Here is a 210,689-nt window from a genome sequence, read left to right as displayed (position 1 = left end):
GGAGGGAGAGAGAGAGAGAGGGAGAGAGTGTGTGCCACAGCATAGAGGTAGAGGTCAAAGGACAACTTGCCCAAGTTAGTTCTCTTTTCCCACCATAAAGGTCCCATGGATCAAACCCAAGTCATCAGACTTGACAACAAGTGTTCTTACCTACCGAGCCATCCTAGCGACTCAATAATCAACATCTTAATTATAATTTCTATCAATGGGACAAAGAAAGGGATTTGTTCTCATAAACCTTTCAGAGTATGACTCAGATAAGGATATTGCATTGTTGGGTACCTGGGAACTTCTGTTTTAGACTAGAGGCTTAAATCTTCCAGCTCCCTCTGGGAAGGGAGGAAGACTGGCTTCTGTGAATGAGAGAAGTAACCCAGCGATGACAACAGGTGTGGAGAGGCAGGTGGTGTGTCATTTTGGGGAGACTTATAAAATTACTATCTTCCCCCAAGCTGGACTGATGCCAGCAGCCCCAAAATGACTTGTTCAAGTTTATCCTTTTTGTTGTTGTTGATTTTTTGAGACAGAGTTTCTCTGTGTAGCCCTGGCTGACCTGGAACTCTCCTTGTAGACCAGGCTGGCCTGGAACTCAGAGATCCACCTGCCTCTGCCTCCCGAGTGCTGGGATTAAGGTATGTCTTCCCCCAACCCCCGCTGAAGTTCATCTTAATGTGTAAAATGAGGTTACCTATGGAGCAGTGAGTAAGTACGGACAGCTCCATTCTCCCCCTTGCTTCCTGGTTGCTGACTCTACCCTTTACCAGCCCTGTGTATGACTTCAAGTCTTAAGCAGAATTCATGTAAACCTAGGTTTAGTGTGCTACCTAGTATTAAAGCAGTTTAGGTAACTACAGGCGGGGGCAGCATGAGCACAGAAAACAGACTCTGGGAAAGACAGACACATTTAGGTGTGCTCCATCCCTGTTCTTAGAGGCTCGGCTAGTCTGGGTAAAAGTGTGCAGACATGGGAAGCATGGCTTGTTTAGCGCAGTCTGGCCTAAGAACAGCTAAACGGTAGTGTGCTGTAAGACAGTCACCCTGACCAGGATGTGGAGGGCCAATTGCACTAGATCAGGCTTATTTTAGGTCAATTTAGACCTCTTCAGGGATAGCAAATGCACATTGCTGAGGGCGTCGTTCAGGCCAAAGGACCAGCACTCAGCTGTTTGATTATATAGCACAGGAGTTTCAACAAAAATAATGCTAGAGCAATGTGGTTCCTTCTTATAGTGTTCTTTTCATAAAAATGTGAGTTCATAGAGATCTCATAAACTTAGATTTTAAATGAAAAGATTAAGTTTTTCTCCTGAGTTAAGTGTTAAAAGGCTTGCTCCTGGTTCTTCCTACAGAAACAGAGGACTCTCCCCTCTGGACAGTGAAGCTCCGTGTCTCCAGGAGGGAAAGGATCCAGGTTCCCAGGGGATCAGTTCTGAAGGTCATCATTCTTCTGCAGACCTCTGCCAGGAGGTAGAAAGGGATGAGGTCCAGGACGCGGTGAGAACTAACCAGGACGACGCGGTGAGAGCTGGGACAGTCAGTCCCATTTTGGGATACCCAGGGCAGCCCTTGCTGACACCCAGGTCTAAGCAGGCGGGAACTTCTTGATATGGTGGGCTCTTTAGAAGCCAGGAGACAGCTGAGCACACCTCTAGTGGGGAAGAAACCAAGACAGGTGTCGTTCAGAGGGCGCGTGCCCTTGCAGCTCGGTGGAGCCGCCGCACAATGCACATGCCCAGTGTCTCCTATTTCCTTGGCTCCTGACTTGACTCCTGATTGGGTAATCTTTCTACCACCTCTACCCACTCTCTCCCATTTACCTGTAGTCAAGCCAGGCCCTCTGAATTGTCTCTTTTAATTCAATCAAGAATTAGTTTTCAAAAGGGCCAATACTAAAAGCAGTAATCTCTAAGGAGGAAAGTGTAGCTCCCAAAGGTAAAATGTCTAGAGATACAGGTCTTCATAGAGACCTCCCAAGGGAACTACAGTAGTGTGGTGTCATTTGACGGACCTAGCCTGGCACCCAGTCCAACGAGACCTCTAGGTCTAGAGGGTCCTTTTACACTTGTGTTTCCTGTCCCATTGCTCTGTCCCATACTATGGAGACGGTCTCTTCTCCGGGCGGCTGGACCCCGAAAGGATTTTTTTTATCCACTCAGGAAGTTTCCCAAACCTGTCAGCGCAGTTTCCCTTCTTTGCCTGCCATTGTTGAGTGGCTTTTCCATGTGGTTGCTTACTCTGCTCCCTCCACTTAACAAAACCTGTTCTGAGTCAGGCAGTATAGAAAGAGCCGGAGCCAGGAAGGCGAGCAGCAGGTGTCTCTGCTCCTGTGGTGGTACACTTTGATGGTAAAGATAGAAAACAATCAAAATAAATGCCCAACAGGTGAGTTAATGAAGTGAGGAGAAGAAAATAGATGAGGACACCATTTTAAATGGAGAAATCAGGAGAGTCTTCTCGGAAGAGGTGACATGTACTGTAGGCTGGGCGTGGTGGCACACGCCTTCAATCACAGCACTTGGGAAGCAGAGGCAGGTGGATCTCTGTGAGTTCGAGGCCAGCCTGGTCTACAGAGCAAGATCCGGGACGGGCACCAAAACTACACAGAGAAACCCTGTCTCGAAAAACCAAAAACCAAAACCAAACAAACAAACAAAAGAAAAAAAAAAAGAGGGAGAGAAGAGTTTTAGGGGAAGTGTCCAGGAAGAAAGATGGATACAGCAGCTTGGGGAGGGACTGAGTTGACAAGAGGGGACTGGAGAAGAGAAGCCACTCATACTGAAGCCATTCACAAGTTTTGACTAGGGAGACACACCTAGGTGACTTTGGATTGGTGGATGTCTAGTTTCTTAGGGACAGGGTTTCGTGGTTTCATGTAGCCTAGGCTGGCCTTGAGATCTTTCTATAGCTAAGGCTGGCCTTGGATTCTTCATCCTTTTGCCTCCACCTTTCACCTGCTAGGATTACAGGTGTGCACCACTACACCTGACAAAATCACGTGATAAAGGAAGAACATGGCTGCTTTGTAGGCAATTATACACAACCCAGAGCAGTCTAGCTGGTAGGCCAGGGCACTGGGTCAGGAGCAGAATGACCTGAGGTCTAGTGATGGCTGTGTGGTGATGGGACCTGAGGAGTGAGCAAGTTCGGAGCATATTAGTGTTTGATATGAGAAATGAGTGAAACCAAGAAACCAAAGTCAACTGTGTTCTTGAGGTTTTGGTCCAGAGGGGCTGGATAGATGATGGTCCTACTCACGACTACAGAAGTTTGAGTGGTGTAGCTAGAGTTTTCCTGCCTGACCCACGGTCAGGATAAATCTCTCTCACCTGCCAGTCCCACAGCCGCTCAGACCCGACCAAGTAAACACAGAGACTTATATTGGTTACAAACTGTATGGCCGTGGCAGGCTTCTTGCTAACTTTTCTTACAGCTTAAATTAATCCATTTCTATAAATCTATACCTTGCCACATGGCTCGTGGCTTACCGGCATCTTCACATGCTGTTTGTCATTGTGGCGGCTGGCAGTGTCTCTCTGACTCAGCCTTCCCCTTCCCAGCTTTATTCTCCTCCTTGTCTAGCTGTTCATTTGAACATGTTCTGGAGCTAGGGATGTAAGCTGGTGTTCTGGGGCTAGGGATGTAAGCTGGTGTTCTGGGGCTAGGGATGTAAGCTGGTGTTCTGGGACTAGGGATGTAAGCTGGTGTTCTGGAGCTAGGGATGTAAGCTGGTGTTCTGGAGCTAGGGATGTAAGCTGGTGTTCTGGGACTAGGGATGTAACCTGGTGTTCTGGAGCTAGGGATGTAACCTGGTGTTCTGGGGCTAGGGATGTAAGCTGGTGTTCTGGGACTAGGGATGTAAGATGGTGTTCTGGGACTAGGGATGTAAGCTGGTGTTCTGGGACTAGGGATGTAACCTGGTGTTCTGGGACTAGGGATGTAAGCTGGTGTTCTGGGACTAGGGATGTAACCTGGTGTTCTGGGACTAGAGATTTAACCTGGTGTTCTGGGCCTAGGGATGTAAGCTGGTGTTCTGGAGCTAGGGATGTAAGCTGGTGTTCTGGAGCTAGGGATGTAAGCTGGTGTTCTGGAGCTAGGGATGTAAGCTGGTGTTCTGGGACTAGGGATGTAACCTGGTGTTCTGGAGCTAGGGATGTAACCTGGTGTTCTGGGACTAGGGATGTAAGATGGTGTTCTGGGACTAGGGATGTAAGCTGGTGTTCTGGGACTAGGGATGTAACCTGGTGTTCTGGGACTAGGGATGTAAGCTGGTGTTCTGGGACTAGGGATGTAACCTGGTGTTCTGGGACTAGAGATTTAACCTGGTGTTCTGGGCCTAGGGATGTAAGCTGGTGTTCTGGGACTAGGGATGTAAGCTGGTGTTCTGGGGCTAGGGATGTAAGCTGGTGTTCTGGGACTAGAGATGTAAGCTGGTGTTCTGGAGCTAGGGATGTAACCTGGTGTTCTAGGGCTAGGGATGTAAGCTGGTGTTCTGGAGCTAGGGATGTAAGCTGGTGTTCTGGAGCTAGGGATGTAAGCTGGTTTTCTAGGGCTAGGAACCTGGTGTTCTGGGACTAGGGATGTAGCCCAATGGATAGTACTTACCTAGCATGTGCAAAATTCAGTCTCCGGCAGTTTCTTTCTAAAAATAAAAACAAAACAAAACAACCAGATGAATAAGTAAGGAAGCAGTAAGCACATCTGTTCAAGGTAGTTTTCTACACCCTAGGTATCCTCAGATGCTAAGTGCTTCTGATTACAAAGGCTCTCACTTCTGCCGTTAACATGACTAAGTGATATAATGACTGTGTTGCTATTGCTAGCCTGGAATTTGCTGTATAGACCAGGTTGGCCTCAGATTCACAGATCTCTAACTGCCTCTGGAGTACTAGGATTAAAGGAAGATCACACACACACACACACACACACACACACACACACACACGTTCTTGATCCTTTTGTAAATCCTGTAAGACTCACCTTTACACATTTAGGACATAATATTTACTCCCTAAAAGATACCAAGACTAAAACCAAATGTATTTTTAATAGTATTCAGCTCTATTTAACAACATTTATCTTTTAACTCAACCTCCCAGATGACCTGTGAAGTAGGCAGGTGGATGTAGTCCAGTGGTCAGAAGAGATACTAGGTTGGACATGCATATTTGAGTCATCTGATATGTGATTTGAAGTTATGAGATAATCAGAGAATGCGTGTCAAAGGACTGATGTCTAGATTCTGTGAGAGGCCTTAACTCTGGCCAGAGTGGTTTCAGGGGCTCAGCTCCCATAGCCAAGGAACTTCCTGGTCCTGTAAGCCCTTTATTCCTATGGCACACTCAACTCTTTTCTGTTGTCACTTTCAAAAGGTTCCGACAACCACACATCCTGATTCCTGATCTGTGCAAGGACCCACAAAAAAAGGCTGCTTTAGACCAAGTTACCTGCTGGCTGGAATCCTTCTGAGAGGGATGAAGGAAGATATTTAGGAATCATTCTGTTCTTCTCTGAAATAAACTTCTTTTAATTTAGAATTCAGTGTCTGTGATGATTAAAAAATAACAACACAAAAGAAACAAACAAAAACAGAAAAAATGGATGTGGTGATGCACGCCTTTAATCCCAGAACTCAGGAGGCAGAGGCAGGTGGATCTCTGTGAGTTCAAGGCCAGCCTGGTTTACAGAGTTAGTTCCAGGACAGCCAGGGCTACACAGAGGGATCCTGTCTTGAAAAACAAAAAACAAAATAGAAAAAGAAATGATATACATTTCCCCAAAAGTGTATTTTCCTCTGAAGTTAAAAAGTATCTTGGGCAGGGGCCAATAAAAAGCCATCTTACCGAAAGCCTGTCTCAGTTCATTTGATTTGTGACTAAGTTACACTTTCTGCCTAGACACCATTAAAATAGAGTTTTAAGACAGTAATTGGACTGACTCATTCCATATTTATTATCTGCCTTATTCCAAGGTTATAGGTGTCTAGGATCTTAGTATCTTGCTTCTAATCCACACATGGTTCCAGGTGAAAACTCAGTTACAAATTGTAAAACATATTGTGGGAAATTTCAGAAAAGTATATACAAATAGAAATAATTGTATAAGAGACCTGCTCATCCAATTTCAACAATGAAAACTTCAAGTCTGTCTTCATCTATGCCATACCTACTTTTCAATCAACCACAATTGCGGAAGCAGTTCCTAGATGTTTCCCAAAGTTGCCCTTCCAGATGGTAGAGAGCGGACTCCTTTTCTTTCCCTGCCCTTAGATGGGATCACAAGTCCTCAGAGAAAGCCTCAAGCAGGTTGTGGTGCATGCCTGTAATCCTTCCCTCCGGAGGCTGATGCAGGAGGATCCCACGTTCCGGACCAGACTGGGTACACAGAGAGCTTTCCAACGCAATATGAAAGGGTTCACATACTGTTATAGTGCATATTTTCGCAGTATTTAATATTTGTCGGGTGTTTACAACTTGCTATCATGACTCACATTAAATACCGTATAAAACTTCTAGCATTATAAGCTTCAACCAGGGACCCTGGCATCCCCGCACGCCCAGAGACGCCTCCAAAAGGCAAGGGGAGAGGCTAGATTCAAAGACAGTGGTCTCTAGTTTTCTATGGCTGTGAACACGCCATTCTTCCTCTCCAGGGACGTTGGTGTCGCAGGCCGGCCAGACCTCGTGGCCTTGCTTCGCGCATGCGCTTCCCCTGGGGTCGAGACACCCCCGCCGGACCTGACTCAGGCAGGGCGCCGGCTGCACAGGGCAGCAAGCAGCCCACCCCTGGGACAGCCTGGGGGGCCTGCGGGCCTGAGGTGACCAGCGACCAGCACAGGAGCTTCGGTCTGAGGCCGGGGCCGGCCACTCTTCCCCACTCAAGGTGCCATCAGCCCAGGAGCATCCGTCCAAGAGGAAGCCTGCAGCCTGAGGAGGCCGCCCCTCACCGCTGAGGACCGTCACCCTCCGCCGGGGGCTATGCAGACGGTGCTGTCACCTGTTTCTAGGTCCCCAGGACAGCGCGGGAAGGGGGATGGTTCTCTAGGACACAAGGAGGAGCCGCGGCATCTAAACCGAGTTCCTAGTCCCCAGGGCCCTGCCTTTTCCACATTGATACACTAAGTAGGAACTCAGTTTTCTTTGCTCAGGGAGTCTGTGATTTATGGCTGCCGTAAAAACTTCCAACGGTGGTGAACATTTCAGTGTGGAGAGACTCAAGGAATGGCCGGAGCCGGAGTCTGTGTCTTTAATGGAGGTAACATAGCACGGCTTCCTTTTTTTCCCTTCCTTTTCCTTCCTTTCCTCTTTCCTTCCTCCTTCCTTCTTCCTTCCCTCCTCCTTCCTTCCTTCTTTTCCTCCTTCCTTTTCTCCTTCCTTCCTCCCTTCCTCCTTCCTTCCTTACCCCTTCCTTCTTCCTTCCTCCTTCCTTATCCCCTTCCTTCCTTCCTTCCTCCTTCCTTCTTCCTTCCTTATCTCCTTCCTTCTTTTCCTCCTTCCTTCTTTTCCTCCTCCCTTCCTTCCTTTCTCCTTCTTCCTCCTTCCTTCTTCCTTCCTCCCTTCTTCCTTCCTTCCTTCTTCCTTCCTTCCTTCCCTCCTCCTTCCTTCCTTTCCTTCCTTCCTTCCTCCTTCCTTTCCTTCCTTCCTTTCTTTCCTTCCTTCCTTCCTTCCCTCCTCCTTCCTTCCTTTCCTTCCTTCCTTCCTTCCTTCCTCCTTCCTTCCTTCCTCTTTCCTTCCTTCCTTCCTCCCTTTCTTCCTTCTTTTCCTCCTCCCTCCCTTCCTTCCTCCTTCCTTCCTTCCTTCCTTCCTTCCTTCCTTCCTTCTTTTCCTCCTCCCTCCCTTCCTTTCCTTCCTTCCTTCCCTCCTCCTTCCTTCCTTTCCTTCCTTCCTTCCTTCCTTTCCTTCCTTCCTTCCTTCCTTCCTTCCTTCCTTCCTTCCTCCTTCCTTCCTTCCTCTTTCCTTCCTTCCTTCCTTCCTTCCTTCCTTCCTTCCTCCCTTCCTTCCTTCTTTTCCTCCTCCCTCCCTCCCTCCCTTCCTTCCTTCCTTCCTTCCTTCCTTCCTTCCTTCCTTCCTTCCTTCCTTATTCCTTTTTCATAAGAAGCAAGATAATTTGGAGCCAAGTGATAGTTCCTATTGTGGATTCACTGTCAAGATTGGCCCAATCTTGAGGGTGTACTTGAGGGAGTGTACATAAAGACTTACAGAGTACTTACAAGTTTTATTTTTAAGATGTTATCTTTCAATGACACACAAAATCCCTTGAGTTTATAACCAATTAAGTCTCAATCATGCATATATTTCCAGTATCAGAACAGTTCTTCTTGGCTTAGACCAGGTATGCAGGAGGATTCTGTGAGTGGGAGTGCCTGGGTTCAAATTTGGCCAAAAGCCATTGTGAAGAATAGCACCAGCTGACTGCCGGGTAGGTAACCTGGGCAGGTAAATGGGCCAGGCCAGAGCTTGCCCTTCCGTGTCTGAGAATGATTTGTTCATACAGCTGCAGTTTTATTGGATTCTGTGGTTTGCGTCATTATAAAGAAAGCTACTTATAATGAATTTATCTCACCCCCTTTGTCATAGTGGCAATAAGAGTTATGAATTGTGAGCTTACTATTATTATTATTATTATTTTCGAGACAGGATTTCTCTGTGTCGCTTTGCGCCTTTCCTGGAACTCACTCTGTAGCCCAGGCTGGCCTTGATTCACAGAGATCCACCTGGCTCTGCCTCCTGAGTGCTGACATTAAAGGCATGCGCCACCACCGCCCGGCAAGTTTACTGTTTTGTGTTTGTGAACAGAAGATTTCAGAGGAGCTGCTATGAATCATTAACGTTTCTATATTTTCTGAAAAAAAATGTTTTTTGAGACGGGGTCTCATGTAACCCAGGCTGGCCCTGAGGCACCACCTCACCTACTTCCTGCCACGTTGGGGGCTTGAACTGAGGACTTAGAGGACTTTGTGTCTGCCGGGCAAGCACTCTGCCAACTGAACCACATCCCCGACCCTTGAGGTTTCGATGTATGAAGAGACCTAGCAAAAGGCAAAAATCTTCAAGGGGCTCCTTAAATATACTTAGATGAATGTCTAAAAAGAGAGTTCGTTTGATATAAAAATGATTAGTAAGCTTCTTGGAACTTTATTTTTTATTTGATTTTTAACTATGTGCCAGATGTGGGTGTGTGTACTTTAGTGCAGGTGCCCAGAGAGGCTAGAGGCTTTGGATCCTGTGGAGGTAGAGTTGAAGGCAGTTGGGAACCGGACTGCCTACTGCCTAACGTAGGTGCTGCCAAATCAAACCCGGTCCTCCGTAAGAGCAGAATGCGCTCGTGACTGCTGAACTACCTACCTCTCCAGCCTCAGCTTCCTGAAACTCTAACAAAAATACGATTTCATGATGTAATGCCAGGGATGTGTTTCAGACTAGTCGAGGTGGATGATGGAAAACTGAGGAGGGGTTTATCTGAAATGAGATTGCGTGGCCACTTGTTAAAACTAGGTTATGGGTTCGTGGAGAATGATATTTCAAAGTTCCCGTCGTCAAGAGTTAAACTATGTTGTGAGGTACAGGCTGTTAGATTTGCACTAGGGATGCGGGAATATTACCCCGGGGACTGGCCGTTCCGATCGTCCCTTCAGAATTTCTGACCCGCCATTCAATTCCGTTTTCAGATATTAGCTAGAGAAGACATCGATGAAGCTGTGTATGCAATATTATTCAGAGAAAACTACATTGTGAAGGTAAGTGGCTGCATACTGCGTTCTGGAGGAGCGCGAGTTGATGTCACGTTCTGCCGCCATGATGGGGAAAAGGCTTACGAGAGCAAAGGTGTGTGTTGGCGCAGACTCAGGGGCCTCTGTCCACAGTGACGTCCCTCCATCACTTGGAGGCGGTGCTCCAGCAGAGCACAGTGGCAGGCAATAGCCAGAGCTGCTCGCCTCTGGGCGTTTAGAGAGCAAAATGAGGAGGTGTGAAAGGGCTTGTTGTTTTCAGTATTTTCTTCCAAGGCATGCTCTGGACGACCAAACTTCCTTCTGCCAGCCCTGCCTTCTGAAGTTTCCACCACTCTGTGGCCCCATCAGCAGGAAACACTAACCCATGAGTCCAAGGGGACATCTTACATTCAGGCTGTGGTATTCTGCCAGAGAGACTCATTTGCAGGCAGAACGAGATGCTTCTGACGTACACCTTTGAGCTGCGTAGACTTGAGATGACCACTCCTTACATGATCACTAAAAGTTCCCACAGCTTGTACAGATCTGCCCTTAAGAGTCTGAGTTTTTTTTTTTAACTGCTCTGCCTCTTTGACTTACACTAAATGGAAATTCTTTTCTAACCAAACTTGCCTCTTTTTCCTATTTTTCCATACTGTATTGGGCTATATAAAAATCCCCAGAAATTAATTAGTATATAAGGGTAATGACCAATTAAGTTACTAATAATCACTATGGGGTTAACAAGCTTTAAAGGAGTTAATTTCCATCTGAAAGCTGGTAATATAACAATACTTTGACATTTTTATTGTGATTTGAATTTACGAAGTAAATAGACATTCATTCGCTCTCTCTCAAAATAGTTTATTGAGTACACCATAAGAGATCACTGGGCTAGAGATCACTGGGCTAGGCAGTAACTGAATTCCTTGTCCACATTCTCATGTAAGCATCAAAAGCAGCCCTGGGGTTAGCCTCATTTCATAGGTCAGAGAGCAGCGTCAAAGCAAGCTTAGTGTCTTTGCTCTTCCAATGCGGGCAGAGACTGTGGCGAAGCCTAGATACAGAATGCATGGCTGGGTAACATTTGAAAAAGAAATAAGGGGCTGGAGAGATGGCTCAGAGGTTAAGAGCACTGACTGTTTCTTCCAGAGGTCCTGAGTTCAATTCCCAGCAACCACATGGTGGCTCACAGTCATCTGTAATGAGATCTGGCGCCCTCTTCTGGCCTGCAGACATACATGCAAATAGAACACTGTAAACAGCCGGGCGGTGGTGGCGCACGCCTTTAATCCCAGCACTCGGGAGGCAGAGCCAGGCGGATCTCTGTGAGTTCGAGGCTAGCCTGGGCTACCAAGTGAGTTCCAGGAAAGGCGCAAAGCTACACGGAGAAACCCTGTCTCGAAAAACCAAAAAAAAAAAAAAAAAAGAATACTGTAAACAGAATCTTTAAATAAATCTTTAAAAAAAAAAAAAGAAAAAGAAGGAAGACTTTGGTGGGTTAGGAAAGGCTTAATTGGCCTCATGAGTTGGGTCACAGTTTAATCCGAAGGGGTGGTGTGATTTGGAATTTTTTTTGTTTTCTTCCTGCCCCGTGTTCTCACGTTCTCTTTCTGAAGTTTATTCTTCGTTCGTTATTTGGTGTGAGGAGTGGGCAAGCATGCACGGGAAGACTTAGGAATGGGTGTGTTTCTCCTCACTAGTAAAACAATAATGAGTGAAAAATGTTGTGATTTGTCTTGTTTATATTACTTTGTCAGAGACTGGATACTTATTTCCAGCATGAGGCTGATTTTAAGGAAAGAAGAAGAGAGATGTTACATAGAAGATGGGTTGAAAATGTAGCAAAGCCTCTTCAACAGAGAGTTATAGAAAAAGTAATTTCACATAGAAGACCTGGAAAAAGTGAAGTGAAATTTGAATACTGTGCAAAGCACACAGATAAACCGGTACTGAGTTTTATCATTTCTTTTCCAAAGCTATGATGTCATTTTTTTCTGCTGTCCCGATGTGTCCGGGTCATCCTGTCATGCTCATGTCCGCCCGCTGCTGCTCACAGCTCCGGGTGTTGGGTGTGGTGGGCATCGAGGTAGAAGGAGGGAGGGATGGTGCCGGGGACTCTGGGTACCCCTTCCCTTTGATCAGGAAGCGGAGTCGCCAGCATCCCCTAGGCGACCTTTCAGCTCTCTTTACCGGGACTGCCTCAAATGGCAAGTCCTAGTTCTGAGCAGGGCCGGGAAGGAGAACCTGAGACATTCTAGTCTCTGCAGTAGGCAGTGGGCGAGGGAGAAGGGGACTGTTACCGTGGTGCAGCCTGGAGCCGTTAAGCTTAGGGACAGACGGTTCTCTTTGTTGTGTCTTTACAAACACCATTTCAGTGTCTTATTTTGAGGATGTTTTTCCCTTGGAGGTCAGGAACCTCTTCAGGAATTTATGTCCTCATTATTTATAGCTGCACCAGATTTAAGCCTCCTGGAGTTACATGTCCTATAGGATCTTCGCCGTTTGGTTTGCTGGGTCTCTCAACCCCAAGTATTTACTAGAGATACAGAAGAGTTTAGGTAGAACATTAGAAACACTGGGCACCATCAAGTATATTTATGAAGAGAATTTCAGAAAGTGTGCATTAAATATGAATTCCTAAATGTCTCAAGAGCAGGAACTTAAGATGTAATCGAAATGTGTTGAAATCCAAGAGTGTGATCTTACAGGATTGTAGAAGTAGAGAACAGCCGAAGAGACCCTCTTCCTAAGGCTTATGGTTAGAGAGGAATTTCCTCTTTAATGGCCTCAGTCCCTCCCACACCCTGACACAGGCTTATGATCCTTAACCCCGATCCTCTCACCATTTTAAGAGCAGTAGGAGTGTCCCAAGGGCGGACTTTTCCTCCCAGGACTGGTGAGGAATAGTGTCTGTGCTCCTACAGGCATGAGCTGGTGTCTCTCATAACCACATTGTCACTTGGGTGGTTTGTCCGTTCTAGACTCAGAAACCCATGAGGACGGACTTGGCCTTGGTGTAGCATGGAACGGCTGAGCAAATATTATTGACGGATGGAATGAATGGTTTAGTAAAGCTACAAGCAGAAGCTGTCCCTTCCATGTGGCCAGGCTTCCCTCCTTCCTGCCTTCAGCATTTACAGTTCAGTGAAACAGCCCCGTGGGAGGCAGGTTCTCCCTCGGCACGTGGGCTGACGTGGGCTGACGGCACTCTGGGTCTTGATCTTGGCTTTGGTGGAGTAAGGCCTCACTGGGGTACTTAGGGCCGGATTTGAACAGCTCACTGTGAACTGCGGCGGGGGCCCTCAAAGACTCATTTTCTCCTGCAGACCAAAGCCTCTCCACCATGTGAGTGTCTGTTTCGAAGACAGCAAGAGCTCCGAGAAATAAAGGGGACCAGCTACCAACAGAGCGCAGGTGACCAGGGGCTGCTCGGTAGACACAGCTGAGTGTCCCCTCTCCCCACCCCCTTGGAGTGCGGGAGTTGTTTTTAAAGAGTTGGATTTTGCTCTTGTGTCTTCCTGTAGGGAAACAGAACGACACACAGAAAGAACACACTAAAGAAACCAGGAAGGCACCCCACTTCGGCAGATCACCCCAGTTCATGCACGCTTCCCATGGCATCGTTCCCAAAGAGAGGCAGAGAGCCCCTCCCCGGACTGCTTGGAACAAGCCCAGCACCTACAGGTACAGAGTAACCAGATAAGTCAGCTAGCATGAGCTCTAGGGAATCTTCCAGAAAAGAGAGAGAAAAAAAAAAAAAAAAAGAAGAAGCAAATAGGAGGGAAGGGTGTGGTAACGGTGTGGTTACTGAACTTGGGTGGTATATATATATAAAATTAATTTTTTCGAGACAGTGTTTCTCTGTGTAACAGCCCTGGCTGTCCTGGAACTTGCTCTGTAGACTAGGCTGGCCTCGAACTCAGAGATCCTCCTGCCTCTGCCTCCCAAGATTCAGTATATTTTTAAGTGTTTATACCAAAGTAGTTTTTGAAAGCTAGTGTGACCTTTCATGTTAACAGAACAAAGTAGGAACAAAGTCATAATCATTTCAATAAATGTAGTATTAAAATGAAAGATCTAGTCACACTCCCCCAAATTAGCTCATAGTGTAGAGAAATAGAAATTAGCTTACTTAATTTGTAGCAGAGTTCTAGAAAACACTAGAAGCTTTTCCTTTGAGTCTATGAATCAGACAAAGAAACTCACTTCAGATTTGTGACAGAGACCTCAATTAATAAGAGAAGGAGAGAAATAAAAGGTAAAAGAAATGGAAAACAAGAAATAAACCCTTCGCCGGGCGGTGGTGGCGCACGCCTTTAATCCCAGCACTCGGGAGGCAGAGGCAGGCGGATCTCTGCGAGTTCGAGGCCAGCCTGGGCTACCAAGTGAGTCCCAGGAAAGGCGCAAAGCTACACAGAGAAACCCTGTCTCGAAAAAAAAAAAAAAAAAAAAGAAAGAAAGAAACCCTTCATTTTTAACAGATAATATGAGGCTATACATGTTGGTTTTGTTTTGTTTTTTGAGACAGGGTTTCTCTGTGCAGCCCTGACTACCCTGAAATATAAATAAATATTAAAATTGAAAAATTGCAGTGAGAGGCTCAGGAGCCCCCACCCCTGGCTAAGAGGATATTGACAGTTGATGCCTTTTAGGAGAAGGGGAATAATTTTTTCTTGATGGTGTGACCCCGGGGTAGGTTGACCTTTCTGCAGTGGACGGCCCCCCACCCTCATGAGTATATGGACAGCACACATTAGACTTGATTATTTAAAAACAAAGAGGACATGAAGTTGGGAGGAGATGAGGGATGAGAGATGGGGAATGAATCTGGGAGGAGTTAGGGGAGGAATGAGGGATGACTGTGACCAAAGTACACTGTATACATGTATGAAGTTCTCAAAGAATTAATTAAGATATTGAAAAGTAATAAAGTTTAGACTAAAGATTACCAAATTCAAAGTCAATACACAAATCATTTGTATTGTCTATATCTAGCCAGAAAATGAAATTATGTGTAATAGTAACATGATTTCTCATACATGCTACTTACTGGTATTTGGGACCAGAAAATTCTTTGTATTGAGGAACTTCATTATAGGTTTTTCAGCAATATCCCTGCCCTCTATCCATACGGCCTCACTTCCCTGTTGATGAGAATTATTTCCAAATACTACTCTGAGGGCAAAATCAGTCCTAATTGAGAACTACTTAAAGAGGAATAAAATAACCAAATTAGCCGGGTGGTGGTGGCACACACCTTTAATCCCAGCACTTGGGAAGCAGAGACAGGGGAATCTCTGTGAGTTCGAGGCCAGCCTGGTCTATGGAGTGAGTTCGGGACAGTCAGGACTTCACAGAGAAACAAACAAGTACCAAATTAGTGGGAAGATATACCATGTCCATGGATCAGAACACTCAAAACTGTAAACATGAAAAGTTCTCAAACATAGTCAGTTCAATCTGAATAAAATTACAGATATTTGTTTGAAGTGTGTGTGTGTGTGTGTGTGTGTGTGTGTGTTCATGTCTATATAGAAATGGAGCTAATTCTAAATTTTATAGGAAAACTACTCTATTAGGTATCAAATTGATTTAAAAATTGTACCAAATCAATAGACCAAAATAGAGATGTAGCATGAATCTTAAAGAGTCTTATTAATAAACAAACTCAGAGCCAGGTATTGGGGGTGAATGCTGGATGATCAGAGAAGCAGAACAGCCACAGCCACCTCACCTGGCCAACTTCTCAGCTGATCCTGTTTCCTCAGACTGGAAGCCTCTGAGTCCTCATCCAAATAGATCTCAGCTGAGCTGCTTCTCAAAAGCTTGAAAGCTTAACCAGCCTAGTTCCTGGTTTTCACGCCTTATATACCTTATATACCTCCCGGCCGCCCTCCTGTTCCAATCCCAGGTCGGAGGATTGAGAGACTCCCTCAGCCACAGCTGCAGAAAGGTCCCGGGCTCACCTGATAGCCCTGGTAGCCAGCTTCACCTGAGGCACTTGGCTTAGGAAAGGTTTGTTTAGCTCCTAGTTTTGGGGGACGAAGTTTGCAATCAAGTAGTAGCCTCGGTTGCTTTGGGCCTCTGATAGGGGAGCAATACCACGGCAGGCGTTTCTGTAGAGTTAGACTGCTCAGGAAGCAGGGAGAGACCAGGGTCCCAGAGTCCCTTTCACCTCCAGACCTCTCACTTCACCCTTTAAAGGTCCATGGCACTCCCCAAACCACCACCCTTGGGGCCCAAGCCTTCCCTTATGAACCTTTAGGGGACATTATCCCAACCCGAGCAGAGGGACAGGCACCAGTGATGTCTGGCCAGCCCTTTCTTTTCACAAAACGAATATCGAGTTCATTCAATGACTTTTGAATGGTAGAATTGTTTGTGTTGAGTTGAGATTTTTTTTTCCGCCCCTCTTTTCTTCTCAGTTTTGAAAAGCCTGTCTGTAAATCAAAGTCATATCTGCCTCAGGAAGAAGAGACCCCCAACCTAAGCCAGCTTGCCTTTGAAAGGCAGTTCCGTTCCTCTAAGCTCAGGCCGGAGAACAAAGAGATTGAGAAGTGTCTGGTAAGTGGAGGTCTGGGAGTGGGGCTGGGTGGATACCCACGACACCGTACAGCCAGCCCCAGCGCGAGAGCCCTTCCCCACAGCAGGGAGCCTCAGTGAGATGGTTGGGGGTCTGGTGCTCAGTTCCTCTGCCCTGATGAGCGCTGAGCAGGGAAGGGACTCGGAACCACAGTGTCTGTGGGTCCCGAATACAAGTGCAGACCTGTCTTTACAAGGTGAGGGCGGGCCCAGAAGACTGGCCAGAACCGGTTCACCGCCAACTTCCGCCCCCCTCTTTCCTGACCCTTCCACCCTCTGACAGTTTTCTACCATTTCCTAGTCACTGAAACCAGATTGAAACCAGATCACACATTTTGTTCTTTGGTGCTGCACACTTGCAATCCTAGCCCTTGGGAGGTGAGGTGGGAGGGTAGAAAATTCTAGACCAGGGAGGGGCTGGAGAGATGGATCAGCTATTAGGAGCACTGGCTGCTCTTCACGCGGACCCAGGTTCAATTCCCAGTGCCCACACAGGGACTAACAACCTTCCTGTTCCAGGGGATCCGATGCCCTCTTCCGGCCTCCGTGGGTACTGCATGTGTGTGGTGCACAGACATGCATGCAGGCAAAACACCCATACACACTTAATAACACTTTTAAACATTAAAAAGAATTTCAGGCCAGCCTGGTCACACAGAAAGACCCTGTCTCAAAATACTACCACCACCAGCAACAACAAAAAAATGTTCTTAATTCAGTTATAATAGGAAATTTAAAAATGAAATGTAAGAAAAAGAGACGGCAGACACAATGAGCTTTTACATATTTTAAAGGGAATTTTCCCAGCACAGATTTTTGCATGCAGGGCTAAGGATTGCAGAGCTCCTGGCCTCTTTGTCCCCTCTCCATTTGAGGCTTAGTCACAGAGCTTAGAGCCCCCGAGACCGTGGCACATAGCATGTGGGCGCCCCCTTACCTCTACCACATGCCGAGAGCCCAAGGGGTCTCTCCAGCTTGAAAACTCAGAAGTTGTTGTATTAATTGTCTTCATTCCTGAGAATTTCACACATGTATACAGTGAAACATCGTATCTACCCCCGTTTCTCCCAACTTCCCCAGATGACTCTCAAAACAGCCCCTTCCCAAATTCATGTCCTGTCCTCAAGGTCCCCTCTTCCTCCTCCTTCTTGATAACCCACTAGGTACGATTAGTGCGACCCACGTGTGGACGGTTGGGGGCCCGTCCATACTGTGTAGGGAACCTCCCACTGGCAACACATTAAACGAAGAAAAAGAGTCTCCCTCCCTGAGCACTTCTAAACTGCCAAGAGCTCCTCGGTGGATCTGGGGATCACCCCAACCCCATTTATGCCAGAATTCTGGCCGGATTGACTAAGTACCACAGCTGCTGTGAGCTCATGAGGGGAACAGCCGTGCCAAGTTCACAGCACTCCCCCCAGTTATCAGTCAGACACACACACACACACACATACATTATATATAAATATAAATATAAATATTATATATATATACTCACTATGTAGTTCTGGCTGTCCTGGAACTCTGTAGACCAGGCTGGCCTCGAACTCACGGAGATCCGCCTGCCTCTGCCTCCTGAGGCTGCACCACTATGTCCAACTCATATATTCTTTCTACCCCCTCTTCCTCAGTGTCCCCTGAGCCTTGGTGGTAGTTTCAGGGTTATTGAGAATGATGGCCTTTTTAGGGCTGGGCACTCAAATCTCCTAGTCCCAGCACTCAATCGGATGACCCAGTTCCTACTCAGCTGTGATGTTCTCAGTCTCTTTAGGAGCAAATTCTCCCTCCAGGCGGATCTAACCTTTTGATATTAAGACAGGACATGGTCACCTACAGAGCTCATACTCAACCACTGTGCTATTGAGTTACATATGAAGAGCAGATGTTGACGTTAGTTTATAATTATTTTTGTGCTGGGCCAACATTAGTTTATAATCTTTGCCCTGGGCCTGGTTCCCTGTGGTTCTCAAGCCACAGGTGGGACGGACATGCCTGCTGGGATGGAAGCTTGCTTACACACATCCTCCTGTCTGTCTGTCCCGTCTCTCTTCACTCGCCCCTCTCTACTTTGCTGTACAGAAGCTTTTTAGTTTGATACAGTCACTTGTTTTAGGTCCGAATGTGGATTCTACTGTCGTGGTAGGGGAGGTCCCCTGCTGTTACCATAAGATTAAAAACTGGGAAGAGTGTTTTCAAGGCAATAGTTTCTTTTCTGTTCAAGTACTTTAGTGGGTGTGGTAGCAGGTCAGCAGACTGTCCCCCTTCAGGACCTTGGGGTCTTTGTTATCTTTTAGCACCTGGCTTCCAAGGAACTCATTCCTGCTAACTTTTTTAATTAATTATTTTTATTATTAAGAAATTTTCTATTCACTTTACATACCAATCACAGATCTCTCCCCTATTCCCACCCCCCAGCCTTCCCCTAAACCTACCCTCCATTCCCACATTTTCCGCTAACTTTTTTTTTTTTTTGCGGGGGGGGGGGGGCTTTTCAAGACAGAGTCTCTCTGTGTAGCCCTGGCTGTCCTGGAACTCCCTCTGTAGACCAGGCTGGCCTCAAACTCACAGAGATCCGCCCGCCTCTGCCTCTCAAGTGCTGGGATTAAAGGCGTGCATCACCACTGCTCAGCTGAAAAAAATAGATTTTCTATCAGATTGGAGGTGTATCTCAGTGCTTGCACAAAATCTTGGGCTTAATCCCCATCATTGAAAAGTACACACAGGTTGACAGACACCACTAACACAGCTGGTACGTGGAGGACACGGACCTCGGTGACAGAATCAGAAGTGACTGGGGTCTGAGTCTCCACAGGGCTCACGTCTTACCCGCTTGGTGTGCTTCTGCAGTTCATTTTGTGGAAGCGCTTGAGTGATGTGAGAAATGCTTGCAGGGCGAAGTCTAAACGGACCCCGTCTCAATAAACACAGAACAGAACTTCCAGTGTCCCCACCGTCCTAACCTGCTAACATTGTCTATGTGGGACCGGACTAAAGGCGGCAGCGTCCCTTCCTCTTAGGTTTTCGGGGCTAGGGGGACCCAGTCACATGGCTGTCCCTAATTGTTGGGTGCCAGTGTGCTGAGGAGAGCAGCCCCTGGAGGGGCTGACAGTGGAGGGGAGTGCTCTGGGGACAGCCAGTCCGCTCTGCCATACCATAAAGGCGGGTGGAGTTGAAGCCACGGAGGCTCCTCCGAGAACCGCAGCCGCCATCGGGGGAAGGGGGGCAAACGGATTGGCTGGGAGCCTGTCTGCAAGGCTAGAGGGCTCGGCCGGGGGTCAGGCCTGTGGGGGGTCCTTAGACAGTCCTTTTCTCCTGTGAACAGGTTTCAGGGACCCAACCCCCGAGACCGCGCTCCTGGGCGGCCGCAGACAGCCGCCACCGGCAGGCGCAGGCGCCCCCGGCCGTGGGCAGACGCGTGATGACGGCGGAGCTCCTGGGCAAGCATCTGGCCTCCCTGCAGGGGGCAGCCAGGTCCGGCCTGCAGTGGTCCTAGAGCTGCCGGCCCTCCCACTGCACACACACACACACACACACACACACACACACACACACACACACAGGTGCTGGCCCTCCCACTGCACACACACACACACACACACACACACACGCACGCACGCGCACACACACACACACACACACACACACACACACACACACACACCCCACACCCAGAACGCAGCGTTTCTCTAGGTAGGAAGCGGGTGCAAGAACTCTCTGAGTAACAGCAGTCAGTTTTTTTCAAGCTCCGGCTGTGAACTAGGAAGTGTGTGTGTGTGGTGTTTCCGTTTCCCTGAAACACTAGCCGCAAGACGGCTTTATCAAGCCCTGGCCCGGGGCTTCATTCAAGTTCGGTCCTGCTCACACCCCAGGGTGCTCCGTCCTCACAGATAATCAGGCAGGGGAGTAGTGGGGGTCAAATGAGGATCCAGGATCCCGTAGGATGCCCGGCCACTGCATGCCGCCTCCAGGGGGCGCTGAAGGGGTTTGATGGGGCCTCCCGGCTTCCTGGATGGGGGGAGTCTCCTCTCACCCCCCAGAAACTTGGGCTCACACTTCGGTGGGGAAGACAGCCGCACTTCCTCAGGGGCAGTTCTGGGTCACTAGGTAGAAAAGACAACTGGAGCTGCTGTACCCTCTCTGGTCACCGAAGTCACATGACTCCGATCCCGAGGGCTCCTGTGTCCCAGATCTGACCACGGTGTCCGGACTGTTGAGGGACAGGGACATGATGGTGGCCACGCTTCAGTGAGCATTGAGGTCCCCACAGCCCCGGGAAAGAGTATGGTTGTTGAGCAGCTTTAAAGCTGCGGGATTGCCACGGAGTGTCACGCTCCACGCATGGGCTGTCAGTCGGCGGCCACTCTGCCCGACTTCGCCGCCACCCTGCTTCAGCACCCACAAACAAGACATGCTCCCCAAGGCCAGGGGAGCCGCAGCCGGCTTGCTCAGCAGGCTGGGCCTGGTCCTTCAAAGCTTCCTGTAGATAAGCAGGATGCTGGTCGCTTCAGTTTTATGTACCAAGTGACAGCACTTCTCTGTTTTAACCAGGGGGTGTGTGGGGGCAGTATCTGGAGGGAGTAAGGGGCAAGTCTTTAAAATTTCAGTGCTCTGTGCTTTCCAAGTGATTCTTTGTCAACAAAAATGGGGAGAAGGAAGGGAAAGAGCCCTGAGCCCCTCCTGGTTACTCCGGCTGCTTGGAAAAAGATCTGTCACCTTAGCTGTTCAAGTGATTCTTTCCAAGGGTGAGCCTCTACTCTGTTACCTTCACTGGAGGATTTTGTGTTCAAAATCTTGGCTAACTATTTGAAAATTTTCATATTTCAGTGTTCAAAAGCCAAATAAGCAGTGTGGCTATGGCTGTGACAGGGCAGGGGACAGGAAGTGTCGGGGCTCCTGTAGCTGCAGTGCAACAGATCTGCAGATAGTCCTGACCTTTGCCCTTCACCCTTCCTTGTATGTGTCATCCCCCTCCCCCCACTCCCCCCCCCTCATCGATTCAAGCATAGTTCCCGCGCAGTTTACCCACCCACAATAGTCACCAGTGAAATCAAGCCCCAGAACCCTGTCAGATGCTCAAAAGGCCTTGGGCAAGCTGGCAGTAGAGTTGAGCAGATCTCTGGGCCCTGCCCCATCCCATCCTTCAGGCATCATTATAAGCAGCTTCTGAAGGAAACCGTTAAAAGCCTTTCACACACAGAGTCAAGCTTTGAGAGGAGTTACATTCATAAACTTATACTTTTATTCTCTTTCTGTACATGTTGGCAATGATAAAGCTTAAAGATGCATGTTCTATGAAATATGCAAAACAAGGAATTTACATAAATAATTTATACTTCAGAAAATTAAAGTTGAAAAATATTCCCACATTATTAGAGTTCACAGTATATCTAAAGTACATCAAGCTTCCCTCCTTATATTTCAAACTCTATTGTCTGAGCAGAGAAGGATAAAATATCATCAGAATCAAAGGATCAAGTTTCTGGTTATTCAGTGCACAAGTGGATGCTATTTCATATCAGGCTGCACAAGCCCCCGGCTGCAGCATTTCACCTCAGCCCTTCACCTCCTGAGTGCTGTGACCCAGCAGAGGTCACGTGGGTGGACCTGCTCCACCATCACCAACTCCACAGTGGACACGTTCGCCCAGTGGTAACGTCTGGTGGTCTGATGCCTCATTTCCACATAATACTTTTATAGCCCTGAAAATGGAAACCCTGGCACCTAACACAGCTGAGCATGTTAACACTAGTACAAGGCACTGTGCTGTGGCGTTGGTTTATAGGAAAGATCATGTTTGCATAGATTGCTAGCAGTTTAGTGTGCAATAACATACAGGCCCCGCGTGGGGCTTTGTGATGGACGCAGCCATGCCATGCTCCTCGGCCCCAGGAGAACGTCATCTTTCATTCTTTAGACCCAGCCTTGCGGGCAGCTTCTCTGGTGGGGCTTCTCAGGCCTTCTCCTCTTCTCAGAGGAGAGTTTTTTGTTCAAAGAGTTGCAGGTCAAAGCGGACCCAGACCTCCCCGGTGGGGACTTCGTGCAGCAGCAGTCGGCGGGTCGTAGGGCCTTTGCTTTCCTGTTCTGTTCGAATCTTTGCCACGGGGACTTCCGTGCGACCCAGGAAGTCTGGGGAGTAAACATCATGTGAGGATGAAGTATCTTTGTTCCTTCTAAGAGTTAAAAACTTGCCAAGCAGGGGAGTGTGGAACAGGATTTAGAGAACTTGCAGACCCTGCGGGAGTGGCTCATTTGCTCATGGACCTTTGGTACTGACGTGGACAAATGCACTGTGACAGCTCAGGGAGTCTACTGACGAGACAATGTCCCCCCATCCGGTGCTCACTACTGTTTCCCTTGTGTATGCACAAGTGTCTGTGTTCAGAGGCCATGTCCTCCCCAAACACCCACCTCCTGCCAAAGCTGCCATGGGCCCGTGTCATTTCCTGTGGTTGTCATGGGGTACAAGCACAGCTTCGGACCCTGGGTACAGACTCCAGATCCCACAATACTGGGGATACCTCTAGGCCTCTGTGCCAGGTTACACTTACCATCTGGAGAAAACTGGTCTCTGTCAAACATCGTGAGACACAGCACATCCTGGTACAGATCCTTGATGAAGAACTGGCAATTAAAATTCCACTTGGGGTTCAGTGTGTCTTGGAGGGTCCTGGTGGTATAGCTTTGGGAGCCCATGCTGATTTCACAGTACGGGTTACTCTTCCCTGCACAAAGACAAGCCAGGGACACATGCAGTGTCTAAGTACAGAGGGGGACCGGGGCGGGTCCGTAGGCTGCTTCACCAGAGACCACGGCAGGAAGCGCCACTGCCTGGTGGGACACGTTCACCTTCCGTGTCCAGTGGCAGTATGGCCCCACGTTCCCAATGACACCATAATCCCGGGGAGCAAGTGTACGTTCTAACACAGGACTGCTCCCCAACAGCCTGGGAAGGTGCCCTGTGGCATGCTGTGTATTTTCATGCAGTAACAATCAAGATGGGCTGCTGGTTCTTACTGGAAACAGTGAGTGATACTGAACCAATAAATAGTTTATCAGGGTTCTAGAAACACCAGAAACACTGCCTTTAAAAAATTACCCATCATTCCATATTCAAAAGAGGTACCAGCAAGGAGCAGGGTGTTCCCACATCTGTGGAATAAAAGCAGCATTTACCATTAGGTTTGCAGGCTTTTAATTCTGTAGCTTCAATGACATGTACCATCAGACGCCCAATACCTGAAGTCTTCTGAGAACGGGCTACAAAAGAGGAAACGAGTCGCGTTAATTTCTCCTCGGAGAGTGTAGACAGACCACAGTGAAGACGCAGTGCTGAAGGGCTGCAGTCTGCTCCTCTCAGGTCCTGGAGACTGAGCGCCACGTTAAGGGCACATCTACCAGCGGCTGTGCTCCCGGCCCTCACTGTGTGTCCTTCTAACCAACCAGACCACGAGCCTAGACGAACGCTATTATCACCGGCTGTTGCTCTGGAGTTAGCAGGCTAGCATTTGGTTGCTTTTCCCAGGCCGCGTCATCTGCTGGGATGCCTCTCGGCTGTCTTTGCCCATCAGAATCGCACTCATCCTTCAAGGTCCGGGCTAGTCTCGGTCACTTCAGCCTCCTTCCCTCTGTGTGTCACTATGACTGAGGGGCACCCACAGCCTGCAGGGGCCTGGGATTCTGCACCCTGCCAGTCTCCTCTGTCAGGGAGAAGCCACTGCGTCACATAGACTGATTTTCCAGGCTTAGTAACTGCATATCTGCCTAGGAATAGTAATACTAATTTTAAAATGCATGCTGTTGGTTCAGTACTTCTGACAAATGACATTCACTGGTTACTTTGTGTGAGGCATGTGCTAGATCTTTACATGGATTATATTTAATTCCGTAATTGCCTTACAAGGTAGTTCCCATTTTATAGATGAGGGAAACTGAGTCTTAGGAAGGACCATGTGCTCAACTCACAGGTTTTTGTTTTTGTTTTTTTTTTTTTTGAGACAGGGTTTCTCTGGATCTCGCCTTTCCTGGATCTCGCTCTGTAGACCAGGCTGGCCTCGAACTCACAGAGATCCGCCTGTCTCTGCCTCCCGAGTGCTGGGATTAAAGGCGTGGGCCACCACCACCCGGGTCAACTCACAGGTTTTTAAAAGACAGGGTCTCATTCTATTCCAAGCTGCTGGCCTTGAACTTGGAATCCTTCTGTTTCAGTGACCTGACTGTTCAACTCAACAGTTTTTCCCCTTTTTGTGTGTCATTTTGAGACAGACTCACTGAGTAGCCCCGACTGGCCTGGATCTTGCTATGTAGACTAGGCTAGCTTTGGACTCACAGAGATCTGCCTGCCTCTGCCTCCAGAGTGTTGGACTAAAGGTGTGCCTTCACAGCTGGCCCAGAGTGTTGAAATGGCAGGTGAAAAGGTCAAGTGTGAACTACGCATCAACACTTGAGTTACATGTAAGAACTTGGTCCTGGTGAGCAGTTTTGTTTTAGGTTTGATCTATTTAATGTGGACAGAAGTGAGTCCTGTGTTCACACTGCTGGCCAAGCAGACCAAAGACTGGAAAGCAGAAAGGAGGCTCGGTGTCTCTGAGCATGTGCAGCCTTCCCACCTTTTTTTTCTTCAGGGTTTTTGTTTTATTTTGTCTGTTTGGACAAGTTATTGCTAGGTATCCCAGGCTGCCTGGCCTCAACCTCCAGCTTCAGTGGTGTGTGGCCTTGTCTATGAGCAGTGGCCGCTCCCTGACAGCATCATGTCTCCACCACGGAGCACACCCTTGTTCCCTGAAGGCAGAGCCTGGCCTGGTTGTCTCTAGAGCCCCACTGTGCACACACACACACACACACACACACACACACACACACACACACACACAGACAGGACCAGGCACACAGCAAATGACCATGTCTAAAGGGCTGCACCCGGGGGGCGGGGGCGGGGGTGGGGGGAACGCAGAGCAATCCACCCAACAACAAGAAACCCAGGAAAAACCGTGATTTGCACTTTTGACAGATGAAGAGGTCATTATGTATTTTATGAAATCAATCACTGATTTTTCAATAGCAAGCTTTTAAAATAGCATTCACTTAGGAAAACGCCATGTATACATACCTTCAGGAGCACAGAACTAAACAGGGGGAACCTGAGTAAAAACACATAAAGAGCTTTGGCCTCAGCAGCAAGGGCCTGAGTGGGATCACTGGACAGGAGGAGGGGGAGGAGGGGGTGGAGGGGGGGTTAAGGGGGATGGAAGGGATTGGGGGGATAGAGGGGCAGGCCTCCACTGGGTAAAGAGCTAGGGGCGGGCAGAAGATGGGGCCTGGCATTGGCATGGAGGTTGAGGGCCAAGGATGCTTTCCCAAGATCCTGCAGGACACTGAGCTGGTGGACAATCTGTCCTACGAACAGAGTGCACAGTGTGACATACAGATCCTTCCTCCCGGGAGTCAGTGGTGACTTCCGAGAAGACAAGTCTGAAGAAGAGTGCACACTTAGCCGAGCATGGCTGCTACTAGGTGCCAAGAGGAGCCAGAGTTCCCCTGGGGCCGTAAAGGACGGGATGAACCCTAAGGGGAAGGCCTGGCAGTGGGCGGTGAGAACAACGGGGGAGACAGTGGGAAATGGGGCACTGGTGGGGATGAGCCCGAGCTTGGGAGGCCAAAGGGAAGATGCTGAGGCAGGGGGCTGGCACACAGAAGGGAGGATGCTGAGGCAGGGGGCTGGCACACAGAAAGGGAGAACAGTACCTTCAAGAGAAGAGGCTGAGGGCCTCTGTGAAGGACACAGGCCTGGGGCAGCAGAACTGCTGAAGAGGGCTTGTCTGTAATGATGGGATTGTGGAGAGTAGCCATGACCCACCACTGAGCCTGCCAGGAGGTGTGAACCCATGGGAGGGTGGTCTGAGGGGCACGATGCTCGGAGAAGGGTAGATTCCCAGGAAGAGGGGAGGAAAGAGAGCTGGGAAGTCAGACGAAGGTGTGCAGGAGCCTCAGGCTAAGAGGAGATGGAGGGGTGTGTGTGTGTGTGTGTGTGTGTGTGTGTGTGTGTGTGTGTGTGTGTGTGTAAGTATGGGAAGCTGGAACAAGGGATGGGTAGGTTACTAGTGTCCTGGAAAGCGCCATCTACACAGCAACGGGGGAAGATGTGTGCCAAGGAGTGATGGGGCTGAGGTGCTGGAGGGGCCAACGGGGCCCAGGGTCCTGAAGGCCGGGATGGTGGAGGCAGGGCTGAGAGGAGAGGAGCAGAGTGACATGCCCAGCAAATGGACTCGAGGGACAAGACGCACCCCACCAGGGGGAGGTTGGTCGGCAGAGTGGAGGGACGTAGGGGTAGGAAGGCTGCAGAGAGAAGGCAGGCACTGCATCTGGTCCCACAGCGTGTGGTGGCGCTCAGGGCAGCTGGGAACACCTGCAGAGGGAGGGTTCCCAGGCTCCTCTGCTGTCGTCTGGGGCCATCTCCAGGCCTCACTGCAGGGGCAGCAGCTGGCGCCTCCAGGGCCAGACTCGGGTCTGCCCCTACCCCTCGGGAGCTGGTTCCCACCCACGGGGCACCAGCAGGTACCTTGATAAGCCTTCTCCCGCTTCTTCTTCTCGGTGTCGATGTACTGCTCAGAGGCAGCCTTGATCTTCTGGACCCAAGCCGTCCTGGAGGAGAAGCAGAATGGTGGCCTGAGGACTGCCAGGCACTCCTGGGTTCAAGCACAGCCCCCAGCGGCAGCCCGCTCCCTCGCTAACCTTGGCTTCAAGCTTGTTTTAGCAGGTTTCCAGTCACGCCTAATCTTAGCCCAAGTGACAGACCGGACTGCTAATCAGAGAGAGCCCAGGCTTGCCAAAGATAGCTCTGGACAACACGAGGCCCTTGTGAGGGAACGGGAGCCCCGAGCTAGCAGACAGCCACACTGATGGCACTCAGCATGGTGGGCAGTCACCAGAGACCAGTGCAGAGGAACAGCAGTATCCCCGGGGCTGCCATCAGGGCGCTTACCCCGGGAGCTCCACCGGAGGGAAGCATGGTGGTGGGCGTGTGTGTGTGCGTGCGTGTGTGCATGTGTGTGTGTGTGGGGGGCGGTGGCGGCAGCCATCTGGCCAAGTGCAAGTCTACGGGATGAGATGCAGATCTGCGGGGTTCAGGCAGCCCCCAGGGAGACTTTAGTGGGGACTGAGGCATGGATCTGCCATTTTGGGAGCTTGTGGGAGACAGGAAGCAGGTAACTATGAGTAGGCAGCTGTGTGTGAGACTTAGCCAGGGCCTACTGTGGGGCTGGAGTGCAGGGGCACGCGAGAGGCTGGGTTCAGAGTTAGTAGGGCTTGGTCACGAGTGGCCACGGGCCTATGGCACAGGGACATGCCTGCTTCCTCCTAGAGTTCAGGACAGGGCACACGTCACCGGGACTGACCTCTCATTAATGTTGTCCGTTCGGAGGGTGTACACCCGATCAATGTGGGAAATGTGGAAGACTGGTTCATCGCTGGAAGGGTCTGTGGGCAGTTTCACCAACACTTCATTCAGGAAAATGGGCTGAAAGAATCGGGGACAAGATAGGTGAGAAAATGTGAGACAGGCCACGACACTCCACCCACCGTGTCCTGAGAGCAATTTTCAAAGTTCGAGGAGCCCGTGGAGAAGCAGAGGGGGCCTGGTGCCCGAGGTCTTTTACCCAGGAAGAAAAGCAAGCCTCTTTGGTAAAACCCAGGACCAAGTCAGTGTCCCCGAGCTGGGGACAGGAGCTCTGAGCGCCTGTGCTGCGGCTGTGACAGGCTCGGCTCTGACACCTGGCTTGATGTGCTGAGTTACGGAGATGAATGCTAGCCGTGACATGCTGCTGTCCTGTTTGCCAGGAGGAAGCTCCCGCTGTCCCAGCAGCAGGCAGCCCAAGTCTGCCACACAGGGCTCCTTCCCTTGGGAGGTGGTAAAGGACGCTGAGAGCCACGTGAAGTGGGGGTGAGGCCACAAGAACAGGGCAGGACCAGGTGGGAGGTCGTGTGTGTGTGTGTGTGTCTGTGCTTAGGTCAAGGTGGAGCTTCCTTGGTCTCCGTCTGCGGCAGACGTTGGGGCTCACCGTTTTGTACATTCTGAACTGAGCACCGGACTTGGGGTTGAAGAGCTTCTCAGAGGCGGAGGAGGCGGCGGCGGCGAACTGCCTGACCATGTAGGTGAGCAGCAGGAAGTCGTTGAAGAGAAACCCATGCAGCTCCTTATTGCTCTTGGTTTTATATAACTTCCCGCTGTGCAAAAGCTTCCGGGGACCCAGGCAGTTTGTGACGGAGTTGAAAATAAGTTGCTTAAAGAGAAGAAAATGGCACTTTGTAAGTCTGAGGGAAAATAGCCCCACTGCCCGTGAAATGCCAGTGCCCAGCACCTGAGGTACTGTGGTAAGATTTCCTAGGTGGCAATATAGTTAGAATGACACACCTTTCTAGAACAAATACAAACAAGACACTTCCCATTTATCACTTCTTAGACTTCCCTCCGGCCCTGTGAAAAATCAACAGGTTGACTCTACTGATTTCCACCAGTAAAATTCAAAGAACTCACACAAAAAACCCCACTTTGCCTCTCTCCCCAAGGCAGGAGAGCAGTCCAGGGGGTGTCCTGCAGGGCAGGATGGTGAGCCCACACAGTCAGGGAGTGTGGCCGTCCACACGAGGGAGGGTGTGGTGCGGGTTCCCTATCCAGAACTGCCTGGTGCCTCCAGCTCGGCCCCAGCCTCACCTCGGCCCACAGCCTCACCTCGGCCAGGCCTTCACACTGCACGTGCACCTGGATCCACTCCAGCCGGTCCGAGTTTTCCTTCTCCCGAACTCCCTCGTTCACCTGGGAGCACAGCTCCTCGGCTCGTTCAAGGGCCAGCTTCAAGGAGGAGTGGTCAACGTGACTCTGTGGTGTGTTCTCCAGGATCTGGAAGACAGTGGGCAGCATCGTGTGGGTCCCACTGGGTCAGCCTGCCCACCAGGCGTCTCCTGACTCCTGTTCACCCTGCCCTGCTGCTTACGTGAGTGAGGCCTCAGGTGAACACTGCCCCCTGCCCACCTCCCCATGAGAGGAGAGGTAATGGCATCTACCCTGGGAAGCACAGAGTCCCACAAGGGCTGCTAACTAAGACAGGGGGTGACAGGACGCTATGGATCTGAGTCTTGATAATAGGCCACAGGCTAATGGCGGCCTTCTCCGGTCTCCCTAATAACTTAAGCCCTGTGTTCTTTGTGGGTGGTTTTGGCTTTTGGAGCCAGGGTCTCTGAAGTCTAAGCTGGCAGAAAATTCACTATGTCACTTTATAAAACCTGTATTCTCTTTAGAAAGCATCCTGCCCATGTTCTCTCTGGTTGATGAGGGCTGTTACCCTGCCCACCAGCACGCTGTGACCATGGGATGCTAGGGCTGTGCCTGTGGAGGCGGATGGCATTAGAGCCTGCTTTAATCTGCCCACTTTAAGACCTTAGCCTTTGGACTACACACAGGGGCGAGGGGCAGAGGGATCACTGCTCCCTGGGTGTCCGGCCTCTGTCCAGCCGGGTGGGTCCTGTTCCTGAGTCAGCCACCCGAGGACTCACACTTCGGATGAGCAGCGGGTAGCGCGTGATCCTCTGCATGGGCTTCAGCAGGAAGCTGGACAGGGGCATTCCTTTACACCGGGGGTCTGATGCCAGCTTCTGCAAAACAGAGAAGCCTGTGAGGAAACCGCGGGTCCAGATGAGACAGCAGAGACACTGGGCTAAACTCCCGCCCAGGGCCACCGTCTAGATTTCAGGTTTCATGACGGGATCTGAAATGAGGTGAGTCAAGTTAGCAACAGGAACCTCAGCTCATGAGTCCTGGCCCGCCCTGCCTCTCAGCTTTCTCATGTAGTGAAGCTCCTTCATCTTTGCTGCCAGAGCTGCTCTGGCCTGGCCACTTCCACTCCCAGCCCACTGGCCTTGGTCTTCATCACATCCGTCTCCTTTGACTTCTCTCAATGGAGCTGCTGCCCCAGGTTGAGGCCCACCATCCATACTCAGTCATTCTCTGAAGTTCTAGCATGACGACATCACACTTCTCATTAGACGTTCCCTAGGCACCTCATCCAACATACCCCACACGAGGTCAACTTCCCTCACAAGAGCCATCTTTTCTACCTCCATCTGAGTCACGCTCACCCAGGAGTCATCATCCCGCCCATCTGTCTGGTGGACAGCTCTTGACTCCCCCATTTCAGCATGCCTGCCTTCCCCGCTTCATCAGAACAACTGCAACCGCTGGTGGAGGACCTACTGTGTGCCAGCGATGGATGTGGGAACTGCCCAGTGCTGTCTCAACCGCCCTTTTTCATGTTCCTGATTCACATTCGTTTCCAAGACCCAGGCCATGCTTCTCTGTGGCCACTTTGCCCTGGGACACCTCCCTCCTCTCTGTGACTCCCCTCTGGGTACCTAGTGCCTATGGGAACCAGGTCACATGGGGTATCATGCTTTAGGTGACTCCATCAGGCTGCCAGGATCAGTGGTCTGTTGGCACAGTACCTGAAGGGGTTGCCAGTGCTCCAGAGTGACCACCCCAAGGGGTCACCAGCACTCTGAGATGAGCACCTTTAATGACTGAGGAGTGATTTACTGCAGCCATGGACAGGAAGACTGTCTTTTTTTTGTTTTTGAATAGACCTGTACCTACATATTTTGTTAAAATGGTATCTCTCTGCTTTTTATTTTCAATTACTAAAAAGTAGTATTTGGAGGCTAGAGTTGTAGCTCAGAGGAAGAATTCTTGTCTAGTATGAGCAAGGCTCTAGGTTTGAGTTCCAGTGTCAAAAAAGAAAAGACAAAAATGTAAAAGTAATGATTCAGATACAATGTATTGACAAAATTTGCTTTTATTTAATTTTTTCTTTGAAGTACTAGAGATGGAACCCAGAACCTGTGCATGTCAGGGAATCAACCTCCTGTTAAGTTATACCTCTGGTCCTAGATGATGCTTTACATCTTAAAAAATGTTAGCTGGGCGGTGGTGATGCACACCTTTAATCCCAGCACTCGGGAGGCAGAGGCAGGAGGATCTCTGTGAGTTCGAGGCATAGTCACAGTCACACCTGTAGGGATTATTCACTGACATCTGTGCACACTGCTGGTGCACCACACGAAGGGTCACAGTCACACCTGTAGGGATTATTCACTGACATCTGTGCACACTGCTGGTGCACCACACTCAGGGTCACAGTCACACCTGTAGGCATTATTCACTGACATCTGTGCACACTGCTGGTGCACCACACGAAGGGTCACAGTCACACCTGTAGGGATTATTCACTGACATCTGTGCACACTGCTGGTGCACCACATGCAGGGTCACAGTCACACCTGTAAGGATTATTCACTGACATCTGTGCACACTGCTGGTGCACCACATGAAGGGTCACAGTCACACCTGTAGGGATTATTCACTGACATCTGTGCACACTGCTGGTGCACCACACGAAGGGTCACAGTCACACCTGTAGGGATTATTCACTGACATCTGTGCACACTGCTGGTGCACCACACGAAGGGTCACAGTCACACCTGTAGGGATTATTCACTGACATCTGTGCACACTGCTGGTGCACCACATGCAGGGTCACAGTCACACCTGTAGGGATTATTCACTGACATCTGTGCACACTGCTGGTGCACCACACGAAGGGTCACAGTCACACCTGTAGGGATTATTCACTGACATCTGTGCACACTGCTGGTGCACCACACGAAGGGTCACAGTCACACCTGTAGGGATTATTCACTGACATCTGTGCACACTGCTGGTGCACCACACACAGGGTCACAGTCACACCTGTAGGGATTATTCACTGACATCTGTGCACACTGCTGGTGCACCACATGAAGGGTCACAGTCACACCTGTAGGGATTATTCACTGACATCTGTGCACACTGCTGGTGCACCACACGCAGGGTCATAATCACACCTGTAGGCATTATTCACTGACATCTGTGCACACTGCTGGTGCACCACACTCAGGGTCACAGTCACACCTGTAGGGATTATTCACTGACATCTGTGCACACTGCTGGTGCACCACACTCAGGGTCACAGTCACACCTGTAGGGATTATTCACTGACATCTGTGCACACTGCTGGTGCACCACACGAAGGGTCACAGTCACACCTGTAGGGATTATTCACTGACATCTGTGCACACTGCTGGTGCACCACACGAAGGGTCACAGTCACACCTGTAGGCATTATTCACTGACATCTGTGCACACTGCTGGAGTACCACACTCAGGGTCACAGTCACACCTGTAGGGATTATTCACAGACATCTGTGCACACTGCTGGTGCACCACACACAGGGTCACAGTCACACCTGTAGGCATTACCTCGTTTCCTGTTAACTCTTTTTTTCCTACTTTCATTTCCTTCACTCACAAAGTTCTCACCTAATTATTTAAAATTTTATTTTGCTGTATTTTATACATTTAACTAAGCTCTTTAATGTTCTTTCTGGAATAAGATGATTATTAAATACATATAATTTGTAAAATTAAGAAGTGATAGTTCAGTGGGGCTGGAGAGAAGGCTGCGTGGTTAAGAGCACTGGCTGCTCTTGCAGAGGACCTGGGTTCGGTTCCCAGCACCCACACTCAAAACCACCTGTAACTCCAATTCCAGGGAATCCATGCCTCTTCTGACCTCCGAGGCGCCAGGCACGCATGTGGCTCACTGCCATACACTCAGGCAAACACCCATAGACATAAATAATTCAAAAAGAAGTGGCATTGTGGATGTTTCTTTGGAAAAACAAACCCGTTGATACACGAGGTTGTTAAAAAACAAAAGGAAACAACACTACTATTTAACCAGGATGTAAAATGATGGTTCTAGTGCCAAGAAAAATAAGCTCTACCTGGGACAGCACTACGCACTCAGGAAGCTGCTTGCCATCTTCGGCTTCCGCTAATGGGGACCTGCCTCTCAACGGCACAACTTCCACAACGGGCGGTGTGGGGCCGCCCCCAGGCTAAGAGGGGAAGACGCCGGAAGTCCCAGGCTAGCCGGAAGTCCCAGGCTAGCCATACCTTTAAAAATTCCTTGAAGTCAGTGTCCTCATCCGTCTTCTGCTGTAACAGAGTGGCTCCGTTAAGCTGGCAGCTGCAGAAGCGGATGTAGGCCTGCATGTGGGACAGCTCGGCCGCCAGGATGTCCCCGATCATCTGCACAGGCATCTTCTCCCCTCCAGTCTTCTTCCGCACCCGCAAGGCCCTGCAAGTAACTGAGGGTCACTCCGTTCTCCACAGATCTCCCCCTTGGCAGTCAGAGGGCGAATGCCATGGAGACCACAGCAGTGGCACCCGGTGCCTGACCTAGCATCCTTGGACACTGGGAAGGAATGGCTCTGGGGGGGTGGAGGGCAGTGGCATGGCCCAAAGCTTTGCTGGATGAGCTAATCTGGGAGAAACATTAGCGAAGAAGAAAAAGGTACCAAAGTCTACACATTTAGGTGCTTTCTAGGCCTTTCTGGACTCTTCAGTTCACCTCTGGCTCTTGAGAAAGTTCCTTTTGAAAGATTCAATTTGTTTGTCCTCATTTGAATCAAAGAGAAAGAAATCCCCAAGAAGGGCTTGGGAGCCACAGTGGCCAGGGGTTGGAGTGCAGGGCTGGTATCCTCATGGTGCGCTGTGGCCCTGGAAGGGCAGGGGTGTGGCCAGGGTTAAATTGGCCAGCTGGCCTGGAGCTCTGTTCCCGTAAGTGTAAGGGACAGACAGAACGCTCCCCCAGGACAGGAACTGCACACGAGCACTATGCTGTCATCTGGCTGTGGCTGCGGCTCTTCCGCCTGTCATTGCCCCTGCCAAGCTGCACGCTGTACCTGTCTGGGGACCACACACCACCACAGCTTCTCTGTTGAATCAGAGTAGTTTGTCCTTCACTTCCTCGATAATTACGTAATCAAGTTACAGGGCACTTCTCAAAAGGCTAGTGGAACACAAGGCCTAAGGGAGAAGAACAGATTTGAAAGTCCCCGAGGGGCTACAGCGACAATGTCAGGTGACGCCCACCACTCACTTCAGCAGCTTTGTGTTGGACATGATGAGCTCCTTCCAGTTCACAAAGATCAAGGTCATCTCTGCCTCGGTGAGGAAGCCCGACTCTGCCATCCGTTTCTGGAAAACCTAAGTTCAAAACACAGATGTAATTGAGCTTGAGTGTAGGTCCACGGCCACGCGTGCCTTCCTGCACTCGGACAGTGAGAGGCTGGCACTTCTAAGCAAGCATATTTATGACGTATTTATTGTTACTCTGTGTCTGTGTCCATGAAGGGGAACAGAGATAGAGACAGAGTCAGGGGACATGCATGCCACAGTGTAGAGGACGAGTTTCTGGGGTGGGTCCTCTCCTCCCCTGCTTTTGAGGCAGCAGGGTCTCACTGGGCAGAGCAGGGTCTACAGGCTACCTGGCTCATGAGCTTCCGGGCGATTCTCCTGTCTGCCACCCATCTTGCCACAGGAGATCACAGGTGTGTGCCACTGTACGTGGCTTTGTCACGTGGATTCCAGGGATCAAAGTCAAGTACAAATGCTTTCATGGCTAAGCCAGGCTGGCTCACTGTTAGATTCTAAACTGCACAATTCCTTACGTTCACTAGTTAGGCTCATGTTAAGGCTGGTTTTTAAGGGCTGAATCCCCTCACTAAGGAACCCCACCTCCCTCCTAGGCCTGCTGTGGGGGCCAAGCAGTGCTGGGCACAGGGCCCTGCACAGTGGAACCCCCAGGATGGACGGACAGTGGCTGCTGCTAAGAGGTCATCTCAGAGTCTCAGGACCCTCTGTGCGGCTCAGCGAGAAAACAGTGCTGTTTTCTGCCACCCGTGATAACCCTGAGCAGATGCGCCAGCTGCAGGGACACTCCCCACCTGGGTTCCACATGCACACAGAAGCACATGTGTGTAAGGTGCATGAGTGTATACAGGGTTCTCACTGGACAGATGAAGCGACTTAGCTGCTGTTATTTCTCATTGGCTTATGAGGAAATCATGGCTTACAGAGTGATTTGCCCAAGGTTCTATATAACACAGGGCTCTGTATTAAACCATGCATAGGCTCCACACTTGCCAAGAAATGAGATGCAAACCCCTTGAGGTTCACAGGCCTTGAGATCCAACTCACCACAGGCCCCTAGGTCCTTCACACTCGGGTATAACTCGCAGGATCCCCACACCCTCGGGACGTCCCTACTTCACACTCGGGTATAACTTGCAGGATCCCCACACCCTCAGTACGTCCCTACTTCCACTTTCCCCTGGCAGAGCAGACTCATGGTGGTCGGAGCATAACCGGGAGCCCTTCCTGGTTAGAGTGGACCTACTCTCTGGGCCCTGATCCTCACTGTCTCTCTTGGAGTCCTTCGCCAACAAGACTGTGAAAACTATGAGGACAGGAACTCCTTGGCCACCTGTGTTCTCTGCCATAGCACTTCAGCTAATGTTTGCTGAGTTAATGTGGGCCACAGACATTAGCCAGAGACACTGAACTGGAAGGTCTCTAGAGAGAAATGTCTCAGCTCCACACGGGATGGAGACTGTGAACGGGATGCCAGGACGCACCTACATGCAAATATGATCTTCCTGCTCCCAGGCTACACTGAAGAGCAGTGACGGCCCCTAGTCTTTATTCGCTACTGGGTTGTTTATCTGTGCAGAAGCCCTGTGAGCAGGCTCAGTGAGAGAAGCAGAGGGAAAAGATGGCTGAGGCTTTAGCAACTTCCGTGAGAAAGTCATTTTAGCATAGTGCTTTTCACCCTGAGACCCTGACAGCTCCTTGCCCATAGGACACTGGGTGAGGAGGGCAGAATGGGCATTCCTGAGATACCTAGCTGGAGTGACAAGCACCTGTGTCTGCTCATACTCTGGGTTAGGGCCTGAGACTCGTGGCTACCCACAGTCCCCTTGGACTGGGAGCTGACACTCCTAGGAGGTTGGTTGGGAACAGGGGCTTTTCTCCTAGGCCATCTGTCCGGGTATGGGAAAGTACATCGAATCCATTCAATGTCCATTTGAAGCCTGACCAGGGCCAGGCTAAGCCTGGGGGATGAACGAACGAAGAACAGACAGGGAGAGTGAGGGGTTGAACTCAGCTGGTAGGATGCCTGCCTAGCAGGCATGATGTCTGGGGGTTCAGTCTCCAGCACCACATAAACTAACCCCAGTGCATGGAGGACAGAGGCAGGAGGATCAGATGTTCAAGGTCATCTTTAGTTACACAGCAAGTTCAAGGCCAGTTTGGACTCCACGAGACCCGATCTCAAAAAACAAACAACAAAAAGGAGGCTGCAGGGAGCTCACAGGTGTGAGGAGTGAGGGGCTGGACATGCGCAGGAGGAGCAGGTGCAGCAGCTGACTGCGCAGCAGGCCTTGCAGGCAGGTGCAGCCCCTGCTCCACTCTGCTCTCCAGGTCACGGCAGGGGATGCACCTGTCGGCCGGTCGGGTGGGGGTGGGGTGCTTGTATTCTCCAGGTGGTTTGCTGACGGAACCGCTCTCCTCACCTGACGGCTGTGGTATGGTTTCCTGGCAACCGGAAGCCATGGAAACAGAAAGAGGGTAGAAGTATAAAGCTGCCTTTGTGCTTTCGGACACAAGCCACTGAAGTGTCCCTCTCCAGAGGGCGCTGTCATCAGCTCAGATGCCACTGGCCACACGGACAGGTACAGACAGTGACACATGATGTGGGACACCGTTTTGCACCTGCGCCTGTTCGGTTTCCTAAGCTGACATAAACACTAGGTAGCGAAAATGTCAGGTTTCCAAACGGCAGTGCGAACACAGTTTGGCAAGAACTGGAGTCAAGCCCGTCTGGAGGCCTTCCCACCCTCTCTACGCCCTTGTCCTTTGCACACTCAACCAGGACGTTCCCAGGTGTCCCCCCTCCCCCGAGTGGGCTCAGCTGGGGAAGAGCCTGGGCCTTCATCAGGAACCTTGAGTCTTCGGCCTCTCCAGAGAGCAGTGGCCGCTTGTGTCACTGAGTGCGCACATGGAGGTGGGGCTCAGTCAGGGGACACAGCTCCATGGTAAAACATGTGTGTGGCATGTGACAGGCCCCGGGCGGCATCCCCAGCACGGCAAAGGAAGACGGCTCCCGTTGCTTTTAAGCGAGAGCGGCAGCGACCGCCACCCTCCGTCGCCGACGGAGACCCTGAGCCACAGCCCTCACCTCGATGACCAGCTGCAGATCGTCCATGTACCGCTCCTCCGTCTGGATCAGCTCGTGAATGTAGCCCTGTCGCTTCCTCTCCATGGGCTGCATCGTGTCCAGGGCTTGGAGATCGGCACACCCTGTGGAGACAGGGCAGAGCGTGACAACACTACTTCGGCCAGTCCCTCACGGAAAACGGACATTCCTCAGCGGGTGTGCTGGGTTCACCAATGCTGCTTTGAAAGGACCTTTCCAAAGGAGTGTCACGCATTTGCAGAGAGCAGACGGGAGGCACCACTCGGTGCTCCTAGAGGTGAATGGACCGCATCTGTGAAGTTACAGCGTGCTCGTGACTTCTGAGCAACAGTGAGGGAATGAAGGATTCTAGAAATGGCCTTGAAGAGCCCAGAATTTCACCATCTCCTGGCTTTTGGGACTTATTGAAATGATTAAATAAACTAGTATGTTTTCCAAACTACACATCATGAGCTGTCAGTGGGTCATCAGCCACTTAGGCCCGGCATTTACAGAAGAAAATCGGTCTGTCACGCACACGGCGCTGTTCAGTGCCGACAACGGCTTTGGCAATGTATTTACTTACTTACATACTTATAGAAAATACTATTACTCACGCTGAATTACTGTTAAGAAAACAACACCAACAAAAGGCCCTAGCACGTGTCTCTAGAGTTTTGCAAGGAGAGTCCTAAGGTTAAGCAGTGAGGTGGGACAGCACGGAACCCTGACATAGCCACTCAGAGGCATCACCAGCAGCTCTCAGCAGGGTGAGCAGTACTGCGTGCACTCTGCAGAGTCTGACATCACAGCCAGAGGTTTGCCTGTGCACAGTGACACCGAGAACTACCCCAGGAATCCCCTCCTCAGGCAAAAAGTGGAAACAGGCGGGTACTGCAAAACCAACTTTGTAGGAGGCTGTGTGATTGGATGGGGCAGCTAACAGAGCAAATCAGTGTAGAACTTGATCACTCTAACTGGGTTCTGGCTGGCTGCAGGAGGCTCTGTGGTCAATTAACTTACGGTTATTATGACTTTAATATTTTTATTATTTATGTGTATGTTCGCAATGAGGTCAGAGAGGTGCAGGTCCCCTGGAACTTGAGTCACAGGCAGTTGTGAGCTGCCTAATGAGTCGAACTCAGGTCCTCTGTAAGAATACGGTCTTAACCACTGAGCCATTTTTCCAGCCCAATCACCAATTAAGCTGTAACCAAATGGCAGCTGCGGCTGTTTTCTGGGGCTCTCATTTCTGTTTTTTGGTAAATGCTGTTGGATAGCATTGCTGGCTAAATCCTCAGTTGTTCTGGTAACTACTACTCAGGAATTGTTTTCAGTTTGTGTTTGTTTGCTCAAATAAATCTACTAAATTTAACTGGTCTAAGAAATTTCCCTCTAAATGGTATCCAGGAAGCTACCACATGAGGCAGTAGGAAGAGTATTTCAAGTCACAGTGAAAAATAATTCTTTGTAAGCCAATACAAAAATACATTTTTAAAAATCACAGGGAAAAAAGCTGGAGTCAGTGGGATGGCTCAGCAGGGGAAGGCGCTTGCGGACGACCTCCCTGACCTGAGCTTCATCCCTGGGACTCACGTGAGAGAAGGGGAAAACTGACTCCCACAAGTTGTCCTACACACACACACACACACACACACACACACACACACACACACACCAGACACAGAGAGACAGAAAGACAGACACACAGACATAGACAGACAGACAGACAGACACATACACAGAGAGACAGACAGATACACACACATAAACAGACAGACAGACAGACACACAGACACACAGACACAAATATATGGGTTTTTGTTTGTTTTTTTTAAACAAAAGCTGGCCGGGCGGTGGTGGCGCACGCCTTTAATCCCAGCACTCGGGAGGCAGAGCCAGGCGGATCTCTGTGAGTTCGAGGCCAGCCTGGGGTACCAAGTGAGTTCCAGGAAAGGCGCAAAGCTACATGGAGAAACCCTGTCTCGAAAAAACAAAAACAAAAACAAAAACAAAAACAAAAACAAAAACAAAAACAAAAACAAAACAAAACAAAAAAAGCTGAGCTAGAAGAAGACACTGAGGTGCACTGGTCACCTCACCTGAAGCAGTAGGGAGCTGTCCCCAGCAGAGGTCTTGGAATGAAGACAGTGGTGGAGGATGTGGAATGCCCTCACAGGGCAGCCCTAGAGCAGTGGGAAAAGAGAGCACTGCCCCAGAGGGAGGACAAACAAGGATTAGACTCTTTTTTGTTCCCCCTGCTTGCTGGGGAGACACTAGGCAAACACTGTCACGGGGCTCTGGTCTAGCATAGATTGCTGGAACCTTTTCTGACCTTTTTCCACTTTAGAACTAGAGACTGAACGTAGGACCTTGTGTATGCCAGGCAAGCACTCCACCACTGAGCTATGAATTAAAAAATATACATATATTTGTAGGCCAGGCGTGGTGGCACACACACACCTTTAATCCCAGCACTCAGGAGACAGAGGCAGGTGGGTCTCTGTGAGTTCGAGGCCAGCCTGGGCTACAGAGTGAGTTCCAGGACAGCCAGGAAGGACTACACGGAGAAACCCTGTCTTAAAAAATAAACAAAACCAACAACAACAATAGGGTGTGTGTGTGTGTGTGTGTGTGTGTGTGTGTGTGTGTGTTGTATAGATTTGGGCTAACACACTTTTAATGAAGAGATTTTTTTCTAATTCTGCAGGCATGGATGACAGGTTTATCAAAAAAAAAAAATACTGAATTTAGCAGGTGACACGGGGTGCTGGTCCACCCGAAATCATAGCACTACTGCCATACTCAGACTGCCAACTCTGGAGCACTGAACTTTGTTCTGTCTGCCAGGGAGACTGCAGAGCAGCAGGCACACAGTGATCGGGAAGGCCAGCTGGGTGCCAGTTTGCCTGGGCCGTGTGTGGCATGGCGGACAGATGTGCAGCAGATAACCCGTGAACAATGCTGTTCATAGCATCAGAGACACCGGCCATGTCCAGGTGACTGCTGGAAGTAACTAGAACCTCTGCTGAAGGTACTGTACCTCTTACTTTAAAAAAAATAAAAATCTATTTAATTTGATGTGTATGGGTGTTTTGCCTGCACGTGTGTCTGTGCGCCAGGTGAATGCCTGGAACTCACAAAGTCAGAAGAGGGCATCAGATCCTCTGGAGCTGGGTTACAGAAGGTTGTGAGCTACTGTGAGTATTCGGGAAGAGCAGCCAGTGTTCTTAACCACTGCGTCATCGGCAGCCCCTTATCTGGTGTTTATAACCCCAGGCATTCATGATCCTTGTTTGGGATTTCTGGAATATCTGTGTTCTGTCTCTACCACTGTGGAGTAGTTTTCTTTAAATAAATTTACAATGTATATTTGTGTACGTGTACGCATGTGCCTCGGCTCGGGAGTGGAGGTCAGAGGACAACTTTCAGTCGGTCTCCCTTTCACCGTGTGGATGCTGGGGTTGTCAGGCTCGGTGGCAGGTACCTTGGTCCACTGAGCCACCTCACCGTCCCTTAGCACTTTTCGTTATATTTACTCACATTTACAGTTAAACGTGCTGTGGTTCTTCTGTAAGTCATTCAAGTGAATACAGAATCATTAAATGAGCCTGCCCGAGTCTGTGGTGCAGACTGTGTTGCACACACTAGGCCAGTGCTCGCCCAGCGAGCCGCATCCCCAGCCCTGAGCCTTGACACATTCTGTGCACCAGTGCATTGGGTACCACTTTGCTCCTCAGTGATGTCCTCAAAATGCACCAGCATTAGCCTATGGAACAACAGCTCAGAACCACAGGAAGAGCTTCCATTTCTGCAGCTGGGACGGACATGACATACGCTTCATTTGGATGGGTGTGGGGACCACGCTCCTCACCAGGCCACGTGGACCCCTTGCATTCCATCCCTGTGGCCCTTACACGTCTGTTCTTGGTTCCGTTTCCAGCCCCTCAGTTCAGATGTTCTTACCTATGAGGTCAGGGGGAAACAAAGGCACAGTGCCCCCCAAACCTTCTTGCCCTTTATCTCTCTACTCCCTCCTTCCTTATTTCATTCCTGGTCAGGTACTAGGGGTCCTAGTTCTCTCTATAGCCAGCATCCTTAATCGGTCTTCCCTTCCACAGTGTCCCCCCGACCCTGCCCAGCCCCTCACTATATTCAGTTTCCACGGCTTCATTTTTAGTCCACAAGCAGGGTCAGATGTCCCTACTCATTAGTTAGACAACACCCCAGCACATTTCCTTCGAGCACATTCCCTCTTTTTCACGTCAGCGCCAAAGTCACAAGAAGCTCTACACTCATGACTCCCTTTCATTCCCTAGCTGGGTACACTGCTCTGTTGACCCCGCTCTCAGGAAGGTAAGAAGGACCCCAATATTGCTGGGTTCAGTGCCCTCTTCCAGCTCACAGCCTCTCCCCGCCCCTCCGCCCCTGCACTGTTACCTCGGAAGTGCTGCCCTTCAGAGTCTTGCTGTCCCTTCTCAGCCTTTGCAGGGTTCCTCTTCCTGGTGCCTCCTTCTGAATGTCTCCCTCTGCCTGCTTCCAAGCTCTCTGCTTCTCCCAAACCAGCAAATGCCAAAATAGGATATGGCATTCCTGTCCTGTAAGGTCACAGGAATCTGGCCACACTGCAGGCTGTGTGCTGCTCGTCTTGGGCCACAGTGCCTATTTGATTCTGAGAAGCCCTGCACTACAGACACATGTAACTCGAGGCACCCGACAACAGGAGGAAAGGAGAGCGGAGTCTCTGTGTGAACCGAGGACTTGGGTTTTTATGGAGTGAATAAACACACTTTGTCATCCTCGATACCTGACTGTCTCTAGACTCGACAGAGGCATGCGACTGAACCTTCCAATGTAGCTTGTCCAATAGAAAGGCACCGCAGATGTAAACTACACACTGGGTTTTGAAGACATATTTAAATATGAATTGTAAAATACTGCATTAATACTATATTGGCCAGATGCTGGTGGGATACACCTGTGATTTCAACACTCAGAAGACTGAGAAAGGAGGATCTGGAGTTAGGGGCCAGCCTGGGCTACACAGTAAGACTCTCAAAATCAACCAGCCAACCAATCAACCAACCAACCAATCAACCAACAAATTAACAATCCAACCAGCCAACCAATCAGCCAACCAATCAACAAACCAACCAATCAACCAACCAACCAACTAGCCAGCCAACCAGTCAGCTAGCCAACCAACCAACCAACCAACCAACCAACCAACCAACTAGCCAGCCAACCAGTCAGCCAACCAATCAACCAATTAACCAACTAACCTAACCAACAAACCAACAACCAACTAACCAACCAACCAGCCAACCAACCAACCAGCCAGCCAGCCAGCCAGCCAGGCAGCCAGCCAGCCAGCCAATCAAACTTGTTGTATATTGGAATATTTTGGATATACTGGATTAAATACTATTGGAATTTTATGTATTTTTACTTAAATTACATATGGGGCTGCTGTAGTTATTCACATATTTCTGTGAACAGTTCAAGCCAGCTACTGTATTTCTGATGCTCCTTTCCTCACAAAATGTTAAATGGCTTCCACTGATTGCAGAATGAAGGCCTAACTCAGCAGCATGGCTCCAGGGTCTCCATGGTCCAGCTCTGCATCGACTGCTATGCATCCCCCGACTCCCACCCCTAGGCTCGGTCCTTATACCATGGTGCACACTCTTCCCACAGCTTTGCCGAGTTTCACCTTTCCTTCCTCATTTACAGCCTGGTTCCCACATAGAGAATCCTTCAAGGTGCAGCTTGAGGGATACCACTGTGGGAGGGAAAACTTTCCCATCCTTGGTCCCGCTGACATTCAGACTCGCATCTTGTCACTAGTCTGTGTCGGTATCCGTGGCAGCTGTGGGTGGTGGCAGCATGTGGTCTGCCATGGAGCTACACTTCCGGCCACTGATTCTGTATTTTAACATGTCATATAAATTAGCTCATATTGTCCTTGGTCCACAGACTTAGTATGTCCACGTATCCTCTGGCCTGTGTCCAACACAGGCCTAACTACCAAACTGGGTACAGTGCTCTGCCCCCCAGGGAGCAGGCCATGTTTGGTAAGTGGTGAAACATGGTGTTGGTCCTGGGCTGCTGGCTTCCAGATGCACTTCTCCTTTTCCTGGTTTTGATCTGGGTGGTAGGGAGGTAGGGCCTGGAGGCCACTTGCTCTCTCCATGCTCTTGATGGAGCTGGATTCTGCCAGGTCTGGGAAGGGACTGAATGACAGATAATTCCTTCCAGCAGAAAGAGGACTTAAGAAACCTCTTTGTCCTGCTAGGGGAAGAAGGAAAGAAATATTGGGCTTAAAACATTACCAAAACTTGGATTTTAAGAATTCTGGAACAGGCTGGGCAGTGGACACAGTGACAGGCCAGCACACACTGCACAGGACACAGTGACAGGCCAGCACATACTGTACAAGACACAGTGACAGGCCAGCACACACTGCACAGGACACAGTGACAAGCCAGTACACTGCACAGGACACAGTGACAGGCCAGCACACTGCATAGTAGCTGGGCAGGGAGGATAAGGAACTAGCCGCAGCGTTGAGATCCTAACAGTTATCTCTTTCATGGATTGCATCATTAACGTTATAGCTGAAGAGTCATGGCCAGGCTGTGTGTTATAGCTGAAGAGTCATGGCCAGGCTGTGTGCGGCAGCTCACGGCTGTGACTCCAGCATTCAGAAGACTAAGACAGGAGCACCGGGGTGAACCAAAGGTCAGTCTGGGCTATATAGTAAGTTCAGGCCAGTTTGAAACTGCAAAGCCTTATTTTGGAAAACCAGAATCAACCAAATAAACCAACAAAATCAAATAAAACAAATCCCAAAGGCTCTGCATGAGCTGCTGCCAGCAAGCCCCTGGAAGGTACCACAATTATCTGCACCAACATAAAAGCCTCCAAGTGTAAAATAAAAAGATAGATTTTTTCTTAAAATAAATATACTCCCTTTCAAACAAAAAAGAGAGAAAAAGGAAACTACAATGTCAGTAGTGAAGTTGATACTTTTCAATGAAAATTATCAAGGTGAGCAGTTTGAATAGTTAACAAGTGTGACATAAGAACACATATAAGAGAACACACATTTCAACAAATACAACAAATACCAGAGTCTATGGGGAAACATTTACTGAACACAGCAGGGAATGTGTGAATTCAACACTACTTCCAATTGTTTCTTTTTAAAATTATTTTCAAGGCTGGAGAGATGGCACTCAGGAGCCAGAGACCTGAGCAGGGTTCCAGCACCCACATCAGGCTGCCCACACGGCCCGTAACTCCAGAGGGCCCAGTGGTCTCTCTGACCTGCCCAGGCACCTGCCCTCACATGCACATACTCCCCCCGCCCACAATTAAAAACAAAGAGAAACTTTTATGTATTAAAATTCTGTGTATGATGTGATGTGTGCACTGAGGCATGTCTGTGGGCAGAGGACAATTCCGTGGAGTCAGTTCTGTTCCTTACCGTTATGAGGCCTCCAAGGATCAAATTCAGGTCATCAGGCTTGTGTGGCAAGTACCTTATCATTGATCCATCTCTCCAGCCTTTCAAATGTTTTTATTGTAACTGTGTATGTATGTGCATGATGACTGTGTGTGGGCACATGTGCCATGGTGAGTGTGTATATGCATGATGTTTGTGTGTGGGCACATGTGTCATAGTGAGTGTGTGTATGCATGATTGTGTGTATGCATGATGATTGTGTGTGGGCACATGTGCCATGGTGTGTGTGTGTATGCATGATGATTGTGCATGGGCATGTGCCATGGTGAGTGTGTGTATGCATGATGTTTGTGTGTGGGCACACGTGCCATGGTGTGTGTGTGTGTATGCATGATGTTTGTGCGTGGGCACATGTGCCATGGTGGGTGTGTGTATGCATGATGTTTGTGTGTGGGCACATGTGCCATGGTGGGTGTGTGTATGCATGATGTTTGTGCGTGGGCACATGTGCCATGGTGCATGTGGGGAGGACAGAGGAAACTGTGTGCATGGTTTCCTTCCTTTGGACTCAGGTTGACAGGGCTGTGCTGTGTGTGCCTTTACCTGAGGAGCCACCTTCCTGTCCCCAAATGTTTTTGTTTAAAGAAAAGAATCTTCCTGAAGCCCCAGGTGGTTATCGCTTTAGTAGCAGGGGCCCATTTACCTGACCCAGGGCTAACTCTGTGATCACCCCCTTTTCTGTTTTGTTTTTCAGGTTCTGCAGATCCACCTTGTCCTCTTTCCTCCAGTCAGCATCCCTCCTCACTCCTCCGCAGCTCCTGATGGTGACAGTCCTCTGCCTCTGCCTTGGGACTCTTCTCTGTGGACTCAGTGACCTGGTTCCAGATGTGTCGGCCCACTCCCACATTTACACTCTGTCTGAACTTCTTATTCTTGCCGATGCAGGATCTCCCTCATCAACAGAACACCAAAAGCCATCTTCGTACCATCACTGCCTAACCGGCTCCTCCTCATCACCTAACTTAGTACCAGTACCATTTCTCCCCAGCTCACGGGGCATCTCTGGATGCAGACCTTTCTTCTTAACCTCCATATTCAATCCGCTCACTGGCTCTAACATCAAAACATCCACCATTTGACCAGTTTGCACCACATCCTCCATTACCACCCCAATCCAAGCCACTACCATCTTGTGCTTGGATCACTGAGCAAGTTCCTAGTGGACCTCCTTGCTTCTGGTCCCTTCTGCTCACTTTAATCTAACCTGTTAAAACACACCAGGTCATGTCCCTCCTTTGATTAAAACCCTCTAAAGGGTTTTCTTGCTCCATACAAAGCCAAAGTTATTATAAGACAGCCTCAAAGAATCTCAGCCTGCTCCATCTCCTTGGCCACCCTGGTCTCATTTCCCCCTCCTGCTGTTCCCCCTGTCCCAGGCCCACTGGCCGCCACCCTGTTCCCTGAGCATCACAGGCACACCCCCACGGCAGGCCCCCTGATGTGCTGTCCCCACTCCTAGAACGGTCCTCCCCCATGGCCTTCAAGTCTTTCTCCCACATCACCAATCTGGAGACACGTTTGAGGGTCCTGTTTACAATGAAATCCCTTCACACCCCACCAAGCACTCTCTCTTTCCTGCCTACTTTATTTTCCTGAGACACAGCACACTCTGTTAATCTCTTTTGTTTGAGTTCCCCTCAACTGACAGAGGGCAGCAGTTCTGCCTGTTTCCTAACCTGCCTCATCCACAGTGCATGGTACCCCAGCGGGTTTTCTTCAAGGATCGGTAAATGTGAGAGGAGATGCACCCTGGCCGCCAGGTCAAAAAAAGTGGTGAAAATTCCCTGGTAGGCCCGATGGACAGGAAGAATGGGCAGAGAAGAAACGACAGACTGAAGTTCCTGGACAGACAGAGTGAGCTGGACTAAAGCCCCTCACAGTGTGGGTAGACGTGGAGACAAATTATGAGTCACAGCTAACGACAACTCTGTCCCGCGTCATGGCTGTGAACCATGGTTTCTTAGTCCCTGGGCAAACAAGAAACAAAAGAGAGATGCTTAGGAGGGAGATGAGAAAGGTCTGGGAAGGTCCCAAGAGGCGGAGGACAAAGGACAGGCTGTGTTTGTTCAGATTAGGTCACAGCTACCAGAAACGTCCTTGCCCATCCCGAGGCGAGCAAGGCCACGAAACAATGCCGTTCTCTGTGAGTTCTCTGTGAGCTCCGCTCTGCTAACCACTCTGAGTATCGTGTAATCGTTTTCAGTTGCACGGTGTGGAAGCTCTGCGAAGAGACGAGCTTGCAACAGTGAATCCAGAAGACCAGACTGTGCAACTCTCCGAGAATGCCTCGACACCCAACTCTTATCAGGACCCCAGAAAACTGCTATTTTATAAAACAGTATTTTTTTTTATCTACTTGGTAAATACGTCTTAAGGACAAACAATGTATCAAGTAGTATATTTCTACTATAAAGTGATGGGTAAATTTTTTTTTTTGAAATTTAAATGATTCTTTAACAAAGTTTTCTTTACTTGCTGGTGTTGCTGAGTTGGATCAAACCTGCAGCTTCATGCATCCTAGGCAAGTGCTCTTTCACCAAGCTATTCCCCAGCCTTTTTAAAACAATTTAAAAGTTCTTTCTTCTTATTTTTTTCAGAGACATAGGGTAGCTGTGTTGTTCAGGCTGACCTTGACGTCTGATCCTTCTGCCTTACCTCCCAAGTGCTCTGATTAAAGGCATGCGCCACGTACTCCACCAGCTTGGGCTCCTGTATTTTTTTGAACCCTACTAAGTTGTACATCAAGCCATGCATTGCTTATTTAAATGCAATTGTATTAAAATGTTTTAGAACATTAGAAAGCTACCACATAGTAACGGCATTCTAGAATGTTCCCAAAGCAACCTTGTTGATAATGTGCCAAAGGGATACGCTTACTGATTTATTTTTATTTCTTAATCTGCTGTGAAAGATCATAAGCCTAAGACAACAGAGAACTTTTTTTTTTGTGTGTGCATATATGTGTGGTTTGTGAATGCATGTTCACATGTATGGGTGTGAGTGTGTCTGTGTGTGTGTGAGAATGTGTGGAGGCCAGGGGTTGATGTTGGGCATCTCCACTTTATTTACTGAGGTGGGGTCTTTGCTGAAACTGGTGCCCGCAGATTTTAGTCTAGCTAGCCAGATCGACCCAGGGAAATGCCTGTCTGCCTCCTGAATGCTTGGATGACAGTTCTTACGTGGTCCTGGGGATCTGACCTGCTGTCCCTACCCATGTACATCTCCCCCAGGACCCGGGTGCTGGCTCTGTCCTTAGCAGTTCCTTCCAGCTCAGATCTATGTGCTTCCTACCCTGCTTGTTTCATCACGGACTGAAGTGACGTGCTCTTCAGAATTCAGACCTCAAGCAAGAGATGAAACAAGAGGGAGCAGCTCCTCCTCGCACCTAATCCAGAAGTTTTGATTCTAACAATATGTGACCTATCTCTGACGAACGTAACTGAACCCTCTTGAACAGAGGGCAGGGATTCTATAGCTGGATGGACGAGCAGAACTTCAGAGCTACCAGGTTTCTTACATAGGAAGGAAGGCAATGGTAAGTGGTGTCTACACCGCACTCACCGGATGCCGGGTGTAGAGCATCCATCTGACCTGGTGTGACCCTGAACTGATTTCTGGAGGAGAGGACTTAGAATAAATACTCTGAATGTCAAACATCCCCAGGCACTGCAAACAAAACCAACACGACCTTTTCTTCCCTTTAACTTTTTGTGTCTTAGTGACATAATTGGTCCTTTATACACCCTCCACCCCGCCACACAATTAGAATCTTGTAGCTACTTGTTGCCGCCCTTTGCAGTCACACAGGACCGTCTGTGGGCAGAGGACATGAAACTATTCTTCCTTAGTATCCCTGAGCTGCCTACGCCTTTCACCTCCCCCTAGAACAGTCTTACAGTTCATATTTCCAGAGTCCGTACCTGGAGGGTGCGCGACACCGCTGGGTCTAGGAGACCCTTGTTCTTTAGCGCCCCCTGACTCTGGTTTCACAGCGGCTCACAGATACCCACTGGGGGCACTCAGGTCCCAGTGGCAACCTGGATTCACCCAAAGCTCTTCTCTTCATCACCCTCTTCTCACCTCCCCTCGGATTAACTGGTGAAGGCTCTGCTTTCTGGTTTGGAGGGTAGCAGACCCTGGCTAGGGAGAAGCAGGTGGGGTGGCTAGGAACATGAACTCCAGAGTCAGGACGGACTTGAGCTCCAATCTGTCAAGCCCAAATGCCAGGCTCACTGTGTGCTGCAGAGAAAATGTTCACAACATGTCAGCTATTATTTCCAGAACTTACTAGGCAATGAACTAGCGCTTCCTAAATGCTGAACGTACGATGTGGCTCTCTTCCTCAGTGACAGACAAGGCGTGGACTCCCAGGACACTTCTGCTCATTCACTTGCTTTCAAGGGAACCAACAGTGATTGCTGCCTTTCGACAAGAGCGTGAAGTCTCTTGAGGACATTTCAGAATTTCTTGTTCTTAAGGCAAAAGTGATCCAAACTTAATTCTGACGCTCATGTGGAGAGACAAACGGCCCGGCATGGGCACCACAGTATGGGTAAATGAAAAGGGCTCAGCACTGAACTGCAGGGATCAGACAGCACGGTAGAGCAGAGGACAGACAGATGAACTGACCATTGAGACCCACGACAACCCAGACATCGACTCAGGAAACAGCTGACTGATCTCTGACAGAGGAGCACAGGCAATAACAGAGAACACAATCTCACTAGATAGCTCTGGGACTGTGACAGCTACATGTGTAAGAGAGACTAGACAGGACATTTCCTCATCCGAGTTAACTCAGAACACACCATACTCAAGACCCAATGTGAGCCACAGAAGGTGGAAATCCCAGAAGATAAGAAAGAAGATCTATGTGACCTTGGGTTCAGAGATGACTTAAAATACGACATAAAAGGCATAATCCATGAAAAAATACACTGGACTTCACTACAATTTAAATTTTGTTTTATGAAAGACAGGGTTAAGAGAAAAAAGACAAGTCACAAACTGGGAAAAAATATTTACAAAACCTACATCTGACACAAGATTGTTACCCAAAGTGTGCAACTAACTCAACAGTAAATAAAAACACCGCATTTAAAGAATGGGCCACCGACCTTAACACCTCACCAAAGAAGATATGCACATGCAAATGGATGCATGAGGAGACGCTATAGCCAGGGCGTGATGGCGCACATCTTTAATCCCAGCAGTCGGGAAGCTGAGTGAATCTCTGTGAGTTCAAGGCCGGCCAGGGCTACTTAGTGAAATCCCGCCCTTAAAAAGGATGCTGTATACAACATACATCTATCTTCAGGGAAATACATATTAAACAAGATACCAACACGCACATTAGCTTGACCACACTAGCAAATGCAGAAAGGACTGGAGCAACAGAAACTCCTTCATTGCTAGCAGGAGCAACACAGAGCTGCCACTTTGGAACAGTGTGGCTGTTACAAGACAGCATGCTACGTGATCTGGAAACCATGTGTTTTGGTATTTCCCAGAGGAACCCAAAACATGGCACAGCCGAACAATAAAACTTTAACCTGGCCATAAAAAAGGAACAATGTGTCAATACATACTACAACACAGCTGTTATACGAAGTAAGCCAATCACATAAACCTACACATCACATATGTTTGTCAGAAACAGACATACATATGAAGACGGAAAGTGGATGAGTGGTTTCCTAGGGTTAGGGACTGTGTATGTGGTATGTTACGGGGTGTGTGTGTGTGTGTGTGTGTGTGTGTGTGTGTGTGTGTGTGTGGTTACAGGAAGCTAGAGAGTGACAATTTAAAAGCTTTTTCCTGAGGTGATGAAAATATTTTATAATTGATCATGGCAATGGCTGCATGACTGTGAATAGACTAAAAACCCCTGAGTAGTGCATTAGAAAAAGGCGTGGGGATCACACCTCACTCAGCGGTTCTGGGCAGCCTTCTCCTTTTGGATGCTATGCTCCAGGCTCCTGCTGTTATCTTCCACCCTTGCCTCTTCTGTGGGTATTTTTGCTCTCTTTACTGGTATGAGCAGTGTGTACCGCCAGACAGACCCCATGATTATAAAGATGGTGGGAGCACGAACACATGAGTCCATGGGATCCGAAGCCAGATCACTAAGCCGGTCTTGCTGGTCCTGTGCTGTGACTTTAGCCGGTTTTTGTTTTCCCATCTGTTACTTTCTTCACCGATCTTAGAAAAGTATCAAATGAATCCTCTTTTTTTTTTTTTTTTTTTTTTTTTGGTTTTTCGAGACAGGGTTTCTCTGTGTAGTTTTGGTGCCTGTCCTGGATCTCGCTCTGTCGACCAGGCTGGCCTCGAACTCCCAGATATCCACCTGGCTCTGCCTCCCCAGTGCTGGGATTAAAGGCGTGTGCCACTACCGCCCGAGTCCTTTTTTTAAAAAAAAAAAAGGACCAGCAAGACACTGGCAGAACCCCCTTGTTTTCTAAATAGTACTCTTGTCTAATAAAACCTGCTGCCTGCCCTGCCCTCAGAGGTCCTTCACTACTCAGCCCTTAGCTGAGGATCTCGGAAGTCTGAGCTTCTGAGGGAGCCTCAACTACTTCTGGTGTTCTTAAAGCCACCAGTCTGCCTGGTGGTGCCCAGTCCACTGTGGTGCCCATTCCCAGCTGATGCGGACCCAATACTGCGTGTCTGGATTATATCTTTCTAAAGAGCTGGGCAATTGTATCTGGACGGCCTCTAGGGGCTCTGTAATCAAATCAAACCAAACCAAACCCAACTCACCTTCTTCCCCCAAGTCTGGACCCACCCATGGCACAGGTACTCTTACCCCACTCTGCCACTCAGCACACAAATTCGGGAACAGCTGGCCTCTCCTCTCACACTTCATCAATGTCTAACTTCTACCCATCTTCCCTCGGAGCTTTCACATTTCCTCACCTCTGCTTCGCACTAGAATCTGGGAACCCTGGAAAACATTCCCATGCTCAGGCTGAACTTCAGACCATGCAAGCCAGGACTCAGACGTCCTTTAGAGCTTCCAGGTCATCCCAACACAGTCAGCCTAGAGTCACTGGACCCCTTCCTGCCTCTCGTCAGGCTTCCTCCGCTCAGCTCTCGGGTCCGCCAGCTGCTGCCTCCACCCAGCAAGTCTTCCCTGCCTCCCCCATCCAGGGTCAACTAGACATTCCTCCTCTGCTCTACTCTCAAATTCTGTGCCTCTGCCCCGACCCCGAGACAATGCACGCTAGGACATCCTCACTCTCGGTTAGCTATCACCTGCACCTGGCATTCTGCTTGGCCTCATACAAATAAACACTCAATACATATTAGCCAGATAACTTTGCAGAGAAAGGATCTTGGAAAGATAGTGTTTATGCTAAATTACATTAGGATCCATTATTTTTATTTTCAGCAACTTGGTTACCAAATGTAGTTCTCTGATAATTCTGAGGTCATGTGCATGAAAAACTGCTGCAGATTCTTCCATTGGCCTCTTATTTTGTACTAAATGTCTTTTAAGATTCTTTCAATATTTTTAGAAAAAAAATTGTGGAAAAAACTGTAAATAAAATACTCCGCCAGATGTGGTAGCGCATGCCTTTAATTCCAGCATTCGGGAAGCAAAGGCAGGTGAATATCTGTGAGTTCAAGGCCAGCCTGGTCTACAAAGTGAGTTCCGAGACAGTCAGGGCTACATAGAGAAATCCTGTCTCAAAAAGGAAAAAAAAGAAAAAAACTATTCCTATTATGCTTGATTATAGTTATCTTACTTCTCTACGTAACAGCATAACAAAATAAAAGTATCTTTTGCTTTTGAGATATGCATGATTATCTCAAATTATATAAATCTTGACCACTAGTCTGTACCCCAAGATTACATTAAGAGAAAAGAGAAGTCCCAAAGATATTTAATCACTTATCTCTAAGCCATTAAAATAAGTTTGAAAAGGATACTTCAAAAGAAATACACAAAACAAGTAATGGGGTTTGTGTTCTTTTAATAAACACACTTGCATAGTTATGTTACAATTGTGTAAAAATAGAACAGATCATCTCATGCCAAGCGTGCCAGCATTTGCACAGTCTCGATACCTACAACACTATGGTTTCCAAGACACACAAAATAAAAATGTAAGGCAAATACATCACTTTGCAACAATTTAATAATTTATTACATTACAGTAGCATCACAGCAGCATGAAATAATGCCACTCTAGGCGAAGGGTTCTCAGTATTCCCATTAGCTATTTACAAGAATTCATAACTTGGTAAAATTCATTCTAAGAAAACTTGGCAAACAGAGCTTTGGCCTGGACTTGGCATTTCTTTCTCTGTCTTCCCTCCCCCTAGTCTCTTCTTTTAAACTCTAGTTTCATAATGTATTTAAAAAGTTACCGTTTTAAGTGTCACATTATTTCAAAATATTCAAAGACTCAGAGAAACTGTATAATTGATAGGGTTAATGTAGTTTTCAGTTCTCTGAAGTAACAGTTTTGGCTGTAGCCTTCCCCAACTGCTGCTGTCAAGTTCAAGCACGTGTTTCCCAAACACCTGGCACACAGTGCGATCTTAACCAGGCATTTCCTACAAGTTCCAATTGACTCCATTGTATTTCTTAAATTATGCCTCCAATAAACTCTTTCCTTCTAAGCAAAAGAAAGCTGCCTTATATTAAACCAGGAAGGAGCAAACAGACAGCTGGATGAGGTATTGCAACAGATTGCATGCACTTATAAGAACGATCTAAATGATTATATGTCATACGATTTCCTTCCTTACAGCTTTCTATCAAATACATGACAAAATACCTACCCAAGTCGTAGCTGGTTAGCACAGTAAGTTTATCCTCTAAATTGACATTTACTTTGAAGGCTGGGCCAGTGTGTGACTTAATCCACAGGTACCTGATGGACATATTATTTTCAGATTGGTTATAGATGCTGAGCTCAACCTGAATGCCATTTCTAGTAATCTACTTTAGTGATGGAGAAGGGAAGTGATCTGACCTATAAAAATACTTTTGGAATAATTTATCAGTATAGTAGAAAGCCCAAAATAAAAATTATAAAAGAAAAAAGTGCTTTACAGAACAATGTACTTAATTAGCAGTGCGCTTGGATTTCTAACCTTGGTTTATACAGCAGCTGTCCCCACTGAACTCAAGGATGTAAAAGCAGAATGTTGAGGAGATAAAAAGCAAGATCAGGTAATCTATACACTGTGGAAAAGTCAGTTTGGAATCAGTCTTTGCACTGTCTCTTAATGACTGCAGGCAATTCTCTTATCCATCTATAAACTGATATTATTGCTTTCCCATGAATGCCATTTAAAATACTGTCATGATGGCAAATGGTAAAACGGAGGTGGTCTAGAACTCTAACGGAAGTCCCCACCCCAGGGAGCACACATACTCTTCTGACACTGCAATAGTGTGAAGATTTGCCAATACAGATATCTGAGCTTTGTAAAGTTGTAACTAAACTGTTGGTTCTTTCTCAAGTCATGATTTAGGCAATGTACAATTGTAATAATTCACTCATAATATATAGGCACATTAACATAAATATTGCACAAAATATGCCTTTAAATGAAAGTGAGAGGTATAAAAGCATGTTTCATTTTCTCAAAGAATTCTGAGAATAAGACTCTGTGATTGTATATACACTTATCTGACATTTCACAAACAGTAGATTGCACTGCAATTTGTAAACATTTTAAATTGCATAAACTGCTCATTGATTTTCAAATATGGTTTAATACTGTATTAAAATTCTTTTTCATTTCAGCTAAGTGCTCTCATACATATTAGTTTATAATAATGTCTATTATGTTTAGAGTGCTTTCCATTCGAGGGAAGAGGTAAAATTCTATGTCAAAGTAGCCAATGTAGAAGACGACCATTAGCCAGGAAAGTGTAGATGGCGACATCAACACCAACATTCTAGCCTCCAAGAGGCCTCGTGGGCAGAGAGGAATGCTAGTGCTCATGTGCTCTCCCCTTACCATTCTGGGTCCTCGGCTAGAGCCTGCACGCCTGCTTCAGGTCTGGTACAAACTCTTCAAGGATTCCTTATGGTTTGTACTAAATGCATTATGAATGCCAACAGTGTCATTTTGTATCCTAGGGTAAGTAAGTAGTCACCTGACTACAAGAGATAACATAAATTCTACATTAGAATATATAATAGATATAAGTGTTCTAAGCTAGGGAGGTCTCTCACCTCACAGTCCATGATGGACACTTCCCATTCTTGAAAGCAATCTATGTTTATGTCATCAATAAAGCAGTAACTGTGCTGGAACACAGATCTGCAACCTAGAGCACCTAAGACCCTGACGGGACTGCCCGAGTCCTGCGCTCATCCTTGGGCAGTCGAGGCACACTAGACATACACTACTCTGCACACACTGGCCAGAGCACAGCACTTTCATCCTCTGTGAGACAAGGGAAGTTCCTCCAATGTGACTGCTCCCATTCAGATTACACAGAAACATAGAAAAGATTATTTCCATTCTCAGCCTTCAAACAAACCTAACCATTGGTACTCATAATGGCATATTAGAAAGTAATAAACAGTGCTTATTTGAGGGTAAATCACAGATTGAGCCAATTATGAGCTCTTGTGATTAGGATTAGATCAAATATAATAGCAGAACATAAGCAAACATCACCTGAATTCTGTAATGAATATACAATTTGCAACAGCATTGGAGAAGCATGGCAGCCCATTCCAAACCAGACAGAACAGTTTGTGCAAATAGTGGGTCTTTGTGTGTTTGTACTCCCACCATGTAAGGGCAAACTGAATATGCATGCTAATGACCTACAATTGCCAAATTAAAAAAGGAAGAAAAATGCTAAAGGATGCCAGAGTGAACAGCAGGGAAAGCCACACAAAGACCCACTATCCTTGAAATTGTTACAAATAAATTTTAACCGTAAATTAGAAACACAGAGAAATAATCACAAGTGGCTCTAACATTCAAACGAAGTAAAGGAATTGTGTAGGAGATATTTGAGCAGGGCTGCCTGCCCTGCCTCCAGGCTAGAGTCAGACTTGGATAGTGGGTCTCTGGGGTGCTTTCACACTGGAAGACAACACTGGGTCCTAAAAAAAGAAAAATGAGGAATAAAATGAACACAATGCAAACTAGGTGCGTGAGAGAAAATCTGACTGACAGTCACATGCAACATCAACTAAATACATTCGAACCACTGAAATCCTCAACCTTCAAAAGCCCCAATTGTGTAATAAAATGAAAACAGTGTTTAGAAGGATGAGAGAAACACAAATGGTAACCTACAGCTTAACCAGCAGCACTAATGCCTCAAAGACTAGTAATAACTGATTCACCTCTCAATATCTAAGTAGCTAAAACAACGTTCTCAAATGAATCTCTGGCTCTAAGCATGAAGCATTTCATAGAGCATATCCTAGGGAAACTGTAGGCCTACGTCAACTGATGTTTAGTGAACTTTCATAGCTACTGATACAATGAATTCTGGTCACTGCTGAAAAGCAATTACGACTCTCCAGTTGCTCATCAACAGCTACTGTGACCAAACCTAACAGACACTACAGTTTCCCAGGTGGTTTAAACAGTTGTTTTATGTAAAACAAACTTTTCAGAGGATCTATGTGGAAACTGTCTAATGACAGCTCTTTTATTCCAAGGGTGATGGACCTTTGCCATCCATTTAGGAAAGAAATATTATTTTCAGATGTATTCAAACTATAAAACCCCAGATACCTTAGCCCAAAGCAGTGTAGCAGATAAGCTACAGAGAATAACTTCATAACAAAGAGCACTTTGAAACTATTCTTTCTGACCCAGTCCCTTGACTGCTCTATTTCCTCATCTCTAAATAGGTAAGAGAATCAAGAAAGTAACTGGTACCTCCTCCCATCCCCCACCTGCCTCTCTAGCAAACTGTAACTCCTCTCCTCTTGGTCCCAGGCAAATGTCCTTTGAGAAGCCTTCTGCAACGGCATGCCTTCTTCCCCACTCAGACTTAGGGATCTTTCCCAGGCATGTATTTGTGCAATATTCACTATGGCAACGGTTGCATTTATCTGACTGCTCCCAACTGAAGTCCAAAGCTACTTTAGAGCAAGTACTGTCACTGAAAATTTGAATTCTAATGCCTGTAAGTATGTGGTGGACACTTAAAGAGTACTTATGAAATGAATAAATTTATTGACTGAAGCAAATGAGAACTTCATTTCTTTAAAACTGTGCCGAACAATAACAAATGAAAGACTTCCCTCCTCTTATTTGTCCAAATAGTATCATTTCCTTATATTATTTCAGGGACGGCATGACACCAGCTATCTGTAGAGATGTGCTAACATGCAGCCAATAGCTACAATGGCTGGTTTTAAACTGGATTCCAGCTTATGGTCCTCTGGAATGCTGGAATTCTAGGAGTGTACCATGCCTGGCTGGCCAAAAGTTCCATGTGCAATTTGCCATGTGTCCTTGGATAACTAATTCATGCTTTCTGTATAATTTGGGGACCAAACAAATTTCAAATCCTGTTTCTCTTAAGAATTTTCTGGGGGCATGGCTCAGTGGTAGAGCACCTGCCTACAGTTCATGAGGCTCTAGGTTCAATCAACCCCCAGTACCACCCCAACGCTGCTACTACTGCCGGAGGGAGGGAGAGGGAGAGGGAGAGGGAGAGAGGAAGTGTGTTACTTGAGCATGGCAGTGCAGGCCTATAATTTTGGTACACAGAATTAGAAATTGGAAGCAGGAGAATTAGGAATTCAAGGTCATCCTCAGGCACAGAGCAAGTGAAACCAACCCCGGCTACATAAGACCAGTATGTGCATCTTTAAAAAAGCTATCACACAAGCTAGGTTACTTTTCTAGGAGGTTTTTATATTTGAGGTAGATTGCTCCAGAGTGATGGCTTCCTTTCTTTTTCTCTCCCTCCTTTGCCCTCTCTCTCTCTCTCCCTCTCCCTCCCCCAACCCTTTGTATATGTCTGGTGTAATTGAGAAACTGATCTTGATTCATACATATTTTGTGGCATGAGATAGCTCTCTAAGAATTACCTAGTGAGAGTTTTGCAAGCATTTAAAATTGGTTATTTAATTTTTCCAAACTGGATGGTATATAAACACACAGAAAATAAAGGAGGGGATTCCAAAATTAATGGCACCTATACACTAAAAGGATGCATTTAGTCTAGGGAAACTTCAGTACCAGCTACTTTGTATGACTCTGATAAAGAACACTGGATGCTGGAAGCAGTGGTGGTGGGCAAGGAAGCTGCATTGTTGATGCTATCACAGCAAGGAACCCACACGAGGGATTACAGAGTTTATAAAGACAAATACTAATACTAAAGTCTGAAGCTAGCAGAAAGCATTTATGATAAAGCAGGACAACTTTCAAGCTTGTAAACTGTTATCTTTTGGTTTGTCTTATTTGAAAGATTAATTACATCTGCCGTGAGTGTTAAGATCTGATCCAGAATAGCAAGACATGCAATACAGCATACTAAAGATTTCCTATCGAGTGAGAAGTAATTTAATGTTACTCACACTGCTGACTTGGGTCCGAGTCTGTTGTCATCTTAACATAGTTGGAAGGAAAGAGACCAGTCACCCCGTTGATTTCTCCCTGCCACCAGTCAGGATCATCTTTGTTCATGACATTGATCAGCTGTCCCTTGGAGAAATTGAGCTCATCTTCATTATTCGCTACATAGTCATACATAGCGATCACTTGACATACTATCAAAAGAACAGCAAAAGAAAATGTTAATGTATTCCTATGACTGTCAACCCTGTCCCTAGAACTTAAGTGATTATTAAATTCTAAAATTAGGCTAAAAATTTCCTTTACGTGCTCTCTCCCCCAATCTTCTTTCCCAGTCTGTCTCAAGAAACAGAAACTAAGCAACTGCAGGTAGAAATCCAAGGGAACCACTTCTCTTTAGTATGACGGAACAGCAATTTCACATTCTGGAGTATCAGAACTCTGCAGGACGACGGTCCCAGTGGCACGCTGCTCTGAAGCAGAGGACGGAAAGACAAGTTTTCCATGTCTTTCAAAGAGCTAGCTAATCTAAGACACTCCTCTGCTTTCCCAGTCTTTCAGACGAAATCCCAGGTGACCCACTTTCGTACCAGCGTGAAAGGCAGGTGTGGTCCTCTCACTGCTCGGACCCAGCAGTTTTACGTGACTGGCAGGAAACCAGCCCTTCTGTCGTTTTTTCCCTCTGGCCTACAAAATCAGCAAAAGAAATGTGCAATTAAAATAGGAAATTAAAAACAACCACCAGCTACAACTTTTGTTTGTTTGTTTGTTTTTCGAGACAGGGTTTCTTTGTGTAGCTTTGTGCCTTTCCCGGAACTCGCTTTGTAGACCAGAGATCTGCCTGCCTCTGCCTCCCGAGTGCTGGGATTAAAGGCATGCGCCACCACCGCCCGGCCCAAGCTACAACTTAAAACTAAAAAAAAAAAAAAACAAAAACCTAGGCTTCCTAATGACAAGTCAACCTTGCCTATATACTGGCCTTTGCACTCGGCTACTCAGATGGATCTAAATCCTTGGTGTATCATTCCTGGCAAATGTCTTAGTTTATCTAGCATTGTGACTTATGGTTGGTGCTCTGTGTCATGCTCTATCAGCCCACTCTGATGACAGGGCTGGAGTCATACATATGTTTACCATATGAACAGACAATCGTACCCATGTGAAAAGCCCCAGTTAAAAACTCCACTAGGGCTGCCACAGGCTTCTCTGGCCGGCAATAACTGTGTGTTGTCACAAATTATTTCTAGGAAGAGGCAATGTTGTCCTCTGCTCTGATGGAAAGGGACACCATGTCCACTTTGGAAGCCCTTGCCTCTAAGCCATTGGCTGATTCTAATCTGTACTGTTTCATAGTGACAAACAGTGAGCTCTAATAACGGTCCTTCTAGTGAATTACGAAATGTGAGAGCAGTGTTGTGGACTAGTTATGGAACCTCTGAACTCATCACTGGCCTTTTAGCTCAACGTTAAACAACTGGAAAATTCACTCCACTATGTATCTCAAAGTACTGCTGAAGACACCAGCCATGGAAGTCTCTAGAGAACGGTCCAAGCTAAGAGCTCTCTGGATATTCTGCCCAAATAACACAGTTTAAAGAGGTCTTCCTAGAGCTCCTTGCAAGTTCAAGTCAACTGTTAAGGGTATAGCTCACTTAAAGTACACCCTGGAGCTTCATCCATAATCAGGAAGTCAGTAAAGCACTTCTGGAGGGTCATGTTTCCCGTGTAGGCAGCTCAAAGTAAATCAGAAGGTGGAAATTGCGGGGCTTAGTCAAGAACCTATCAGGTCTGCACATCTCTGTTCATCAGAAATTCCAGGGCTACAACACCAGAACTGAGTTATGCCTAGCCTTCCTGTGCATTTCCACCTCACGGAAACTTACAGAAAAACACCGCTATACCCCTAAAGCGAATTTAGGTCAGGAAGGAAAGATCAGATATGAAAGAAAGCTTTGTCTCTACAAAAACACATGTGCCAACTAGCTGTTAACACTGTTGAGAAAAACTACGCTCATCTATGCCCGCACTGTTTCCTTGCACTGCTGTTTCCAAGGCCTAGGACCTCGGAGTCGGGGCAATGACAGTCCAATGGGGACATTTTCTCAGCACACGGCCAGGTCTTCTCTTTCAAGGGGTATGGCAAGGTGGGTGTCCCAGGCAGAGAGGACGCTATGCTTCTTCCTTTAAGAGAAGGACCTATGTATGGCCTAGTGAGTGATGAGCTGGAAAACAATTGCGCTGTTAGAGGACATGATTCTTCACACCGTTACTTACAGGTCAGCTAGACTATGTTGGAAGCAGCAGAAGACCCAAGGGAATATAATATGTTTAAATGCTAGCTGAGGACCTCTGTGTTACAACTGGAGGTGACGCTGCTTTTTTAACCGAAGTTTTACCTGGAAAAGAACATTACCTGTAGCTCTCCTTGCCACCACCCACTTGTGTTTTTCTTTAAGATTAATATTAACTGCCCTGGTGCAAGACTGAGCTGCTCAGCCCCGGAAGCAGCATATGCTGAAGTTACTTGAGCGATCTCTGAAAGAAGAAAACAGAACTGTGGATCGCAGACGATGACAGAGCAAACGCTAGTCAGTTTTCCAGGTTACTGTTACACATACCAGGTTTTTTGTTTGATGTTCCAGATTTGCCGGCATTCCCAAAATTCTACAAGGAAAAAAAGATGGTTTTTTGTTTGTTTACTTTTATCATTTTCAGCAATCCAGGCATGACAATGCGGGTTTACTAAGAATTAAAGATTTCTAACGTTCAGGATTCTTGTTTCTTTTAATGAAGACCAAAATGACAGGGAACTTTGTATTAATCAAATAACTGAGAATCCAATACTGACAAAGGCCTGCTAACAGGATATTTTCTAAGTCAGTACCTTACATCACACACTTATATGACAGAAAGAGCTCATTTTACGGAATGTCCCTGACACTAAAGACGGCCGTCTGGGATATATTAGTTTGGTTTTGACTGCTGTAATGACACACCTTGACCAAACGCAACTTGGGGAGGAAGGGTTTATTTCATCTTACACTTCCAGATAAGAGCCCATCAGCATGGGAAGTCAGGGCAGAAACTTGGAGAGGCCATGGAAGGGTACTACTTACTGGCTTGCCTCTCTAGCCTTCTCATCCTATACCAGGACAGCAGTCCAGGGGTGGTCCAACCCATAATGGCCTGCCCCCCAGTCATTAATTGAGAAAATGCCTAACAAGCTTGCCTATAGGCTGATCTGACTGGGGTATTTTCTCAACTGAGGCTCCCTCTCTCAGATGACTGACTAGCCAGTTCATGGGCTATCCTATCCACGAATGGGGTTAGTGTTAATGCTAAGTATATAAAACATGTATATTGGGGGTATGTGAAGGCATATATAAGTTTTGTTCTTATTTCCTATAAGGGGCCCTGACTCATCCACAGCTCTTGCTGAATAAGAGGCAGTATTTATTTATTTATTATTATATTCTCCCTAAATGACTGAATTTGATTTAAAAATAGGGAATTCCTATCATGGGTAGCAACTATAACTTGTGTTTGGCTTTACAGGATAAAGTCATCATCCTGGGGATGGAATGTAACTCCTGTGATTTGTGAGGTCCTAGGCTCACCACCTGGTACTGCAGAATAACGAAGAATCAACTGAACTGATCATATTTATTATTTTTAGGAGTTTGAGTGAAAAGGGGGGAGGGAAGGCAATTCTCTTGTCTCTTGTCTACACAGCTGCAGTAAAGGCCCAAAGTCAAAGGTAACAATTGCGAGCACGCAGGTGTGACCTCTGCACGATTACAGACACTCAGCTATTCGGTTTTATAACAACACTGTTAAGGAATTATGACTGTCCCTATTTTCCAGAGAATGAATCAGAGCAACTGTTCCATGTCACCTAGCCTCAAGTGGCGGAGGCAGGTTCAGCCCAGCAGCCTGGTTGTCAGTGTGTGGTTCACAGATCCCTGCAGTCCCTGGGTGCCCGCCCTTAGGAGCCCATGGAGTGAAAACAACCTTCATGGTAACACTAGAGACTCCTTTTACTGTGCTGACGATTACAGTGGGGGCAGAGAATGCCAATGACTTGGCAGCATCAAACCATATTAATAATCTGGCACTCACAGTAAACAAAGCCAGTTTCACTTAAAATTGTCCTTGTACAGAAATCTTATTAACTTTTAATCTTTTTGTTGTGGTTTTGTTTTTTTGTTTTGATTTTTGGAGACAGGGTTTCTCTGTGTAACAGTCAGTCCTGGCTGTCCTGGAACTTGCTCTGTAGTCCAGGCTGGCCTTGAACTCACAGAGATCCACCTGCCTCTGCCTCCAGAGTGCTGGGATTAAAGGTGTGCGCCACCACCGCCAAGCTGTGAATGACCGTTTTACCGTGTGTGTGTGTGTGTGTGTGTGTGTGTGTGTGTGTGTGTCTCTGTGTGTGTGTGTGTGTGTGTGTGTGTGTATGTGTGTGTGTGTCTGTGTGTGTGTATGTGTGTGTGTGTGTGTGTGTGTGTCTGTGTGTGTGTGTGTGTGTGTGTGTGTGTACGGATGTCAATGGAGGTAGAAGAGGGTGTCAGATCTGGAACTGGAGTTACAGACGACTGTGAATCACCATGTGGGTGCTGGGAACCGAACCTGGGTCCTCTGCAGGAGCAACAAGTGTTCTCTCTTACCCATTGAGCCATCTTTCCAACCCCAACTCTTAATCTTGATTATACACCTTTTCAGTTGAGACAGGGTCTCACATAGCCCAGGCTAGCCTTGAACTACGCAGCCAAGGAAGACCTTGAACTCCTAATCTTTCTGCTGCTGTCTCCTAAATGCTAGGACTGCAGGCTTGTACCACTACATTCTGCCGAGTGTACTTCTTTTTCATGAGTGTGACTAAACAGAAGTGTATCTGTCACGTTTCTACTATATACCAGAGACGGTTGTCTCAAGGAAAAGCATCTCTTCGATTAGATGCCTGTATAGAATATTTTTACTTCAAAGGACAAATAAATACTCAGACTTAGGGTTTAGTAAACATCTTCTCAAAGATAAATTAAGTGAGCCTGCCAAGGAGAACAGCCGACAGGGTCTGTTGCCATGTTAGAACTCAAGCTCCCCTCCCCCACTTAATTCTTGGGATTGGGGATTGAACCTGGGTTTCACACCAGGAGGCAAGGGCTTAACCACCGAGCCAGATCCCATCCCCAATTTACCGCTTAAAGCCAAACTGAAGTCACAGACCTTTTATTCTTAAATCAGATGCAGTCATTTTAGAGAGAATATAGTTCTAAAAATCCACCCTTGCGACATATGACATGACGCTGTCATCTACTAACATGCTGGGCCTTAGTCATAACTAGACTATGCCACATGTGCTCCGACAGGCTACAGGTGACAAGTGATGGCATTTACAGATGTTACGGTCTTGATATTACATAATAAAATGTGTCAATACAGGGAATATCGACATACCTCAGTGAGCCACTAGTTTCTAAATACCAGTGAATGATGTAAGTAAAGGATCTATTAACTATGCAGAACAGACTAGTGCAAAACATTTTACATTAAAATTAAAAGAATTTTAATATAAATTAAATATTAATTTATTGTAAAACTATTATTTTATTCAAATAAATAATACTTAAGAAACTTATAAATTATTAATACATTATTAGATTAATAAATATATTTATTTAAATAAAAAGTAAAATTTATTATTGGTTTATTTATTAATCTTAAATATTAATAAAAATTAAAAGAAATTTAAATATGAAAGTATTTTAATATGAAAGCATTCACTGATATGACTTTACCTCGCTAGAGCTACAACTAATCTGTAACAATTTACTCTGCATCAAATTTTGATGTAATAGGATCAGACTACCAAGAGACATCTGCAAATATTAAAGTACTTTTTTATCCTCCTATCAGTATGAGGTTGTACGTTCTTCATATATTTCAATCAAAAGAGGATACCAAATGGACTGAAGCTGAGCTTGGTGATGGACACCTGTAATATCCTCACTTGGGAGGTCTTACATACAGGAAGATCATCAGATTTGTAGCAAACATAAAGACAGCCTGAGCTATGTTAGACCCCGTGCCTACCCAAATGATAAAACATTGAAAGTGTAAAACCAGACTGAATATGGAGACAGACACAGGGTCTGTCCTCATTTATGCCAACAACCATAAAAGGTTTGCAGAAATAAAAATTATACCCCTCTTCTTCCTGAATAGTTTTTTTTTGAAAACCTGAGTTATTTTCACAAAAGCTTCTTATGTTTTCATATAGTGAATTTAATTCTTTAAACTGACTAAATATTAAACTAATTTCAGTTTTCATTTCTAAGCCTGAGGGTTTGTTTCCACAGTACAGCAGAATGGCGGTGTGGAAAGGCAGCGGGAATTCAGGATGTGGAGAGTTCGTGCTGGTGCGGACTGCTGTCAGCGGGCTCTGCGTGAGCTCTGTGGACTCTAGAGCCGGGCCTTAGTATTAGTGACACGAAGCTAAGTCCTTTCAATGGCTCGTGCTCCAGTCCATGCATCCTGGGCCCCTTGTCTTCTACCTGGGGCTCCAAAGTAAGTCCTATGTGATCAGAGTTACTCTGAGTAGTTTCCTTGTGAGGAAAGCAGCAGGACCCAAACCACAGCTCTCTGTACTGGCCTGAATCTTCATTGGTAACAACCAAATGCTTCTATTTCAGTGCCAAGAGCCTACCTCTTGATCTTTTGGTTTAACATAGTTGGACGGGAAGATTCCAGTTCTCTCTCCAATACTTCCTGTCCACCACTCTCCATCTTTCTGGGTCACCAATATTTCTTCCCCTTCACTGAAGGTCAAATCTCCAGGCTCGACACTTGAGTATGGATAAAGAGCAATATATTCTGTAGGGAACAAGGAGAGGCAGATGGTCTACAGAAGTCAAAAAGAAAATGGGCCAGTCTCTAAGACGTAGAGGTTTATGGTAAAAGACCTTGAGTCTTACAAACTTCCAACAAGGTCTTCAGGTAGAAACAGAGCCAAAGCAATCACTTAATAACTGTCCAGGTGAAGGCTAACAGACTTTACCAAGGACCTTACATTTTTTCAATTGCTGTTACTTTGTTAAAGAAAAGAGATCATTGCTGCTCAGCTGCAGGGACAGTGGGGCTGCGGCAAGGCAACCGAGCAGCAATAGTCAATCTTTCACTCTGTTTGTTTTGTTGTGTTTGAGAGTCTCACTATGTAGCCGCCTTGGCTGGCTTGGAACTCACAGAGATCACCTGACCCTGTTTCCCTAGTGCTGAGATTAAAGGTGTGCACACTTTGTCAATTATCTGTTTGGCAACAAAGAATTATCCTAAACTACAAACAAATAGTATCTCTACAAAAAATGGAACCCAGGCTTAATGGGAGTGCTACTTGGTGCTAATGGAGTCCAAACAATCTTTTAAACCTTTCATGTAAAACACACCCTAATCTGTTCTTTCATGTTCTGTACGCAGTTATGGAAACATCAAACACTGCCACAAGGCTCCAGCTCCTAGTACAGTGCTTGGCTCCAAGCAGACGCTAAGTCAGTCTCTGTTACTGAATGACCTCAGGGACAGGTTTGCAGTTTTAGACTGTCTTTGATTCTTGTTCTTATGGTTACTACTACTTCAAAGAAGAAAGCTTTTGATTTTTCTATTTCTATGTATATTTGTCACCACAGAATCTGATCTTTTATCAGAAACACACTCTGAAACCCGCCTGTTCTCATGCCCAGAGTCACTCTGCCTGGCTGATTTACTACAGTGGTTACAAGGTCTAAGAAGATCACAGTAGGTAAGAGCACCCAGGCCCCTTGCTGCATCCACACGGTGCCGCCGTAGTGCAGCCACGGCACCGGCCTCCCGGGGGCCAAGTTCCTAAGTTACCGGCTCATGTCTGACCCATCCTCTTCTTTCTGTGAGAAGCCCTTCCCCATCCTTTGTCACCTTACTGGGATGAAAGGCATGCACTATCACACCTGATTATTTTTATTTATGTGTGTGTGTGTGGGGGGGGCGGTATCTGCAGGGGCCAGAAAAGGCACCAGAGCTGTAGTTACAGGCAGTTGTGAGTAGTCTGACATGGGTGCTGAGAACTGAACTCAGATCCATCATCCCAGCCCCTGTGCTGATTTTCTGCAGCACCGACTAAATATGCTAAGGATTTTCAGCCATGTATTTTCTGTATCTTCAATATTCATATGACGTAAAGAAAAGCAGGTTTTCTTAATTTCAAAAACATCAAAGAACTAGAAATAGAGAAAAAGAACGTGTTCAAACACTAACTAAGTTACCTCCCGTTTAAAGCAAACTGCCCAAAGCTTACCTTCTCCAGCTGGATAGGCTGTGGAGGTAGGTTTCTTATTTACAGCCGCATACAAAGCTTCTGGCCTAGCAAATTAAATGGAGAAATAAGACACATGAACACACACAGAGGACAGATGCTCACGAAAGGTGAGCTGAAGACAGCAACAGGGTTAGCAGCATCTGGTGTTCCCTCAACTAAACTACCATCTCTGTGCACACACTAGGAATAGTCTTATATACAGAATCCTCCCAGACTAACAGCTGTCTAATTATAAACCACCACATTTAAAAATAACTTCAATAGAACATAGCTTTCACCTTTATATGGAACTTTTTTCTTTGTCGTTTTGTTTTTCGAGACAGGATTTCTCTGTGTAGCTTTGGAGCCTGTCCTGGAACTTGATTTGGAGACCAGGCTGGCCTCGAACTCACAGAGATCTGCCTGCCTCTGCCTCTCAAGTGCTGGGATTAAAGGCATGCGCCACCACCTCCTTTGCCTTTATATGGAATTTAACAGACATCTGCACACTAGTAAGTGGACAGTGTTCTGAGAAAGCACATACAAAAACTGGCTTGACTTACAGATAAACAAAGTAAATATATTAATGTTATTATTTGATTAGAGTTTATTACATCTTAAAATATAATCTTTAAAAAAAATCTTGTGATAGCTAAATAGTAATTTCCACGTTAATCCAGGATGCTGGTTTCAAAGTTTTGGAAGAACTATCATGTTTGAGATCTAGGGGATGCAGAGGACCCCTAGGACCTGCACTGAATTATGAAGTGGAACAGAGGGAACGCTACTCAGCCTCACAATAGGAATGTCTTGCTTAATGCTAATGTCCCCATTAAAGCAGGCTTCGCTGCTCCTTTTTCTGTGGCTTGTGTTTTGTTTGTTTTGAGACAAGGTCTTCTATGTTGCCCATGCTGGTTTTTGAACTTGAAAGATCAAGTTCATTCAAGGCAATCCTCCTGCCTCAACTTCAAAGTTGCTGAACCTGTAGGCATGTTTACCCACACCCAGCTCTACTGCAGGCTTTTAAGTAACATGACTTATCTCTTAGAAAGGATCAGTAATTGAACAGAAATTTAGGGAGGAAACGGCCCCTAAAACATTTAAACTTAACCTACTTTTTGCTTAAGCTTTCTTCTCTGTAGTATGCTATAGAAATAGTACAGTAATTGCTATAAAGGGTCTAGCATGAAGATGCTAGGCATGTACTGTGACCTTTCTACTTCCTCTCTCCAAAATTCCTGGTCAACCTGAGAAGCTAATTTCTACATCTGAACTAAATACTAGTAAGTGCACTTGCAGCACTCAAGAGTCTCACACTTTGTCTAGTTTAATTCCTTCATCTAATCAGAAATCTGCAGATAAAATATGCTGGAGAAGTAGTGGAGTTAGGACATAAGCTTGATTCCAAGACCGGGACCCTCACCTCTTCCACTGCTCCTTTCAGGCCCTTCCACGTGGGTCACAAGGGGCAGGTACGCATAGCTAACAGTGGTGCTCGCTCCCACGTCAGAGCCAGCTGCCAACCTGAGAGCCTCACAGACTGAAGAGCTCAGTCAAGCTGGTTTTGGTTTTGTGTATCTGCAATTTCATTCACTTGTTCACTCACTCTCTCCTGTCCTCATTCATTAAGTTACAATGATTCGGCAGCTACCATGTATCAGTATCACAGTAGGTATGAAAAAACGGACCCAAGGAGACAGAATAGCTTCATGAGCTTTCGACTTCATTAGGAATATAGGTTAAAAAAAGGGGGGCCAATAACTATGAAGACATGTGCTATGAACAACAGAGGGGTTATGTTTAAAGAGCCCTGGAGGTCCAGGCATGGCAATGCTCCAGCTTGAAAGGCCAAGACCTCAGTAAAGAATCCTTTAAATATTGAAAAATTTCAGTAAACAATGCTTCAAATAAAATTAAAAGTAATTTTTTTTCTAACTGGTTTTATGGTAAAAAGAAAAAAAAAACATGAAGAAATGGAATATTTTGAAAACGTCCCAAATTCGAAATGGTTAGAAAGAAAGATACTACAACAGATACGAACACGTGAAGTGATGTTTTCCGTGTTAGGAACCAGCCTCTGGCACTCAAACCCCCACACCCACACCCCATGTAAATACACAGAGGTGCTTACTCTTCTCGCTTGACTTCACTCCCAGGAAGGATCTTGACATAGGATTTGGGGAACCATCCTCTTCCTCCGTGCACCTCCCCAAACCACCAATTTTCTTGCTGCTCCAGGACAGTAATAACGTCGTGCTTCGAGAAGTTCAAGTGGTTCTCCTTCTTCGCCGTCCAAGAACAAAGGGCCTGAGCTTTCAGGTTTTCTACAGCCTGCCCCTAGGATACAAAGCCACCAAAACTTAAAAACAGATCATGGTAATCACGATTTCTAATTCCTAGCGTATAAGAGAGAGCATATCAATGCATGAACTTAAAATGGCATCCCACACACAGCCCTGGGAGTAGCTTTCTTGAGCATCCCACCATTCAAGGACATGTCATCACGGATACTGATGAAGTGCATAATCAAGAAGTATTTTAAATCCATCAAATGACATTTAAAAAGGAGTTACTGCAATTTTTTTCTCTCCTTCAGCTTCCAATGGCTTCTAGCTGCTGTTGGTAACCCCCCCTCCCCAAGGACTAGAGACCTGGTCACACTCAGCATCTCCCTTGCTGTTCCCTCTTAACAACTATGACCCCTGCTCCCTTCACAGGTAGGTAAACTCTTCACTCACTCTGCACTCTGCCTTCTCACTTCCCACCAGCGGGAACACTGAGTCCCTCTCGGCTGACTCGCCTGTGTCTACCTCCCACCTTGCCACAGCAGTAAGTGCACCTGATGCATCAAGCTTTCCCGTGGGTTCCAGAGGCACGAATACAGGCTGTGGAGCTCATGCACCAGGTGCTTTACTCACTGAGCCGTCAACCTGGCCTCAGTGGAATAAGTGTGAGCTTCTCTCCAAATCTTCCTGCGGTTTTCACTGCCGATCTGTCTAGTACTAAATAACTACTTTACTGAAAAACCCTAACCTCTCTAACTGCTTATCTTAACATGTATTTGTTGGTTGATATTTTAATGACTGAGACAGAGTCTTACTTATGCAGCTCAGGCTAGCCTTAAATGCTTTATGTAGCCAAAGATGGCTTAGAAATAACAGTCCTTCTAGCTCAGCCTCCTAAGTGCTGGTGGTATACACCACCACCATGCCTGGGTCAATCAAGACTTCTTCACCTTTTCTCAAGAGTTGTGTAATCTCACCACACCATAAACAAGCCCATTTCTTCCAACACTTCTAACTATGTGCCTCAGTGACCTTCCTCACACTGCTCTTCCACTGGAGAAACTTCTAGGTCTGGTGAAGGCTTGCTTCTGTCTGAGGGTCCAACTCAAATGTTTTCCCTTCAGGAAGCATGCTCTAATTCTCACAGATTGGCTGAGATGTTCTCTCTTCTCTAAGCTCTCAGAACTTTGGAGATGTATTTATTACAACATTTCTCACACTTCACAGTTACATGTATGCATGGTTTCTTTATTAGGTTACAAACTATTTAATGGCAGAGTTTTTGTTAACATATGTTTGAATTTTTAGCACATAATAAAATGCTGGCAATTATAACCAGGTGCTAAGGACTTCTAAGTGAAGACTGCATTTCAGGCTTTACTGTGATGAAGTCTGCCGTCTCTTTTTAGTAATATTAATGTAGTATCCAAGTACATATACCAAAGTCTCAAGGTTCCCAGACAAGAAAAAACAATGCCCCTCCCCAGCACACTCCTCATGGGACTGAACCGTTGAGCAAATACTTAAACTGTAACTGAATGCTACAGGCTCTGCTTACATGAGGGAAAGATGGGTGCCTCTGTAGGGAATCCAAAGCAAAGTCAAGAAGACAGCACCCAGAACTATAGGTAACTTACCTGTCCATGGATGGGGGACACGGATCCAGGGGACACAGTGCGAGTAAAAGCTGACTTTTGTTGCCATGATGTGTTAACAGTAAGGTTTGAGAAAGATACATTTTGATAATCAGTCACTGATGCTGGTTGATTTGAACAAAGTGGTCTGCAAATATAAAACTTTAAATAAGTATACATAGTTGTTTAGAACCTAATGGAGTACTGTCAGCCTACCCACATGCCTAGTATACACAGGCTTTAAACAGGTCTTGTAGACAAAATGAACTTAGGCACTAGGAGGTCATTTACTAAATTTCAGTATTAAAATGGGAACAAAAGGCATTGTTGGAAGAGCCAGCCCAGATGAAAACTGTGATCAAGAATCAGGCTGACACAGCTATGCATTAGTAGTCACACACTGGTGAGTTAGAGGAATTCCACTGTTAGCTCACAACTCACTGGGAGGAAGTTGAGGTAGCAGAGAGAGATACTGTAGGAGGAAGTAAGGCCTTCTTAGGAGATGGAGCTTTTTCACTGGACGGCATTTTTTCTACATAGTTGCATGGAAACCAGCCAAACTTTCCCTGAAAGCTGCCATAAAGCCAACCAGGCTCTCCTACAGTCTTTTCATCAACCTATGGAAGTAAAAAAAAAAGTACAGTGCTTATTCTCAGATTCAGAATTAAGACCATCTGAAATAAAAAAGGTATTTCCTGTAAATTATTAGATTACTATTTCTCAACATAGACAAATTATCTTTTAAAATAATATCAAAATTAATGTATGAGGCCAGGTGTGATTGCGCACACCTTTAATCCCAATACTCAAGAGGCAGAAGCAGATGGATCTCTGTGAGTTTGAGGCCAGCCTGGTCTACATAGCAAGTTCCAGGCCAGTCAGACTTATATAGTGAAACACTGTCTCAAAACAACAACAACAACAACAAAATAACACAAAATACATGAAAATAAGTTACAACAAAAGCAGAATTATATAGAGTTTACAACGGAAAAGAATTCTTCCCCTACTCCATACGTATGTATTTTCTAACAGAACTCACAAAGCCCTGGCTGGCCTTACACTTGCAGCACTCTCCTGTCCTGGCCTCCCATGTGCTGGGGTCACAGTTCTGAGCCACGAGGTCTAGCTGCCAGTACTATTTACAACACTGCTTCTTGGGTTTGTTTGCAGTCTTTAGACACTATCTATTGGGTTTTGGCTACAAAAAAATAAAGATTCACCTCTCTTTCACTATACTTTCTTACTCTATCCATATTGTTATATAATTTTTATTTAAGTATAATTAACATTTATGCGATATCTATGTCAATCTCTCACATCTGACTTATATACTTCCTTTCTTGTAAACTTTCAATATCCTACAGTTAGTCACTGAACTGTAAAACCTCTGGGTATGGTTTTCTTTTCTTTTTTTAAATTTATTTATTTATTATGTATACAGCATGTGTGACCAGAAGAGGGCACCAGATCTCATTACAGATGGTTGTGAGCCACCATGTGGTTGCTGGGAATTGAACTCAGGATTTCTGGAAGAGCAGTCAGTGCTCCTAACCGCTGAGCCATCTCTCCAGCCCTTTTTTTTTTTTTTAAACGAATTGTTTTATTCGAACATTTCGAAGTCTTAGGGACAGCCAGTACCCTCCTCACCACAATGCTCTACTCTCCCACCACCCTGGGGTACGGTTTTCTAAGTGGTAAAACCAGTTTCTTTTTTCCCTTTAGTACAGGAGCCTCCATCTCACGATGTCTCCCGCCCTTCTTCCTGGTTACTACCTTACACACAGCGGGAGCCTCCACGTTTGCTCTTGGTCTCCTTGCCTCATGCTCTGCACTGCCTGCACAGGCCCACCTGCTCCTAGAGCTTGGCCAGTGCCCTCACAGAACAGCCCTCAAGCTCTCCTCTCAGGAGGGACTTCTTTCCCAAAGGTACAATCCTACACTTTCAACTCCTAGCACAAGATCTTCAACTAGACATGCACTGGGAACACCCAACTGGTCTAAGATTGAGGCCCTCTCCCCGGCCCTAGGCCTATGCTCTCCAGCCTGCTATTGTTCTGTTTTTAACGGTGGAAAGAAGTGTTTATTTAGAATTAGCTGGCTGGACTCAGTTCAGATGACCCCAATGTTGTTGACATATCCAGAGCACCATAATGAGGAGTCAGCTGAACACAGGCCTTCTCTCCATCAAGCCTTAGGAGGGTGTTGACTTTGGCCACATCAACATCATAGCTTCTTCACAGTTTATTTGATCTGGTGCTTGTTGGCCTTGACATCCACTGTGAACACAAGTGTGTTGCCTTGCCTTCTTCATGGCTGACTCAGTGGTCAGGGGGAATCTGATGATGGCACAGTGGCCAAGCTTGTTTCTCCTAGGTGCACTCTTCTGAGGATATTTCAGCTGCCTCCAGAGCGGCAGGGTCCTGGGTCCTGGAAAGTGTGTGACATGTGGATTTTCTTGTTTGTGCCGTGGATGCCTTTCAGCACGGCCTTCTTGGCTTTCAAGGCCTTCACTCTGACTTGGGCAGGGGCTTCCTTCTCGGCCTTCGGCACCGTCTTCAGTTGCTATTATTCTTATCACTAAAGACTTAAGCCCCTAAACCAAAGTCTGCGGCTCTTATCTCCACAATGCGTTGATAGCCAAACTGTTGACTTGGTCACTGAACAGTTCTTATTCTTTTATTCCATCCTCCATTAGCAACAGCAGCCTTTTTTTGTATAACATCCATCATTATAATCTTTACTCACAGTCAGATTGGATTAAACTGCTCCCATAAGAACTGTTACAGTCAACATGACCACACTGTATTATTTCTGTAGACATTTCCCCTCATACTGCCATAATCAGCATCACTGTATTACTCGTATCTCTTCTAGCTGTCTGAGTCTTCATCAGCTCCAGCTAGCACAGGACACATCTGCTTACTTCAAGGAATAAATGACTATGCCAAGTGTCTCACAGCTTTATTTTCTAAACCTTTCTACCACATGCTTTTTGGCTAACAATGTTACATTCGTCAAAGCACACAGAATCCCTTAGAATTCTAAAGTTAACATACAAAGCAGTGGGTTTAAGCATGGATTGCCACGCAATGTCATCCACTACGTTCTACTCATTTCCATCCCCCTGAGTTCTGTCTACTTCTACTGGTTCCTTCCTTACCTCAACAATTTTTAAAAACAGCTTCTTGAGATGTAATTAACATAAATTTCATATCAAAGGTATTAATGTAATGTTTTGGCATATTTATATGCCTTTCAAGATAATAAGATACCCATCACCCCCAGCTCTCCTTCCTGCCCTTCAGACCTCCTGAGAAATACTGGCCTGTTTTACATTACTATACATAGTTTGCATTTTCTATGAATAAAATTGTGCATTATTTTTGTTATTTTGTTTGCCTCCTTACATGTACATATTCGATCCACGTTGGAATATGAGTGCTATTCCTCTTTACTGGTAGTTATTTGCACATATCATAATCTGTTCATACTTTTCCTACTGGTGGACATCTGAATTGTCTCAAGTGTTCAGCTATTATGAAGAAGAATCTGTGGACATGTGTTCACATGGATGTGCATTTTCTAGTCTCTGAGGCAGATCCTTAAGAGTAGAATGACCGGGTCATAGTAGATGCATATTTCACTTTTTTGTTTTAATAATGGCTTATTGAGTATTATCTTGATATCACTCAGAGACTAAACTCCGAGTTGGTGACTTTTAAAGCCTGTTCTTTTCCAATATGTCATATTACCTTTATCAACACGATTCTCTATGTATTTTTTTATTTATCTATCTCACATGGGTTATAATAATACAACAAAGACCATTTGTTCCAAGGAACGAATGGCCCAAATCCAGTCAAGATTGCAGAACTTAACTTTACCTCTTTTAACAGTTGCTAGAAAATAATCAATCTCTCAAAATTGTACCATTCAATTATTAAAACACTGCAAATGGTGTGTCCTTCATGATGTGAACTGATAAGACACAGTGGAAAGAACACTGGACTCAGAACCAAAAGACATACTTTCATTCTGCTCTGTTATGGCAACACTGACAGTTATAATTTGTCTGAGAGCAAGTTTTTCTTTTTTGGTAGTAATAACTACCCTGTAAGGCTCCGAGAGATGCTGCAAGGGCTAATGTTTAAAAAATATTTTTAGAAGTATGTAAAAACTAAAGTTAGTATTATAGAAAACATAGCACAATGCATTGTAGTTAGCTTACTCATGAACAGAGAAGGCTTCCTTTCTTACCTGAATTATATCCCCGGAATTAAAGCTCATCTCGTCATGGTTCCTGGCTTCAAAGGGGTACAGTGCTCTGTAATTCACCAGAGCACTAACTGTCTCACCTGCAGAAAAGATAACCCCATCATCTGCTACTTTTGAGTAGACACATCTTTACTAACTATGGGTCAACAAAGAGCTCTTACAATCTACAATAAAAAAACGAGCACTGAACAGTGCAATGAAAATCTGCTTGCCTTAGACTTGTTAGGGTTTAACTACCTCGACTAGGGGAGAGTCGAAAGAAAGCAAAGAAGAATGTTCATCTTAAGTGAGGTAGGAGCTAAACCAAGTGCTGCCTCAGAGGCTGAGACAGGCACCCAGATCTAGGGGAAGGTGTGAGAGTCGGGCGGATCAAGCTGCGGACAGTGGCAGGCATCTACTCAGGGGCAAGACACGATCAGATGTGTGGAGATGACTGTGGTAGAGATGTAATGGCCAGAAGAGAGTCACAAGTGAGACTAGCGAGCAAACAGGAGGGTGAAGAGACATCCACAGACTTACGAGTTTGTTCTAAAGGGGAAACAGAAGGACTCACAAAGGGAAAATACATCGGACTTGATAAGTTTAAACATACTTCGTGAAAAATTTGAGCACACTGTATCACTACCAGGAATGTTGAAGTTTACTCATCTAAAAGTAGACATACTTCTGAAGGAGGATAGGAACGGACTCCGAGCTGTTTAAGGAAGTATGCCTTCTGAGAAAAGTTCAATGTGAAAAAGACTTAAAATTTTACTGTTGTTTCACTCAAATATGTGGCTAAACTATACTGGTTAACTAAAGTAAATATTTAAGATTACGTCAATTCTACAAACAGTAGCAGCTATAACTTTATGTTATCAATGAAATGACCCTCTGTCCTGTTGAGGTTTCTCCTCAGTCAGTCTGCGCATGTCCGTGCACTTTCACCCACACTTGACTGACAGGCTCTGACTGCAGATGAGCGTCTGTCTGTCTGTCTGCTGTCACTGCTGTCCCTAGCACATCTACCCTTATCCTTACTTGGTTTTGCCTCAGCTTTTCGCTCCTCTTCTTGAGCTTTCTCCTGTGATTTTTCTTCCTGAAGTCGCTTTTGTTTTTCTTCTTCTTCCTTTCGAATACTTTCTCTCCACAAGTTTTCTTTTCCTTGCTTTGCTTTCCTTTAAATAAGAGAAATGAAGACTTTACATAACGTCCAAATATGTGGTACACCAAAACCAAACCAAACCAACACGCGTGCTGGAAGATCTGCTTCCCACTGGCTGGAGGACTAGCAAGATGGACTAGAGGGACTGAAAAGGGGGCTGAGGGGGGGAAGGGGGGGCTGAGGGGGAAAAGGGAGCTGAGGGGGGAGAAAGGGAGGCTGAGGGGAGAAAGGGGGGCTGAGGGGGGAAAGGGGAGCTAGGGGGGAGAGGGGGCTGAGGGGGGAAAGCGGGGCTGAGGGGGGAAAGCGGGGCTGAGGGGGGAAAGCGGGGCTGAGGGGGGAAAACAGGGCTGAAGGGGGAAAGGGGAGATGAGGGGGGAAAGGGGGGCTAAGGGGGGAAAGGGAAGCTGAGGGGGGAAAGGGGGGCTGAGGGGAGAAAGGGGGGTGAGGGGGGAAAGGGGGGCTGAGGAGGGAAAGGGGGCTGAGGGGGGAAAGGGGGGCTGAGGGGGGAAAGGGGGGCTGAGGGGGGAAAGGGGGGCTGAGGGGGGAAAGGGGGGCTGAGGGGGGAAAGGGGGGCTGAGGAGGGAAAGGGGGCTGAGGGGGGAAAGGGGGGCTGAGGGGAGAAAGGGGGGTGAGGGGGGAAAGGGGGGCTGAGGAGGGAAAGGGGGCTGAGGGGGGAAAGGGGGGCTGAGGGGGGAAAGGGGGGCTGAGGGGGGAAAGGGGGGCTGAGGGGGGAAAGGGGGACTGAGGGGGGAAAGCGGGACTGAGGGGGGAAAGGGGGCTGAGGGGGGAGAGGGGGCTGAGGGGGGAGAGGGGGCTGAGGGGGGAAGGGGGCTGAGGGGGGAAGGGGGCTGAGGGGGGAAGGGGAGATGAGGGGGGAAAGCGGGACTGAGGGGGGAAAGGGGGCTGAGGAGGGAAAGGGGGACTGAGGAGGGAAAGGGGGCTGAGGAGGGAAAGGGGGCTGAGGGGGGAAGGGGGCTGAGGGGGGAAGGGGGGAGAGGGGGAAAGGGGGCTGAGGGGGGAAGGGGGCTGAGGGCTGAAGGGGAATAGCCAGAGAAAGCTCCAACTAAGGTGAGCTGGGGAGTACAGCTGACAACTCTCCAGACCTCAAAGTCCCTCTACACCCAAGACAAAGGTAGAAAGGGGTCCATTCAGCAAATCTCAGACTTCTTCCTGCCTGGACTCTTCACAGGGACTCCCGTGGCCTCAGCACTATCAAGAGCAGCAGAGACTCCGGCCAGATAGATCCCTGCACCTAGCTTTCTTTCAGCGTTTTCAAACCCTTCAGCCTCCATCCTGTCACGTCACGCCTCCTTCAGAAGCTCTGCACAACTTGGGTGAAATCTGGGTATTGGGATAATGAACCAGGAGCATGAGGTACAGGCATCTTAAGAGCCTTCCACTTTTTAAATTACCCTGAATTTCCAAATTTCTTCAGCAATTAAAGCTGAAATAAGCCAAATAATAAGTCTCAAAATAAGCTACGGTTCCCATTTTGATTGGGGTATAATGTTGTAGAATCCCAGAGATCTATTCGGCCACAATCTCTGCTACTCTGAAAGAGCTGAGGCTTGGGGAAGATACTAAACATAGCAGTGGCAACTCTTTCTCTGAACGAGGTCATAAAAACAGACGTGAGAGAACTAGATAATATATATTCCTTCTGATACTCCACTGTAATATGTCATAGAAACATGCCAGAAGTGGAGGGAAAATGCTGGCGTCTGAGTGTAGAGACTTTCTGAGGTGGTAATACAAAAAGTAAATCATCTTTCTAGAAGCATTCTCTCCTATTCACAGCTGTGAATTAATGCCCTAGATAGGGACTAGATGGGACCAAGCCAGGGATGACCTAGTGACCTTGATTTGATTACCACAGCGTCATAACTCCAGAAATTCATTAAATTCTGGTAAATCTTCTTAGGCAAGCTAGTGAGTTAAAAACTAGTCCAGAGCCAGGTGATACCTCTTCTACCCTGTGAAAATCTATTACTGAAGATCACACCTAGACAAAAGGACAAGAAACCAAGCTACCGTACTAACATGAAGTTCTGGACTGCTAAGATCTACATTCCTGTGTTCTCTTTAACTTCTTCAGTTTACCACAGCAGGACAATACACAAAGATGAACTAAATGAAAATGTTTTACTAATAAGAACTGTAAGCCTGAAGGGAACAGCGAGAAGAACAGTTATCAAGAGCTGCATGTGTCAACAGAAATCCCCATCCAATGACTGTGTGACTACTGCACAGATCCCTTGTGAATGTTAAGTGGCACAAGGTAAGTGTCAAATGAAGAACTTCACTGTCCTATTATTCTTTTTAAAAAATGCATATATTTATGTGCTCATGCCTATATGTGTATGTGTGTGTTCACGCCTGTATGCATGTGTGCTCACACATTTATGTGCACAGGTGCTCATGCTTGTGTGTGTGTGCTCATGCACGTGTGTGCTCAGGTGCTCATGCCTGTATGTGTGCATGTAGGAGCCAGACGACAACTTTAGGTATCATTCTCAAAAACCCTGGCCACCTCTTTTAATCCAGTGCCTTTCATTGGCCTGGAATTCACTAACTAGGCTAGACTGGCTGGCCAGTGAGTTGGAACTTCATGCCCTCACCATATTTTCACATGGGTTCTGGGGATCACACTTAGGTTATCACACTTGCAAGGCAAGCCCTTTACTGACTGAGCCCCCCCCCCCCTTCCATATTATTCTACTGTCTCTGGCTAGGAGACCGTGTATACAGGGTACTTGGAATAAATGATAGTAAAACTCGGTTTAACTATCTGAACCCACGACTGGATCTATGAGGAATCCAGGAGGAGGAGGAACCCTGCGTGGATCTGCACTGCATCCAGACGCTGTCACTCCACAACATGTACTGGTCACTTTGGAGCCACCAAGGCAGGGGCTCAGTAGGGGAGGGGCTTCTTCCCTCCCAGTGTCTGCTAGCTCTTCCACAGTGTAGCTTGTCTGCTCTTTACTAGAGCAGAGAAAGACTGGTTCATTAATATCTGTTCACCAATTACACTCATTTCTGACATGACAGAACTTGGGAGAAACAAAGGATTTTACTGACAAAAGACAAGAAACAAAAGCCAAACAAGCCACACATGGTTTCTAGGGGAAAGGCCGGTGCTTCAGATGCGTGCCCCCTCCCCCCCATGGGGACGATTAGTTAGTGCATCTCAATGGCATAAAGGCAACTACAGCAGCAGCACGTGATAGTCTTTTCAGAGAGTAAAATCACTTCATGTTTTTTAAATGATGTTTCAGGGAACACACAGATTTACTAGAGAGAGAGAGAACTAATGAGAGTTTATTATGTGCAATGTGCAAGATATATGCAATTCAGCTGCATTATTTATTTAATGCCTACAATTACCTATGAGGTAAACACTGTTTTTTGCAAAAGGAGAAACTGAGGTTTAGAAAGATAAATGGTCTATTAACCAGGGTCCCTCAGAGAATAAATGAAAGACCAAGAATCCAATCCAGGTCTGACTCCTATGTCCTTAGCTTTCACAAATAGGCCATAAAAATTGGTTAATGAAAACTCAATACCTAAAAGGAGAATTGAATTTATAAAATTTAGAATCTGATTAGTATCTAGAAATAATCCTTTAATTCCCCTTAAATTTTCATAAACAAAAGCAATGTGCAACAAAGCTAGAATTTTTTTTTCTTTTTTAAAGGCAGGGTTTCTCTGTGTAGCCCTGGCTGTCCTGGAACTCACTCTGTAGACCAGGCTGGCCTTGAACTCACAGAGAGCCGCCTGCTTCCTGAGTGCCGGGACTAAAGGCCTGCACCACCATGGCCTGGCAGAATTTTACCAGTAACACAGTATAACACATTCAGCAGTTGTATTAATTACCTTGCAGCCTCATCTTCTAGTTTCTTTTTCTGTATTTGCTCTAATCTTTTTCTTTCAATTTCCTTCAATTTGTCACGTTTGATTTTATGAAGTTGTTCGAGGGCTAACTGCTGTGTATTATAGCTTTCTCTCAGTTCCTAAGGATAAAATATAAATAAATCAATACTTAAATATTTTAATCATATTTAATAATGTAGCATCTGCATTAAAAATTCTAAGACACATACATATAATTAAATTTAAAAGATGTGAAGGTTTAAAAATATCTATTTAAATGATATAAAAATTTTAATACAGTAAGTACTTCATGCACCTACTAAGACAAATACATGCTATATTCACCCATTTCCACATCAGTTCATCTATAAAGGACAAAGAAGATTTAATAAACCAATTATTCGAAGGGCTATTTTCAATAGAAAATGAAATTAATTAAAATATGGAAAACAATTTGCTTGTAATAACATTTTAAAAAATTCTGTAAAATGTGTATGTGTGTATGTGTGTGTGTGTGTATAGGTCAGAGGTCAAGGTTAAAGGTCAATCTTGAGTGTCATTCCTCAGGTACCAAACTCCTTGTGTTTTGAGACAGACTCTCTCACTGGCCTGAAACTTGCCTCGTACTCTGGGCTGGCTGGCCTCAGGGATCTGTCTGTGTCCACCTTCCCAGTGCTAGGTTCACAAGCATACACAATTGACTTTTTAATGTGTGGTTTTGGCAGGTCTAGGTGTTCCTTGTATTTCCATTGAGAAGCAATCATTTACTCTTGGTCTAAATGATCACTCCACTGCATTTCCCTGCTCAGAATGACTACTCAAAGGACATGAATATGATCCAAGCTGGGTCAGAATCTTTTCTGGGGATATAGATACCTTGACGAGGTGTTATAAAGAGAAACTCTCTGGCTCATTAAACTTAGATAAACTCAATCTGGCTCCTTTACTACCAGGTGAGACCAGGAGCGACATAAAACAGAGAGGTAAAGATTAGAGGCAGAGGTAGGGCAGGAACTAGGGGAGCTGATCTTCACCTCCACTGCTCAACACTGTAGGGACCGCTGTGCTGCCCACCCATTCAACCTGGGTTCTCTCAATAGCTACCATCTTGAATTGGCTTTCTTTCTCTTGGAATCTACAGTAAACATGAGTGTGGGGGGAAAGGCTGAAGGAAGGAGAAAACTAACACTAACCAACCAAACAACAAAACAAAACAGAGGAAGAGAAGGAAAGAAACCTAAAATAATCACAAGAAATGTAAGGGCAAAGGAAGGGGCTAGACAATATTTGAATACATTTTAGTTTTCAGGGTATGGTGTCCCCTCACCCTCCTAGTTAGCAAAGCAGCTACCTCTGTGAAGGGCTGGGGGAGACGAGCCAACCTATGTATTTTCAGAAACAAGCTATGCCAGAGGTAAACTGACTGTCCTGGAGGTCTGGCCTAAGGGTACTGTGGTGACTGAGATTGTTAGCAACAATACAAATGCTGTGTTCAGGTTAAGTCTCTTCCATGGGTTTACTTCTTATTTTTGCCTCTAAGTTCTATTGAAGAGCAAAGACCACATGAGTACAAGAAGCAGCAGGCTGATTTAGGTTAAGAAGCATGCCTCTAAGAGAAGTTCATCAAAGTTTGAGTAATGTTCTGTCAATAATGACTCGCATTATCTCAGGAAAGTTTTACCATTTCCTGATATGTCTCACAGAAGTGCTGGGAGGGTAAAATGAGTTAATCCAGGCAAAGTGCTTATAGTATTGCAGGCTACATAGTTAGACTCTCAATAAATATCAGCTATTGGTGGCAGGAGCCAGGACTAAGGAGAATACTACATTTTGAGGGAATGTGAAGAGCAATCAAATTAATGTCTGATTTTAGCCTGTGTAACATTAGCCCTCCAATTTATCCTTTAAGATTGAGCTGCAGTAACTTTCCAAGGAGGTTTTATTTCAAGCCTGGAGTCCTTGAAATGGGCCTTCTTCCAATGGCTGACTCAGGACAAAAAGTCTATTAACTGGGACCTCTCCCAGCAAAAGCTGAGTAATTCTTGTAGTTTCAAGTTCTGTCAAGAACTAGAAGTTGAATATGATATAAAAACTACTCATTTACTAGTACAGGAACACTGTCAAAGAACCAGAGATGTCAGGAGCCCGGAGGGAGGAAGCCTGAGAGAGGGGAAGGACACCACCCACGGGACACCCAGCGCTTTCTCCTTCCAGGCACTCACCCATCTGAGAAGCTGAGAGAAAGCAGGCTATGGAGTTAAGCAGAGCAGCTACCTCTGTGAAGGACTGGGGGAGACGAGCTGGAATTCCTTCTGAAGAGAACACATTTTGAATGTCTATCATGGGCAGCTCAGGATTAGGGAGTAAGTAAGGGGCTCACGGTTCTGGAGAACCATCATGGTATGCAGCATGAAGTAGGCAAGCTTGTGCAGTAGCTGAGAACATACATCTGCCCCACAAGTGTGGGGCAGAGAGAGAGCTAACTGGGAATGATCTAGGCTTCTGGAACGTCAAAGCCTACCCCCCAGTGACACACCTCCTCCAACATGGCCACATCTCCTAATGCTTCCCAAACAGATCTACCAACTCATGACCAAGTATTCACATCTATGAGCCTGTGAGGGCCATTCTCATTCAAACCACTACAGAAGCACACCAGTCTCACCTTGAACCAGCTCAGTCAGTAACTGACTTAAGGTGATTTATCCCATTTGTTTGCTAGAAGCAAAAGAAAATTGCCTCTGGAAAGATGACTTCATTTACCAAATTACAAGTGAAAATCCAAATTATTTCTGTGATTTTTTTCATATAAAAAGCTTGGATAGAATTCAACAACAACAACAAAATTCTGAAGAATACCAGAAGTCAGTGCCATGCATTAAGGTATCAGGAAAAGGGCTGGAAAGACAGCTCAGCAGTTAAGGCTGCTCTTCCAGAAGACTTGGGTTTGATCCCCAGCACCAACACTGTAGCTCACAACCATCTGTAATTCCAGTCTCAGAGGATCTGACACCTTCTTCTGGCCTTTGCAGGCACTGGGCATGCACATGGTATGCAGACATACAAGCAGGCAATTAATATAAATCAAGTCTGCAAATTGTAATCTCCAGGATACCTACTACCAGAAAAGTAAAAGACAGCATAGCTAGGTTAGAGAGAAGGAAGGAAGAAGGAAGGAAGTTCCTATCCCTCCCTGAAGGAACTACAAATGTTACAGGGTGGATGGAGCCACTGTTAAGCTGCCATAGCTTAAGTAAATAACTCCCTACCCATGTTCAGGCAGAATCCTAACTAAATGAAGTAAATTTTCAAAAAATGAAGGAGGAGGACTTTTTAGGAAGGAGAGGGTGTTAAGTGGGAGTGTTAAGTGCTCAAATTATATTAAATATGTGAATGAAGCTGTGAAGGAAGAAGGAGGGAGGGACGGAGGGAGAACAGGAAGGGGGGAGGGAGGGAAGGAAGGAAATAAAAGTATATGTACTAAAAAAGGGCAAGGTGAGAAAGAGAAATACAAAGTAAGTGAGGCAAAATAAATAACAGAAGAAAAAAAATGACACTTCACAGTCCAAATTTGTCAATAAGTATATTAAACAGACCGACTACTCCATTCCAATATAAACTGTTCCAAGTGAACTATCTCCCCAGTTCCCCCACTCCACTTTCCTTTCTTTTTTTCCTAGACAGGCTCTTACCATGTAGAGACTGTATTCAAACTGGACTCAAAGGCACCTGTGGGCCAGGGTGGCCTAGATCTCGCAGTCCTCCTGACTTAGCCTCCCAGTGCTGGGATTGTAGGCAAAAGAACTAGTCCTAAAGCAAGAAGCCTCCCTAGAGGAACCCAGCATGATAAATGGACCCACCACATAAACTACAATGGTTTTCAATCTACTCACACTAGAACAGAACAAAAGGCAGCACAATCAAAGAGACCAATACATAATCCAAGTGGGGAACCTAATCATTGCAGTCTCTGTAACTCAGACAAGGAGGTCAGCACATCAAACCACTCTGCCTTCCCTGGAGGGCAAGAGCTTGTAATCTGAGGTTTTAAAATTATTTTTAGTAGACTTCAGAAGTCCATGAACATGGTTAGGGACAAAATAAATTTTTATTTTTACTAGCTTCTATATGAAATCCAACATTTCCATCAATGTCAGATGCAAGCAATAAACCACCATGATATTACTCACATTTATGACATTTTCACCAACAGAAACTGAAGATATTCTTATAACTATAGGTTACTTGCTATTATAACTTAAAAATGGTATATCTGTCACTAGATCTTATTTAATTCATAAGCATAGAATCATATATACTTGAACTTATATTTGGTAACATTTAACTATATATATATATATAAATATATATATAAAATAAAACATACATATGTATGTTTATATTTAGCAGTGTTGGGGATCCTAGGCTAAACACATGCTAGGCAGGTGCTCTGGCACTGAGTTACACCCTCAGTCCCTCATTTAAAATACTGTGAGATGGATCTAGAAAGGAGTCCACAGCATAAACATATTTAAGACGCTTTGCTTCAGAAACCAAAGTTCCTTCCCCATGCCCTACAGCAGTTCTTCAGGTCCACACTTCCTGTTATTGTACCCCACCTTGAAGAGACATGTTCCAAAGGTATACCTGACACACAAATCACCCCTTGACACCTGGAGGGTACAACTAACAACTCTAGTGTTGGCGGATTCTACTTTTCCTCTACGGAAGAGCACTTCCTCACTTACTCTCCCGAGTCAATAGCAGCGGCTTTCATCGCAGCAGGTATTTCAGAGATTCTGTGCAACTCTTCCCTAATAAGAACAACCCAAGTATTTGTACAGCACATGAGGGCTCACCCTGTATCTGTCTGTCTGTGTGTGTGTGCATGCTATTTCACTGTCAGCTACAGATCACCTGGTCACTGATTCTCATTTATTCCTGTCTGACCTCTGCATTGATGATCCAATAAAAACTTAACTCTGAGATCAGACCTTTTAAATGCTTCTTAATGGACCATTCCTGCTATTATGCCTTGGGCTCCACTATGAACTGTTACTGGCCAAAAATCCTGTTCTTCACACACACTCTCAAGCCTTGGAGCCTTTCTTAAACCTGGTACAGCCACCTCAAGGGGTCCTCAGCTTCTCCGAGACCCCTACTCTCTTGGCTTTCTCATTCTCTTTCTTAATCAGCCCCTCCTCCTCTAGGATCCATTCATATCCAGTTCCTATTTCAGAGTTCATCTTTATCGTAATTCTTGTGTTAAGACCTGTAACTCTCCGCCCCCCCTTCCACCTTGGCCAACGTCTCCTAAGATCTCAAGTCTGTAAGCAGCAGCCATGAACCTGTTTCACCGGCTATCTCTGTGCTTATATCTAAGCAGCTGGGCCGAAGTGGAGGAAAGCCATATAATTAGGCCTGGAGTCTTCAATTGAAACTCATTACCTGAAATGAGATAGGCATTCAACGCTGCTCAACACATTGTTTTCTTCTCTCAAGCTTGTACTCACCTGCCCCCAACAACCAAGGCATCTAGTTTAGGAAATTTCCTAATCCCCCTGTCCATCCTCTTTCCTAAAAACCTCACCTAGAACCCATCAGACTAGAACTCCTTATCTTCCCATCTCAAAATTAGTAAAACTTCTTGCATCTGTCTTTTTTTTTTAAACCTGGAGTGGTTATCCCATGCTCTCACGTACCCAGGGAGAGTCTTTGTAATGATTCAATACATTCCAAGTCTTGAAGCTTCTAACTTCCTGATTTCTACAACCAAATGTAACTGCATTGATTTTTTTTTTTCTCTTTTTCTTTTTGGTTTATCAAGACAGGGTTTCTCTGTGTAACATTCCTGGCTGGCTGGAACTTGCTCAGCAGAGTAGGTTGGAACTGCACTGATCTTTTCCCATCTGTTACTGGAAGAATTCTTTCTTCAACAGTTACATTTATTTACTTATTTATGTGATTTGTGTGTACACAAAGGTATATAGATGCCACGGTGTATATGTGGTCGTCCGAGAACGTCCTGTTGGAACCAGTTCCCTCCTCCATCACACAAGTCCTAGGGGTTGAATTTAGGTCACCAGGCTTGGTAGCAAGTCCTTCTCCTGCTGATCTATCGCTCCAGCCTGTGGAAGGTTTTTTGTTTTGTTTTGTTTTGGTTTTGGTTTTTTGAGACAGAGTTTCTCTGTGTAGTTTTGGCACCTGTCCTGGATCTCGCTCTGTAGACCAGGCTGGCCTCAAACTCCCAGAGATCCACCTGGCTCTGCCTCCTGAGTGCTGGGATTAAAGGTGTGCGCCACCGTTGCCCGGCTCTTCTTTTTAAATAAATCCTTTAATCTATGCTCTGGATTTTTTCTTTTTCCTTCTTTTCTTTTCTTTCTTCCTTTTTTTGGGGGTGTGAATGTGTGTGTGTGTGTGTTCATGTGTATGTTGTGTGTGTTCGTATGTGTATGTGTGTGTGTGCCAGAGTTCAACACCATATGCCTTCCTCAATTGTTTTCTGCCTTATTTTTAATAATATTTTTATTTATACATACAATGTATTGTGAATATTCATCTCACTCCCCCAACTCTTCCCAACTCCTCCCCCACCTCCCTACCCACTGAGCTTCATATTCTCTTTCTCTTTTAAAAACAAAGAAAACAAACAAATAAAACTATGGAGTCCGGTTTGTGTTGGCTGACTACTCCTGGGGCATGGGCCTGCCCTGGTCTCTGGAGTATGGCTGATATAGCCGTCACCTTGTTTTTTGAGACAGGGTCTCTCACTGCCTACTCTCCCTAGCACTGGGACTACAGGTGGGTGTGCCACATGTGGCTTTTTTACATAGGCCCTTTTCATGGCAAACACGTAACCCATTTCCTTAGCCCCTGGATCTTTTTCTTAATCTTCTTCTTCAGGGACTGGGCTCTACCAATTATCATAGTCATCTCCACTCAGCCCCCATCTCTCCCCCTCACACCCTCTCTTTGTTGCCTGCTTCAGCCTCATGCTTTCTTACTCTCTCCAGAGTTGCTCATACGCATTTAACAGCTTTCATCCCCATCCACTGCTGATCCACAGCATCCAGCTTCTGCTTACTGCTCAGCTGAAATGGTGCTTTCTGTGCAGTTCAGAGGGAGTCAATGGAAGTCCTCAGCAATGTGCTGTGATCCCTCTGGATCATCTTACAGTGACGACTACAAAGGCTTCTTTTCTTGCTTTCTGTAGCTACACTCAAGTTTCCTATCCACTGACTTACAGACTTCACAGCCCTGTAGTGTCCTCTGATGAAAGTGTCAACAAGCAGTGAAAAACCAGAAGGCAGGAAGCAGAGGGAAGAGAGTAAAGTAAGACAGAATCATCTGCCGGCCTGTAGAGCTCCAAAGCTAATGGGAAGATCAGACAGTATCTATGAATGAGTATGGTCCACCAATCTGCACTGATCTTCATTCACAATGAAGAAACTCACACTCACTTCAGTTTCACATGATCTGTAGCAAAGTTCTGAGACCAGACACCTGGTCAGTCATGTTCTAATCCTACAGATCAGTCAACACCTGGGGCCCTGCTACTGCCGCTTCTGCACTCTGCCCTGCCTTTTCCAAAGGAGAGCTGAGGTGTAATTACTGTGGGACATATACGGAGCAGTCTACTGCCACACATTTTAGCACTGAGGAGGAAGTGTAATAAGAATCTACAAGGGTAGGCAAGTGGTTAATATAAACCACCTCTCTTTAAACTACATTAAAGGAGGACTTCATTGAATATTTTGAATAGTCTTGTGAATTAGAAACGGCAAAGCACATAATTTACATGTATTTATTTCTACCTCAAGTGTGTGTTAGAATACAGGGCCTGATAAGTAATGATGCCCTTGTATTACTGGTTCTTTACCTTATTTTTCCTCATGTAGAATTAGGGTGCAGAATGGTTCACATAAGACAAGACCTTGCCCTAGACTGCAGGAAGGAGAAACTCAAGCAATGGCTTTCAGGGATATGGGTGATTTCCTCTCACATCCCCTTACCTTCCCCTTGAATCACCCCACTAGTTAACCCAATCCAGGGATAATGTAAGGGAACCAGTTGGATTCCTCATGAAGGGGGACACTGTGGGCAGCCTTCCTGATTTCTGGCATTAAACTCAAACAGGCAATTAGACAGCAGAAGGATATCAGAGCAAACAGAAAGGAAAAAAAAAGGTTTTATTGTATATGTTATTCCAAACAAAGATAATCAGATAAAGGCAAAGAATAGTCCAGTTTAAAAAAGAAAACAGTAAAGTAACCAAAAAATAAAAAATAAAAAAGGAAGCTAGATATTAGAAAATAACCTTAAGTAAGAGGAAGAGGTTGTTGAGACAGCTTAGCAGAGACAAAAGGCACTGAAGAACAGAGTCATCCATATTCCCACACTGTAAGATAAGGCAGATAAAAGGCCAGTTAAACTATGTACAGATTTCAAAAAGTAATTTCAGGAAGATAACGTAACTGGCTTGCTTGACCATCAGTGACAAACGACCATGTTTTAATTGTTCTAAAGAAGGTATCTTTGTGTAAAGGACATTATCAGCATTATTCACCTCAGTTTTCTGTCCTTAACTGAAGCCACCATGATGTCTTTCTTTATCATGTTGTTTATTCCATAGTTGTTGCTAATGTTACTCTAAATAAGTCAACAAGATAAAAACCATATGAAGAAATAGCTTTCTTAAAGAATTACTATACAACACTGTATGCTTTCATAACTTTATGCATTGTTAGCAAAGGATGAACTGAGACTACTCCCAAATTTGAGTGAAATACCGTTAGTCTGGATTTTAGCATTCCATTCACAGCTTCAGTATCCAACTAACATTATACTACCTCCATTCATATGGCTTCAGTATTCAATTACCATTACCCCAAAAGAAAAACACACAGTCTGCTTGGGCACCTGCTCTGCCACAGGGGCAGACAATAACCAATGCATCATGAACTACATGAAGTTTATAGTATCAGACTGTCCTTTAGATTTCCCTACGCACTTTATTGCTTCACAAAGGTTAATTATAGCAGAACAAAGAGACAAACAAGAAAAAGAATTAAGTGTGTTAACAGATCTACCAGAGCAGTTTTGAAATGTCCATGCTCATCCCCCCCTCTCTGCTTTGAGACAGGTATCATGTAGCCCAGGCTAGTCTTAAACTCTCTAGGTTACTGAGGAATGGCCTTGAATTCTAATCCGTTTGTGTCAGCCTCCCAACTTCTGGGATTTACAGGTGTGCGCCATCATGCCCGCCTGTTTTCTACTTCAGAATGCTGCCGACTTTAGTTCTGAAGGGCTGACTAAGGCAGCTGCTTTTGAAATGCATGTTTGCCAATAAAAAGAGCACATAGTCATCAACACCTGGAAACTCTGGAAAAAAAATATTTAATCTTATGACACAATATTTACTAAACTTTAGAGAACATTAAAAACAATATGATTCGCCGGGCGGTGGTGGCGCACGCCTTTAATCCCAGCACTCGGGAGGCAGAGCCAGGCGGATCTCTGTGAGTTCGAGGCCAGCCTGGGCTACCAAGTGAGTTCCAGGAAAGGCGCAAAGCTACACAGAGAAACCCTGTCTCGAAAAAACCAAAAAAAAAAAAAAAATATATATGATTCTAGTAGATGAAGTGATATAATCAATTACGAAAATGTGATATTACAAGAAGCAGTTACAAAGTCATGAAGATAATAGAAGAGAAATACCTTCAGTTGATTGTTAAATGAATCCATTTCTGAGAGCTTAGATGCAGTTTCTTTTTCAAGAGCATCTAATTGTTCTTTAAGTCTTTGGCATAATTCTTCCTTTTCTAATGATTTTTTATGAAGTAAACTCATCCCTGAATCTGAAGTACAAAAGTATCAAGTCAGTTTACATTTGGGAGATGCTCCTGTCATTTCCTGTCTGCTCAAAAAGATGTAACTAGAGAAATACAAAGGGCATATAATAATACATAGGTGAGTAGAAGAGACAATACCTTTTATTCCCAAACAATATCTTGTAAAGGTCCTCGAAGGAAATGGATATAAATATTGGTTCTCTACTGAAAGGATCAGGACTCGAAAAACTCTACATTAGAAAAGGTGTTTGACCAAACACAATAGGCATGATACCACATACCTTATTAAAAGAGGTGAATATAAGACCATAGCATAAAGTGGGACTCACAGTAAATACTCAGCTAACAAAATATACTGCTAAAGTAGCTTCATACTTACTTATAACGGTCTCAAGAACAGAGGACTACTCACAGCCAGGACCCAATAAGCTTTACTAACAGGACTATTTAATAACACATTTTAAAAGGTAAGAAGAGAGAGTTCACTGTACATGATTAAAAAAAATTTACACAAGAATAGAGGAACTAGGTATAAATATAGTGTTTTCCATTAAAATGAAATAGTAGTATTACTATCTAAATACATATTCTAAAATTTTGTATTGTTAAGGTATAGAAATCAAGTACAGAATTTAAATAAAATTAAACACGCAGAGTAAAAAGTTAAGTCCTCCTTCATCTAAAACCCTAACTTCTCCTTTTACGCGTTTGTACTGGGGCTGGAGAGATGGCTTAGAGGTTAAGAGCACTGACTGTTCTTCCAGAGGTCCTGAGTTCAATTCCCAGCACCCACAGGATGTCTCACAACCATCTATAATGAGATCTGGCACCCTCTTCTGTTTACATAATAAATAAATAAGTCTAAAAAAAAAAGCATTTGTACTTAGATATGTGTGTATTCACCAAACTTCTACTTAATAGGCTCACATTATCTATAGCATTCTATAACACATATTTGTTTATTTATATTTTTGGTTTTTTAAATTTTGGCAATAGTGGAGACTGAACTGGGGCCTCATGCACACATGCTAGGTGAGCACTCTACCACTGAGCCACACACCCAATCTTCAGTTATTTTAAATTTAACAATATATCTTATCAATTAGGACATGCAGATCTTGTTCTATTTACATAGTAGTCTACATTATGGCTATTGTTTTAATATAACTAATTCTTTTTTATGGTAAAATCCATTTTTATGGTAAGCACCATTCTACTGTTTCTCTTAGTTCAACATTTTTAGATTTCACACGTGAGATCACACATATTTTATTTCCATGGCTGACTTATTTTACTGAGTCTACAGCCTCCATATTATCCATGTCACAAATGATACTGCTTCCCTCTTTTTTTAAGGTAGAATACTCAATTTTTTGTGTATGCATGTACACACACACATTTTTCTCTATCTGCTTTCCTGTTGATGAATATGTTTCCACACTTGGCTACTGTGCCGGTGCTACAGTGAACAGAGGAGTGCACATATATGTCAGACATCTGCTTCCACACTTGGCTATTGTGCAGGCGCTACAGTGAACATGGAGTGCACACATATGATGGACATCTACTTCCACACTTGGCTACTGTGCAGGCGCTACAGTGAACAGGGGAGTGCACAAATACCTTTGAGACAGTGATTTACTTCTTTCCGATCCACACTCAGATGTGGGTCACATGGTAGTTTAATTTTAATGATTCAAGGATCTGCCTAACTATTTTCTATCATATCTACTGATTTACATCCCCACCAATGGGGTGCCAGATTTTCCTCTCTCACCAACTCATATTTCTTCTCCTTCTGATAACATCTATCCTAATAGGTCTGAGGGGCTAATTCAATGATCAGCAATGGTGACCATCCCTCAAATATCTAGTAGTCATTTTTATCTCTTCTTTGGGGAAATGCTTATTCAAGTCTTCTGCCCATTTTTAAGTTGGGCAGTTTTTCTGTTAGTTTTGGGGATTATTCTATATTGGGTTGTACGAATTCCTTATATATTTTGGATATCAAACCCCTATCAGATATATAATTCACAGATATTTTCTCTCTCTCTGTGGATTGCTTTGCATCTTGGGTATCTCTTTGGCTGTGCAGAATTCTTTTAGTGGGATGTAGGATGACTTGTTTCAGATTTCTTAAGCTTTTGATATATTTCTATGGCAATTTCCTATTTCTATTTTCTATTTGTGGTGAGAGCTGGCTCAGTAGTACCAGCTGCTCTTCCAGACCTCCGGAGTTCGAGTCCCAGCACCCACATGGTGGCTCACGGCTGTAACTTCAATTTTAGTGGCTCCAATGCCCTTTCCTGGCCACTCAAGCACTGCACACATGTAGTGCCCAGACACGCATGAAGACAAATAAATAAAAAACTTTCAAAAGTCCTGCTAAAACAGACCAGACGCTGTGAAGGTGGAGGTGAGATGAAGAGGCGGGGGTGGGTCTGAGAGGAGTGAGGGCAGGAGTGGGGCAAAAGTGATCAGAGTACACGGTATGAAATCCTGAAAGAATTAATAAAGTGATCAGAGTACACGGTATGAAATCCTGAAAGAATTAATAAAGTGATCAGAGTACACGGTATGAAATCCTGAAAGAATTAATAAAGATAGTATATTAAAAATGGTTGCAAATCTTCTTTATATCAAGGTACTTTTGTCTGTCCTCTTTCAGGAACTTTATAGCTTGTATTTTATATTTAGGTTTTACTCCTCTATCTTGGTTGTTGGTTTTGAGACAGGGTTTCATTTTTCAGCCCAGGCTGGACTTGAATTCATGACAATCTGCTTGCCCCAGTCTACAACGCTCTGGGACAGGCATGAGCTCCTGTGCCCAAGCTTAGGTGTGTAATTCATTTTCATGTATGGGAAAACAAGGGTCAATTTCACCCTTTTGCATGTGGTTATCCATTTTCCCTATACTATTTCTATATGAGATCATGCTTTACCATTATGCTTTACCACTGATTACTTGCTATCTTTGTCCAAACTGCGAGCGAAAAGAAACCTTTCCTTTCTTTAGTTATTTCTTGTCAGGTATCTAGTCACAGCTATGAGATAAGTAGCTAATACAACTTACGATAATATTTTTCACATTATTTTGAAAAATTTAACTTACAGGCAAAATATCATTTTAACGGAATAATGCCATTTTAAAATAATATATTAAAACAATTATTCAGAAACAAAACTTAAGAGACTTCTTACCAGGTGTGTTATTGAGCTGCATGTTTTTAATTCTCTCATTTAGTAGTTGCTTCTCAGGTACCAGATAGATAAGCTTATTTTGATATTCCTTTAAAAAAGAAAATTAGAATCTGATTAAAACAATATAATGTCTAAGAACTTTTTGAAAAATTTAAAACATGATTTAATCACTTTTAAGACTCAACAGAAATACTACATGGCTGTAGTGTAGAATTATATAGGATATAAAGAGAAAATATTTAATCAAATACTGATGAATGGGCAGCTGAAATTTAAAGGTAATAAAGAACGCCTTCATCAACGGAGAGTATCTAGAGACCTCAACTTTTCTGCACTGTAATGGATGACAGTTGGCAAAGAATGAGAGGGGCCTCCATGTCTAGACAACACATGTAAACAGCCACAACACTCCATAATGCATAAGTATGTATCAAAGAGCGACTGAGATCTTAGGGACAAAACAGGGAAGCAGTTTTAAACCACGAAAAAAATGGCCCTGCTGTGACAAGGGGAAGACCAATCACCCATCCTTACAGTAAAGAAGTTATGTGAGAAGACTCTCCAGGTGGAGAATACTTTTAGTGTACCTATTTTCAAATAGCAATAATTGAACCAGACTCCACTTCAGAAGCAAAGAAGTACCAGGTCTCTGAGAGAAACATTTAATATTTTCTCGCCACAGTTCTAAAAAGAGTAACTTCAACTCAGAATTTCCTAAACCTAATAGTAACAACTTCATTGTATAATGATACAGTGTAAATACGAGTGTCCTGCCATAATTCCAGGGCTGACACATGACTCCCAACACTATAGTGATAAGGGTAAGGCTGTATAAGTGATCAAACCATGAAGACATTCCCTCATTACAGGGATTAGTGTCCCGCCTTGCTCACTGGCCATGTACAGCAAGAAGATTTCACTTTTGTGGTAGAGTGATCCATGTCAGATAGTGTTAGTGCCTTGATCTGTAAATGGACTAAAGAGCATATAAAGGTAATTTTTATTAAAGTTCAAAGTGAAGCGTGTTTATATATGATTTAAGCAGAACCTAGCTCACATCTAGCCTATGGACTTTCTGATCTTTTCTATCATAGGTCTGCCAGAAAGTCAGGGGCTCATGACTCCCCAATTGACTATCTATAGGAAGACTGCTGATGCATGTGTTTAAGGTCCAATCAGCTGCAAAAGACCTACCTGAAGTTCTTGTTGAAGTTGTTTGATTTCCATAATTTCCAGGTCACACTGCTTATCCAAAACTTCCAGCTCAGTTTTTTGTGTTTGCTTTCTGATTCGGACATCTTGAAGTCTGCCTGAAATCTGCTGATGTTTTCCACTCTATAGGAAAATCATATGCATATATATGGTAAAAAAAAATCCTATAGGGAGATCAAATGCATATATACAGTAAAAAATAAGGGAAAAATACTTTTATTTAGTTAAATTTCAAACGACACTTAGGATTCATAGTCAGTCTGAGAAAAATGTCTATAATCCATTGGGCTCTGTTTTACATTATTTATATGAAGAGTTATTAGCAAGAAACAAATCATTTTCAGAGAGCAAGATTTTTCACATATGCTATGTGAAAAAGCACAAATACAACATACTGAATTTTTTCTGAATTATGTATTTATAACTACCATAAACAATCTCAAAGTATATTTAATTTATTCTTTAGATGTTCTTCAGCTTCTATTTCTACCTTCAATGTTATTTTCTAATCTCCTTTAGTTAAACAATGTCCAGAAGGAACTTTTGGGTTTCAGTCCTTTTTTTCCTACATTAGTACTCTTTCCTTATGCAGAAAGTACCCCATCCTTCCCTTCCTGGGGAGGGAAGAACAGAGCAGACCTTCTCAATAAGGTCCAAGATGGAGGGTAAGGTGGGATGTAAGGGTGAATTGTCACTCACTCCCAAGCCATTTGTCTAATATTTAGAGAAACACACTCTAAGAAGGCAATTAGGGTCAAAAAAGGTCTTTGGAGTGGGCCCTAATCCAATCTAACTAGTGTCGTTGTGAGAAGAACAGACAGACAGACAATGCACCAGAAACGCCCGTGCACAGAGAAAGCCGTGTGAGGACAGAGGTAGCCTCACTGGAACCGAACCCTGACTTCTGGCCTCCGGCACTGTGACAATTGCTGCTGTTTAGGCCTCTCAGCCTGTGGCATTTTGTTATCAGAGCTCTAGCAATAATACAGCGAGGTGAGGAAAACTGAGTCATCATGATGAAAGTTTGACTAGATAGCATGTCTTATACTTGAAAAGTACACACTAAACGAATGCTCCATAAACTCTAGAGCTTATTTTATCATGTGTAAGTACAGACTGAACCTCTCCAGATACTGACCCATGTTATTGCACTGGTGTGTTACCCTAAACCTTAAAGGAAAAACAGGCAATATTAAGGTCTTCTCTTATATTAAATTATTTTTATATTTATTTATTTTGTGTGTATATGTGTGGGTGTGCACAGAGTTCAGAGAACAATTTGTGGAAGTCAGTTTTCTCTTTGCACTACATGGGTCCCGGAGAATGACCTCAGCTTGCCAGGTGTGGCAGCAAGTGTCTTTATCCAGTCAGTCCAATCTTCTTCCATTTCTAAGAAAACACACCATCAAGATGATGGTTCTGATAGATACACACATAGCACCCAGAAGCTAAATGTTTTAAGATCTCTGTTGTAGCACTGTGGCATGATTAATAATTATGGTTTATATACAAAGTAATTTAAGACCATAAAATATCCTTCTGACTAAAGATATCATGATGTCTTATATTATTTAGTTGTTGTTGTTTTATTATTATTATTATTATTATTATTATTATTATTATTAATTTTTACAAGATAGGATTTCTCTGTGTAGTTTTGGCTGTCCTGGAACTCGCCCTGTAGACCAGGCTGGTCTCAAACTCACAGATTCACCTGCCTCTACCTTCCAAGTGCTGGGATTAAAGGCATGTGCCACCATCATCTAGCATGATACTTTATTTTTAAAGGTTATTTCAATGCAATTCAAGCCAACAAAAAATATTAAGCACTATTTAGATTAAGACGATCTCAATTTGGTTGTAGCATACAGGAAAACACTCATCATGCAAACTCCTGTCATCCTAGCAAGGCTAGGCTTACGGGAGTCTATCTTTTTATCTTCTCCTCTTGCATTTCAAAGAACTGAACCCGCTAACACTGGATGTGTAAAAGTCAGTTAAGTAGAGTGACTAATGTCAGTTAAAAATGAGTTTTTCAAACTGTGAGGAATGGTGTGAGATCCTGAGGGCAAGCAGCTTGCGTGTTTTCCCCCTTTAAGCAAACCCTGGACAGGTAAGCCTGCAGCACTGTCCAGACAACGTCCCTGTGAACCTCAGCCATACCACTGCTTCCAGCTCCAGGTGGAGGCTCTTCTTCTTCGAGTTCAGCCTGACGATTTCCTCTTGTTCTCGGTTCTTCTGATTGAGAAGCTCCTGCCGACGGATTCTTTCCCATTCTAAACGACGCTGTCTTTCCAGCTCCTGTTTTGCTGCCTAAAAACACCAAATTATTGTTAACTTTTAAATTTAGAGAAATTTGCACCATTCAAAACCTTTAGGACTGAGTGGCCATAATGCCTAAGGTCAGGTGAGGAACTTTCGTTTTCTCAGTGGGCCTACAAGATCCTCAAAAGTGGCTTTGATTCATCACTTTTCACTGCTTCACAGACCATCTTTTGGTTATAGTCATCCTTCTTTTAATAAGCTAAACGATGGCTTCCTAAGTATAAAAAGCAAGAAAAATAATGATGCCTTTGTTCTGGCATCAGAGGAGAAATAATTCCATTCATAATTTTTAAAAGCACTGTAATTTACTATGCTCCGTTCCTGGCCTGTTAAAACACAGCCAGTGTCTCTTGGAACCTCTTTACTAGGCCTGCTTCTGGATTCCTCTCTGCAGCTTCACCTCCCTAGGCTTCAAGTCTTCAGACTGACTCTGAGGCCTAGGCTTGCCCTCACCCAGTGACCTGCTGTCAAATGAACTGTGGCTGTCACTGGCTCAGCTGCGCACTCAATCCTCCTCTGCTTGGGGCCTCACTTGCACACGATCAGGCTTCCACAGACCTCTGCCAGGAAGCCCTAAGTCCTCACATCAAGGTCCAGGGAAGGAGAATTGATTTTGCACGGGGTGGAGTGGCCCGACGCAGATGGGAGGCATGACAAAAGTTAAAAGGTCTGCTAGTCCTCGTGGATGAAATGTGCGCAGTCATCCATCAGTGACGTTCTTAGGAAAGAACTTGAAAATTACCTCTCGTCTTTCTATCTCTTTTCTCCTCTCTTCCTCCCGCTGCCTCTCCAGTTCTCTCTGTTTCTCCAAGCGTTTTTCCAATTCCAGCTGCTTCTTCCACTCCTGTTCTTGTAACTCTCTCTGTCTGCGCTCCCACTCTTCCTTCTCTTTCTGGGCTTTCCGCTCGGCCTCCCTCTGCTGCTGCTCCATCAAGGCTTGGCGTCGCTTCTCCAGCTCCATGTTTCCACGCTCATAGTTGGCTTTGCGTTTGTCCTCAAAAGTAACTAAAAGGAAGGAAGCAAGGAAGGGGGGGGGGAGAGAGAGAGAGAGAAAGGTAGATAGACAGACAGAGAGACAGAGAGACAGATAAATGGAGACTGTATGCTTTCTTCCACAACCTACAGAACCTCTTATCTAGTTCAATCTACTCTGGTCTAGGAGTCATTTGAGTGCTCTTACTCTCCAGCCATTTCTCCTAAGGATACTTTTAACTCAAATGTAAATAGGAAAGGATTTGCTTTCCTGTAAAAATATCCATTTAAAAACCCACAATTGTCTATGCTTGAATTTATTCAAGCATACTTTGACTATCCAAGCCAATAAGAATAACTGGTTTACCTTTTCTCAGTGCCTTCTTTAATAACCAAGGTTGTGTTTTATCTGCTGTATGTTGTTAACTTTTTGAAGAAGGCAGTTTTCTCGTTTGGTTTGCTTTGCAGTGCTGGGGAATCAAACTCAGGGCCTTGCATATGCTGGCCAAACATTCTATTATTGCACTATAACCCCAGTCTTTTCACAAACTTTTTAATAATTTAAAATAATTATGTGTACACTCTTTCAATGAACATTTAAAACTTTTTTCAAAGCTAAAGAGTTTATTACAAAGCTCGATCTGATTTCATCTTCCTAATGTGGAAAAAACACTAATTTTCCAAACATACACACTCTCCCCTCTTCCTTCATCATTTTCAGTTTTACTCTTTGTTAAAATTAATAATTAAAAACATCCCAATGAGCTGGTGACATAGTTCAGTGATAGAAATGCTTGGCTTGTTTACTTAAGTCCATGGATTCAATCCCCAGTAATACACACACACACACACACACACACACACACACACACACACACACTCACACATACACACACACACAAATTCCATCCATTAATTTTTTCATATAACATATATTTTGTAAGTCTATAAACACTAAATATTTGTTTGTACTTCAAAATAAAACTTAAAGTAAATACAATTAATTTTAATTTTAAAATAAACCAATTAATTAAAAGTGTAAAATTAACACCTGGCAGTTTCTTTTGAGGTTCTTCTTCTTGTGTTTTCTGATATGAAGGCAGAGTTCCATTAATGGAATCAATTTGCTTCCCCCCCCTTAAGAAAAGCAAACAACAAAAAACATCACACAGTTTGAGAATTTTCAGATTAAAAAATACAGGTTACCAACAGTAATCTTATATTTAAATATATTTCAATATTTAAAAATATTCAACAACTTAATATTTAAAATATAGTACTAAGAATATTTAAACACAGTCTGGCCTTTAGTTATGATGTACAAAGTACTTAGATGTTAGAATCCCCTAATTGCTATTCTTGGGCAGTTTTTCTCATCTCTTCAGTTAAACTGATACATTTCTTCTCTGTAACACGTGAAAACAACTCCTGTTATCTATTCCTTCCTAGCATGACGCACTGCATATGAAAATCAGAGAGTAAATATTTATCTCTCCTCTAAACTAAAGCACAGCTTCTGCAGTAGGAATCACTCCTAAGTGATGAAAACCCCAGTCTGCAGCTCCAGAGGCCCTGACCTGAAGGACGGAGGGACGAGTTCAGGAGGTAAAGTCAGTGGAAGCGGCTGTCCAGCTTTGGCCATGTCAGTGAGGTGCATCGCTAGGATAAACTCTTCGGCTCTCAACTGTCCATCACCATCAATGTCAGCCAGAGTCCTGCAGGAAATGGGACAACTCACAGTTTACTAACTTCAGAGTACAGTTTTTATTTTCACGAGTGATAATAATGACAGCACAAATGCTAGGCTAATATATTTTAGTAAAATATAAACCTATACAGAAAAATGAGTCAGTTTTTACCCTTACTTTTCACAGCCCCAAAGAGAGGGAAGACACTGACTCATCACAGCAACTGCCCATTCTGAGAAGGTGGCTTCTCATGTGCCATGTTCAATTCTCTATATTAAAAATGAAGTAACCTCTGGATGGCAATGTAAGTCATTATATAAAAGAAAACTACAGTGTCACTTACAAAATAAAGGTTAAGTTCTCAAGAACGTATGCTTCCCAGGTGACTATTAACTTTCAAATGCCCACTTTTATGGAGCATGCTTGAGTCATAAATTTCCACAGAAACAATCACTTTTCTGTTTGTGTTTTCCGAAACAATCTTCCTGAAGGTTTTCTGATAACAGATAATCTATAACTGAAATCATCAATGGACAGACTCACCAGATAGTAGCCAGCTGAGTTTGGGACAGATTTGACTGAAGAAGGGCATTTCTAGCTTGAAAACCTGATTGAGAGAGGAAACCATGAAGAGAGACTACTTTAGCCTCTTGTGTGTCATGCAGATAATGCTGCTGCTTTCTTGGAACACTGACTGACAAAATGTTTGTACCAGGGCCCAGGCACTGAGCATTCCAGAGTAATCAAACACAGTACTGCTCCAAAGAGTCAGAGTCTGGAATTAGTGAGGATAGGGTGCTCCTCCATGTTTTTCTAGCAAGACGGTGCTCCACACAGCTCTGAGAACAAGGGTCAAGCCACCTCTCTCCCTGCTTGCTCTCCCCCTGTCCCTCTGTCTTCACTGTCTCTCCTCCTACCTGATCTACAAAGCCTGTCATTCCTGCCGGGACTCCTGAGCATCTGAAGCCTGATGACCTCTACATGCACATCACAGCCCGAACCTCACCTCTCTATTTATACATCTAGAGCCAACCAAAAACCTACATATGTGTTTCACAGGCAACTAAAAAAAAAGATGTCTCAAACTTCTCTGTCCCCATCATGTCCTTCTCCCCAATTTTCACTCCAAACCGCTCTCTCTTCTCTATGCACTGCATTACTGTCCAAGCCAGGACTCAAGACAGAAATCAGTCTTTCCTGACCCCCTTTCCTTGATCATCATTCACTCTGTCTGACATAAGTTATTTGCTGAGAGAAGAGGGAATGTGATTGTTAGAAGGTAGGACGTACTTGCCTCTTCTACGTCTATCCCTGTGTATGGCCGCTTCACCATCTAAACTTACACGATATTCTAAAGTGACTCCGATGTTCCACAGACACACTCGAGTTAGAGCACAAACAGGGAGCAACGGAAAGGGCGGACAGGGAAACTGCCCTTCCTCTCGGAGAGCTGACGCTAACCGCTGCCCCTACCGCACCCTGTGGTCGGCGGGGGGGCTTTCATTCACTTCAAAGCTACAAGATGAAGCCTGCTCTTCCTGAGAGATGCTTCTCCAAAAGGTGGGGTGTACACCCTTGTACTCAGCTTGGCATAAGAATGTGAGGAAAGCAATCAAACTGAACCCATCTTTCAATAACTATACACTTCCAATATTCTTATGTATGAAATGTCTTCTAAATGTCTTCAATGTTAGAACTTTAGATAAGACACACAGCACAAATTCAATAATAGTTTTTCAAAAAGTTTCTATAAAAGACTAACGGTCTCACAAACACTCTACTCCAGTTACCTGAGAGGTATCCACTCATGCTTTTGTCTAGACTGTTAAATTTCTGCCGATACTTTAATCTTGAAGGCTGAGGAACCGCCCACTCTGAGGTCCCAGTCTTGGGCGAGTTCCCTGAGAGGGAAGCAGTTGAGGAAGTTGAGCTATAATGAAATGTATTTAAAATTTTATGTTACCAAATAAAATACATTCAATTAAACTATATAAGACAAAGACACTAAGGATAATTCCTTATATAATATAATGGCAACAGACACCTACACCTCCATCTATTAAGAACCTACAATTCCAGGCATTTTACTGTCCAGGGCCTTTAAAAGTGGCATTCCTATCTTCCAAACACACTTAAAAGATATTATTGTCTACATTTCTTACTTTGTTAAACTATGGTTCAATGATGTTAAAAAAAATTAAATCACAAAAGTCAGTGATTAAGCTACAAGACAGTATTTTTCTGGTGAAAGGTAGCTCTTCGTAACTGTTTTGAAAGAACTATGATGACTTCTAACGCAGGTAATAAACAACACTTGTGCTTTCTAAGTTTAAAAAACACCACTTCAGTCAGGTGTGGTGGTGCACACCTTTAGTCCCAGCACTCAGGAGGCAGAGGCAGGCAAATCTCTGAGTTCGAGGCCAGTCTAGTCTACAGAGTGAGTTCCAGGACAGCCAGGGCTACACAATGAGACTTGGTCTCAAAAAACAAGAAAATCAACAACAATAGAGAAAACTAATCTTAAATATTTATACTTGTCCATTACAAAGAATAACCTAGATAAGCCTAGGCTTGTTAAATAAAAATCCACATTGAAAGCAGACAAAGTTCTATGCGTTAAGTTTTCATACCTACTAGATCCTAAATCAATCAGAGACTGGGCCTTCTGGATACTAGCACCACCAAATCCTCCCATCATCAGACTGTAAGATGATGCATGAGGCAAAGCTGTGGGGAAAAAAGAGAGAGAAAAAGGAAAAGATCTGTACTAGCAATTCCACAAACAAGGAAATCTCTGAACAGCAATTGTAACATGTTGTTACACACGTCCCTTCACATGTACGACTTACTAGACACTTACTTGAAGAAGAATAAGGAATGGATAAAGGCTGAATGAGACTGGCGGTTCCATTTGGTAAGGATGATGTACTAACGGAAGGCACTAGGGGAGCAGGCATCATTAAGGGAGGAATACTGGTCCCTGAAGTTGCAGAAGACAAGGGTGTTGTTATAGGTGCAACTGGAGGCAATGGCTGAGGAATGGACAGATTGGGCATGCTTCCCATCCCTAGAGATAAAAGAGAACACATTTTTCAATGGTACCAAGTCAACTATAAAATACACGCCCAAAAGCAAGTCTCAGCACAAGAAGCAGCCCCAGTGTTTGTAGAAACACCATGGGCAATTGATCCATAAAACACTCCCTAAAGCAGCTTTGAACCTGAAGTGGAGGAGATAAGCTACTGCTCTGAATGTTAATCATTTACCACATATGAGCTACAAGCGAGCCCAGGTATCACTCGAGTTTTCTTTTCCTGTTACACTAAGACTAAGCAATCTTTGTCAACTAAAACAGTATGTCAAAGATAAAAAGTTTTATCTGACTGTATGGTTTTCTGTGTAAGGAAAACAGATCCAGAGCTACTAAGTTACTAGACTACTGTGCATGCTCATTCCTCAAACAAAACAGGTTCTAATAGTAGGTGCTGTGGTAGACATGTTTATATGTATGTTTTATTGGCAAACATGCCACACATCTCTCTCCAAATTTCCCTCCAAATCCACGAATTCAAAGCCAAGTCTTTAAAATAAGTGATGACTTTTATTTTCTTAACTGTAGAACACTAAATACAACATAAAAATATGGCCACCCAGTGATTCGGTGTTTATCTCTACAGTTGAGTACAGAGTGGAAGAATACAGTGTTTTAAAATCTAGTATCCAGTGTAAAGGAATGCATTTCTTAACACAGAAACACCTTATTGAATGTTCCATTCAAAATATGTGCTTTTCACATATAATTAATAAGAAATTGGCTAGTCAAAATTATATGGAAAGCATACCAACTGAAAATTTCTGAAGAGGGTGTAAATTAATTAGGACAAAGTCTACAATTTTTTTTTGCCTCAATTTAGCTGGCTAATTAACCTTTAAATTAAAGAAATTCTACTCATCTATGATTTTAAATTACTACATAAATTAAACCCCTTCAAGTGAGTTTAAATTTATTCAATCATCTTGTTTTATTATTTAATATTAAGGACACACACTGTACCTATTTCTGAGGTACAGGGTAGTGTTCTGATATGTGGATACATATATAACCAAACCAGGGTATTTTGCACATCTACCATCTCGAGCATTTATTATTTCTCTGTGCTAAAAACATTCAGAATCTTCTCTCCCAGCTGCTTTGGAATGCGCAATGCAAAGCTGTTAACCACAGTCACCCTACCATACAGCATAACACCAGAATTTGTTCTAACTGTAATTTCATAACATTGACCATTTCTCCTTCTCCTTGACTGCCCCTCCCCCATCACCTTCCTTTGGTGGCCTCTAGTACTTAGCATCCTGCTTTCTCCTTCCAGGAGAGACAGAAGAACCTAATAGGAACAATATTTAGAGTCAGTTGTAACTAAGGAGGCAGATCATTTATTCACAACTAGGAGTTGTGACAGAGGACTCTGGCAAGACCAGACACGGACACTTAGCTTTGGCAGTACATTTAAGATTTCTTCTCTTAAAGGCATGAAGCTTAACTTAGAAGTCTGAGAATTGTCATTTTGTGTTAATAAATCCTTTCCTGATCCCCAAGGAATCAAGCTTAACAACCAAATAAGGCTAACAAATTAATAAATACACACCGAAACGAGCGGAGATGAGTGGAGAGAACATGGGGGGCTGTTTCATAATAGGAGGAAGAACTACAGGCAGCTGCTGGCCTTGAAGCTTTAGTTTGATGAGTTTCATAGCTATGGAGAACTCTTGCTGATCCATCTTCCCATCCTTGTTCAAATCTGATAAGGCCCTAAAAGGAGAATGAGGTGAGTAGATCAGTGTGTGCGGGGCAATAAGGAAACAAAAATTACTGCTGAGGTTAGAAAATAAAACCAATGACAAAGCATTCACATGGAGACCATCACTCAATTAAGTAGACATATATATGAATAACAGAAAACCTGCATAGTGAGAAATACTAGCCAGAGACAGTACCTAACAAAACGCTCACAGACCACAGGGAATCTACAGTTCACAGAGGATTTCCAACAATGTAGACAGAAAATAGTCATTCAAAACACTATAATTCTAAGCCAGTAATGAGAGCAGACCCCTGAAATCCCAGGCATTATGGAGATGAGGTAAAAGAATTGTTCCAAGTTTGAGGCTGCCTGATCTACAGAGTGAGTTTTAGGACATCCAAGTCTACATAGTATGTGTATTTTATATAGGTACATAAATTCTAAGTTTAACTTACTGACTTGTTCAAATAATTGAAAACATGTTTGTGACTATCATTTTGTCAAGCACACAAATGTTCCATAAGAAAAAAGGATGAGGTAGAAAATCTCATTTATTGTAAATACATTAAAAAACACAATCCCAGATACTCTAGAATATTTTAAAAAATTTATTATTTTTTTTATATGTATGAGTGTTTTGCCTACATGTATGTATATGCACAATATGTGTGCCTGGTACCCACAGAGGTCAGAAGAGGGTGTCAAAACCCTTGGAACTTGAATTACAAATAGTTGTGAGCTGCAATGTGGGTGCTGGGAATTGAACTCAGGTCCCCTGCAAGAGTAGCCAATGCTCTTAGCCACTGAGCATCTTGCTAGCTCCTCTAGAATAATTCTTAAGTAGGAGCAAAGAAAGGGATGACTACTTTGGGGTTTACAGATGATGAAAAGAAATGAAACTACAAAAAGATAACAGAAAGAGGAAGCTGAGATTTTGCCAAATTGTACAGAAATATTTCTCAATGATAATTCATACATTCTTTCTTGAATTCTAATGGAACTAGAAATTTGTCCTATGGAACAAAACTTCAAATTACTTTCACTCATTTATTCAGTGTAATTTATTTTTCAAAGAGCTAAGGAAATATTCTTATTTAATAATAGAGTACAAATGAAAACAATCTGATGTTAACACCATATTGTTTAAAAAAACAACAGCCCATCAGAAACTTATGTACATTTATAAGAAAGCATCTTACCATATTTCAGCTAATACTGGGGCTGGCAGACCTGACTGCAGGAAAAAAGTACGGGCTTGATCACCTGAAAATAATAAGCACAAAAACCAAGTGATACATTAGCAAATGGAATTATCCTAATACTTAGGTATAATAACAGCTGGCACACGATGATCATTAAAGAATATGTGAGTTATAGATGTACATACAAAGTTATTTACATTTTAGTATAAGTCACCACAAACATCCTTTCTACTAATCAGTAAAAAGAGTATATTATTCATCTTTGAGTTTTCACCCTAAGAGTTCTATAATTAAAAGTATGAAGTGCTAGGAAAACATTCCTTCACGAGCTTCCCCATCCTTCTATGTATGCTTGCTGAACATACCAAGAACACAAAAATTCAGTTCGTCTTTGCTTGGGTTTTCAGAATGGAGTTTGTAAATGGAAAGTCTTAAGGAATGAAGTAATAATGTCTCCACTGGAACGTGGAACAAACTTGCTATAGAATGACGGCTCCTCTGAGCTCAGTGTTTTCCTGCAGCACTCACAGCATGCAGAGTATGTTTCTAACACACTGTAGCATCCTTGTCAGGCTCAGGGAACAAAGGAAACCAACAGAACACTGCTAGCTGTTGTTAGTGGTCTCAGATCTTCTAGTAGCCACGAGTGGTCACTGGTCATTATTAACATGTAAGCCGAGTAATCAAACAATGACAGCAGGTCCTGTATAGCAGGAACACAAGTGACCTCAGACGACAATGAATAGAAGGATGAGTTCCAAAGGCAGACTAAAAGCTACCAGCTGTAGTCATCTTGACGACTTAGGCAAACTCCACCTTGTGTCTCAGCCAAGGCTTTACCCTGTGTGAATACAGACACACACAGTGTCTGCCTCACAGGGGTGCTGTGAAGGTGAAATGCACTGGGCTTTGGACTATGTCATTACTGTCCCAATTGTGTTACAGAAAGCACTAGGACGCAGTGGCACAGAAATGGAAAGTTTCAAATTGCTAGGGAAGGAAGGAAAGACACACCCAAACCAGTCACCTTTTTGTTCTGGTGGTCTGTCTACAAAACAAGGGCTAACATCAACAATTAATATTTAAATTTGGGGGGGAATCTCTGGGAAATATATCTGATAGAAGAAATAAATCAAGGGGGCTGGAGAGATGGCTCAGCATTTAAGAGCACTGGCTGCTCTTCCAGAGAACCTGGGTTCAATTCCTAGCATCCACATGGCAGCTCATACCTGTTCTAGGGCTTCTGACACCTCACACACACATACATGCAGGCAAAACACTAGTGAACATAAAATAAAAATAAATTTAAAAAAATAAAGAAATCTGTGGTGATAATTTGTTTGTGGTCTAACAAACAAAGCCGCCTGGAGATCAGAGTGCAGAGCTAGCCAGGCAGTGGAGCACACACCTTTAATCCCAGCACTAGGGAGGTGGAGACAGGAAGTGATATGTCTGGGCTAAGAGAGGAATATGAGGCAGGATGAGACAGGAGCTCACCCCTTTCAGGCTGAGGAGTTGGTAAGAAGTGGCTGTGGCTTGCTCCTTTGTCTCTCTATTTTTCAGCATTTACCCCAATATCTGGCACAGGCATTTATTAATAAGACCAATTAGGATTTGTGCTACATCTGGCATCCAACTTTTGGGGCATGAATTCATGGAAAAGCCGCTTGCCAGAGCTGCACGCGGCTGGAGTCACTACCCAACTGGCAATGTTTTCCTTTCTTTGGGGATATTTCTGTTGCAGCCTACCTGCAGCAAACTCCATAGGCTTTTGGGCTCCAAAAAACATAGGATTTAGCCGCTTTCGCACATTCCTCCCATGCAGACGGCTGGATCTTTCTTTCCCTTCTTCCCTCCCAGTGGGCCGTGGGCTTTCCCTGGATCCCCTCCTCAGGCTGCTGCCACACTAGGTAGCTCCCTTGAAAACAGCTCAGGCTTCTACTGTTCTATGCAGAGCAGTCAGCCCCACACTTCAACCTCATCTGAATCGTCATGGCTGGCAGATTTAGTGAGACAATTGGGAATTCTTAAAGGGAGGAATTAGTTAAAAGAGAGAGTTTTTCCCACATTAAAAATGGGAAACATTACTGTAATGGAGGGAGTTAGGTCTCTGTATGATAATACACTGGACGGTTTGAAAAATGGAACAATTAAATGAGAGGATAATTTAGATGGGATTTATGTAATGTCAATTATAAATATTATCTGTTTGATGATTTTTGTTTTATCATTTAAGAGTTGGTTAATATGAGTGCCAAGATAAAAGTTTTAGAAAAACTTATTAAAGCAGATCATAGATATATTCAGACCCAAACAGAGGAATTTAAAAAAGAACCAATCTCAGCATTGCATTATAAGGTTACAGAGGAACAGCCTAAGATTTTCAAACAGTCAACCTCAATTTATCCAGTAACCTTACAGGAACTGCCAAATGATAAGATATTCCCAAGGCTGTGTAAGAGAAAAATGGACTCCTGTGCAAATCTTAGATTTAAGGAGATTCACGGAAGCCATAGTCTCACATGGCATGCATTCACCTTTTGTGAAACAGATGTTAAACTAGTAGTCAACTTGTAATAGAATTATCCTTCAAGACTGGAGAGACTTGGTTATAGCAGTTTTGGAGGCTGGTCCTCAATTACAGTGGAGGACTTGGTGGAAAGATGAGGCTAAGACCATTGAACAACAAAATTGGGCTAGAGGTACAGAAGTCTCCCAAGACCAACCAACTTCTTGGAGAGGGAGATTATGCTGAACAATGGGGTTAGATTCAGGATTATTGTTTTAAAAAAAGAAAAAAGAAAAAAAGGGGATATGGAAATGATAAGATAAAGGGTAGATTATTGAATCTACTCTGAAAAGAGGGGGATATAGGTATGATAGGATAAAAGAGTAGATTACTGAATCTACTTTTAAAAACAACTATTTGTTTTAAATATTATATAGTGATACCAATCTTTGTATATTGATACAAAGTTGAGATTATTTTTGTTAGAACATACTATACACACATTTCTAATCTTGTTCAAAGTATTGTACCTATGCAACTCATTAACAATGTATTGCAAATTTCTAGTCTTTGAAAGTTATTATTACCAACTATTTAGGATAATAAGGAAATGCAGGTTAGTAGTTAGTCACTTATTACAATCAAACTTGTAGTCATGTTAGGTATGTTTTCAAGATCAAACAGATATATTTTAGGTAGACAGGTGGTCTTCAAACACTTCAGAGATCTACAGAATATGACATTTAAGATGTTTTAATAACATAGGTTCTTTTTTTTTTTTTGGTTTTTCGAGACAGGGTTTCTCTGTGTAGCTTTGTGCCTTTCCTGGAACTCACTTGGTAGTCCAGGCTGGCCTCGAACTCACAGAGATCCGCCTGGCTTTGCCTCCCAAGTGCTGGGATTAAAGGCATGTGCCACCACCGCCTGGATATTTTTTTTTCTTTATGACAATGAGCCATGTCTGCTCCTGGCAGCACCAATCTACTTTGGAGAAGATGATGGGCATCAAAGAAACTCCACATGGAGTTTGCTTTCTTTGTGGCAAAAGTAAGCCACTGGGCAAGAAAGTACTCTTGCCTTGACTGCTGACAGTATGCTGTCCAAATGGGACAAGCAGGACACAAAAGAAAGGACAGCTGAACTTTGCCAAGACAAGGTAGGACAGCTCTTCATAAAAAGGGTTAGCCTGCTTCACAGATAAGTCTGTCAGATATGCTAGGCCTGCAGGCTGAAGATGGATGCCCCAATGTTACAGAGGAACCTTAGGTGACTGTCCAGGCAGCCAGCTGTTTCTATCATTTCTCACATTTTTTGGAAGTCACTTGCTTGGACTTCCTGCTCACTCAAGTAATATTATTTCCTTGTTACGAGATTCAGAAAAGAAATTCACTAAAGAAGTGTAAAGTGTACAAGGTTGAGAGACATTAAAAGATAATTTTGGTAATGCAAGTTAGAATAGAAAGTGAATTAGGTACAACCTTTTGGACTCGCCAAGATAGGATAGATATGGAGTATTTTCTCTGAATTTGTATATAGTTAATGGATTAGACATTATTAATGTATTTATTGTCTGTATATATTGTATATAGTTATTGTACTTATTGTACATAGGTTTTCTTTTTAGTTATAACCTTTTTTTAAAAATTTTAGACAAAAAAAGGGAAATGTGGTGATATTTTGTTTGTGCTCTAATAAGTAAAGCTTGCTTGGAGATCAGAGTGCAGAGCTAGCCACTAGTTAACCACAGAAGCCAGGCAGTGGTGGCATACACCTTTAATCCCAGTATTTAGGATCTCATGCCTTTGATCCCAGTGCTTGGGAGGCACACACCTTTAATCCCAGCGCTAGGGAGGTTGAGACAGGAAGTGATATGGCTAGGCAGAGAGAGGAATATAAGGTGGGAAGAGATAGGAGCTCACCCCTTTCAGGCTGAGGATTTGGTGTGATGAGAAATATCTGTGGCTTGCTCCTTTGTCTCTCTGATCTTTCAGCATTTACCCTGATATCTGGCTCTGGGTTTTTATTATTAAGACCAATTAGGATTCACACTACAGAAATCAAAAAACTTCTTGAAATAGTATTAATATGTAATAAAACAGATTCCTGACCATCATTTAGAATCCAAGAAAAGAACTTTCATATGCTAAATTGAATCAATAAATTAAGATAGTTTCAGGAAAAATATTTTGATAGATATATATATTTGATTACTTAACATAAATTTGGTAGCTATAAGATATATGGACAGAAACATAATTTACAATAAATAACATAACAAAGGATAAACACAAACCTGTTATGTAACCTCCTGAAGGCTTGAGGTTATCAAACTGTTTGTCATGCTTAGTGCGTTCTTCAGAGGTAATAGCCCACATATTCGGCCCTCCTAAAACATAATGAAAGGCCAAGACATTACAGCATGTACATGAGCCTGCTCAAAAACGGTATATCCATAAGAATGCAAAATTCTAACATGTAAATATGAATCCTAAGTATGCATTTGATGAGGATAATTAATGTCTGAAGGACATAAAAAGTAGAACTCTTATCAACTATATACAGCAACCCTAAGGCTTTTCAGTCATTCACTCAGTTAACATCTATTAACTGTATACCACTCACAAGAATGAGGTAAATATCGGCAATCAAAAGAGTAAAGCTGGGTAGTGATGGCACACATCTTTAATCTCAGCACTTGGGAGGCAGAGGCAGGCGGATCTCTGAGTTTGAGGGCAGCCTGGTCTACAGAGTGAGTTCCAGGACAGTCAGGGTTATAGAGAAACCGTGTCTCAAAAAAACAAAAAGAAAAAAAAAAAAAGATTAGACTATTCTTCTCCTCCTCAAAGAATTCCTACCTAGGAAGTAAGTCCCACCATGTTCTGTGCTAACTGTGAAGGACCCTGAGCAGAACGGTGACAACAGCTGTGGGGTTCTAAGTCAGAAGCATCAGAAGTGAGATACAGGAAAGATTAAGCATCTCACCATGTGCTGAGGTGGTATGAGAGCACTTCGCTCATACAAAAAGGATGTGGTTTGAGAAGTTGGGATGTCCTAGATGCTCTAAGTACACCAAAGAGGCTACTAGCTAAGGTACCATACATGTGAGTACAGAAAGTGGCTTGAAGTAACTAGCCTGAATGAACTGCAAAGAGTCATTTTCTTTTTCCTTCAGGGGACTGAACCTAAGGCCTCCCTGTACTAGGAAGCTGTCTACCACCAAGCTATATCCCTAACCCTCTATTTCAGACTCTCTTTCAAGGTCAGGGCAGATGCCACTTCCTTCAGGACCCTGACATCACTACATGACAGTAATCGTTTCCTCTTCCAGACTCTCAAGATAAACTTCATGCTTCTGCAGAGCACTCAGGAAGCTGTGGTAGCTGTCTGGGGTCCATCTGCTCTAGCAGACTCTAAGGCCTGGGAGTAGGAGCTTTGTGCATTTACCTTTCTATTCCAAGAACCAGCTGAGTATGAGCAAAGAGCAAACACTTAAAAATGCTTCCTGAATAAATGTCTAAATCAATAAGAGAGGGAGTAAGGGGTGTGTGTGTGTGTGTGTGTGTGTGTGTGTGTGTGTGTGTGTGTACTACATAGATGAGGACTAGAGGAAACATAACACTCACAAACCCTTTTGCTGTCACACATAATCATTAGCAGCCTTCTGAAGGAGTCTTTGGAAAGCTTTAAATATTCACCTTGGCTAATAATCACCTCAACATCACTTCTGGCTACTCTCTTAGCTTACTCAACATCTGTCAACAGGAACCACATATATTTAGACACATAAACTCATATATATCTGCTGTCCACATGGTATAAAATCTGTGTTAGACAGGCAATTCCCAAGAAAACTAAAGGTCTACTCTAATTTTAAATGCTAAAACTGATTTAACACATTTTGCTTAGCCCTAAATGACGGAATTAAAAAAAAAACTAAAAAAAGAAGTCTTGAGAGGTAGAGTTAAAAATAGAGAAACCTGTGGAAGAACTAAGGCTCTAACGCAGCTAAGCCTACACACTTCTGCAACAAACACCACGTGTGTAATTTCCTTGTCTTATCAGCTTATTTATCAGAGATTAAGCATACTATCCATGCAATATAGCTACAATAAAATAACACTGAACATCATCTTTCACCTATTAACATTAGCAAAATAAACCAGGAACATGGAGGAGGCCAGTGTGTGGGGAGGAATGACTAAGAATAAAATGTAATGACACACATGTGTGAAAATTCCATTAAAATAAACTGTCAGAGTCCTGTAATGGGAAAGACAAATGTATATTACAGAACTTATTTACTGGGTAGTGTATGACTCTGGAGAAAATGACAACAAAGGATGAAAGCAGCTGTGAGCCCTGATGTCAGCCATTTATACGCAATCGCTCATTAACTCCACCCGCACTCTACTCTAAGTTAGGGTACTATTATGGATAAGGAAACTAAAAACAATGGTGTAAAAGTAACCAGCTTAAGATGATACAATAAGTAGCAGAGCTGAGATTAGAACTCGGGCAGTTGAGGATGAGCTGAACAGTAGAGCATGTGGCGAGCAAACACAAGACGATGGTGTGGTCCCCAGCATGAGATGGAGAAAAGAGGAACTGAGGTTAGAACTGGGGCAGCCTGAACTCCCTGAACTGTATGACCTCCCAGCACACATGACAATATGAACTCCCTGAACTGTATGACCTCCCAGCACACATGACAATATGAACTCCCTGAACTGTATGACCTCCCAGCACACATGACAATATGCCCATGGTGTCTGTACTGCCACCTCTGAGGCCTAGGAATACTACCTAACCCAACGGTTTCTACAGGGACCATATGGAATATGCAGTATACCTATGATAAAACAATGACTGAAGAATGACAGAACAAAGCGTAATGACATACACATGGAAATTCCATTTAAAAAGCTCACTACTTTGTATGCTAACCTAAAAAACTAATTAAAAAATAAAAATGGGCAAAAAGGTCTCACTGTGTAGCCCTGGTTGGCCACTGCTATGTAGATCAAACAGCCTCAGACTCAAAGAGTTCCACATGTCTGTTCTGGGATTAAAGGCATGCGCCACCAAGTCTGGCTTTAGTGCTCTTTTACATACAACTGTCTTTTCAACTTTTCCTGGATGCTTGTCTTCATAGGAGGAAACTCACCCAGCCTGCTAATATTTGCTGCTTTAACTCCTCATGACTCCAAGCAGCAACCATGATCCTTCATGTTCACTCATTCAATAAATATGTAAGGGGAACAAAGACGAATACACAAACCCCTTTTAAAGGTGCTCCCAGCTTTCTTAATATTTAAGACCCCACCACCAAGAAAATCACAAACAATAGTCATTATTATTATAATTAACATTATCTGCAGAAATTAAATGTTTAATAAGTTAGTTAGGACATGCAATAACTTCTAAATCATGTTCAAATAACTTTCAAAACAAGGGATCACTTTAAATTTTAAAATATTAATGTACCAAGAAATTTCTAGAAATGAGATAACCTCAAAATGAAAAAAATCAGTAATGTATGTGATTCAAAGCCAATTTTTAAATAATTGATACAATTCTAGTTTTCTTACTTGGAATGCATCACTAACAGAATCTTAACTATTTGGTATTCTGCACCTGGAGGGAAGAAAACCTCCCAATTTTAGTCTATTTTTGCAAGCTTTATGGAAAGACAGAATAACAAGGTGGGGGCTGATGTCCAATATTTCCCTTAAAAGCTAATGTCCTCTTACACTGTCTGATAATCATGTTAGGAATCCATCAAAATTCCACCCATTTCCCCCGAACTCATCACTACACTAAAGGTGGATTTTCAGAAAGATTTCTGTTGTTTATTCTCTTCTTGCTACCAGCTCTGTCAAGCACATTCATAAACTAGTGAAGAGGGAAGAGTTTCCAATGATAGAGAACAACGAGTCAGGAATATCATCTGACTTCACATGTGTAGATACACACACATATCTATAAATGTACAAGCATACATAAAGAGCACAGCTTGTTCTATGGAGTAGGTCAATACTACAATTCTAAATGGAAGTAATTCAAACATGCTATATTTAGATACAATAAATAAAAACTAAATTCTAGAAATAGTCTACACTGATATTTGTCTCCAGTTTAAAATAATATTTAAAACAAATTTAAACAAATAACATTTAAAATAAATGATGTATACTCATTTAATGATGTATACTGACCTAGTATACATCATTTAAACTTCATCTCTAATTTAAATCTCTAACATACAATTCTTCTGCTGTTCTAAACAGAGCTGTAGCCTGGGTTTTACAAGTATAGTGCAATGCCGCCTCAGACTGTACAGACCCAACATCTAGCTCAGCAATTTCCTAACCATACGGTTGAAAGATTACTGAGCCCTAAAATTCTAAAAAGATAACAAAGCTCCAAGAAAATAGGGTATTCCTAGAGCCACTGGAGCTTTTTATTCTGTACCCTTCCTCTCCTTTCTGGAGTATGTATAAAGCCATTATGATGGGCTTCATAACTTCTTCCTCAGTCCATCTTCAGCACCCCGTAATTCAGAGGCTGAAACAAGCTGTCACCCTGTAATATCAACCAGTAGCAGCAGCACATATCTGAAGTAACCTCTTGCCTAGCACTGGACAGCCTATCCAGCATGTTCTCTCGATCTGCAAATTTATTCCGCTTTTGAAAAGCAGACTGCAAAGCACTGTGATTAAGATGGCTTTGGGAAGGACGGTTCTGCAGTGCAAAAGATCAGGAGCAGAGCTGCAGTTGCAAAAAAACAGGAGGCACTGACAGCCCCGTTAATCTCGTCAAAAACAAGAAAAAAAGAAAAGAAAAAGGAAGTGAAGCACCGAAGACTAAGTAACAGACAACAAACCATCTTGTTTGATAGAGCTGTGTGACAGGGTATAAAGGTTCTTCACCTGCACTGTCCAATATGGCAGCCTCAGCTACACGTGGTGTTAAGCACATGAAGTGCAGCAGTGTGGCTCACTTGATTTTTATTAGTTTAAACTGAAACGGAGACAGACAGATGTGGTTACTGTATTAGACAACAGCACTCAGAGAACCAAAGCAGCCTATGAAGTCTGTAGTTAGCCCCGGAGGGAGAAAACATAAACACGGCCAAATTAGATGAAAATGTCACAGCGTTAACACAAACCACTGGGTCCAGGGGTATTTTACAGGGAAGTCCCAACAGTCTCCGGCATCAAAAGATGAAACTGTGATGCATGAGTTACCAGAGGTGCGACACTGCTTTAGAAGTTTTGTGTTATACATGGATGTAGTTTTCAATAACATTTTAAATGCTGAATTGGACTTAAATTAGATATATGCAAGTTACTCAACTATTTTAATAGGCGAAGTAAAAGATAATAGAGTCTCTCTGCTATCAATTTTCAGAAGTTTTTTTTTTTTTTTAAATGACTATCGCCGGGCGGTGGTGGCGCACACCTTTAATCCCAGCACTCAAGAGGCAGAGCCAGGTGGATCTCTGTGAGTTCGAGGCTAGCCTGGTCTACAGAGCGAGATACAGAAAAGGCACCAAAACTATACAGAGAAACCCTGTCTCGAAAAAAACAAAAATAAAAAATGACTATCTTTATTCCTACATACCACTTCCTAATAATTTGAATCTTATTCACATGGGCATTTTTGTCATTGAATATTTTGTTTGTTACCAATCACTTTTATTTCTAATGCAATGAGCTATATAGTAAATATTTATGGAATGAAACAAAGACTGGGATCATACTACTTATGTGTTTATTTGATTTGTTAACCTTATTAATAGGCTGGCTGAAGTCTGTAAGTAAATTGTAAGTAAACTTTTTCATATGAGGCACAGAAATTCTCAAACCTGGAAGAACACTGCTGTCTTAAACTTATATATTACTCATTATGGAAAAATGATTATTATTTAAAAAGTGTCTGTGGCATCAATCCCTATAATCCTATACCATTTCCACAATGGGAACAACATCTATTTTAATCTTACATTTACTTACTGATTGATTGATTGATTGATTGATTGGAAGGGGCACAAACTAGGCAGTGTGTGGAAGTCAGAAGACAATTTGTAGGAGTCACTTCTGCACCATGTGGGTCTCAGCATAATTAGATAATATAAACATGAAGTAATATAAATATTTATAAAGGAAAACTTAATTTTATATTTGTATTACTAAATAAATCTTGTTGGCCTAATCTGTTTGCAATCATCTGTACAACTACAAACACCCTACTGTTCACCTAAGGACACTGCTTTTCGTCCTCCAGTTTCATGCATTAAGCAGACTATCCCTTTAGGTTATTCTCAATTGTTCAATGAGAAGCACATATTCCAAATACTATCAAAAATACTTCAAAAGAAATGTGGAATTTAATGCAAAATACTAAAAGAAGATACATGTATTGCTCTGAAATACTCGATATTTCAACCAGAATACTTCAGGTTTTACATTTCAAAAGTCAAGGAAAATCATCTACATAAATATTTCCAACAACAGGCTCACCACCACAACAAAAGCCCACATCCTCTCATCCTACCATTGGCACAAAGTTACTTACCGTTCATAGCTGTGGGAAACTGAGCCATCATGGTCCTGAATTTTTCTTGCAGCTCTCAGCCATCTGCAAAATGAAAACATGGTGCCATTAACACAACAAAGACAGATCACAGCTTAGTGCTAAGCTGTGGGACTGTCTGTCCCCTTTAGCACACACGCCCAACAAAAAACAACACAGAGCTCCTGCTGCTGCTGAACAGGCAGAATTCACAGTTGGGGATGAGGAGCGGATTCTGTTGGCGATAGTGCTGCCTTCAGTACATGACCGTTTAAAAGAAACAGTCTATGCAATAGCATATACAGAACACAGAAACCCTGGGCACTGATCAATACTTCTGTAGAAGTAAACTCAGGAGAGAGAAACAGCTGTTATGATTAGGGAAGAACTGATTTATGGAAATCAACTGCATAAATATATAAGTATATATAACATGGAGGTCAGGCAGGGGTGGTGCACACCTTTAATACCAGAACTCGGGAAGCAGAGGCAGGTGGATCTCTGTGAGTTCGAGGCCAGCTTGGTCTACAGAGCAAGTTCTAGTACAGCAGTACAGCCAGGAACCTTGTCTCAAAAAAAAAAAAAAAAAAAAAAAAAAAGAATAACATAGAAATCCCTAATTTGTTTTAAGCCCCAGCAAGAAATATATCCAAAATAAATGTAGTACTGCTTTTTAATTAAGCTCTACAGGTCTAAAAAATTAGTCTAAAAAGAGTGGAGGAGATAGCAAAGCGCAGACACACATAAAGGCACAGAGTTTAAAAGTAATTATCAAGCCGGGCGGTGGTGATGTATGTCTTTAATCCCAGCACTTGGGAGGCAGAGGCAGGCGGATCTTTGTGAGTTCGAGGCCAGCCTGGTCTACAGAGCGAGATCCAGGAAAGGCGCAAATCTACACAGAGAAACCCTGTCTTGAAAAACCAAAAAAATAAAATAAAATAAAAGTAATTATCAAGCCGGGCAGTGATAGTGCACTCAGGAGGCAGAGCCAGGCAGATCTCTGTGAGTTCAAGGCCAAACTGGTCTACAGAGCGAGTTCCAGGACAGGCTCCAAAGCTACACTGAGAAACCCTGTCTCAAAAAAACCACAAAAAAGAAAAAGTATCAAAAGGCATCCTAATTATTAAAGTACATGTATGTTTATTTAAACAAGTGAACTGGTAAGAGGGTTTTTGTAGCTAGCATCTCTAGGTTCAGATCTACTTGGCTCTATTCCTAACTGACCACAGAAAAGTTATTTAACTTTTTTTAAAGTCTTAGATTCCTTGTCTACAAAAATACTTCGGATCAGTATTTTTTTAAGTATTACATAAACCAATACACTGTCTGACACATAGTATGTATTCAGTAAATGACTGCTAATCTGTAAACATTCAGAGAATGTGAAGTATCATTTTGACACCCCCATTCATTATTTAAATGTAAATAAATACAAAATTCAAAATTTGTTCTAAGAATCTTGAAGATAGGACTAGTTAGGGACGTTAAAAAGACCAGTCAGTACCTCATCTAGTTAATCACATAATTTAAATATCAATAGTTTTAGGAACACTAGAAAAACACTTGGGTAGGTGATTTTAAACAAGGCAGTCAGGAAAGGTTCACATGAAGCTATCACCAGGAAAACTGGCTGTCTGTCAAACAGTACTGTTACAAGGTACCATTATATTAGTGAATTCAGTATGCTAGCACCTATGCTACCAACGATCCAGTCCTCTAACGACCTAGATAAATATGGTTACGTTTCATATTTATTTAGTGATTTGTAACCAAAAACAAAAACAAAAAAAAACCTGGTATATAAACCCAATTAATTTACTGACCAGAGAACTGACAGCTGCTTTTCCTCCTACAAAGCAAATTCATTCATCTATGACATGTTGTGGTGAGCAAAGGAGCAGTGACTAGAACAGTTATGGCAAAAAGCGTCCATCTTCCCAACAAAGAAAAGCCAGAACTGAGCCATAGGGATGCTAAACCTCCACAAAGGCTTCCCATGGTATCGGCAGTTTTACTCTATAATCCTGCCTCCCATCAAATACATGTTCTTCCATGGGAGACAATAAGCTGTCTAGCAGTGGAGCGACGATCACCTCTCATGCTTTTACTCCTTCTGGGTCGGTGGAAAGTGTAGCTAGAGTTTTCCTGCCTTGCCCACAGTCATGACAAATCTTTGTCACCCGCCAGTCCCACAGCCGCTCAGACCCAACCAAGTAAACACAGAGACTTATATTGGTTACAAACTGTATGGCTGTGGCAGGCTTCTTACTAACTGTTCTTACAGCTTAAATTAATCCATTTCTATTAATCTATACCTTGCCACATGGCTCGTGGCTTACCGGCATCTTCACATGCGGCTTGTCATGGTGGCGGCTGGCAGTGTCTCCTTCACCCAGCTTCCTGTTCTCTCAATTCTCCTCTGTTAGTCCCACCTATACTTCCTGCCTGGCCACTGGCCAATCAGTGATTTATTTATTGACCAATCAGAGCAACACATTTGACATACAGACCATCCCACAGCAGGAAAGTTTCCCATGAACATGCTGGTTTTCTTCACTCCTTTCTTACAAGACAAACTCCAAGCACCGGAGTTGTTTACAGAAAACTAATGCCAAAACTCTGATGGGTGACTGGATTCCTATGGAGGGCCCTGTGTTGAGCCTTACAGGAGGAGTAAGAATTAGTTCTAGTGAGAAGGCTAAAATCTTAAATTTAACTGTAGCAGACAGGTGTTTTAAAGGGGTTTATAGAGAGGAACATACATTTCATTTAAGATAGACAACCAATTATGAAGAAAAGGCAGAAACAAGGAGTTCAACCAGGGCAAGCTGAAACAAAGCCTGGCACCCCATCTTGAAGAGAGGCAGTGGGAAGAGAGGAGAGGGGCTAGAAAAACAGTCAAGTGTTCAAAATAAGTAGAACTCACCGATTCTCTGGAAATGAGTGACTATGTAATAAAGGAAACAAAGAGACAACTCCCAGAACTACAGTCTGTGAGGCTGGGAAAACGGTGGCATAACCCGCTTCAAAAGTTAGCACTGGAGGAAGTCTCGACTACCCATGACTACAACTACAACTTCCTTAAACACAGGACAATTCTACAAATAAATACAGCTTACTTCCTCCATGTAAATGATCATAAGCAAGGCAAGAGAAAAAAAGATGCATGACAGAAAGTTAATATCTGCTTGGACATGCAGTATCAACTGCTTCTGTCTTACTAGTTTCCTGTAATAGACAAGTTTTAAACAAGGGAGAAAGCTTGTCTAAAACATTATCTATAACATACTATGTAACCATATAAAGCAGCAAACACGGGTCAATGATGACTAGATAACAGACCAACAGGGAAGAGAATCTCATAAACAGAAAGCCTTTAATCAGTTAAGGTCTAAACTTACAAACCATCTGTCTAGAACTTTTGGATGGGTACCATGTACTCCATGAAGATAACAAAATGCCATGTGGTTGATACTCAATTATCACAGTTATAATCCAATGGACAGTGAGGGCAAGCCTCCTGGTGTTATAGAATCTTTTCCACCTTGTATGTAGAATTTACCTACCCATTCATGCATGTGAGCATCATACTGCAGCATTGATACACATATAAAGCATTTGGCTGACTCTGGTAGCATCTGATTTTCATAATAAAATTTGTGGGAATCAGTAAGCTTTTAAAGCATACCATTGCATCTGTTTTAATTACATTCATTTTCTGTCCCATTTTAGAATCATTAATTGTACCATGCTTAACAATTTTCCTAGTTTACTAGCAGATGTGCAGAGAATAATAATTGGGGCTGGAGATGGAGCTCAGAGATAGGGCACTTGCCTAGCACACACAAGGTCTTGGGTTCAATCCCCAGTGCTTCACAAGAAAAAAAATGTAATTGAAATTTTGAAAAATATGACAGATCACATAAGTCTGTTTCACATTTTTAAAATAATTGCTAACATTTGCTTAATGATTTCTATTAATTTAATACACCTCTATTAGCAACCTACCATGTGTCATGTTCAATCAATATTCATTAAGAACCCAATATTCCAGATCTGCACACAGAGCTTCAAATGCCAGGTTCTAGGTACCCTGTAATACATTCCTGCAAATCCTTACCAGGCAGCTGTCTTACTCACTTCACAGATGAAGGAATGGAGAAGTTAAATCACTTGCCCAAATTCGGTGTCCAGAAACACTGTGGAGATTCCAAGCCTATCTTATGCCCATGAGCCTCCCTGTAGGCTTTATGGCACCTTTTCTCTCTTAAATGAATATAATAATGATGAAAAGTCACACGTTCTTACAAGCAGCAGGCGAACTTAACACATTTTAGGGGAGAAGAAAAGTCTGCCCAGGCAGCCGCAACACTGACGGCTACATCAAATGAATGAGGAGTGCTGTTTCTGGTCTCTTGGCATAAAACTCTGAAGAGAAGGCTAACTAACCAGCTTCTCCTCAGCTGTACTCTTCGTGGGTGTCCAACAAGCACCCTGTTCTACTGTGCAGAGAGGATAATGTGTACCGACGGGCAGTTTGCGGTCGTGATCTGAACTGTTAAATACTGTGGAGAACTGGCAAGACACCTTTGAAGAAACCCTACCTGATGGATAACAGGTATGAGGCGAAGACTCGTTTGACTGAATTTAATCCAAATGTAATCTGGAGAAGTCACCAAATATAATTTTGGGATTGGGAAAGTATGTGGTCCTGATGAGAGAGAAAAGTGGAACTGCTAGACCTAAAGTTGGAGACACTTTATAATGGGTCGTTAAGACGCAGAAAAAAATTATAGCCATTTAAAATTAAAAGTGGCTCAGTAAAGATTGGGGGTTTGTTTGTTTAGAAGCACACAATCATAGAAAGGAAAAATTACAGCCATTTAGTCCAAAGTCCACCATTTTCAAGACAGAAAGACTAAAAGAGTTGTAGAAGCCCACAAGTTAGTGAGTGAGCAAAAATGGACCCAGACACCTCCAGTCCAGAGGACTGTTTGTGAAATTGTGCCCCAATCTGGCCACTCAGATCACTTGGAACTTTAACAGTTTATAGATATCCAGGATCATCACTTGAGACTGAGTCAGCAGCAAGTCATTATGTGCATTAGGAGAATCTTCTAGAATAGTTTTCCACCCTGAAATATTCTTACACAGCTACTACTAGTTTTGGTTTTCCCCCCCTAACCTCACTGGTGCTCCACTCCTGCTTAAACTCTCCCAGGAATTACAGGTTAGACTCTACGGTCATGGATGAAATGTGGTGTTCTTCAGAACCTCACTCCAATCTACTGCACCTATCACTTCCCCGATGGATGTGGACATCAACCTTTCTGGAAACAAGGATGCTTTCCAGAAAGCATCATTCCCTCATAAAGAAGTGTCGCCTCTGCCAGTCATCCTGCTGGCTTCAATGACACCTTTTTTAAAGAACTCTCTCCTCCCTGGCAGTTAATCACCATCCCCTATGTATGTCTGTAACACATGTTCATAATATTAATCTCATGTATCACACTGCACTTCAATTCCACATTACTCTTGTTTGCCTGTGTCACGTGCCCTAGGCAGAGGTCATTTTTATTTAGTTGGGTATGCCTAGTTCTTAAACCAAATCTTCCAAAGAAAATACCTTTAAATATTTGCTGAACAAGTTAATTTGGTAAATAAAATATATGGCTCACACAGAAACAAATGAACGGTAACAATGGCAACAAAGAAACCAACCAACCGAGAAGCAGGGAAGCAATGTCAGCTTGAACATGTCAGACTGGAGAGAGACGGCTTAGCGGGTGAAAGCACCTGCCGTGTAAGCCAGAAGACCCGTAAGCTCGATACCCAGAATCCATCACAGGAGAGAACCAACTCCCCAAAGTTGTCATCTGACTTTGATAAGTGTGCCCTGGCCCACACGCACCCACACACATGCATACATTATACATACACATGTGTACACATACATGCACATACACATTAGTAATAAAATAGAATTTTTAAAGACTGAATATATAGAGGAGAGCTGGTAGGAAAGAAGAGGATCCAAACTGCCTCCTTGAAATCCTCCAGACATCAGAGATATGGATATCAACCATACTGTCCCCTGCAACATGGCTCTTCTGTAACTGGTGGGGGATCTTTTTTCTAGTATACTTTTAGAGATAAAAATTTATTTATTTCTCATTAAATTCTGAGGCATTTTAAATTTTGAGTACAGAGGAAAACTTAAGATTCTTCAGTTCTACTTTGAATCATAATAGTTAAATAGTTTAAATAAATTTGACTAAAAGCCTGACACTCAAAAGCATGACGGTACAGTTCCTGAGGGTATGTATTTTAAATGTTATTACATTATCATTTATTTTGTGCACATTTGTGTATATGTGTGTGGATATGGGTGCGCACACACAGCAGCAGTCATGTGGAGGTCAGGACAATTCTCTTCTTCTATCATGTGGGTCCAGGGGAACAAACTCAAGTTGTCAGGTTTGGAAATGGGTGCCTTCATTCACTGAGCCACTTGCCAGCCAAGGTTGTTTTGTGTTTTGAGACAAAGTTTTGATATGCATCTCAGGTTGGACTAGAACTCATGATCCTTTAGACTTAGCCTCTAAGTGTGTAAGATACCACCTGGAGCAGTGACGTAAACCAACAGAGAAGCTCTAGGAAAACAGATGTGGATGTTAAATTTGGGAGACAAGTTGAAACATCAACGAACTTCAATTGTGAGCATACTTAATTTGACATCTTTAAAAGACATGTTGGTGTGAGTGACCAAGAAAATGGAAAGATCTCTGTTTGAGCTACAGACCCATATTTGATAGTCACTGGGTACTGGGTATAGTTACAATCATGTCAGGAAAAGAATGTATCAGGAACAAAGGAAGCCAGGCAAGGTGGCGCATGCCTTTAATCCCAGCACTCTAAGGCAGAGACGAGGATTGCTGTGAATTAGAGGCCAGCCAGGTCTATACAGCAGAGTTTCAGGGTCAGCCAGGTCTATATAGTGAGACCCTGTCTCAAAAACAAACACAGAAAAAAAACATTCCAAGGAGGAGTTCTCATTGCCAAAGGACACACAGATAAAGGCTACGCTATTGGTCTTAGCAACCTGTCAAGTTCAGTTCCAATTACAGTTCCAGTGGCTTCAAAAGTCACACTGAAGTGGATTATGCAGCAAAGGGAAGTGACGTGTGGGTGACTCAAGAAATATGTAGTTGCTGGGCATGGTGGTGCATGTCTTTTAATCCCAGTACTCAGGAGGCAAAGGCAGGGGGATCTCTGTGAGTCTGAGGCCAGCCTTGGTCTATATAGTGAGTTCTAAGACAGTCAGGGCTACAGAAAATGACCCTGTCTCAAAACAAAATAACACAAAGAGACAAAAACAAAGAGAAATGTTAAAGAAAGAAGAGGGGTGGGAGGAGCAGTACTGAGTTTTCAAGAAAGGGAAGGCGGGGCTAGACGGTGGTGGTGCACTTGGGAGGTGGAGGCAGGTGGATCTCTCAGAGTCCAAGGCCAGCCTGATCTACAGAGTGAGTTCCAGGACAGGTTCTATCTGGGAGGTGGGAAGGGAAGAAGGATTAAGGAGGATTATTGTACTTACTTTTTAGACAGGAAAACAAAACTATTTTCCTAGAGAAAATGAGAATCTCCAAAAGAAGTTAAAAGAAATATTATCTACGTAAGTGGAACTAGATAGCTCTTGGGCATAAAGTTACAACATGGGACAGAATTTCTGGCTCTGGGAATAAAGTTCAGGTATGGCAACAGGAATGATACTGGGATTCACAAGTATAGGAGCCGGAAGAGAGGAACAGAGAAAAAACAGATTTCCTTCTGCCACTCTTTTTTCTTGCCCTCTCTTCAAAGGGCGGGGGTGAAGAAAGACTAATTTCTTGGACTCTCCAGTATCTAAATGCAAATTTCTTTTCTGAGACTGAAAATGGGAAGGCCACATGCAAATCAGTTCCCAAGAATCAGCCACTCACCTATACATTCAAATCAACCTTTGCCCTAAACTGTCAGACATTTGTTAAATGAGTGAACGGAGGAGATATAGACAAAGGTAAGCAATACCTCAAAAACAGAAGACTCCTGTAGTTTGGGAAAATAAATGATAAGTTATTCACACTTAATAAGTAACAACCTAAGGAACTACAACACCTACTGATAGAAATGTAAACAAACACAACAATGTTTTTGAAAAAGCTTAGACTACACATCTTCTCACACACATATTTAGTAAAAGTCCACTATCAAGACAGCAATCATTAATAAGTTTGAATATATTTTTCCAAATATTTTCTTATTTACATACTAGGGAACAGTTAGAGAGAGAGAGAGAGAGAGAGAGAGAGAGAGAGAGAGAGAGAGAGGGAGGGAGGGAGGGAGGGAGGGAGGGAGGGAGGGAGGGAAGAAAAAGAAAAAAGGAAAGTGTACACTTATGTGACATGTTTCCAAAGATGAATCCTACTCATGGAAAGTGGGTTAGAGTGTATAAACATTGCATTTTAATAGATATTACCAAATAGCTTAAATTGTACTTCATCTATAAAGTCTCTCAATATAGCCTCATGGCATAATACCAATAGATGAGGCCCAAATACAAACCCCTAACTCTGGTTTAATTCGGAAAGACATTTAGACTCTTTAGCTCTTGTCTCTTAACTAAACTTCCTATCCCAACAAACGTAATTGCAAGAACACACTACACTGAGCTGGGCAGACAATTTAGTGGGTAAAATACCTGGTGCGCAAGCATGAGGCATGAGTTTAGACATCTAGCACCCACGGATGTGCCAGGCATGGCAGTGGGGCCTGTGACCCCAGTGCTGGGGCAGGGTTGGGGACAAGGAAATGTATCCCAGGAATCTGAAATGACAATGTCCTGGTTCAGTGGGAGACCCTGTCTCAACAACTAACATGGACACAGGAAGACACTATTGTGTGTCACACACACACACACACACACACACACACACACACACAGAGAGCTGCACACAATCTGAAACATGACATTTTATTAAGTAGACAATGGGGTGTCCTGCAGACCTCTGTTGTGATAAAGTACCCTGAACTTAAGGGTACTTTAAGGCAACTTAAGAAACGGTTTACTCTGGTTCAGGATCCTCCCAAGAGCTGAGATTGCAGGCCTGCTTTACTGTGCCCTAAACTAGGTATCTTCCATATATTCATCTTGTATATATTAGTCTACGGGATAAATGAAAAATGTCTTTTCTTTTTACTCTTCTCTTTTTAAAAAGAAACAATAGAAATCAGTGTTAATATAAGTATAAAATGTCTGGGATCTTTTATACTTTTTAATTATCTTCACAATCCAGTATATATTATTTTATAATTGTATTAGTCCAAGAGTAATGGGAAAAAAGTCAACTCAAGACAACGTCAGTGATGCAGGGTCTATCCACATATGGGCATGTACAGTAGGAATTTTTCAATGCTAGCAAAACACTGTACAGATGAGATTTAAAAAAAAATTAGTCCTCAGTAAGACCTAAATAATTTTAGTTTATGAACTCTAAATTTCAATAATTCTTGATAAGTTAGATTCGTAATAAGTAGTAACACACAAATACCAAAGACTGGGAACAGAAGAACAATAGCCCTGAGAATACTGAGATGAATTGCATGTTGGGTTCATCACCCATCAGGAAAAGGCTCATGACCTGATGATATCTTGGACCATAATGGAGACCAATATCTAATCCAAAAATTTTCAGTAGTTATTTTCACTGTGAAAATATTCTATGTAGTGGCTCACCAGAAGTACAAAATATATCCTCCTGAAGTAGAACCTTCATACACTGCTGGTGGGAGTATGTTTCCACCATACTCCCACCATTGTTTTTTAGAAAACAATGTGGAAAGCTCCTTCAAGTGTTAAACATAGGTTGTCATAGAAATCAGCAATTCAACTCTAAGCATAAGCTTAAAAGAAATACATGTTCACACAAAAACCTGTACACAACTTCTTATAGTACCATTATTCACATTAGCCAAAAAGGTACAAACAACCCAAATACCTATCAAACAATAGAGAAACAAATGTAATCTACACATATAATAAAAGACTATTTGGGCATTAAGGAATGAAATGAGATCTCTTTCCTTTTTTCCCCATCAAGTTATATAAGTTGTCAACTTGACAGAGTCTAGAATCATCTGAGAGACCAGTCCCTGAGCACGACTGTGGAGGATGATCTTGATTTCAGTAATTAAGGTGCAAAGACCCACCCACTGTGGGTGGCACCATTCCCTTGTCAGGATCCTGAATTACATAAGTAATGAAAAGGGACTGAGAAGCAGCATGAATTCATCACTCTCTGCTTCCTGGTTGTGGATACAACGTGATCAGATGATTCCCAAGCATGTGCTACTTGGACTTCTCCACCAAGGTGGACTGGACCATTAACCTTAGGACCACGAGCAAGAATAAAACCTTTCTCCTTTACGTTGCTGTTGTCAGGGTATTTTGTCAGAGTGTGTGTTGGGGGGAGGGGGATCTAAGATATTGGTATATATAAAAGCTACTAATTTTTATATTTTGATTTTATATCCTACAACTTTACTAAAAGTGTTTATCAAGTCTACACATTTTCTAGTAGTCTGTGGGATCTTTTAGGGAAGAATCTGAGAATAGAAATAATTTGTTTTTCTCCTTTCCCATTTGTGTTCCTTTAATATCCTCTTGTTTTATTGCTCTAGCTAAGACTATATTGAATAAGAGTGGAGAAAAGTGAGGAATCCTCGGGCTTTGCCCAATTTGAGTAATGTTGGCTACAGGTTTGTCATATACAGTCCGTATTATGTTTAGATATGTTCCATCTATTTCTATTTTCTACAGAACTTTTATGATGAAGGCAATGTTGAACTTTGTTAAATGCTTCTTTATCTATGAAGTTGATCATGTGATTTTTTTTGTCCTTAAGTTTACTTATATGATACATTTGTTGATTTGAGCATGTTGAACTATCCTTGCATACCTGGGATGAAACCAAGTTGGTCATGATGTATAATCTTCTTACTACATCCTTGAGTTCAGTTTGCAAATATCTTCTTCAGGGTTTTTATATCTCTGCCCATCAAGAAAATGTGTCTATACACTTCTTTTGGTTGTGTCTTTATCCAGCTTTGGTATCAGGGCAATATTGGCATTGTAATTAGTTTGGTAGTATTCCTTGCCTTTCTATTTTGTGAATAGTGTGAGACATGTTGGTATTAGATTTCCCTTCAAAGTTTGGTAGAATTAAGCAGTGAATCACCTGAAAATATATTACTCAAATAGCTTCAAAGAAAAATGAGAAACAAACAATCTGGAAGGCAAAAGACCTCTACTGTTCCAAAACAGCTGTGATAGATGTATAACTTATGAACACAGATACTAAAAACCATAGAATTAGGAACTTTAAAATGGTGACATTTACTGGAAATGAATTAAAAAGCTGTTATTCTAAATAATCTAATATTCTTCACATTTCATACAATGTGTTTTAAGAGTCTAGTCTTTATTTACAAACCAAGGTTGAACTATCTAACCCTCCCCTCTGCTTCTCTCTTAGGTGCCTGCAGAACTACCTACCTTGTTGGTGACATTTCTACTTATGAAAGCTTTCTTTCATTTCCATTTCTTCATGTACATAATATCTAGTATTCTAACTTCTGTTTTCAAACTTGCCCACCTCTATAAAATTGTCAATCTCTGTGATTGTCTCTTCATTTTCATATACCTAATATCCAGCTGTCAGCCATAAGGTACATACTAAAATATTCTTTAAGCACAAACTCCCAAGAGATTAGCATACTTTCAATTGCACAGAGGACAAGCAGGCTACAGTTACTTTGAAAATAGATCACCTAACTCTAGTTGAATCCCAGTACACATACTTTAAAGGTTTTTGGTCTTATCCACAACATACATAGAATTTCTTAATCCATGTGTGTAGCTGGACCAAACTGCAGGGTTACTTTAAGGCTAATATATCATATCTGTAAAACATTTGGCACGTTGAATGTTCATATATAATAGATATTATAATTATTAATACATTATTTCAAATAGTTATTCATCTTTATTTCATTGAAGCAAATTAGTTATGCAAAAGTATTAAAAAAAAGAGTATGTTTTTGACCCCAAACACTCAAAGCATATTGATCTCTAAAAGCTTCTAATGTTACTAACAAATGTTAACTAACAAAGCAACAAGAAGTCAAGAGGGCCTAAAATGATGAACTAATACTGACTGAGTACTCAACCGCATGCTGAAGCCTGAAACTACTTATGGAGGAGCCAGTCAACACCCCTGAACAAGACAATTCACCCACACAATGGGGGGACACACCTAAGAATAGCATGTGACTCATTCTCTGCCCAGACAGGAGGGCAAGGGCCAGGCCACTCTGGAGCCTAGTCTCATGTGTCTTGTGAAGAGTAAATATTTAAACAAAACAATTGACTCGGGTTGAATAAAATGTATGCAGGGAAAAACTTGAATAATATGCTCGACTTTCAAGTAAAATGTGACTTCTATGAAACAATTTAATTTTCAAAGTTTTAAACCTTTATAAGAAAACACAAAGGAAAGAATAAACAGTCATTGACAAAACTATTTGAAAGTTGTAGGGGTTTTGTTTTGTTTTTCTTTTGTTTTTTGAGACAGGGTTTCTCTGTGTAACATCCCTGGCTGTCATGAAACTCACTCTGTAGACCAGACCGGCCTCGAACTCACAGAGATCCACCTGCCTCTGCTTCAAGTGCTGGGATTAAAAGCATGTGTCCCCACTGCCTGGCATGTTTTTGTTTGTTTGTTTGTTTGTTTAATTAATTAAAATGTAATCCAAATGGGGGAAATAACAGAGAGAAGACAGCCAGTTAATACTTTTAATGTATAAGAAGATATTAAAATGGATAATAAAAACATTAAGCCTTCAATTAATATACAAAAATAAACCTTATTAATAAATGTTAAAATCACTAATAATTAAGAAAATGAAAATTAGCCAGGTGTGGTAGCACATGCCTTTAATTTCAGCCCTCCAGAGGCAGAGGCAGGTGGATCTCTGGGTTCAAGGCCAGCCACCTGGTCTACAGATAGTAGTTAGAAGACAGCCAGGGTTACACAGAAAAACCCTCTCAAAAAAACCACTTGTGTATACACACACACACACACATACACACACACATACACACACACACACATACATACACACACACACACACACACACACACACACACACACGAAAGAAAACAAAATTTACGCTGGGCGGTGGTGGCGCATGCCTTTAATCCCAGCACTCAGGAGGCAGAGGCGGGCAGATCTTTGTGAGTTCGAGGCCAGCCTGGGCTACAGAGTGAGTTCTAGGAAAGGCGAAAAGCTACACAGTGAAACCCTGTCTCAAAAAAAAAAAAAAAAAAAAAAAAAAGAAAACAAAATTTACATTTTGCATCGTTTCTACTCATAAAGTTATCAAACAAAAACAAAATCCCAACTTTCACCCTGGCTAATACCCGAGCCAGAAAACATAAGAAGAACTGAATGCAGGCATAGCATCTGGGAGTACAAATGATGTAACTTTTCACAAGGCACCTGAAAACATACATTAAAAATCCTACTTGAGCCGGGCAGTGGTGGCACACACCTTTAATCCCAGCACTCAGGAGGCAGAGCCAGACGGATCTCTGTGAGTTCGAGGGCAGCCTGGTCTACAGAGCAAGTTCCAGGACAGGAACCAAAACTACACAGAGAAACCCTGTCTTGAAAAACAAACAAAACAATCCTATCAACATCCATACATCTATAACCGACATGTCAATAACTTCACTTCTGGAAGCCTGTCGTAGGAAATAACACTAAGAATAAAAAATGCCTTCTTTTTTTTTTTTTTTTTTTTTTTTTTGGTTTTTTTTTCGAGACAGGGTTTCTCTGTGTAGTTTTGCACCTTTCCTGGAACTCACTTGGTAGTCCAGGCTGGCCTCGAACTCACAGAGATCCGCCTGGCTCTGCCTCCAGAGTGCTGGGATTAAAGGCGTGCGCCACCACCGCCCGGCTAAAAAATGCCTTCTTTATAAAGATACAGAAGCATTAGCAAACACAGAACTAGTATCACAATGGTAACAGTATAACATGGAGTCAAATATGTTGCTGCCTTTCAAAATCAAATTCATATGCAGGTAAATCGATATTGCGTTAAGTAAAATAAGCCAGATTCAGACAAATACTACAAGTTTCTTTCATATAGGGAAAAACATAAAATATGTATATGTGGCTTTGGGAATTTATACCTGTGTTTATGGGTCACAAAGCTAGGGTCTGGAAGAAAACATGTGAAGAGATAGAAAGCAGGTGAAGGAGTGCATGCAATCGAAAGCGGACAGGGAATCAGCCAGAGGGAGGGAGGGCGACAGGGGACAGTGGGGGAAACGAAGACAAACATAAGCCATATGTACGAAGATGGTATGATGAAACTCATTACTTTGTATTTCAAATAAAAATTAATTTAAAAAATACGATGAAGCTTCCAAAGCCTGTACTACATGTTTTTACATGTTGCCATGGTTACCTTGTTATCTGTGATGTCACCATTTCAAGGATCACAGCAGGAGAGTCTCAGGCTCACATACACTCACCAATCATGATGCTGGCCCAAAATAAATCAACTTCTGGTGTTTGCTTTGATTTATTTAATTATATTTTAAAGGAGACGTTACTAACCAGTTTCGTAAGCCCCATGTAAATGTTTAAAAAATTGAAATTTTAATTATTTCAAAAAGAGAATATGCAGTTTCCCAGCCTGTTCCCTTGTTCTAAGCAGTCCAGAACAACAGACCCTCGCTAAATCTATCCAAAGATAAGGCTGACTATGACTGTTACATTTATTAAGAGATAGTGAGATTAAGCATGTACACCCCTTTGCCTTTACAGATCTGTGCATAAATATTACATAAAATATCCACTTTTTTTTTTTTTTTTTTTCTCGAGACAGAGTTTTCTTATTTAGCCTTGGCTGGCTAGCCTGGAACTTGCTATGCAGATCAAGCTGGCCTCGAACTCACAGAAGTCCGCCTGCCTCTGCCTCCCCAGGGCTGGATTAAATGAGTGCATCAGCATACCTGGTAAATCTCTACTTTTTAAGGAAAAGGAAATGCAGGTTTAATGAGACTATTACATCCTAGATCGTAAGCAACAAAATTATGTTCTTAACTTCAACGTGCAAGGCACATGCACGCGCGCGCGCGCGCGCGCGCACACACACACACACACACACACACATGCACACACACACACACACACACACACACACGGGGCATTCACTCGTGCACTCGAAGTAGACACTAAAATATGACTATCACTGGAAGATAAACTTGGAACATATTTTTATCTTACTAAGTTTCATCAATTGGCATGTACTACTTTCATAAAGAAAAAAATATTGAACAGGTGTTGTGGAGCATGCCTGTAACCCAAGCCTTTGAGAGGCAGGGGCAGGGGGAATCATGGTAAATTTGAGGCTAGCCTGGTCTCCACAACAAGTCCTTGGCCTGTCTCAAAAAACAAAAACAAAACCAACAAAAAATTAAGCTGAGAAGAAGTTAAATTTAAGAAGTTTAAAGACTTGGAAAAGTAGTTATATTAAATGACATAAACTATATTGTTAATATAGATAAAGTACTTGCCCTCTTTCAAGACCAGCCATCAGTATATCTCAAAATTAAACTAGTAAATTAAGAGTAGAATGTCTCTTATCAAAGACAGTAAAACAGAAATGAGAAGCATAATCTAGGCTGGTAAGAAAGAGCTGCCGTCTATGCAAAAGCTCTAACCTCAGAAAACCGTGACTATCACAAAGACTCCAAAGGCAAGAGCTCAGGGTTTTTCTCTGGGACTTTTGGCAAAGGCTTCCAGTTCACCAAACTTCCCCAAGTGTTTCAGAATCTTAGCCAGATAATGTCAGAACTCTGAGTTCTTCACTGTATTAGTAAAAGGTCTAAGAAGATAAATCGACCCCTGTTCTATGGAGTAGAGATGGACACTCAGAAGGAAGACTGAGAATCCTGAACACGATATATAAAAAAAAAAAAAGTATACTGGGTCAGTTGGCTGGAGCAATGTGTGCTTGTAATCCCAGCTACTGGGAAGGTATCAAGTGGGGAGGGGGTGAGGGGAGTCACTACTTGTAGCCAGGAGTTTGAAAACAACCTGAGCAACACAATAAGACCCTTTCTAAAAGTAAACAGAACAAAACAAAACAAAAAACCACACGACCGAAAGAGAAAAAACCCACACCCTTACCCACACGCACACACTGGGGGGGAGGCAAGCAGGGCTTTCTTCCTCGGCTCTCCCAGGAGCAGGGCTGTACTACTCAAAGTCATGCAAACAACGCACTGCACACATAACTGGACCTCACAGTGGTGGTCTCACTCCGATTCAGTCTCTGGACTTCTCCTCTTTTCCCACTAGCTTTCAGAGCAGTTTCAATGTAGCTTCCTCAGTCCAGGTTTCCACTTCATATACTCTGGAAGGAGAGTCACTTCTTTCTGGTTGTAAGCATGTGCACGTGTGTGCGCAGGTACTCAGCTTTTTATGTGGGTGCTGGGGAGACAAACTCAGGTCCCCAAGCTTGTGGAGCAAGCCCTTTAGCAACTGGGCCACCTCCTAGCCTTCCACTTCTTGACCCCACCAGCATCACGTGAGCACCTTTAATTCAAGTCAGTGTACCTGCCCAGTCATTAGATGGGTAAGAAAAGAGAATGGAAAAGAAGAATGCACCACAAGTCAGGCCTGCATGTAAGCGCTATGGGAACAGAAGGCCAGAAGGTGAGTACCTGACTTCGCCTTGAGAAACTGGAACGTTATTAGATGAGTAATCTCAGAGGAAATGACTCCTAAATTGAGGAATGAGTACTAAACAATAGGTCCAGACAGCAGGTTACTGCAATTTTTAGGACTGAGAACAGAAACAGGCAAAGGCAGAGAGGAAAAACCTAAGACTTTAAAATTAGACAATGTCAAGGCTCATGTCTTTTATCCCAGCACTCGGGAGGCAGGTGGATGCTGTGAGTTCACGGCTCGCCTGGTCTCCATAGAGAGTTCCAGGGCAGCCAGACAGCCAGACAGCCAGGGCTATATAGTGAGACCTCGTCTCAAAAAAAAAAAAAAAAGGGATGTTGTAAAAATTAAATGAGTTATTAGATGTAAAACACTTAGCATATACAGCATATACTTAGCATAAACTTATGGAGAAGAGCTACAGAGATATTAACTACCATTGTTATCATTTTTCTTAAATCCATAAACAAAGCTAAAAAACAACTTGGAAAAATGTATAACTATCTGGAAGATATACTATTCTTAACATACAAAGAATTCTGAGAACAAATAAGAGAGCCGGTGATATGCTTCAGCTCTCAGAATGATTTTCCACCATGCACAAAGCTTCGGGCTTGACCCCTAACACCACACGAACCAGGAGAGAGGCACATGGCTGCAATCCCAGCATGAAGGAGGTGGGGGGAGGTGGATCAGAAGTTCAACGTTATCCTTGGCTACACAGTAAATCTGAGGCCAGTCTGGGATACAAGAGACTGTCAAAAGAGATCAGAAAAAAAGGAAGGAGAGGGAAGGGGAGGGAAGAGAGGAGAAGAAGGGAGAAATGAACAAAGTAAACATGCTAATGAAAAGGCAAAGAAGTGGAAATGAACGTTTTTCAAGGTAAATGGAAAAAGGACGATCTGATACTAACACTCAGAGGAAGAAAAGTTAAAGTAGTTTTAATGGGTTAGCGTAGTTTTTAAAGGCAAAGCTTTCAAGAATGTGGGGAAATAAGATGGTTTTATTTACACACTCACACTAATGAATTTTCCTGTAAGGTGACCTGATAGTATGTTTACAGGGGCAGTAAGACGTGTCCAGACCTTTTGATCCGATGTCTACCACTTGAAATTTATTCTGGGGAAATGCTCACAATCATGAACACAAACACAGCTACAGGATGTGAACTACTATGGCAAGACATAGATTACACGCTACCTTAATGCTACAGAAGCAATATGATAGCGATCATAAGCAGAAGGGAAGGTCAGATCCAGATCTTAGGTCTATGGCTTATCAGTGTGTGACCCTGGGGAAGTTATTATCTTCCACTTGCTCAAATTCCTCAATTCTAAGGTTCTTACAGTCTGAAGACCAAATGAATTTATGCAAAGTGTCCCCAAAATAACGAAGATATAGCTACTGCTCTATAATGTTAGACACTATTACTAATACTTGGTAGTAGGGACGCACTATTCACCAATAAAAGTATATTGTGGATATGTGCATAGCGGAAACAGAGCCATGTTTTGATAAACATTATTAGTAATCTACAAAGAAAAGTCACTGAACGAGAACTGGGCATGTAATCCAAGGAAAAGCACTTGCCTTGCATGCTCAGCCTCAATCCCCAGCACAGCAGGAAAACACAGTACATGATAACACACAGAACAACGTGACAGGTCCATCGTCTGCACAGACGAAGTTCTAGGAGGAGATCTGCGGAAACATGAGTGATGGCTATATCTGGATAGAATCACGGTCTTTGAGTTTCCCTACAGCGTTCCCGTCTTCTACACAGACCATTTATTATTCATCATAATAAAAATAGTACACAAAAAAGTCAATAAAATTTAAACCCAAACAATACAGTGCTTTTAGGAAAAATCAAATGAAATGCCCCTTCCACACTATTTGGCAAATCTCTGCTTTAAGTGCACAGTACGTGGGGGGAGGTTTTTTTCTGACTTCAGTAACTAGAAGAAATATCAACAGATCTGCCAGTCGCTAACCAAATAAATAATAATAATAATAATAAACCATCCTAAATATGTTATCCTGAAATACAAATAAACTTATTTATATGAAGGCTACCATTTATTTACTTGTAAATGTACACTATGGATTTTCTTTGGTCTAGAGTTCCTTGATCACTTTGAAGATAGCAAATTTACTTCTCCCAGTTACTACACACACACACACACACACACACACACTCACTCACACTCACTCCAGACACTTATTTTCTGCCTTAACTTTCTTCACCGTACTTAGCAAACTCTAAGTTCAACACATTTTATTGTCTTCTCTTTTCCTGAATTTAAGTGCCACTATGGCAGGACAGGGTTGTATATTTTGTCTACTGGCTATAGTAATCATTACACTGGATATTTCTTGCAAGAAATCATGCAATATTTATGAAATGATGGATTGAAAGAATGAATTCCATGCTATAAATTATGAGTAACTTCTGCTGTCTTTGACTTTCAAAGAGAATCAAGGGAATAAAGAAAAGAAAGCTGATACACACTACGCAGAAAGACAAAGATGAAGAAAAGTTACACCAGTGAAGAGAAACCCCAAGATGGACATAGGAGTGAGCGGCAACACCCTGCTTTTTTAAGAGGGGGTTGCCATCAAGCTACAAAAACTACAAAGCGCCGGGTGGTGGTGGCGCACGCCTTTAGTCCCAGCACTCAGGAGGCAGAGGCAGACGGATCTCTGTGAGTTTGAGGCCAGCCTGGTCTACAAAGTGAGTTCCAGGAAAGGCGCAAAGCTACACAGAGAAACCCTGTCTCGAAAAACCAAAAAAAACAAACAAACAAACAAAAAAAAAAAAAACTACAAAGCCCAGGTCCTGGAGAGTACTACCAGAAAAGGCTGGTTAGTTTTGGCTGGTTACCCAAATCCAATCCAATGGCTCTTTACACCTCAATCACCCAAGTTACTCAGTTCTTGGAACCCCAGTGCACCCCCATAGGAACCAAGATGTTGGAAAGAGGAAGTAGTAACTCCAAGTCACAATTAGTAGAATGGACGAGGGGAGGGCAAGGAAAACTCCAATACAAGTTGTCTCTGCAGCAAGACAAAAATCAATTTATAAGCATTTCACTAAAAATTTAGCAGTGCACGCCTTTAATCCCAGGACGCCTTTAATCCCAGCACTCGGTAGGCAGAAGCAGGTATGAGTTCGAGGCCAGCCTGGTCTACAGAGTGAGTTTCAGGGTAGGCACCAAAGCTATACAGAGAAATCCTGTCTCAAAACAACAACAACAACAAATAAATACAAATAAAAAACAAAATAACTAGCAGTGGAAAACCTAAAATGCTCTAGTGAGAAGGTTTCTTGTCTACTACTTGGGTTTTCAGATCTTAATTCAATGGGTTAGAGAAGCAATACTACTTTACATTCCTACCTCACCCACAGCACTCTTGGCAAGTACGCTGGTTAATACTGAGGGTCAACTTGACAGGATGTACAAGTACCTAGGAGATCAGTCTCTGGCCAGGCCTGTGAAGGATTACCTGGATTAGGTTAATGAGGTGGGAAGCCACGCCCTGAATGTGGACTGCTATTCCGTGGGCTGGGGTCCTGCACTTCATACAAAGGAGAAAGCTGGCGGAGCATGGGCATTCATCTAGTCATCTCTCTGCTTCCTGACTGACTACCTGTCTCAGCCTCCTGCTGTGATGGACGACACCCTCAAACCATGTGTCAAAATGAACTTCTCCTCCCTCAAGTATTGTTTTCGTCAAGTATTCCACCAGAGCAACAAGGAAAGCAACTAACGGAAAATGTCACTAATCTTTGAAGTGATTACTTATAATCCCTAAGGATTATTTCATGATTACTAAAAAGCAATACCACCAAATGTTACATACATTATAATAAATTATAAGATTTATTAACTCGACCTATCTGGTACTTCCATTGAAGCAGTCAACTGACAAGAGCCACAACTGCTTATTAGATGGAAGATGGAGACGGGGCCAGAGATTCCAAAGAGCAGGAAGAAAATGGCCAGGCAAAGGCTTCTCCTGTCCTAAAGACCAGTGTGAACCTTGCAGGCACCTTAGCTGACCAGCTCTCTCACTTGTCACGATTCTCTCTCAACACCAGCCTCTTCCTAGTCGAGCAAAAGAAGAGCTGAGCCACCTGGATGAAGTCAGAGGCTCCGGAGTGATAACACACAGTAGCAGAACTAGGGAACTAAAGGGGCCCAGGCTCACATTGCACTGAAGGTCAGATCCTGTCACCTATTCTCCAGCCTTCTCATCCGGTTCGTTCTGATGCTGGCTAGAAACCGAGAACCACAAGAAAAAGCTACTGGGTTGGGGATTTAGCTCAGTGGTAGAGCGCTTGCCTAGCAAGCACAAGGCCCTGGGTTCAGCCCTCAGCTCCAGAAAAAGAAAAGAAAAGAAAAGAAAAAGCTAGTTTCTTTTGTCATCATTAGGATAAATCACAAACCACAGAGAAACACAGAGAGAGGGAGAGACTAATTAGCTTGAACTCTCTCATTGAACTGAACGATAACAGGTAACTTCTGCTAAGCACCATCACTAAGCACTTCACATTATACACAACACTATGAAACGGTACCGTTATCATCCCTGTTTTATAGATGAAGAAAAAACAGAAATTAGAGAATTAAAGAAACTTGCTTAAGGTCATGCAGCTATTTGGAGCTGGAGCTGGGGTAAAGAGCCTATACTTTTATCCAACATAGTTAGAAATACACACACAATTTTTATTAAACCAGACTTTTTCTCAAATGAATATGCATTCCCAATGAAAAGGATCCAGAAAACATAACACAAGTGGTCAAATACAACAGGTGAATTGTCTACCATCTGGTTGTAGACTCCTAAATGTCTGCCATAATCATGGCTGAATAGCTGTACAGTAAATAACAAAGTTATTCAGTGTCTAGGTATGGCTGTGAAGCTACATTTTAATTGAATCTCTCAAGAGAAAACACTGTAAATGAAATACACTGCACTCTTAGAGCTATAAAAAAAACATTATTTCTCAGGCTATTCACTGTCCTATTTCTGCTCCGTTTCCTCCCTTCCTCCCCCATTTCCTCTCTGCCTCATATCCTTTAAAGCCGGTTCAGTTCCTCTTTCTCAAGAATACCTATATGCACGCCCACTTTACCCAAGAGAATGCTACCATTTGTCTGTGTGCAACAGCTGTAGGATGGTACAAACCTAACAGAAAAGAGCCAAGTGGAAGTACATTCTAATGTATGATCCGTTTTAGATCTACGCAACTGCAGAAATAACTGAAATTTATTTTTTGTTTTTGTTTTTTTCTATTTCACACTTGGAATCCGCTTTTAACAATTGCCATACCCCAAAAGTCTTCCCTTGTTTAGCCCTTTTTTGCAAAATAGTTTTTCCAAAAATTTTCCGTAAGTATGGTATTCTTTTAAACACAAAAAATAAACTCCAAATAGGTTGTTAGACAACAAATATATCATATTTTAGTAATGTAATTATCATATCCTGAACAACATAGAGAGCCCAATGTAAGTGTTTCACAAATAAACATGTAAAGCCTCTTCGATGGGTGTGAAGGTGTACATATGATACCAGCAGTAGGTAGAATGAGGCAGGATGAGTTCGAGGCCTGTCTGTGCTAAATCAGGAGACTCTGGCTGTGTAAACTGGGGACTCCAGACACAGCTTGGTGGTGAGCACTCTTCTGTCCTCCCAGGGAAACCTGCAAACCCTGGTCCTGACAGCCCCTTCCTGGAGCTGACAAAGCCAGCTCATCCTCTCCTAATGTAAACACAGCAATTCATTTGTGTACACACACACACACACACACACACACACACACACACTAAATGCCCATACAAATTAGTTTTACCTGAACCAAGATGTATGTACAAGAACACGGGTGCTAAAGTTAAAAAGAATCCTAATCTGAAATGGGATGCTCATACTAATTATTAACTCTGAGACCTAGAGTAGTTAAACTCTAACATTTCACTTATCTATCTGACGGGAGGACATTAATTACTTCCAAGGACTTCATACACTCTAAGTAATCATATAAACACTGAGCACAGGCTCTAAAACTAGTAAGTGCTCTATAAATGACCACCACGGGAGATACACTGTAATACTAAAGGACGTTTAGTTGATCACGAGTTCATTTTCTTTTACTAAAATGATGGAACCCTGGGAAACTATATTAAAGATGAATTAAAACTGAAAAGAGACCGCATGCACCCTGAAGGCAGAGAGCATGCTCAGAACGTGTGAAATGGTCCACTCCCTAATACACACATACACACCTTTACACACACACACACACACACACACACACACACATCCCTAAAAGTTCTAAAGTTATATAGGAAACTTTCCACTTTGTAATAAGAGACACAATAACTACAGGATAAAATGACAAAGATAAAGAAAACCTTGAAAGCTTCTAAGTTTGGGTAATGGGTGCATGCATTTTATCTTTGTAAAAACACGTTTCTTTTTTAAGTACAAATCTAATCCCCTGAATGTACATGTTTCTTCATATTCAGGAGAAATCAGGATTTGAGCCTGGAGATGTGGTGACCAATGGTATCTTTCCACTCAATCATCCAATATTGGTCAAGTTTTCACTAACCATTTTACTTTTCATTATAAAGGTGAACAAAGGGAATGCTTCAATGCATTAAATGTTTAAAAACATGCAGATTTTTCAACTGCATATCAATATTACATCAAACAGCAGCAACACACATTTTTTTCCTGTATCCTTGAAAAAAAAAAAGATATATTTTCACTTTGCTTGCTTAATCACGAGGCAATCATAGGAATAATCAATCCCTAGCCTAAAGGTAGCACATCAGTTTCTACCGTTGGTAACTGAATTTTGCAGGCCTCCCATCAATTCGTTTCAAGTCTGTAGGCGATGTTTCTGGATTGCTTTTAGGTTTTATCAGTGACTGACAATACAGCAAACCTTCAGAGAGAAGTTAGCAATTTCTCAGAGGCTGAAGCAGCTTGGCCTCCAGTCCGTGCTACCTAAATTAAGCTAACAACACAAAATTCCAAGGGACGACTTGCCTCCCTGAGTAAGCAATGAACCCTTGTGAAACGGACCCCCCAAAAAAGCATGTAGTAAAGCAGTAATGTCTGGGCTAACTTCAATTCCTATTATAGAGTAGCTGGCTCTGTCCAAAATGTTCCTATTCATTAGGTGTCCAAGTTTCAAACGAACATATTGGTCACGGGCAATCACTGACCACCACAGCACACGATCAATACGTGCAAACAGCGTCTCTCTGCAGAACGAGAGCCCCCCCCCCACCTGCCCTTGCAGCCTCAGTTTCCCCAGTCACTCTGCACCGGCAAGGCGGCGTCTTCTCTCCCTTCCTTCAATAAGCAATGAACTTCACTCTGGCTCCCGAGGTGGTTCCCTTCTCGCCCGTGCTTTCCCACACAACCCTGGAAGTGCACGATGCGGAACAGAAGTCAACGCTTCCCAATCTCCCAACTTTAGCTGTTAAAACGCGAGCCGTGGCGGCCGCCGAAGCACCCGCCCACTGTCCTCCCGTGACTCCGGGCTACTTTGACGCACCGGGATGCGGCTCACCTGACACTCTGCACCAACGCTGACCAAGAAGGGGAAGGAAAAACCAAAAAAAAAACCACCAACCAAGCCAAAATAAAATGGGTCTCCAAGGCAACGCGCACCCAGGTGCCCGAGAAGCAGCCGGGGACCGCGTCGCCCCCACTGCCAGAAGCGGCGGCGGCGGCGGCCGTCACCTGCTAAGCCAGGCCGTGGCGAAGGGGGGGCCCCCCTCCCGGGTGTCCGGGCCTCGGAGAGCAGCGGCCCGCCGGCCCCGCGGTGGAGGGAAGCAGGAACCCGGGGCCCGAGGTTTCCGCCCGGCGCGGCCCGAGCGGAGCCGAGCGCGGCCGGGGCCTAGGGCGGGGGCCGCACGCGCTCCGGAGGAGCGGCCCCGGGAGGCGCGCTGCGGCGGCGCGCGGCCCGTGGAACCCCGCGGCGGTGGCGGCGGTGGCGGCGCCCGCACCTGCCCGCCCCGCAAGCCCCGGCCGCCGCGAGGGCTTCACCCACCTGGCGCCTGGCGCGCGACCCCGCGCGCGCCTCCTCCTGCTCCTCCTCCGCACACCCGCGCACGGGCCGGCCGACCCCCTCGCTGTGCGGGCCTCCGCCGCCGCCGCCTCCTCCACCGCCGCCGCCGGGTCAGTCGTCAGTCAGTCCCGGCCGCAGCGAACCTGTTGCGCAGCCTGTCACGGCCGCTGGGCTCCGCCGCCGGCGCCGCCTCAGCCCCACAACAACATGGCGGCCGCGGCCTCCGCAGGAAGCCGGGGGGCGGGGAGGCGAGCGACGGGCGGACGGGCTGGCGGGCAGGGACGGCCCGCCCGCTCGCCTGCTCGCCCGACCGCTCGCTCGCTCGCTCGCTCGCCCACGGTGCGCGACACTGAGTGGCCTGTCTGTTCTCCTTCACCACCCCCGGCACCGGGGAGCCCTGGACCGCGAGGCCGCTCTTCTCTGCCCGCAGCGTCCCGAAGCCCCGGAGCTGACAACCCTTCCCGGAGCCGCTAAGACCCACCTGGCTCCTCCTCCTCCTCCTCCTCCTCTTGGAGGTGACAAGCGGTGGCTGAGGGGGGACGTTTCCTGCCACACTGGACCCCAAGGTGTTTGGAAAGGGCCAAGGGATGTCCAGGACATCCCTGTTGGACCGCACATGGAGCTCGCTCGCTCGCTCTCTCCCACTCTGGAACCTCCTTCTTAATCACTCTTGGTTGAGGTGGGAGCTAGAATTCCCCGAGAATGGGGAAGTGAGAGGTGGGAAGGAGTTGCCTCCAACTTCAAGGCAGACCCTTCTCGGGCGGACTTCCCTAAAGGAGTTCACCACACCCAAGAATCAGCCACATTCACCTTCACACACACACACACACACACACACACACACGGAGTCCAACAAGGAGCATCCCTAGCCCTGTTCACATGCAAGAGCAAGCTCCTCACAGGAAGACTGCCCCCAAGATCTTCTGCCTGCAGAAGCTAGACGACATTCTTACCCATCGGATGGGAGAAACTCAAATTCAGAATTTCTAGCACCCTTTTCTATTCTGTGGACTCCTCACAAAGACCAGAGACTCGAAGTCACCATTCGCTGTCTAGGGCTAGCCGTTTGACGAAGACAACACTCCCTGGACCAAAAAAGGCTTTCTTGAGATTGGGGTGAAGAGATGATGGTTCCTAATGAGCAAGAGAGTGGGCAGAGGGGTGGTCCAAGACTCAAGATTTTTGGTTTGAGCGCACTGTGCTGAGGTGTAAGATGCACAACCTGAACTGGTGCGTGTCTGGAATCCCTGCATTCAAGAGGCTGAGTCGGAAGGACCAGGAGTTGGAGGTCAGTCTAGGCTATATATAAACTGTTTCAAAAATCCCATAAATAAATGAATGTTTTTTAAATATTCAGATCCCTAGGATTTCTGTTGAAATGTGAGAGATCTGTGTAGATCAGATGAGCCCAGGGCTTCATTTTTTTTTTTTTTACCTGTGTGGGCAGACGAAGGTATCAAGTCTAACTTGTAAGTGACCGCTGCAATGTTCAGGCCTGACTGAACTGGACAGCCAGCTCTTGGGAGGAATTTAGAAAACGTTGATGGTGATAAACAGGCTTTTCTTGCTCTCACAATGTTTTCCTTAACTCTTCGATTAGGACTTGACCGAGACCTGACAGACAGGTCCTGAGCTTCCGTGACACAGAGACACCTTGACTCCTTGACATCAGTCCAGGCGGTCCCTCACTTCCTGGGGACCAGTTAATAAGGCTTCTCCCTCTATAAACAAGCCACTTGGGTTAAGAAAAGCACTCTTAAGCACCTGTTACCATGTCCATCCCAGAGCTCCCTTCCCATGCCCATATCCAAGCGTCTAAGCCTCAGAATCCTTCTCACCACAGTACTGCAGAGAGTTGGCCTGTAAGGTAAAATTGATTTTTGACTCCTAATGGACAGAGATAGTTAATCTCCACTTCCCTCCCATCACTGACTAGTAACACTAGTATCACCTGTGTTTTGGTGTTCTGGACCTGCTAACATTCACCTTGTCTTCTTTCTGTTGAGGAAGCTGCCAGATCCTTGGGAGGAGGAGGACAGGGAAGTGGGATGAGGAGCATTTAAAAGTCTCCCTAAAAGAAACTACAAAGCTAACAACCTCTGATGTGAATTGGAGTTCCGTGTGCCTGCCCGAAGTATCCCAAGCACTAACTCAACAACTCGGGTTTCTCTTTAGAACCTTAGACCAATCTGTCTGTCCCGACAGAACAGAGCATAAGGACCTCCAATACCCAAGCTTCTCTCAATTCATATATATGTGACTCTGGAATAAATCAATGCTGTTAAGAGTTTAGTAGTAGCCAGGTGGTGGTGGCACACGCCTTTAATCCCAGCACTCAGGAGGCAGAGGCAGGCGGATCTGTGAGTTCAAGGCCAGCCTGGGCTACAGAGTCAGTTCCATTCCAGGACAGGCTCCAAAGCTACACAGCGAAACCCTATCTCAGGGTAAAAGAGAGAAAGAAAAAAAAAGTTTATTGGTTAGGTGTAAGTAATGAAGAGAGAAAAGACATGAAGAATTATCAGATTCCTAGGCAGGCCTTGTTAGCAGTAGTTCTGTTCAACAATCCGAAGAATGGAATTTGGGAGGGAAACATAGATGCCTTCCAAGAAATGTTCTTGCTGCTTATGGTTATGAATCTTTTTTTTCCCCATTCATATGAAAAAAAAAAGTCCTTTTCTTTTGATGCTTGCAACACCAACAACATCCTTCTTCTCTCCTTGTGTCTTCTTTTCCAAATTCCAGGGCACTCGGTGTTTACCAAGACTGTCAGCACCTGAGGTACTCAGTCCATCCTGGAGGTCCACCCAGAACACTCATCGACCTCAGTCTTTAAGTATCCATGATTCAGGTAGGTGATGCATCCACCACCCTCCCAGTTCATTAACTTCCTCCACTCGTGGGCGGATCTTGACACTGTAAGTTCCCTCAGAAGCTCCCAGATCCCACTATCTTCTGCTCACCTCTAGCGTGGACTGGAGATGAAATGTCAAGTCCTGCTTAAGTCAGAGACATTCTTGTCAGTTCCATAGAAGATTTGCAATTGGCGTAGAGTGGAAAGTTAAGAAAGTCAGGAAGTAGACTATGTAGATCTCATTTATTTCTCACCTTCTGCCAAAACCTCGGATAGGTTCTTAGGCTTGTTACCATAAACATTTTTCCATGGGGGCATCTAATCACAAGCTTTTTCCCTTCCATGTGTCTGTGCTCCTCCCAGCCATATAGATCCTCTCGATTTTCCCGTTTGTAATTTTCAAAGGTCCCATTCTTCATCCAAAGACCTGCTCAGTCTATCCTCAAAACAAGCCTATCATGGTGAGAACAGGCTGGAATAGACAGAAGTAAAATGTCCAAATCCCATAAGATAAATATGTTATCGTTTAAGAAGCCTGTGAGAACTTGTCTTTTACATAAGACCTTTACCACTAATAGACTGCTTAGTCTTAAATAATTTACAAAGAATTTAAGAGGCTATAACCAACATAAATCATCCTGATTTACCCAGACGTTTGTTACTTCTGGTGTTCTTCCTGAGGACCAGAGTTTCCGTTTATAATTCCCTTTAAATAACTTCCTTTAGAGTTTAAAGCTATAGTGCATGTCTTTTGGCCACAAGTTCTTACATTTTATGTGAAAATCTAAATGTTATTTGCTTTCATATTTGAGTGTAAATTTGCATCCAGTGGATGTAAAATACTGAATGAAGACCAGTGAGATGCCTCAGTGGATAAAGGTACCCTCTGCCATGGCTAATGACTTGAGTTTGGGCCCCACGGGTAGAAGGAGAAGATCAATTCCCACAAGTTGTCCTCTAACTCCCACACAGGCACTGTGGCATGTGCATACCCATGTATAATAAGCACATGCAAAATAAAATACAAAAATTCTGAGGTTTAGGTTTTCCTTGTTTTCAAGATTTTAGTGGTATTTTTCAACTCTCTTCTAGTCCGGTAGTTTCTCTTGAGAAGTAAGCTGTGGATCAGATATATCTATTATAATCATGCATCGTTTTTCTTCACTGCTTTCAAGATTTACATCCCATCTATGTTTTCAGAGATTCGACTCCGACATCCACCAACATGGACTTTTCTGTTCTTCAGCTTCATGAATCTCCTGTCTGCAAACACCTGTCTTTCATTGAAATCTTTAAATATCAGTCATCATTCCTTCATACCTTTTCTGCTCCACTCCCTTCCTTCTGACATGTGTACTGAACTGTTTGATGTCCTCTGGAGTTCCTGTTAGGTGTGCCCCAACAGTACAGCAATGTTCCACTGCGGGACACCAAAAGCCCTGCTCCACCTTTCCCTATGCACTGGACATCTGGAGCTAGGACTACCAGGAACCGCTCTTTCTAAAGTTGACCTTCTTTGACCTTCTTTGGTAGGTGCTTGTTTGTGTCTGCCGTCAGTCAGGGTATCTATTCTAGTGTCTTATGAGAAAAAAATGTGGACCATCATAATTTCTCACTCCTATTTTCATATTCTCTCTCTCTTCTGAGAAATGGGTGAAAAGTGAAGTTTTTCTGTTCTCGGTTTCTTTTTCCTCTCAAAACTTAGAACGAACTGCGGACCATGGTGATTAATACCTGACGATCTAAAGCCAAGACAGTCTGGGAAGCCAGTTTGAGGTTGTCCTAGTATTTTCTCGTCAGGATCATGTACATGATGAAAAGCAGGTCAGTGTAGGGGCTCAAGGTCTGAGAAAAGGTCTAGGCCTTCATATGACATGTCTTTGGCCGGCCACTAATGAATCGTTTTCTTTCACATGTTCCTAGTTCAGAATCATGGTCAATGGGACAGACTGACCCTCAGGTTTTCTTCTCTGCCCTTCAACCTCACAAACCCTTTTCTGGAGTATGGAGCCAAGTGGAAATAGGAATAACTCGGGCAAAGAGGTGGGGGGGGGAATCTCCCATTCTAGCATGGGGGGAGGAGTACCCCTTTCAGGCCACTGGTGTCCTATACAACTTGAGACTCTGGCTTGAAGCCGGATGGCACTGGAAAGGCAGTGCCAGGCAGACCGGGGAGGGAAGTCAGCCCAGACTTGGTTCTGCGCCAGCACTGCAGGGTGGAGCCGAAGGCCTGCTTCCTGAGGCCTGAAATCCCTGAACAGGATGTGCTCATTCATGACTGAAGCACCAGGGGCTTCCAGTCCGACAGGTGTAGCTCAGCGAATGGGAATCCAGTCTGCATTCAGTAGATGCCCCGTCTGGCATGGACCCCAGCTGTCTGCTTATGTCATTGTTCCTGTCTGCAGACAAACCAAACACTAGTTCACCTCTTGTGATAATCTGACAATAGAGTCTTTTACACTAGACAGAGGGCCTTTACTGTTTACCTTTTTAATTTTTCAATTTTTGTGGTTATGAGAATAGAACCCAGGGTCTTATGCATAATAAACATGTTGTATCACTGAACTGTACTCTCGGCTCCTAATTTTTAAAATTTTTTCTTAATTCTTGCAACAAGCTTGAAAATTGAATTTCTGGTTGTGTGATCAGCTAACCTTGATTGGCATGGAAAAAGGAGAGGTAAAAATCAGGCTTCCCCTTACGTTTGGGGGTTTTCTCATGCCTCATTTTGATTTTCTTTTGCTCCTTTTCCTAGGGGGGAAAACCTTTTTAAAAAAAAAAAAAAAAGATTTGCTTATTTATTATGTATACAGTATGCTGCCTGCATGTGTCCTTGCAGGCCAGAAGAGGGCGCCAGATCTCATCACAGATGGTTGTGAGCCACCATGTGGTTGCTGGGAACTGAACTCAGGACCTCTGGAAGAGTAGTCAGTGCTCCTAACCACTGAGCCATCATCTCCAAGCCTTGTTCTTGCAGAAGAGCAGCAAGCTTACTTTAAAGCATGCAGTTGATCAGATCCTTTGGCACTGCTTGACCCGGAATGTCCAAAGGTTTGTTTCCGGTGTTAGCATTTTTTTTTTTTTTTATAATAAGACAATGTCTTGAGATGAATCTTAAGAAAGATAATTGCTGTAACATGCCTGTAATCCCAATTACTTGGAAAGCTGGAGTAGAAGATTCACAAATGTAAGGCTTGTTTGGGCTACACAGTAGGTTCAAGGCCAGCCTGAGTAACATAGCCAGTCTGTGTCTCTGAAGGAATTGGGGAGAGACGGGAAGAAGTTTTTTTTTCTATCCACTGATGATCAGCATTTTATTACTTTTGTTAACTAACAAACTTACATTTTACTAATAACTTTGTTCAATGAACTATTCATATACTATCTCTGCTATGATCTGAATGTTGTATTCCTTCAAAATTTGTGTGCTGAAATCCTAAGCCCCTAGATGATAGTCTTAGGAGGTGAGGCTTTTGAGGTGATTAAAATAATCTAACCACAAATGAGGTTAGTGCCTTTTTAAGGCGACCTCAGGGAAAGACGTTGTGGTGACTCAGCTGGATCATAGTACCTGTGTACCAGAACGTGAATCCTCACCTGTTGTGTGACAAAGTGTCTTTCTGGTGAGAAGCAGCACACATGTCTCCTCACCCCAGATAGGAAACACACGACAGACCAAAGTCCAACTCGGTAAACCATGAGTTTCATCGGGGTTGCTGACAGGGATACAGGTGAGTGGTTCCCCCCAGGAGCAGAAATGACTCAAAGACAGTTGCGCATCAAGGTGACAGCTCACAAAGTCGGGAACCTGAAGTACACTGTAGACAGCTCAACCAATTGGAGAGTGTCCTTCCCAGGTGTCTCAATTGGTCTAAACCTCTTACATTCAGCTCAGTTGGTTTCTGCTTCTTCCAGGAAGCTGGTGTAGATCCAAGTCTTCTTTGCCAAATGAGCTCTCTGAGTCTTCTTTGCAGCTTAACTCTGCTCAGTCTGAAAGGGATTCTTAAAGTTTATTTTCTTGGTGTGTGTGTGTGTGTGTGTGAGTCTGATTGGTTTCAGGGACTTCCCTGAAGCTCTTTTGAGTTGTTTACCTTCCTGCTTAAGGAGCTTCCCTGGAAGATGGAATGTTTTCAATCTCAGGAAAGTGTTACACAAAATCACTACATACTAAATCTGCAAGCACCTTGATCTTGGACTTCCCAACCCAGAAATAAGAAATTCCTGAGCTTTTTATACTAACTAGTTTGTGGTATTTCACTATGGCAACCCAAGACAGATTAAAGCACTGTCCACATATATATTATAGTATTTCTTTTATAAAATATTTATTATTATTATCATTTGCTGTAGAATAATCCTCTTGTACACTATAAAGATTTGTCACTCAAATTGGTTTTATAAAGCACTGATTGGCCAGTAGCTGGGCAGGAAGTTAGGCGGGAAAGCCAAACTGAGAATGCTGGGAAGAAGGAGGGCGGAGTGAAGGAGTCCCCAGGCACAGAGGAAGTAAGATGAGAATGTCATATTGAGAAAAGGTACCAAGCCACGTGGCTAAACATAGATAAGAATTATGGGTTAATTTAAGTGTAAGAGCTAGTTAGTAATAAGCCTGAGCTACCAGCTGAACATTTATAAGTAATATTAAGCCTCTGAGTCAATTATTTAAGAAGTGGCTGCCGGGTATTTGGGAACAGGAAGGCAGGAAAGAAACTTCCGCCTACAATTATTTATTATGCCTGTATGTATACCTGCATGTGAATGCAAGTGCCCATGGAAACCAGAGGTATTAGATGCCTCTGGAGCTGGCATTACAGGCAGTTGTGAACTGCTCAATGTGGGTGCTGGAAGATAGCATGTGCTCTTAACCACTAAGCCTTCTCTCCATCCCCTATAATATTTCTATTTAATCAATTCACATGAATTCTTTATATAATATACTCAAGGAAGGGTTGTTTTATTTTATTTTTAAATTAATTAAAATTAAATTATTTAAAATTTATTTGTGTATATATGGGTGGTGGTGGTTCACGGAGGTCAGGGAGGGCGTTTAGATACTCTAGAGCTGGAGTTACATGCTGTTGTAAACCACCTGACATGGTGCTGGGAGCTGAGCTCCAGTCCTTTGGAAGAGCAGAACAGGCTCTTAACCACTAAACCAGATCTTCAGCCTCCAGAAGGCTATTTTAAAAATCATCATATAGGGCTGGAAAGATGGCTCAGAGGGTCAGAGCACTGGCTACTCTTCCAGAATTGAATTCAATTCCCAGCAACCACACGGTGGCTCACAACCATCTGTAATGAGATATGATGCCCTCTGCTGGTGTGCAGGCATACATACAGGCAGAACACTGTATACATAATAAATAAACCTTTAAAAAATCATTATGTAGTATTTGTCTATTGTCTTTCAATTTACAGATTATTTTATTATCTACTTACAAGAAATGGATTGATTTTCTTTTGAAACCCATTTGCTCATCTAAAAGAATTTGATTGGTAATAGCCTTTTATGTTCTGGCAATATGTTCAATGAAGAGGCTATGGCAATAGTCATAATAGTGTGGATCCTGTCTCCACTCAGTGTTTAGTAAATGTCACTAAACACTGAAAAAATAAGCATTGTGACAGAAGATAATTGTATCTATATTTCAGCAAGGTTAATAATTGACTGGAGGTCCTAAGTAAGTTTCTAAGACTATCTTTATCTGATCCAAATAATAGTTAGGGTTTTTGTTGTTGTTAGATTGTTTTTTTTTCTTTTCTTTTTTTTTAATGTTTATTATCTATACAGTGTTCTGTATGCATGCCAGAAGAGGGAGCCAGATATCATTACAGATGGTTGTGAGCCACCATGTGATTGCTGGGAATTGAACTCAGGACCTCTGGAAGAGCAGCCAGTGCTCTTAACCTCTGAGCCATCTTTCCAGCCCATGTTTTTTTCTATTTTTTTTAACAAGTTCTATTTTCTTTGTTTTCTATAAACACTAATAACATTACTCTGAGGCTGGGATTATAGGTGTGCACCACCACACTCAGCTGTCATTATTAAAACATTAATTGTAAAATTCAATAAGAGAAACTATGATTTTTCTATAAATGTCTGTAGGACCCTGTCTTAGTTAGGGTTTCTATACTGCGACGCAACACCATGACCAAAAGGCAAATTGGGGAGGAAAGGGTTAATCAGGCTTACACTTGCCCATTGCTGTTCATCACTGAAGGAAGTCAGGACAGTTGTGTGGACCGCATGGCGACCATTGCTGCTTGACAGAGTTCCAGCATTTCGACATTGCTGCCCACACTTCTCCAGCACCTTTTTACTTTCATTTTTAATGATTCTCAATATTAATGCCTTTTCCTTTGGGAAATTTTGTGCAGGCTTTGGTAAAGGATGAAAATGTATACAATGGTAGCTTCTCTAAACAAAATAATTCTTTGGAAAAAAATCCCCGCCACCTTGGAACCAGGAATTCCATTGTGCCCTCCTAATTACATCAAGAACAGGAATGTTAGAGATTTACTGGACACACCCGATCCCAAGGATGAAATGCCTACAATTCAGATCCAGAGCCTGAGGCCATTAAGAGCAAGAGTTCAGTTCATAAATACAGAGAAATCAGAATGGTACAGTATAATGGGAAAAGAGTAAGACATCAGGACCTTCCTTTTGGGAATGTTATGAGTGGAACAGGCCCAGATAGTATAGTGTCTGCTCCCCAGAAGAAGTCCTTTTCACAAGGTCAGGCATTTGGATAAGGTCTCTATTTCCTCAGGGGCTTGAGGAAAGTTCCTGCTTGCTAAAAAGGGAGACTTGCTTATCTCTAGCAAGAGGACCTTGTGGTCCTTCCATTAACATAAGTATCAAGGTCAAACCTAAATTCCTCAACCCCTGGTCTCAAGCCACACCCCAGCTCACATGCGCCCTTGTCTTCAATTTAATTCTATGTGCAAACATAGAGTATAAAAGGTGTAATCTTTTTTCAATTAAAGGCTGCTGGCAGCCATGCTGATTTACCCCCAGATCGTGCCTGCCCTCCACCCCCAACTCCACAAATCCTCTTTGGGACCTGAACCCCTACCTGAAGTAGGTCTTTGGCAGGATCTCAGAGGCAGGAGATGATGTACAGGTTATGAAGGGGAGCTGCTTACTGGCTTGTTTCCCATGGCTTGTTCAGCCCACCTTCTTATAGAACCCAGGACCAGCAGCCCAGGGATGGCACCACCCACCATGGACTAGGCCCTCCCCCATGGATCACTAAATGAGAAAATGCCTTACAGCTGGATCTCAAGGAAGCATCTCCTCAGCTGAGGGGCCTTCCTCTGATGACTCTAGCTTGTGTCAAGTTGACACACAAAATCTGGGACAGACCCATTGATCATATCCACCAGCAGCTTTCTACTCTCTCCCTCTCCTCTCCTAGTACCCTTTCTAGTCCCTAGAAATTTTATACTTTCAGGTCACCTTAAATATTTTTAAGTATTATTATTTATGTGTGTGTGTCGGGGGGACGGACAAGTTTGGGGAATTGGTTCTGTTTCCCATTTGGGGATCAAACTCATACTGTCAGGATTGAGCAGCAAGTGCTTTTACCCACTGAGCCGTCTTTCAGTCCCATTTTTTATTTTTTTAAAGTTTCCACATATGATAGAGAATGTGTGATACTTGTCGCTCTGTGACTAGTTTATTTTACTTAACATTGTGTCCTCCTGATCGATCTATCCATTCTGCTGCGGATGACAGACTTTCTTTCTTTATGGATGAATAATACTCTGTTGTGTACATACACTGCTCATTTTCTTGGTCTCCTCATCTGCTGATGGGCACAGAGGCTGAGTCTGCCTCTTAGGTGTTGTGAATAGAATGGTCCTGCAATACACACGGGTACACGGGTTTTGTACACGCTGACTTCATTTCCTTTGTCACTGTATGCAGAGTGGGATGGCTGTTTCCTGTGGCATTCTCTTGAACTCGGTATTCACTCCTAGAATAGGAGCAGGGGGACTGTTAGAAGATGTAAACAGAAACACAAAATTCTACTCTCACACCAGCAAGCTCTGGTGAGACATTTTGTAACTCCTTAGAGGTTTACAGAAAGGTCCATGAACTTTGTGCCTTTCAAGTTTAGCCTTGCTTTTAATTTGATGTACTGTGTAATCTAAATTGATTTGGTTTTATAGGGTAAGCCTTGGGGCGGAGACCAGGTCTTAACATGTACTTAACAGCTTCTACTGTACTTTTAATTCTTGGAAAATAATAATTAATGGTTAGGCATTGGGTGTTTGGCACAAAACCCTGACTCTAAGTATAATTAACTTTAAGAGCTATTTTGGTATCTGTTGAAAGTGAGATGTGAAATGCTTTACGGCTTCATAGAAGGAGTCAGAAATCTACCCTGTGCTTGAGACACGTTGAAGTATATAATACGTAGGTAGAACTGCCTGATGAATGTGAACTCTATGTGGTTTAGTGAAAGAGCAGTAGAAATTCTAGAATTAACTTCACAAAAGTCAGATTAAGAGTTTAGAGTCTCTAAACACTCAAAGCACCCATATTGGTAGTTTTAAAAAGCAAAATCTTGAAATATATTATGTTTTAAAATGAATATCAATAAATCTAGTAAGTTCTATAATTTGTTTCATAACTTTGCCTTATGACTATTTTTTTTGAGACAGTTTCTCTGTGTAGCTTTGCACCTTTCCTGAAACTCACTCTGTAGCCCAGGCAGGCCTCAAACTCACAGAGATCTGCCTGCCTCTGCCTCCCAAGTGCTGGGACTAAAGGCACATGAAACCACCGCCCAGTGCCTTATGGCTATTTCAACACCAGTATTTTTTTTTTATGCTCAAATGTTGAAAAACTTCCAAATAACTGTGTGTGTACATATGCATGTGTAGGCATGTGTGTGCTCATGCAGATACACTTGTGCTGAAGGCGCTCCTTGCTTTGCCACTGCCATAGGAACATCTTTAGTTTGCCTCTTGGAGAGTCAGTACCATGTTCTTCAGAACTTAAGAGTGTTAAGGAAAGTGTGTGGACTTTGGCTGGAACACCTTAGGTAGAAAAGGTAGCATCACCTTTTCTGTGACCACCTCCAGAGAGAGAGAGAGAGGGAGCTGTGCTGCACAGTGTCTTCTGCCTTGTAGGCTGGACCTGGGCTTTGAAGTTGAGCATGAGCATTTGCCCAGGTATGATGCTCACCAAGGGAGAAGTTGCAGGAGGTCTTGTGTGACATTCCTGACTTCCTCACCTCTGCCCTAGATTTACTCATTTACCCACCTGGAACTGATTTTTGAAGATTGCATCACTTGTCTAAATATGAGTACTATGTGAGTGCATGAATAAATGCCCTTTGAGAATGGAAGGTTTCTTTTGTCTTTTTCTGAGACACGGCATCATGTAGGCCACTATGAGCTCACTATGTAGTAAAGGCTGGGCTTGAAGTGTGTGTGTGTGTGTGTGTGTGTGTGTGTGTGTGTGTGTTTGTATTGGGTTTTTAGAGACAAGGTTTCTCTCTGGCTGTCCTGGAACTCACTCTGTAGCCCAGGCTGGCCTTAAACTCACAGAGATCTGTCTGCCTCTGCCTCCTGAGTGCTGGGATTAAAGGCATGCATCACTACACACAGCTTTTTTTTAAAATAGAAAAGAAAATAAGATCATCTTCAAAATTAAACTATCCAAATACAAAATTGCAGAATTAAAATTGGAAAAAACTATTTTAAAGCTGAAATGCAACAGCTTCAGGTCAGAGCAAACTGATATGAATATTAAGGGTGTAATCTAAAAGAAATAGAAGCTTACTAGTTTGGGTGCCCTTTGTAAAAGCATAATCTCTATGATACAGTTCAGCAGTGTGTGATATATATGAAATATATACTTGGCCTTCTCCTTTCTCTGGCATACAGTTTCTAAAACCCTTGGAATCTCCAATCCAGGAGTAGTATGCTGTAGGTGGAAGTTTCTGTTCTGCCAGCATCTCCCAAATAAACTCACTGAAGCTTATATTAATTATAAATGCTCAGCCAATAGCTCAGGCTTATTACTAGCTAACTCTTACATTTAAATTAACCCATGTTTCTTATCTATGCATTGCCACGTGGGGCTTGGTACCTCTTCTCAGTACGGTATGCCCACCTTGCTTCTCCTTATCTCTGCTGGCGACTCCAGACTCTGCCCTTCTTTCTCCCAGAATTCTCTATTTGGTTCTCTCCTTAACCTTATCTTGTTCAGCTATTGGCCAGTCAGCTCCTTTATTAAAACAATCACAGCTGCCTTTAATCCCAGCACTTGGTAGGCAGAAGCAGCCAGATTTCTGTGAGTTTGAAGCCGGCCTCTGGTTGTGCTCCACCCCCTTCTCCCCACTCCGTACACACTTCATGACAGGGTCTTATTATGTAGCTCTGGCTGTCCTGAAACTCGCTCTGTAGACAAAGCTGGCTTCAAACTCACTGAGATCCTCCTGCCTCTGCCTCCCAACTGCTGGGATTAAAGGCGTGTGCCACCACTGCCCAGCTTTGTATCCTTTCTTATATCGCATATTTAGAAATGGGTAGTTGTAAATAAACTGTTCCCTTGAGTTCTGTGAGCCACTCTGGAGGAGGGAGTCTTTGGAATCTTAATGCATAAACATGGTTGATCAGGAGTTGCAAACTGGCATCTGAAATAGGGGGCATTCTGATGGGGCTGAGCCTTGCCCTGTGGAACCCAACACTATTTCCAGTGTACCAGGCCAGAATTGAGTGGAAACAGGGGCTCCGCTGCTGCTGGTGTTCCCTGGAGAATCTACTGCAGAACTCATTGGTTGGGGTAGCAGACCTGGTTTGCACTGTGAGAATGTAGGTAGAGAAACCGAGTTTGCTTTTGCCTATATTCTTACACCTTCCAGTCACTATCCTGGGAGGGAAAAAAAACTCACACTTTGCCAGGCTGTGCATTTTACTCAGAGTCCATTATACTTTTTGAGATGCTGGACCTCGAATGGGTCCAGACTGAGCAGGCATGTTCTAATCTTAATTTTGTTCTTCTTTTTAAAGCATTCTTTTTAGATTTAATTACTTTATTTTGTGTGTATGAGTGTTATGCCTGCGTGAATGAATTTCCTAGTTCATTCAAGCAGAAGTCTAGGGAAATGTGTGGGAATGGATGTTCGGGGTGTGGGATAACGGTGGAAGGAACATAAAACTGGGTCAGTTTGAGTTCATTGATATGAGCCCACTGAGTGGAGATGCCAGGTTCAGTATGGAAGCTCCCACAATTAAAAAAGGTGTCAAAAGGTTGTTTGAATGGTTGACTGAAGCATTTGTCAAAAGATGGTCTACTGAGAAGGAGCTGGAGATGCCTGTTGTCCCTGATGGAGGGATTTTAAGGCTCTGGGAAACTGCAATGGTAGAGTGGGCACTGTCTTAGTTAAGGTTTCTCTTGCTGTGAAGAGACACCATGACCATGATAACTCTTACAAGGAAAACATTTAATTAGGGCAAGCTTACAGGTCAGAGGTTTAATCCATTATTGTCATAGCGGGTGGCATGATGGCATGCAGGCAGACATGATGCTGGAGAAGGAGCTGAGAGTTCTACATCTTGATCTGCAGGTAGCAGATGCAACTGTGTGCCACAGTGAACATAGCTTGGGAATAGCTTGAGCTTAGGAGACCTCAAAGCCTACCCACCCCCCAACAGGGACACACTTCCTCCATCAAGGCAATACCTACTGGAATAAAGCCCTATCTCCTAGTAGTGCTACTGCCGATGGCGTCCATTTTCTTTCAAACCACCGCAGGTACCCTGTGTAAAACCTAATCCTCCCCCATGAGAAGTCCCAGAAAACATGCCCTTTAGTAATCCTCTAAGACACACAGTGGTCAGAGGAGCACCCACATACTCGAAGAGCTCTGACATTGCCCTTTGCCTTGTGCCAGACCTTAGGCTTGGAGATGTTGCTGCTCAATTGGATGAATTAAATGCAATGAGTTTAATTGGGCTGTTGGGGTCCACAGAGATTTCCTAGTGAGATCTGAGCTTGCTTTATACGGCAGGGCTGCATGAGGGGATAGATTGGCCATGTGTGTGGTTACCAGGTGTTTGGAAGGGTCTGCACTTGGCTGTGCCGTGCAGTATGCTTTGCTCGGTCTTTTGATCCATCCTTTGGCATTTCTTTAAAGCCCTTTAGCAGTGAGGAAAGGGATGGTGGGTTTTGACCCAGGCCCTCCTGTGATTCTGTCTTTTTCTCTCCCTCTATATTTCTTTCTTTCTTCCTTCCTTCCTTCCTTTCTTTCTTTCTTTTTTTGTTGTTGTTGTTTGATTTTTGTTTTTTTTCGAGACAGCTTTGGAGCCTGTCCTGGAACTCACTCTGTAGACCAGGCTGGCCTCGAACTCACAGAGATCCGCCTGCCTCTGCCTCCCGAGTGCTGGGATTCTTTAAGGCATGCACCACCACCACCCGGCCTCTCCCTCTATATTTCTATCTAAATGTTTCCCACTTCTCTCTGCTCAAGAGTACCCTGAGAAGAAGTGGGGGCAGGTGGCCTATATTGGGCTCTGGAGTAGCAGGGGCCAGATGGTGGTCCTGAATCGCCAAAGGCAAGATGATCATACTTATTGTGGTAGCCAGTACAGGCAAAGTGATTTTTATAGTGGCATGACTCATATGGACCTTTGGTACTGGCTAATCAGTCATGATGTTCCCAGGCCTGAAATAGAAGTATAACATCTTTATTTTAAAAAGTGACTTTGGAAGTTATTTTGATAAGTTCAGCACATGTCATTTGGGGAAAACGGGTTATAACGCATTGCTCTGGTTGCATTTAAGTTTAAAGTGTATCACTTTATAATGATAGGGATGGTTTTGAAGGTTCACCTTTAGACCTCATTTACACTCCTGACTCTGCCTTTCCAGAAGTTTGCCTTAGACAAGTTATTTCACCTTTCACCTTTCTGAGTCTTTCTCACTCCTAAAGGAGCTCTACATTCTCCTTTGTAAGTTTATTTCAAGCACTGAGGTAGCTTATGCAGTCCGTGGGCAACTTAGGTCTGCTCTGCTCATACACTGAGGGGAATGTACCCGCAGGGCAATCTTATAGGTGTTTCGGGTTTAATTTGTTTGCGACCCATTCTAGGGAGTCTTACTAAATTTGAGCATGTTATTAAACTTATTTCCTAGGTCTATAATAATAAACTGAAGGATTAGTGTTATTTATTAAGCGGCACAATGTTATTCATTACTGTGTGAGAAAAGACACAAGGTACAACAAAAATCCACTATAAGCGTTTATTAAGGGAAGGGAACAGAAGGGAGGTACTTAGGCCTATGGAAAGACTGTGCAGGAAGAGGAGGGATATGTGGAACCCGCTTTTATAGGTCCCCCCCCCCCCCCCCCCGCCACATACACATATGGGCTTATATAGCCACACCACGCATGCACATACATTACATGATCACGATCACATAGATTACGTAGTAGGACATAAGGCCCTGGGCTGACTCAGCATCTTGCCAGCATGTGCTCGGTCATGGGCGAGTGGCTAGGAATACAACAGTATTTAGACACATGCTTTCTCAATCAGATATGTGTGGATGTCCTTGCTTACACTTTACAGATAGTTCCCAACTTACAATGGTTTGACGTGGGATTTTTGACTTGGGATTTTTCTGCTTTGCAGTGTTGTAACAGCCATAAATATTCAACAGAAACTGTACTTCAAGTTTCCTCAGGCTAGATATGTGCAGTGTGGTACTGTCTCCCAATACTGAGCAGTGGTGGGAGCCACATCTGTCAGCCAGCCACATAATCTCAAGGACAAGCAGCCAGTATTCTAAGCTCTGATGTTTGGAAGCTTAATCCCATTCAATACATTTTTTGACACAATATTTTCAAACTAGTAAGAGTTTATTGGGTTCGAGGCCAGCCAGGGCTACAGAGTGAGTTCCAGGAAAGGCGCAAAGCTACACAGAGAAACCCTGTCTCCAAAAACCAAAAAAAAAAAAAAAAAAAAAAGAGTTTATTGGGACATAGCCCCATTGTAAATCCAGTAAAGTTTGTATCATCTAGGGTGTCATATTCGTGAAAAAAAAAATTGGATCCCAGGTCCCTGAATATTTCACTTCCCATCCAGGTGGACACCCCTATTATATGAATAGAGAGGTATGGATGTCATTTACTATTTTTTCCCTCGGTTAGGAATTTGACCCTTATCTCCACAATGATCTGCTAAAATAAGCAGGTCTTCACGTTTAAACAGGGCTTGAAGACCAGGGTCTGTGTAGAAACAGGTCCTCCAGGTCCTTTGCCCTAGGGCTACACTTTATTTCGGGGAGGAACAGAAAATAGAACCAAAGGAAAAGAGCACATTCTCCTTTAGCCCTAATCAGGACTGTCTGCTTCAGCGAACTTAGCTAGACTCTTTTCTGTCCGTCTACAGTAGGTCTTGACCTTGGTGTCTGTCCTTGCTTAGGCCTGACTAGCCCAGGTGAGCAGGATTCTTGCTAAATCAGTTGAGGGAATCCCCAACCCTTTGTGTCTGATCAAATTCTTTATCCTGCGGCTTTGTGTTTAAGTCCTTCGCTTCCTTGAGTAAGTTATCCTATCAAATCCATTTAGCAAAACAACAAAAAGCTGGGTATGGTGGTCTACACCAGAGGCAGAGGCAGGCAGATCTCTGAGTTCGAGGCCAGCCTGGTCTACATAGTGAGTGCCAGGACAGCCAGGCTATGTAGAGAAAACCTGTCTTTAACAGTCCCCCCCCCCACCCACCACCCCCCAAAACCTCCTGTCTTTTCTTAGTAATTCTTGGAAATTTTCTATTCACGGATACCCTTCCTTCTCAGAGCCTGCCAATGCCTACCTGTTCTTATTGTGTTTAGACTTAAGATGGGTTGTTTCACCCACTGCAAGACAACATTGTGATAATCCCTTAGAACAAAACATACTTATTTTTTAAACAAGTGTCAGAATGATTTTTTTTTTTTCTTTAAGAATCTTGACAAATCCAGTCCAGGTTGCCACAGAGAACCATTTTTTAAAATCCAAAGACTTAAGTAGGAGCCAGCAGGAAAGGACACTCTATGGCTAAGCAAATGCTTTTTACTGCTTAGCACTTTCCATTCTTAGCTCCACCCTTAGCAATAAAACCCCAGTGTGTCCTTGACCTGCATAAGGCACCTCCCCAGCCTTCCCCACCACCGCCATCCCATGGCCCGGGAGTTTGCATCAGGAAATGCTTGCACTCCCCCTAGAGGTTAGAATGCATTCCAAACCAGCTGTGGGTGGAGGCTCCTTGTTGCTGTTCTGTAGTCAGGAAGGTAAGAGTTTCGTTTTCTGTCTCCAGGAAACGCAGCAGAGAGTTAGAAATGTCTGTACCTCCAAGCAGCTGTTTTCTCAGTTCTTGCTTAGAAGGGCAGTTCAGCCCATTTTAAAAAAAAAAAATCCTTTGATGTTATACCCAGGGAGCCAGAGAACTCCATCAGGACATTCTATCAAGTTAAAAAGAAAAAGAAAGAAACAAACCAAGTGGTTCTCCAAAGGTTCTGTGTACGGCCTGCAGAAAATATCCTGCTGTGTTTGTTTGAAGATTTCTGGGCTCTGCCCCAGAACCTTCTAAGTGAAAAGCCCTTGGGGGTGATGCAGTTCTTACACAGATTAAGGTTTGAGAACCGCGTGAAGACATTATTCCAATCCATGTCTGGTTTAAAATTGTGCAAGACAGTGCTGTGATCAAACTCCTCAGACAGGATTTTATCCACAAGCCCAATCAATACACCTGCCAGTCTTGCTCCCCGAACGCAGATCTTTCTCCCTGACCATAAACCTAACAAACTCCAATCCGTATTGAAAACTTTGACTCTAGATCCTTGGATGTGCTTTACATACCTGCCTCCCGTAAGGTAGTTTGCTCTGTCCAGACAGAGGTGTATTACTTGTGCCTACTATTCTCAAGTGGGTTGATCTAATATCAGTCTCTTTCTGATTCCAGGAAGCCAACGGGAGTAGTTCCTTTTTTAAAAAGATTGACTTAGGTTTTATTTGACATGTATGGGTGTTTTGCTTGCATGTATGTCTGTGCACTACATGTGTGCAGTGCTCACAGATGTCCCCTGGGACTGGAGTTGCAGATGGGGGTAGGCTGCCGTGTGGGTGCTGGGAATAGAAACCAAGGTCTTCTGGAAGATCAGGCCTGCTGAGCCCCAGTCATTCCCCATCTGCAGGTGCAAACACTTTTAAATTCTGAGATGAAGATATAAAAAATGATTACAAATGTTACGAATTTTTGTGGGGGGGTGGGGGGGTGGGGGGGGTGGACCCCAAGGGTATCCTGTGGGTGCAGGGAAACATGCTGGGCAGATGTACGCCATGCAGGCATGGCGGCATCCAGTAATTCACAACCCAGATGCTGCATCCACGTGGAGAGTTAATTATAATAGAGAGATGAAGGAAAGAGATGATCGGAAAGAGAGAGACAGAGAGAAAGAGAGAAAGAAGAAGAAGTAGAAGAAGAAGAAGAAGAGGAGGAGGTGGAGGAGACAGAGAGAGAGAGAGAGAGAGAGAGAGAGAGAGAGAGAGAGAGAGAGAATACCTCACAGGAGGAAAAATGGGAGAGAGGAAGAGGAGGAATTTTTCCTTAGAATGAGGATTTTACGTCAGGACACAGGGTGGCACCAAGGGGTGAGATTTCAAGGGGCAGATCAGAATATTAACAACAAGGAGTCAGGTATGGTGGCTTACACATGTAATACCAACACCTCAGAGGTGGAAGCCAGAGAGGGTTGGAGAGTTCAAGGCTGTCCTGGAGCACCTAGGACCCTGTCCATTCCAGGCCTCAAACAACTATACAAATAAATGTAGATGATTTTTTCCCATAGAAAAAATTTATTGGACAATAAATGATAAAAGGAGAAACCACAAGGGGACAAAATGAGGGGATTTAACATATAAGCATTAAAAACTTCTGTACGACACACTCACTCACCAGGAGCACCTCAGAGCTGAGGTGTAGCTCGGTGGAAGAGGGCTTGTCTGGCAGGTATGAAGCCCTGGCTTCAGTCTCCAAAACTACAGTAAAATAAGATTGTAACCTCTGAGCCTATAAGTCCCACAATTAAAATCACGCTTTCAAAATAAAAGGCGATCACCGCACTGATGAGGGTACCCTCCACCTGTAACCGCCCCGGGGGAGATTCCGCTTGGAGCAGGTGTGAAGGAGGCCCAGTCAGTGGTGTGAGCCTGTGTCTCCCTCCCTCTCTGACCTGTTCTCTGAGCCACTCTCTCCCTTAGCTTATCTTCAATTCTAGGATCACAGATGTGAAAGAAACTGCCCCCCAAGCAGCAGTGATGTCCATGGCACCGGACAAATCTTAGCATGATCTGTCCCAGGATAGTAATCAACCAGACCACTGTCTCCCCGGGATTACTAGAGATGCAAATCCCCTCGACTTTGGCCCTTCTCTATAGATAGCCACAAAGCTGTCGCTGACACCTCAAAGACATATTTTAAGCCGCCAGACTCTTTATTCTTCCTGGCATGTCTACACTAAAAATAAATCCTTCCTGCTTTCAACATTGCAGGGATGAGCGGCCAGGCCGAACGGTTGGGACCGCCAGAACAGGTCTTCTTCACCCAGACTCTGGTAACAGCTGCACTCAGTTTGAAGGGGGCCATTAAGGAAGTATTATTTTAGATTTTTTGTTGTTGTCTTCAAATGAACTCCCAAACTCTGACTGACTTAAACAACGTAGCATTAGCGTCAAGAACAGGAAATAAACATCCAGGGTAGCATCTGAGATTTACTTAATTCGGGGGCTCTGGCTCTGTCGGCTCCTCACTGGTCTGTTATTTTTGTCTCTTCTGTGTGTTGAATCAATCCCCTGACTGCAGCTAGGCCTCATCACGCTACGCAGTATCCAGATGGGAAATCAGCTCTTCTGAGGCACCTTGTCATATTACTGCCCTCCATTTATTTATTTGTGTGTGTGCATGTGTGTGGGTGGGGGGGTGTATGCATGTGTGTGCTTATGTGTGTGTGTGTACATGTGTGTGTACTCCCAGGTCAAATGACAACTTGTAGGAATCAGTCCTCGGTTCTCACCTTCCGTCATCTGGGTCCTGGGGGTTGAATGTAAATCATCAGGCTTTGGGTAAAGTGCCTTTATCCACTGAGCCATCTTGCCAGTCCATCCTAAGGCACTCTTAAGAATGAAGAAAATTTTCCTAGAAGCCCCTGGTACATCCTTAAAGGACATTGATTCAAATTTGGTCATGTTTGTTGTGTGGCTTATCCTGGAGAAACATGACCCACCACAGACCGAAGTAACAATTCCATCAAAATCCAAGGTGGGGAGCCAAAGACTGTCTTAGTGTTGCTTATAAGAGCATGGAGGAGGGCTTACTCAGAGGGGGCCTGAGTAACTCAGAGACAGCTATAGCACCCCAAAGCCCACCCCAGCATGGATGATTCCTGAAGGCAGCATCCCTGAAGCTCCTGGGTGACCTCCAAGCCCCTTGCAGGTCAGTGAGTGCCGGTGGCCATGTTGACTTCAGGGTGTCAGCCCACCTATCAGGGCTGATGGGTGAATCTCGGATAGGCAAGGCCCCGATTCCACAGACTCCAGAATGTCTCTTGCTTCTGTTCTGCCTTCCCATGTTTGCCGCTGCCATCTTTCTCTGGTGTCTGGCATGGCGTGAATGGGTGTGGGGAGATCCCCACTGCCTGTAATGTAGTGTGTTTATCTCATGGAAACAGCCTGTCCTACTGGACATTTTTACCTGTGGACTATTATGAAGGTGATTCCTTCCTAAGCTGTACTGACTAAATGATAATAATAATGTTAGTTTAGAGGTTTTTGTTTTTGGTTTTGTTTTTTTTTTTTAAATCCGGAGGTGAGGACCGAACCCAGGGCCTTGTGCTTGCTAGGCAAGCACTCTACCACTGGGCTAAATCCCCAACCCCTAGTTTAGAGTTTTGATGACAAAAAAATTAAACAAGGAAGTGTCACACAGCTAGAACACGTGAGTTTCTATTGAGGAGCCACACAGACTGTGGCTTAGGTTAATGACTAAGAAAAACAACTGAGTCCCAGTAGCCCAGCTAGCTTAAATTCTTTTAACTTAATGTTGAGAGATGAGTTCACAGGTTTTGGAGTGCATCATAGCTGAAACAAAGCTTTGAAAATAACTTAAAATTAGACTAAGATGTGTTTGTCAAAAAGCTTTGAGGTGAAAAACCCAAGGAGACAATCTGAATTTTAGAAAGGTACATAGTTCAATGAGGAACTCAATAAGGTCAGGGAACAAGAACAAAGCAGCCCAATTATTACTAGCTGATGTACTCTCTTGCTAGGATTGGTTGATGACCAAAGGTGATGATTAAATCCTTATACCCATTTCTGCCCTCAATCTCCTGATATTAAAAATAAAAAAAAAAAACCAAAAAACTACTGATGGGTGGGTATGCACCCTAGAGATTTAAAGTAGAACTGACTGTTTTTCATGTATAAAAGTTTAGATTTGTGATTGATTCCTTTAAGATTCCTTACAAGACTACCTTTCAAGATAAGTAATAATGTGATTGGTCCTTTCTTTGTAACTGCAAAACACAGCCTGCCAGTAAAGAATATGTTGCTTGCTTACACTCTGTTCATCTATAACAAGTTGCTTGGGTATGAATGTATGTGGGTTCTTGGGATAATTTATTTTTCACCTGTAATGCATAAAATGTTTGATCATGTAAGAGATGTGCAAAAGCATGCTGTTTGTACTTATATTCATTGTGATCATTCACTTGAAAAACAGAATGTAACCACGTTGTAATTTTTATATTGCCTGAAAGATTTTGCTAGGGTATATAAGCTGTAAGGAAAAGAATAAAGATAGAGCTAAAATGAGTTAGAAGGAAAACATCAAGAATGAGAGAAGGAAATCACCAGGAAAATAAAGAATAGAGAGAATGAAAAAAAAAAAAAAAGGACAAAGAAAAGATCTGAAGGAAACCATCAAGAGAGTGTGTGAGGGTCTTTTCCCTAACGCCCTCAGATAAAAAAGTCTAGTACACGCTAACTCCGTGGATTCCCTTTGAGCCCTGCGCTGCTGGAGGCTGGTCCCCCTCGCAGTGAAAAGCGGGTCTCCTGCAGGCAGCTTGGCTGATGGGAAAACTGGAGTGTGTCCAGCAATTGTTTGTTGCTTTAATGCTTTGGAAAGAGCCTTGGGCATCTTATAAACTTCAGCTTTCTGGGACTTGTGAGGTTTCTTTACCTCTTGAGTCTCATGAGCTCCTCTCTCTCTTCCTTCTAATAAGAAATGTTTCCATTCCAAGAAAATTGCTACACATGCTGACTCCAAGCCTGAGGTCCAGAGACTTCATGCCTGTCCAATAAAAGGGGAGAAAATCTTCGTTGAGAACGTGCTTGGGAAGAGCGACTCTTTCCCATCCCTCCTCCTGGCTGGGGCTCAGTGGCCACACTGCTCATCAGCTCAGTTCCTAGTTTGGATGTCTGAAGCTCTTCTAGTGAAAGAGTTCTTGAGAACTTTATTCCTAAATTGAGTGATCGAAATATGGGTAATATGGCACTACCACTTGAGTTAGACAGCATACCCGCTGTCATAATAGCCATCCCCCCACTAGATCAAGCATGCGAAGCATGCTGCATGCATTATGTCAAACATCTGGCCACTACTGAGCATGCTGCATGTGTTATGTCAAACATCTGGCCACTATTGCTAAACCAACATGAGGTGGTATCTTGCTTTATAACTTACCAGGTTTCCTCAGCTCTATGACAGCAAGGGCAGTCCTAGACTGTATCATCTCTACAAACCGAGGCACTATACTCCAGAAGACTGGAAACCCTGCACCTTGGGCCCCAGGAAAGGTTCGACGTAGGTGTCTTGTAATTAAGAGGGCTTTGGGAGTCATGTATTACAACAGTTAGATGACCATGACAAAATGCAGTGTACCAGATCGCTTGCCTGTCCGTCATGCTATACTCCACCGTAAAACCAGGAGTTTAACCTCCACCTGCTGATCTTGATCCAGTGGTCACTGAGGTGTTCAGATCTGCTGCTCAATGGTTGTCTCACTGTGGACTTGATACAGTCTTTCTTGATAGACCCCCTACCCCACCCCCACCCCGCCTATGGGCAAGATGATACCCTGGGCTCCGCTGGTTGTACTTTTGTATTTCAGCCGTGAATGATTGCAACGTATGCTGAGATGACTTCTTTCATGGCTATTGAATCATTCACTGGGAACAGACTGTTGTGTGGAGCCGTGCTTCCCGGTATAGGTGCTGAGACCACTCTTTTAAACGAACATGAGGCAGCTTAAAGAAATACACAGGAACACCTTCCCAGCATGAAAACATTAAGACTTGCTGGCTGCGGGGCGGTGGTGGCGCACGCCTGTAATCCCAGCACTCGGGAGGCAGAGGCAGGTGGATCTCTGTGAGTTAGAGGCCAGCCTGGTCTACAGAGCTAGTCCAGGACAGACTGCAAAGCTACAGAGAAACCCTGTGTCGACCCCCCCCCCCCAAAAAAAAAGACTTGCTGGCCGTGAGGTGTTGGCTCCTAGACACTTTAAATTGCCATGAAGAAGAGAAAGGTAGTGCATTCCATAATTATTGATCCAATAAAAAAAACCATGTCAAGATTTACTGATCAAGAAATAGAGAAGGGCCTTCAGGACCCTTCTCTGAAGAAAAGAGGCTGGGCACCAGCAGAGACCTATGAAGACCCCAGTCCTGCAGGAGAGGGTGAAGTTCTGGGTCCTGAGGCAGCTGTCCACCCACAACCACAAAATTAGAGAAGGAAAAAAAAAAACATTTGACCAGTCCCCTCAATAGACTGTCCCCTTGAAGAAGGCCTGTCTGTGGGGAGACGAGCCCAAGGCAAAGACCAGCCAGGCTCAGCGAGCGAGCGAGCGAGCGAGCGAGCGAGCGTGCGTGCGTGCGTGCCTGCGTGCAAAGAAAAGGCTGAAGATCAGATACTGGAGACAGGCGCGACTGTCTAGACCTGTTTGATACCAGCAAATCCTAAATTCTGGGTGATAAGGATGGCTTCCAGGGGTGCTGGGTTGGAGCTGGAGCCCACTGAACTTGGTCAGGCTGCAACACAACTTAAAACAATCCTAAATCTGTTTCCAGGCCTACAGGTTCACAGACTATTGGAATGTAGGTCAAAGCTTCCATGAGGCTATTAGCTAACTTTGTATTTTTAAGGGGTGGGGGTGGGGGTCTCATGGTTTGTATGGCTATATATTAGTTTCTGCTGCGGAATGTTAGTTTAACTCTGCAAGGATGTGTTGCATTTGTTTAACTGTGTAAAGATGTGTTGCGGTTTTACCTTGCCTGCCTAAGGCACCTGATTGGTCTAATAAAAAGCTGAACAGCTAATAGGGAGGAGGTGTAGGTGGAGGAGGAATTTAGGCTAGAGAGAAGAAAGAAAAGAGACACCAGGGAGACTTGAGGGGCCAGACAGACAGACAGACATGGAGGAAGCAGGAAAGTAGGACAGACAGAGTGAAAGAAAGGTTAAAAGCTCCAAGGCAAAACATAGATGAATAGAAACAGGTTAAATTAAGTTATAAGAGCTAGTGGGACAAGCAGAAGCCAAGGCAGAGCATTCATAATTAATAATAAGTCTCCATGTCTTTATTTGGGAGCTGGTTGGTGGCCCAAAGAAAATTCCAACTACAAGTTTCAGACTTAATTTGTTTTACTCCTAATTTTCATTCCTTCTATACTGGACTTCTTTTGGTGAGGGGACTTCTTTTGTACTTTGAAATAAGGTGGGGCAATATGTACATAATTGAATAAATAAATGATACAATTTTTATCTCAAAAAACTTTGCCTTTACTGGGTGGTGGTGGCACACACCTTTAATCCCAGTACTCGGAGGCAGAGGCAGGTGGATCTCTGAGTTCAAGGCCAGCCTGGTCTACAGAGTGAGATCCAGGATAGCCAGGGCTACACAGAGAAACCCTGTCTCAAAAAAACAAAACAAAACAAAACTTTGCCTTTTATCTTGGGACTCAGGACTGAGTTTATGGTAGCTATATCGGTTACTCTAGCTTATTAATGGGTCTGAAAATTAAGTAGTATAGAGCCAAGTGTGGGGGTGCATTCCTTTAATGCCATATTCAGGGACAGAGGCATGCAGATCTCCATGAGTTCAAGACCAGCCTAGTCTTCATAGAGAGTGCTAGGCCAGCCAGGCTACATGGTGAAATCCTGTCACAAAACACAGTACTAGACAGTGAGATTCCTTCACTTTTCTTTTTTTTTGTAGGATAGGGGTACTTCTTGTCTTGTTTTCTTTTGTAGCCCAGGCTGGCCTCAAACTTGCTACATAGTCAAAGATGGGCTTGAACCCCTAATCTTCCTGCCTCTACCTCATGAGTGTTGAGATTACAGGCATGTGCCATTTATTTATTACCTTATTTTAAAATTTAGTTTTAGTTTTAGGTTTAATTACTTTAAAATTTTTCCTCATTGGTGTGTATGAATGCTTTCCTTGTTTGTATGTCTGTCCATCCTGTCCATCCTGTGTGTGCAGTGCTCATGGAGGCCACAAGAAGGCATCAGGTCTCCTGGAACTGGAGCTACAGATGGTTGTGAGCCATCATGTGGGTGCTGGGAATCGAACCCAGGTCCTTTGCAAGAGCAGCCAGTGCTCTTTTTTTTTTTTTCTGAATATAGCCCTGGCTGTTCTGGAACTCACTCTGTAGACCAGGCTGGCCTCAAACTCAGAGATCCTCCTGCCTCTGCCTCCCGAGTGCTGGAATTAAAGGCGTGCGCCACCACTGCCCAGCACAGCCAGGACTCTTAACTGATGAGCCAGCTCCCTGGCTTAGTAAATTTGGTTCTTTGCCCTTTCCATAAACTTTGGGACCAGCTGTCCATATTCATACTACTACTATGTATTTGTACCAGGATTGTCAGGTGCATTCTGATACTTCCCAGTTTTGCTTGTTTTGTTCATTTGCCTGACCCTTGACCTTTATCCTCCACCTGGCAGGAAGGCAGGCTGTTTTCTAATCAGATTCTCACCTGTGTCCATGCCTGTTTGGTTTTGTCTGAAGCTTTTCTTTCTTTTTTTTTTTTTTCTTTTGTATTTTTGTTTTTTCGAGACAGGGTTTCTCTGTGCAGCTTTGGTGCCTGTCCTGGATCTCGCTCTGTAGACCAGGCTGGCCTCGAACTCACAGAGATCCACCTGGCGTCTGAAGCTTTTCTTGTGTCCACTGTGGACACAAAGTTGTGCCCGTGACTCCGTTGTGGTGTGTGTCTTCCCAGGAAAGTGGAGCTCAAGGGAGGGTGGGAACGGAAGAAGCAAGAAGCGCTGACAGTATGAGCTGATGGGGCAATTTTTTTCTATCCTGATTTAAACTTACAAGTTCAGTATGTTTAAAGTAATAAGCTAGAGCCAGTGGAATAGTTCAGGAGGTAAAGGTGCTTGCCACTAACCCTGACAATCAAAAGTTTGATTGCCAGACCCCATATGGTGGAAGAAGAGAAATAGTTCCTGCAAGATGTCCTCTGACCGTCACTCATACACTTCACAGGGGTACACACACACACACACACACACACACACACACGCACACGCACACGCACACGCACACGCACACGCACACGCTGAATAAATAAATTAATATAAAAATTGAAATAAGAATTACGAAACAAAAACAGTAGAAAAAGAGCCAAGGCTAGAATGGGAAACTCAGTGCTGTAGTATGGACGTAGAAGTCTCCCAGTGACTCAGGTATTAAGGATCTGTCCTTGGGTCCCTGGGGCGTGCCCTCCCAGGAGCTGTGGGATTGTGGTGATATATTGTGTACCCTAATAAAGCTCGCCTGGGGATCAGAGGACAGAGCCAGCCACTAGATTAGACATAGAGGCCAGACAGTGGTGGCACACACCCTTAATCCCAGTACTGGGGAGCACACACACCTTTAATATCAGTACAGGGGAGCACACACACCCTTAATCCCAGTACAGGGAAGCAGGGACGGCAGGGCAGAGAAAGGTATGTAAGGCCTGAGGAAACAGGAACTAAAGCAGTTCAGCTGAGACCCCTTCCGGTGAGGACTCAGAGGATTTTGTGGAGTTGGTGGGGTAATAGGTGGTGGCCGTGGCTTGCTCTGCTTCTCTGATCTTGCAGCCTTCACCCAGAAATCTGGCTTTGTTTTTTTTTTTTTTTAATTATGAGACCATTTAACATTCGAACAATATGAAATGCTGATTTCTTTTCCCTTTGCTCGCTTGCTGTGAAGTGAATGAGCTTCTCCTGGGGTTCCTACCACTGTGTGTCACCACAGGCCCAATCAGCCATGGATTGAACCGTCCAAAGCTGAGACAAACTAACCCCTTTCTCTTTTTTAAGTTGGTCACCTCCGGTATTTTATCGTATTTCCGGATGCTGATGAACATACTCACAGACGAAACAAACTCAATTAAGCGTATACTTAACATAAGGAAAAATGCTCAGTCACATTTAACGTTAGAGAAATGATACATTCAGACATAAATTGTGATTCTAGCTATTTGGAAGACTGAGTTGTGGGGATAGTGAGTTCCAGGCTAGCTTGTGTACCATAGTGAGAACTTATCTCAAAAACAAAAACAAACAACAAAAAGAAAAGTGAATACAGTAGGTACAATTTTATATTAAGCAAGATAGCAATAAGACTGAATTTTGGCAATTGTATGGAGAAATACGAACTCTTAATACTCTTCCAGTTGGAGTATAAAATGAGACAATAACTTGAAAGACAGCATTGACTAGTCAAGTAGAAGGTGATAGAACACAACATTTCCATTTCCTAGTTAGCATCCTAAAGAAATTCTCAAAAATGTACCTCAGGGGAACAAACTAATTCTCAGTGGTACTGTTCTTAAGTTTATTTATTTATTTATTTTTTTTGTGATGCTGGGGATTGACCCCAGGGCCTTTGCACATGCTAAGCAAGTGCTTTATCACTAAGCTATGTCCCCAGCAACGGTGGCACTAATTATACTAGCATACCTTTGGAAGCAGCATCAGTGTCCAGTGTAGGTGTAACCGTCTTATTCAATAAGAAACACAGAGCCAATGCAAAGATGAAAGCCCAAGAGGTCAGAGCAATAGCTAAGAGCTAAAAATCTTACCCTTCACTGCCTCTTCTGTCCTCAGCAAGAGAGCTACTTCCTGTCTGTCTGTCTTTTTTAATAGACTTCCTATTCTGCCTTCTCATTGGTTGTAAACCCAACCACATGACCTCCTTGTCACTGCCTGTCTGTACAGACCTCCAGGTCTTCTATGGTTGGTATTGAGATTAAAGGCATGTGTCTCCATGCTGGCTGTATCCTTGAACACACAGAGATCCACCTGGCTCTGCCTCCCAAGAGCTGGGATTAAAGGTGTGTACCACCACCACCGCCCAGCTTCTGCTATGGCTTGCTATTAGCTCTGACCCCCAGGCAACTTTATTTATTAACATACAAATAAAATCATATTTTAGTACAAATAAAATATCACCATAGTCCAGCTGCAGCTGAATGATGGATTACAGCATAGTTCATTGAATGGAATACTATTTAACAATGAAACCACAACAGCATGGACAAATCTCTGGAGCGTAATTTTGAATGAGAAAAGGCAAGACACAGAATGCATAGTACATTATTTCATTCAAATGAAATTTAAAGGATGCAAAACTAAAAATACATGGTCTATAGATGTTTAAGCCCTAAGAATTCAAAGGTAACAAAAAATTCAGAATGGTGTTTATTTCTCTTAAAATTCCATTTTAGATTTATTTATCTTACGTGTGCTTGTCTGCATGTATATATACTCACCACATCTGTGGTGGTGTCCAGGGAGTTTGGAAGAAGGCTTTGGATCCCCTGGCACTGGGGTTATGGGCGGTTGTGAACCATCATGTGGGTGCTGGGAACTGAACCCTGCTCCTCTGTAAGAGCATCAAGTGCTTTTAACTACTGAGTCATCTCTACATTTCATGGTATTTGTTTTTGTTTTTGTTTTTGTTTTTCAAAGAAAGAAAAAGGAAGGAAGGGAATAAATGAGTTAGTGAGTTGAGCCAGAGAGAACCCTTCATGTGATGTGAATAGTGTTTATTTTTTTAGTTGAGGAATACACACAGGTATGCTCTGAATTGTACACAGTTTTATATTTTTTTGTTCAATAGTAAGATCTCTTCTAAACCCACCAAGATGAGACTATGTATCTTTATAAATATAAATACAGCTTTCCCATTTATTTGCCTTTCCATTTATTCTTAAATTTATGTTTTTGTGTGTCGTGTGTTGTTTGTGTGGTGTGTGCACACTCAAAGAAACACATGTTCGGAGGTCAGATGTTGACATTGCATGCATTTCTTAATTTCTTCTCTTTATTTTTTGAAATAGGCTCTCTCCCTGAACTTGGAGCTCATAGATCTGGCTAAGCTTGCTGGCCAGCAAGCTCTGGGATCATGACTGTGCCTCCTCATAGCTGAGATTACAGATGTGTCCTGCTGTGCCTGGGTTCTTATGTGAGTGCTAAGAATCTGAACTCAGGACCTCACACGTTCCGGGCAAACATTCTACCAACTGGGCCAGCTCCCCGGGCCTCAGTAGTTTTCTTATATTTTTGGTTGTGAGCCTAGCCTTTAACGGCTGAGCCATCTCTCCAGCCCATCAGTGGTTTTCTTTAAGGGCTAGAATTGGTAATGCATGATTTCAGTGTTGGCTAAAAACTCCAAATCCTGACCAACAACAAAAATGCATTTTTCAGTTAAAATACAAAATAACTAGTTTGGGTGGTTAATTTCAAGGGTTCTTTAGTGGCATTAAAACCATCAGCCCAGTTCCTTCACTTTGAACGTGAGGCAGCTAGCCAAGAAGAAAAGGAATTCCATGCTGGGTTTTGTGTTTGGACGCTGTGAGAGCCTCTTTAAAAATTAGCCGCGGCAGGGGGCAGCCAGCACAGGATCGGCTTCTCCAAACACCGGCGAGCATACCAAGGTTGTTATGTTGTTTGGGAAATAACTTTTAGTTGGAAAAACTTCAAGGGGTTCATTGTAAGTTCAATTACATCTGAAGCAAAAGAATTTATTATAATTTATTAGTCGTTGAATATCCATGCTTCCCCCACATTTCCCAGCTCCCTTGCTCCTCGGTGGGTCTGTGTGAGTAGTTATGACACACGAGCCGAGACAGGAAGTGACAGTTGTCACTCCTGGGACAAAGCCCTCTTCAGTTCCTTGAAGCCTCTCTCTCTGTCTCTCTCTCTCTCTCTCTCTCTCTCTCTCTCTTTCTCTCTCTCTCTGCCTTGCCATGGCAACCACAGAGGCCAGATGCTGAGATGGAAGACATGTGTCTGGAAGCTGGGGCAGGGCACCTGCAGCTAACTTGGAATGAGTAAAAACTAAGCTCCAGTGAGCGAGCCAGGAAGTTTGGGGATTATTTACTACTGTGACAACGTCTATGCCAGCTAATACTGGACAGCGCCGTCACCATGTCTGTGACCTGAGACACTCTCACAGACTGTGAATGTTAACATTTCTACAGGTAAAATATCTCTTGTTGGAATCTCTTAATGGAAAAGAATTTTTTTTTTTTTTTTTTTTGGCTTTTCGAGACAGGATTTCTCTGTGTAGCTTTGCGCCTTTCCTGGAACTCACTCTGTAGAACAGGCTGGCCTCGAACTCACAGAGATCCGCCTGTCTCTGCTTCCCGAGTGCTGGGATTAAAGGTGCGCGCCACCATGCCCAGCGTAACCCTTTTAAATGTAGGGTTTAAGAACGAATTACAGAAGAGTTCAAGACACCATTTAGAACGAAACCCAGGGAGAAAAACAAAGAAAAGCGACAGGGTGGAGCAGAAGTGTCTGACGTGCTGAATTGTCTTTTCAAAAGACCAAGAGAACCGGCAGAAGCAGCATTTTAAGGAGACATCCCGGAAAGCTCCTCAGTTCTAGGCACCGGCTCACAAATCAAGGAGACGGGTAAATCCCTGGAACAGATATGAAGGAAGCCACACATACACATACTGCAGTGAAACAAACCGAAGGCTTAGGGAAAATACTGAGGGCAACCAGAGGTGAAATGTCTACCTTCGTGGAAGGAGTAGTTTGCCGACCTCTGCGCAGCAATTGTGGGAACCAAAATACTAGGCCAGGGCTCTTTACATGTTGATGTGAATATCTGTCAGAGTTACGTATCCAGTGGAAATCCACTCAAACACTGGAGCCAGCCTCATTTCAGTAATTAAATGCTTTCCGCTGCGGGACGCGCTGCAGGCACAATTCTGTGTATTGCTCTTTTGCTTTCTTTCTTTCTTTCTTTCTTTCTTTCTTTCTCTTCTTTCCTTCCTTCCTTCCTTCCTTCTTTTTTTCTTTCTTTCTTTCTTTCTTTCTTTCTTTAAGTGAACTTGAACCTGTGATTTTCCTGTCCCCACCTCCAAGTGCTAGGGTGACAGGCGCGTACCCCTCCTCTTGGGCTTTACGCTATGGGTAGGAAGGACTCAGGGCAAATCCTACAGAGCTGTTTTTGTTTTCTCTCCCACACTGGCTCCTGAGCTTCGTGTTCTTCGTGTTCTTCGTTAGTGACTTCAAGGAGCCAGGGTAGACGTGAGACGAGGAGCAGAAAGGGGCCAACGTGCGGGCTTAAGAACGCTCCCAGCTGGCTGACATTTTTGTAAGGTTTGATCTTCTTTCATGCTAATGAATTTTTGAAAGCGGCCCGATGAAAGGAAATTTCCGTAATTCATGAATATCCATACTTTTTATTGATTGGTAAGAGGTTTTGGGTTAGTTTCTGTGTGTTTTGTTGTTGTTGTTGTTTTTGGGTTTTTGTTTTGTTTTGTTTTTGTTTTTTTTGAGATAGAGTCTTACTATGTAGCCATTAACCCGCCTGAAACTCACTGTGTAGACCAGGCTGGCCTTGAACTCGGAGGTTTACCTGCCTCTGCTTCTTGAGTGATGGGATTAAAGGTGTACACCATCATGCCTAGCTAGTAATACATTTGTTATCGTTGATGTTGTTTGTTTGTTTGTTTGTTTGGAGACAGGGTTTCTCTGTATAGCCCTGGCTGTCCTGGAACTCACACTGTAGACCAAGCTGGCCTCAAACTCAGAGATCTGCTTTGGCCTATGAGAAGGCAGCTTAGAGGCAGGTGGGAAAGCCAAGGAGAGAGACAGGAAAGAGAAAGGCAGAATCTGGAGAGACGTCAGCCTGCTGCCCAAGGAGCAACATGCCAGCAGACTGGTAAAGCCATGGAAAATGTGGTAAAACACAGATGAATAGAAACGGGTTAATTTAAGATATAAGAGCTAGCTAACAAGAGGCCTGTGATAGGCCATACAATTTATGAATAATATTAAGCCTCTGAATGATTATTTTATAAGTGGCTGAGGAACCTCGGGACCAGGTAGGACTGCAGAAAACTTTTGACTACAGAGGTCCTTCCTTGGTAGCTTTTTAATCTACCATTTGACTGTGTGTGTGTGTGTGTGTGTGTGTGTGTGTGTGTGTGTGTGTGTGCAGTCTAGGGCTTTCACATATTTCTCATTATTTTAAAATTCAGGTCTAGGATCCACTGAGGTAGTTTTGTGGATAAAGGCAAGCCTGACAACCTGAGTTCAATCCCCAGGACCCACATGGTGGAAGGAGAGGACCAACTCTCACAAGTTGTCCTCTGATCTTCACATATGCTCTGAAATAACCCCCTAGCCCCCGCCACCCCCCCCCACCACAGTAAATAAAAATAAAATCCAAGTGTAACTATATACTATTGAACAAAAATTGGTGGTCTAACCAGCATCCATTTCCCTCGTCCCTAATTACAGAATGAAATTGATGAAAGAAAGTTTTAAGGACAAGGCAAATCCTAAAATCATAGGTTGTTTGGCCAAAGATAACCCCACTCTTGATCCACTGAATCAGAATTCTTGTATCGGAGCTTGGATGTGCAGAAGTTTTAAAAGTCTCCCACCCCCATAAGGATTCGGTGTGCTTAAGATTGCAAAGCAGGCCGGGCGGTGGTGGCGCACGCCTTTAATCCCAGCACTTGGGAGGCGGAGGCAGAGCCAGGCGGATCTCTGTGAGTTCGAGGCCAGCCTGGGCTACCAAGTGAGTTCCAGGAGAGGCGCAAAGCTACACAGAGAAACCCTGTCTCAAAAAACCAAAAAAAAAAAAAAAAGATTGCAAAGCAAAGGAGAAAAAACAACAACAGAATGCTGTAGACATAAGAAGATGTTGCTATTTGGAAAACACATGTTGTAGAGTATTCTTTTAAGATGTGTTACTTTTTGTTTATGTTGCATTTTTTTTTAATTCTGTGAAGCTGTGTTACTGTGCCTGTCTAAAACACCTAATGGTCTAATAAAGAACTGAATGGCCAATAGCAAGGCAGGAGAAAGGATAGGTGGGGCTGGCAGGCAGAGAGAATAAACAGAGGGAGAGATCTAGTAGCCAGGAAAGGAGGAGGATTCCAGGGGCCAGTCACCCAGCTACACAGCAAGACACAGAGTAAGATTTATGGAAGTAAGAGAATGGGAAAAGCCCAGAGGTGAAAGATGGACAGGATAATTTAAAGTTAAGGAAAACTGCAAGAAATAAGCCAAGCTAAGGCCGGGCAATTATAAGTAAGAATAAGCCTTGGTGTCATTTATTTGGGAGCTGGGTGGCAGGCCCCCCAAAAGAGCAACAACAACAACAAACACACTCTGAACAAGGAGGACACAGAGTAAGAAAACCATGTTGGGCTTGACTTGAGTCTCCAGTCAAGTAGGAAACTAAGAACACTACCCCATAAAGGTGAGGATAGAATTCGGGGGGTTTGGCATGGAGGATGAGGAGTAGAGAGGAAGGGAAAATATCAAAGCTTTAAGGAGAGTGGATGGTAATAAAAATAATTTTTTAGTTTTTAAGATTTGTGAACATACAAATCTTCAACTTTTAAACTTTAAAGTTGAAGGAGAGCACAAAGACCCTCTGTCTGAATTCCGTCTGATAGTTACATTTTCTTCTATGTAGAATAGCTAGCAATGTACTCCAGCAAGCTAGAAGCATTGATGAAAGTATTCACCATAAAGAAAGGCTGAGTATTTAATGAGATAAGGCTGTTCAGTCTGATTGAAACATTAGTGTGTTAAAAGTATCCAACAGTGCATGTATACTATCATGATTTCATACGTAAGTCAAAAATAAATTCTAAAAATTAGATGACATTTCAGTGAAAGTTCTTCCTTACAACAGGCTCAAAACCCCTCAGATTTCACTGATTGTCATAGTTGAGACAGGAGGACAGGTGTCAGCTGTGAGGGAGTGTTCTCTTCCTAATAAACTTATTTAATGGCATTCCAAAGGAAATGATTAAAAAAAGGGGGGGGTCTGACTTGATTGTTTTTATAGACCCTGGGATCAAATTTAAATGACTAGGATAGTGGAAAAACAGCTGTTGGGGAGGGGGCAGGAGACTGGGAGAGAGGAGGGAGCCGGGAGAGGGGGGAGTCGGGAGAGGGATCACCAAAATTCAGAATGTGTGAAAAAGCTTTATGGAATCGACTGCTTTGTAAACTAACTTTAAAAAGATGTTTGGGCGGAGGCGCCGTGCATGGATGGGTAACAGTGTTCCCAGAAAGCCAGAGGCTTTAAAAAAAAATTCCAGGGCTGGGGATGGGGTGTGGGTCAAGGAGACCCCTGCCCCCCCAAAACAATACAGCTGTTTGCACTACCCTTGATGGCCCACCAGAACTAGAGAGTAGCACCCCATTGCTAAGAGCACACACACTCTGCTTGTAGGATGGAGAGAGATCAAGCTGGAGCTGTGATGGACGCTTCCGCCCTGCCTGCCCCCTTTCATTGTGCTAAAAGATGCAAAATTCAGGTAACCGGGGGAGAAAAATCTTCAACGTCTTATCCAGCTGTAGAGTCTGCAGGCTTCAACTTGCCAGGCTAGATGTGCCCAATGGTGTAATAGTGGTGACTGTTTGGAGGGTAACCAACCACTTTCTGCTTCCATTTTGGAGGGATTTCATGCCTGATATTATAAAACTGATCAATAGACTATGGCTGGGGATACCATAGACCCAAAGCAGGGCGGTCATCACTGTTAATTTACTAAATGGACCCGTTGTGCCCACCAAACTGCCTTTTAGATATTTACATTGATATCCGTAGAGTAGTGCTAACCTTCAGCCTTGGTCAGAGACGCTTATTCTTGCGGCGAGTGACGGTGACTTCAGAGACTCAGAACCCGTCCCAGTGCTGAGAGCCGGTGTCTGCTGGGTAATCAGGCCTACTCACGACACCAGCACCTCCAAGGCTCAGAGAACATTAAAGAACGGAGAGAATGCTAGCCGGTCTTCTGGATTCGACAGCGCCATCGTAGGTACTCACGAAGCCCCAGCATCGGTAACCTGCAAAAGACCTGCGCAAGATGAGGCCCGTCAGTTCTCCAACGTGCGGAGGGGAGGGACTTATTCGACCCACCCCTCCTTGAAGAGCTATTCCTAGTTCATGGCGTAAGAGAGACGTTTTCTTCTGTGGAGTAGCCGCTGGTAAATTGCCTGTGCTCTGGTAAATGACCCCTGTGCTCATTCAAACAACCCTAGTTAGACTCAGTGGGACGCACGTCAAATTCAAGGGGCCCTAGTTAAGAAGAAGGAGTTCACTGAGGGAGGGGGGAGGGACAAGAGAAGACAGTGAGATCAAATACATTATATACATCTAGGAAATTATCCGGAATAACCCTCAAAAGAAATGCCTGTTCTTCTAGAATGAGTCGATCCTTTGTTTTAGCTTTTACAAGGCAACCTCAAATTTTAGCTGTGTGATTTTTTTTAATGTCAACCTCAAGTTAAAAAAAAAATTGAGGAGACGTCATTTCGGGACTATTTGGGTTGGAAGTAACAAGATGTGCAGTTGAAGGTGGCTCGGCCCCACCCATAACGTGCCATTTAAGATGTCTAGAAGCTCTGGGGTGGGTGGGGGCTCTGCCAGTGGCTTTCCCGTTGTGGCCACGAGATGGCGCCAACGCTCAAAATATCGCTCGCAGAGCGCCGTGGCGAAGGAAGAAAGGCCCGCACTGGGGCTTTCTCCTCGTCCTCAGTCTCCCTAAGTGGAAAGAAACATGGAGGCTCTTTGCAGAATTCCTGGGCAACTTCATCACACGTCCCTTTTTAGGATCAGAGAGAACACGGAGCGCCCTGGTTTCCTGAGACCGTGCAGCTGAGCTCTCGGTTTGCACTTCCGGAGCAAATAGGACTTTTATTTACATATTTAACGTTTTTATTTTTTTGTTCGTTGCTCTTTTAATCAAGAAAGATGTGGGAAAGAGCTATTGGCTAGGCTGCGGATGGCGCCTGCCAGAGGCGCTCCGGAGACATCGCATGTCAACGTGTGAGCCAAGGCCGATTCAGAGAGACGGTTTTTCTTCCTCTGATAATTACTCATTCTCTGCAGTGACTTAGAAACAGGATTTGAGCTAAATTTCCTGCCAATCAGAGACTTGATGAGTATAGAGATTAACAATAAAACTATTTTTAAAAGCCACTCCTAACCCAAACTTCTTACTCTGGCTCTCACGGAGTTGTACGAATCACCTCCGATTTACATATTGTAGAAGAGAGCCTTACATGGAGAATAAATCATTTGCAAAGTAGACATTCCATCTAGAACTGACAGTAGCTGGTTCCCAGCACGTCTTTTATGTCTGACATGCTTTTAGAAGAGTAATCATATTCCCAGTGACTCTCAGCATAAAATTTTCTTCTCAAAGATCATTTTATAGAGGTTCTTTTTTTTTTTTTTTTTTTTTTTTTTTTTTTTTTTTTTGGTAAATTCTGAAGAATAAAGCAATTATTCTTTCTTTTTGAAATTACACGTCAACTCCAGAAACATCGACTTCTTTAAAATGTTAACATGGCGGGGTTGGGGTAATTCTCTCGCGTATCCTTCCCACTTTCGTTCCGTGTCTCTTGCTTATTTTGGCAGACCCTCACTCCCGCTGCATCCCCGTTGCACACCAATTATCCTAAGCTACAGCTGCCCACCGACAGCTGTTCTCACTGCCCTCCACGAAGCCTCCACTTCCGTGGGAACCCTGGCCTCCCCGGTGTGGCTCCGATGCCGCCGGGGCTTCACCCCCCCTGGCTCGGGCACAGAGCTTCTGATGGGAGAGATTCATCTGCTCAGACTGACTGCTGAACAGTTCCATTGGGAGCCCGTGAGAAGGACTTGGTGGAATCCTGCAGCAGTCTATGTCCTGCTAGATTTTTATTTTTTATTTTTATTTTTTTGCCGGAGGGGATGTGAGCCCTGGGAATTGCTATGGCAATATTGATAGTTTGAGTGAGAACCAGTCGGGAACGGCGCTGAGATGGGGGAGCAGGAGAGGAAGCCCTGGACTTTTGTTTGTTACATAATCCAGAAAACTCAAGTTTTGCTTAAGCTTCTGTTTGGGTCATGTGTTTTCTTGCACGTGACCAAAAGAGTTCTAACTTACACAAGAAGATTCTCAGACCCTGAGTATTGCGTAAATTGATATAGAAGACGTGTAGGGAACAAATTATAACTAATATTCAAAAATTTTCACCTACCTCACTAAACAATGATGCCCACTTGTCACAGAAGAGTTTAAGTCAGCACTCTCTGAAGTATATGTTTAATGCAACCTAAGCTTTGCAGTGACAATATGCCCTAGGAGCAGTTTCTTCAAGGCTGGGCATGAATATTGGTTTCCCTTTTGAGTCAAAATTGTTTCTCAATGCGATGGAATAAGACAGCGTTGGGCCGGGCGGTGGTGGCGCATGCCTTTAATCCCAGCACTCGGGAGGCAGAGCCAGGCGGATCTCTGTGAGTTCGAGGCCAGCCTGGTCTCCAAAGCCAGTTCCAGGAAAGGCGCAAAGCTACACAGAGAAACCTTGTCTCGAAAAACCAAAAAAAAAAAAAAAAAAAAAAACAACAACAAAGACAGCGTTGGCCACGTCTAGAAATACTGAGGAACCATTGGTAGACACAAACCTTTCATTCTGAAGTGATCTGAGAGCGTGATTCTCAAGTTCCTCTGGCCATGTCTTTGCTCCAACAGCACCCTTGTGGGAAACAGACCCAGCAGATTGATACAGCTGCTGTGACCACGCTCTCTGGGCCTGGCTGAGGGCCATTTGAGTCTGGAGATGAAGAGCGTTGTGGAGAAATGTTTCTCTGCAGAGAAGTTCCCAAATCAATACTGCCAGCTTTCCCCTAGGTCACCCCCCCCCCTTGGAGCTGAGGACTAAACCCAGAGCCTTTTGCTTGCTAATCAAACATGCTGCCACTGAGCTAAATCTCCAACCACTCCCTTTGACGACTTCTGTCACTCTCTACCTTAGGTGCCCCGACCTTGTCAAACTATAAGAAATCTTTTGTGACAGGCCATGATGATACAGGGTAAGGTCAGTGGCTAACCGGTTAATTCACCTGGAGCAATCCACAGAAACAGGCCCAATTTGTTTCTTTTCTATTTGTTATATGCGTGTGTGCTTTGCCTGTATGTATGTCTGTGCCCGACAAGCGTGCAGTACCCTCAAGGTCAGAAGAGGTATCGGGTCCCCTGGAACTGGAGTTATGGGCAGTGGGTGAGCCATGATGTGGGAGCTGGGAACTGAACCTGGGTCCTCTAGGAGAGTAGCCTCTCAGCGGCTGAGCCCCCTCTCCAGCTCTGTTTCCAGTTTATTTTTTGGCACAATGGAAAACATGACAATTTCTGTCTCCTTTTTGCCACTAAAGGACACATTGATTGTGCTATTGATTCACGTTATCTCCACAGGCAACTCCTCTGTTGAATATCATACAACTATGTTAGCAGTGCTGGATCAGGACACTGGGTTTTATCTTTAATAGATAATAGTTCACAGGCCTCTGAAGTCAAGGGTACAAAGTGACCATCTCATTTCCATCCTCTGTATGTCCAGTTCCTCTCTCTAGAGGGGATTTGTCTTAGTTAGGTTCTGTTGCTGTGATGAAACACCCTGACTGTCCTGTTTAGGGTTGTTGCTATGATGAAACACCATGACCAAAAGTAAGTTGGGGAGGGAAGGGTCTATTTGGCTTACACTCCCACTTGTAGTCTGTGGTGATTTGAATGAAAGTGGCCCCCATAGGCTCATAGGGAGTGGCACTATTAGGAGATGTGGCCTTGTTGGAGTAGGTGTGGCATTATTGGAGGAAGTGTGTCACTGGGGGCAGGCTTTGAGGTCTCAGATGCTCAAGCCAGGCCCAGGGTGGCATTCTCTTCCGGCTGTCTGCTGATTTGGATGTAGGACTCTCAGCTACCTCTCCAGCACCTCTGCCTACGTGCTGCCATGCTTCTCACAATAATGGCAATGGACTAAACCTCTGAACTGCAAGCAAGCCCCAGTTAAATGTTTTCCTTTATAAGAGCTGCATGGTGTCTCTTCACAGCAATAGAAACTCTAAGACATGGTCCATCACAAAAGGAAGTCAGGGCAAGAACTCAAACATGGCTGGAGCCTGGAAGCAGAAGCTGATGCAGAGGCTATGGAGGGGTGCTGCTTACTGGCTTGCTCCACATGGCTTGCTTAGCCTGCTTTCTTATAGAACTCAGGACTACCAGCTCAGGGATGGCCCCACCAACCATGAGCTGGGCCCTCCCCTATCAATCCCTAATTAATAAAGTGTCCTACAGCCAGATCTCATGGAGTCATGTTCTCAGTTGAGGTTCCCTCTTTTCAGATGATACTAGCTTGTGTCAAGCTGGCATAAAACTAGCCAGGACGATGGCCAAAAACAACTTGGGGAGGAAGAGGTTTATTCTGATTACACTTCCACACCACAGTTCATCATCAAAGGAAGTCATAATAGGAACTCAAACAGGGCAGAAACCTGGAGGAAGGAGCAGATGCAGAGGCCGTGAGGGGGACTACTTGCTCATTTGCTGCAGCCTACTTTCTTACAGAACCCAGGATCACAATGGGCTGGGACCTCCCCATCAATCACTAATTAAGAAAATCCCTACAGGCTTGTCTACAGCTGGATACCATAGGAACATTTTCTCCTTTGAGGTTCTTTTGTCTCGGATGATTTTAGCTTGGATCAAATTGATATAAAAACTACCCAGCTCCAGGTGGTGGTGGCACACGCCTTTAGTCCCAGCACTCGGGAGGCAGAGCCAGGTGGATATCTGTGAGTTCAAGGCCAGCCTGGTCTACAGAGCGAGATCCAGGACAGGCACCGAAACTACACAGAGAAACACTGTCAAACCAAACAAAATACTAGCCAGCACAGGATTTTATTTTATTTTTTTGAGTCGGGTTTGGTGGGTTGGATGGGAGTGGCCTCCATAGGCTCATATATTTGAATACTTGGGCTCCAGTTGGTGGAACTGTTTGGGAAGGATTGGGAGGTGTGACCTTGTTGGAGGAGGTGTGTGACTGGGGTGGGGGATGGGCCTTGAGGTTTCAAAAGCCCTGTCATTTCCAGTTCGTTCTTTCCCTCCCTACCTCTTCTTCTCCATCCCCATCCCCCTCACCCCCTTCACCCCCCTCACGCTTGTGGATTGAGATGTGAAGTCTCAGGTCCTGCACCAATGCCAAGCCTGCCTGCCTGCTGCCATGCTCCCTGCCATGATGGTCATGGGCTGTGACCCTCTGGAATCATGGGCCCTGAATTAACTGCTTTTCTGAATTGCCTTGGTCATAGTATTCTGTCACTGCGGTAGACAGGCAACTAAGATGCAGGGTCTCGTTTTGTAGACCAGGCTGGCCTCAAACTCTCAAAGGTCTGCCTGACTCTGCCTTCCAAGTGCTAGGATTTTAGAGGAGTGCGCCACCATGCCCCGCTCTGCTCATTTTTATCTTTTTGTTTTGTTTTGTTTTTCGAGACAGGGTTTCCCTGTGTAATTTTGGTGCCTGTCCTGAATCTTGCTCTGTAGCCCAGGCTAGCCTCGAACTCACAGAGATCCATCTGCCTCTGCCTCCCAAGTGCTGGGATTAAAGGCATGCGCCACCACTGCCCAGCTTGTTTTTTATCTTTTGATGTATCCTCCCAGAATAAATTTTCATATTCAATCAAATCTAAGTAAATGTTACCCTCCCCCTTACCTCAGCAACGGGGCACCTTATTCTTCATTGAAGACCTCTGTCGCTCTCTCTCTCTCTCTTTCTCTCTCTCTCTCTCTCTCTCTCTCTCTCTCTCTCTCTCTCTCTTTCTCTCTGTGTTTCTTTGTTCCTGTGTATGTATGCATGTGTGTATGTATGTGTGTTCGCATGTGTGTGAGTGTGCATGCATGGGCACATGCATGCATGGGCATGTGCAAGCAGGAAGTTAATGTGGGGTGTCTTCAGTTGCTCAACACTTCTATTTTTCGAAGCAGAGTCTCTTGCCAGCTCGCCCCAAGGATCCCCTGTGTCTGCCTCTTGATGCTAGGATTCTAGGTGGCTGCCAAACCTGCCCAGCTTTTATGTGGGTTCTGGGGAACCAAAGTCCGGTCCTCACACTTGCACAGCAAGTGAAATTCCTACTGAGCCATTTCCGCAGGCCACTGAAGGAGTCGTAGACTCGCGTCCATCTTCATGTCTACAGAGCGTCTTCCTGCCTTTTGACAGCCTCTCAGGATGTCACAATTGCACAATGCACGCTTTCAACAGCATCCTTCTGTGTGTATTTCGACGGACTCCACACTTCAGCCATTATAAACCATGTTATCATAAACCTGCATGGGCAGATATACGTCAACCTGACCTTGGGTGTGCTAGCTTTTATTTATTTATTTATTTATTTATTTATTTATTTATTTATTTATTTATTTATTTATTTTTCCTTCAGTGCTGAGGATGGAACCTCAGGCCTCCTGCGTGCTAGGCAAGTGCTCCACCACTTAGCTACATCCCAGCCCTTGAGTGTCTATCTGAAACGAATTTCTAGAAGTGTTGTTTTCTTGTACCAAGGGTATATGTATTTGAAATTCCTCTCCAAGATGTTTGTTTTGTTCAGATGGGGGTCTCTCTACATAGCCTTGGAACTTGTTATGTAGATCAGGCTGGCCCCAAACTCACAGAGATCCACCCGCCTCTGCTTCCTGAGTGCTGGGATTAAAGGTGTGAACTACCACACCCAGCATCTCCCCAAGTTTAAAGTTTTATTACATTTGAAAAATAATACATACCGTAATAAAAAAATTCCAAATAGAATAAAAAAAACATATACAGGGAAAGTCCACTCATCTTCTAGGCTTCCTCCCCAAAGGTCGTCACTGTGTGCATAATTCTACACATAATACCTGTATACAGACTTGTATATATGACCAAATATATGACAGCATTTGGTGTCACTTAAAAGGAACATGCTTCATCCACCATTTTGCACCCTCAGGTTTTCATTTATTTGTTTGTTTAGTTTTGTGGCAGGATCTCACTATACGACCAAGCTGACCTGGAATTTGCTAGGTGGCTCAGGCTGCCTTTGAACTCATGGTCCTTTTGCCTTAGGGAGTCACAGATATGTGCCACTATATCCAGATCTGTCCCCTCAGTTTTTAATACTATATCTTAACATTCATTAAGTGTAATATTAACAGCATAATATTGGTATGTCAAACTCATTCTCTTTAAAGTCAATGGGGCATTTATTTCAAAGACACCAGTGTGAACTTTCTAGTTTTTAAAAATCAAGGTATAATTTACATAAAATATCATTTTTTTAGTATACATTTAAACAAACCTGTAAACCCTATTTTAATTTCCTGGGACTTGAACTTAGGGCTTTACCCAGGCTGGGCAAGCACTTTACCACTGAGCTCCACCCCTAGCCCTATCTGTCATTTTAATGGTTGTCCATTGATTCCCTTAAGGAGTTGTACCAGTTCACACTTGCACCAGTAGTATATGAAACCCTCTTCCTGCAGCCTTGTCAAATTCAAGGCCTTCAAGCTTTTAGATCTCTCCAATCTATAAGTAGATGTAATAATGCTTTCTTACTTAAAATGTCACCATTCTCTCTCTCTCTCTCTCTCTCTCTCTCTCTCTCTCTCTCTCTCTCTCTCTCTCTCTCTCTCTCTGTGTGTGTGTGTGTGTGTGTGTGTGTGTGTGTTGAGGCGGGCAGGGTCTTGCTATGTAGCCCAGACTGGCCTTAAACTTGAAATCCTCCTGTCTCTACTTCCCAAGTACCGGAGTTACAAGCCTATGCTATCACACCCAGCCAGGGCTACACAGAGAAACTCCATCTCCAGAAGAAAAAAAATGCATTTATTGCTATGGTATATGAGTGTACATGATGTGTGTGTGCTCCTGTGCCATGGTGCTTATGTGGAGGTCAGAGAGCAACATGGTGGAACTGATTCTCTCCTTCCACCTTTTTGTGGGGTCTAGGGGTCTAACTCAGGTTGTCAGGCTTGCATGGCAGGTGCCTTTACCTGCTGAGCCATCTCAAAGACTCCAGTTTTCTTATTTATTTCGAGGGACACTTAATAGTTGAGAAAATGTACCCTTGTCTGTGATATGATATGAACTGCAAAGTTTTGGGAAACTTGATGTGCATAGAAATATCATGTAATAACTGTATTCCTTAGCTAAAGCGTGGTGGCATACCTTTAATCCCAGTGCTCAGGAGGTAGAGGCAGGAGGATCTCTGTGAGTTTGAGATCAGCTTGGTCTACATACTGAGTACCGGGCCAGCAATGGTAATTAGAACACCTTCTGGAAAATCCTCTCTAGTAGCTCTTTTGAAAGTTATGATTAGTTGTTGTAAATGATAATTAGAGGATACAGCTTTTTGGTTGTTTGCTTGGTTAGTTGGTTTGGTTTGATTTTTGTTTTTTCAAGGTAGATTCTCTCTATGTAACCCTGGCTGTCCTAGAACTCACTATGTAGACCAGGCTGGTCTTGAACTCACAGAGATACATCTGCCTCTACCTCTCAAGTGCTGAGATTAAAGGCCTGTGCCTCTACACCCGGTTTAAAGTTAATGTTTTATATGCACTGTAACAAACAATTTTTTTTTTTTTTACTGGAGCTGAGGACCGAACCCAGGGCCTTGTGCTTGCTAGGCAAGCACTCTACAACTGAGCTAAATCCCCAACCCTCAAACAAATTTCTAATTAAAACCCCTGAATATGCGCCAGGCACCCAGAAAGATGAAAGTCATCTCTGCATGCTTCCTGCCGTATCTTCCCAAGGCCACACTAAAGCCAAGAATAAGTTCACAGTTTTGCTGTGCTGTCTCTAGCCTGAAGATCTGGTGTTTAATGAAGACATTTATAACTCGGGGTTATAAAGGAGAAGGGTCAGGATTTTAAAAAATAAAATTCTTGTTTGCGTGTGATCTGAAGAAATAAGTGTGTTGTCCAGTCCCCAGCACAGTGGAAAACAGCTTGGGAACTAAGAATGGCAAAGAAAACTTTGCTTGATTGGCTTTGATAGTTACAGAATGTTTAAGAGATGTCTTCATTGATGGGGAGAGGAGTGACTCTGCTTCTTACGCGTGGAATAATGGAGGTAAGACTACAATTAAGTTACTTGTTATGAGCGTGAAGCAGGTGAGCAGTGGCCACCGGCTTTGATTTTCGTTTGTTTATTCTGGGTATTAAACACGTCATGCACTCTCTCACCAGATACAGCTTTCTTCAAGCGTGAGTCGTCGATAGAAGCCACACATGCTTGCAGCCTTTTTATTTTTCCTTTTGATCTCTACACGTATCATCCACCCCTATCCTTCGTGTAGATGCCGAGTGCTTCCCAATCGTTAGTGATAAGCAGTAGTTAGGAATGGGAAATCTGTGTGCTAAAGTTTAAGTCTTTGCGTTTACTCTTAGTGAGTTCTTTTGTGGAGATGGCTCCTTGAACAAGCAGGACTTGTGTCTTGCGACCATGGAGGCAACTTTATTTATTTATTTGTTTGTTTGTTTATTTATTTAGGTTTTTCGAGACAGGGTTTCTCTGTATAGCTTTGCGCCTTTTCCTGGAACTCACTTGGTAGCCCAGGCTGGCCTCGAACTCACAGAGATCCACCACCTGGCTCTGCCTCCCAGTGCTGGGATTAAAGGCGTGCGCCACCACCGCCCGGCTTTATTTATTTTTATCTCCAGCTATCCCTTTAAAGCTGGTCAATGGAGGAAGTCTTTGCTGTCTGTCCCCTCGGGATGAGAATTCAAGCACTGCCATTACATTTCTGGCCACTTTGAGGAATAAAAATCCTTATGTTGGTTTGACACCACTAACACAGCCTAACTCTGGTGTTTAAGGTGGCTCCTTTCCTTCAGCTGGAGCCTGCCGCAGGTAAGGGTCTATGCAGGTAAGGGTCTATGCAGGTAAGGGTCCTGGGGAAGGTGGGAGGAGTAATCTACCCCAGTCCTCTCTCTCCTCCCTCTGTTCCCCCTCTCTCCTCCACCTTTCCTAACCTTCAGCCTCTATGCTGATTAGTTTTATTCTCAGCACAACCTGGAGTCACCTAGGAGGAGGGAACCTCAGCTGAGGAACTGCCTCCATCAGATTGGCCTATGGGCATGTCTGTGGGACATCTTTCTTGATTGTTAAATGGATGTCAGAGGACCCAGCCCACTGTGGGCAGTACCATCCCTAGGCAGCCATCTGGGTTGTGTAAGTAAGCTAACTGAGCATGAGTCAGGGAGAAAACTAGAGAGGGACCCTCCTTCCTCCGTGGTTCCCCCTCCAGATTCCGGCCCTGACTTCCCGCGGTGACAGACTTCTACCTGGAAGTGTAAGCTAAAATAAACTCTTTCCTCCAACAAGTTGCTTTGGGGCCAGTGTTTTATCCCAGCAACAGAAATGACAGCAGACCAGCTCCTTTCAGGCAGTCTCTCTGCATGAGGAGCTCAGCCAGGAGCCAGGACAGAAGTCCGTGCAGCAGCGGGAAGGAGAGACGCGGACACACAGGAAGTGCCTACGCAGCCGGTGTCGGATGGCTTCCCACTCTGGGCTCCGGAGTCAGACCTGCACATGGGAAGGAAGACTCCTTGTTTACTCCTTGTATTCTCCTTGTATTGATGCGGTCCGGTCAGCAACGGTGCTGAGCCAACAGGCTATACAACTAGAAAAAAAAATAACAATGATTTCCTGCATTACTCCATACACTGACATTATAGAACTAACTGAAAGTTAAATGAATAAAGCATTTTTACAATGGGAGAATGTCTCCATAACTTTGAGGTAAGTAGTAGTTTCTTAAACAGGCTACAGAAGTTATTGAATATATATATATATATATATATATATATATATATATATATATATATATATGCAAAAGACTCCTCTATAGAATATATAAAGAACCTTCATTTCAGAAAGGAAAAGGTGGACAATCCAGTTAAAAAGTGTACGCTTTGCACATTACAAAAGATAAACACTAACATGATTCACTTGATCTTAGCCAAAAGGCCAAGAAACAGCAACACCAAAGATTTCCAAACACCACGGAAATGCAAATCCAAATTACAATGAGGTCACAGTGAGCTGGGACGCGCAGGAACAGCCACAATGGAAAGGAATAAGAACACCACACTATGCAAGCTCACATACAGCAAAAAAATCAAAGTGGAAAAAAGAAAAAAGAAAAAGCTTCTGCACAGCAAAGGAAACAGCTCCCAAAGTGAAGGGATGGCTCGTGGGATGAGAAAAACAGCTTCACCAACTGCACATCAAACAGATCGTTAATATTTGGGGTATACAAAGAGCTGCAAAAATTAAACGGCACAAAATCAGTGTGCTCAATCAACACATGGGCTTATGGACTAACTAGTAATCAATAGAAGATTGTGTGTGTGTGTGTGTGTGTATGTGTGTGTGTATGAGAGACAGAGACAGAGACAGAGAGACAGAGAGGGAGAGGAAGAGAGAGATACATACTTAAAGTGTTCAACATCCTTAACCACCAGAGAAATGCAAATTAAAACCACTTCGAGATTCCATCTGATCCCAGTCACAATGGCTATCTCCAATAAAAGAAAAATGACAGCAAATGCTGGTGAGGATGTCGAGGAAGAGGAACCCTTTATCTATCTATCTATCTATCTATCTATCTATCTATCTATCTATCTATCTAGGTTTATCCAGACAGTCCTGGAACTCACTGTGTAGAACAGGTTGGCCTTGAACTCAGAGACCTGCCTGCCTCTGCCTGCCAAGTGCTGGAATTAAAGGTGTGGGCTACCACTGCCTGCCTTGGTGAGGAACCTTTACTTACTGCAGTTAGGAATATAAACTTGTGTAGCCACTATGGAAATCTGTATAGAAGTTCCTTTTAAAAAAAAAAAACAAACAGAAAATAGACTGGGTGGTGGCACATGCCTTTAATCCCAGCAATCGGAAGGCAGAGGCAGGTGGATCTCCGAGTTTGAGGTCAGCTTGGTCTACAGAGCGAGATCCAGGACAGCAAGGGCTACATAGAGAAACCCTGTCTTGAAAAACAAAAACAGACAAAACTAAACTAAAAAGAAAATAGAGGCTGGAGAGATGGCTCAGAGGTTAAGAGCACTGGCTGCTCTTCCAGAGGTCCTGAGTTCAATTCCCAGCAACCACATGGTGGCTCACAACCATCTGTAATGAGATCTGGTGCCCTCTTCTGGCATGCATGGAGGCAGAATGTTATATACATAATAAATAAATAAATCTCTAAAAAAAAAAAAAAAAAAAAAAAAAAAAAAAAGAAAATAGAACTACCGTATGACCAGCTGCTCTAAGTGAACACACCACACAGAGATATTTACACATCCATGTGTGTAGCTGCACTACTTACAATAGCCAAGAAAAGGAGCCAGCCTAGTTGTACATCAACAGATGAATGGATAAAGAAATCATGGTACAGCCGGGCGGTGGTGGCGCACGCCTTTAATCCCAGCACTCGGGAGGCAGAGGCAGGCGGATCTCTGTGAGTTCGAGGCCAGCCTGGGCTACCAAGTGAGTTCCAGGAAAGGTGCAAAGCTACACAGAGAAACCCTGTCTCGAAAAACCAAAAAAAAAAAAAAAAGAAAAGAAATCATGGTACATATATACAACGGGATTTTATTGAGTCATAAAAAAAATGAAATCATGACATTTGTAAGAAAATGAATGCAACTTGAGATCTCTATGTGAAGTGAAACAAGCCAGAGTCAGACATATTTTATTTGGTTTTTCTCATATGCAGAATTTCGATTTAAAATCATATATGCATATATTATGTGTGTGTGTGTTCATATGTGTATGTAGGTCACTAAATTAGAAAGGGAATCATGAGAAAGGAAGAAGAGATCTTAAGGGCAGAGGGGAACAGTAATGAAATAAGAAATTCTGTAAGAAAGCAGAAGTTGGGAAGGGAACCAGCTAGAAGAGAATGCGGGAGAGGGCAGTGGGGGAGGGGCACAAACAAGGACAAATTATAAAGATGTATGGATGAGGATGCTACAGTGGGACTCACTACGTCACCTGCTAACCTAGAAATAAATAAGTAGATAAAATCTACCCTCTATATCTCCAAGAGAAATGAATGCTCCCTTCTACCAGAAGACCTTTGACTGTGAGGGCGCATGAAGGAACTTTCCTGGGTGTGGGTACTGCTCCATATCTGTGTCTGAGGGCTGGTTACATGGGTGTGGTTACTTTAAAAAATTACCACAGTATACATCTAAGGCTTTATTGTACGCAACTCTTCCCGGGGTGGGGAGGGAATGCCAACTCATCTTTCATCCTCAGTTGCTTTGACTTTTTTTTTTCCCCTCTTGAAACTTTTCATCTGTGTCTGCCAGACAGATGATTTTTCCTTTAGGTCCTAGAGTTCACAGAGATTAATTTTGATCGTGGTTTTCACCAGTTTCGTGGCAAGACTCTTCTGTGTGTTGTCTGCCGGTTGCCCCTGGCTTGGCCCCATTGATTAGAGTAGTTTTGTAAAGATCCGTGCTGTTTCCTTTCCGATTCTTTCTCACCTTTGAATGAGGACACCTTTTCCTGCAGGGCTAACACACTCTCATTTCCAGTGGACAACGTCTGAATTATTCTCTCTTCAAGGGGCGCTATTCACATGGAATATAATCGTGAGTCGTGTTTCCTGGGGTCCTTGCTGGCCAGACAATGGCTGGCTGGAATTCTTGTGGGGAAAGGCACCAGAGCACTGAAACGCCCTGATCCCAACAGGGGTTCCTCCATGTGCCTGTGTGAGCTGGGTTAGTCTTTCCTTCTCTGCAGAAAAAAGGTCTACCATGGTGCGGGGGTGGGGGGTTGGGGGGGTGTTGCTCATCAAGGGCAGCTCTTCCTCCACCCATGTCCCCGTGGCAAGACAGTGAGTGGGTCTAGAAGATTCTTCCCCCGCCCCTCTTTAGTTTGAAACAGAACCCAGGGGAGCTTGGATGGCTGAACTGCACAGCCCCCTTTACATTTTCTATTCCTTTGTGTGTGTGTGTGTGTGTGTGTGTGTGTGTGTGTGTGTGTGTGTGCGCGCGCATGCGCAAGGTGGGGATATGGGGGAGGAGCTGCATGGAAAGCTGGTGGAAATTATTCCTCTTCTCCCACCTTGTGAGTCCTAGGGATGAAACTCAGGTCATTGGGTTTGGCAACCTGAGCTCTTACCCTGGAACTATCTTGCTGGCCCACAAAGCCTTGTTCTAAGCAAGGTATTTATTTCATTTTGCATCTCAGCATCGTGTGTGTGTGTGTGTGTGTGTGTGTGTGTGTGTGTGTGTGACTCTTAGCAGCTCTGCATGCCCTTTGCAGTTTCCAGCACTCTGTATGAATCCCCTTCTTATCCTAATAAGGATCATCCCCTCAGAAGACAGGCTTGGGATGAAGAGAGGCCAGGATGAAGGCAGTTTAGCCATTTGGTCAAGATACAGTCTCCGTTCTCTTTACTTTCAGACGATATGAAAGTATTTATTTTGCTCTCACCCACATACTGCAATTGTCCATAATCTGATTTGTGTATGTGTAAGTGTATCTGTAGACTAAATTCCCAGGGCTGGAATGCCAGTTCGGAGTCTGTGTAATTGTAACTTACCTCCTAGAAGTTCCAGTTTATACTTTCACCAGTAAGGATACACATCTCGCCAGCTCTTGCCAGCACCATGGTTTGGCCTACATTTTGGTCTGTAGCATTCTAAGAGGTTAAAAAAATGGAATGTCAGCATCGTATTTGAAAACCACATCTTTTTCCTTTGCATATGTTGAAGAGCTATCTGTCTTAGCCTTTCTCTTCTGTTTCCTTCTATAAACTATCTCTCCGTTGGCCTATTTCTCTCTGGGATAGTTTTGGTCTTTGCCTGATTGATTTTCAAGACCTTTTTACTTCAGGACATCAGCCGTTTATGATATGAATTGAAAATTATTTTGCCAGTGCCTTTTGACTCTGCTCAGAGTGATCACTGCTCTGTTGTGGTTCCTCGGTTTTTAGGAGGAAAAGATCTGTGTAATGCAAGGGGGTCTTTGTGGCCACTGTTCATGGCAGAATAGGGGACAGAATAAATTCCTCAACATCTGGAGTGCAGTGGAAAGGTTAGTATTGTATTGGGTAAGTCTACACGCTTGGGTCAAGTCAGAGGAGAAAGGGGAAGGAGTCTCATTTTCTCATCCCACACGGGCACATACCAGGACCTAGGCAATCAGCTGGATACAGGGCGGGTGTGGGTTTAGTGGATGAGTCTGCTCTCCTCCTCACTCTCTTCCTTTTTACAGCCCAGCCATAAAACAATCTGGGGGAGGAGAGTCAAACGACCTGTGCCATGATGTCTCCGCGGGGCTTTTATGATTATAACCACTTACAGGAATTGTCTAGGAACGTCAGCTACCCAGAATTTGGGGATCTGGGACTTCGGTACCAGAAAGTTGTGTAAGATAAATATGTGCAAATCTTACTCCTTGATGGCCAGGGGTTCAAAAAAATTTTTTTCATTTAAAGGAAATAAATCAGATAACAGAGATATATGTCCACTTTAGAATTAGAGAAAACCCTTGACTGATACTGTAACCAATGAAACGGGGTCAGGTTCTTGGTCTCAACAATAAAACCCATACTAACTAGCTGAGACCGAAGGGGTTTATTAAGTAGCTCATGTAAGCATGGAAGCTGGAGAAACAGGCTCCAGGCTGAGCTCTGGTTACAACCCGCAGACCCACACTGTGGAACTGGCCTGGTGAGAAGAGCTGCCACCTCCCACTGCAGAAATGTCTACCCAGATTGCTCCGCTCCCACACGGTTGCCAGCCCCCTCTCTGGGCTAACTCCCAGCTGCTATCCCTGCCTTGGTCTCAAGTCAGCGTCTCTAGTTGAGTGCTGTCGTTGGAGTTTCTCTGTGTCCCAGCAGTTGCTCCCAAATAACCACTCAGAGACTTAATATTAATTATAAATGCTCAGCCAATAGCTTAGACTTGTTTTTAACTAGCTCATATAACTTAAATTAACCCATTTCTTATCTACCCTGTGCCACATGGCGGTACCTTCTTTCTACGTGGCACGTTCATCTGGTTTCTCTCTCTGCTCATGACTCCTCAGACTCTGCCCTTCTTCTTCCCAGCATTCTCTCTGCCCCAAAGTCCTGCCTAGCTATTGACCAATCAGCTTTTATTAACCAATGAGAGTAATACATAGTAACAGTGTACAAAAAGATTATTCCACAGCACAGTGCTTCTTTCCGCCTGATCAGTTGGGTTTCTCAGAAATTGCTAGTTCCCATCCACAGGGGAGGCTCTGTGCCCCACAGTCAAGCAATACGTCCGTGGGCCACACAAAGCCAACTTGAAATGGGTGACAACATGAAAGGTTTTGTCCCGAAGCTGGAGACAAACTCAAAAGGCAAACTGGTATAGCATTCACGATCTCACCCTCACAGGATCCCCCGAGTCTCTCTCCTGCCCAGGTTCTCACCAAACCACCCCTGCGGGAAGCAGTTCAATGTACTAGGTAGTGCGCTAAGTGCCGAGGACACAAAGAAGAAACAGGGAAGGCTGAGAAAGTTCTGTCTCACCAAAGTAGGTGAAACGAACATATTACTGAAGTCAAATATTGATCTGGGGCCACAGAGAAAACACAAGTGAGAAACTGGAGAGACGCTCGGTGGTGAAGAGCAGTTATTGCTTTTGCATAGGACCTATGTTTGGTTCCTAGCACCCATGTCTGGTGGCTCACGACTTCCTGTAACTCCAACTCTAGGGGATCCATCCACTGCCCTCTTCTGCCCTCTGTGGACAACTTCACTCACATGTACATACCCATACACAGATATACACACATACACATAAATAAAAATAAATCTAAAAAAGAAAAGCAAATGAAAACACAATTTAGATTATGGTCTGATAAGGTGAGCTAGACATTTATGATAGAAGAACCCATGATCGTGTTGGAAGTCAAGTCGTAGTCACAGGAGAGGGTCGTGGGAGCCCATGGGGGCCTTGGGAAGACAGTTCTGAGACACACATTGCTCAGTGTGGTGAACTCTGGCCACATGGAGTCTGGACATTTTTGGTTAAGTAAAATGTATCATTGAAATTAATTTCCCCTTTTCACCTTTCCGTGTGATATCAGAGAATGGAAGAATTTCATACACGGGCTCTACTGAATTTCTATTGGGCGTTGGCTGAGTAGAGAGAAGGATCAAAGGCTAGTGCCCGTGGTATTTTAAATCATTTATTATTTAATAGTGTCACATATATTTTTGCACATGTGGGACAGCTGTTGGAGGTTAGTCAAATCAAAAGGTAGGCCCCAGTTGACTTCTGAAGTCATCCTCTTGTTCAGATCCCCTGATGTGTCTGTCCTTTCCCCAAATGTGCACGCCACATTAATGCACTCCGTGGAGAGATTATTTTCAGTCATCAAATTCTTAACATGTCGGTGATGAATTTCTGCTTAGATTTTTCTTCTTCTTCTTTTTTTTCTTTGGTATTTGAAAAATCGAATCCCAGCGTGAGTTTCATCTGGGAGCCACATGTCTGAGAACGTGATTATTGCAAACCCATGGGAATGGCCTACCATAGCTGAAATGGATGCAGTTTATGGTTCTGTGTAGCGCTAATAAAGCCTTGTAGTCTCAGCAAAACCACTGTGCTACACGCTGGCCGCCAACCTCTCCTGCGTCTTCCTGGATGACTCTGGTGTATGTGACCTGCAGTGTGAGGGAGTTTTTCGTCTTTGGAAATGGGGAAGAGGAACTTGGTAACTGTTGTTGATTTTGAGGGATTTGGGGGCCGTGATATACAGCTGCAAGAAAACAGAAGTGTAGAAAAGTTTCAGGAAATCTGCCACCTCTGTCAGCAGGTTGCAGAAAGAAACTAGATTAAATTTCTTCTGGTGTGGAAGTAGCTGATTCTCAGCGCGAACTCGCTTTGGTAGAGGTGCGTTGATGATAAAAAGAATTAAAACTAGACATCATGGAGAAAAAAAACAACTAGTGTCCTTCTCCGCAGTTTATTCAATAAATAACTGCCAAATGACCCTTGAAGAGTGACCAGGTTTAACTTTACGTTTGTGCTTTATACACACACACACCCATTTGGTTAAATGTCTGCTTCCTTAGAAAACTGTCTTTCCCGGGCGGAGAAAGCTTAGGATGGAATTGGAAGACCTGGATCCTGACTTTGAGACTTGCGTTTGACTTTGAACATGTCACCATATGTCTCTTAGACTTGGCGTATTTCGAGTACGTCATCTATGGAAACACAATGGGCCTGTGGACTAGTGTGTTCATGTCACAGAGCAAGCTAGCCTTTTCAAGAGAAATGGCCCTGCACTACCTCAAACCGAGGCTCATTGCAGGCCCCTAAGGCCATCTTTTTGAAGACACTCATAGTTTGCATGTTTGGGGGAATTGATAACTAAAATGTGAAGGGTGTTTTTATTTTATTTTATTTTATTTTTTTGAGACAGGGTTTCTTTGTGTAGCTTTTGGAGCCTATCCTGGAACTCACTCTATAGACCAGGTTGGCCTTGAACTCACAAAGATCCACTTGCCTCTGTCTCCTGAATGCTGGGATTAAAGGTGTGCACCACTACTGTCCAGCACGTGAAGGGTATTTTTAAATTTTATTTTAGGCCGGGCAGTGGTGGCACACGCCTTTGATCCCAGCACTCAGGAGGCAGAGGCAGGTGATATCTGTGAGTTCGAGGCCAGCCTGGTCTACAAAGCGAGTTCCAGGAAAGGTGCAAAGCTACACAGAGAAACCTTGTCTCAAAAAACAAACAAACAAACAAAAAAAACTAATAATAAAAAGAAAAAAATAAATTTTATTTTAGATGTGTGTGTGTGTGTGTGTGTGTGTGTGTGTGTGTGTGTGTGTCTGCATGTACACCCATGTGCATACGGAGGCCAGGGCGTCTTCCTCTATTTCTCCACTATATTTTTTGAGTCAGAGTCTCTCCCTGAACTGGGAACTTGCTGATTCAGCTAGATTGTCTAGTCAGCAAGGCCCAGGGTTACTCTTGTGTCAACAGATACTTCCAGCACTGGGATCACAGGTGCACACCACCTTGGCCTGGCTTTTTTTTTTTTTTTTAAAGCTATTAAGCTTGAATTCTTTTTTATTTAAAATTTTTGAGATTATAATTTGATCACAACACTTCTCCCACCCCTTTCCTCCCTCCAAACCCCTCTCATTTACTCTTCCCCTCTCTCCTTCAAATACACCGCCTCTTTTCACTGTTATTGTATACATATATTCCTAAATATAACCTGTTGAGTTTGTAAAATGTTACTTGTACGTGTGTTTTCACGGCTGACTGACGGGCACTGGGCAACATGTTGTGGTGTTCTTCCCTGGGGAAGACCACCCCTTCTGCTCCCAGCTTTCCTCAGTCGCCTGCAGTTCTATGTGTCGGATGGAGCATGCCTGACTTTTACATGGATGCAGAGGATCCACACCTAGGTCTGCACGGCAGGCATATCACTGAGTGAGCTACCTCCCTTGTCCAACATGAAAGATCTCTATACCCTGCAGCAGCAGTCAGGAGTGATGAATCGAGACGTAAGAACAACATGGGTGAACGCTTACAACAGCACAGTGGTGCATGCTGGTATTCCCCAGCTCTCAGAAGGCTGAGGCGTGAAGATCATGCATTACAAGTCAGGTTGGCTACATGGTGAGTCTCACAAACAAGCTCATGGACTTGATTAAATAATGGAGACACAGAACAATGCCATATGGGACAATTAAAATCGCAGTCGTGGAAACAACCCATGTATTCCTCCAATATAACACCTGTCTGAGGACAGGTGCTAAACACATTAGAATAGATACCTGGGAGGTGAAGGTTGGTAACAACAGCGACGTGGCACAGGACTGTGGCGTCACCTAGACACAGTGAGAATGTGGCCTGAGCACCTCCAGTCTAAGGAGGGGCAGCACAACCTGACGCTCCTCGCTGCCCTGAGCTGGGGTTGTCTCACTCATCATGCATGCGGTCATGGGCTTCTTAGCAAGTTATGCTTTGGGGGTTCATGGGTTTTCCTGCGCTCTGTCCAGCGATATCAGTGACGAAGCTTAAAGTTCTTGTGTAGTTTGCAAATATCCATTTTCCTAGTTAAATTAAGTATTAAGTGTGAATATGATGAATTTTAAAACTTCATGAAAATTAATGTTATTTCTTGCAAAGGAGTCTGGCTGTTCTGCCAGTGTTGAAACATTTTGGGATCTCTCTCTGTCTGTCTCTGTCTTTGTCTGTGTCTGTCTCTGTCTCTCTGTCTCTGTCTCTCTCTGTCTCTGTCTCTCTCTGTCTCGCTGTCTCTCTCTGTCTCTCTGTCTCTCTGTCTCTCTCTGTCTCTCTCTCTCTCTCTCTCTCTCTCTCTCTCTCTCTCTCTCTCTCTCTCTCTCGTGTGTGTGGGGGGGCGGGGAGAGACAGAGACACATAGAAAGACATGATGTGTTTAAGGATCACCCAAACTTTGTATTATTTTCAAATCCACCCTTAGGTTATCCTTCACCCTCCTCTGATTCTACTCTCCCTACAATTCCAGCGTTCCAGGCAGCTGTGCCTTCTCTTGGATTCTTCAGTCCATGTGACACATCTTTCCTTGGGGACTTTGCACATAAATGTCACATCACTAGAGAATTGTCCTCTGACTGTGCTACTGAAGAGAGTACTGAACACTCACTCTCTGTTATGGTTTGAATCTTAAATGTGCGCCCCCCCCCTCACATTCTGAGTGCCAGTTTCCTGGCTGTAGAATTATGGGTGGGGAGCTGTGGAGCCTTTAGGAGGTGAGGCTTAGATGGCAGACGTAAGTCACAAGGGACAAGCCTTTGACAAAGCTGCTTCCTCGCCTACTATGATGTCAACAGTTGTTGCTTCACACTTCTGCCACCGAGGAGGGAGCCGCTTCACTATGCCTTCTCTACTGGGATGGACGGAACCCTCTTGGACTGGAGCCAACATAAATCTTTCTTAAGTTATCGGTATCAGATGTTTTGGTCACAGATCGGCAAAAGCAGCCAACACCACATGTTGCTAACAAGGGTGGGTTAGTTTCTCTGATTAAACCTGACCATGTATATGATTCTTAGGTCTTTGAAGGAGGAATGTGGAAGAGTTTGTGGATGTGAGCTGTTTGAAGGAGGAATGTGGATGAGTTTGCGGATGTGAGCTAGAGAAGCCTTGGGATGCTGCAAGCGGAGCTTACTGGGCCATTATGATTGAGTGTGGAAGGCCAGAATGCCGACAGAAGCATGGATAGTGGAGACTAGGCTCATGAGGTTTCACATGGGAACAAGACCAGACAAGTGAGATTCTTAATGACATTTTTCCCTTGTAATTTGCTCAATTGGTTTTGTGTCAAATCACTTTTTATTCTGCATCCCTTATGCCCATTTATAAATGTGTCTGTTTTTATACCCAGCTATGGGCTCTGAGAAAGAAACAACCATATTTCTAAGTTTTCGAAATTTTGATTGTCTAACTTTTCATAATTCCCTAATTTTAACACAAAGCTTTGATATTCTGTTTGGGTAGGTTTTTCTTCTTTTTCCTATGATTTTCCAGGCTGGCTCTGAAGGTCAGTTTACATTTATAAAGTACGATTTTCACGAAGATCAGTTTCTAGATCATGTTGTCAGAAAAGCTTAAATTCTGCACAACAGAAAGTAATGTGGACCAATCGTGACAAGGTCATGTACTTAGGATGGTGTGTTATTCAATGTATACAATGTTCTGTCCTTTTTATATGAAGAACAATGGCATAAAGGACTTAAGAGATCTAAGGCCACAAAAACCTGGGTTACCCCAATTATTTCACTGGGACAGGTAGAAGAGCTAGCCTGAGCTCTTTTGAGGACAGAGCCTGTGTCCTGATGACCTTTCTCTACAGTGACTGACAGAACACAGAACATAGAGGGGACACTTAACCAAAGCCTGCTAAATGATGAATTAAATTGGGGAGGAGGAAATTGGAGAAATGAAAAGCAATGAGATCAATTATTTTATATGACTCATACATTGGCTCAGAAGACACTCAACTGAAGAGCTCAAAAAAAAAAAAAAAAAAAAAAAAAGCAGCATCGTTGACCTAAGCGTGTGGTCACATTTAGCTGTACAAGTGGCAGTGCTATCCATCAAGTCACCGTCTCCCGGAGACTCAAGCTAGAAACTTTAAAAGCTCACATGAGTCATCCACTCTCTTCCCTTCCTCATCTAAGCAGTCATTAAAACTCCTGCCAGATTTACATCAGCCGTACCCTCAGTCCGCATCGCCCTATTGTCTAACTTTTAAAGCACAGCTACCAATCTTTCTCCTCCCAGCATCGAGCCCCCCCACCCCCAACTCACCAAAAATTACTAATATATTTAACAAGACGGACCCAAGAGGGCTCAACCAGAAAGCAGTCTGTTCTGTCTGATGACAGTCCTTTTCGTGAGTGTGTGTGTGTGTGTGTGTGTGTGTGTGTGTGTGCAGGTTCATGTATATATATATATGCGAATGTGTATGGAAGCCAGAGGTCAACATCAAATGTCTTCCTCAGTTGCTCTCCACCTTATTTTTTGGGATGGATTCTTTTTTTTTTGGTTCTTCAAGACAGGGTTTCTCTGTGTAGCTTTGCGCCTTTCCTGGAACTCACTCTTGTAGCCCAGGCTGGCCTTGAACTCACAGAGATCGCCTGCCTCTGCCTCCCAAGTGCTGGGATTAAAGGCGTGCACCACCACCGCCCTGCATCAGGATAGATTCTTTCACCAAACCCGGAGCTCGCCCTTTTGGCTCCATTTTTGGGGAGCAACAAGCCTCATGGATCTGTCTGTGTCTCCCCAGTGCTGGGACCACAAGTGTGCAGTGGCACACTTGACTTTTCACCCGGATGCCGGGGACCCGAGCCCGGGTCCGCTTGTTTGCGTAGCAGGCTCTTTACCAACTGGGTCAGCTCTCCAGCTCCTTAAAATGCGCTTTCACATCTTTCTTCCCGACTCTTGGTTTTCTTATTACCTTCAGGTATTAAAAAGTTCAGTCTGATCGAATGCCAAAACTTTCTTCCCCAAATGAAGCACTTTTCTCCATTAATGTGGACCACATGCAGACTCACAAACTTGCTGGAGAAGGAGGTCCTGGTCACTGTCTTCTGTTTCATCTCCTCTGAAGTAGCTGGGCCCAGGACAGACAGAATCGGGGAACAAGAAGTCTGGACTCCGGTGGCTTTTGCCTTTGTAACCCCAGAGCCCTTGGTCAGTAGCAGATAGATAGCTGTTTCTCTAGTTTTAAGGATTTAAAGACCTTTCCCCCTTTGGACCTCCCTTTATCGCAGTCCCCGGGTAGACAACAGTCACTTAAGTTAGGCTCTTTAAAATTCCCTCCTTGTTACCTGGATGCCAGCAGGCTCACATAGTGTTTTCCTGGGCTGGAGTCATCTAGCAGGGCCTCTTAGAGAGAGTCCATAAGATGACTGAGGTCCGACTCTCTTCTACATGGCTACCTGCCATAAGCCTTCCTACAGATGTATGGGTGCATCGTGTTCTGTTGAGACCCCAGGCTTTACTCTCCTGCCTGAAAAATCTCCAGCCAGCTTTTTGCCGCCGACATTATTTTTTTCCCTGAAGTTCAAAGGCAGCAGCTGGGTCCCTGCTTAACTTTCTTCTTACAATGCCTGGAGTTCTGTGCAGGTCTGATCATGGTAGTGGCGGCTCAGCTGCTCTGGAGGTCCTGCCTAGGCAGTCTTGTACCCCATTTAGGATGTGGAGGTGGGGGTGGGCGAGGGCACGTCAACCTATTGTTTTCAGCTTTGGAGCTTGGGCCAAAACTCCCAAGAAAGGAAGAGGCCTATTTTAACACACTGCTCCGTTCCTCTAAAAACATCAGCTACTGTGTTGTTTTAATTAACTGTTCCAAGTTTACAAGTTGATTTCTGTTTTTGAAGTTCAGACTGAGAACAGGCATCTGAAGTGATCACTGGACCTTGATCACTTTGCAAATTGAGAAATAAAAGCCTGGGGAAGTTAATTAACTTAAGAGCAGATCACACACCTAACAGCGACTGGACAGGGCTTGATCTGAAAGCTTTACCCTTCAAATCTCATGCTTTTCCTACCGCATTATCCTGCCTAAAATGCTTCTCCTTCAAGGAGACGTGATATATTTGCCCCTGGAGTAAATCTACGTGTGTGAGAGGATCAAATAGAAATCATAGAGATGTCTAATGATTATCAAATGTCTCTGAATTGGATGATGTGATTATGAATGGTTTTAATTTGGAGGTGTAGCTGTATTTCACTTTTTTTTTTTTTTTTTTTTTTGAGACAGGGTTTCTCTGGTGCCTTTCCTGGAACTCACTCTGTAGCCCAAGCTGGCCTCGAACTCAAAGAGATCTGCCTGCCTCTGCCTCCCAAGTGCTGGGATTAAAGGCATGCGCCACCACCATCCAGCAGTATTTCTGCTCAAATACTTCTATGCTCAAACATTTATTATAAGGAACAAAATCTTTAAAATTATTATTTGGGCCTGGATTCAGGGTTCAATGGTTAAAACGTTTGTTATGCAAATGTAAGGACCAGAGTTCAAATCCCCAGAACCCATATACAATGCCAGGTAAGCATAGCAGCCTATGAGTAATTCCAGCCTTGGTTATTTGCCCAGGGTAAGTTGGCTATCAAGACTAGCCATATCGGTGAGCTCCAGGTTTGATTGAAAGACTTTGCTTCAGTGAATACAGTGGAAGAGAGATCAAGAATAGTTACCAACATCAACCTATAGCTACCACATTTTTTTTTTTTTTTTTTTTTTGGTTTTTTGAAACAGGGTTTCTCTGTGTAGCTTTGTGCCTTTCCTGGATCTCACTCTGTAGAACAGGCTGGCCTTGAACTCACAAAGATCCGCCTGCCTCTGCCTCCCAGTGCTGGGATTAAAGGCGTGCGCCACCACCGCCTGGCTTAGCCACTACATTTACATGTACACAGGTACACATACACATACACACACACTCACACACACACACACACTTGCACCCATACATACAGCATGCACATACATCACACACACACACACACACACACACACACACACACACACACACGAAAATGGAAAAATAGAAATAAAATTATTATTTTTAACACCAGATGCATATGGCTATAATTGTGAGTTGGGGACAAAAGGATCAGGAATTCAAGGTCATCCTTGTCTGCATAGTGTGTTTGAGGCCAGCCTTGGCTACAAAAAGAATCTGCCACACCTCCCCCAACCAAAAGAAAAAACAATCCAAAAACGTATAGATTTCTATTATAGGGAGTTATGATTCCATACATGGGCTCAATCCCCAGCATTGCAAAACAAACAAATAAATAAAAGTAAAAAAAAAAAAATCTCTATCAGTGAAAATGGGAACTCCACTGGAGAATAGTAAGGCTAATTCTAGTCTTGACTTACAGTTGATCTTATGCTGGTCCACTGACCTCTTTGGAACTCATTTTTTTCAAGTGTAATGCAGGAGCCTACAATAAATAAAATTAAGTGTTTTCCTATTTTGAGAATAAAAATCCTTCCTTCCAAGCCCTGTGAGTGGGCCGGGGATGCAGCTCAGTGATAGAGCACCTGCTTATCACACACAAGGCCCCGGAGTTGTGGGGGTTGACAGGATGCTGTCGGAGCCAGAACTTCTAGGAACAGTTTCAACGTCCCACGCCTCGTGTACATTTCTGATGGTCAAGGACTGTGGCTTGTGAACCTCCACGTGAGAGAGATCAGCCCCACCAATTTATCCAAGAAAAGCACGTCTGCATGTTTGCCTGCAGCCTCCACTTTTTAAAACCGGGGGCTTGCATGTAGTCTCCTTGGCAACTTCAGCCCTCATCGATCCCACTTCGTTTCTGCAGACAGTGTTGCACCATTTACCTGGGAAGTTCGCACTCTACTGGCTGCACCCTGTGATTCTTTGCGTGCTTGATTTTCTTCTCCGGGGCATTTGCCTGCAGTCTGCAGCCATGCTTGCTGTCTCCATTCCCCCTACTCTTGTTGAACACAACCCAGGCCCTCAAGGGGGCTCCACACGCATTTATCAGTGAGAAGCATTGCTGGAAGGAGGACGATAGGTCCAGTTAAAGACTTGAGACCCTGCAGAATAGGCTGAGCCCAGAGCTCTGTAACAGTGTTTACCTAGCATGCATGAGTTTGATTCTCCACAACCACAAAACACCAGTAGAAGTTCCCAGTTGTTGCTGGAACAACAGGGTGCCCTTGACAACCTATCTTGGCTCTCAGAGACGATGAAATCGATTCCGTTTCCTCCAACTCCCTTGGGTCTCTCCCCAACCTGGCCCTGGGCAAGGCTGTCTCTGGGTTGCCTTTCTGTTGCTATCACTTCCTGGAACTGGACTCACGGTTTGAACCTCTCCTGGAAAAAGGATCATACATCTCTCCTTACGAGCTGGCTCCAGCACACCTTCCTCGGGCCAGGCTAGGGGAGTGAAGTCGGCCAGAGTAGACGATCTGGGTATACGCTGGGCCTCTTGGCTGAGAAGGTCCAAACCGTCCCTGTTGCTTTTCTGTCCCCCAGAAACAGGGGAGAAAGGAGCAAGTGCCGCCTTTTTTTTTTTTTTTTTTTTTTTTTTTTTTTTTTTTTTTTTTTTTGCTGCTCTGTTTGGCAGGTCTCATCTGCCCGAGTCCACCCGACTCCTCCCCCTCTCCCCACCTCGCTGTCCCCATTCTCCTCTCTCTGGCCAACGTCCCTGGCAGCCTTTTGACGTTGGGCTTTACTTTCCCTCATCTTCTGGCCCACCCAGCTCTGGCTCTCACCCTGCCTTTCTGATTCTGGTTATTTCCTTTTTTTTTTTTTTTTTTTTTTTTTTTTTTTTTATCTCCTCGGAGAGCAGACAGGGAACAGGGGCTGATTGTCACTTTGGGACCCCGGTGGTAAGATAGATGATTTCTACACACACACACACACACACACCCCAACCCCCGTTCTGAGAGCTGGGCGTTATTACAATCACAAGGTGTGGGAAACCGAAGGCTTACATCAAGTCGCTCATTTAGAAGCAGTGCAGGGCCCTGACAGGAATATCCCACACCCGTGTGGCACAGGAAGAGCCTGGGAAGGGCCGGTGGTGCTGGTGCCGGTGCTGGCTGCAATATTAGGGAGCAGCCGAAGCCCCCCAAAGTAGGAAGTAGGCCACACACGCTTCGCTGCACAGTTCTGAGCGCTCCCGCCAGCCTCTCCTACCACACCGTCTCAAGCCGCCCATCTAAAGTGAAATGTGGGTGTTTTAATCACTGAAGAGAATCCTTAATAGTGCTCCTTCAGCACAGGGCTGCCTCTCCAGTGCCAGGAGCTGCGGGGAGCCTATTGCTTCCCGTCCTGAACCGGCTCCAGAAGCGTTAGGTGAGGCTCAGTACAATTTTCAGTTGTTATCATACGAGGGAGGCCCTTAGAGACGCTTCTCAATTCTAGCAATTAGCCACATAGGGGTCAACCAAGTGTTCTCAGGTCTAATTAACAGCTGTGTTGAATCTGGGACACATACAATTCCTCTGGGCACACACTCCTCAAACAAACAAAACCAGAATATCAGGCTCTTTCTTCCTTATCAGAGTCCACGAAGTCTGAAAAAATTATTGCTCAGGGTATTTGCAATTTAAAAAGAAAAAGAAAAAAGAAAAAAAAAACCTTGGAAAACAGGAAGCAGAGGGGCTTCTGGGTGGAATGCATGGATTTAAAGGCAATATATACATCTATATCTATAATCATCTCTGCTTTATTCTGAAATCACCCAATGGGCCCAGGAGACTCGGGAGTGCTGGGGGAATTAGTTGCCTCTCAGCTGTGCGCCCAGAGCCCAGCTACACCCAGCAGGCTACATGATATCATCACCACATAAATCAAAGACTTCTCTCTGGCTTCAAAAGGAACGGGAACAGGATACTTTGTGTTGGGAGTTCTGCACCGAGCGGGGAACTACATTGGGGCCTGTTCGAGTTGCTCCCTGGGTATTCTGGCTTCATGCCCTGCCTAACAGCTGCAGGGGTCCTGTAAGAAATCTGGGGGAGAATTTCCTCTGCAGCCATGACTGAGAGCCCAGGATCAAGAGCTTTGCAAACAGAAAAGACTCCCCCCCCCCCCCCTTCCGCGGGCGCAACTAACCCATCGTTTATTAGGCTCAACAAACAACAGGCAAAATGCCGGACAGCTGGCCCTTTGGCCCCGGATGGGGAAAAAAAAAATGTATTTCACTGGGATCTAGTTAGCTGGCTTTTCTTTACTAAAGGAGATGAACTGCACAGCATTAAAAAAATAAGTTGCTGTTCTAAAGCTAGAGTATTTAAAAACTGACAAAGTACAGAGCAATACCTATAGCCTCAGATCAGTTCATGTTTAACTTCGTGCTACGTTTATTTAATATATTCTTCTTAGGAGTTTACATGAATACATTTGAAATGTGTCCTCCTTCCCCTGGCCTCAGTGGCCACTCCCATGCTGAGGTGGTTGGTTTGGATTTATTTGGGGGGGGGTATGCATGTGTTCCTGTGTGTACGCATGTTTACACATGTGTGGGTGATGTGCGAGCCCTTGTTGAAGACTGGAGGTCGACACCAAGTGCCTTCAATGGCTCTTCACCTTTTATATTGAGGCAGTATCTCTCACTGAACTAGGAACTCACAGTTGACTAACCAGGATGTCCCCACATCCTCTGAGCTCAGACTGTAGGTGGGAGCCACACCCACCCAGCTTTGCTTGGGTTCTGGGGATCTGATTCAGTTCTCACATGTGTGAAGCGAGTGGAATACCCATCTGCCTGAGCCAGGTTGGTTTGGATCTTCCCAGGTATTTGCCATGAAAGGTGTGTATCCTTACCATTTACGGGTGTATCCAGAAGCAATAATGTTAGACTCTCGCGTTTGGAAATGTATACAAGTGGTATCCTTCTGTTCTTTTGTAACAAGTTTTTATTTCTCAGAATTAACCACATTAATCCAAGCAAACCTAGGCACATCCATTTTAACTTCAAAAGCTATTTTTATGATATGACTTAAGGTATTTGCTCATTCTCTTATTGACATACATTCAGTAGTACGTTCTTGAAGAGGAATCATCAACATTGCTGCCGTGAATTGCTTTTCCCCCACTTTCTCCTGGGGAGACAGATGGGAGATTTTTATCTCTAGGGCAAAGAGTCTCAAAGTTTTTCTCTTGGGATCCTTTCACACTCTCAAAATTATTAAAGACGCCAAGTAGCTTTTGTTTATACAGATTCTGTCTGTTGATTCAGAATTGAAACGGAGAAACAAAACTATTTTAAAGTTCATTACCAAATAACAGTAAGAAATTGCACGTTTTTCTATGAAAAAGAGCTATTTCCCATATCAGGAAAGTGAGAAGAGGGGCATGGTTCTGCATTTTTTTTACAAGTCTCCCCATGGCAGAGACTTACCTTCTTCTCTTCTCTTACCTGCCTCTGGATTCAGGCTGTTGCAATATGCTTCTGCCTGGGGTATCAGAAGAAACACAGGCGTCACCCAGATGTGTAGCTGTGAAAGGGAGGCAAACCCCACTGGTCTCAGATCATTCGGGATATTCTTCATCAAAGAGTCTAAATCCAAATTCAATAAATAACAGTTTCTAAAGGTGAAACTGGACGTGGCCTCTGAAATCACATACACGTCCCTGTGTGTTGTCACATAAGCCCGTTGGCCCTTCTCGCTCATTTGAAAACCTGAGCTCACTGATCTGCGTGTCTCTTACTGTGCCGACAGGTTTCAGTATGCAGTGTCAGAGTGCACACTTATTTATATCACTTCTGACTTGGTAATCAAAGTTATTTTTAAAAAAATTGTGACGATTGTGGTGACGGGCATAACGTCCCCCAAATTCTGGGTTTTGCCTGGAAGCTCAGCATTCATTGCTGGCAACAGATGCAGCTGGTCTCCATCCCCGAGTAACAGGGCTCACTTTGTTCATTTTTTTTTTTTTTAAGAAAATGCCTGCCAAATTCCCGAGTCTGAATAACCATGGTTTGTGAGTCTTTCTTTCAAGTGAAAATGGTATGCCCTGAAAAAAAAAAAATTGTGGCAACTTCAGTTCATAGTTCAAAACAACTCTCAAACGTTTTTCTTTGAAGGACCACTATCAAACCTTGGCATGCTTCCCATTTCATTAACCCTAATATTAAAAAGAGGTGCATTCAAGGCAACTCCTGAGATCTAATAATATTTATTAACAATTCTATTGCTTCAGTTATAAAACAGAATTATTATTATTATTATTGTCGTTGTTATTTTGCTTTGGGTGCAAGAACAGTTAAGAATACAAAAATGAAGACATCAGTTAGTGGCCTGGCCTTTTTTTATGCTCAAGTATTAACAGTGTTAGCAACTGTTTCTTTTTTGCATTGGAAGAACAGCTAAAAAGCACATTGAAAAAGGTGATTATTATAGAGTGGAATTGTTGCGGCCTAGGAGGTGTATGTACATTTGCAGAGATATTCAGTAGTGTTGGGGATTGAAGCCAGGGGCCCTTGCATGTTGTAGGCAATTACTCAATCACTACGCTATATCCCCTGCCTTGTTTTTGTTTTTGTTTTTTTTGTAACAGCCCCTGTCTGTGTAGCTCAGGCTGGCCATGAGTTTACTAGATAACCTATGCTGGCCACAGATTTGCAACTCTCCTGCCTTAAGTTCCCAGCTGCAGGGATTACACACACGTCCTACTACTACACTTGGCTAATTGGACTTGGTGGCTGTTCTTTTTTAAAAAAGAAGACATGAAGTTGGGAAGGGGACATATAGGGTGAAGCTAGGGGGAGTTGGAGAGGCAGTGGGGGCAGATATGTTAAAATACATTGTATGCACATATGAAAACCTCCAGGCATAAATGGAAATATTAAAAAATCATCTTTGTATTTTTCATGCATACTTTTTGCCTTTTGTTAGATTGGTACCTTAGAGGTTTCATTTTACAGTTAATAGAATATTTTATTAGCTGCATTTTTCATTTGCTTGTTCTTTTTTTTTTTTTTTTTTTTTTGGGTTTTTTAAGACAGAGTTTTTCTGTGTAGCCCTGGCTGTCTTGGAACTCCAGCCTGGCCTCGAACTCAGAGAAATTTGCCTGCCTCTTCCTCTTGAGTGCTAGGACTAAAGGCGTGACCCACCACTGCCTGGCCCATTTGCTTGTTCTTCGTATATAATAATGCTGTTGAATTTTATGTATTTATATATAGAAACTGTACTGAATTCTCTTTTTAGTTCTAATAGTGGATGGATTATCTCAGATTTTCTATATAGATAATCATATAAGTTATTATTAATGCCAGTTTCACTGGAGTCTTCTGGTTTCTGATCCGCTGTGAAAGGCTAGACATTGTCACCCTTGCTGGGGATGAAGCTGAGTTGAATATATGGCATGCGTGAAGTCTGGGATCTGATCCCCGGCACCACATAAACTAGATGTGGTGGCACTTGTATATAATCCCAGTACTCAGATGGAGGATCTGAGTCAAGGTCACCACTGGCTACATAGCAAGCCTGGGCTACATGAGACTCTGTAATAAAATAAGTAAAATAAAACAAAATAGGAAGTTATTACCTGAGTCCATAAGAGAAAAGGTCAAGCTGAAAATCAACTATATATAAATAGATATCAATATCAATTAATTATTATATTTATATCATTAACATAATTAACCAGAACATTTTTATAATTATATAATTATGCAATCAAGATAATTAATGTGAATGTGAATTGTTATAACAATATATATTAATTCAACATAGAACTGAGGTCACAGAATGAACCAATGCCCTCTAAATCAAACTAGAGGACTGAGAACATCACAGCCTGTCATAACAGAACTCCAGAAACAGAAGCTTCCTTAGGAACCACCACTAGGGTAGAAGTATCTAGGCTGAACTTGAGTCGTTGGGGGCTCAGTGTGTCAAATGGTGCAGTCTTGGTGATTCTGCTACACTTTCCTGAGTTTTAACTTCTAGAACCTTCTTCATTCACATTCTCATGGTGAATACTGGAGAAAACCCACAGCGTTTTGTTCTTCCCTCAAGGGAAACTGTTTTTACAGAGTCTAACCAGTTAGGACTTTCCTAAAGGCTATGCTGGGGTCTAGGAACTGCTCTTGGTCCCCACTGCGTTTCTACAAGGTGAAGGATGGAGAGAGAGACACCCAATCCTGCTGCCTCTAGCCTTCCTTTCTCACAGGGGTAGAACAGGGCATCAACAAAGAAAACAAGTCCTCGTAAAGGCCACAGCCCAGGTGTTCAGCCGCATTAAAAGCCTAAGACCGAATCATAAGTTTTTTAAAAATTTATTTGTTCATTTAGTTATGTGTTTGTGCATGCGTGCATGTTTGCATGTGAGTGTGTGTGTGTGTGTGTGTGTGTGTGTGTGTGCATGCATGCATGTGTGCGTTTGCGTGTGTGTGTGTGTGTGTGTGTGTGTGTGTGTGTGTGTGTGTGTATGTGTAGGGGGCGCTCTCACCCTGTGGCTTGCCTGTGGAGGTCAGAGGATCAGAGGATAACTTGTTGGACTCAGTTCTCTCCTTCCACAGCGTGGGGTCTGTGGGTAGAACTCAGGTCCTGAGGTTTGGTGGCAAGCTCTTTACTTGCTGAGCCGTTTCGTCTGCCCCTTAATCGTAAATCTAACAGACCTCTTCTTTCCCTGTGCTTCATCACTATGCCACCTGGATCTCTTTGTAGGATTAGAGGATATAACTGAAGGAATTGTGTGTCTCAGACATTATGTAAGAGGACCTATATTAGAGAAACCTAAAGCCAACGGAAGTCAGAAACAAGGACACAAGAGGACATTCTAGTTTCTAATACCTACAGCCACAGCCAACAGTGAATAGGGCCTAACCCCCAACCAGATAATATGAAACCTCGCAGGAGTGACCTATTTATCTCAGTTTCTTGTATCCAGTATATATCATGTCTGGCTTTCAACAAAAGTTTCAAGGCAAAGCAAAAGACTAAAACCACAGGCTAGAGAGCCAGCGAAAACGTTAAAATCAGGCTCCAGAATGGCAGCGGTCATGGTATAATCAGCCTGGGGATTTTCATTTTAAACAATTGGTTAACATGCCATGATAGTCTTGCTCCAGTGATGATAACATTGCATATTTTCTGTTTTCAGGACACTGTCAGCTGGACGTTGTGATGATGGCCACCCTGTCTCTCTGA

General features: G+C 44.0%; 3 protein-coding genes and 2 long non-coding RNA genes across 9 annotated transcripts in view; 3 read left to right on the top strand and 2 right to left on the bottom strand.

The window, feature by feature from the left end:
* Nucleotides 1–5,534, top strand: part of LOC131897392 (protein FAM228B) — a 25,921-nt gene extending 20,387 nt beyond the window's left edge. For 2 of the 3 annotated variants that reach the window (XM_059248293.1, XM_059248291.1), the window contains one exon: nt 1,350–2,139. In XM_059248293.1, the coding sequence (XP_059104276.1) occupies nt 1,350–1,605 (256 nt within the window). In that variant the 3' untranslated portion in view covers nt 1,606–2,139. Of the gene's footprint in view, nt 1–1,349; nt 2,140–5,369 lie in introns of those variants that run through there. The other variant, XM_059248292.1, reaches the window with a different exon arrangement.
* On the bottom strand, nt 4,487–6,685 carry LOC131897394 (uncharacterized). The gene is made up of 3 exons (XR_009375668.1): nt 6,167–6,685; nt 5,445–5,542; nt 4,487–4,635 (listed from the first exon to the last, which is right to left on the bottom strand). It is a non-coding gene; the product is annotated as an uncharacterized LOC131897394 (long non-coding RNA).
* Nucleotides 6,686–7,141: 456 nt separating this feature from the next.
* LOC131897488 (protein FAM228A-like) lies at nt 7,142–19,869 on the top strand. The gene is made up of 7 exons (XM_059248405.1): nt 7,142–7,251; nt 9,665–9,733; nt 11,467–11,655; nt 13,036–13,123; nt 13,234–13,393; nt 16,135–16,273; nt 19,614–19,869. Exons 1-7 carry the CDS (start codon nt 7,159–7,161, stop codon nt 19,782–19,784), a joined length of 909 nt encoding a protein of 302 aa, XP_059104388.1. The 5' UTR covers nt 7,142–7,158; the 3' UTR covers nt 19,785–19,869.
* A 1,638-nt stretch (nt 19,870–21,507) lies between these two features.
* Itsn2 (intersectin 2) lies at nt 21,508–140,970 on the bottom strand. 3 transcript variants are annotated; one of them, XM_059248574.1, is made up of 39 exons: nt 140,814–140,944; nt 116,390–116,452; nt 110,106–110,198; nt 105,301–105,364; nt 103,946–104,109; nt 102,160–102,366; nt 101,930–102,026; nt 101,090–101,229; nt 99,843–99,906; nt 99,189–99,326; nt 98,663–98,748; nt 97,382–97,644; nt 96,478–96,627; nt 94,297–94,437; nt 93,103–93,190; nt 89,768–89,907; nt 80,054–80,190; nt 76,054–76,190; nt 75,016–75,113; nt 71,197–71,372; nt 70,759–70,903; nt 68,968–69,173; nt 66,837–66,901; nt 65,217–65,383; nt 61,132–61,177; nt 60,927–61,048; nt 59,104–59,200; nt 58,516–58,707; nt 37,459–37,580; nt 34,318–34,424; nt 33,330–33,513; nt 29,837–29,935; nt 29,016–29,183; nt 28,345–28,566; nt 27,682–27,803; nt 26,847–26,929; nt 23,465–23,548; nt 22,840–23,013; nt 21,508–22,417 (listed from the first exon to the last, which is right to left on the bottom strand). In XM_059248574.1, the coding sequence occupies exons 2-39, from the start codon at nt 116,418–116,420 to the stop codon at nt 22,260–22,262; spliced, it is 4,977 nt and encodes a 1,658-aa protein (XP_059104557.1). In that variant the 5' UTR covers nt 116,421–116,452; nt 140,814–140,944; the 3' UTR covers nt 21,508–22,259. The 3 variants fall into 3 exon arrangements, with proteins under 3 accessions (XP_059104557.1, XP_059104556.1, XP_059104558.1); XM_059248573.1 differs by lacking the exon at nt 21,508–22,417 and having other exon boundaries at nt 22,652–23,013; nt 140,814–140,959; XM_059248575.1 differs by lacking the exons at nt 21,508–22,417; nt 22,840–23,013; nt 23,465–23,548; ... (6 more) ...; nt 34,318–34,424; nt 37,459–37,580 and adding an exon at nt 53,457–56,070 and having other exon boundaries at nt 140,814–140,970.
* An 853-nt stretch (nt 140,971–141,823) lies between these two features.
* Nucleotides 141,824–194,558, top strand: LOC131897420 (uncharacterized). Its single transcript, XR_009375677.1, has 3 exons — nt 141,824–142,602; nt 144,057–144,162; nt 192,501–194,558. It is a non-coding gene; the product is annotated as an uncharacterized LOC131897420 (long non-coding RNA).
* Nucleotides 194,559–210,689: the final 16,131 nt, after the last annotated feature.

The sequence above is a fragment of the Peromyscus eremicus genome, chromosome 22 (assembly GCF_949786415.1).
Source record: "Peromyscus eremicus chromosome 22, PerEre_H2_v1, whole genome shotgun sequence".
NCBI classification, from domain to species: Eukaryota; Metazoa; Chordata; class Mammalia; order Rodentia; family Cricetidae; genus Peromyscus; species Peromyscus eremicus.
Note: the sequence above shows the minus strand (reverse complement) of the source record. Positions and strands in the feature narration are given on the sequence as shown.

Excerpts from the sequence above, each read along its gene's own strand:
- Itsn2 (XM_059248573.1), bottom strand. The coding sequence starts at position 116,420 with ATGATGGCTCAGTTTCCCACAGCTATGAACG. Across the intron at positions 70,904-71,196 it reads GCTACCTCAACTTCCTCCCA|ACCACTTTGTTCAAATCAAC; the intron begins GTGAGTTGTGAG and ends TTATATTTGCAG. Across the intron at positions 37,581-58,515 it reads CTCGGACCCAAGTCAGCAGT|GGTGTGCCGATCTCCAAGCC; the intron begins GTGAGTAACATT and ends CTGTCTCCACAG.
- LOC131897488 (XM_059248405.1), top strand. The coding sequence starts at position 7,159 with ATGGCTGCCGTAAAAACTTCCAACGGTGGTGAACATTTCAGTGTGGAG. Across the intron at positions 9,734-11,466 it reads GAGAAAACTACATTGTGAAG|AGACTGGATACTTATTTCCA; the intron begins GTAAGTGGCTGC and ends TTACTTTGTCAG. Across the intron at positions 13,394-16,134 it reads AACAAGCCCAGCACCTACAG|TTTTGAAAAGCCTGTCTGTA; the intron begins GTACAGAGTAAC and ends TTTTCTTCTCAG.